General features: G+C 41.7%; 19 protein-coding genes, 2 long non-coding RNA genes and 1 pseudogene across 40 annotated transcripts in view; 10 read left to right on the top strand and 12 right to left on the bottom strand.

Annotated features, from left to right (window-relative positions):
• The window catches only part of LOC125298155 (histone H3-like), a 781,614-nt gene extending 770,448 nt beyond the window's left edge, over positions 1-11,166 (bottom strand). The window contains exon 1 of the mRNA XM_048248865.1: positions 10,838-11,166. Within this exon, the coding sequence (XP_048104822.1) occupies positions 10,838-11,166 (329 nt within the window). The remainder of the gene's footprint in view (positions 1-10,837) is intronic.
• Positions 6,691-7,243, top strand: LOC125298174 (histone H4). The gene has a single exon (XM_048248891.1). It carries the CDS (start codon positions 6,780-6,782, stop codon positions 7,089-7,091), a length of 312 nt encoding a protein of 103 aa, XP_048104848.1. The 5' UTR covers positions 6,691-6,779; the 3' UTR covers positions 7,092-7,243.
• Positions 8,221-8,595, top strand: LOC125298169 (histone H2B 1/2-like). Its single transcript, XM_048248880.1, has one exon. It carries the CDS (start codon positions 8,221-8,223, stop codon positions 8,593-8,595), a length of 375 nt encoding a protein of 124 aa, XP_048104837.1.
• LOC125298168 (histone H2B 1/2-like) lies at positions 9,571-9,945 on the top strand. Its single transcript, XM_048248879.1, has one exon. It carries the CDS (start codon positions 9,571-9,573, stop codon positions 9,943-9,945), a length of 375 nt encoding a protein of 124 aa, XP_048104836.1.
• A 13,847-nt stretch (positions 11,167-25,013) lies between the features above and the next one.
• LOC125298139 (carcinoembryonic antigen-related cell adhesion molecule 5-like) lies at positions 25,014-41,890 on the bottom strand. 2 transcript variants are annotated; one of them, XM_048248843.1, is made up of 5 exons: positions 41,748-41,890; positions 33,155-33,421; positions 32,462-32,797; positions 31,125-31,382; positions 25,014-26,766 (listed from the first exon to the last, which is right to left on the bottom strand). In XM_048248843.1, the coding sequence occupies exons 1-5, from the start codon at positions 41,824-41,826 to the stop codon at positions 26,582-26,584; spliced, it is 1,125 nt and encodes a 374-aa protein (XP_048104800.1). In that variant the 5' UTR covers positions 41,827-41,890; the 3' UTR covers positions 25,014-26,581. The 2 variants fall into 2 exon arrangements, with proteins under 2 accessions (XP_048104800.1, XP_048104799.1); XM_048248842.1 differs by lacking the exon at positions 41,748-41,890 and adding an exon at positions 37,196-40,821.
• A 13,275-nt stretch (positions 41,891-55,165) lies between these two features.
• Positions 55,166-61,907, bottom strand: LOC125298142 (carcinoembryonic antigen-related cell adhesion molecule 5-like). The gene is made up of 5 exons (XM_048248848.1): positions 61,790-61,907; positions 57,325-57,594; positions 56,675-57,022; positions 55,392-55,650; positions 55,166-55,281 (listed from the first exon to the last, which is right to left on the bottom strand). The coding sequence occupies exons 1-5, from the start codon at positions 61,863-61,865 to the stop codon at positions 55,194-55,196; spliced, it is 1,041 nt and encodes a 346-aa protein (XP_048104805.1). The 5' UTR covers positions 61,866-61,907; the 3' UTR covers positions 55,166-55,193.
• Positions 61,908-73,053: 11,146 nt separating this feature from the next.
• On the bottom strand, positions 73,054-78,799 carry LOC125298145. 2 transcript variants are annotated; one of them, XM_048248852.1, is made up of 5 exons: positions 78,706-78,799; positions 77,204-77,530; positions 76,141-76,476; positions 75,570-75,665; positions 73,054-73,317 (listed from the first exon to the last, which is right to left on the bottom strand). In XM_048248852.1, the coding sequence occupies exons 1-5, from the start codon at positions 78,776-78,778 to the stop codon at positions 73,205-73,207; spliced, it is 945 nt and encodes a 314-aa protein (XP_048104809.1). In that variant the 5' UTR covers positions 78,779-78,799; the 3' UTR covers positions 73,054-73,204. The 2 variants fall into 2 exon arrangements, with proteins under 2 accessions (XP_048104809.1, XP_048104810.1); XM_048248853.1 differs by having other exon boundaries at positions 75,570-75,647.
• A 16,165-nt stretch (positions 78,800-94,964) lies between these two features.
• On the bottom strand, positions 94,965-101,199 carry LOC125298153 (CXADR-like membrane protein). Of its 2 annotated transcripts, XM_048248862.1 has the most exons (7): positions 101,095-101,199; positions 98,956-99,225; positions 98,177-98,701; positions 96,882-97,136; positions 96,385-96,408; positions 96,187-96,210; positions 94,965-95,750 (listed from the first exon to the last, which is right to left on the bottom strand). In XM_048248862.1, exons 3-7 carry the CDS (start codon positions 98,196-98,198, stop codon positions 95,638-95,640), a joined length of 438 nt encoding a protein of 145 aa, XP_048104819.1. In that variant the 5' UTR covers positions 98,199-98,701; positions 98,956-99,225; positions 101,095-101,199; the 3' UTR covers positions 94,965-95,637. The 2 variants fall into 2 exon arrangements, with proteins under 2 accessions (XP_048104819.1, XP_048104818.1); XM_048248861.1 differs by lacking the exons at positions 94,965-95,750; positions 96,187-96,210; positions 96,385-96,408; positions 96,882-97,136 and having other exon boundaries at positions 97,878-98,701.
• Positions 101,200-105,518: 4,319 nt separating this feature from the next.
• Positions 105,519-113,618, bottom strand: LOC125298147. The gene is made up of 5 exons (XM_048248854.1): positions 113,491-113,618; positions 112,316-112,591; positions 110,626-110,955; positions 110,327-110,452; positions 105,519-106,666 (listed from the first exon to the last, which is right to left on the bottom strand). Exons 1-5 carry the CDS (start codon positions 113,561-113,563, stop codon positions 106,563-106,565), a joined length of 909 nt encoding a protein of 302 aa, XP_048104811.1. The 5' UTR covers positions 113,564-113,618; the 3' UTR covers positions 105,519-106,562.
• A 2,633-nt stretch (positions 113,619-116,251) lies between these two features.
• Positions 116,252-117,640, bottom strand: LOC125298195. Its single transcript, XR_007194182.1, has 3 exons — positions 117,343-117,640; positions 117,006-117,249; positions 116,252-116,626 (listed from the first exon to the last, which is right to left on the bottom strand). It is a non-coding gene; the product is annotated as an uncharacterized LOC125298195 (long non-coding RNA).
• A 2,929-nt stretch (positions 117,641-120,569) lies between these two features.
• LOC125298121 lies at positions 120,570-132,337 on the bottom strand (annotated as a pseudogene).
• Positions 127,370-128,154, top strand: LOC125298194. The gene is made up of 3 exons (XR_007194181.1): positions 127,370-127,552; positions 127,735-127,796; positions 127,929-128,154. It is a non-coding gene; the product is annotated as an uncharacterized LOC125298194 (long non-coding RNA).
• Positions 132,338-136,194: 3,857 nt separating the features above from the next.
• LOC125298144 (cytochrome P450 3A27-like) lies at positions 136,195-148,519 on the bottom strand. The gene is made up of 9 exons (XM_048248851.1): positions 148,471-148,519; positions 148,248-148,347; positions 147,817-147,930; positions 146,992-147,080; positions 145,363-145,511; positions 144,430-144,557; positions 144,193-144,277; positions 137,383-137,543; positions 136,195-136,425 (listed from the first exon to the last, which is right to left on the bottom strand). The coding sequence occupies exons 2-9, from the start codon at positions 148,284-148,286 to the stop codon at positions 136,195-136,197; spliced, it is 996 nt and encodes a 331-aa protein (XP_048104808.1). The 5' UTR covers positions 148,287-148,347; positions 148,471-148,519.
• A 5,663-nt stretch (positions 148,520-154,182) lies between these two features.
• LOC125298114 (oocyte zinc finger protein XlCOF6-like) lies at positions 154,183-161,009 on the top strand. Of its 2 annotated transcripts, none has more exons than XM_048248798.1 (6): positions 154,183-154,218; positions 155,017-155,371; positions 155,994-156,088; positions 156,424-156,519; positions 156,739-156,964; positions 158,348-161,009. In XM_048248798.1, the coding sequence occupies exons 2-6, from the start codon at positions 155,158-155,160 to the stop codon at positions 159,478-159,480; spliced, it is 1,764 nt and encodes a 587-aa protein (XP_048104755.1). In that variant the 5' UTR covers positions 154,183-154,218; positions 155,017-155,157; the 3' UTR covers positions 159,481-161,009. The 2 variants fall into 2 exon arrangements, with proteins under 2 accessions (XP_048104755.1, XP_048104756.1); XM_048248799.1 differs by having other exon boundaries at positions 154,184-154,218; positions 156,739-156,934.
• Positions 161,010-164,561: 3,552 nt separating this feature from the next.
• On the top strand, positions 164,562-192,152 carry LOC125298119 (zinc finger protein 501-like). 10 transcript variants are annotated; one of them, XM_048248808.1, is made up of 11 exons: positions 164,562-164,726; positions 169,492-169,668; positions 169,938-170,161; positions 170,476-170,603; positions 171,008-171,228; positions 172,782-172,825; positions 173,459-173,512; positions 173,639-173,698; positions 175,431-175,725; positions 175,871-176,145; positions 190,449-190,579. In XM_048248808.1, the coding sequence occupies exons 1-10, from the start codon at positions 164,724-164,726 to the stop codon at positions 176,099-176,101; spliced, it is 1,437 nt and encodes a 478-aa protein (XP_048104765.1). In that variant the 5' UTR covers positions 164,562-164,723; the 3' UTR covers positions 176,102-176,145; positions 190,449-190,579. The 10 variants fall into 10 exon arrangements, with proteins under 10 accessions (XP_048104765.1, XP_048104763.1, XP_048104766.1 ...); XM_048248806.1 differs by lacking the exon at positions 190,449-190,579 and adding an exon at positions 186,680-188,033; XM_048248809.1 differs by lacking the exon at positions 190,449-190,579 and adding an exon at positions 178,692-178,796 and having other exon boundaries at positions 173,651-173,698.
• Positions 192,153-194,294: 2,142 nt separating this feature from the next.
• On the bottom strand, positions 194,295-199,235 carry eri2 (ERI1 exoribonuclease family member 2). Of its 2 annotated transcripts, none has more exons than XM_048249139.1 (9): positions 198,857-199,235; positions 198,676-198,743; positions 198,463-198,543; positions 198,248-198,375; positions 197,833-197,986; positions 197,439-197,500; positions 196,915-196,996; positions 196,556-196,644; positions 194,295-196,405 (listed from the first exon to the last, which is right to left on the bottom strand). In XM_048249139.1, the coding sequence occupies exons 1-9, from the start codon at positions 198,877-198,879 to the stop codon at positions 194,846-194,848; spliced, it is 2,247 nt and encodes a 748-aa protein (XP_048105096.1). In that variant the 5' UTR covers positions 198,880-199,235; the 3' UTR covers positions 194,295-194,845. The 2 variants fall into 2 exon arrangements, with proteins under 2 accessions (XP_048105096.1, XP_048105095.1); XM_048249138.1 differs by having other exon boundaries at positions 194,296-196,405; positions 197,400-197,500; positions 198,857-199,234.
• On the top strand, positions 198,388-209,252 carry LOC125298421 (RNA exonuclease 5-like). Of its 4 annotated transcripts, none has more exons than XM_048249136.1 (20): positions 198,388-198,526; positions 199,289-199,434; positions 199,656-199,809; positions 199,926-200,041; positions 200,158-200,284; positions 200,675-200,846; positions 201,146-201,256; positions 201,397-201,485; positions 202,098-202,213; positions 202,981-203,119; positions 203,427-203,521; positions 203,882-203,984; positions 204,511-204,807; positions 205,124-205,243; positions 205,441-205,578; positions 206,393-206,485; positions 206,819-207,032; positions 207,428-207,654; positions 208,145-208,272; positions 208,722-209,252. In XM_048249136.1, the coding sequence occupies exons 3-20, from the start codon at positions 199,729-199,731 to the stop codon at positions 208,816-208,818; spliced, it is 2,463 nt and encodes an 820-aa protein (XP_048105093.1). In that variant the 5' UTR covers positions 198,388-198,526; positions 199,289-199,434; positions 199,656-199,728; the 3' UTR covers positions 208,819-209,252. The 4 variants fall into 4 exon arrangements, 3 of the variants coding, with proteins under 3 accessions (XP_048105093.1, XP_048105094.1, XP_048105092.1); XM_048249137.1 differs by having other exon boundaries at positions 199,656-199,848; positions 208,745-209,252; XM_048249135.1 differs by having other exon boundaries at positions 199,656-199,848.
• A 1,413-nt stretch (positions 209,253-210,665) lies between these two features.
• Positions 210,666-221,016, bottom strand: parn (poly(A)-specific ribonuclease (deadenylation nuclease)). Of its 3 annotated transcripts, none has more exons than XM_048249140.1 (26): positions 220,909-221,016; positions 220,608-220,685; positions 220,355-220,434; positions 220,140-220,207; positions 219,963-220,044; positions 219,365-219,425; positions 218,959-219,121; positions 218,506-218,568; positions 218,009-218,047; positions 217,847-217,889; positions 217,213-217,293; positions 216,957-217,013; positions 216,741-216,818; positions 216,455-216,498; positions 216,293-216,335; positions 215,257-215,332; positions 214,733-214,843; positions 214,569-214,638; positions 214,288-214,343; positions 214,031-214,117; positions 213,710-213,784; positions 213,015-213,192; positions 212,775-212,920; positions 212,324-212,405; positions 212,062-212,198; positions 210,666-211,631 (listed from the first exon to the last, which is right to left on the bottom strand). In XM_048249140.1, the coding sequence occupies exons 1-26, from the start codon at positions 220,925-220,927 to the stop codon at positions 211,588-211,590; spliced, it is 2,061 nt and encodes a 686-aa protein (XP_048105097.1). In that variant the 5' UTR covers positions 220,928-221,016; the 3' UTR covers positions 210,666-211,587. The 3 variants fall into 3 exon arrangements, with proteins under 3 accessions (XP_048105097.1, XP_048105098.1, XP_048105101.1); XM_048249141.1 differs by having other exon boundaries at positions 212,101-212,198; XM_048249144.1 differs by lacking the exons at positions 210,666-211,631; positions 212,062-212,198 and having other exon boundaries at positions 212,323-212,405; positions 212,711-212,920.
• A 105-nt stretch (positions 221,017-221,121) lies between these two features.
• On the top strand, positions 221,122-231,597 carry LOC125298425 (bifunctional apoptosis regulator-like). Its single transcript, XM_048249145.1, has 8 exons — positions 221,122-221,522; positions 222,683-223,107; positions 224,063-224,267; positions 225,509-225,678; positions 227,525-227,669; positions 228,485-228,661; positions 229,970-230,169; positions 231,292-231,597. The coding sequence occupies exons 2-8, from the start codon at positions 222,734-222,736 to the stop codon at positions 231,482-231,484; spliced, it is 1,464 nt and encodes a 487-aa protein (XP_048105102.1). The 5' UTR covers positions 221,122-221,522; positions 222,683-222,733; the 3' UTR covers positions 231,485-231,597.
• A 1,381-nt stretch (positions 231,598-232,978) lies between these two features.
• LOC125298426 (phospholipase A2-like) lies at positions 232,979-248,241 on the bottom strand. The gene is made up of 4 exons (XM_048249146.1): positions 248,090-248,241; positions 247,693-247,864; positions 246,352-246,458; positions 232,979-233,366 (listed from the first exon to the last, which is right to left on the bottom strand). The coding sequence occupies exons 1-4, from the start codon at positions 248,127-248,129 to the stop codon at positions 233,218-233,220; spliced, it is 468 nt and encodes a 155-aa protein (XP_048105103.1). The 5' UTR covers positions 248,130-248,241; the 3' UTR covers positions 232,979-233,217.
• A 797-nt stretch (positions 248,242-249,038) lies between these two features.
• On the top strand, positions 249,039-269,454 carry txndc11 (thioredoxin domain containing 11). The gene is given in 14 exon segments (XM_048249134.1): positions 249,039-249,506; positions 251,896-252,112; positions 255,729-255,826; positions 256,231-256,360; positions 260,673-260,766; positions 261,932-262,044; positions 262,484-262,684; positions 263,065-263,772; positions 263,775-263,859; positions 264,594-264,736; positions 265,258-265,370; positions 267,439-267,519; positions 267,881-267,913; positions 267,915-269,454. Coding segments are annotated over 14 exon segments (2,730 nt in total). The 5' UTR covers positions 249,039-249,381; the 3' UTR covers positions 268,504-269,454.
• Positions 269,455-271,646: 2,192 nt separating this feature from the next.
• Positions 271,647-274,468, top strand: LOC125298098 (lipopolysaccharide-induced tumor necrosis factor-alpha factor homolog). Its single transcript, XM_048248771.1, has 4 exons — positions 271,647-271,748; positions 272,278-272,312; positions 273,197-273,329; positions 273,639-274,468. The coding sequence occupies exons 2-4, from the start codon at positions 272,282-272,284 to the stop codon at positions 273,745-273,747; spliced, it is 273 nt and encodes a 90-aa protein (XP_048104728.1). The 5' UTR covers positions 271,647-271,748; positions 272,278-272,281; the 3' UTR covers positions 273,748-274,468.
• The last annotated feature ends 13,890 nt before the right edge of the window (positions 274,469-288,358 follow it).

The raw sequence follows: 288,358 nt of genomic DNA, 5'->3' as shown, positions 1-288,358 counted from the left end.
TTCATAGACCTATACTAAGGCAATGATTGGATGGTGTTCAGTAAAGTAAAGAGTGTTTACACATGTGAAGAGAAAGAGTGAAGCACTGGTGATTTAGTGTGGCATTTTGATGGGTTGTGTTTGAAGAACGAAATCAAGTTACTTCCTGTTAGATTTTTGTGTGTTTGTATGGTTTTGCAGATTTGGTGTCGGGTTTGGTGTTTGGAGGACATGTTTAGAAAATTGTGTGACAAGCAAAGATTTAGTGTGTAAGCAGTTGAAAAAAACTGTAAAGAAAGCACAAATGCCATATGTTAAACATAACTACTCAAAATTGATCACACTTGTTTTAAATGATGTGACACAACCAATATAAGCTATTTCAGACTGTAAACAGGTAGCTAAACAGTGCAGGTTCATATAAAACATTGTAGGTAGACTACAACATAATTCTCACTTACAGTACTGAGTATTCATTTTTTTCCTACCCTTTTCTCAAAACTGTAAACACACACTTCCATTATCAATACTTATGTTTACTGGATTTAGAGTAAATGTTGAATCCACTGAGTTATGAAATCTTTTTTTAAATGCAATATGCATTTACTGTATTGTAAACAATGAACATTTCTCCTGGAGCTATATGACCGGTACTGAACACTGTTTTCCATTTTTTTATGTAGCGTCTAATGACTGCTCAGTAGTGTTTTCATTTTGACTGCTTTGTGAGATGATCTGAAGACAGTTTGGCTTTCAGCACAGGTACAACTGTTTTGAGGCGATTGTTCAGTTTTGCGGTGGTTGTCAGAGGTTTTGTGAATATAGTTTGAGATTTGGTGTTTTAACAATTGTGAAAAACTGTAAGATTATCTGATGATTAGTGATGCTTGCAATGAGTAGTTATTGATGTATTATTTGAAACCTCAGTTTTTTTTTTTCTTTTTCATTTCTGGAGAGCACTTTTTAAACTTTTTTTTTTCAAGATCTGTAACCTAATTACCTGTCTATTAACCCAGGTTGATTGGTTTTACAACAATGTATTCCACTGTAAGGTTAGTCTACACAGGGGAAGGCTGCAATATACTGTGATATATCCAACATCAACTCCATCCTTAAAGGAACACAATTGCACTTTGTTTTATTTAAAAATAAATACTACTAAATAATTTTGATGCTACAATAACTTACAATAGGCTACAGAGAATAAAGTATCTGACATTGATGTGTGCCAGGAATTGTTGATATTGCATTATGTAACGTTGTTGATCGGGTTAGATCACGACCCATTTACTCATTTGTTTGGTAAAACTAAGGCCATGCATTTCTATGGAGGATTTTTTGAGTGCTATGTCTCCTCATTAGAAAGTCTCTGACACAGCACTCAAAAAATCCTCCACAGAAATGCATGGGGTAGAACACATTAATGTGTTATTTTTAGTCCCGCTCCCGCCCGCATCTGTATAGATAGCCTATTCAGTTTTTCTTTCTGTCTCACGAAAGGAGCACACACACCTGAGAAAGACTCCAGATGTCAGTTTCTTGGTTCTGAATGTAGGCTAATAACTGAAGTAGGCCTAGCCTGGTGCCCTCTTCCTCTGTCATGCTTTCGATTTTGAGTTTTGACAATGAGCAGCAGGAACAAATTGAACCCACGTAAATGACAATATAGCCTCCTGACTACCAAGAAAAAAAATATCTCCAAATTCTTTTTTTTCTTAACTTCCCCAATAGTTTGGAAGACAATGAGCATACTGAAAACTTTTTTTTTTTTTTTAAATGTTTTTATTTAAGAAATATAAAGTGTCCATTACAGTGGACTTCATAACACAGTACACATAAAACTGAATCAAAAATAAGTAAAAAAGAGAAACAAATGGAGGTAGTAACTACAAATGTCCACTGCGGAGGACAATTGTTTAACACTCTCCTATGATGGTAAAACATTGTTACATTACTTCAGAAAATTATTTTAAGTGTTTTTAAGAGATTCATAGAAAAAACAACAACATTTTAAATGTTAAATGCTCAACTAACTTGATTAAGCACTTACTTTTCTTCTTTCCATAAAATGTCCTTTTGGTGATGGCCGCCATTTTCTTTGAAGAGGAAGAGGAAGTTCCCAAAACCCCACCCCCATACATGTTATACCATTTAAAAGCCCTAAATGTCCTCTTTAGAGAACAAAAGGAATTAGCTCAATAGAATGTATGGTGTGGGAGTTATTCTGGTTTATAAAGGTCCTCTAGAGAGGACAAAATTGAACTGCTGGTAGTCAGGAGGATAGGCTATAGGCCTGCTATCCGTCAGTTATGCTTAAACCCCGTTTTTTAATGCTGCCTAACAGAACATCCAGCTGAACTGTAGTTATGAACACTACTTTAATCATTTCCATATTTAATTTTACGCACATATTTAATTTGTGGGAGTGCAGTGAATCATCGGTTTGTCCCGCACCTGCGAACGCACCTCTCTCATCCCGCCCGCTCCCGCAAAGAGCTTTCAAAAGTTGTCCCGCGCCGCACTCTTTTGCTTCGGGACCCACGGGTCCCGCGGGTCTACTGCGCGAGTGCAAACTTCTACATGGGGTTACTTTGTAACGCCAATATGGCCGTTGTCTACACATATCCCACCCCTTCCTAGGCAAAACGTCGACATGTGAATACATTGAGCCAATCATTTTATGTGATGTGAATACATTGAGCCAATCATATGGTGTGTTGTGAAGACATCGTGCCAATCATGTGTTGTGAAATCGCCGCTGGAGCATAATAAAGCGTTGCAATATGGCCGCCGAGAGGGACTTGCCTAAAAGGACTTTGGTAATATTGACACCAAGGGGCATAAAGGGTCCTGCAGATGATATGCTTTCTGAGGCAACTGAAAAACCGATCTATTTTTTTCGAACGTGTGCGGCGTTATCACGCCTTGTGTTGCTACTGCCATTGCCAGCCCTACACAGGCTAACAGGGGAACTACACCGGGCCCTGTAGTGAAAAGCTAATGGATTAATGGCGGTACATTTCCAGCCCTGTAGTAAAAAGCTACTGGATTAATGGCGGTACATTTCTCTTATTGGTGAGGCACACACAAATATCGGAGACTGTCAGTAGGCCTATAACAGTTCCGAACCTACATAAACTTCAAATTACTCCATGTTCGATTTTCACTCTCGGTGTCTGGCATTGCAGCTCGAATGTTATTCCTCATTCTGTCCCAAGTCGCCTGGATAAAGTCTGACAATATAAATGTTACACAACAGACGCCATTGAAGAGATTGCCTTCCTATGTAGACTTGGGTGGCTCTTAAAAGAGCCTTTGTTTACCGTTTTTTCTTTACAGATTTACTTAAGATTTCTCAGTCTTCTTGGGTAGCAGCACAGCCTGAATATTTGGCAGTACACCACCCTGTGCGATAGTGACTCCACCGAGAAGCTTGTTCAGCTCTTCGTCGTTGCGTACAGCCAGCTGCAAATGGCGGGGGATGATACGAGTCTTCTTGTTGTCACGAGCGGCATTACCAGCCAACTCTAGAATCTCAGCAGTTAGGTACTCGAGCACAGCGGCGAGATAGACCGGGGCACCAGCTCCAACACGCTGGGCATAGTTACCTTTGCGTAACAGCCTGTGCACACGGCCCACGGGAAACTGAAGTCCAGCTCTTGATGAGCGAGATTTAGCAAAGTCCTTTTAGGCAAGTCCCTCCACTCAGCGGCCATATAGCAACGATTTTTGGGCACTCATCGGGCACCCTATTCAGCAAAAATGCGCGTGCGCAAGGCTTCACGACACCAATCTTGCTCCTGCGGCGAGTTCACAACACATGATTGGGAAGATGTCTTCACAACACCACATATGATTGGCTCAATGTATTCACATGTCGACGTTTTGCCGAGGAAGGGGTGGGATATGTGTTGACAACGGCCATATTGCCCTTACAAACTAACCCCATGCATTTCTATGGAGGATTTTTTAAGTGCTGTGTCTCCTCATTAGAAAGTCTCTGGATTTAGCCTTAGCTCTAGCCTTGCCTCCTGTTTTGCCTCTTCCGCTCATTTTACTAGTGATTCCTGTCGTTGAAACGTTCTACACGGAGTAGGCTAATGAAGCCATTATATTATCTCCTTGCCGCAGTGTGTCTCAGTGGCTGGCTTTGATGCTGAGAGCCAATCAATAGCTTACACTCTGACAAAAGGTCTAGAAATGATTGGTTCCTCCTCCCTTTACCACTTTTCCAAACAATGAGGACTGTGGCAAGTTAGTAACTTCATTCTCCCATTTTAACGACAGAAATTGTTGTCTGAGATTTCCTAAACAATGATATGAAGACTATGGCCATCATAGTTAAACTGTTGTTGGCTGTAACAAGCCAGCCAACTGAATGTATTACATATCCTGTGCGTTAGAGTATTTGTTACAGGGAATGAATGAGGCCAGTAGATCGACCACACACACAAAATATGCTTGCTACAGTGTATTAAACAGCAGTCTTTGGCAGAATAGGCTATTATGTAGATGACGTAGACCGAGGGGGTATTCCATCAACCTCGCTAAAGGCCAAACCTGGCTTATTTCGATAAGTCTCGCTAATTTTAATGAGAATTCCGTTCCATTAATGAGGTTAATGTGAATCCCAGCTTGGTAACCATGGGAATTTATGCCACAGAACTAACCTGCTCCGTGGCAGGTTAACTTTCAAGCTAAATTAAGCTGTGTTGCAAAAAAAAACAATCAGTCGGAAAACGAGTCCAAAAAGATGGTTCCGTCAACCTGCTCTCGTCACCTGTAGCCTACAACTTAAAAAATAGAAGTAGGCCTATAGAAATGTTTTTTTCCGACAGTACACCAAGCATGGATTTACACATTCACTAGCTCCAAGGAATGTATGAAGATTATACGATTAAAAATGTTTTAACTTCACATACGTGTGGTTCTAGAAATCTTGCTACTCTGCGTCCCTTACGTTTGGTGGTGGTGTAACGTGCAGCGAGACGGCATAGGAAAGGAATTACATTCTTGCGTGTTCGCAGGTTCGCTTCCCATTCGAAGTATTAAGGCTCCATAGTTTATCACCTTGCTAATGGCATTTTTAGTTATAATCTTTGATGAAAGACATATGTCTACTGCTGATAAAGGGTCATGCACATTTTGGTAGGCTGTTCAGTGACAGCTTTGCCAGTGGGCTACAGCTATAGCCTATCTGATGCAAGCAAAAGGATAATTCTGCAGCCAGCTAATAATTAAAACTGCTTCATGTGTCGACGATTGTTCATGAATGTCAAATCAACTGTGTGCTACACAGATAAAATATTAGGCATAAATTGAATTGAAAGCCATTGCATTTCAGATAATTTTATTTCAAAACACTTTGGGACTTATGGGAGACAATAGGCTATTATGTTGATACTAATTTATTTTATGACCACCTACACCTAGACAATAATTTGGAGTGAACTCTTTTAATCTAAGAACGTAAGCTAGGCTATAGATAGTTTTGAATATCCATATGCATATCCATAAGTTGTTTTTGAGTTAATACTATTTATTCATTCACTCGTTTTGTTGAAGCATAGACTGTATAGACCTAGGCCTATGTGTTCAAGAGTGAAGCCAATCAAACTCGCAATTGATGTCAAAACCATTAGCATTGTTGTTTTAAATGTATGCTTTCATTATTCTCCCATTTCTGTAGGCAATCTATTTTTTTTCTCGATGTTCAATTTGATGACTTTTGATGAAAATCCTGTAAATCGAACAGAAATTGTCTATAGTATTGTCTTAATTTTACGACATATATCCTTTTTTCGTCAATCTACTGTTTTGGTCTACTGTTCTACCTCGTGCACGAGCAGAGATGAAGCTGACTTTAACCTTGCTTGAATAAACGAGGCCAAGATGCCGTTAACTTGAGTTAATGGAACGGCTTTAGCCCCAAGTGGAAGTCTACGCTAGTTCAAGCCAGGCTATTTCTGTTAAGCGCCGCCTTCATTAGCGAGGTTGATGGAATATCCCCCGAGTGTTGTGAGAATGGGATGAATGACCACAGACTAATTGATTTTACGTTCACTTTCAAATATTTGAAATGTGTTAGAAATGTCTGCATTTTAGAACAGAAGATGCAGGCTATTGTAAAGATTAAAAAGACACAAGACTTTTGAAGCAGGACTCCACTGTTCTTGAGAAATTAGACAAAAATGTAAAATTGATCATCAATGGTTCGGGGACCTGAGTAGCGAAGGGTCTCTGGGACCATATGGACCTTGAGGTTTTTGCTGCACAAACAACTTTAGGGGGAGATAGGCCTACTATATTCCTGCAAATAATGATAATGATTATAACAAGAAGTATTCCTGCAGCTTCGCTGGTAGGATTCCTAATAATTATATATTTCCCAATTTCCATTACATTGCGATGTTTGGAAGCTGATCCGAAACATTACTCCACAGGAATTCCCTTTTTAGTTGGCAACAAACACAACAATAAACTTCCCAATGTCTCTAAACAACTTGTTTGCAATCTCAGTTAAGACGTGCGCCTGTCATTTGGAACATGTCGAATTGACAGAAAAAAGTTATGAAAATGATTATTAATGACGGCCCTAAGTTGTTTTGTTGTAGGTTTGTTAAGGTAGAATGTGGGCGTTGTTTGGTGACGTCGCCTAAATGCCCGCGCAGTCTCCGTTCAGAAGATAGGAGGGACATTGGGGCAGTGCTAGTAGTTTTCACCAACGTCCTCTCTGTGGATACTTGTACGAGTTGCAAGTATCTTTCACATTCATACGTCTTATACAGAAAGTCTGAAAGATGTCCGGCAGAGGCAAAGGAGGCAAAGGTCTTGGAAAAGGAGGCGCAAAGCGCCATCGCAAAGTTCTTCGTGATAATATCCAGGGTATCACCAAGCCTGCAATTAGGCGTCTGGCTCGACGTGGTGGTGTGAAGCGTATCTCTGGTCTCATCTATGAGGAGACCCGTGGTGTGTTGAAGGTTTTCCTGGAGAACGTGATTCGTGATGCCGTTACCTACACCGAGCACGCCAAGAGAAAGACCGTGACTGCTATGGACGTCGTCTATGCTCTTAAACGCCAAGGGCGTACTCTTTACGGTTTTGGTGGTTAAGGATAAGATGGCTCCCTAGACTTACCGGTATACCCAAAGGCTCTTTTAAGAGCCACCCAATTTCTTATAAAAGGCTGTGTTTCTGTCTGTAGAGGGTGACTTATATTATAACGCGCAAAATAAACAGCTTCTGTGCTTGCCTGATGGCAATATCTTATGTTATATGATTGGGAGGACTGGCATTGCGGTCATATAAGACGCTTAACATGCATAGTCAACGTCCTATGGCAACAAAGAGTGAGCCATGTCTTCATATAATAGTTTGTAGCTTCATTTAACAACCAACAAGCCCCAGATCACAACCTCTCACATGGTGTGATGCCTTGATGCGCTACAGAATGGCCTCATAATTAGCCTAAAATTAGGCTTCACAAATTATCAAATAAATTATCTGCAGAAATAAAACAAAAAGGGGCATGTATACTAATTCTATGCTAAAAAGCCTTACAACCGATGAAAGGCCTATTTGTTATGTGGTGTCATTACAAGGAGTTTGAGTAGTTGGTGTCATAACTAGTTTTCACAATCTATCAAGCATAGGACTAGGCCTACATACCTTAGATGTGGCCCGACAGTCAGGATGTTTAGCAAGGCTCTGCCCAAGGGATGTTTCCTGTGTTTAACTCTAAATTTGTCATTTTTCCGTTTCACAATGCTGTAAAAGCCTTTGTTTTCTTTGTGTTGTACAAATGTCTGTCAACAGATTGCAAATACAAACATCAGGCATACAGGATGGGAAAGTTTTTACAGTAGACTTGAATTGTGCGAACGTTAATGATGATTGGAGAAATGCATCAAATTGACTCCAAAAACTGTAAAAATAAATTGTTATGTAGATGTCGAGAGATTCAGAATTATCTTCCTTCAAAGGAAAAGTACGGGAACAGAAACAAAAGAAGGAGGCGTAAACTGGTGATGTGGGTGGTGCTAACCTTCTCTCACTGACTGCCCCCTTCGATGCAAAGAGACCAATCGTGTCTGGGTATTTGGTTTCGGAGGGAAGTTATAGGACGTTGTGGGTGTGTGAAGTGACGCAGTCTGCTATTTACATAGAACGTAATGTGTATATATACACCAGGTAACTCCAGTAGTAGTACGCATTCAATTTTTACTAATTGAACAGACTAAAATGCCTGATCCAGCTAAACCTGCGCCGAAGAAGGGCTCTAAGAAAGCCGTGACAAAGTCCGCTGGCAAAGGAGGCAAGAAGCGTAAAAGGACCAGGAAGGAGAGCTATGCCATCTACATCTACAAAGTCATGAAGCAGGTCCACCCCGACACCGGTATTTCTTCCAAAGCGATGGGCATCATGAATTCCTTCGTGAATGATATTTTTGAACGCATCGCCGGAGAAGCCTCCCGCTTGGCTCACTACAACAAGCGTTCCACTATCTCTTCCAGGGAGATCCAGACCGCAGTGCGTCTGCTTCTTCCCGGTGAGCTGGCCAAGCATGCCGTGTCCGAGGGAACAAAGGCCGTCACCAAGTACACCAGTTCTAAGTAAAGCCTAATCTTAAACGAACTTCAATCCAACGGCTCTTTTAAGAGCCACCCATATTCTTTTGAAAGTAACGTCCTATGGCAGCAAAAAGAGGAGCCATGTCTTCATATAATAGTTTGTAGCTTCATTTAACAACCAACAAGCCCCAGATCACAACCTCTCACATGGTGTGATGCCTGATGCGCTACAGAATGGCCTCATAATTAGCCTAAAATTAGGCTTCACAAAATTATCAAATAAATTATCTGCAGAAATAAAAAAAAAGGGGCATGTATACTAATTTATGCTAAAAGCCTTACAACCATGAAAGGCCTATTTTGTTATGTAGGTCATTACAAGGAGTTTGAGAGTTGGTGTCATAACTAGTTTTCACAATCTATCAAGATAGGACTAGGCCTACATACCTTAGATGTGGGCCCGACAGTCAGGATGTTTTATAAGGCTCTGCCTAAGGATGTTTCCTGTGTTTAACTCTAAATTTGTCATTTTTCCGTTTCATTAATGCTGTAAAAGCCTTTGTTTTCTTTTGTGTTGTACAAATGTCTGTCAACAGATTGCAAATACAAACATCAGGCATACAGGATGGAAAGTTTTACAGTAGACTTGAATTGTGCGAACGTTAATGATGATTGGAGAAATGCATCAAATTGACTCCAAAACTGTAAAAAATAAATTGTTATGTAGATGTCGAGAGATTCAGAATTATCTTCCTTCAAAGGAAAAAGTACGGGAACAGAAACAAAAGAAGGAGGCGTAAACTGGTGATGTGGGTGGTGCTAACTTTTCTCTCACTGACTGCCCCTTCGATGCAAAGAGACCAATCGTGTCTGGGTATTTGGTTTCGGAGGGAAGTTATAGGACGTTGTGGGTGTGTGAAGTGACGCAGTCTGCTATTTACATAGAACGTAATGTGTATATATACACCAGGTAACTCCAGTAGTAGTACGCATTCAATTTTTACTAATTGAACAGACTAAAATGCCTGATCCAGCTAAACCTGCGCCGAAGAAGGGCTCTAAGAAAGCCGTGACAAAGTCCGCTGGCAAAGGAGGCAAGAAGCGTAAAAGGACCAGGAAGGAGAGCTATGCCATCTACATCTACAAAGTCATGAAGCAGGTCCACCCCGACACCGGTATTTCTTCCAAAGCGATGGGCATCATGAATTCCTTCGTGAATGATATTTTTGAACGCATCGCCGGAGAAGCCTCCCGCTTGGCTCACTACAACAAGCGTTCCACTATCTCTTCCAGGGAGATCCAGACTGCAGTGCGTCTGCTTCTTCCCGGTGAGCTGGCCAAGCATGCCGTGTCCGAGGGAACAAAGGCCGTCACCAAGTACACCAGTTCTAAGTAAAGCCTAATCTTAAACGAACTTCAATCCAACGGCTCTTTTAAGAGCCACCCATATTCTTTTTGAAAGTATTTCCAATATAAATAAGATGGTACTACATTCCTTTAACTACTGTAATTCTGTAAAGTAAAGATTGACTTGGGGGATACAAAGTTAAGTATTTGCGTAAAATGAACACTGGCCTTTTAGTTTGCCATTTGGTTAAATACATGACTGCATTATGCTCCAATTTTGGGTCATGCTGCGTAATGTATAACTGTTGGCTGGAACTGCACGTCAATGGACATGATGGGTAAATAACCTGTACGTATTCTGGTAGTAAAATCGATTTAGACACAGTACGGTATTGAGCTACATTGACCAGGCCAGCGAATGAGTACCCCTCAAAAAGGTAAAAACATTCGTTTTACGAGTGTATAGGAAGGGGGTGTTTGTCGATCACACAAGCTAGCAAAAAGCTATGAAACCAAGCGTCAGGGATGGTTGTGCTGGAGTCATTTGACATTGTATCTGTTTATAGTCGACTCTAGTCAATTCAAACCAGTGCAAAGGAGACGTGACTATAGTATCATTTGTGATCCGAGTGTATTGGCCTGTCTAAAACTTGTTAACATTCTCCTGAAGCTGCTAGTGTTACATTTAGCAATGAATAAAATACACTTTTTCATACAACACCAAACCATGCAGATCTGGTTAAGAATAGTAAGAGTAACCAAAAACTAATTTAACCCAGAAGTTTGGAAAGTAGCTTTTTTTCTGTTTTTGGGTGGCTCTTAAAAGAGCCGTTGCATTTTCGGAGCAACTTCGAAACATTTAAGCACGCTCCCCACGGATACGACGAGCCAGCTGGATGTCCTTGGGCATAATAGTAACTCTCTTAGCGTGAATGGCACACAAGTTAGTGTCCTCGAACAGACCGACGAGGTAAGCCTCGCTAGCCTCCTGAAGAGCCATGACAGCAGAGCTCTGGAAACGCAGATCGGTCTTGAAATCTTGAGCGATTTCTCTAACCAGACGCTGGAAGGGCAGCTTGCGGATCAGCAGCTCAGTGGATTTCTGGTAACGACGGATCTCTCTCAGGGCCACGGTGCCAGGCCTGTAACGATGAGGCTTTTTCACGCCACCAGTCGCAGGTGCACTTTTACGCGCAGCCTTGGTGGCGAGCTGCTTCCTCGGAGCCTTGCCTCCGGTGGATTTGCGAGCAGTTTGTTTCGTTCTGGCCATTGCTACGTATTCTTTGGGATTCTAAAGTACGAACATAACTCCTGAACGTGTGTATATAAGGCCTAGGGTCTCAGCCTGCCCCCTGTGTACGTCAGGTTGTTGGCCTCCACTGATTGGTCTACCTCGCTCCTTCAGAGTGGCGCCTGAAAATCAAAGTACAAAGCCCACCCCCTATTAGACCTCTGAAGTTCGCCTACAAACAAATCTACCATCTTTGCCCGTATAAAGAGATCCGGGGGGTAGGCTATTCCATCAACCTCGCTAATAAAGTCGGCGCTTAACAGAAATAGCCTGGCTTGAACTAGCGTAGACTTTCATTTGGGGCTGAAGCCGTTCCATTAACTCAAGTTAGCGGCATCTTGGCCTCGTTTATTATGACCGCCGCGCAGCGAAGCGGCGGTCATATAGGTTTAGTCAGATTTTTTTTTTTTTTTTTTTTTTTTTTTTTTTTTTTTTTTTTTTTTATTTTTCCCGGGACACTGAAAGACCGGGGTAGACAAAACTTGGTGGGCATGTAACCCCATATGGATAGCATGGAACCATCGTTTTCGTTTTGATCTGTAGCCCCCACGCTGGACTGCACCCCCCGAAAGGAGGGTAGGGCAGACACAGTTTTCTGTGAATATCTCGAGAACCGTAAGGTTTAGGAGGACCATTATTTTTTTGTATGTTGATCTCAAGGGGCCATGTCAACGCATTCCATAACCACTCATTTCATGTATAGCGCCACCTAGTTAAACACAAAAAAGTAAAAATGAGGTGGTGTAATTGAAGGTATCTGTGACCTAACATAGTCAAAACTGCACGAAATTGGAAGTGTAGGATCATTATGACACCCTCTGTATGCACGCCAAGTTTTGTGGAATTCCGTTCATGGGGGGCCACACAATAAATTAATTTATGTTACTATACACCAACTGGCCTGTAGGTGGCCGGAGACAGTTTTCTGTGAATATCTCGAGAACCGTAGGGCCTAGGAGGTCCACCTTTTTTTTTGTATGTTGGTCTTAAGGGGCATGTCAACCCATCCCATTACCACTTATTTCATGTATAGCGCCACCTAGTTAAAAATTAAAAAGCATAAAATTAGGTGTTTTCATCTCAATATCTCTGGCTGACAAGGTCAAAACTGCACAAAATTAAAAGTGTAGGATCATTATGACACCCTCTGAATGCATGCCAAGTTTTGTGTACTTTCGTTCATGGGGGGCCTTACAATAAAATAATTTATGTGTACATTTAGTGACGACACCAACAAGGATTCGGGACACTGAAAGACCGGGTACACAAAACTTGGTGAGCATGTACCCCCATATGGATAGCATGGAACCGTCATTTTTCGTTTTCATCTGCCTTTATGGGCTGGACTGGACCCCCGAAAGGAGGGGGTAGGCAGACACAGTTCTCTGTGAATCTTTTATGGTATGTTGGTCTCAAGGGCCCACATAAACCTGGCTCATAATCACTCATTTGTGATTTGCCCCCGATAAAAAAATGAAAATCAGTAGGATTAAAAAGAAAGCCAAAATAAATATTCATCATCATCATCATGGCTGCATTTTTCAGTATTGGCTAGAAGTAGTCGTTTGTCCACTAGATGGCGATCGTCGTTGCAGTGAGGCGTAATTTTGTTGGAAATTAAAAAGGGTTGGAAAAAAACAATGGACGCTTCCATACAAGGACTGTAATTTACCGCAGCGAACATCTAATAAGGATAGGGCGATGTTCACATGAAGTGTAATTCCCATTTCTTCTTGAAGCCTAAATAAATCTGAGGATGTTTATCGGACATGCTTGGTTTTTACTGCAGGTAACGCGTTAATCTTGTAATATCAATAAGGACCTAGGTAATGTTACCGTTAGCGTTGGTTGAGTGATGGAGGCATTTGATTTATTGCATTTGTAGAAAACTATAAATGCGGTTATACCAAGCAAATGTATAGCAGCACTGTTTGTATCTTTCGACTGTCATTTATTGCACGTGCTACAAAAATCATTCTGTGCAATGGAAGATTTACCAACGTTACACCGGTCTGATGCAGTTTTGCCTATACATGCTTGAGACTGAGGCGCCTGTTTATTTTGTTTTGTTTTATGCGTGCAGGGTGTGAGAGGGAATCGATGTGCTTTGATTACAGCTTGGTAGTTGTAGTCTGTGAAATTAAAAACGCGTGTGTGTGAAGTATCCAAACAATGACACCTTCATTTCATTATGGCTGTTTTAGCAAAACACCTTAAGCTACTGTGTAGTAGGTCCCATTTAGAAGTGGCTACTTCATTTGCGCTTTCATTGACTCATGGAGCTGCGTGAATGTTATTACAACTTTTAAGCCCGCGATATGACAGTTTAAGTCCGCTTGATACTGTAAGGCGAAGCCATTGGTTTCCAAAGGAGATTTTATTTGTGTCGCCAGCATAGCCTATTGACAATTTATGTTGTCAATAGGCCTACCTTATAATCCTACCTGTAGCTTAGGGAAGCTAACAACTTTCTATTAGGATCTAGTTTGTTAGTTACCGTTTTGTCATAACTCCCTGATGCATTTTGCATTTAGAATAGCCAGAGCGTGTATATCTCAATCGAAAATTAAACAATATCGGGTGCCTATGGACTAGGCTGGGTGAACCCAGCCTGATCTGCCCGCTATTTATTTTTTGATTTCTTAAAAGATTGAGCTTGGTCTGATGAAAGCCAGACTAGCCATGGACCTCAGTTAAACAATGCAAGGGAACATGAATCAGCCTATATTTGCACTAACAATAACGGACAAAAGCTCTTCAGCGTTGGCCCGTTAAAATGTGTATGAACAGTCTAGCGGCGCATTTCATCAAGGCCCATTTGGACATGTCAGTTATTTGCACCACTGGTTAGATGTAAAACAGCACTTCGTTTCAGACTAGGCTACTGTTACTTAATTTGTGCATTAACAATAACGTTTCAGACTACTGTTACTTAATTTGTGCATTGACAATAAAGTATTACATGAACTAAAGATGACTAAAATCTTATGTAGAAGAAGAAACATTCAAAAAAATCCATCCATCCAAAATGACCTTTGTTTTTGATAGCTGTTGAAAACGGCATGGAACTGACAGAGATGTTTTTGTTTATAAATACATAAAAAATAAATAAATAAATAGCATTATGCTGATACCTTTTGCTTTTTCCCAAATACAATGTAGCCTACAGGTGTAAGTGACCTTTCATCAATCCAGTTGCAATGGATGAACTGTGATGAACTGCCCTACTTGTGATTGTTTAGAGATTTTAAAGGTTTTATAACAATTCTACATCTTCTTTGGCTATTCTACAATCTATTCACCTTTTCAGCACCAGTAGGGTACTTTCTGTGCAGCCGCACACACACACTCAGGCATGCCAAACAAGCATACACAAAAGTTTCAAGAGTGGGGGATGGAGTAAAATATGGAGACAAATTGAAGTGTGATTTATTTTCGCGGAACGGATGTACAGGACTGAGCGGCGGTCATATTTTGTACCGCTATGCGGTACATCTAGTTCAATCGAGGTTTAGTTCAGCTTCATCTCTGCTCGTGCACGAGGTAGAAAAGACGATATATGTCGTAAAAGTAAGACAATACTAGATGATTTCTGTTCGATAGACAAGCGCCATCTATTATTATCTGAAATGCAATGGCTTTCAATTCAATGTATGCCTAGTTTTTGATCAGTGTAGCACACAGTTGATTTGACATTCATGAACAATCGTCGACACATGAAGCAGTTTTAATTATTAGCTGCCTAGGCTACAGAATAATTATCCTTTGGCCTGCATCATATATAATATAGCCCACTGGCAAAGCTGTCACTGAACAGCCTTCCAAATGTGCATGACCCTTTATCAGCAGTAGACATATGTCTTTCATCAAAGATTATAACTAAAAATGTTATTATCAAGGTGATAAACAATGTAACCATAATACTTCGAATGGGAAGCGAACCTGCGAACACGCAAGAATGTAATTCCTTTCCTATACCGTCTCGCTGCACGTTACACCACCACCGAACGTAAGTGACGCAGAGTAGCACGATTCCTAGAACCACACGCATGTGAAGTTAAAACATTTTTAATCGTATAATCTTCATACATTCTTTGGAGGTAGTGAATGTGTAAATCCATGCTTGGTGCAATGTCGGAAAAAAAACATTTCTATAGGCCTACTTCTATTTTTGAAGTTGTAGGCTACAGGTGACGAGAGCCCAGGTTGACATAACCATCTTTTTGGACTCGTTTTCCGACTGATTATTTTTTTTTGCAACACAGCTTAATTTAGCTTGAAAGTTAACCTGCTACGGAGCAGGTTAGTTCTGTGGCATACATTCCCATGGTTACCAAGCTGGGATTCACGTTAACCTCATTAATGGAACGGGATTCCCGGGATTCCCCTATAACATTCACTATTTACAAAACCTTTGCAATATAAATACGACATAAAAGAAATGCACTTTAACATTCCATCGGTTAAACTAACGCAAACAAACAATAACTTGTTAGCTGGTATGTAGAAACACAAATAATGCCCTATGGTACTGTAGCTTGTATTTGCTACATAGCTAAATAACTGCGTGTTTATGAACAGGAAAACCCAAACTACCATTGATATGTCTTATTTATATAATTGAAATAATGCGTCTAAAATACTGCATCATCACGTGGAACTACAGGGCTCTGCTAACATCCCATAGCCTTGCATGATTATGATATGATCTTTATTTTAGGGACATTTTTCTTTGTCTAGAACAAAACTTGTAACTGTAGATCTAGTTTCTGCAATATCCAGTTCAGACTTAAAGTATTTAATGTACATGTACATCCACATGAATAATTATTTTCCTTGCAGCCAATGACCACTCATTTCAAGATCTGTTTGTTATGTCCCAAAGCTAGTTTAGCCAAAGTCCTTTTAGGCAGAGACTTTGAGGAGATACAGCACTCAAAAATTCCTCCATAGAAATGCATGGGGCTAGTTTGTAACGCCAATATGGCCGTTGTCTACAAATATCCCACCCCTTCCTCGCCAAAACGTCGACATGTGTATACATTGAGCCAATCATGTGGTGTGATGTGACTACATTGAGCCAATTATATGCTGTGTTGTGCAGACATCGTGCCAATCATGTGTTGTGAACTCGCCGCTGGAGCATGGTTGGTGTCGTGAAGCCTTGCGCACGCGCATTTCTGCCGAAATGGATGCCCGATGAGTGCCCAAAACGTGTTGCAATATGGCCGCCGAGTGGAGGGACTAGCCTAAAAGGACTTTGTTCTCTGCATCAGATAAAGCTGCAATCTGATGACTGAGGAAGTTTGTTCTCCTTTCATCTGATGAGATGCTGTTCCCTTGTTCACCCAGCTGGGGGTGCTGAAGGTTGAACGCTGAAAGCTGAAAGCATGAAAACATTTCTTTCCCTTATAAATTAATTTCCTATTTTGAGATGTTTAATGCAGAAAGAACACATGATAGGTCATGTTTTACTACAAGATGTTTCATGGTCTTGGCGTTGTATATTTGTATGATTTTATAAAGTTCCATTTGGTGTGATTGTCTTGACATCTGTCAACATCTGTTGGCTCCCACACCAGATTTACCTCATGTGTGAATATGCTAATAAGAAATAATCATTCATTATGCTTTTTTCAACAATGACCCTAAAGGATGTCATTTATTAACGGCAAAGTTAATTTATTTTAGTGTAGAAAATATTTTTTGTTCTAAAACATTTGTTAGGCCTACTATATGTTTCCTGTTTACTAGCATCAACATGTAAAACTCTATTATTATATGTATTATGAATCATAGATAATTCTAGATATTGTTTTTGAGGATACAAATTCCAATACATATATGCAAACAAGTTGGTCCAAAAGCTTTCTGATTTATAGTGCTAACTTCAACTTATAGTGCTAATCAAATATCAATACAAAGGCCTGGTGAACATTTCAAACATATTAAATCTCTGTGTGAACTTAAAATGAATTTGAATATGTGCAATGACTTCAGAAATGTAGACTTTTAACTTCCGATTGTTAGTGCCTTTGGTTGTCTCTTTTTGTTGTACGAATTAGAGTGAGTAGCTGCATCAGCATCTTGACCTTTCTTTGGTTTCCTGTTTGGTTGTAGGCCATTGCCTGAAGTGTGAGGTTGCCACCCATTTAGAGTAACACGCCCTGCACACAACTCTTTAAATATACACAGCAGGTCTGCACTGAGAGGAGAGTTATGATGATTACCTGTTCTGTAATCAAGACAAGAGAGACTGCCCTTTAAGAACCCATTTTTTAAAATCTCAGATCATTAGAGTTTTGACAGTTTATATGCTAGGTCAGGAACTGTCAGTCTCAAGTAGTGCACATACGAGATAACTTCTCCATGACTGTGTTAACTTGGTTGACAGGTCATCTAGTAGTTAAAAAAATAAAATAATAAAATACAAATAAAATGAATATGTTGGAATTTGCCAAATTAGCCATTTGGTCTAAATTCTGACATTTGTTGCTATTAAATCTCATGAGCACTCCTGCAGGCTGGCACGCTTGTGTCACAGCTTGTAAGGGGTGTTAATGTAGGACCCAAATGCAGATGCAGAGATGGGAGCTGGATATAAGGTTTGGAAGTGTAATGGTAAGCAGCAGTACAAGGCAGTAGGCAAAAGAAACACAGATTTATTTATTAGCGCCACCTAGTTAAAAATGAAAAACCTGCCATGGTCAAAACTGCACGAAATTGGAAGTGTAGGATCATTATGACACCCTCTGAATTCACGCCAAGTTTTTTGGAATTCTGTTCATGGAGGGCCATACAATAAATTAATTTATGTTACTGTACACCAAGTGGCCTGTAAGTGGCCGGACACAGTTTTCTGTGAATATCTCGAGAACCGTAGGACCTAGGAGGACCCCTTTTTTTGTATGTTGGTCTTAAAGGGCCATGTATGAATGCATGCCAAGTTTTGTAGACTTTCGTTCATGGGGGCCATACAATAAATTAATTTATGTGTAGGCCTACATTTAGTGACTGTACACCAACAGAGTTTTAGGGCCTAGGATCACCAATGTTTTGCCTCCAGGGGCCATGTTAACCCATTCCATATGCACACATGTGCATAAACAGATACACACGCACACACATACATTCACAGTAATCTTACGTATGACACATACACACAGTAGACATATGTACGCATGCATGCACAGGGTGCGATTTGTGTAAAAACCAGAGGGGGGGATGATTTTGAATAAGTTTGTAACCCCAAAAAAAAAAAAAAAAAAAAAAAAATGAATGAACGATTCATAGCCTAGTAATGTCATGACTAATAATAGCCTATATTAATTTTGCCACCTTTGTAACATTTTAGTTTTAGTTTACCGTGGTGTATGACTTTAAACAACGAGTGTGCTTGGTATGATGATCAGCTCCTCTAATGCAGGATAGGACTACGTTTTGACAAGCATACAAATTCACCTTGTTCTTGCCCCATCTGAAATGACTCCTCTACTTTTGCTGCCTCCATCCTTTCTGTATTTGTTGTGTAAAAAAACATTGTATATGATGGCACTGAAGTCTTTAGTTAGTGAATTGGCTAACAGTGTTAGTTGGTAACCAAATACCCTACACATTGCGCTACACGCTGCGTAGGCTACGTGCATTCTCTCTCCAATAGTTCCATGTCTTGAACTCTGGCAATTCCATTGCTCCATGTTTGTATTGTCCGAGGAGTAGCGCCATGAATCTTGGCAGAAGAAGTTCAAGACAAAGAATCTCTAAGAATGTATTCTTAGTTCTCAAACTTTTTTAAGCAAACACCCAAACACCCATAATTGCAACGTTACCTGCAGTTTGTTTGAAATGCAAGGTGAACATATAATAATCAATTGGACCTGAAATGTCTTTCCTCGTTGCCATTATTAGAGATCAGCCTTTCTTGAAAGCGTATTGCTGCACAAACGTTTTGGCGCACAATCCATAGGCTACATTATATGAAATGCCTAGGCTAAATAACGTGAAGATATTTGTTTTCCAACCGTGAACAAGTCATTTTTTTATTTGTTTGATGTTTGCTAGGCTTAGCTTTCCAAGAAAAAAGAATCAGATGAACCAAAGGCAGGCCTTGTATTAGGCTAGGTGAACTTAGCTATTAAACGGGAGACTTTCTGTGGCCCATCTGTCAACAATTCTGGGTCTTACATTTAAGTAGTATGTTTGCCATTTCCGTGCTATTGGTCTATGCATGTCCATGTTTGCATTGCACTGCTAAAAAATATTTTTTGACTGTGTCCTGCAATTTTACGCACAGGGCGCACCTTGAATCAGTGTTTACCCAAATTCAACCCTTCCCATAACGTGCAAGGTATATTGTGCTTGCTAGTATGATTACAGTAGTTTCTTTTAACTTGTTGACCAGCCAGCCACAGTCATATGACCTATATTTCGAAGGGAAATTGACTGTGAACCACAACTGTGAAATCATGTGTAAGCCTATATAAAATGGAGAGTGACGTCACCAGTCGAAATAGCTGTACCCCCTGAAGCTCACAGTATAATTCGAACACTGATTCCAATCAGTGTTGCGCGGTCTGCCCGAAATTAAGCGGTTGCCCGCGGATGACGGTTATGAGTCATAAAGAAAATATTTTAATGATATTCGGGTCATTTGCGGGCGGGTCAGTTAAAATTAATTAAATATATATTTTCTACAAATAGGCCTAGGCCTACTTAAAATATCACAAGAAGGCTGGCATCAATACAGTAAAGCATCAATAGGCCTACAGTAAAGTCAACAGTAAAGAAGCTGAAGACGCGAGTTAAAAATAATAGACACCCCTTCAGGAAAAGCGATATAGGCTATGGGAAATTTTGGGAAAAGTTCTAAAAGAAGATGACAGTAAGTTATGGTCTATGTAGGCCTGCTTCTTGCGAAGCCATTTAAAAGTATGACAGCCAAAACGGGCAGCCTGCAGGAATAAATGTTATGGCACAGACTACACATCCTATGTATAAGTTCGCGCATGCATAAAAGTTACAGTTCGTTGTGTTTGTGACTTTAAACAGTGGATGTGCTTTTGTAAAGCTTTGTGCTTCATTCAGCATTATAAACCAGTTCTTACGCTAACGTTTTGACCAGCAATGTATCTCTCTAGCCTACCTTGCCTCACCATTTCTGTTTTCGAAAGAAAGATGTATGTCCATGGCCTTCAAATCTTATCCTAGTGTTCTAATCCTTGGTGGGGTTGCGTGATGCGTGCTTGCGCTCTTATTCTCATTCTCTCCTCCATGCATAAACATTATGTTCTGCATGCCTAAATAAATTAGTTTGTTTTACAAGAAATGGCCTACTGTCACACTGCATGCAGACTATAACCAAAAGCACACATTTTGTAAATAAGCGGGTCGGATCGCGGGTCGGGTATAATTTTGTCCTAATTAATATTCGCGGACGGGTTGAATAAAATATCGGGCGACCGCGGGCCGCTTGTGACCAAACCCGCGCAACACTGATTCCAATGACACCAAAAATATCATCGCTATATTTACTTCCACCTTCAACCCGTACTTCGCTCAGATTACTTCTCCACAGTCAACAAACTACTCCAGCCAACAAACTCTTTGGAAGTGTAATAAGACCAATGGAAAATGAAACGTGGCGATTTTCTAGGCTGATTTGACATGGAACTATACTCTCATTCAAATGAAAATAGTCCCTGTAGTCTAACTTCCAGCAACAAGGTTGAGCTGCAGCAGACAAATTAGTGACTGGATTATTATGCCTGAATGAGTTCCAATAGTTCCATGTCAAATCAGCCTAGAAAATCGCCGTCTTCGAAAGTCTTAAATAAAAAAAATAACGGAAATCTTAGTCACTTTTAAACATGATGCTAGCAGGCGAGATGCTAATGGTCTAATCAGATTCAATGATCTAGGCTGGAGCTAAAAGTGGTATCGCCAGACTCAGAAAATGGCTGGATGAATCAATTGTTTAACTCAAGGGGAGGTGGAAAATGAGTGCAATTCCCCAAATGGTGGAATATCCCTTCAACTACTGTAAATAGGCCCTAGGTTGTTCTTACTCTGGAGTTACACTTTAAAGAAGCATAAAAAAAACTTCACTTCACTTCACTTTAGCGATTGAACCATTGGCCCAAATATTTAGGGAAACGGACAAAATAAATGGTATCAAAATTGGAAGGAAAAAGTAAAGTTTATTTCCAGATGACCTTCTACTTTATTTAGTAGAAGACCCCCAGGTTCTCTTGGTCCTCTTGGTTTGACTTTTTGCAGACCAGTTATAAGAGGCATGCTAACACATGATTGTCCAGTAGGGGGCTGTAGAGCGACTTGGAGGGCATGGCTATAACAAAGTCCTTTTAGGCAAGTCCGTCCACTCGGCGGCCATATAGCAACGCTTTTTGGGCACTCATCGGGCATCCTATTCAACAGAAACACGTGTGCGCAAGGCTTCATGACACCAATCTTGCTCCAGCGGCGAGTTCACAAGACATGATTTGCACGATGTCTTCACAACACACCATATGATTGGCTCAATGTATTCACATCACACCACATGATTGGCTCAATGTATTCACATGTCAACATTTTGCTGAGGAAGGGGTGGGATATGTGTAGACAACGGTCATATTGGCGTTACAAACTAGCCCCATGCATTTCTATGGAGGATTTTTTGAGTGCTGTGTCTCCTCATTAGAAAGTCTCTGGCTAAACCAAGAGAAGGAAGAGTGATTTCCACTCTGTATTTTTAGTAGTTTCTCTTGAGTGAGATTTGAACTCCTGCAAGTCTGAATTATGTGAACTCCTTGAACTGACCCTTCTGGACAGTGAACTATGTGTCCTTGTTTCACAACATTATTTTGTTTATCGCTAAGACTAAGTCATAGTTGTATCAACACCAAAGCAGACAACCATTATCCCCCTTTTTTTTGAAGGGGGTGTGGGGCATTGTGAGTTTCTAGTAGCTCTATTCCTACACAAGGGTTTCTCTCTCACATACACACACACATATCAGTTTTGTTTCTAATTCTACATGAGAGCCATCACGTGAGTCCTCTACAGCACAAGGTCATCTCGGGTCACCCAGGACCAGCCCAGACTCCCCCTCAGGACTCTTTAACCACATCAAGATCTGTAAACCAAAAAAAGCTCTGAGCACACCGACCATTTTGTGATTATTTGTGTAAACACACTCACAAAGAGACTCACAGACACACACACACACACACACACACACAGGCACACACACACACATACACACACACACACACACACACACACACAGACACACACGTTCGTCTTAGTAACTGAGGAAGAAGACTGGTCCTTTTCCACCCGCTCCGTGGGCCCCACCCTGTGTCCTTCCTCCTGTTCTGTGCCCCTTATCTGGATCTCTGGCTCTGGCGCCACCAGCTCGCTCACTCCCTCAGATGAGGAATGTGGTGGGAGCTCACTGCCCGGCTCTCTGTCCATCCTCAACACGCACTGAAACACACACACACACACACACACTGTGCCGTGGGAGCTCACTGCTTGGATTTTATGTCCATCTGCAGGGGTGTTTGGATAAAGATGAGCAATCAATCAATCCTCCCATGATTATTCAAGACACACACACACACACACACCGTATATGCACACAAACACACCCATACACACACACACACTGTTGTATTTGGGAGGAGACCGTTAAGTGAGGCCCTCAATAGAAGGCCAGTAGGTCTGATATAACCACGTCATAAACATGGTAACACCAGATAGGGTTATGTTGAAGCAAGAGGCGCAAACGTTGTAAGGGGGAGGGGGAAAAGAGGTTTTTGTTGGACAATTTGTTAATATGCGCACATGTTTTTGATCCTTTTCTAGTGCAATTTGTTAGTGTTTGGGATTTGGAAAATAATAACTTTTTATTAGACCATGCAGCTGCCAGTTACTGCCCGGTTGCCAGCGAGCTAAGTACACTACTGGCTAAGGTAATATTTTAAACAGAGAAGTACCATTGGAATTTGCACCTAGTTGAATATATTACTGATGTTAGTTAAACTTAATTGAACTTGCAACAATAGTGTATATTAAGTTTAATATTAAGTCCCTTAACTGTTAGCCACTAGTTTGTACATAGCTATATTGCTATTGCCAACGGCTTGCAGGCCTATAGCTTTTTAAGCTAGCATGAGCTAGTTAGCTAGCTCAGTTCACAGACAGAATTAAATTATTCATTCCATGTCTGAAAGGGTATTTTCATTAGTGCCATTCATGATTATAGACAGTAATCAGTATAGACAGTTGGCAGCTTAATGTTGGCTCGTCAGCAGGAAATTCCCACTTATTCCGGTTCCGGCCCTGACCTATTCCGGTAAGTTAGGACTATACATCTGTCAGCATGCAATGTGTTTCCTTAGCTTGTCACCATTCTTTCCTCTTCATCACACACACACACACACACACACACACAAATACACACCTATTGCACTACAGTATATAACTGTTGCGGATGGAGCATGACCATATTGCACTAAGTAACTGTGTTGCCTAGGAGTGTATGGCCCAGAACCTATTGCATGTAACTGTGTTGCCAGCAGGAGAAAGACCTAGAACCTATTGCATGGAACTGTGTTGCGGCAAGAGCATGAGCCTTTGCGGCATGCCAAAAAGGCCTGGTTGAAATTGTCATGATGATGCACTTGAGTGAAAACCGAGGCCAGTTCAAGTCTGCAGCTGTGCAAATCACACCTCAGTGTTATCTCTGATGGCATGTGTACAGTTACGTTTTTTTTTTTGCTCTCTCTCTCTGTGTGTGTGTGTGCTAAAGGGTGCAGAAAACTTTCCTGCCCAACATTTCCATGTCATTCATGATGCACACTATTTTAAAATTCTATTAAAAACATTTTCATTTATCATGTTAAATCAAATTAACCTACTGCAGACTCAGTTTTCCCACAGTCTGATTTAAAACAGAATTTTAGTAAAACAAGCACCAAACAAAGAAGTCCCTGTAGTTATGCTGACTAACATACCAAAGAAGTGGATTGCACTGACTAAAAAAAACAATTCTGGCCCTGATAAAAATCTGTAAAAAAATATATATAAAAAATGTGCCAGGTTTGGAGATAAAAGCACAAAACTACATAGCGCATAACAGATAGTGATAAAGCCAGTGTAGTGTGTTACTGTCTACTGAACAAAAATATATAAACACAAAACATTTGGTTTCGATTACATTTTAGGCTATGAGGTGAAGAAAAAATGTGTACACATCTGGTAACAATCTTTATTTGTGAGCGCTTCCTCTTCACATTCAGTTCACAGAGTAACAAGCCCTCAGTTGCACGGCCTGTCCTGCAAGCACCACGCTTCCTCAAAACTGGCTATCAGTGGCATTGTTTTGTTTTAAAAATGCACATTTTAGAGTGGCCTTTTAGTGTGACCAGACCAACAGGACATCTGTGCGATAGCACACGTTTTAATCAGCTTCTTAAGATGACCAGACCAACAGGACATCTGTGTGATAGCACACGTTTTTAATCAGCTTCTTTAGATGTCACACATGTCCGGTGAATGGATCCTGTTGCTCACTAACACAGACTATAACAAATGTGTTAAAAAAATGGAGAAATAAACATTCTGTTTGAATAGAAGATCACTTTTTTATTTACTTCCATTTATGAAAAAATAGGATCAACAAATTGTCATTGTTTGCTCAGTATACAATATAACATTAATAAATACAAAACTACAGATCTCCATACTGTTTCTTTGAGGCACATAGGCCTGCACAAGGTGCTTACATTCAATTAAAGGCATAGAAAGTAGTTCTTGTTAAAAAAAAAAAGAAAAAAACACACACACACACACACAAACACACATTTAAAATGCTTCTGGACTTATGGTGTAAGTCATGATCTTTGCTCTTTACATAGTCAACATGCACAGAAGATACAAATGCAATTGTCAGCTTTGTCTTAGATAAAGATCATCATTGCAGGTAAAAGCAAAACAGTGACCACATCTTCAATCCAAAAAGGCAACAGTAGTATAAACATAGAATTTAACACGCTATAAGGCACAAAAGTATGACCAAATCGTACACACACACACACACACACATCATACTGTTTACACATAGCATGTGAATTAATACTTCCCACCACTCTTCCATTACAGTCTGTTGTGTTTCAGATGTATTTATGCTGAGCCTGACTTTACATTTGTGTGCTTGCCTGAGTGTTTGTGCTTGCCTGAGTGTTTGTGTGTGTGTGTGTGTGTGTGTGTGTGTGTGTGTGTGTGTTTATTTGAGTGTGTTTGTGTGCACATGCTCGTGTGTGTCTGTATTTTCTACTGAGCTCTCCATTTGACTCCCACACATTCTCAAACTTCCTTCTCCCGGGCCAAAAAATGTTAAGTATCTAGTGGCAGGAACCATCCATAGTTAACCCTTAAGGTCCACCCCGGCTTCACCAGTCACACATCTCTTAATTTAACACACCAGCAGCACGCATGGACATAACCTCATAGTTGACTAGATACTGTATCTGATTATCTGAACAGAACAAGCCGTCAAACAACCTGATGAGAAAATGTGAGAAACATTATAACTTCGGCACTGGTGTGGAATCTTACAGCAGAATATCTTCCCTTTTGACCTTTTGTAAGAAGATTGGGGTTTTTTACAGTTTAGTCTACTCAGAGAATGGAGAGCTAGCGGATCATGGGGAGATATTCGCTGAATGTCACAAAAATTGTTACATGTTAGAAATCACTTAGCATCACTTAGCTTTTAAGACATAGCTGTACAGCACAGGAATACATAAGAATGAAAAACATATTATTTTACACTGTATACAAACCAAACATGTTGTATTGAAGCAACTTACCCATGTATGTATTTATAAATATAACTCTGACTCCACAGTGAAATTCTGTTCTGCTTACATAACGTAACTTAATAACATTTGTTTAATTGATCTTTCATTTGTTTGTTTTCCACACAACTGATATGAATATAACATTCAGTGTGACTTTTCCATGAAAAGACGATAAATTGTCCAACGTGTTTTTTTCCCTGTGTCGTTGTTGGCATCCCATAGTTCCTAAAGCCTGTCACATGATCAGGAACTGGCACGGCCATTTTTTGGTGTCCATGACGCTCCGAATCCGATTTTCCATCTGTCATGGTGCACTGATGCAGAAGTCTTTATCAGTCTAGACATGCTTTGAGAAACTGTTTTTGGAAATTGATTGATTTCAATGCAATAGTATTCCAGGGGCAAACATCTCTCTCTCAGTTTGTTTTTTCTCTGCTGTTCTGTTAGTTTAATTTGCACATGAACCATCTCCGTCCTGGAAGCTTGTTCACCAACAATGAGGTCCGAAGGACCCGCCCTTTGATCCCCTACGCTGTATTTCCATTGGTGTGAGCCACCTGTTCATTCTGGCTGTTACCACCTTTGAACTTTGCCAGAATGTATGCACCAGTCTTGTTCTTCTTGTGGTAGGTGCAGTAGATGCCTATGAATACTGCTAGTAAGACCAATATAGCTATTGCCACCAGGATGGCAATCCAGGTCAGATAGTTTCCTGATGGAGAGAGGAGAAACATGTCAGGGTTGGCACAATGCGTTACTAGCGACCCACACAGTGTAATGTTCATTTAATAGACAAAATGAATTTCCCCTTGGGGATCACTAAAGTATCTATCTATCTATCTATCTATCTATCTAAAAACATCTGCTTTATATTATTATATTATATTATATTATATATTACATTACATTTGGCTGACACATTTTTAACCAAAGCGACTAATAACATGGTGAACAGTTTAAGTTTTAAAGCAATTCTCTCAACAATTTTAGGACAATTTACGGTAGAGTACAGTAAGAATAAGTGCATCAGTGACTGCTGTTTTTTACAGTTGAGTGTCAGTTCAAGACGGGTGGTAAGTGCTAGGATCAGCAAGACTTGTTGTAAGTGGTGCTATGAGAGATGTTCTCTAAAGAGCTGGGTATGAAAATGGAGAGGGATGTCCCTGCCCTTGTAGGAACTGGCAGTGTGTTCCATGAAAGAATTGTGAATAAGCTTTATAGTCTACTGTATTTCTCCCGTCCTTGTCCTATGCAAGCATCCTTTGTTTATCCTTGAATTCAATGAAACCTTGTCTAGAGGCCTTTTGCCTATCACCAGGTGTGAAATGTTAATGTTTGTAGAACAGCATGTGTCCAGGCCTCTGAGGAACCTCCCAGGAAAGGGGGTAGTTTTAATTAAAAGATAATAGAAGCTGACCAGACCTGATGAAGGCCTAATCCTCATCCTCCCTTTCTATTGCATATTCAAACTGGGTTCTACCTAGAGGTCACTCCTTCTTTTGTTTGTAACATAAAGTTAGTAGACTGTTTCTGTATAGTCAGAGAATACTGAGAATCTGGTGAAATCCATGATGGGGTGAAACAAACATGTACTTTTCTCCCTTGAGGGCCACTGGCCCCTCATTGAAAAGAATAAAGCCTGGATCCTGATCTTGCATCGTCCTGATTGAGTCTTAAGAGAAATATGGTAGTAAAAATATACTATCAGTTATGGAGGTTCCAACCGTGAGATTAAAATTTTGGATTTAAATTGGATTCAAATTTTGCTGAGAGATCTTCAACATCGTGTTTGACGGCCCACTCTTAAGGTAAGGTAATTGATCTTTTCTGGTGGTGAGATATTAGGGAGTTGTCCTAAATAGTCCTTGTCAGACTATCAGGCTCCAGCAGGGAGCTCTGTGGGCGTTAGTAACAAGCTTGTTTTGTTCCTGTAAATGGCCCGTAAGTATTATTGAAAATACTTTTGTCTCTATGAGACTGGCGTTAGAACAATAGTTCTGTAAATAGCCATATATGTTTCAGACAAAAACATATTCGGTCCTATGGACACAATCTGGAGTTTATCGGATTAAGCTTTTCAGGGTAGCCGGGGTCTTGGCCATTCCCCACTTTACGGCTACATTTGGGGGGACTGCTTGCCTAAGAATCTCTCACATGAAAATGAAATTGCATAAGAGTGTTGCTGGTCATAACAGATGTATGAAACCATCTTTAGATTACGTAACTAAGATCACAGTTTGAAATAGCCTATAAAGATGAACTGAAAGCGTAATATTAATAGTTGGGCGTCGAATGACGTTTTCCACCGTTTAAAGGCCGTGTTGCAGGGTTCATTTTCAAACGAATTTGCACAATTTGCTTGTTGGTAATAAACACTTAAAGGAAAATTCCGGTTTTTAGCACTTTAAGGCCCTTTTCTGGTTTGTTTTGGATGAACTAGAGTGGTGGACACCGAAATTTTGACGATTGGTCCTGTCTCGACTTTTCTGACTCGTTTTGAATCGCCTTTTCACTTCTCAGGGTGGCTGGCAATGGGCATACTGTAGGCTACTCAAACATGTCCTAAAACAACCCTTAACGTTCGTTTTCAAAACTGTGCAACTCACTGAGTGGTTAGTGGAGTTCGTTGACTATTAAAAGCAAATATATCGGCGCAATGTATGATTCATATTTGAACCTGAAGCATAGACGGTGGCACAGTAGTAATATCAACATGCAGTGAGTCTTCCAACAGAAATCAATGGGATTTTACAAAATGCCAAATAAAAGACGACAGAAACTGTATTTCGCTACGCTCAGCGGCGCCGGAACGAGTTTGAAAGTGGGGGTGCAAAAAAACAAAACAAAAAAAAGCTGGTTTCGGGCTGGGTTCCCCGAGACAATTTTGAAAATTCCAGAGGCCAACTATTCACGCACGTTTTCACGTGGGATATAACGATATAAGATAGTCTAATAATAATTTTTTAAAAAGTCTAACAAAAATTGTCATTATGTTAGGTGCTGTGTAGTGATTTCGGGTGGTTTCATTCAAGCTGATTGGACTGCTAGTAGCGTCTTTTTACGCACAGAATGATTTAGTCTAGGCTACAAATTCTAAATGGATAATCTGCTAAAATAAACTGCGCCTGATATTGACAGACACAGACACACCAGCATAACCTGAATTTCCATTCAAGGAATAAAGGAGGTAGTCTGTAGCCTACAATAATAATGATCACAATCTCCATTTTCTGTCCTGTGCACGCAGCCAAGCCTTGTCAATGACTGTGATGAAAAGATCTGCACGTAACCTACTTTCTACATTTTGAAGGTTAGCGTAAAAGGTCGCCCGGTAACCTGTCACTGTTTATCCCCGTAAGAAAACGACACTAGAATTAGTTACCCAACTGTGCCTGTTCAATTTGTGTTTGACTGTAATCATGTTATACATTAATTAGTGATTAAAAATGACCTTTCGGCGCTCCATATCTGTAACACGAACTGATCTGACCTCACTTGAGTTTACGTGTAAGCCTGTGTTTGCATGATTCTCTACAATGTTTTACTGCATTGCCATGAACATAGTAAAGGCAAAAAAGGTGTTTCTTTGTCGAACAAATTGGGATGCAATGTGAGCCTTGAATTGAATGCCATGCAGGAATTTGCTAGGATCTCAAAACCGGATTATGAACATTCTTTGCCATAGAGAAACACACAATAGCGTTGGATTATAAACATGCTTTGCCACAAAAACAGAGAAAAAGGTGAGGTAAGTCGAGCTATATGAAGTTATTATTTTGCTGTCACTTCGTCTGTTTTATAACCCAGAAGGATGTACTTGGTATCAAATGATAGCTCTGTGTCTCCTCTTTCATCCGACATCTATCCGATGACAGGTCAGCGATTCAAACGAGAGTAATGGGTGTGCAGTTGGTTTTTGTACATGACGTTATTATTTTGCAGTCAGTTCGTCTGTTTTCATAAGCCAGAAGGATCGACATACTTGGTACCAATGGGTAGCCCTGTGTCTCCTCTTTCATCTGATATGCTTGCCATATCTATGCGATCACGGGTTTGCAAGTAATTCAAACGAGAGTAATGGGTGCGCAGGTGAACGCAGAGACTGTAAATATGATGCAATTTGATTTAATTTCATGATTTTTTTAAATCTTCATACTTTAACGTACAGACAAGTGCGTGATCTCGTTGGAAAGCCCCACTTCTGCTCTGTCACGCAATTAAGGCTTCTCGCTGCTAGGAACAGTTGCGGAGCAATGTAACAGAGTAGAAAGGGTGTGTTTTTGACGACTTTGCATCAATCGGCTTCAAATGGTTAAAATCTCATTATCCCTGAAGTGCCTTCACATTACCCCCATTTGGGAACCACTGGCGATGCGGTCGGTGTTGTGGTCAACAGCTGCCCTTTTTTTTTTACCCGAAAAGTGGGGGTGTGCGTTGCACCCCCTGCACCGGGTGCTTCGGCGGCGGCAGCTCGCCTACTTGTTTTGGAACATCAACGAACACCACTAACCACTCGGTGAGTTGCACAGTTTTGAAAACATAATAATATATATCTCAAAGCCTATAGCAATCTAACTCTCGCCAGATGAATTTCGTTCCGCTTAGCTCCGCCTAGCTTCACTCACATCCATCTGGGACCTCTTCCGTTGAGAGTGATTTCTGCACCAGATTTTATGGTTTAGCCAATCAGGACGCAGGGCAGGAGTTTCATAGATGTGACATAGCGTAGAATAGCGTAGAGTTCGATGTGAGTGGTTGAAGTAGCAAATCAATAGATGACGGACAAGTGGCTTATCCAATCATATGCAAGCATTTTTTGATTAGGCCCAGCCTTCTGAAGCAACACTTCAATGGATTGATCCTAGATGGATGAGTGGAGCTAGGCGGAACGAAATTCATCTGGCGAGAGTCAGGTTAATAGCAATCATGGAGACCTACAGAACCACCATGTTAACAGAGCCATTTCAAGATGAACACATTTTTTCAGAGTGTTATTATTGTAAATATCTAACAGTGTCATTTACATTTTTTTACATGGATACAACCTAGGAGGTGTACGACTCAACTTACTCCAAACAGCCACAGTCATCTTTACAGAGACTTTCCCCTGAGTGTTGCTGACGATGCACTCATAGACACCAGCACTGTCCATCTCTACAGACTCGATGAGGAGAGTGCTGCTGCTGCTGCTGATGTTCTCCAGGGTCTTGTTGTCGCGTCTCCACTCATATGTGGGGCTGGGGTTGGCATCAGCAGTGCAGTTCAACTCCAGACGGTCCCCCTCTGTTAAGCTCACATCCTCGCTGGGGCTCACTATTGTGGGTTCGTCTGTGAGGGAGGAAACACGTAGAGGGGGTTGTTTTGTCCAAGGGGGTTGTTTGGTACTTCCTGCGGAAACTCAGGCGAGCAAGTGCTCCACCAGCTATCATGACCACATTCTACCGAGGCACCATTGAGAGCATCCTCTCCAGCTGTTTCGCTGTGTGGGGCGGAAGCTGCACTGAATACAACAGGAAAGCCCTGCAGCGCATAGTGAACACAGCTGGAAGGATCATTGGTGCTTCACTCCCCTCCCTGAAGGACATTTACACCACCCACCTCACCGCCAAGGCGACCAAAATTGTGAGTGATGCAAGTCACCCCGCTCACAATCTGTTTGATCTACTGCCCTCTGGGAAGAGGTACAGAAGCCTGCGCCCCAAGACTACCAGACTCACCAACAGCTTCATACACCAAGCTGTAAGGATGCTGAACTCTCCCTCCTCTCCCCCCTCCACCCTCAGCTACATAACATCCTGGACATTGGACCCACAATGGCCGCCTGCACTACTCCACTTGCACACTTGAACACTTGCACACTTGTACACTTTACAACTTGGTGTTGTTGTCCTGAAAACACAACACTTCTGCTGCTCTTACATAACTTGCACCACTATGCCACTTTCTTTATTACTTAGGTCAAACAGAACTACCCAAGCCTTTTATTGGCCTGACTTTGCACTAGTATTTTATTGACTGTCTATGCACAATTTCAACCAAATTTTGCTGCTCTTATTTTTTCATTATTATATGTGCCCTCTTATTTACTTATTTACTTACTTTTTTGTTTACTTGAATGTTAAGTTTGTCTGTGGACTTAAATTGGTAAAATATGTCTTGTCTTCACCGTGGGATAGTGAGAAACGTAATTTCGATCTCTTTGTATGTCTGGAACATGTGAAGAAATTGACAATAAAGCTGACTTTGACTTTGACTTTGACTTTGTTTTGAGAATGATTTTGCTTCTGACAAAATGATACCAAAAGATTTTTTTTTTTTTTTTATAAAATATATATATATATATATATATATATATATATATATATATATATATATTATGTATATATGTGTGTATTAAAAAGACCTACACAATACTTCCAGTAGGATACTATTCGATCTGTTATTAGGAATGGGCTCAGGTGTGTTCAGGTCCAGTTGGGCAGCACAGCTGTAGGAGGCTCTGTTGTCCTCTCTGGAAGCTGTGATACTCAGATTAGCCCTCACAGTGACGTTCTGATCTCTGTCGCCCACAATATTGAACTGAGTGAAGTCTGACTGTTCCAGCTTGCTGTCCCCTCTGAACCAGATGACGGTGAGGTTGTTAACTGGAGCCACACTCTGAACCTCACACTCCAGCCAGTATGTGTGTTCCTCCACCAGTGGACCAGCATTATGTATAACAAGGTCTACATTCTCTGGAATTTCTGCAGAGAAACACACACAAACATACACACACACACACACACACACACACACACACACACACACACACACACACAGAGAGAGTATCCAGTGTTACAAATGAACAAACAAAGGTGAGACGACAACAGTGAAGTATACAACAAAACATCAAGTGGAGTAAATATAACACATGTTACCGTGTGTTGAACTTACACACTCGTACATCTATGTTTTGGGAAAATATGTTCATATTGATGATGTAACATGCTGTAACAGCACGGTCATTGTACATATGTGCAGGATGAGGTGGAGTCATTACGCTGTTCACATGGGGCGCTGTTCAAGTAGACAGGGTTGAGGATAAAAACAGATTCACTCACTGTATATGGTGACTGGTAGATGAGTCGTACATTGCTCATCAGTGCTGACGAAGCATGTTATGCCACCCTTCAGTGACCAGTCAGTAATGCTGGACACATTCCAGACCAGCTGCTGTGCGTTTTCTTTGTTTGTACCTCCCATTGTTGCCTCCCAGCCTATAAGATCTGCATTGTACTCAGTGCGGCAGGTTGCTGTGGCTGGACTTCCGAATTTCACCACCAGAGCAGGAGGGTCAATCACTGGGTTCTTCCCAGTACAGTAATTACCTGCTCCCCCCAAAAATAAAAAAATAGAAAGAAAACAAAAAGCAGTGAGAAGGTAGATAGGAAGCAAAATCTGACAGAACCAAACTGTGCATTGTATTCCATAAACATTTGCTGTGTTATTATAGTAAGGTGAAGAATAAATATGTTTCTAAAGTGTTCCAGTCTTTGTTTATGATTATGGCTAAATTGAGTTACAAGCCGTTGTAATAGTGTGTTCACGTGGCTGGGAAGTCGGAAGTCCCCACTTTGGAACTCCATACTTCTGAACTGAGAGTGTTCACTTGACAACAAACGGGCGACTTTGCTAATGATCATAGGCTAGCCAGAAGGCTAACACAATGTAGTTACTCAAAGGTACTCTGGGAAGTATCAATATCACCTGTTATGAGTATAACATAAACAAACAATGTAGTGACTTATTTGGGCAAGGAACAAGTACATTTTTTTTATCTTTCACTTTGTTGAGTGACATCAAAACATTCTTCTTTGGGCTCTTGCAAAACTCCCCCACAGCCCCCCACCCCCCTCCCTGTTCTGTGTGTGTTGGGAGGGGAGTTAATAAGAGATATTTAATACTTTGTTCCTGTGTCAATCCACTTTATTACATATAACTCTACTTATGGACTTTAATGTTTGGATTTTTTAAAATGGGTGGATCACCTGAGTTAATACTAATGTCTGGTGAAAAGTTCATGCAAATAGTCTCACTGGAAGTATACTTACTGAAAAATATTGATGCATTCAATACTTTCCCCTGCTGTATGCACACATGCTCAATGTACTACAATTTGTTTCATGAGAGCAGAGCTCCAGAGGTCCATATTGACTACTCCTGTGACCGATGTGACCACTGATGCAGCCTCATGTGACAGCTTCCTGTTCACACAGGGAATTCATGCATTTTTTATACCAGAGGGCACAACAATTACAGCACACTTGCGAGGCCATGCATGTCATTTCCCTGAGCTCTGATCTCTGGCCTTTCATCGGCGCTTCGCACAGCGAAGTCGTCATTGCCAGCTTTGCGTCACAAAGGAAGAGGACACATATGAGCGTCTCACTCGACCACACCAGCCCCCTACGCGTGGGAGCAGAGCTCAACATTGAGAACCTACATTCTGCGTGGGAGTAGAGCTCAAAATTGAGAACCTACGTTCTGCGTGGGAGCTGAGGTCGCATTCCTTTCTTGCTTGTTTATTCCAGAGACTGCTGGATTCTTTTTTTGGCTCCTGCTCAAATAGGAGAAGTGAGAGATAGTTACACGTTATGATCTGACTGTGGGCTTACACCGCGCCCACATACTGTAACGGAGTGCAGTTGAGTATGCGCTCTGATGACCATACCAACTCTGGCTCTTGGGCATTGCCATACCAACAAGCCCTGGCTCTTGGGCGTTGCAGTCAGGCTGCAGGTTTGGTTCCCCAGGCTGGTTGGAGTTACTGCTACACATACAATGGCAATTTGTTTCATGTGACCATTTTGACGAAACACTCATGGTTTTGGACTCATTAACTCACTGTATGTAGTTACACAAGAGACACGTAGGCTCTCGTTGATTGTGTGGCACGTAGATTGTGTGGCACCTTTTCCCCGCAAAATGATGCTCTGAGGCCTGTGCAGAGCAACACATTCCCTACACACGTGTCAGAGTTACGAAAGCGTTTCACCACTAAAAACACCTCACCCTATAAGGACTCTTTCCCAAAGGGGTGGTCAGACAGGGTTGCGTACGGCCAACAAACAAACGTACAAACATAAATCGTCTCTTGGTTACAGTGAGCTCCACCAAAACCTTCAGCCACCAACATCCAGCCCCATCTCCCCAGCCTCCCCTCTCCCCTCCCCTTCCTTATATCTCTCCCATTCCTGTCATGGGTGGGCCAAATAAACATGTCTCACTTCCTGTGTTACATTCACATTAATAACCTTACTAATGTGACTCACAGAGACATATACTTTGTGGGTGACGGTCCATTTGTCAACAGCCCGTTGTCCCAACAATGACACACTGTGGTAACCATGACGACACCACCTCAAAACATTTCCTGGTATTGTGCCCCGGTGATGATTCTAATGGGCTTGTTCCTATCGATATCAAATATTCCTGCCCTCCAGAAGAGCTCCTTCACAAACTACAAACATGTTGGACAACAGTGAGGATCTCCGAATCCAGTCCAGTCCAGTCGTATGTAGTTGTTGTATTTTAACAAGAGGGGCACACAGATAGCCCATATGCAGATGACAGCACGAAATACACTGACGACCACACTAAAGTCTGACGGACACACAGAAGGTCACAACCAGGGTAGGAATTTCACGGCGGCCACGTCGTAGCCCCTTGCATTGGCCGTGACGCCCCTTTGAAAATCAGAGGTTTACAGGCCACGGTGGCCTTGGTGCCCCCTTCTTTCAATATTCTGCTTTGCGTCCTACTAATAGCGATATATATTTAGCCTATGGCCTGTCAAAACAATCTTAGCATTCACAGCGTAAATTACGCAGTGGAGAAAGTTAGCGTAAGAAAGAAAGTGCGTCCAAATTCACCCATTCTTCTCAGTTGAACTACTTGCGAAGTAGCCTACTCATCACACAGACATCACAACTATCACACGAAAGAGCTTTTTCTCAGCTTTTAAACGATGTCAGCCGCTAATTGCTGTGATGAACGGTTCGCGAGAAAAGTAAATAATATCATTCAATTTAATCATAAATTCTACTGAAGGTTTTGCGTCCATCTCCCTACCCATTCATCTCGGCGGAATACTTCACGAACCCCTCGTTTAACACATGACAAACCATATATCAGAATAAACAGCAGACCTTACCGAACACAAAGGTGTAATGCAGTCCCCTGTACAGTTAGCCGTTCCAGAGTAATCCCGTTTTGAATTTGCAGTACATTTCAACATACATGGATGTCTCCAAATTTGGGCTTTTAGTTTTACACTGTGTTTAAATTGTTCCACATTATTTCATAACGGGCCAAATACAAAATAAATATTACAAATGTCGCCTAGATATCGGTAAGTCAGAGGACAGCTGACTAAGAGTTTGTGAAAGTAGCCTTAATGATCACAAAATGCTAAGCATGCATCTAGGCTATTTGAGTTTCTTAAAGCTGAGCTGTGCTTAAATTGTTCAATACATGATTTCATAACAGGCCAAATATCAAATAAATGTTAAATATAGCCTAGATATCTGTAAATATTAGATGATCAGATGATTTACAGTTATATGTAATGTGTCATGATTCATGTTTTTGTAATGTTTCATACAGTGATGCAGGTCTACTGCAGTGAATAGGCTAAATACAACTTTGATCATTTTTATAGCCTACTACTGTATAGTTAACGTTGGCCTTAGTGCCCTGATATGTGGCCTTTGTGCCCTCCACCAAATATGCCCAACTGAAGGCCAAGTGGCCTTGCCCCCAGAATGTTGAAATTCCAAGCCTGGTCACAACACATGCCAGCTTTGGGTCACTGCAGTGGTACTGGACACAATGTGCCACTGCAACAAGGCAAACCTCTGCCCAAGTGTCTTTATCATAATATAATACCACATGCAGGGAAGAGAGAGAAACAGAGCGAGACATAGAAAAAGAGAGGGAGAGTAGAAGAGAGAGAAAGAAAGAGTCAAAGAGAGACAGAGTAAGAGAGAGAGAAAGAGAGTTAAAGAGAAAGAAAGGACGGAGAGTATGGAGGGAAAGAGAAATCAGCACAAGAAAAAAAAACATCCAGTAAGTTAATGCCACTGCTAAAATAAGTATATTACCTGCCACTGTCATCACCAGAAGAGCTAACAGCTGTGCAGCCCAGAGGAGTCCTCCAGAGAGAGTAACGTATCCCATCATCCCGATTTAGTCCAGAGAGAGAGACCACAAAGTGAGACAAAGTGAGAGTGTGAGCGACTGCCTGAACTGACTTGCGCTGTGAGTGAGTAAAAGTGAGGGAGATTACTGGTCCTGTCAGCATATAACTGCATAGCATATTTCAAAACTGAAAGTCCAGTGGCGAAAACCCCCTCTATAATAAAACGCCCCATAATGGGAGCCTCTGGCTGCTACGTGCAGAAACCGTTATGAGCACACTTTCTCTCTCTCTCTCTCACTCTGCCTATCTCTCTCTCTTACACACTCCCCCCCTCTGTCTCTCTCTCTCTCTCGTTCTCTATCTCTCTGTCCAGATTTTTCCTTCGCTCAGCCACACTGGCTCACCCCCTCTTCCTGTACACACACACACACACACACACACACATACGCATGTGCACGCACACACAAACAGAGAGGGGGGGCAGAATCTGGCAGAATCTCATTTACTATTACTTAGAGGTGGTCTGGGAGTTTCATGTAAGAGGGGGCTTTACAGGAAAAGTCATTACGGGGCAGAGCAACCAGGACTTTGAAAGTGGAAGGAACAGCAACATAAAATGAGTCCACGTGTGGAGGTGTGTGAGTTTGTACGCTCATGTAGATCAACAGCAGCAGGCTGTAGTTAGGGGACAGTCCCACAAAACCAACACATATCCACAACGTGTACCCACAATTGTATTTGTATTCCATTTTCATTGACCTATCGGTGACCTTTGGCTGAAATGATATAAGGATGTGAAAGAAAACATTGTGTAGACACATTAATAAATCTAGAAGCCAGAAGAGGCCTACTGGTGAAAATCCTTATTTCAACCCTCCTGGTGTGTAATGTTTATTTCAACTCTACTGGTGAGAATCCTTATTTCAACCCTCCTGGTAAAAATCCTTATTTCAACCCTCCTGGTGAGAATCCTTATTTCAACCCTACTGGTGTGTATGTTTATTTTAACCATACTGGTTTGTAATGTTTATGAATAAATAGGGCTTCACCTAAAACTATAAAGGGCTTAATTATAAGTGTGTGTGTGTGTGTGTGTCTGTGTGTGTGTCTGTGTGTGATGTGTGTGCATGTATGTATATGGCAATATACCAAGACATACAAAGCACATTGAGTGTCTACGTCAAAGAGGTTTTATGGATATCAGATCTGCTCACAGTGTGAGAGCCAAGAGTGGTAAAACCCAAGATTCCGCATGTGGTTCTACACCGACTGTTATCTGTTCCAAGAACCATGAATACCATTGAAGATACACCCACACCCACACATACACACACACGCACACACACACACACACACACCAGGGGTGTAATGCTAAAATAAGAAGTGGGTGCACAATGAATTACTAAAAATATCCTGGTGTGATATATTCACTTCTGACTAGCACTTGACGTTTGAATCACTGTGTTGCAACTGTGTGATCTCACTCTGTCCCTCTGCCCTATTGGTCTTTGCCCTGTCACTCTCTCACATGTTGAACTATGAATTATGTCATCACGGTAAGGTGGACTGAGCCATGCTGTATGAGATTTTTTAAAAAGTCATTCAGAACATGTTTGATGATGATGGAGGTTATTGACCTATTCCTATAACAATACCAGTGGTATTAAATGGTCCCTAGAGTGTACATATTGTGAATGTGGATAATACAGTGTGCTGTTTGAATGTTAAAAGTTGCAATTGGTGAATAAACTCGTTTGAAAGGTGGATAAACTTGAACATCTAAAATGTCAAAGGTGTTTACTTGGGTTAAGCCCCCGCTACACCCCTGATTATAACCACGACAAATGTAATGGTAGCTTTAGCGAAGTTCTACAGGAAAGACACAGTAGTCACACATTCTGTTCATAACTTGTTAACCAATCACATCTCAGGAGAAGCACTCCTAGCAAGTGTACTCGCCACGTCATCCATTCTTAATTTCCTAGCCAATCACAGTGGATGCACTCACATTGCTGATGCCTCCCATTCATTCAATCAGTCTACTACGAACCAATAGGAAACAAATGTGCTTCTTAAAAACTTCTGTGTCTAACTCCTTTCCTTGCTAGAGATGAAGGTAGATCCCGCGGCACTCTGCTGATAAAAAAAGTCCTTTATTTAGCGGACAAAGGACTTTTTTTATCAGCAGAGTGCATCTGGATCTACCTTCATCTGTTTCAACTCTATCTGGCCATTTCCCTTGAAGAGCACCTGAAACATTTCCATCCACTAGTGACCCACTGCAGTGCTCTCCCATCTTTTTCTCTCCTTTCCTTGCTACTTTCAGTGAGCTGACTTCGACGTCACACATGAACTGGAAGTGAGTAGTTATCTGAAAAACCCCAGGATTTCCCACTTCTACTACTCTCGTATTATATGTACTCCTCTTGGCAATCCCCTTTGCCACACCGGCTTGACATACTGTAGCTACGCACTGACACACACACTGACACACATACAAACACAAGCAGTAATCAGTGCCGTGACATTCTGAAGCACACTCCCCGTTCTCCACTTCCCAGAAACTGGCCCATGACGGGAAGCACTCGTGCTTCCCTTTCCTCCTGCTGAGACGCTTGTCACTGCAGAACCTTCAGCTTCGGCCCATGCAACCCCCTTTTTTTTGGCTGATAGGCTGTCCAAGCTGTATGCTTGGTACTGTGTGAAAACAACAGTTCAGTGTGCTGAGACATTAGTCCAATGCAACAAAATTTAAGTACATTTTTGGTTCGCAAATGTTCCTGTGTAAGAGTGAAAAGCAGTCTGCATTACACTACTCCTATTCATGTGATTTATTGGGAAAATATTGTGACCATGCCACTTGCTTCCCTTCACATAGATAGATCATGATATTTCAAATTCAAATGAAGTCTTTTTGTGCAGATCGAAGCTTAAAAAAAATGTCATGAACAAATGTCATTAACCCCATTTGTGCTTCCCAACTGGCTCATTCCTAGTGCCCCGCAGGATTGTCTGAAAGCCCCCTAAAGGGCAGTACCACCCCTGTTGAGAAACCTTAAAGTATCCATTCAATTATGGAAAAAAATGTGAATCAAAAACGCATGGCCTTTAAATGGTGTAAACGGAACTTTACAACTTCTTCCTCATTTCCAGAATTGGGATCTATCTGGTCCCGCCCCTTTCCACACACTGTTCACCTGCTACTACTGGCTGGTTGCTGATTTTTTTTTATCATACCGGCCTTATCTGTCCATTGCAAGAGGCTGCTTAAAAAAAAAAGGTGATGTGAGGGACTTTAGGTCATAGGGCCCTGTAGCACATGGTGCTAAACTGCCCCCTTCCTCTGAAACACTCACATAGAGACAAGTGACTTAATTCTCACTGAGACAGTAGTAATGGTGTCTACTTTTTTGTTAAGAAAGAACAAATTAATTATCAGATGTCCTGTCGTAAGCAAAAAAAAAAATTCTAATTTTTTAAGTTTAAACAAATATAAGAGCTACCTATTCTTTTGAAGCAGACTTAAAGTACAACATATAGATAATCTGAATTTCAATCACTCCCCTAAGCCATAAACCCTGAACCTTCACATCCTTAGTGACTTCAGTGAGTGAGTGAGTAAGTTTTCAAGGGTGTAAGGGTTTTAAACACTAACGCTAACATGAATGGGACAGCACCGGCAACCAATCATTAAATTGACAACACACGCATGGGACTCATGAGTTGTATCCTATCCTATTGCGTGCAGAGAGAATTTGAAAGACAACCGTTTTTCGCGCCCCTCGGATTGAGCACTGCGAATGGTGAATTCCCAGACCCTACATCTTGATGTGCGCCTGGTTTATCAGGCTACTGTGTGGCACCTTTTCCCCCCAAACTGATGCTCTGAGGCCTGTGCAGAGCAACACATTCCCTACACACGAGGGAACGAAAGCGTTTCACGAAAGTTACGAAAGCGTTTCACCGCTAAAAACACCTCACCCTCTAAGGACTCGTTCCCAAAGGGGTGGTCAGACAGGGTTTGTGACTCACAGAGACACATACTTTGTGGGTGATGGTCCATTTGTCAACAGCCTGTTGTCCCAACAATGACACACTGTGGTAGCTATGGCGCCACCTAGCCCAGAATATGCAGATGACAGCACGAAAGACACTGATGGACACACAAGTCACGGACAGGTCACAGCACATGCCAGCTTTGGGTCACTGTAGTGGTAGTGGACACAATGTGCCACTGCAGGCAAACCTCTGCCCAAGGGACTAAATATCATAATATAATACTTCATGCAGTGGAGAGAGAGAGAGACAGAGAGAGACATAGAAAGACAGAGAGAGTGGAAGAGAAGAGAGAAAGAGAAAGAATGAGTCAGATGCATAGTAAAAGAGAAAGAGAAAGAATGAGTCAGATGCATAGTAAAAGAGAAAGAGAAAGAAAGGATGAAAAGTATGGAGGGAAAGAGAATTTGGCACAAGAAAAGTTTAAGTTAATGCCACTGCTAAAATAATTATATTACCTGCCACTGTCATCACCAGAAGAGCTAACAGCTGTCCAGTCCCGAGGAGTCCTCCAGAGAGAGTAACGTATCCCATCATCCCGATTTAGTCCACAGAGAGAGAGAGAGACCACAAAAAGAGAGCACAGAGTGTGAGCGACTGAACTGACTGTTGCGCTGTGAGTGTCAGTGGTGGAAACCCCCTCTATAATAACACGCCCCATCACGGGAGCCTATGACTACTACATGCAACCGTTATCAGCGCACTTTCTCTCTCTCACTCTGCCTCTCTCTCTCTCTCTCTCTCTCTCTCTTTCGGACACACACACATACCCCCCTCTCTCTCTTACACACACAGACACCCCCATCTCTCTCACTCTGTCCAGATTTTTCCTTTGCTCAGCCACACTGGCTCACCCCCTATTCCTGTTCTCTCTTCCTCTCTTCCCTTCCTCTCTTCTCTTCCTCTCTCTGCATATCTCTCTCCTTGCCAATCTCTTAACCAAGCATGTCTGGCAGCACACACACACACACATATGCATGCGCACGCACGCACTGTAAAAAAGAAATCATTGCTAATATTGAAAAAAACAAGGCAACACATTGCATTCAGATTTGTATGTTTTCCCAACGATTAGCAATGTGATTACCCCAATTACAATAACCTTGTTGTCTTTACTAATATTATTTAGTTCTGATGAGGGCAGCGCTTTAGTCATGTAATTACCCCAACTACAATAATGTTGTTGTCCTTACTAATATTATTTAGTTCTGTTGATGGTAAATTTCTCGTTCTACCAATTAATATATGTTTGCTCAGTCAATAGCCTCGTTCACAGCACTCGTTCACTTATTTTCCCTTGGCCTGCATCATTTTTAAATTCACAAACTAAAATAAATCCATAACATACAATGTCGTACATTTCAAGTATTTTATTTCACTGTGACCAAGGGTGTATTTTACTGATTAAAAACAAAAAAAGAGTGCCACTATGCCTCTTCAAAATAATATGAATGAAAAATAGACACAGAAAGGCCAGAGAGTGAGTGTTTGTGTGTACGTGCAAGAGAGGGTGTGTGTGTGTGTGTGTGTGTGTAAGAGAATTTTACTAATTAAAAACAAAAAATAAGTGGCACTATGCAGTTAAACATTTTCAAAATAATATTAATATGAATGAAAAATAAACACAGAAAGGCTATAAATGTTACAATATATGCTACAATTAAGGTAAATGTCACAGTAGACAATGTCACAGTCTTATGGCACTCAGAACATGGCCCTAACAGCCCTAATTCACAGTGACTGAACATAAAAACGTGTTGGGGAGTAAATGTTACCATTGTAACCAACATAAATGCATGTCAAATGACATACCGTATCACTCCAAAATGAAACCACAGAAATTATACCAACTTGAGAGGTTTATAATCCAGAACTGTCTGTCTTCTGGGGCTCAGAAACATGGGCCTATACAGCTCAAATGTGAAATGTGTAAATATGCAACCAACACAACCACCATAAATGAAAAACTATTAGTACACTTTGACATCAAATACGTCTCACAAAAACCTGAAACTCACACAGAAAACTGTTTGGGAAATGCGAAAAGTTCAAACATTTTGGTTAGAAGAGCCCATCCACATTAGCGTTAGAGCATAAGGATATATGAAGTAGTGTGTTTTGAGGCTGTGTGCATGTGATTGTGTGTTCTAATGTAATACTTGTAAATGTTTGTCTGTGGTGATCTTATGCATGTATTATGATGGTTAGTGAGCAACTGTAACCACACCTCTTGGGATGTGTGGAAGTTTGTTGAACATTTGGTTAGAAGAGTCCATCAGCATTAGAGTTGACAAGGAGCAACACAGAATAGAAGGCCAAGGCAGGAGAGATCTGGGATATTGTATGGTAAGCAATACTTACAAAAAATAAACTTGAAAGATATCCTAAAGATATCCTTAAGAATGCCATAAGTGTCTCTTGCATATGTGCAAAAAAATAAAACATTGAAATCAACCACACATGAAGGTGCAAATTATCCTGTTAACATGAGCTACACAATAAGAACAGTACATTTATATTACTGCCCTTAGCCTCATTTTCCACTATTTGAAAGTGCAAGTTTGTTCTTAAGTGATCGGACACGCTTTGTGCATTTAGGTCCCATTTCCATAAAGACGCTCTGTTGAGTATCAAAAGTGTACTTGAGATCTTCTGGGTAGGAAATGTTGAGGGCGTATATAAGGCCAAAAAGGTATGCCACTGCAGTGGGAGTATCCGCGATGTCCTGTAGAACTATAACCTGACCCTAGCCAGATGAATGTCGTTCCGCTTAGTTCCGCCTAGCTTCACTCACATCCATCTGGGACCTCTTCCATTGAGAGTGATTTCTGCAACCGATTTTATGGTACAGCCAATCAGGACGCAGGGCAGGAGTTTCATAGATGTGACATAACGTAGAAGCGACTGTGAGACTGTTATTAGCATCACGGGTTGGCTTCGATGTGAGTGGTTGAAGTAGCACGTCAATAGATGACGGACAAGTGGCTTATTCAATCATATTTTTTGATTAGGCCCAGCCTTCTGAAGCAACACTTCAATGGATTGGTTCCAGATGGATGAGTGGAGCTTGGCGGAGCGAAATTCATCTGGCTAGGGTCAGGTTAGTAGAACTACAGATTCCTCCAGAATCAATTAAATGTTTTGCACCTTTGGAGAGGAGGTTTCCACAGCACAGTCCTCAAGGACATAAAGCACCCCCACAGCCACTCCCTTTACAGCCACATCATCTGGATCAGTTTCCTATAACAGAGATGACAAAAGCATTCAAAGGTGATTTTCAAGTACACACAACAAACATCATCTTCATTTTGTAATTCTAATGGGGCAGCCGTGGCCTACTGGCTAGGGGTTTTGGCTTGTAACCGAAGGGTTGCAGGTTCGATCCCCGACCCAGTAGGAAAAATGTGGGCGGGGGAAGTGGTTGAGCACTACTCTCCCATGCCCACATCCATGGCTGAAGTGCCCTTGTGCAAGGCGTCTAACCTCACTGTTACCCGAGCGCCGCTGTAGCAAGGCAGGCTCCTGGGTTAGTGTGTGCTCTGTGTGTTCACTAATTCATGGATGAGATAAATGCTGAGACCAAATTCCTTGTATACACAAGTATACTTGACCAATAAACCTGATTTACATTTTTAAATTACATTTGTAGCTGAGGCAATCTTCTTCCATCCCATCTTTCTATGTTAATTTTTTCTCCATATATTTCTGGAATGATGAGTGGTTATTCTGTTATGATAATTGATACTTACAAGACATTGCTTGAAAAGTTTTCCAGGTTCCTCACGGAGAAAAATGGGAAGTCCTCTGAGTGCAGCATCCTGGCGGTGCCGGATAATATTAGAGGTCTATCAAAAAACACAAAAGAAAGGGGAAAAATGTGTTTATATCAGACAAAGAAACATTCAAACATTCACCTCAGTGACAGAGGTATTTTCTCTACCATAACTCACACCTCATCATCAAGCTTAATCAGGATGTGTTCTAGGTCCTGTCCAAAGGATGCTTTCCGGGAACGGTAGAGCCGAAGGAGTTTCGGAGTGTATTTCTCCACTGCAGCTCGAAATGTTCCCAGTAAGTTCTTGTTGGTGATGCGAAAAAACTCCTCACCAATCTGTTACCATGTACAGAAGAAAAGTGAGTAAAGCAATAGTGTTGCTCCGAATATTACCATGTAAATGAAAGTCTACAGCTGTTTAAATAACAACCTGTCAATTTTGTAAAAACACACCTGTTCTTTAAAGAACAAAGCAGGCCATCGATTTTGTATCACCATCACCATGGGTTGGTCCTCAACCACCTCCCTTCTCCTGAGGGAGAATGTCAGGTCCATCTTCACTCTGATAAGTGTGTCATCTACTCAGGCTTTCTTTGATGCTTCCATCAAGAGCATTCTTTGTTCCTCAAGTGAAGCATCATCATGTTCATTTGGATGGATAGGACAATGGTTAATTTCACCACGTTTAGCCCTTTTCAGAGTGTATGTAGTCATGTCACCGTCTCCCTTGGATTTGCTGTTGATAGAGACTTCACTGCAACCAGCCACTCGGAGCTTACTGAACCTGTTCCTAATGCTGGTCAACCATCCCTCATAACCACTGCCATCATTCTCTTTGAGGCATGGGTACTTGGATATCAAAGCGGCAGCAATGGATTCGACTTCATGAGGCCTAGGATAAGCCGTAATGTCAAAAGTCACTTGAGTAATTTTGTCCAGAATGTCCGTCTTTATGTCTCTTGTGACATCAATCCCTATTTTGGTCTTTTCATAAACTTCATTTTCTTTTCTTAATTTTAGTTCCACATCATGAGACAGAGGGGGGATAGTAAATGGAGAAGGCCAAACTGAAGTGCTGCGCAAATTCCTTGAAGTGGGTGGTGAGGGGTTAGTTGAGGTGTGCACTGGAGAATTTAAGCTTGCCGTATCCAGCGATGATATGGATCCAAGGGACTGACTATCACTATCGTCAAGCTGGGATGCAATTTTCCACTTAATGTGCAAAACTGCACGATCATGGGGTAGTTCGGATATGTGTGACAAAGTGCAAAGTGCATTCGTGAAATCAGGGTCCTCAAATTGTAATGTAAAGTCTCCCTGTAGCTGTAGCTTTTCTTTTAGCACATCTATAGACCCTTTTCAACAATAAAAACAAAAACAATGCTTGAACGTTCTATTTGGGCCCCAATCTACTTCCTCTGCATTAAGATAACATATGGAATGTTAAAAAGGAAGTCTTGTGGGGCCAACTATGATGCTGATAATGGAACTCTCCTGAAATAGACCCTTTCAACAATAAAAACAAAAACAATGTTTGAACGTTCTATTTGGGCCCCAATCTACTTCCTCTGCATTAAGATAACATATGGAATGTTAAAAACCCTTTCAACAATAAAAACAAAAACAATGTTTGAACGTTCTATTTGGGCCCCAATCTACTTCCTCTGCAAGTCTTGTGGGGCCAACTATGATGCTGATAATGGAACTCTCTTGAAATAGACCCTTTCAACAATAAAAACAAAAACAATGCTTGAACGTTCTATTTGGGCCCCAATCTACTTCCACTGCATTAAGATAACATATGGAATGTTAAAACCATAGACTGTATATATAGAACCTGATGATGCTAATTGTTCTCAGCATTGCCAGCATTGTGTAGGGCCTATAATATGATTGTCACTTGGAGGAGACTTGTAGATAACTAACGTTAGCATAGTTAGCTAACCGCTGCTAACGTGCTAGCATCGTGTCAGAAAAACATATGGGGCTGTGCACAGTAGTGTAACATTTATTCACCATAAATTAATAAAGTTGAGTGGTTCTGCAATGTAGGCTATGTTTCCGTTTATTTGCAGTACCATGTCCCTTACATAACATGGCCCAGTGTCCTTGTAACATGCATGCAGCAAAGCTAGATATGAATGTGATTTCAGCCCGACTTTCAACATTTCTTTCAAGAAGACACGTAAACCACAAAGACCGTAAAGAGGGATCTGGAATGTTGGTTACCTAGCAAACCAAGGCGCTGTCTATTGAAAAGGGAACTGTTTTTGATGCGTAAGAACGATGTCGAAATTAACATTTTTAAACAATATTGGGGTGTTTTCAGATTATTTAGTTTGTGGTAGAATTTTTGTATAAAAGCAATATAGCACTCGTGATCGTGGGGTTGGTCATGGATATTCCCACGGCTGTTGTTGCCTGCGCCACTTTCGGCCTCTGGCCTCGTGGCTTCTGTTTAACAACACCGTGGGAATATCCATGACCAACCCCACTCTCACTCGTGCTATATTGCTTAAAGATACCATGCTACAAGCTTTTTGGATAGGAATGACACCTTGTCAGCATCAACTAAAATGCTCAAAATCTTAAAAAACTCTGGCTGACCATAATATTGCCCAGCTGTGATAATCATGCCTTGACCATATTCTGTTCTAAAGAATTGCACTTTACGAGTGACAGAGACCGTTTCAACACCTGGGAATTTTCTTAACACAGCAGACCTCTGTGCAATGTCCAAAGATCCCACTTGAACAGCTGGGAATTTGACTTTGACTTTGACCTTGACTTTGACATTGACTTTGTCAATGTAAAGGTCTGACTTAAAGACACTTTGCCCATCCAAATGGTATGCCATCAACTGCTGATGCTTCGTAGCTAAAGACATCAGCACATTCTTCATATTATGCACATTACGTGCAACTCTTTTGAAGAGGCTATGCTTTGATTCAAACCGCATGGTCCAGAGGTCCACCAATGGACCATAACAGCGTATGAGGTGTGTGTAGTGCTCAATGAAATGATGTTTGGGCTTCAAGACAAAATTAGGAAATGTGGTTGTAAGTAGTAAGTGATGTTCTGATAACTTGAATGCAAGATACTGTAGCTTAATGCAAGATACTGTAGCTTAATGCAAGCTTAATGTTTCCTCTGTGAATTTGTCAGACACAACCATTTGAACGATCTCCTTTAGGTCCATTAATATTTCCCATGATGGTTCATTCTCTGGAACACACTAACCAACCATAAGGGGAAGTAATCGCAACAACGCCCAATTTTCATGCCCACTGCCCCCAATAGTACCCTTTGAGAGGTCTGCTTTAGTAATGATCTTTGGTTTGTTGACTTGGTCAGTGTTCTTGTATGGGAATGAACTGATGCTGTGATTAAGCCTGTCAAGTGTGAAAAATCTTTTAGAAATCAAGTCTTTGAGGCACAATGACAATTCCATTGGAATGACCCCTTCAAAAAAATCATGTAAAATATCTGGGGGAAATCCTGTCACAGGGTGGAAGGAAGCCAAGTGCTTACTTAACACACACTCTCGTTTTACCCCATTTACACTCGTAAGAGTTTGGTTTTGCTTTAGGTCATCCACAAACCTATTGTGCTGCTCAATGGTTCTCAAAGGGAATTCTCTTGGAATCCTGCTAAACCATGCGCTCCAAGATTATCTGCGCAGACACAGAACAGCTTTGCTCCAACAGACCTCTGTAAAGTCTCCACAAACACCCCATTTTGCTCAACATGCTTTAGATCCTTTATCAGTGGCTCTAAAAATCTCTCATACCCAAATTTCTTGACATCAACACTTTTCCCTAAAACTCCCAGCTGAATGGATGTCAGACTTGCCCTGAACTTTAATGGTAAATTTAGGATGACCCAATACACAGCAACTATTTTGTGGATCTTTCTGGATGTACCTAAAGGGTTGCACACTTCGAACTCATCGATGTACAGAGCCAAGCTGATTTCTACATCTTCACCAAGGCAAGCACTATTCTGCCTGAAGTACTGGCCATCCTGGAAAGAACTGTAAACACCTGGTGAGCTTTCTTGTCTTAAAACTAATGCACTTGAAAAATCAGAGCGTCTGAAAAGATTTTCAAGCACTGATGCCAATGGTACATAGACAAAGCGAGTTCCTATTGCCCTGTCTATACAGATATTCTACAGGCTCAATCAGAGGAAAATTTAGTTTGAAATATAAGTTTCTTCGGTGGTCAGTAGATAGACAGCCTTTCACAGATGTTGTAGTTGCTAATGGAGTGGATGTAAATAAAGAATCAACTATTTCCCCAACCAGAGTGTTTTCGGCTGAAATATTGTGTTTTTCAAGAACCTCTGCTGCGGAGTGAAAGGCATGGAATTTTGTGTATGTCAATATATCCCGAATTTCATCAACTATTCGTTGAACTGCACTTCGTGAGACATGTAAAACAGTCTGCATACAAAGGAAAAGACTTGCAATCTTGTGTTCTACTGTTTCATACTCACAATGACCTACTCTGTCTTCCCTCAACACATCATCCTGAGATGACCTTGAGGCCACACTTTCATCACCCACACTTACATCAGCAATGTCATCTCCAGAAATCACAAGAGGCTGAATCACAGTTCTAAAATCTTTCAATGTGTAATGTTTGTGTTTCCTACATTTATGGGAGTTGAACGTTGAATATGTATTTGTCTTAAACTCACAACCTAGGGCAAGGAACACTCTCCTGAATTGTAAGGTGATTTCCAAGATGTTTCAAAAAATCTTTTTCAGAACATATTTCTTGGAAATCACAACATTCACATTTGAACGTGTAATTAGATTGATGGTGAACAGATGTACCTTTCCTATGATTTCTTGAAAGATGTGACCTTGTGTTGATGTGATGTGGGTTTTGAAGACACACACACAGTTGGGGTAAACACACGGCCAATGGTTTGGTCTTCTGTGGTTAAGCTGGTGATGTCTGATGAGACCGTCTTGGTCTGCAGAATAATTGCAAAACTTGCAATGCATGTGGTGTCAATCTCTCTCACCTGAAACATATAATTATGACATTCAAAGAGTTAATATTACATAAGGACCCACACAATGCAAAAAATGCCATATTGTTCATTCAAGGAAATAACTAAACTGGCAGTTTACTTTAGGTAAATAAAGTGTGTTAGCATGTTTTACAAGTAAATAATGTGATTTTAGTTCCATAAAAGAACAAATATCATAACCAAAATGCAAGGCCATTAATCACATTTTTTAAGGTGTAAATCAGATTAAGAGTAAAATCAGTAATATAATATTACAATGACAAGTTGGCTGAAAAAATATCTTCACTAGCCATAACATTGGTTACTCCGAACAAAATAGGTGAATGCTGGGCTAACTGTTACCAAAGATCCTTGATTTCATGCTAGTTAGCTAGTCTAGTGCTATGGCTGTGTCTCAAATCGCGTACTTCTGCACTTACAATACCTAATTTGAGTGCATGAGGGTGTTCACACTGAAAATTCCAACGACACGAAGGGCACTGCAAGTTCCCGGATGGTGCACTTATAACGGTCAAAAAGCTGAGTGTGCAACGCTGGACACTTTTTTCGCCCTTAACGGACGCCATCTTGGCCAAATAGCGGAAGGAGAGGGAGCGTTTTCAAACTCGTGGTAATCGCGGTTGAGAAATCTGAAGCAGCAGCAGTGGAAAACAGACTTTACAGAGGTACATGCAAGTTATAACATAAACGGTTCATGTTTTTACACAGTATGACCATGTCACTGTCGAATTGAGGACGCCAATAAAGTTATATTTAAATGTTGCGATCGTCATTTCCGTGAAGTGCACGGAGTTAGTGTTTGATATGAGACAACACTATTCTGTTAAAATTTGCGCACTCCGCCAGTAAGCACACAGTGCACATAGGGTACTACACAAAAGTGTACTCACGTAAGTACACCAATTGAGACAGATAAAACCGGAAAAAATAAATGGGTGGGATGTTAGCCTGTGCTAGTAATAAAAGTGTAACCAACGTGCAATGACAGTGCAATTCAAACTAACGTTAGCACATCTTCTGACGAAATATTTTCGATGAAATGCATGTTTTGAAAATCATACAGTTCTTCTAAACCACTCCATAACTAGGGGTGGGCGATATATATCGTCTGCGATAATATCGTGATTGTTGTTTTAACGATGTGCAAATTTACATTATCGAGTATTTAAATTACTTATGGGGAAAAAACACTCAAAATCACGCATTGAAACCCCATACATTCACTAAATACAGGAGGTGTATGCGAGAGAAGCCCCTGGTTGCAGCACATAGATATATATACTGTCAGTATGGTTGCAGCAGAGCAAATGTCACATGATCGCTAGTGGGTACACCTTGTCACACCCAGGCCTAATGTTTATTTTGTGTAGCGCATGTCACGACCAAGATGTAGGCTACTTGGGATTTTGTGCAGAGCTCTGTTCACGTAGCATTGAGAGTCACATTTTTCCTACATGGTATTATATGGAGAGAAAACATTAGCCTTTGAGTATTTTAATAGTCAAAGTTAAAAGAACTCTTCTCATGTAACCCTTTTGTAAATTGACTGAAGTTCGCTATAAATATCTACGTGTATCGATTATGCTAACCGTTTGCATCTCTATGGGATTTCTCATATACATTAGCCATAAGCTAATGCATTAGTTTCTATTATGTAACTTGGAATGCTAGCCTACATGATTTCTGTTAAACAAAACATCGAAGGAAATAACTGAGATGTACTCTGTTGGTCTGCTTAGTTTTACCTTTGACTGAAATGACATAAGGATGAAAGAAAACAAGAAAACAATCCAGAAGCCAGAAGAGGCCTACTGGTGAGAATCCTTATTTCAACCCTCCTGGAGAGAATCCTTATTTCAACCCTACTGGTGTGTAATGTTTATTTTAACCCTACTGGTGTGTATGTTTATAGGGCTTCACTTAAAAACTATAAAGGGTGATTGTGTTGTACATGTATGTATACATTACATTTAGCAGACACTTTTTGTCCAAAGTGACTTACATATGTCAACTATATTACAAGGGATTACATTGTCCCTGGAGCAACCTGCGGTTAAGTGCCTTGCTCAGGGGTACAATGGTGGATGCCGGAAATTGGAACCCACAACTTTCAGGGTACTGGATGCTAGCCCAGCTCCTGAACGACTATACCACCGCCGCATATGACAATATTCCAAAACATACAAAGCACAGAGTGTTCCAAGAACCATGAAGATTCATGAAGACACACCCACACGCACACACACACACTTCCTCTTTCTTGTTCTCATTTGTGTTAAAATGAGTAAAGTTGACTTCCTCAATCTTGCTTCACTTTCTGTCTAAAACTATCCTGGTGTGATATATTCACTTCTGACTAGCACTTGACGTTTGAATCACTGTGTTGCAACTGTCTGATCTCACTCTGTCCCTCTGCCCTATTGGTCTCTGCCCTGTCACTCTCACATGTTTGAGGATGGTGTTATTGTCCAGGGGTGCAGTGGTGAAATAAGAGGTGGATAAACTATGAATTATGTGATCACGGTAAGGTGGACTGCGCCATGCGGTATGATAATCTTTTAAAAAGTCATTCAGTGCTTTTAACCAGATCTTGCCATGATGAATTAAAGGCTTTTGTTGAGTGAAAAGAGTGTTCGTAAGTGTACATATTGTGAATGCAGATAATACAGTGTTCTGTTTAAATGTTAGTTGCAATTGGTGATTAAACTCGTTTGAGAGGTGAATTGCCTCTAATAAGAGGTGGATAAACTTGAACTTCTGAAATGTCAGAGGTGGATAAAGTGTCTTTACTTGAGTTAAGCCTCCACTACAGCCCTGATTATTACCACAACAAATGAACTACAACTGTTCAAAGCATTGGTGGAAGAGACGGGACACAAGACAAAACAGAACATTCAACATAGTTTCTCTTTCTCTCTCTCAATTTAAGGTTGCTTTATTAGCATGACTGTAGGTACGGTGTTACCAAAGCACAAAACAAAACAGCACAACAATGGTTACACTAACAATTAGAGCATTGGCAACATTGAGACTGACTCTCTCTCTCCCCCTTCATAACTTAATTTCTGTCTCTCTCTTTCTCACACACATACACACACAAACAAACGCATACACACACACACACTGGAAGTGAGTGGTTATCTGAAAAACCCCAGGATTTCCCACTTCTACTACTCTTGTATTTTATGTACTCCTCTTGTCCTTCCCCTTTGCAATGCCGGCTTGACATAGCCACACACACACACTGTCACATATGCACAGACACACACTGACACACAGACACACGCACTGACACACACACACACACACTAGCCGGCTTCAGACCGTCAGCCAAAGCCGAGCTAGCCAGACCGTGCCGGGACTAACCCTAACTGGCAACCCTCCGGTTACAAGTCTGAAGCGCTAACCAGTAGGCCAGGGCTGCCCCCTAAGAGGCTTGTAGCCTCTGTTAACTGTTAAAACTGTACAACTGTACTGTGTGATTTGAAAAGAATGAATCTCCGTTTAGTGGTGTTTTGTGGCCGTCAGGTTTTCCTGTGGTGCCTTGGTAGCTGGAATTGGCCCCGCATTGCAATTTTTCTTAAGATTTTCACAGGTTTTGCCAGGTTAAGCCTCAGTTATGAATTAAAATGTGTTTAATGCAATACATATAAACTGTAGAGATGCAACCTGGTCATTAAAATTATTACAAATGGGATTTTTTTTCCAGTTTTTTTTTTTTTTTTTTTTTTTTTTTTCTCCCCTTTGGTGGCCCTCAGTTCAATGTTGGGTTCCCTCACGAATCAAAACTTTGAGAACCCCTGCTCTATATATACAGTACAGTATATACACTATATCAAACTCCTCACACAGGTTGTACGATTTCAACAGATCAGTGTGATTTAGGTGTAGTCCAATCACCGCATTTATATACATTTACTATGCACAGAATGCAACCCCAAGCGCTTCACACACAGACATCAGGACATAAACAAATTAACAAATAATCATAAAAAAACAAGATGCTGGAGAGCGGCACTCGACAGCCCCTAACCTAGGACAGACATCAAGACTCTCTCTCTCTCTCTGTAGCCTATAGTTCCCGCCTTGACGAGTGACTTGACAGATTACAGATGGAATTGCCATTTGAATTTTGCAACACAAAGAGCGCAAAGTGCAATGCAATCACGAGGGGCGCTATTTCTTTTCCATTTGAATAAAATGCCTCAAAACGATGGCAAAACGTTTTGCCCAAAATAATGCAAATTGTTTTCAGGCTGGCATTGTCAGTTTTGCCAAATATGTTTTCAAAATGCAATCCTACATTGCACTTTGAATATTAAATTACAAAACAAATTGACAGTTAAATGATGAAACTGAATATTGAAAATTGAAATGCAAAATGAATTGCCATTTGAATTTTGAGACCATGAAATTTGAAGTACCATGGCAAAATGGAATGCAATTCAATCCATGTTTATTCTATTTTTTAACCAAAATTATTCAAATTGATTTTAGGATTGCATTGTCACTTTGCAGATTAAAATACAATTTGTTGGAAAGTATTGCAAATTGCAATATTAAATTACATAATGAATTGCATAATGTAATGTATTTTTAAATTGCATATTGCAGATTGCATTTTCATTTGAATTAAGCTACACATATGCTTCTATACTGATTCGACCCAAAGCGGCAACCATCAAAAGCAGAGTTATGATAAAATGTCCAGATAAAATGTCCAGATTGTCCGTTTTCATGAGTTTTCGGTCGTCATCTATTTCAGTTATATTCATCATAATTTAAAAAAAAAGCTAAAAACGCAATATAAGTGACAGTAATTTAATTGCACATTTCTCCAGTAACTGTAATGGGTTACAGTTACATTTATTTTGTAATTAAATTACTCAATTCCGTTACATGTAACTCGTTACTCCCCAAAACTGCCCATATAATTTCAAATGCATTGATCATTCAAGGAAAGACATAGCCTATACATTGATTTGCACCCAATAGGTCTACAGTAAAATGTTATGAGAATATTTATGAACACACACACACACACACATACACAAGTGCTCCATTATGCTCATGCCTATTTCTTTATTTAGAAGTATTTCTTATAGATTACTACACCCAAAATAACTAGGACCATCACCACCAATACCACACCGATTATGATTCCCACTGGGTTGGTGAGAGAGAGAGAGAGAGAGAGAGAGAGACCAATGGAATGATTACGTGGGTTGAAATAAAACACTGCAGGTATGAAACGAATGACAACGAAGGAGGTTTCTACAACTCACCTTTCTTCTCGACTTTCACGTCCATCTTTGCGGACACTTGTCCTTGACTGTTCTTGATGATGCACTCATAAACGCCCTCGTTGTCCACAGTGACAGAGTCGATCAGGAGCGTATTGTTGTTGTTACCTGCTAACACCAAACCGTTGTGCTTCCACTGGAAGGAGGGGCTGGGGTTGGCATCAGCCGTGCAGCTCAACTCCAGTTTGTCGCCGACGCCAACGGTCGTGTTCCCAGTGCTGTTCAACACTCGGGGTTTATCTGCCAGAGGACGGGGGACACAGAATAAGAATGACCAAATTAGCATGAGGATATTGTGGGGAGAACAAATCGATTATCAGATGACCTGCTGTAAACTTCTGTGCAACAACAACAACAAAAAAATATTCTTTAGATTTTGACTTATTTTAAGCCAAATAATCTTACAAGAAAGCTTAAAGTAAGTAGCTTTATACTAAACACAATGCGATTATAAGATAATAAGATTATAACACTTGGTAAGATATCATTTTTTGCACTGTAAAGGGGGAGCTACAAAGTGTAATTTATATTAAAAAAAACTATATTCGTTCGGCTAGTTGGGGCAGCCGTGGGGCAGCTGTGGCCTACTGGTTAGCGCTTCAGACTTGGAACCGAAGGGTTGCCAGTTCGAACCCCGACCAGTAGGCACGGCTGACGTGCCCTTGAGCAAGACACTGCTCCCCGAGTGCCACTGTTGTTGCAGGCAGCTCACTGCGCTGGGATTAGTGTGTGCTTCACCTCACTGTGTGCTGAGTGTGTTTCACTAATTCATGGATTAGGATAAATGCATAGACCAAATTTCCCTCACGGGATCAAAAGAGTATATATACTTTACTTATAGTTACTTCTTGACTAGCATTCATCTACTGGCTATTCCCAAAGGCTCTTTTTAAACATGTGCTCTTTTCAGTACAGTGCTAACACATGCTCGTTAATACTTCCTGCAGGTTTCTGGACCAGTCAGATATCAAAGCTTTTACAGCAAAGATAGTCACATTTCCTTTCACAGCTATCAGCTACATGTGGATACTACTAGTGCTGCTAACAGTAGTGGATTTATTCTTATTCTTAGTGGTATTAAACAATTAGATATCAGAAAACCTCTATGGCCATAATACCATATGTGAGAAACATTAGCTTAGTATTTGACTTCAGTTTAGAAGGACTTACATCAGACATTTCTGATCAAAGACATGCCAAATTGCAGAAGCATTTTCAGTACAACCAGTGTAAATATTTTAAATCATAACATTAATCGACGTACACAATACTTCCAGTAGGATACTATTCGATCTGGTGTCAGGAATGGTCGCAGCTGTGTCCAGATCCAGATGGGCAGCACAGCTGTAGGAGGCTCTGTGGTCCTCTGTGGAAGCAGTGATACTCAGATTAGTTCTCACAGTGACATTCTGAGACTGATCACCGTTAATAGTGAACTGAGAGTAGCCTGATCGTTTCAGCTCAGTGACCCCTCTGAACCAGATGACAGTGAGGTTGTCAGTGAGCTTGATAAGTGGAGCCACACTCTGAACCTCACACTCCAGCAAGTACTCGTGTCCCTCCTCCAGTGGACCAGCATTAAGTATAACAAAGTCTACATTCTCTGGCATTTCTGTAGAGAAACACAGAGAGAGAGAGAGAGAGAGAGAGAGAGTATTTGTTAACCTTAAAAAATGATGGACAGTATTTCGTATTTGACAGCATATAAGTTTCCATGAGTTTGTCTATTCTGAGGCAGTAAAACGATGCAACAGTCAGTGTCCATAAAATGATAAAGAAAATGTGTACAATATCAATACCATCAACAGAATAAAAGATAACACAGATTCTTTAATTTGATTCTACTTTGAATATGTGCTATTCAAGCATCATCCTGGACTTACAGTATTAACAGGAAACAACAGATTCACTTACTATAAATGGTGACTGGTAGAAGAGTCAGACATTGCCCATATTCAGAGTTGGCGTAACATGTTATGCCAGACTGCAGTGACCAGTCAGTGACGCTGGCCACACTCCACACCAGCTGCTGTGTGTTCTCTTTGCTTGTATCTCCCACTGTTGCTTCCCAGCCTATGAGATCTGCATTGTACTCAGTGTGGCAGGTTGCTGTGGCTGGACCTCCATATTTCACCACCAGAGCAGGAGGGTCGATGACTGGCTCCTTCCCTCTGCAGTTCTGACCTGCTCCCCAGAACACCCAGGAAAACAGCAAGCAGTTAGTGTGGTGCAGCTCAGTCTGACAGAACCACATGGTTAGAGAAGTTCAGGGACAATCTCTGAAGGTTCCTTTTGTTCTACCCTCACATACCATCTCACAGTCATGTGAATATCAAACTTGATCAGACTTTGATATGGATGTCTCAACACAAGCTCTGCCATGCAAGGCAAGGCAAGTGTATTTATATTGCACATTTCATACACAGAGGCAATTAAATGTGACATAATGAATGGTGCATAATATAAAATGAAAACAGAAAAAGACAAATAAAAATAGTTTTCAAAAGTACATAATTAACTCATTGAATGCCAAGCTGTTTTCGGAAGCTTTGTCCTAGAGTGCCAGCAATCTAGACCATTGTTGATGATTTTTGTACAGCCACAGCATATTCTGTGTTATAGCTATGAACACATACAATGGCTTGTTTAACTTTAAGACTTTAAGCTCTCAGTGGGTGCAAACCGTGTATTTCTACACGCCTCTGTTCCTGAGAAATCCCAAGCTAAACAGTGGCTAGTTTTCATCAAAATCACAGTTTTTTTCTAGAAATGGAGATATATCGTCTTTCATGAAATCTGAAGTGTTACCTGTAAACTTTCCGGGAAGTGATCAGCGAGACCTGGCGAGACCTAGTGATAGACCCACGAAAAGTGGCCTGGTTTTGACCTGACGTGCATGTGTAACCTGCAAGATTCAGCCCTGCACACGCCCGGACTCGAACCCGCGAAACAGCAGCACCTCGGTTCGGGAGGCGAGCGCGCTAACAATTGAGCCAATAGCCCAGGCTACTGGCTCGCATGCCAGCAGCACTCATGCCATGCCAAGCATGCCAGCATGTATTGAGGCGTCGGGGAGTGAGGTTTACCAACGTTCCACAAGCACAGCTAAGCTAGCTGGCATCTGTTACACATGCGTCACTGATTCGACCCAAAGCGGCAACCGAGTTATGATAAAATGTAATATTACGTTTTTGGCACTGAACGCATGGGAAGGAAAAACGTAACATTATGTTTTTGGCACTCAATGGACATAAAGCACAGCGTGCATCTGATTAATTGCACTTGATCAGTTAGCAGAAAGCATCTGAGAACAGTTTGGAGTGATTTGATTTGAGCCTGGCAACAGTTGGAGCATTTTGTCTTTCGGAAGCTGGTTCTGAAGCTGAACCGCATAACAACTCAGATCTGCTGTTTCTCTCACTTCTCCTCTTCGATCGCTTTTGGACAGTGTCCCTGTTTTTAGCCAGTTTTCCATGTTTGCGTAGCCTTCTACCTAGCCTATATTTCCACAAAACTAACGCGCCAGATATTCTGTGCTGCCCGCAGGAAATCACGTGTATTGTGGGTAGCTTATTTTTTAATGAAAACATAGCCTACTATAGAGTTTACAAATGATTTCCTTTAATTTCACGTTTCCATATTATTATAATTATTTATTATTTATGAATGAATTAGATTATTAATCGATTAAACATTTCCGACAACACCTTTCCGACATTGCCCTTCTCGCGTACCACCGGTGGTATGCGTACCACAGTTTGACAGCACAGCAGTTGTGACAGCACAGCAGGTTTCAGCAACAAATATTTCTCCTGTGATCTGACAGGTGAGGCCTAGAACCAGAGGGGCGCAAGTGACATTTCACCTTTGCAGGAGGGCCAAAGCAACACCAATTGGTTCAGTGTGTTCAGTCCATTGTTTTTCCACTAATACGTAAAAAATAAATAAAGATCTGATGAAGAGCTTTCATTTGATGTACATAGTGTATCTGAATTCCACCAAAGTGCTTTGTAGTTGTTTGATGTTTTTTTTACAAAGGCCTGTAAAAGCCCATTGCCCACTGCCCATTGCAGTAATCAACACCGTTAGGGTTGCCAACTTTACACTTCAGTACACCGGCTTACACTCTAGTTAGTAGACAGGGGAGCGGGGGTGGTATTGATATGGGCTATGTGTGTGTGTGTGTGTGTGTGTATTGCAAGATGTATTTAAAACAATGAGCGCTTGTTTTACTAAATAGTGCATAATTTTACAAAATTGTGGTCCAGTTTACAAAAATGTGTGTCGCTGTGTGTCGTCTGCATAGCAGTGGTATGAGAAGCCATGCGAACGGATAATCTGTCTCAAGGAGGTGGTGTAGATAGCAAAGAGAAGGGGGCCCAGCACTGAACCCTGCGGGACCCCTGTGATGAGATGGTGAGGTGCAGATAGCTGACCAAGCCATGATAACGTTAAACGGCGCCCTGTGAGGTAGGATTCAAAAGGAGAGAGCAGAACCGAGATTCCCATGTTAGCGCAGTATAGAGAGAAGGATGCGGTAATTATCCGCGTGTCAAAGGCAGCCGATAAGTCAAGCAGAATGAGTACTGATGACCGAGCGGTTGCCCTGGCTTCTTTTAAGGCTTCTGTTACAGACAGCAGAGCCGTTTCGGTAGAGTGGCCGCTTTTGAACCCAGACTGATTTGGATCCAGAAGGTTGTTCTGTGAAAGGAAGTCAGAGACCTGTTTGGAGACTGCTCGTTCAATGCCTTTGGATAGGAAAGGCAGGAGTGAGACAGGGCGGTAGTTCTCGACTTGAGCAGGGTTGAGAGAAGCTTTCTTAAGTAACGGTGTTACCCGGGCCATTTTGAACGCTGTTGGAAATGTGCCGGAGGTTAGCGAGGCATTGATCACATGTGTGATAGCTGGAGCGATGGTCGGGCTGATGGACTGAAGTAGGCTCGTAGGTATAGGGTCCAGCGAGCATGTGGTAGGACGGCTGCATGTCAGGAGTCTAGATACTTCACTCTCGGAGAGAGGCGTGAATGCCGAAAAAAGATGTTCCAGCAGTCCCTAGAGGTTGTAGGAGTGCGGTATCTGAGTCAGATGCGTTGAGTGGGCATGTAGAGAATTGACTGCTGATTGCCGCCACTTTGTTTGTAAAAAATGAGGCGAGGGTGTCTGCAGTAAGGCTGTATGGAGGAGGAGGCAGCTGAGGGTTGAGTAGCGATTTGAAGGTTGAGAAAAGTTTTCGAGTGTCTGTAGCACTGTTGATTTTGTCATTGTAGAAAGCCGTCTTAGCAGCAGTGATGCTGGCTGAGAAGGAGGCCAGGAGTGTCTGGTACACACACACACCTACAACACTACAACTGTGACTACAACACCTTTTGGGCACATGAAACCTTTCTTTAGAAGAATTAGACCACTTAGAATAAGGTAAACCACGCAGAACGGCATTGTATGTTTTAATTTCAATTTCTGTTCTCTCAAAGTCAAAGTCAAAGTCAAAGTCAGCTTTATTGTCAATTTCTTCACATGTTCCAGACATACAAAGAGATCGAAATTTCGTTTCTCACTATCCCACGGTGAAGACAAGACATATTTGACCAATTTTAAGTCCACAGACAAACATAACATTCAAGTAAACAAAAAAAGTAAGTAAATAAGTAAATAAGAGGGCACATATAATAATAATGAAAAAATAAGAGCAGCAAAATTTTGTTGACATTGTGCATAGACAGTCAATAAACCACTAGTGCAAAACGTAAGATACACTGTTTGACCTAAGTAATAAAGAAAGTGGCATAGTGGTGCAAGTTATGTAAGAGCAGCAGAAGTGTTGTGTTTTCAGGACAACAACACCAAGTTGTAAAGTGTACAAGTGTGCAAAATGTTCTCTCGGAACAGAGCTGTTGGCCATTCTCTGAAAAACATGTTGGCATTGTTAAGAGGTATTGATAATGCTGGAGGCGTACAATTACGATGGATTGAAAAATTGATTCTCAATTCTCGATCCCCACCCCTAACATCTAATGTCTTAACACCTTTTACACATGTTCTGTTACACAGTGTGACTTTCAAGAAGGGAAATTCCCATGTTCGCTTAATGCTGCAACGACTCAAACGGAAGTGTTGAAACAGAACTTGTAGATGTGTTAATTACTTGTTCATAGGCCCATTCATTTTAGAAAATTACTTTTGACTGTTTCATGGAAGATGTAGGTCTGTTTTTTTAAAAAGTTAATCAATTTAGCCTTTTGGAATTAGGCCTACCACCATAACAGTCCAGTGAGAACCACAGCATGTGCACACGTACACCAGCACGCTTGCGTGGTCTGAGTCAGATAGAGCCATAATCGTCTGTAATACATTGTATTCATGTAAAATGGAGTGTTCTTACCTGATACATGGATATCAAAAAGACACAGAAGGGAGATCCAGAGCAGTATCCCCCGGAGGGGGAAGATCCATTCCATGCGTGTGTGCGGGCGTTGAGAGCTGGCTGGGTTGCTTGTGCTTGTAAGTCTGGTAAAAAAAAAAAAAAAAAAAAAAACAGGAAATTGTCACAAGAAGATTAGCCCGGCCCTCTTCCTGTGTGTGTGTGTGTGTGTGTGCACGTGCGCATGTGGGAGGGGGGTGTGTGCGTTATCTGTATTTTTGAAGCTGTACTCTGTGATGCTGTAGGTTTGGTTTTGGCTATAATTTTATTTATTGCCTTGGCCAAGAGCTTTGTTTTTCCTTTTCCATTTGCCTGCTTCTACACTCCGTCCATTTCTCAGGCCTCCTTGTCAGGTTGTTATAGTTTGTTCCTTTTTTAAGGCTGTTCTTGTCACCGTTTTTGGAGCACACACCAATGAGGTGGTGTAATTGAAGGTATCTGTGACCTAACATAGTCAAAACTGCACAAAATTGGAAGTGTAGGATCATTATGACACCCTCTGTATGCACGCCAAGTTTTGTGGAATTCCGTTCATGGGGGGCCACACAATAAATTAATTTATGTTACTATACACCAACTGGCCTGTAGGTGGCCGGAGACAGTTTTCTGTGAATATCTCGAGAACCGTAGGGGCCTAGGAGGTCCACCTTTTTTTTTTGTATGTTGGTCTTAAGGGGGCATGTCAACCCATCCCATTACCACTTATTTCATGTATATAGCAACCTAGTTAAAAATTAAAAAGCAAAAATTAGGTGTTTTTCATCTCAATATCTCTGGCTGACAAGGTCAAAACTGCACGAAATTAAAAGTGTAGGATCATTATGACACCCTCTGAATGCATGCCAAGTTTTGTGTACTTTCGTTCATGGGGGCCTTACAATAAAATAATTTATGTGTACATTTAGTGGCGTTACACCAACAAGGATTCCCAGGACACTGAAAGACCGGGTACACAAAACTTGGTGGGCATGTACCCCCACATGGATAGCATGGAACCGTCATTTTTCGTTTTCATCTGCAGCCCCCGCTGGACTGGACCCCAAAGGGAGGGTAGGGCAGACACAGTTCTCTGTGAATCTTTTATGGTATGTTGGTCTCAAGGGCCCACATCAACCTGGCTCATAATCACTCATTTGTGATTTGCCCCCGGTAAAAAATGAAAATCAGTAGGATTAAAAGAAGCCAAAATAAATATTCATCATCATCATCATGGCTGCATTTTCAGTATTGGTGAGAAGTAGTCGTTTGTCCACTAGATGGCGATCGTTGCAGTGAGGCGTAATTTTGTTGGAAGTTAAAAGTGGGTTGGAAAAACAATGGACGCTTCATACAAGGACTGTAATTTACCGCAGTGAACATCTAATAAGGATAGGACGATGTTCACATGAAGTGTAATTCCCATTTCTTCTTGAAGCGAAATAAATCTGAGGATGTTTATCGGACATGCTTGGTTTTTACTGCAGATGCGTTAATCTTGTAATATCAATAAGGACCTAGGTAATGTTACCGTTAGCGTTGGTTGAGTACGGAGCCCGGGAGAGCTCACTTTAAGTGATACTTTTTTTTCTGGTCGTGATAATTTGTGAGCACGTTTTCCTTTAATTGAGCCCTCGAATTAATAAAACATGAGCACGTTTTCCTTTAATTGAGCCCTCGAATGAATAAAACTTGAGCACGTTTTCTTTTAATTGAGTCCTCGAAATTAATAAAACGTGAGCACGTTTTCATTTAATTGAGCCCTCGAATTAATAAAACGTGACCACGTTTTCTTTAAATTGAGCCCTCGAATTAATAAAAACGTGATCCCCTTAGGCCTAGATTGAGCTCGTGAGGCCTATTTCGATTGCTCACATTTAGTCATTTCCGACATGCTCTCACCGCTGGCTGCCTGTCCCAACTTCGTGTTACTCAAGCTGTTGAGATTGGGCTATTGTCTGTAACATTACTGTTCAATATTGGTAAGTGATGATTACCGTGGTTAATTAAAGCCTTTTTAGTTTTCACCATTAGGTAATGACTATAGCGGACTTCTACTCTTTGTAGCAGGGTCACCTCCGGTGTCAACCGCCAGCTATGGAGCCGACTGCTGATAGCCTGAGGGACTTCTTGAAGGATAGAGGTGTCAGCGAAGGGTTTATTCAGAAACTCGAAAACGAAAAGGTAGGCTATGTGATGTGGGGTGCAAGAATGTTTAACTTCATTAACGTTATTTGTATTCGAGTAACAGGTGGTCTGACTGACTGGGTTAGAAATAGGCCAACCCTGCTAATGTGTTTTGTTGATGTCATGTCGTTTGCGGTGTTAACGTAGATCAATGCAACATGTTTATGCCATTACAGTAGCCTATGATAGCCTATTTTAGTGCATGAACCTCATCCAAAGCCATGCAGAGAGGGTTAAAACGGGTAATCTTTGGAGTAGCCTAGGTCTGACTGTTAGGTCTTGGCCTAGCATAGCCTACAGGGGGGAGGTAATAATCTCATCGCCACCTACTGGTAGCGGAGTGGATGGGATTTTTTTTTTATTTAGAAAAACTATATCTCGGTATATCTTAATTTATGTTTGCCACTGGAGTCACCTCTATTGCTTCTAGTGGTTATACCTTATCAGTTTAATTGTTTTCGCGTTTTTGTCTTAACATGGTGAACTACAGTTGCATGTGACGTCACATGTTTGAAACATATCTGGCTTAACATATTTTTGTAATAACGGAGCATGATGTAAACCGCGTGGTGATTACCTTTATGTCTTGATAACTGGTGTTGTGCTCAATGCTAACCAGGCTAATAAACAAATCATGCTATCGTGAGTAACGCCACGCGACTTTTTTGTGGTCGGTTATGAAACAAAAGGAGCAATTTCGATTTTTAAAATAAGGCAAAATAGGGCCTGACATTTTCAGTTAGAATATTATTACTGTATACACATTGAAAACTATTTTTGGTGGATAACTTCGCTGATTTGGCTTCACAATATTGTTTTTTAAAAAAAGTGGTCATTATGGGACGTAACATGAGCTGCTCTTCGATAGGAACGCGAACCACTTGGGGGCGCTGGTTTTCACTTTCCCTCCCTATTCATGGCTTGTCAAAATAAAACGTGGGCTACATGGGAACATAGATGTTGAGCTGCTGAACTGAGCACTAAAACGAGTTGGATAGGATGGATACTTGGATAGGCCCTCTCCTCTTTAGCCCAGATGAGTCCATGATTTCCAAAAAGAATGGAAAATTTTGATTGTTCTAACCATAGAACCTTTTTCCACATTACCTCAGTCCATTTTAAGCAAGCTCAGGCCTAGATAAGACTGGTATTTCTGGATAAGGTCGAAATACAAATTTGGCTGTTGCATTGCACTAGCATTTCTAAATTGAGTATCAAACTGTGCTCATTGACAATGGTTATCTGAAGTTTTCCTGAGCCCATACAATGATTTTCTTTACAGAAACATGTCAGGTTTTAATGCAGTGCCATCTGAGGTCCAAAAGACCACATCCATCAAATATTGGTTTCCAGCTCTATCCCTTGTTTGCATAGATTTCTCTGGATTCTCTGAATAATAAAATGGTATTATGTACTGTAGATGATTAACTCCCTACATACTTCATAATGTCATGTTAAGAAGCATTAAACTGACAGTTTCATTATTTGTCCACACAGGTTTAGGTGATGAATACCCTTACATCTTTACTTCTAAGAGACTCTGCCTCTCTGGGATGCTCTTTTTCATACCCAATCATGTTGCCAGTTGCCCTAATTAGTTGTGAAATATTCCTCCTTATGTTTTCTTTATCATTACACAACTTTTTTAGCATTTGATTACCCCCATCCCAACTTTTTTGGAAATGTGTTGCTGGTATCAAATTCGAAATGAACATATTTTCCATGAAATAGTCAAATTTGTCATTTTCAACATGTCTGTGCCCTTTTTGCAGCTAAATATGACCTTATGAGATTTGAATATTACATTTTGTTTTTATTCGCATTTCGCAACGTCCCAATTTTTTCCTGATTTGGAGTTCTAGGCTATAGCCTGAAAACAGGACTGGTTGTTTTGTCCGGTCAGCTGTGCTGATAACCAAAATGTTGAACTAGCTTCTGAAGCTGTGATTTATTAGTTAATATTCAATGCTAACATTCTTCTTCCATGTTCTGTTCTTTCTCACAGATTGATCCATCTGTGATACCACTAATGAGTGATGGTGACTTGGCAGAGTACATTCCTAAATCAGGGGACCGAATAGCTGTGGTGGCCTTTTGTAGGCGATCCAGCACAGCCAGTAATTCAAGAAGAGACCATATACTGACTCGACTGCGCCGAAGACTATCAGCTACACCAGGTGCGAAGCCTTCAAAAAATCCAACTTGGATTGGGAATAAGAGTGCAGAAAAAAGAGAGAGGCGGATTGAATTAGGATGGATGGATTTTGATTCTAAACAACAGCAGTACAAGCAGGTGAAGGCAATTAAAGGTGGAGGAACCAGACATTTGACCATTGATAAAAACCTAACAGTGGAGGAAGTAAGGGTCATGGCAGAAAATGTTTTTTTTCCAGACGGGGCATCAAAGAACAAAAAACTCTCATGTTACCATTCTGAAATTCAGTCGTCACAGATTGAAGTGGAGATATCAAGCACTATTGAGCAACTGTACAACCTCAGTCGTGTTCGAATACTACGACTGTATCTCTGCACCAAGTTAAGGGATGTAGAGATAGAGGAAGACATCCATCCCAAAACCCCCCCAGAGCTCAACTTCAGTTGCAGATGTTGCAGAAAGTTCTTTTGAGGTCAGGCAGTACTTACCAGAACCAGATAATGACTATGTTGTCAACATCGAGATTCCCATAGACAATAACATGGACGACACAGAGGTGTGGACTGACCAGTACACATTGGCAGGAAATGAAGCTTCCCCTGTTACAGTGTCTCTTGTTCTAGATAATATGACACCTGCTGATTCATCTCCATTTGCACAGCCCGTCAGTGATCCTGAACCGCCTCTAAGCCAACCATTAGTTACAGGGGTGGAACCCACAGTTGCAGGAATAGGCCTACAGCACACTATCTCTTCAACAGCCAGTGAATCCTTGCCATGTAATTCTGTGTATTCCTCAGTTGTTGACCTGACCACTACTGAATCTCCTCCCCAAGACTCTTGGATGTTGCAGCCTCCTGTTGCAGACTCTTTCCCTGAGTCAGACAGTGACCATGCGCCCAGTGTCACGCTAATCATACGTAGAGGACACTGTCTCGCTGATCTTATCAAGGCATTTAAAGATCCTCATGTTTTAGAGTCAGAGATCTACATTAAGATGCGATTGCCTAATGGTCAGCTTGAAGAGGGAGAAGGAATAGGATTGTTCCGTGATTGCATCACAGAATTCTGGACAGAGTTCTATGAGATACACAATGGGCCGTGATGCCAAAGTGCCTTTTATCAGGCACGATTTTCAAATTGAAGAATGGAAGGCTGTTGCTAGAGTGCTTGTTTTGGGATGGAAACGTGCTGGGTACTTCCCAGTGCAGCTAGCAGCCCCATTCTTGGAGGAGGTGCTGTATGGGTCTGCAGTTAGCAGCTGCAAGGATGGATTTCTACAGTATGTGTCAGATCAGGAGAGACAGATTCTTCTCAGGGCCTTGGATGACATTGATTCAGTCGAAATGGAGACTCTGCTTGATCTCCTTGATGTCCATGAGTGTCACCAGGTGCCAAATAAAGATAATCTAGTCCCATTACTCTCACAAATGGGTCATAAGTCTATAATCCAAGCACCAATGTACATCATTGAATGCTGGCGCCCCGTAGTTGACACCTTAGCCCACACTGTCCCGATCGATGTGCTGCATCAACTGTTAGAGCAAAAAAAACCAACTTCGAAGGCCGTGAAGGAGCTTCTCCAGTTCCCAGATGTGATGACCGCAATACAGCATGCAGTTGCTCGCCATCTGAAACGTTACATTGTGGAAGCTGACCATCAAACTTTACAAAACTTCCTGAGGTTTTGCACTGGCTCAAATTTGGTTGGGCATTCCATTAAGGTTGAGTTCACTGAAACATCTGATTTTCAGCGCAGGCCTCAGGCTCACACATGTGGGTGCATTCTTAAATTGCCTGTTGGTTACTACAATTACCCAGACCTCAGAAATGATTTTAATAGTGTGCTGACTAGTTCTGTCTGGGTAATGGATATAGTGTAGATTCTCATCAGCTACATAATGTCAGTTTGCAGTTCTCAATAGTTTGGTTAGCTTTATGAAAAACTGCCATGCCTCAAAAAAAGGTGACAAGTTGGTAAGCTGTTCTGATACTAAACAACTCAGGTTATTTAGTTGTGAAATAATAATGTTAACTGTGTATATGTGCAAAACATTTTATTATTATTTTGAATGACACATTTTGTAAACATTCCTGGATAAAACAGGTGTCAACTTTCTTTTTTAAATTCTTGCACAAGTGTTTAAAACAACCAGTTGTGAATAACACATTTTACAGGTTTTAGTGTAGCAAAGAAACAACAAATCTTATTTTGTTTTATTATGCATAAAATATTTTTTTTTTTCTGAACCATGTGCAATGTTTTACATATGGGCAGATGTTTTTTAGATTAAGAGCAAACATTTTTAACAGGGTTCTTTATATATAGTATGCCCTGTATTCCTTGTTATGCTGAGGAACTGTTACTTGTTCAACTGAAAAGCAGTGCCATTTAAACAATAAATAATGTAGTGTTTTTGCAGAAGTCATCTTATGTGTACTGTACTTTTTATTACTGTATTTAAGCTGGGGGATACATCATGTGTTCAAAATAAATAGATTCAGATCCTAGGCTAATTTCCTTCAGATTTGCTGTAAACACAGGTGAAGGGGATGTTTGTTAGTCTCTCTCTACAGACACCTACTCAATTAGTAGTGGATGAACAAAGTCCCTCAAAGTAATGTACAATTCCTGTGCCTGTGGACAGTTTGAAGAAAACTCCAATCCCCTCTCCGACATCACATTCGCGCAAAAATCAAATATTTCAGGATCGCATGGAACAGAACTTGAGAATGTGCAGTGTTCCTTACATACAGCTAAATCGTCCGCATTAACAGGCACGAGAAGATCATCAGCTCCCCACAAATGTGATGCCACATACATCAGATCAGGTACGCCAGACGGCACACTCGCGTTTGTAGAGGGCGGATGCGATGTCGTTCAGATGTTCATGATGCTGTTTAACTCGTCCTGAAAAAGGAAATACACATAGGTCAGTGATATTTAGAATCCCAAGAAAACCCCGAATGTTTGGATGAAAGAAATGTATTGTATTTAAGATGCGCAGTAAAAAAAAAACACTTCGGACGGTGAAAACTTTCCTTTACAAACAATGAAGACGCTCTCTATCTCTAGGCTATTCCCTCCCTCTCTTTATTTATATTAGAGGTTATCTAATATATTACTGTGCATGCATTAGCCTACTTACCTTAATGGGTCCCATGAAACACAGCTGGATTAACGCCTTGTCCAGATAGTCCCCTGTGAAAAAAGACCTTCATCCTTCAGCTCGCTAAACATCTGGATCCAGTGTTCCATTCCTTGTCTTCTCATCACTCCCCACCAACTTTCTATTCTTTGGTTAGCAGTGCTTACTCCTGTTAAAAACTTGATTGTCCTGCTCTATTGTCTTCATCATTCCGTCTCAAGTACACCTGCATGTCTCTCAAGACCACATTCTCGGTTCCCATGTCAGTGCGCAAAAGTCTTGGATAGCCCCCACCCTTTCTATCGCCTCTGTATAGTAGCCCCCAACCACCCTTGGATCACTATTTGTGAAGGCGCCCTGAGCCAAATAATCTTTCTGCTATATCCATCAATGCAACCATTTATGCAAATGCCATAAGGCTTGAGCTTGTCATAAGAATCGATGTGCCATATGAAATTAGGCCCGGGGGAAAAGTATTGCCTGCGTCTCAGTCGTCGTCTCTGCGGCGGCACTGGGTGCTTTCAGGGTCAACTGCGCTGAGAATGATGCGCACATCTTCTTTTTTCTCACGCGCAAACCATGTTCTATACATTTACAGTACATCCAGCGGTACCCATGTAACCTCCCAGAGCCTTGGAGTTCGTTCAAAATGAACTCTATAATATGACCCTAAATCGTCATACTCACACGGCGGAGACGGTTCGCCCTCAGCATCCTTTTTAATGTGCTTAAACTCATAACCATCCCATGCTGGGTGGCTAGAGTTCTCAATATTTCCTTATACGCCATGCCCAAACCATGGTATATCCTGACCAGATCCATCTCAAAGGCTACGAAATGGAAATGTAAGCTATTCGACCAGTTTCCACTATCTCCTGGATTGTTGACTAATAGCCTTTTTCTGCACACAATTTATTCGAGCACACGTTTTAATTATTCGTGGGTGCGTTTTAGTAGATCGAGATCTCGAATATACTATAACGTGCTCATGTTTACATGTGTCAAGACAATATTGAGTGCACGTTTTACAAATTGTGGCCACGTTTAAGTAGATCGTGCACACAATGTTCTATAACCATGTTCACTAAATTGTTCTCTCGTTTTAATAAATTGTGCCCTCGTTTTTAGTAAATCTTTGCTCGTTTTTAGTAAATAGCGCCCTCGTTTTATAAATTATGCGCTAGTTTGAATAAATTGTGCCCTCGTTTTACTATGCTTATAATGAGAGCTCAATTTAGTAAAATGAGCGCACACTATAGTAAAACGAGTGCACAGTATAGTAAATTGTGCGCACAATAAAGTAAAACGAGAGCACAATGTATTAAAACGAGCGCACATTCTCTCAACATGCAAAACATTTTGCAATGACACCTCTAGGGCTCCGTAGTTGAGTGATGGAGGCATTTGATTTATTGCATTTGTAGAAAACTATAAATGCGGTTATACCAAGCAAATGTATAGCAGCACTGTTTGTATCTTTCGACTGTCATTTATTGCACGTGCTACAAAATCATTCTGTGCAATGGAAGATTTACCAACGTTATACCGGTCTGATACAGTTTTGCCTATACATGCGTGAGACTGAGACGCCTGTTTATTTTGTTTTAAGTGCGTGCAGGGTGTGAGAGGGGAATCGATGTGCTTTGATTATAGCTTGGTAGTTGTAGTCTGTGAAATTAAAAAGCACGTGTGTGTGAAGTATCCAAACAATGACACCTTCATTTCATTATGGCTGCTTTAGCAAAACACCTTAAGCTACTGTGTAGTGGGTCCCATTTAGAAGTGGCTACTTCATTCGCGCTTTCCTTGACTCATGGAGCTGCGTGAATGTTATTACAACTTTTCATGCGATATGACAGTTTAAGTCCGCTTGATACTGTAAGGCGTAAGCCATTGGTTTCCAAAGGAGATTTTATTTGTGTAAGCCAGCATAGCCTATTGACAATTTATGTTGTAAATAGGCCTACCTTATAATCCTACCTGTAGCTTAGGGAAGCTAACAGCTTTCTATTAGGATCTAGTTTGTTAGTGACCGTTTTGTCATAACTCCCTGATGCATTTTTGCATTTAGAATAGCCAGAGCGTGTATATCTCAATCGGAAAATTAAACAATATCGGGTGCCTATGGACTAGGCTGGGTTCACCCAGCCTGATCTGCCCGCTATTTATTTTTGATTTCTTAAAAGATTGAGCTTGGTCTGATGAAAGCCAGACTAGCCATGGACCTCAGTTAAACAATGCAAGGGAACATGAATCAGCCTATATTTGCACTAACAATAACGGACAAAAGCTCTTCAACTTTGGCCCGTTAAAATGTGTATGAACAGTCTAGCGGCGCGATTTCATCAAGGCCCATTTGGACATGTCAGTTATTTGCACCACTGGTTAGATGTAAAACAGCATTTCGTTTCAGACTAGGCTACTGTTACTTAATTTGTGCATTAACAATAACGTTTCAGACTACTGTTACTTAATTTGTGCATTGACAATAAAAGTATTACATGAACTAAAGATGACTAAAATCTTATGTAGAAGAAGAAACATTCACAAAAATCCATCCATCCAAAATGACCTTTGTTTTTGATAGCTGTTGAAAACGGCATGGAACTGACAGAGATGTTTTTTGTTTAAAAATACATAAAAAATAAATAAATAAATAAATAACATTATGCTGATACCTTTTGCTTTTCCCAAATACAATGTAGCCTACAGGTGTAAGTGACCTTTCATCAGTCCAGTTGCAATGGATGAACTGTGATGAACTGCCCTACTTGTGATTGTTTAGAGATTTTAAAGGTTTTATAACAATTCTACATCTTCTTTGGCTATTCTACAATCTATTCACCTTTTCAGCACCAGTAGGGTATTTTCTGTGCAGCCGCACACACACACTCAGGCATGCCAAACAAGCATACACAAAAGTTTCAAGAGTGGGGGATGGAGTAAAATATGGAGACAAATTGAAGTGTGATTTATTTTCGCGGAACGGATGTACAGGACTGAGCGGCGGTCATATTTTGTACCGCTATGCGGTACATCTAGTTTTATTTACATTGATAAAGGTAAAAAAGACATTGGCATATCTCTGTTGGGATCCTTTCCATATTGCCAAACATTTGTAATAACATTTTGAGTAGTCAGTGGTGAAATTCAGCAGGTTTACACTACCACGACAAGACGTGTAAGTGAATTCATGAAGACGCAACAAGCTTTAGCTAAGATCTGTTCCTGTTTCATACTGTCGCCATCTTGTTTTCTGCTCCTACGTTAGTTATTTTCTGCTTAATGTTATTCGACGTGGGTGTTATTGACATGATTGGCATCTGTTCTTTATTGAAAAATGCATAAATTGGTATCTACATTATAAGTCAAATTGATTTTGGGAAAACAAAGTCTTTTAAAAAATGAGTTCTCAACAAATCTGAGAACACAAAGTCTCCTACATGAGTTCTCATGAGAGAACACAAAGTCTCCTGCATGAGTCTCATGTGAGAACACAAAGTCTCCTGCATGAGTTCTCATTATAGTGCAGCATGTGAGAACACAAAGTCTCCTGCATGAGTTCTCATTATAGTGCAGCATGTGAGAACATTGAGCTGACCCCCAGTGTTTGCTCGTAATGTTTTTCCAGTGGCGTTAAATTTGCAAATTGTTTTTGCTTAGTTATAAAAAATAATTACAAAACTATAAAACAAATAATAATAATAATAATAATAAAATAAAATAATAATAATAATAATAATAATAATGGTTTAGTTATTAAATTAGCTTTAGTGAGACTTTGTACTTTGCCCATCATTCAAAGCCTAGTCTACAGGCTGTCCTCCACCTGGTGATTTCATTCCTCATGGATAGTCTACAGGCTGTCCTCCACCTGGTGATTTCATTCCTCATGGATGTGCTCTCTCGTCAGTGAGGCTTATCTCTATTACTGAGTCTCGTCCCGATCAGAATCGCTGCTGCCAGGATCACAACCAGCACTGAAACAACCACCACACCTATGATGATTCCCGTCGGATTGCCTTGGAAGGAGCGGTATAGAGAAAGGGAGAGAGAGAGGGAGGGAGGGAGAGAGAGGATACAGCATGAGTGTAAAAACATGTCATGTGACTGTAGTCAACAGCATTTATACTTGCTGTTCAGCATGAAATGAAGTAATGGCATATTACACACATTTTAGAGATGAACCTTTATTCAGTGCATCAAGCAGCAAAAACCCACACGCTTTGAGAGGCTCAACTCATCATAACACAACTAATAATAATAATAATAATAATAATAATAATAATAATAATAAAGCTTTATTTGTATAGCACCTTTCATACACAGTGCAGCTCAAAGTGCTTTACATTTGAAGCATGTAACACAATAATAGTCAGTCAGTCATTATCAATCACTTTTCTTTGCTGTTTATGTTATACTCAGCAACATATCAAAAATATAGAAAATGACGCCATAAGACTGGCAGCCTTAAACCCTCTTACCCCCCACAAGCACGCCATATGGCAACTGTGGCAAGGAAAAACTCCCATATTCCAGGAAGAAACCTTGAGCAGAACCTGACTTAATAGGGGAGCCCATCTGCTTCTGGCTGGCTAAGCCTCCAATAGTAGCAGATGTAGAATAATCTGAAAATGTAGTCTACAGGATAAGATGAGTTAACTAAAAGCTTTCCTGTACAGGTATGTTTTCAGATCTTTTTTAAAATATTTACTGAACTTCGCCTGCTTGATGTACAGAGGCAGGGTGTTCCATAGTTTGGGGGCATAATGGATAAACGCAGCTTCTCCACTTTGTTTGTGGAGCACTTTGGGTACGATTAAAAGATTAGAATTGGATGATCTAAGTTTCCTTTGTGGTTGATAAGATATTAAAAGCTCAGAGATATATGAAGGTGCTATGCCATTCAGAGCTTTGTAAGTAATTAACATAACCTTAAAATCAATTCTATAGGAAATAGGGAGCCAGTGCAGTTCAGCCAACACAGGGTGATGTGTTCTCTCTTCTTAGTCTTAGTTAAAAAAGTCTAGCCGCAGAGTTCTGTATGAGTGCCAGTTTCTTTAGATGTTTTTTGGGAAGACCAGTGAAAAGTGCATTGCAGTAGTCTAACCTGCTAGTGATAAAGGCGTGAATTAGTTTTTCTGCATCTTGTTGAGTTAAAAAGGGCCGCACTTTGGCAACTAGATATCTAGCAGGTTAAATATCACAGTCATTTATGATAAGGAGTCCAAAAAGCTAGCTAATGAGATCGCAAGATTTGTGACTATAATTTTAAATACAGGATCTCGCCAGTACTTTTGTTATGATTTTAAATCTATATTTTACTTCTGACAGATCTCCCAACAAAAGAAGGTTAAGCCAATGACAGGAGTGGGAGTGCGGTTGGTAAAGGCTTTAATTCGGCCGTAAGTATGTATAAAAAAAATGTGTTTGGATCTAACTGTTGTATAATCTCACTTAATTGACATTAACAATAGACAACATTGGCAAAAGACAATACAATTTTATAATTGTATTTCATGTGATAAAGGATTTTAAAAATAGTTTGACAGTACTGTTTTAAGGTTAACATGGCCAGATTTGGAAAATGGTTAACAGTTGAAAACATTCATTAGAAATTTTGAAAAGTAATCAAAAGTAATTAAATGTGATTAGTTAAATTAATTTGGTAAAATAATTGACATAGTTACACTACTGTTACGTTTTAAATAGGTTTGTAATTGTAATCCATTACATTAAAGTAACCAGGGGCGATTCTATCTGGCCTTTGGGGGGGCTCAGCCTCCAGGAAGCAGCTGACATCTGCTCTTGACAAGGAATTATGAGGCTACCGAATTTAATCCAGTTTTTTAATTTCTTAGAAAAGGCTATGATTTTTCGTAAAAGCAACAAGAATCTTTGATCCAACCAAAATCTTTACAAGTTCCACTGACATACAATTCCCCCACTATTTAACTGGATGATTGGCCTATTAACGGATAAAAGACCATCTTGAACTTTAGGCTATTTTGGACTATTTCTAAAAGCCTATGCCGTCAAAAAATGGGATTTAATATGAATTGAGACATGAACCACCTTCCACCATGCCATGGACAGTATTGTATCATATTTACACAGTACTGAAACACATTGGTTTTCAATGTAAACTACACATGGTAAATATGGAAAATGGATGGTAAAAAAATGTAAGACATCCATGAAATGACTAAATATAATGTACTTTCTTTTTATAGGTAGGCTATTAGGTGGTTAACAATAAATGCCCTTTTCTCACCTGGTTCTTCCAGGTCTTGCCCCCGCTGTGTGTCCTCTCTCTCTCCGTCCTGCTCTTGCCCACTCTCCATCCCGTGCTCTGGGGACAATGTAATCCCTTGTAATATAGTTGGCATATGTAGTTTAGTCACCTTGGACAACAGTGTCGACAACAGCTAAATGTAATGTTCACCTGTTTGTCTAGCACTATATGATTGCCACAATGCTTCACCAACCTGACTAGAGACTAGGCAGCTTATTTTGTGCCACATTAACCTACTGATAGACTTTCTAACTTGGCATAAGATATAGCTTCACAATGACATTTCATATCTTGCCGCTGGGCAACAAGTTAACAGGATATTCATGCAGGGAGGTTGTGCAAGACAAGAGACAGGATATTCATGCAGGGAGGTTGTGCTTGATTACTATTTTACTGGCCCATTTGAGCCTGTTACCATTTTCTCCATCTCCAAACAAAACAGGTTTGCGGGGGGAAAAAAAATATATACGATCTGAGGGCTTAAAAAAAAAAAAAACAGGGCTAGCCTCGTCACTGAAAGTAACCTTCCCAACACTTCCCAAAGGGCTACCTGATATCAGCTGTATCGTTTTCGATCTGGCATCAGGAATGGGCTCAGCTGTGTTCAGGTCCAGATGGGCAGCACAGCTGTAGGAGGCTTTGTTGTCTTCTGTGGAAGCTATGATACTCAGATTAGTTCTCACAGTGACGTTCTGAGACCGATCACCCTTAACAGTGAACTGAGAGTAGCCTGAGCGTTTCAGCTCAGTGTCCCCTCTGAACCAGATGACAGTAAGGTTGTTAACTGGAGCCACACTCTGAACCTCACACTCCAGCAAGTACTCGTGTCCCTCCAGCAGAGGGTCGGTGTGGTTTACTAGGCGAAAGGTCACATTTTCAGGAATTTCTGAAAGACACACACACACACAGGACAGGAGTGTAAAGGAAGTAACATTGTACACTGCACTTTTTGTTGTAGGCCTATTATAATGATACATTTAATGTGTCAAGACACTCAAAGACGCTTTACAGTTTTCACATAGATACATAACGCACAAGGTACATGGCTAGGCCTAGGTTACATAAACAGACAATAAACACACAGGCACATGGACAAAGCAGAGGACAAAACTAGAGAGGTGGGGAATGAGAAGAGCTGGGGAAGTCAATAACCAGGAAAAAGTAAGTTTGAAGAGGTGAGTTTTGAGGACCTGTTTAAAGTATGACAGGGTGTTTAATAGTTTAATGTGGTCAGGGAGGGCATGCGACAAATAAATCTCTATTGATTAGTTGTAGTATGAAGGACTCAATAGCAGTTATGGTACTAGCCTATCAGTGCATGGTCAGGGCTGGGCCTTGTTAGCTAATACCATTATTGTGTGTGCCTGTATTTGCAGGTAGGGGTATGAAAGGGGTTCTCTGTATCTCTCTTTCTCTCTCCCCCTCTCTCTTTCTATCCCCTCTCTCTCTCTTTCTCTCTCTCCCCCCTCTCTCTCTCTCTCGCTCACTCAGCTCTATATTAATTTAATTTTGCTAAATTTTCAAAAAATTATCTTTTTGACCTTTGCTGTCCTGTAGCAGTGCAAAATAGACGAGCCCACAGTATGCACAAACGGCACAATAAATTCACTCACTGTAAATGAGAATGGGTAGTTGGGTCTGGCATTCTGAGTCTTCGCCATAGTTCCAGGCCATAGTGTACTCGTCCATAGTTTCATTATCGTGGTTGGTGTAGTAGTACACTGAACACAGTACATCTCTCCCCAGTGTCCATTCGGTGACGCTGGACACACTCCAGACCAGCTGCTGTGCGTTCTCTTTGCTTGTGGCTCCCACGGGTGCGTCCCAGCGTATCATTGTGGCGTTGTGCTGAGTGCGGCAGATTGCGGAGGCTGGATCGCCATACTTTACCACCAAACTGGGGGGATCGATCACTGGTTCTATCCCCCAACACTCCTGACCTGCTCCAACACACACACACACACACAATGCACACACACACACACCCAAACACACACACACATACACAAACAAACAAACAAACAAACAAACACACACACACACACACAAACAAACACACACATTTCACACACACACACATAAAAAAAGAGAAAAGCAGTGAGCAGGTAGTGGTGAATGTCTAAGTCTGACAGAAGCAAATAATTGAGGAACCCTTTCAGCTTCTTCTCTGGAGGAGCTATAAACTGACTCTACCAACCTGACAGTGGACCGTCATGTGCAGCTCTGAACTCAGTGTTAAAACAGAGACTTTCTAATGAAGAGACACAGCACTCAAAAAGTCCTCCATAGAAATGCATGGGGCTAGTTTGTAAAGCTAATATGGCCGTTGTCTACACATATCCCACCCCTTCCTCGGCAAAACGTCGACATGTGAATACATTGAGCTAATCATGTAGTGTGATGTGAAGACATCGTGCCAATCATGTGTTGTGAACTCGCCGCTGGAGCAAGATTGGTGTCGTGAAGCCTTGCGCATGCACATTTCTGCCGAGTGGAGGGACTTGCCTAAAAGGACTTTGGTTAAAATCAACGACCCCACTGTCATTAAAACTTGATCTTAAAGTGCTTGCACCACGGGGGGCTCTGTGGCGCAACTGGTTACACAAACAGGAACAAACTGCAACAGTTGGGTCAGAGTTAGTGTTGCTCTTGCCTCGATCTTACACATGTTAATTACTCTCCCACCTGGACACCACACAGCATTTCTGTTTTAGTTACAAGCACTAATAACACCAGACTCTCACGAACAGGGGTGCTCTGAACACATAACTTAAATTAAACTATTTAAATAATTTCAATTAAAACACACTGGTCCCAGTGTATTTCAATTTATATATGCAAGATAATGATAATCTGAAACTGGCTCAGAATGCAGACGCTGGAATTTGGTTTCACTTTGGCTAATATTGTGTGATAGGGACACACTTCTGCTGTTGTCTAACTGGTCTTGTTGAGTATGTCACGGAGCCCTAGTCCATCAGCCAACGTGGCTAAGGGAGTTATAATGCTAATCATAAACTACTAACAATGACAATGCAAAAACTCAAAAGGTTAGTAAAAGACAACTGTGAAGTGTCCCTCTTACATTTATACAAGTAAAATAAAGATGCCATACCTGAAACATAATAGCCCCCAGAACATGAGAGGGAGATCCAGAGAAGTTGCTGAAGGAGAGAGAAAATCTCCATGTTTGTTTTCAGATCGGTGAGTGCTGTGAATATCTGGGAAAGCTGACAAACAGGAAATTTGTTGGCTAAATGAAGGTTGGTCCACGCCCCTTCCTTATATTGATACATCCCTGAATCACACACACACACACACACACACATGCACACACACTTTTTCTTTGTCTTTGAAGAGCTTAGAGTCATGTGCTAAATCTGTTTTTACTTAACGCAACACTAAAGCACTTTTCCTCTGTCTGTTTATCTAGCACCAGCTTTGCCAATAATGATGTCCACAGACACGGTAGAGTATGTTGCATGATTTAATGAAAGTATGATGTATTGCGACATCAGAAGCAAGTCAAATTTGTAGTCTCATAGTATAGTATAAGTATATATACTCTTTTGATCCCGTGAGGGAAATTTGGTCTCTACATTTATCCCAATCCGTGAATTAGTGAAACACACTCAGCACACAGTGAACACACACTAATCCTGGTGCAATGAGCTGCCTGCAACAACAGCGGCACTCGGGGAGCAGTGAGGGGTTAGGTGCCTTGCTCAAGGGCACTTCAGCCGTGCCTACTGGTTGGGGTTCGAACCGGCAACCCTCCGGTCACTAGTCCGAAGCGCTAACCAGTAGGCCACGGCTGCCCCAGTAAAATGTCTCATATGTGCTACAGATCAGCTACCCGATCTGGCAAACTTGCATAGTGCGGTTATAGCCGATAGAGGGCCGCGAAGCAAATGCAGAAGTGCCGTTCACCCTGTTATGAGATGATGAATGAAACAATTTTGGAAACATTATATTAAGGTATAAAAAACTCTTTGGTGTTGCTTTAAAAATATCCTAGATATTTCTCCTTTTGAGACATGAGAGTACTCCAATCAGACTATATATATCTGATATAGTCTGATTGGAGTACTCTCATGTCTCAAAAGGAGTGAACCAGAGGATGGGGGGCAGACAGCAGAATTATGATTTCCGCTGTGATTTCCAGATAATATGTTTCCTTGATAGGGATCTAGAGAGATAATATAATATATATATATATATATATATCTATATATATATATAAATATATTTCAGTCATAATGTGTCCTCACGTTTACAGTCATGATTATGGTTGGATAGAAAAATTGTTTCTCTATAATGTGTTCCTCCACATATGAGATGACTTCAGTTCCTGTTCTGTCCCTGAGTATATCTGTGTGTGACTGTGTTTAGAGATAAGGGGGAATATGATGGTTTGCAGTGTTTCCCTGTTCTGTCGCTGAGTATATCTGTGTGTGACTATGTATTTAGAGATACAGGGGAATATGATAGTTTGCAGTGTTTCCCTGTTCTGCATGGGCGTGTGCACTTCGTCAGTAGCAATCTGCCCAGGGTTGCAGTGTTGGCACTAATCAGAGGTCTGATACAGTGTGCTCCACATAAGATGGGATGACCGTCATGGAGACTAGCACTTAAACAATCCTCGACTGTCATAGGCAAACACGTCAGTACAGTATGTGTAGCCTAAAGCAGCTGAACAGAGTTCACGTCAGTCATTGTCATTAAAAGAATATGGGTATATCATGTAATGTAATAGAATAGATAATTGATTATATACGATTATGATCCCTTTTCAGGATATCATGGCCTGAAGGAACAGACTGAACCCAATAAGCAGAAACAGACAAGTTAGAATGAAAACTGGAAAAGGTTTATTCACGTGTCTTCTTCCACACAAGGCAGTGACACGATAAAATAGATGCCAGAGTCCAATAGAAATGGAAAATCCAGCGAATTGTAATCCAAAATGTATCTTTTTTGTAATCCGTATAAAGAGTACAAAGCCTAGAAACAATTAACAACATACTCAGCACAAGAAAACTTGACCTGACTTGACTTGACTTGCACCAACTGATCCTATTGCCTCTTTTGTTTCAACCAAGTTGATTGTTGATTGCACTATTACACAAATTCAAAGTCAAATTATTTTAAGGCCCCATAAAGGCTTGGGCCTGCTCACAGAGAGAGAGAGAGAGAGAGAGAGAGAGAGAGAGAGATTCACTAAATTAAACATCCTCTAACAAACAAATTTCTGTTCACTCCCTATACATATTTTAATAGTAATAGTAATAGGTTGCAATAAATAAAACAAACATGAACACATAGATTTATCAAGGCACATTAACACAGATATAGTGTCATCATACAGTATGGTCAGTCATCATTGTGGGTCTTGGGTCTGATATGGGACCTTTGAAAGACTCTTCTTCTGCTTTAGCTGAGTTCATGTCTCATGGAGGGGCTCTTTTATGGAATCAAATCAGACTCAAGAGTGTTGTATGTAAGGGATAATGTATAGAACGCCGGTCATTACTGGGAAAACTAGATGTACCGCATAGCGGTACAAAATATGCCCCAGCCAGTCCTGTACATCCGTTCAGCTAAAAAATAAATCACACTTCAATTTGTCTCCATATTTTACTCCATCCCCACTCTTGAAACTTTTGTGTATGCTTGTTTGGCATGCCTGAGTGTGTGTAAAAGGGCTGCCCAGAAAGTACCCTACTGGTGCTGAAAAGGTGAATAGATTGTAGAATAGCCAAAGAAGATGTAGAATTGTTATAAAACCTTTAAAATCTCTAAACAATCACAAGTAGGGCAGTTCATCACAGTTCATCCATTGCAACTGGATTGATGAAAGGTCACTTACACCTGTAGGCTACATTGTATTTGGGAAAAGCAAAAGGTATCAGCATAATGTTATTTATTTATTTATTTATTTATTTATTTTTTATGTATTTTTAAACAAAAACATCTCTGTCAGTTCCATGCCATTTTCAACAGCTATCAAAAACAAAGGTCATTTTTGGATGGATGGATTTTTTGTGAATGTTTCTTCTTCTACATAAGATTTTAGTAATCTTTAGTTCATGTAATACTTTATTGTCAATGCACAAATTAAGTAACAGTAGTCTGAAACGTTATTGTTAATGCACAAATTAAGTAACAGTAGCCTAGTCTGAAACGAAAATGCTGTTTTACATCTAACCAGTGGTGCAAATAACTGACATGTCCAAATGGGCCTTGATGAAATGCGTCGCTAGACTGTTCATACACATTTTAACGGGCCAAAGTTGAAGAGCTTTTGTCCGGTATTGTTAGTGCAAATATAGGCTGATTCATGTTCCCTTGCATTGTTTAACTGAGGTCCATGGCTAGTCTGGCTTTCATCAGACCAAGCTCAATCTTTTAAGAAATCAAAAAATAAATAGCGGGCAGATCAGGCTGGGTTCACCCAGCCTAGTCCATAGGCACCTGATATTGTTTAATTTTCCGATTGAGATATACACGCTCTGGCTATTCTAAATGCAAAATGCATCAGGGAGTTATGACAAAACGGTAACTAACAAACTAGATCCTAATAGAAAGCTGTTAGCTTCCCTAAACTACAGGTAGGATTATAAGGTAGGCCTATTTACAACATAAATTGTCAATAGGCTATGCTGGCTTAATAATAAATAAAATCTCCTTTGAAACCAATGGCTTACGCCTTTACAGTATCAAGCGGACTTAAACTGTCATATCGCGGGAAAAAGTTGTAATAACATTCACGCAGCTCCATGAGTCAAGGAAAGCCGAATGAAGTAGCCACTTCTAAATGGGACCCACTACACAGTAACTTAAGGTGTTTTGCTAAAGCAGCCATAATGAAATGAAGGTGTCATTGTTTGGATACTTCACACACACGCGTGCTTTTTAATTTCACAGACTACAACTACCAAGCTGCAATCAAAGCACATCGATTCCCCTCTCACACCCTGCACGCACTTAAAACAAAATAAACAGGCGCCTCAGTCTCACGCATGTATAGGCAAAACTGTATCAGACCGTGTAACGTTGGTAAATCTTCCATTGCACAGAATGATTTTGTAGCACGCGGCAATAAATGACAGTCGAAAGATACAAACAGTGCTGCTATACATTTGTTGGTATAACCGCATTTATAGTTTTCTACAAATGCAATAAATCAAATGCCTCCATCACTCAACCAACGCTAACGGTAACATTACCTAGGTCCTTATTGATATTACAAGATTAACGTATTCTGCAGTAAAAACCAAGCATGTCCGATAAACATCCTCAGATTTATTTCGCTTCAAGAAGAAATGGGAATTACACTTCATGTGAACATCGCCCTATCCTTATTAGATGTTCGCTGCGTAAATTACAGTCCTTGTATGAAGCGCCCATTGTTTTTCCAACCCACTTTTAACTTCCAACAAAATTACGCCTCACTGCAACGATGCGCCATCTAGTGGACAAACGACTACTTTCGCCAATACTGAAAATGCAGCCATGATGATGATGATGAATATTTATTTTGGCTTTCTTTTAATCCTACTGATTTTCATTTTTTACCGGGGCAAATCACAAATGAGTGATTATGAGCCAGGTTGATGTGGGCCCTTGAGACCAACATACCATAAAAGATTCACAGAGAACTGTGTCTGCCCTACCCTCCTTTCGGGGGTCCAGTCCAGCGGGGGCTGCAGATGAAAACTAAAAAATGACGGTTCCATGCTATCCATGGGGTACATGCCCACCAAGTTTTGTGTACCCCGTCTTTCAGTGTCCCGAATCCTTGTTGGTGCACGCCACTAAATGTACACATAAATTATTTTATTGTAAGGCCCCCCATGAACGAAAGTACACAAAACTTGGCATGCATTCAGAGGGTGTCATAATGATCCTACACTTTTTAATTTCGTGCAGTTTTGACCTTGTCAGCCAGAGATATTGAGATGAAAACACCTAATTTTTTTGCTTTTTAATTTTTAACTAGGTGGCGCTTATACATGAAATAAGTGGTAATGGGATGGGTTGACATGCCCCTTAAGACCAACATACAAAAAAAGGTGGACCTCCTAGGCCCTACGGTTCTCGAGATATTCACAGAAAACTGTCTCCGGCCACCTACAGGCCAGTTGGTGTATAGTAACATAAATTAATTTATTGTGTGGCCCCCATGAACGGAATTCCACAAAACTTGGCGTGCATACAGAGGGTGTCATAATGATCCTACACTTCCAATTTCGTGCAGTTTTGACTATGTTAGGTCACAGATACCTTCAATTACACCACCTCATTTTTACTTTTTGTGTTTAACTAGGTGGCGCTTATACATGAAATGAGTGGTTATGGAATGGGTTGACATGGCCCCTTGAGATCAACATACAAAAAAAAAAAAAATGGTCCTCCTAAACCCTACGGTTTTCGAGATATTCACAGAAAACTGTGTCTGCCCTACCCTCCTTTCGGGGTCCAATTCAGCTGGGGCTACAGATCAAAACGAAAAACGATGGTTCCATGCTATCCATGTGGGGTTACATGTCCACCAAGTTTTCGCGGTATTCCCCGGGTCTTTCAGTGTCCGGGGAATCATTGACGGAAATTTGGGCATGCTAAAAAAGAAAAAAGAAAAAAAAAAAAAAAAAAAAATCTGACTAAACCTATATTTTTTTTTCACATATCCAAATTTCGTTTTCGTGGAATTCGCTCATGGGGCCACACAATAAATTAATTTATGTTACTATACACCAACTGGCCTGTAGGTGGCCGGAGACAGTTTTCTGTGAATATCTCGAGAACCGTAGGGCCTAGGAGGTCCACCTTTTTTGTATGTTCTTAAGGGGTCTTAAGGGGGCAAGTCAACTTATCCCATTACCACTTATTTTATGTATAGCGCCACCTAGTTAAAAATTAAAAAGCAAAAAATTAGGTGTTTTCATCACAATATCTCTGGCCGACATGGTCAAAACTGCACAAAATTTAAAGTGTAGGATCATTATGACACCCTCCGAATGCATGCCAAGTTTTGTGAACTTTCGTTAATGGGGGGCCTTACAATAGAATAATTTATGTGTAGATTTAGTGACCGTACACCAACAAGGATTTCCGGGACACTGAAAGACCGGGGTACAAGAAACTTAGTGAGCATGGACTGGACCCCCGGAAAGGAGGGTAGGGCAGACACAGTTTTCTGTGAATATCTTGAGAACCGTAGGGCCTAGGATGACCAATTTTTTCTGTATGTTTGCCTCCAGGGGTCATGTTAACCCATTCCATATGCACACATGTGCATAAACACACACACACACACACACACACCCACACACATAAACATAAACATGTACAGGCACACATGCACACAATTCAAGAATTTCTCAGAATTATGAACAGGCAAGATGGGGGTGGGGTTGTATAAAATGAATTTTACATGTGAAATCTATGAACTAATCATGTTTTGGTACTTGTTGTCTAGCAGATTCCAGTGAGAATTGAGTGTGGATAATGCAATTTAGTGAGAAAGTTAGAATCATATAGCCTTTCAGCGTGATTTATTTTTGTGGAAAAAATGTGCTGGACTGGGCGGCAGTCATATTTTGTACCGCTCTGCGGTACATCTAGTTTTCACAGTAATGACCGCCGTTCTATACATTATCCCGCTTATTATACGGCTACTTGCCAAAACGAAATAATAAACTCCCCACGATATCACTTTAGCCTACATAACCTAGCCTATTTGTTACCGTTTATCATGGAATTTGCTGAGAAACAAATAGTTCGCAACAACACACGCTGCTGAACTTGAATCAAACATTCTTTAGAACACAGCTGATCAACCGTCTGCTTTCACGTTTGAATGAAGTTCCAGTCCTTGTGAGTGATATGAAAGACATATCAGAAGCACAAAACCTGTTGCCATTGACAGCGGTAATTATATGTTTGCAGCGGTAATTACATGAATTTATTTACCGCTAGAACTTTGGGAAATCCCATTCAAGTCAATGGAGCGCTCTACTAGCATTGTGAAGAGCCGTATCATAAGTGTGTATAATTTGATGAATAGATTTGTCAGTTCATATTTGTAATATTGACAATTGCTTGTACAAATCATTTTTCACAGTTACAAATATTTTTTATAGTTTGAAGTGACACATGACACAACGTTTGAGTCTGATTTGATTCCATACTCTCTTATCACTTTTTTGAAGCATTTCCACCAGATCATGACCACCCTCTCTCATCAGTGCTGCTCCTATCTCACATAGAGAAGCACACACACACACACACACACACACACACACACACACTTCCACCAGATCATGACCACCCTCTCTCATCAGTGCTGCTCCTATCACACATAGGGAAGCACACACACACACACACACACACACACACACACACACACACACACACACACACACACACACACACACACACACACACACACTTCCACCAGATCATGACCATCCTCTCTCATCAGTGCTGCTCCTATCTTCTGCTGAACATCCAGATCAGAATCCCTAGAGCCAGGATCAGGACCAGCACTGCAACAACAACTATGCCGATTATGGCTCCCACCTGGATGCCAGCTAGAGAGAGAGAAAGAAAGAAATAAAGGCAATGAGGGGAAGATAGAGGATAAAAGCGCCCATAAGTGTTTGGTGCTTAAAGGGCAAATGTCAGGTTAGCTAAATGTTTCATTAATGTTAGTTAATGTGTAGATAAATCAGTGAAGATATACATAAATACATACAGTACAAGTATAACTCTAAATGCACTACGACAACATTTACAGCCATTTCTGTCAAGATTGCATTTCAAAACACAGCTGAATGATGACATAAAAAGGGAAGAAAGCACAGCCCACCACACGGCCGGCGATGCGACAGTCAAACGCGACAGAGGAATTATGTTAATCAATTTACTACACACACTACTGGCGATGCGATCATCCATCAATTCAGTAGTGATACACTGACCAGACAGCTGTTTTCTATTACTGTATGACATATCAAAATCACCCTGAAAAATAGAGAGGGGCCGATTGGAGCAATGCGATGGCCTTCATTCCACTTGCCGAATGCGTTGCCCCATTCTCTTCAATAGATTCTAGTCAATTTTGCCGGTCGCCTGCCATAAATCGCCATCGCTTCGCCGGCCATGTGTGTAGACCTTACTATGCAAAAGAGCAATTGTCATGTTACATTTGTAATTAAGATAAATACAAAAATAGTTTTTTGGATGTTCTCTGCCTCAAAACTCAAAAATATATTTTGTTATACTTATATATTATATTATATTATTATAGTACATAGTATTATATGTTATATAATACTATGTACTATATAATTTTATGATGCCATCGCTCATTTGTGGTATGAAATGCTGGCTGTAAATGTTGTCATAGAAATGGTTTTAAATGCTGTCGTAGTGCATTTAGAGTAATCATTTTATAACAAAATATGTATGTCTTCACTGATTTATGTACACATTAACTAACATTAATTAAAAATGTTGTTAATCTGACATTTGCCCTTTAAGTAAGACAGGCTGGTAAGGAAGGCTGGCTCTGTAGTGGGAGCTGAAATGGAGTGCATCACTTCAATATCAGATAAAAGGACCCTAAACAAACTGATCAACATCTTGGATGATGAATGAATGTCATCCACTCCACAGCACTATTCAAAACCAAAAAAGAGCTTGATCAGCTGGAGACTTCGGCCACTGCCATGCACAACTGAAAGGCTGAGGAAGTCATTTGTCCCCAGGGCCATTGAACTGTTCAATGCTTCACTAAAGGGAAAAGGAGAGATAGACTTCTCTGCATAGTCTGTCTGCCTCTCCACCCTCTCCACCCTCTCCATGTCCATGTTTTTTGAGTACTGACTGCCCACTACTGCTTACTACTGTTTTACTACTGTTCTACTATTGTACACAGCCTAATGTTTTCTACTGTTTTACTGCTACACTTTTTTTTTTCATGCTATATTAGCACACATGATCAATGGCTGCGGTCAGGCTTCTGATACAATACTGAATAAATGAATGGCTATAACCCTATTACCTCAACCTGTTCTTGCACTGAAATAGTTTTTTTATTTTACCTTGTCTACATTACACGTTACTCCCCTATTTGTCTATATTATTTATGCTGGTCTCTAGACCTTACTCTTGCACTGTTGCACTGTTGCACTACTTTTTGCACCTTCACCATGACACTCACTCTCTTGAGCACCTTGCCAGGCACACATAACTAAGGACTATGGCTGGACTACTGTTTGCACCTTCACCATGACACTCACTCCCTTTAGCACATCACCAGTCCTGGCCCTGTCACTGTTAAGCGCCTTATGCTTGATCACCCTCAAGCACATTGGTCTTTGTTAATTTAACTTATATAGTGTATTTAGTTTTTAGTTTTGTTAGTTTTCTTATCTGTCTTATCTTCTACTGTCTTATTGTACAGTGGAGTTTAGTTATATGTTTATACTTACACTTACTGTATGTTTACCACTTCTGCTGTAAGTGCATGTTGTGTGTTATGTCTGTATGCTACCGAGACCCTTGAATTTCCCCTTGAGGATCAATAAAGTATCTATCTATCTATCTAAGTCTTTAACACCTCTACTACAGTATGGCTGATGGGTCTGTTTACCTTGGGTCTCATCTTCGCTTATTTATTTATCATCATGATTCCTGAAAGCTGTTTCTATAACCTGTAAACAATTGCTTCAACAGCACTTTCATCTACTATCTGCACAGACACAGGGTTAGATGTGAACCTACATTTCATTATATTGGTCCCCTCCCAAATAGGAATGAGTTTGAGATGTGTTCAGAACCAGTTTGCCAGTACAGGTGTAAAAAGCAGTTAAGCTCTTAGTTTATAATGGTGGTGCAAACAATGTTTTCGAAAACTGGATGCACGGTCATGATCCTAAAAAATAGTCACTGAGAGGGCTAAGGTGTATGCTGTGCCAGCTACAAATTCACATCGTGTCTGTCTCCACAGTGGCATATTATAGGCACTCAGATAGAGATTTTTTTCGGTCACACAACAGATTCTCTTGTGTTCACTGTATTAATTAAGCTACAGGAAGTAAGCTATACCGGATGTTTTCAAGGGATATGCTTCCGTTTGCTGCTGCCATGTTCTACTGATGCAATGCTTAGTGACTGAGTAAAGTACCGTTTGTTATGCTCTGCTTACGCTGTCATTCCTTAGGTAAAACATTACAGATTTACTCACTGTAAATGGTGATGGGTAGATTAGTCACACATTGCCCATATTCGGAGTTGGCATAGCACATTATTCCACCCTCCACGTCAGTAATGCTGGACACATTCCACACCAGCTGCGTTGCGTTCTCTTTGCTTGTAGCTCCCACCGGTGCCTCCCAGCCCATTATGGTAGTATTGTACTCAGTGCGGCAGGTTGCTGTGGCTGGACTTCCGTACTTCACCACCAGAGCAGGAGGGTCAATCACTGGGTTCTTCCCAGTGCAGTTATTACCTGGTCAGAAAAAAAGAGAAAATCAATAAGAAGAGAGGAAAACAGTGAGCAGGTAGTGGTGCATTTAGGTCTTATAGAACCAGACCGTTCATGACCCATCTCTTATACTGTAAAACCAGACCGTTTATGAACCATCTCTTATAGAACCAGACCGTTTATGAACCATCTCTTATAGAACCAGACCATTCATGAACCATCTCTTATTGAACCAGACCGTTCATGAACCATCTCTTATAGAACCAGACCGTTTATGAACCATCTCTTATAGAACCAGACTTTCATGAACCATCTCTTATAGAACCAGACCGTTCATGAACCATCTCAGCAGAAGGTTCATTCTAGTATGAGCTCTACTCTCACATTCCGAAACACTGAAGAGACTTGCAAGAAAATGTTCCTTCGGGAATTTATTATTTTGTTTTTTTTATTTTTTCAAGTAAAACAAATCTGTCTTACCTGATACATGAAAGTCGACAGGCCACAGAAGGGAGATCCAGAGAAGTCCCTGAAGGAGAGGGAAAGACTCCATGTGCTCACTGCAGGTTTGCTTGAGCGTCTGGTAAAACTGACAGAGGGGAAATTTGTAAATGAAACTTGGCCCACACCCCTTCCTGAGATTATTATAATACATCTCATCACACACACTCACACAAACACACACACACAATACACACACACACAGACGTGCCCACTTATCTCGCTAAACTCACTGCTCATTTAGACATCAAGATTACATCTCCATAGGAATTTTGCTCTCTCTCTCTCACTCACTCACTCACTCACACACACACACACACAGGGTCATGTTAACCCAATGGGCTATAGCGGCTGCAGCCCGGGACCTCGGCCACTAGGGGGCCTCATGTTGCAGAGTGAAGTGAAGCGTAACAGAATTAGAAAATGTGTTGACCACAGACAAAGTAAAATGTCCAGCCATAATAAAATTGAAAGTGAGGCTCAAATAAGAAAAAGGGGGGGGGGGGGTAGTAGATTGGGAACCAAATAGAACGTTCAAGCATTGTTTTTGTTTTTATTGTTGAAAGGGTCTATAGGCCTATCTGTTTTATCTTTTCTCCTCTTTCCTTTCTCTGTCTTCCGCCAGTGACTAATCAACTGTGCTGAAGCTGACGAGCTGAGATCCAAATGAAATATGGAATGTGGAACGTGAGAGTGCTGAGTAAGTGACTGAGGCTGGCTACTCGATCCACACTGATGGAACCTGTGAGTGCTGAGAAAGTGACTGGCTGGCTACTCGGCTGAGAAATGCTTAGCGTCTGAGTACTTCCTTCTCAGGTATTGACTTGGGACTATATTAGGGTGAAGCACTGCTATTTGGACACAGAGATTGTCTGAGCTGTGGCGAGCGAGACAAGGTACTCATGTGTTGCGTGACATCTCTGCACCCAAGTAGCAGTACATCGTCTGTGCTTCGCCCCAATATAATCCCAAGTCAAAATCTGCCTATAGAAAATCGCCTCATCTTAACATTTGTACTCGGTGTGAATAAGCAGGTCAAATTCTACACCAGCTTCGGGTCCAAGGCAAGGAAACAACAGGAAACAACAGTGAAACGATAATAATAATAATAATAATAATAAATAAAAATAACAGTAACATGAACATTACAATGGAACAGATTTGCTCACTGTAAATGGTTATGGTCAGATCGGTCAGCAATTGCCCACATTCCTCACAGTTGTCAGTGCTGCCCACACTCCACACCAGCTGCTGTGTGTTCTCTTTGATTGTAGCTCCCACTGTTGCTTCCCAGCCTAGCTCTGCTTTGTGCTGAACTCGTCAGGTTTGCGGAGGCTGGGTCTCCGTACTTCAACACCAGATTGGGGGATCGATCACTGGGTTCATCTCATTTCAGAGAAAGAGAGAGAGAGAGAGAGAGAGAGAGACATTGTTACGTATGTTCTATTCTTCAAGCCACATCAAAGTAAATGCTTAACTTCACCAGCAAGGAAGTAAGGTCTGGGAAAGAGAAATACATCTGTCTTACTTGCTACACAAAAGTCAACAGGACACAGAAGGGAGACCCAGAGAAGTCCACGAAGGAAAGTGATCACTTCTAAAACGTCTGAACAAACTGACTAGTCCTGTCCCCTTCCTGGAGTTACAGCGACACATCTTAAATGTTGAATAATACACACACACACACACACACACACACTTAGACACACACACACACACAGGCTCACACACCCCCTTTATGTTCTTTTACAAAACCAAGTTTCACACCCCAGATATAAAATCTGCATTAAGGGTGAACAAATTGAAACTGTCACTGAATCTTGGTGTTGTATTAGACTCAAATCCCAACTTTAAAACACATTAAGAAAATGACAAAAACTATTAAATACAACACAGAAAATATTAGACAGATTAGATCCTCTCTTTCCACAGAGGCTGCAAAGATATTTCACCATGCCCTCATTTTCTTGCACATCTCATACTGTATTACCTGTTGGGGGCAGGCCAGTCCAACAACAATCAGGCCCTTAGAATCTTTGTACAAACAGGCTCTGAAAGTATTTGACAAAAAGCCATTATATACAAGGTAACACCACTGTGGGTTACTACACAAACACAATCTACTTACTTTTGAACATTTTAGAGTGTTTTCAAATCTGTGTACAATTTACAAAATTTTAAACGGTTTGGCCCCTACCTGTTTGCGCAGTTTGTCTCTTACCATGCCGCTGGCTCGGGTAAGGTCCACTAGCTTCCATGCACAACTGCACTGTACCCTTTCACTCTTCAGCCTTTGGGCAGGCAGCTCTCTCTTAAACCCAATGCTTGTGTTGCAATTTGTTCAACCCTTTCTCCTAAAATGACTGGACTACAATGGAATAATGGACAATGTAAAGATGTGGTTTGTTTGATAGCTTTAAAGGTGCCATGTGTAATATCCGCCAAAAAAATCAATTCATACTCCACATTCCATAAAAGATGGAGACAGTATACCTCCAGAAAGTGAGTTGGTCTACCCTAGAGTAACAACCGAGAAACGTGTATTGCAGTTTGGCTGGCGGTTATGTTGCCCGTGATACCGCCTCCCATCGCGAAGCTGGTATTATGACACCTGTCGGGCTGTGGCTAGTAATTTAGCATGCTAATTCTGGTTGATATCTCTGCAGCACTATACCTTGTCATTTTTTTAATGACATCATCATCCTTATTTCTTCTCATTCTTTTGATGTGTGTAGCTTATTTTTTGGATATTTTTACCTCAATTCTTACACATGGCACCTTTAAAGGGATATTCCACCATTTGGGGAATTACACTCATTTTCCACTCCCCTTGAGTTAAACAATTGATTTTTACTTTTCTCCACATCATCCCGCCGTTCTCTGAGTCTGGAGATACCACTTTTAGCTCCAGCCTAGCATAGATCATTGAACTGGATTAGACCATTGATTCTCTAGGCTGATTTGACATGGAACTACAAAAATTGCCTGATGATGGTCATCTGACCGAAACGTTGCAATAAAAACCAGTACAATTGCAAATGAAGACAGTGTGCGTGAGCTTCGTACTACAAGGTGGGGCAGTTGATTTAACTGATGTGTGTCAACATGTCCTTTTCACTTTCACACCTGAGTCAGTGAGGCCCCTCTTTTTCTCTCTCTCTCTCTCTCTCTCTCTCTCTCTCTCTCTCTCTCTCTCTCTCTCTCTCTCACTCACACACACACACACACACAAGTTCAATACATCCACTCTTTTTGTCCTGGCAGTTATCAGCAATTAGTATTCATTTTGGATGTCCTTTCTGTGTCCCACAGTGGAGCTGATTCTATTCAGTTCAGTCAGTCAGGCCGGAAGATGACCCGGTCATGCTATGAATAGATCCGGTCTCCTGGTGGACAAGTCCTCTGGTCTCTCCCAACTTCACATGGACCTCTTGTCTCAGCGGAGGTTCGGCACCCCCAGGAAGAGCTGTGGAAGATGAATTACTGGAGCTTGAGGCCTACAGTACATGCTGAAGGGTCAGGCCTAATGTATGCATGTCGGCGCCCATGTTAGCAGGTTAGAGCGTGCACACTGCCTGCGTGACACGCACGTCCCAGGCGCGGCTTGAGCCACACTGAAAACGCGTGCCGGGCTAGAAAAAGAAGGCGCCTATTTTTCACGCGAGATGCAAGCGTCTTGGGAGTGTTTTCAGCCAAAAGAGACAGTGAGTGAAGAGATGTTTTAATAGCCAGACTTGCTGCAGTAGTGCCGCATCGAGGACATTTCTGGTATGAATGCTCACATGAAACGAGAAGCAGCAGTGCTGCATCGAGGACATTTCTGGTATGAAGGCTCACATGAAACGAGACGCAGCAGTGCCGCGTCGAGGACATTTCTGGTATGAATGCTCACATGAAACGAGACGCAGCAGTGCCGCGTCGAGGACATTTCTGGTATGAATGCTCACATGAAACGAGACGCAGCAGTGCCGCGTCGAGGACATTTCTGGTATGAATGCTCACATGAAACGAGACGCAGCAGTGCCGCTGGGCCGAGGACATTTCTGGTATGAATGCTCACATGAAGCGAGGAGCAGTGCGGCGTCGAGGACATTTCTGGTATGAATGCTCACATGAAACGAGACGCAGCAGTGCCGCGTCGAGGATATTTCTGGTATGAATGCTCATATGAAACGAGACGCAGCAGTCACGGAACAGACACGCACATGCCATGGTGGCGATCTGAATCGGCCATTAATATGTCAGGCTTCATTCTGTTTAGTGTTTATCAGGGCAGATCACAGCTCAGGAGGCTTTTCTGGCTTCCAGTAGTAAGGGAATCTGTTTATCAGGGAGATACTGGGTAGAGAGTTTTGTTCTAGTTACACAATGAATATACAATAACATTCTCAGCTGAATTCTGCAGATATATAGCATATTGCTCAATTCATGTTATGGCACAGTGCACTTCAAGCTGGCATTTACAGGGTTTTTTTTGTTTACACACAATTTTGAAGACCGGGTTCTTTTTTTCAAAATATAATCACAATTATCCAAATACCACACTCAATTTGCATAATTCCTTGATTGTTTGCAAAATGATACACTTCAGTCAAAACATATACACATATTTGTGAAAATGCTATTAGTTTTCATTTAACCAACACAGTCCTCAATGATCAGACACTATTACAGCCAGTTTCACACTGCTGTGATAAATAAAAAACACATTTGTAAAAAAACTAATTTTAGGAAATAGCATGTGCTAGATTTTTGGCCAGACTTTATGTAAGACAAACCCACAACATTCTTCATGATTAGTTTGAGATATAGGGAGAATGTACACTAATAGCAAGCACTGCACAACACTGATGCTGCAGACTGAATATTTTTAAGTATTTATTTCAATACTTGAAATACAGTATTTCTTACCATAATCAGTACAGTACAGTAATCATTACAGTAATCAACCAACAATGAAATCAAAGAAACAAATACAGTAAAATTTGTAGACAAATAAAAATGACTGCATGAAGTACATAGACTTTGACTCTGAAGAAAAACTACTGTAAAAGCTGCTGCCTTTTATAGTACACCTGAGTGCTGTGTTTACAAATTAGCACATGTGTGCTTCCACACCTGGTGGATGTGATTAATGTATCCAATTCGTTCATTAGTGTGGTCATTGGCCATCCGGGGCTTTGCAATGACAAGGAAGTAACTTCACAATCCTTATCTGTGTCTAATGGCCACCTTACACCAAACAACTTTGACAAAATGTGGGAAAGATTCTTGAAAGATTGTAGTCTTTCAACTAATGCCCCCCATTCAAGCTTTTCTCAAAAAAGACTTTTAATCTTTCAAGAATCTTTCCCAAATCTTGTCAAAGTTGTTTGGTGTAAGGAGGCCATAAGGTGTGAAAATGTGTGTAGAGTTTTACAAATCACTGTGTGTAATGTTTTGCAAAAAGGGTGAGGCAGACATTGTGTGTTATGCTATGCAAATCTGTGGAGGTGTTTTGCTCCTTGGAGTAGAATTTTGCAAATTGTAACATGACTACATTGGAGCTAAACTAGATGTAGCACAGAGCAGTACGAAATATGACCGCCGCCTAGTCTAGCACATTTTAAACTGCTACAACAAAATTCCCTGATATTCTATGACTTTGACCCAAAAATGATCATTTTCAATGCCTGATTTCCATGCCTGGAATATACTTAGAAATTCCATGACATCCCAGAAATTCCATGACCCGTGGGAACCCTGTGTAATGTATATAATGGCATACCAAGATATGTACATACATATCCAAGAAAACACATACAATGCTCATATGATTCAACTGTGTCAATTATTTCGGTCCAATTAAGCATTATCTCTTATCCATGTTGTATCCCATTTCCTTGCATTCAGGGAGCAGTGGTTATATGAATAAGATTATTAAACATTTAAAAAAATATGCAAATTCTCACAAGGTATGCAGTATCATGGCCAGACATGATTTTGGGACCTTGAGTGTGATCGGAGGCTCTTCTCCTGCTTCTGCTGATTTCATTTCACATGGAGGGGCTCTCATTGGTGGGGCTCATTTCTTTTGCAGTGCTTCCTCCTGATCAGAACCACTAAAACCAGGAACACGACCAGCGCTACGACCACCACACCTATCATGATTGCCCTCGGTGTGTCTAGGACAGGGGAACCGGGAGGAGGGGAAAAAAACAGATGTTAAATTCAGCACAAGTAATCTAAACAAGCCTCGTTCTATTATATTAGACGGTTTTCTCTACCTGACATTGGAAATAGTTATCATATAGATTTTAAGAGATGTATAAATGAAGGGTTCAGATGCAAAAGCCTCTAAATGCCACCTATGTCAAAAATGAGATAAAGATGGTGAGGGGATGCTCTTCACACATAGTATACGCTAATCAAATAATTTAACTTCTAAACCCACTAAATACCACTATCTTCCTGGTCTGAAATATTGATTTATAGGCAAAAACCTATAGGAGCCTGAATTTAAATGCTCATTTAAAAGAAAAGTGGTCAGACGGATTTAGAGGGTTTTGCATCTGAACTCTTCAAATATTTAGTCAACTGGGAATTTCCCCTGTACATCACCTATTATGATTGTCCTTGGGTTGTCTAGAAGAGAGGGAAGAGGGGGAAGAAAAAGTGATGCATTGTATTAGATATAATACAAGAGAATGTGTTCACCTCCTGGCATTAGACTAACTGACTGTTTATTAAATAGTTATCATATAGATTTTAAGAGACGTATAAACATTTAGTCAACAGGGAATTTCCCCTGTACATCACCTATTATGATTCCCCTCGGGTTGTCTAGAAGAAAGGGAAGAGGAGGGAGAGGAAAAAGAGATGTTTCAGAATAAGTAAACTAAACAATACAAGCCGAGGCACACTGGGTCACCGTGAGGCAGAGTGAGGTGTGCCGTGGAATTTTGAGGAACCCAATGTGTTTTTCACAGGCTCATGAAATAGGCTGGCAGGGTATTTAGAAATGCATGAATGACAACGCTTCTTAATTGGAATCTGATTTAGATAGTCAGAGATTCACAACTTTTCGGTCTTTATGGCTGGCTATGATTCTCAGTTTGTTCATTAGGTGAAGCTGAGATCCATCTATGACAAGCTCACCACAATAGTTTACTACCTATGATTGTTAGGATATATTGAAATTGCTCGATTTAGCTGCTTTGTCACATTTTCTGCTCCAGTTACAATGAAATAATGTAATTGGAATGTTTTAGCTTTTATAAATGGAAACAGCAATTATTATGTCAGATTCAACTCACTCCTGACATCCACTCTTATCTTTACAGAGACTTTCCCCTGAGTGTTGCTGACAATGCACTCATAGACACCAGCACTGTCCATCTCTACAGACTCGATGAGGAGAGTGCTGCTGCTGCTGTTGTTCTCCAGAGTCTTGTTGTCGCGTCTCCACTCATATGTGGGGCTGGGGTTGGCATCAGCAGTGCAGTTCAACTCCAGACGGTCCCCCTCTGTTAAGCTCACATTTTGGTTGAGGCTCACTAATCTGGGTTTGTCTGGTGGGCAAGAGGAATGAAAGACTGTTTCAGCTATTTCAAATGCAAATGATCTTGAGAATGATGACACTGCATAGTAGTAGTAGTAGCAACCATAAATTTAAGCAATAAAGCCCCGAGAAGCCTCAGCTAAGGGGCTCTTTAGGCACAATGTGCTAGTGGATTGCCTAACACCCCCTTAGCTCTTCTAAACAGGGATGTAGTGGAGGCTAAACGCAAGTAAACACAGTTTATCCATCTCTGAAATTTCAGAAATAGAGTTTATCCACCTCACAAATTGCAACTTTTAACATTCAAAAATCACACTGTTTTATCCACATTCACAATATGTACACTCAACACTCTAGGAACCATTTATACCACTGGTATAATTGTAAACACTGAATAATAACTTTCACCATCATCAAACATGTTCTAAATGCTTTTGAAAAATAAATCTGGATGGCGCAGTCCAGCTTACCGTGATCACAGAATTCATAGATTACCCACCTCTTATTTTACCACTACACCCCTGCTTCTAAAGTCAGTGTAACCTACAGGCTTGAGTGACTTATTACTTTTCTAAAACGGTTACTACATATTTGGCAAGATTTCATAAAATAAAGGCACAGCAACAAGAAATGTAATATCTATGTATTCATGGATAATCATTCTTCCGTCAAGAAATATATTTCCTCTATCAGAATGGTTGCCAAGCAACGTCGAGACGCAGCTAATCCCAACTTTTGTATCAAGTAGCACAGTAATATAGAACGAAATGTAGTCAAGGTGTATGTTTGTGCTGGATTTTACAACAGCATCGAACGTGATTCAGCCAGTCATAATTAAGGGCCGGAACTATCCATTTTAGAAAATATTGCTGATAAAAGTTGCTGCAATAATAACACTAGAGATTATAATACAATAGATTTTTTTCTTTCATTTTTTTGCTCATGCTTATTTTTGTTTTGCTCAAAAACGGTAAAAGTGTCTCCTTTCATTTGAACATATGCAACATGGCTCGTGTCTATATTCAACTAATTCAAGCAGATGTGCCTTACCTCTTACATTGAAATGCAACATGTATTTCAGGGGAAAATAGAAACATGTTGGAGTTAACCCTTGTGGAAGGGTTACTAAAAGGTCCACTTACTGTTGACATCCATATTTTCATTGTCCCCAATAGTGGACTTACACCTGTGTTACACCTGTCCCCAATCTCTCCTATCTCTTGTGTTCACAAATAATACAAGACCTACAGAATACTTCCAGCTAGACGATATTAGAGGTGGTGTCTGTTGTGTTCTCAAGATCCAGTTGGGCAGCACAGCTGTAGGAGGCTCTGTTGTCCTCTCTGGAAGCTATGATACTCAGATTAGCCCTCACAGTGACGTTCTGATCTCCGTCGCCCTCAATATTGAACTGAGTGAAGTCTGACTGTTCCAGCTTGCTGTCCCCTCTGAACCAGATGACGGTGAGGTTGTTAACTGGAGCCACACTCTTAACCTCACACTCCAGCCAGTATGTGTGTTCCTCCACCAGTGGACCAGCATTATGTATAACAAGGTCTACATTCTCTGGAATTTCTGTAGAGAAACACACACACACACAGTATGGACAGTGGTTTCCTCACAGTACTTTGAGTTCCAATGAAATGTTACAAGTTGGTCTATTCTGAGGCAGTAAAACAATGAAACAGTCAGTGTCAGTGAAATCATCAAAAATGTGTGTACAATATCAATTCCATACATAAAACAACACAGATTCTTTAAAAAAGTTTTTTTTTGTTTTTACTTATATGTGCTATTCGAGCATCATCCTGGACAACAAATTCACTTACTATAAATGGTGATGGGTAGATGAGTCGTACAGGGTTCATATTCATAGATGGCTAACCATAATATGCCATCCTTCAGTGACCAGTCAGTCACACTGTCCACACTCCAGACCAGCTGCTGTGTGTTCTCTTTGCTTGAAGCTCCCATTGTTGCCTCCCAGCTCATCCTGGTAGTATTGTACTCAGTGCGGCAGGTTGCTGTGGCTGGACTTCCGTACTTCACCACAAGAGCAGGAGGATCGATGACTGGCTCCCTCCCTCTGCAGTTCTGACCTGCTCCCCAGAACACCCAGGAAAACAGCAAGCAGTTAGTGTGGTACAGCTCAGTCTGACAGAACCACATAGTTCTAGAAGTTCAGTAAACATTTCTGCAGGTTCCTTTTGTTCTACCCTCACACCATCTCACTGTCATGTGAACGTCAAACTTGATCAGACTTTGATATGGATGTCTCAGTGCAAGTTTTGCAATGCAAGGCAAGGCAAGTGTATTTATATTGCATATTTCATACACAGAGAGGCAATTAAATGTGCTTTACTGTACATAAAAAACAGAATGAATGGCACATAATATTAAACAAAAGCAGAAAAAGACAAATAAAAATAGTTTTAAAGATAGTTTTTAAAAGTTCATAATTAAAAGACATAAAACACATTAAGTGCTTTTGATTAGTAAGCAGAAAGCATCTGAGAACAGTTTGGTGTGATGTCAAGTGATGTGTGTGTGGGTATGACTACATATGATGTAGTAGGGAAAGTTCAAAGGCACAGAAGAATTGCATCTTGTACAGCTCATAGCTACAGTGGATATGGGCAGAAGATTGTATTTTAAGGCAACTTTGATGCCAATTAATTCAACTTAAAATACTTAGCCCACTGTCTATTCGCAATAATGTTAGACCCCTATTATGAAAACCGTTCCTAAAACAGATACTACCACAAAACTAGACCTTATAACTTTTTTAAAGTTATGAATAACACCACAAATGTTAAATGTATGTCTGTATTTTCTTTATATGTCAATCACAGATCTACGGAGCCCGGGAAGGGTCACATAACGTTGGTAAATATTTTTAGACCGCACTATTGCGTTCCCTCGCAATAGTTTTGCAGTCCTTCGCAATAGTTTTGCGTTCCCACGCAATAGTTTTGCGTTCCCTCGCAATACTTTTTGTGTTCCTCAGGATCATTTTTTTTCGTTGCTGCAGACCTACATGAAGTTACCGTCTTCAACCTGGGTTTTCACATACACAAAGCACTGCTAGTTATTTTTCCATACTGACCGTTAAATATTGTTACTTTAAGTATAAGTATAGTATGAGTATATATACTCTTTTGATCCTGTGAGGGAAATTTGGTCTCTGCATTTATCCCAATCCGTGAATTAGCGAAACACACACAGCACACAGTTATGGTTTGTGTGAGAGTACTAAGTGGGCAGACCTAATTTATAACTGAAGAATACCTAATAATTAGTAAAGCAGTCCTGTGATGTGCATGTTTTCACAAACTTGTGTGAACAATGTTAGCACTTTAAACATTAACTGCTTTGAAGTGCATGTATAACAATAATAACTGTGATAATAATGATAATCATAATGATAATTAAAGCAACAATGGGGAAATTCTGTCCCCTCAATGCTAATGTAAACCCTGGTTGGATAAGGATTCAAAATTGGATATGAAGATGAAATCTGATGCATAGATGAAATCTGATGCATTTCAGTGTTAAAACTGATAAAAAAAATAATTAATGTTGTGGTTCTATATGGGCTGTGACAATAATTTTGAAAAATAATAGCTTGCAGCAACATATGGAAAAAAGAACTATGAACTAGTTCATTTTTTGTAACTGTGAACTTAGTTCAAAATTTTGAATTATGAACTATGAACTGAGTTCATTTTAAAATTTGTGAACTGAACTTTGAACTAGTTCATGTAGAAAGTGAACTTTCCCAACACTGGTTGTGTTGACCGTGCGGCTCAGCCCTGCACTTGCCCAGATTTGAACGTTCACCTTCTATTCTGTAGTTGATTCTGTACAATCTGAAATTACCTCTTCTTCTGTGCTTCTACTAGACAGTCTAATTTCAAATTTCAATTCTCAGATGTGTCTCTTGTGTTTAAGGGATATAAATATCTTACCAGATACATAGAAGTCGGCAGAACACAGAAGGGAGATCCAGAGAAGTTGCTGAAGGAGAGGGAAAGACTCCATGTTTGTGTTCAGAGGTTTCGAGACATACTGTATGCTTGAGAGTCAGATCAAACTGACCGTACCCCTTCTTGTGGTTATATAATCATATCACACACACAGACAGACACATACACACTCTCTCTCACACACACACCCACATGCACAAACACACCACACACACACACACACACACACACACACACACACACTTTATCTCTCACTCACAGGGATTAGCTAGTGAGCCACCACAACCAACCATCACCAATCGATGTTTTGGTAACCCTTCTTTGTACAGTGCTTTAAAGGGGAACTATGCAGGTTTTTTAGCTTAATTTACCTTAACGTATCAGCTTCGGAGTCATTGGAATGGTTATATGACTTTTTTCGGGTTGAATGGTGGCCATCTCGCTTCCCCCTAGTGCCTGTGAGCGGAAAAAACACCCTGGCAACTTTGGGCCAACGGCCAACGGCCTCAGTGTCAGGAAGTATAACGAGTGTAACAAATTTATTTACTTCATTTAAAACACATACAAGCCAGGCACCGGCTAGAACATGGTAGCGATGGAGTTTCTCAGACATTTGTCATGACAGAGCCAGCGAAAAGAAGCAAAAAGCGAGAAAACGGCGAAGAAATTGCCAAAACTGCATAGTTTCTCTTAAAGTATTTACTTAGTACATTTACCATGGCAAATTCTAGTATATTATTGGGTAATTACCACAGGTAACATGAAGGTAAATACAGAAAAACTACACATTAAATACCATGAAACACCTCAGCTCTATTACTAATAAATGGTAGAACATTATTGGGTAATTAATTACTACAGGTAATATATGGATAAATAAAGAAAAAATACAGTACAAATACCAATCCAGTATTTATTACCTATCAACTTATCTAAAAACATGTAGTTGATGGGTTTAGGCTGGTTATTACTCAAGATAGAGCCCTTCAAATTACAGTGAAAAACTATACTCAATTGCCTGTAGACCAGGTTTTTGTTCGTCAATCGCACAATTGTTCTCTGCTGCCTCGAGATATGTGAACGATTCACCTGAACATACCTCATTTGGAGACCAGCCTTCCCATGAGCAGGCGCGCTTGCAGGTCCGTACGCACTGTGCGTACCATCAGGCTACTCAACAAGAGAACATTTCCTGTGTGTGTGTGTGTTTTGGCCCACCATACCTTCCCAACTATGGACAGTATCCCATTAGCTGCATGCCATCAGGCTACAATTTACAATTTTATATTGAAGTTAGTGAACACGTTATCAAAATTAACGCGCACACATTTTGTTTGAGCAGGAGAGAGAGAATGCGCACGCAGGCACGCAACTAGGCTACTTGTTTTCTTTTACTCGGCTATCTATATTATCAGCACACAATGTTGAACTAATTCACTAACTCAATACTCATCATGGACATCACAAGTTTAAACAACGAAAACAGAAAGAATGGATGCAGCAAACCTAGGAGTTATTCCAGATGGGCAAGAACAAGGTGGGCAATTGCTTGTCAGAACGTTAGACTGCATTAGACAGCTGTTTAAAGCCAGACGTCACGGTAAGATAGAACAAAACCAAAAGGTAACTTTAGCCTGTATATGGCTGTATCAAGTTGTCCAAATGAATAGGTCATTGAAGACGTTGTTGTTGTATTATTGCATGTGAATGTTGCTATGCTATGTAAACCGGGAAACGGACAAATATTGTCCACGCGTGAATTTTTTTTTGCGGGGGGGGATGGGTGTGCGTACCATAGCATTAATTCCTGCAGGCGCCCCTGCCCATGAGTGGACAGATTTGCACAAGTGCATAAATTTTGCTTTATAAATAACGTGGGTGCTGATCAGGAAAATGACAACGGTATCCGTCGGAAGGTAGCAAAGACGCACGCTATCTCATTGGCGCCAGATGTCAGACAGACCTTTATCTCTCACTTCCATAAGTACACACACACACACACATATACACACATGCATCCTGCTATTTTATCACACTTACTCAAACACACAAACACACATACACACGCACACCCTCATACACTCACACATACACATACACACACGCACACACACAGACACAGACACACACACACACACACACAGACACACACACACACACACAGAGAGACACAAACATCACACACACACACACACACACACACACACACAGAGAGACACAAACATCACACACACACACACACACACACACAGAGACACAAACATCACACACACACACACACACACACACACACACAGAGAGAGACACAAACATCACACACACACACACACACACAAGAGAAATGGATCATTACTCATCATCATCTCTCTCACACATAACAACACATACAGAGGAGGAACTTGAATGTTTGATAGTGACAAGGTGGGGCAGTTGATGGTAATGTTTTCTCTCTCTCTCTCTCTCTCTCTCTCTCTCTCACACACACACACACACACACACACACACACACACACACACACACACACACTAATTCAGTACGTCCAGTCTTTTTGTCCTGCAGTTGTGGCATTTAACGTGACTACAGTCTTGTCCACAGGGTCCACAGGTTTTTAACCCTTTAACTGCCTGCTCAACCATTTGGTAGAGCACACTTTAAGACACCATATCTTACCTTAAAATCCAACTGTTTTGAGTGTAAACATATGGAGCCATATCTGAGTACTACATGTTAAGAACAAAATATTTGCTCAGTACCTCTGTAATGTCGAAGGCCACACCTTCTCATCATATGCGATTTAAGAAATTAATTGACGCGATGTTGTGTTTGCATACACTGACATTTATGCATATGCTCCACCACCAGTAGGTGGCACTGTGAGTGGTGTAATCAAGGCAATGTGCGTAGTTGTAAGAGTAGAATGAGTGTGTACAACGTGAGTTCGAGAACTGCTGCTACCAGCGTAATTGATGCTGAAGTTAAAGGAACCGTATGTAAGAAATGTATTTCAATTAATCATAAAATGGCCTTGATATGTCACTAGACATTAAGAAATCATGTTCATTTCAAATACTTATATCACTGACAACAGTAGTCTGGCCAGGATATTGTCATTTAAAAAGTGAAGTTGCAGCCCTCAACTGATGTTGATGTTGTCATGTTGTGTTTTGGCCTGATGCGCCACCCTCCACTTATCTACTAATAACAAAGTCAGTAGTGTTTCGGCATCCAGGTTGCCAGGTCTGCCAGTCAGGGGGGAGGGGATACACCGCTCTACAGTTATTTGAAAGTGATTGCAGTACCAGTTTTGGCCACAATCTTACATACGGTTCCTTTAAGTAAAGTCTTTAAAGAAATATCCGTCTCCGTTTGATCTAAGAACACAACACGCGATTTCGGCCATATTTTGTGGAGTCACATCTACCAAGTTTTCAAAAGTAAGAGTTTTTTTTTCTTCATTATTATGTTAAAATGAAGTGAAATAACACATGTATTAACTTACATTAAAAATATACATATTTTCATGGTCAAATAATTTTTGAAAACATGCTCAACCAAATGGTTGATAAGGCAATTTATGGTAAATGTCAGGTCCGTATAGATAATACTAGAAAAACATGACAAAGTTTATGAATTAATCATATTAGCTATATACTGTTTTCAAATGTATACTACTACTGTAAACACAGCATATGTTTAAAAACCATGCATAAGCATGAAATATATCAGGGCTACAAGATAATACAACACAATAATCTCATGCCAAACTGACTTTTACCATAAACTGGCACCTCAACCGTTTGGTAGAGGTTCATAGGAATTGAATTGGAGGGTCCTTTGAAATAAAAATCACAGATTTTTCATACTACAGCCTAATAGAGCAAGATAAAACAAAAAAAACATATAACATATATTTTATTTTATTTAAAATGTATTTTATTATCACTTTTATCATGGTGTACCATGGTGGCATGCAGATCAGATGGGGTGGCAAAATTCTTTACCTGTTCCTTAATAAGATTCAATTCAACTTTATTAACATTGTGCAGAGTAAGAACAAAAGCAGCAAAATGCCATTTGTGTCTAACCAGAAGTGCAAAAAAGCAGAAAACACTGTACAATGTGATATACAAAGTATAGACAGGTGGTGCATAATATGTAAGGGACAATGTATAGAACGCCGGTCATTACTGGGAAAATAAGTCCCGACAGGGCGGCGTCGGGGTCTTGTTCCGCCCTGAAGGGACTTATTTTCACAGTAATGACCGGCGTTCTATACATTATCCCGCTTATTATACGGCTACTTGCCAAAACAAAATAATAAACTCCCCACGATATGACTTTAGCCTACATAACCTAGCCTATTTGTTACCATTCATCGTGGCATTTGCTGAGAAACAAATAGTTCGCAACAACACACGTTGCTGAACTTGAATCAAACATTCTTTAGAACACAGCTGATCAACCGTCTGCTTTCACATTTCAATGAAGTTCAATTAGAGATATGTATAACTATATACTCTTTTGATCCCGATATACGATTGGTAGCCTAAGCAGATTAACAATTTATTTAAGCACTAAGCCTTGAAAGGTAAATGTAATCAATATCACTTCAGTTGAATGTAAGTAAACTCACATACCGTAGTCTACTGTAACAATGTAACAAACAAAGGAAGCTCAACCAAAAACACAGAGATAAACTTAACAAATTACAGTAACAAGTTAAGAATAGCAGTATACCAATTGATCACATACTGTACATATAGACTACAGTGTATTTCTTAGTCCACAACTATGCACAGATACATTAGCTTGTAATGTAATCATGATCAGACTGTTGCCCACATTACAAGTATTAATTTAAGACCAATCATGAATGTATTATTCACAACATACATGTACAGTGATTTCAGAGGTAACCATCAGAGTACAGTTGCTCTGGTGGATTTGAGTTTTGCTGTATGCTAATTAGTTTAGCTTGGCCTCCTGTGTAGTGGAGGAAACTCCTTTGATCAAAACACAAGCAGATTATAATTTCTCCTTTGACACAAATCTTAGAATTCAGAATATTTTCCTGTGGTCCAAGGCAGGCCCAGGAATGAGTTAAGCTCTCAACAGGGTGGCGAGAGCAGAGGCCAAATGGCCACTGTATGCATGAGCGCGGGAGTTGGGAATCATTGCCATGGCCAGCTAAGACAATACAGATTGAACACAGGTACACACACAGATGTAAATTGACTGCAAAAGGCATTCTTTTGAAATGCAAAAGTGTTGGCCAAAAAGATGGGGCTTACACAACTGTACTGTTTTCGGTTGTGATGAACCGCGAATTACTGAAACCACGGATAACAATATATACTGATTCAGAGGATGTGGGGGTTCCTCTGTAGTAGTCAGACACAATTGTGGGTCTTGGGTTTTTGGGTTGGGTTCCTTTGTGGGTTATCTCTCATCATGACTTTTTGAAGCACTTCCACCGGACTAGAACCACTACAGCCAGGATCAGAACCAGTACTACAACAACCACCACTCCTAATATGATTCCCCTCGAGTTACCTGCAAGAGAGAGAGTGAGAGATTATTTTATAAGGACAACCTGTCCTGAGATCTTTGTTGCTCCATAATTTTAATAAAACTAGATGTACTGCAGAGCGGTACAAAATATGACCGCCGCCCAGTCCAGCACATTTTTTCCACAAAAATAAATCACGCTGAAAGGCATATATGATTCCAACTGTCTCACTAAATTACATTATGCACACTCAATTCTCACTGGTATCTGCTAGACAACAAGTACCAAAACATGATTAGTTCATAGATTTCACATGTAAAATTAATTTTATACAACCCCACCCCCATCTTGCCTGTTCATAATTCTGAGAAATTCTTGAATTGTGTGCATGTGTGCGTGTACATGTTTATGTTTATGTGTGTGTGTGTGTGTGTGTGTGTGTGTGTGTGTGCGTGCTTGTGTGTGTGCCTGCGTATGTGCCTGTGTGTGTGCATGTGCATGGATGCGTACATATGTCTACTGTGTGAGTATGTGTCATAAGTATGATTACTGTGAATATATGTGTGTGCGTGTGTATCTGCTTTTTAATTTTTAACTAGGCGGCGCTATACATGAAATAATTGGTAATGAGATGGGTTGACATGGCCCCGTAAGACCAACATACAAAAAAAAGGTGGTCCCCTACAGTTCTCGAGATATTCACAGAAAACTCTCCAGCCACCTACAGACCAGTTGGTGTATAGTAACATAAATCAATGTATTGTGTGGCCCCCCATGAACGGAATTCCACGAAACTTGGCGTGCATTCAGAGGGTGTCATAATGATCCTACACTTCCAATTTTGTGCAGTTTTGACTATGTTAGGTCACAGATACCTGCGATTACAACACCTCATTTTTACTTTTTTGTGTTTAACTAGGTGGCGCTATACATGAAATGAGTGGTTATGGAATGGGTTGACATGGCCCCTTGAGATCAACAAACAAAAAAAAGGTGGTCCTCCTAAACCCTACGGTTCTTGAGATATTCACAGAAAACTGTGTCTGCCCTACCCTCCTTTCGGGGGGTTCAGTCCAGCGGGGGGGCTACAGATCAAAACGAAAAACAATGGTTCCATGCTATCCATGTGGGGCTACATGCCCACCAAGTTTCGTGTATCCCGGTCTTTCAGTGTCCAGGGAATCCTTGACGGAAATTTGGCCATCGCGAAAAGAAAAAAAAAAATCTGACTAAACCTATATGACCGCCCGCTTAGCTGGGCGGTCATAATGATATTTAAGCAATATGGCGCGAGTGAGAGTGGGGTTGGTCATGGATATTCCCATCGGTGTTGTTCGGCCGTAGCTAATGCGAGGCGGAGGCCGAAAGTGGGCGAGGCAACAACAGCCGTGGGAATATCCATGACCAATCCCACGATCACGAGTGCTATATTGCTTTTATACAACAATTCTACCACAAACTAAATAATCTGAAAACACCCCAATATTGTTTAAAAATGTTAATTTCGACATTGTTCTTACGCATCAAAAAACAGTTCCCTTTTCAATAGACAGCGTCTTGGTTGCTAGGTAACCAATATTCCAGATCCCTCTTTACGGGTCTTTGTGGTTTACGTGTCTTCTTGAAAGAAATGTTGAAAGTCGGGCTGAAATCACATTCATATCTAGCTTTGCTGCATGCATGTTACAAGGACACTGGGCCATGTTATGTAAGGGACATGGTACTGCAAAAAAACGGAAACATAGGCTACATTGCAGAACCACTCAACTTTATTAATTTATGGTGAATAAATGTTACACTACTGTGCACAGCCCCATATGTTTTTCTGACACGATGCTAGCACGTTAGCAGCGGTTAGCTAACTATGCTAACGTTAGTTTTCTATAAGTCTCCTCCAAGTGACAATCATATTATAGGCCCTACACAATGCTGGCAATGCTGAGAACAATTAGCATCCTCGTTTATCTTACTTACATTGAGTTGACTGTGTAGCTTAATCTGTGGTGAAGCACTGTTTCGTTATGGTTTGCTAAGGAACCCATTGCTTAAAATAGTGGAGAGCTGGGATGAGAACATTGTGTCAAATCTTCGCATTGTATCGCGGAGTGATTTATTATTAGCTGTGCAAAGTCTGAGTTGAAATGTCCAGGGATATTCTCATATATATCTCTATAACTCATGGAACGTCTCTCGGCCAATCAGAAACAAATAAATAGTTCCATAGAACCCAATTGTTGTATAACAACATTTATAATTTAACATTGGAAAATAGGGTGTGATGTATTTAAAGGAAAATTCCGGTATTTAGCACTTTGAGTCCCTTTTCTGGTTTGTTTTTTGTCGCTACGCTACTTGTTTTGGAACATCAACGAACACCACTAACCACTCGGTGAGTTGCACAGTTTTGAAAACGAACTTTAAGGGTTGTTTTAGGACATGTTTGAGCATGCCTGTTGGCAGCCACTCTGAGTAGTCAAAGGCGATTCAAAACGAGTCAGAAAAGTCGAGACAGGACCAATCGTCAAAATGTCGGTGTCCACCACTCTAGTTCATCCAAAACAAACCAGAAAAGGGACTCAAAGTGCTAAATACCAGAATTTTCCTTTAACCCAAAAATAGAGGAATTATAATCATTGTGTAGAGAGGCATGAGTATTAAAGACGTGTGTCATGTGACAGTGGTCACCACCTGTTATTACCAAAGTTGTTCAACAGAAAGTAGTCATCACATACTAGACAAACATTTATTCAACTGGCTATCAAGTCAGGTACACTTTTAATCTGTGAGCATGTGAATTTGCTCTGCAGATCCATCTCGCCATCCTCTAATTCACAGTGATTGTGTTTACATTGGCCTGAATATCACACTTGTTCCACAAAGTACAAATTTGTTTGGCATACATAATTTCTCCCATATGATTCTAGGCTGACGAGCCAGACCCACATTAAAATGTAGGGTCTGGGCACTCACCGTTCGCAGTGCTCAGTCCGAGGGGCGGGATAATTAGTTGTCTTTCAAATTCCCTCTGCACGTAATAGGACAGCGGCAGCGCTATAAGTCCCATGCGTTTCCCACCAGCGGAGCTAGTTGGCTAGTTCAAACGTTTGCCAACTTAATAAAAGCTTAACTCGTGTCACACTGATCGCCAACAGCAACATCCATCTTATTTGTTTTCAAGTAGCAGGGAATTCAAGCCAAACCGTTGCAACTCTGCCATCAATCATTATGTTAAGCCCACCTAACGACTCTATACACGATTTCATTGGCCTGATTGAGTTTCGATTTCTGGAGCTCACAAGCCAACGGAGAGTTGCTAGATTTCTAGGCTAATATGAATCCATTTGAAAAAAACTTTTGATGCTTAAGTCCCTGGTCTTTGTCAGGTAATGTTTGTGTGAAAGCTGTGACTAATATAGCTGGGTTTTGTCCTCTGCCCAGTTTTTGTGATCACTGACGTATTTTTGTATTTTCTCTTATTTCATTAGCATTTAGTTGTTGTTGTAGTAGTTGCTTGTTGCTTGACCTTTTACAAGCCATAACAAAATACAGGTATCTTTCTAAAGTTGAGTGATATTTAGCAGACATATTTATCAAAAGTGACACTGACTTGAAACAGTGAATCGAATCAAACCTGAATCGACCGACTGCTACTGCCCCTCCATTACTATTCCTCATTCTGATGCCAAGCTTTTGGCCACACCCACCTACAGACGGTAACTCTCCGCTTGGTTCCATCACACCGGGATTGGCATCACTTGTGTAGTTCACCTTCAGAGTGTCACCCTCTGTTAGGCGCACATCGCCACCGGATACCTCTCTTGCGTATTTGTCTGTGGGAGGGGAAATAAAGAGAGATAATCAATAAGAGGAGTAAAAGACTGTCAGCAGTTTTCAAATGCATACGATTTTGAGACTGCCATTTGTTTACTTTTTGTTGTTTTGTTGTTATATTTATATATATTTCTATGTATTCACTGTATATATTTTTTAATTTAAAACCCACATAAGTCTTCCAGTAGGACACTATTCGATCTGGTGTCAGGAATGGGCTCAGCTGTGTTCAGGTCCAGTTGGGCAGCACAGCTGTAGGAGGCTTTGTTGTCCTCTCTGGAAGCTATGATACTCAGATTAGCCCTCACAGTGACGTCGTCTGACCGATAGAGCTGGGGGAACTCCGAGCGTCCCAGCTCAGTGTGTCCTCTGAACCAGATGACAGTGAGGTTCTCGACTGGAGCTACGCCCTTAACATCACACTCCAGCGAGAACTCCAGCCGGTTCTCCGTTCCCTTGAGCACTGGATCAGAGTGGCTTAGCGTCACACGCTCAGGAATTTCTGTAGAAACACATACACCAAAAACTTGAAAATATTTTTTACTTCCAAGTGTATGTTTTCAGATCTCTCTGAAGTTGTCAGCATCACCAGCAATGCTGAGAAGAATGAGATCAATTTTGTCTGGAATCTCACATTTAATCTTCACACAATCTAATCTGTTCCATAGTGACGAATCTCAAAATTCAGCTTGTTAAGATTTTCAGAATTAGCGCCCCCCAAAAATTGTTAATGGCTTTTCCTCAAATTTACCCTTAGAACTTTTTCCAGATTTTTTTTTACATAATTGGCACTCTTTTGGGTGAGACAATCTATAAAGAAATGCACTTCCTTGCTTTAAACACTGGGGGGCTAACTAGGTCTGAATGCCATGGTGCAACAGTTAGCGAAAGCAGAACTTGAGTAGGCCCAGGAGTCGAATCTGCTCCAAAATGTTATGGGTTCTTCCTTGGGCCATGCTACACACCTTTCCACCGACTTCCATCAGTAATCAGGCCTGTAGTTTTTGCATGATCCTGCACCCAGGCAGAGACAACCCTGGTGGATGTAATAACCTTCAATAAAAGCCTTTATGCCTTTAGACATTTATCTGACTTTGTGAAATGATCGTGTGTAGAAAGGACCACAGTGACATTATGTAATGTAGGATACATGTCATTGTTCCTGGCTAATGGGCCCCTGAGTTTACCTAGTGGAGACTTACACATAGCCTATATGACAATTTGTTTGTTACCAATCGCTTATCGGCTCAAAAGTTTAAATTATCTTAACTTTGTTACACAACGTTTCCGCGTTGCCAGTGGCTATTTTGCCTGTAATGGCTAAATCACATACACATTACAGGGTCTCTTGTCACTGCATACGTGAACTGGGGCTTACGCTCCTGTGATCAACACCTACAGTATTTCAACCATATAGCTGGTAAAGGCCTCTGAAATAGTGTCACACTTATAGAAGTTCACTAACCAAACATACAACATAGCAAAAACAAGAACTTAGATTATCAACTCAAGGGGCCAAAAAAGTTTCTAACTGCGTCACTGTACAGTATGTGTATGTCACTGTACAAACATATTCAAGTAAAACAACACTCTTCACAGTATGGTTATTTGACAAGGATTTTGGAGATAAATACAAATATAATTTGCATACTACTTGTTGAAAGATGCTGTTTAAAGTATGTTATACTGTATAGTCACATTTTAACATCAAGAATCCATTTTAAGTTTCTGTGACTTCTTACAAGTGTTTTTTTTAAGCTTTACAAACTCTACACCACATGACACAGTTGTATGAATACAATAGCACTGACGGTATTATTTGAATGCTGTTTTGGACCAAATGACACAACAGATTCACTCACTGTAAATGGTGATAGATAGTATGGCCAGGCATTCCGCATATCCAACATAAATGCCGTAGCACGTTATGCCTTTTGCTAGAGACCAGTTGGTCAGGCTGGACACCTCCCAGACCGCCTGATGTGAGCCCGCAGCACGTGTAGCTTCCACTGGTGCTTCCCAGCCAGTTATAAATGCGTTGTGCTGCGTGCGGCAGATTGCGGAGGCTGGGTCTCCGTACTTCACCACCAGACTGGGGGGATCGATCACCGGCTCCATCTCCACAGTGCAGTCCCGAACTGCACTCCCCAACAGAGACACAGAGAAATGGCAAGCAGTGAGCAGGTTGTGGTGCAGCAAAGAAGAACCAAACAGTTCATGAATCATCTATGCAGGTTCCAGAAGAACCAAACAGTTCATAAACCGTCTCTGCAGGTTCCTTTCGACTAATGCCTGACCAGCGGAGGACAACCGCGGCTTCAGAAGTCCTAAAAGTCAGGTATTCCTTCTGCCTGTGCATTAAACACAGGTGATATCATTAGCTGGTCGACCTACCTGGCTGAAGAGTTGTTCTCACTAGGATCAATTGGTTTTCTAGATGGTTCAAATAAAGAGACAGCAGGACTTTTGCTTTCTGAACCCTGGATGTTCACCTGACTCCACCAAGGGTGTGTGTGTGTGTGTGTTTGGGGGTAGTTTTGTCTGTTTATTTAGATGAAGAGCATAAGAGCAGAAAAACTCATACGAGCATCTTCAATATGGCTCATGTGGGTAGAAGATTGGGTGTAAATTAGGCATACAGATAAAAAAACCCTCATACCTAGGCTACAGTAGCCCACTATCTACTGACAGTAATGTCCAATATGAAAACACAAATGGGTTGGAAGAAAACATAGCCGTCATTTTATTTTCTGTACTTGATTCAGTCCAATCTGGAATTACCTCTTCTTATTTCAAGAAAATTCTTCAGTTCTTCACAACTCTTTAACAAAATTCGGTCTACATAAAATCTACATAAGAGTGACATGACACTGTCATGACACATGAACCCTAACCCTAAATTGTCATGACAAAAACCGAAGGACACTTATTGACAGAAGCTTTATACCATTTCATGACTCAATCCAAGATACCTTCAAGTAAAGCGTTACCCAAAATTTTCTTTTACGTTTATTTTTGGGAAATGAAGATATCATACCTGATACATAAAAGTCGGCAAAACACAGAATGGTGATCCAAAGATGTTGCTGAAGAAGAGTGAAAAATTCCATGTTTGTGTTCAGAGGTTAGAGACATATGCTTGAGAGTCAGATCAAACTGACCAGACTGTGCCTGACCCTTTCCTGTGGTTATATCATCATATCACACACACGTACTGTACACAGACATACAGAAACCACACACACACACACACACAGAGAGAGACAGAGACACATGTACACACACACACACACACACACACACACACACACACACACACACACACTTTATCTCTCACTCACAGAGATGTGCTCAGGAACCACCACCACCCATTGTTGATTATTTTTAGTTACAGTTTTATTTGTTTCCTCATTTTCATGTAACAACTACACAAATGTTTCAAAGAAATGTGTAATTGAAACTCTGAGCTCAATGTAATGTATTTATTTCAGTGGCAGGGGCAGTGCACAAAAAGAAAAAAACAGCATTATATGTATTGTGCCAGGTTGTAGCAAATATTGCTAATATCTGTCACAAAAAATCTTTACAAACCTTATTGTTGTCCTCGTATCCCACCCTATATCTAAACCTAAAACTAGATTACCCCACCCCTAGCTCTGCACAGATATGTGCAGATATTATACGTCCCACTCAACTCTCTCCTTCCCCTCACCCTCCCATACACACATGCACACAGTCATTTAGCACAGCAGTTCATAGGAGGGAGCAAGTCTGCTTTGTTAATAGCCAATGATTTGTTAAGCGTGAGAATGAGTGCACGTTAGTGCATGAAATTAGCTCTGTAGGGAGAATATTCTAGATCTATTCTAAGTCTATTTGTAGCCACAAAGGAGAATGACGTTCTCCCGAATGCAGTTTTGCATCTGTGTCTGTGGATGGGTGTGTCTGTTAAAATGTTGCCCCTCATAAAAACAAATCTGTTGCAGACAAACTGCTGACCTACAGCAGGGATTGCACTGGTGCAACGATAAGGCTAAAGATGCTATGCTTCCCCTGTGCTGATCATGTGAAGTGAACCTTGTTTTAATCTGCCCTTGCAGAGGTCTTTATTTGCCTGATGGCCTCAAGTAATTTGATTCAAGCTCAAGTTCTCTTCTCTTTGCTGTATGTATAAAATCCTTCAATTGTTTACATCCAAGTGCTGAGTATATACTGTATAAGTACATGAGAAGTATATTTTTGGGGTGTTTTGCCTTTATTCAGAGCACACTGACAGGAAGTGAGTGGGAGAGAGAGATGGGGTGGGATCAGGAAATGACCTGGGTCCCGGATGTGGTATGGGCGCTGTAGCCATGATTATTCCATTTTTGTTTTGACACACTGTTCTTCAAGGTGACAATTGAGAGCTAAATGAATGCAGTCTTGCCCACACATTATGTTCTTGCATTCAGTCGCTTTTTTTGTTTTGCATTATCAAATTTAATATGTAGTCCAACAGAGAATATATTTTCAATTGTTTTTATTGTAACATACAATATCATTTTTGTGTATAATGTACATAGATTTGTATATACATTTTTGCCGATGTAATCAGGGTTCCCACTCGTTCCATGACTTTTCCTGACAAAAAAATGAGTTTCCATGTGACCAGGCTCTTCTCCTGCTTCTGCTGATTTCATTTCACATGGAGGGGCTCTCTCATTGGTGGGGCTCATTTCTTTTGCAGTGCCTCCTCCTGATCAGAACCACTAAAACCAGGAACACGACCAGCATACAGTGTACATTTTAGGACATCCTCAGCTGTCAGACTCAGGTGTCAGGCATCAGGTCTCAGGAAAACCGCTGTCAAGTTTACGGAATTACACAGTCATGTCTCAGACATCAGATGAAAAGGAGTCAGGTCTCAGGAAAAGCAGAGTCAGACTAAAAGGTCTCAGATAAAAAGTAATCAGATTCAGGTTTCAGACATCAGATAAAAAGGCGCTAGGCGTTGTGGACTTCAGCAGCCAATGAGAATTGGACTTCAGCCCCTGAATTTTCTGATTGGTTGATGAATTGTGGAACCAACGTAACGTTGTCGACAGTTTTGAGCGAGCACACAGACAAAGTTGAGCGAGCGCGACAGAGATCTACTGAGCTAGCTGAGGAACAGTTTATGTGAGCACGTACAGTGAAACTGAAAGAAAGGGGGCTGATGTTGCACATACATATTGATATTAGCAAACAGGCAATGACATTTGTGGAGCACAACAGAATATAGTATAATATATCAAAATATAATTTGTGTGCTCGCTCAAAATATTTTTCTGCGCTCAAATTGTGCTATTGCTCGATCATAAAAGTTGAACAAATGTAACTCTATAATATATCCCAAATAAGTTTGCTTGTTGTACCAGTTAACAGAAATAGCGGTTTTCCTGAAACCTGAGTCTGAGAACTTTTCATCTGAGAACTTTTTGTCTGACTCCCCTTTTTTTGACAGTGCTTTTCCTGAGACCTGACTCCTTTTCATCTGATGTCTGAGACATGAACCTGACAGATGAGGATGTCCTAAAATGTACACCGTACAGGTGATTCATTCAGAGAATGAAGCAGTTTCTGCTTCATATATAATTTTTCCATACCAAAGCAACCTTCAGAGCAGCGGTTCAAATGGAATTGTTGTTTGAAGCACGTATCGAAGCTTCTGTGTCAGACTGCCATCACTAGCTTCCAGTAAGCTGCAAAATATTCATATTTACAGAACCCTGGAGGGGTCATTGCAAGAGATTTTTATATAGTTTGCTCATTATTAAATTTGTAACCACAATTTACAAAATTGTGTGCATGTTTTTGTCACGGTACGGCAGGATAGGACCCAAGGGCAAGAATCTTCCAGGCAAAAGTTTAGAAAAACCCACTTTATTGTAACAAACTACTAGTACTACAAACTTACATTTATGAACTTACTTACGGACATGACTCAGACAGGGTAAACAGAGAGACAAACCGACAAAGGACAGAGGAGGGTAAAAATACACAGACTGATTAACAGAAAGACAGAAGACTGGACAATAACAGGGAACAGGTCAGTAGGGGTATTATGGGGTCATTGATACTGCAGTATGCTGTGGCTGGATCACCATACTTCACCACAAACACCTCTCATATTTACTGAAATATAATGTTCTTACCTGACCATCAAGAGGTGAGAGGACACACAGGATCCACATCCATGTGTGGGTGGGTTCATTGAATGATCCAGGTGGATTGTCCCCAATAGAGTGTCAGCCTTTTGGCAAATTCCATAGAAGAGGGGTGTAGGTGGGTTCATTGAATGCAATTAAAATATGAACATCAATAAAGTTTAAGCATAAGGGCACTTTTCTAAAGTGCACTGTAGTACTTTTTTTCCCAAAAGGCATGCAATTTGCTATCAACACTGCATGTTGATTAAATACCGTATATCTTTTTCCAGATAACCACAACACAGTAGCATTGTAAATTACATTAAATTATGTGCATGCTATATAAGTAGTAGACTCCATGTCAGGACACTAGGAATATACTCACTGTAAATGGTGATGGGTAGATGGGTCTGTTCTTTACCATTATTTGTTTCTGAAAAGCATGTTATGCCATTATTCAGTGACTAGTCAGTCACACTGTCCACCCTCCAGCTTCATAGTTTTCTCTTCCTTAGCTCCCACTGTTGCATTCCAGCGTATGACAGCACCAGGGTCAGTACTACTGCAGGATGCTGTGGCTCCATCACCATACTTCACCACAAGACGTTGGGGATCGATCCACGGAGACGCTTTTTTCAAAATGAAGAGGATTTAATTCGATCCAAGGGCTGAGAAAAAGAGAACAAATGTCTCTCATATTTACTGAAATTAAGTGTTCTTACTTGGCCACCAGGAGGCGACAGGACACAGAAGGGTAATCCAGAGGAGTCCCCAGAGGAACGTGGCAAATCCCATGTGCGGGTTCAGAGTGGTGAGAGCCAATTTACTCGGATGTCTGGTTAGAAAAAGAAAAGACGTATGAAGGAAGTCTGGTCCCCTTCCTGAGGTTGCCAAATTAAGTCACATCTATTTAGCTATTCAAAACCAGTTGTAGATGCTTCTCAGGTTAGCGTTAATCACCATTTCTATACCTAATACATAGTTCCATTCTTGTGAAGGTTCACTTTGCAGTTCCAGGGAGAGGGTTCTAGCACAGTCTAGATGATCTGGAGAATAACCTCAGGTTTTTTGGCTCATAATATTATAATCTTGTGTATCAATTATAATACATTAGAGCAACAGATCATAATGCATTACAAGCATTGATATATAATCTCAGCGCTTTCTTGTAAACGATTATCAAAATTATTATAATGACTTACGATCACTTCATATTATCAGAATAGGCATAAATCATTACAGTGATGACCTTCAGAGAAAGTATTACCAACATTTCTTGTATTTGTTGAGATGTCGGAGCAACACAAACGTGAAACCTCATGCAAATAAGAAAGAGTTTCTATATTAATAGAAGCAGAGACGGTTGATAAGGATCTTTGATAGAAGTAAAGCTTTCCTACCATATACGTAGAAGTTGTCACAGAACACAGAGAGGAGATTCAGAAAAGTCCCTGAAAGAGGTGATGAATTTTAAGTCAGAGTGTTCGGAGGTGGAGCCTTACACAAACTGGATTTCCTGAAAGTCCGATATTTTTTTTTTTTTTTTTTTTTTTTTTTTACAACCAAGACATCACAACAGGCAAACAGCCACAAACAGTAAAAACAAGAGATAAGAACGAAACGATATGAAAGAAAGGCTGTCCCTCACCCCCTCCTGGAGGTCATCTCTCGCGGAGGTTCTCACACCCACGTTATCTCTCACATAAATAGAACTACTCCCGTACTATTCACCAGACCTCAGATTCCCATGCAGCCAAGCATGCACGCACGCACACACACACACACACACACACACTCTCTCTCACACTCACATACACACACACACACACACACACACTCTCTCTCTCTCTCTCACACACACACACACACACACACACACACACACACACACACACACACACACACACACACACACACATACATACACACACACAGACACTAACACACACACACACACACAGACACTCACACACGACACACACACAGACACTCACACGCACACACACACAGACACTCACTTCTGCTCTTCTTTTCTCTTCTCTTTTCTTCTCTTCTCTTCTTTTCTCTTCTCTCTCTACCCCTCTCTCTCTCTCTCTCTCTCACACACACACACACACAGAAAGAGACAGAGACGCAAAATCTCACACACACAATCCTCTTTCCTAACCCAATTGAGAGCAATAAATGATAATCCACATCAGTGAGTTACTGTAACAAAATGCTCCGACACAGCACACAATAGCTTTAGCTTAGGCACAGACAAGCCACTTTGCTCAGTGACAAGGTGCAGTACTCCACATCCACATCAGGTGCAGTACTCCACATGCCACACACCACAGACTACAGACAGGTTCAGTAGGTGCGTGCTCCACACCACAGACTACAGACAGATGTAAGGAAGGTGCAGTACTCCACACCACAGACTACAGACAGATGTAAGGAAGGTGCAGTACTCCACACCACAGACTACAGACATGTAAGGAAGGTGCAGTACTCCACACCACAGACTACAGACAGCTGTAAGGAAGGTGCAGTACTCCACATCACAGACTACAGACAGATGTAAGGAAGGTTCAGTACTCCACATCACAGTCAGATGTAAGGAAGGTTCAGTACTCCACACCACAGACTACAGACAGATGTAAGGAAGGTTCAGTACTCCACACCACAGACTACAGACAGATGTAAGGTAGGTGCAGTACTCCACACCACAGACTACAGACAGATGTAAGGTAGGTTCAGTACTCCACACCACAGACTACAGACTACAGACAGATGTAAGGTAGGTGCAGTACTCTGCATCACAGACTACAGACTACAGACATGTAAGGAAGGTGCAGTACTCCACACCACAGACTACAGACAGATGTAAGGAAGGTGCAGTACTCCACACCACAGACTACAGACATATGTAAGGAAGGTGCAGTACTCCACACCACAGACTACAGACATGTAAGGAAGGTTCAGTACTCTGCATCAAAGACTACAGACTACAGACATGTAAGGAAGGTTCAGTACTCTGCATCAAAGACCACAGACTACAGACAGATGTAAAGAAGGTGCAGTACTCCACATCACAGACTACAGACATATGACTACAGACAATGTAAGGGAAGGTGCAGTCACACCACAGACTCTGCATACTCACACCACACAGACCACAGACCACAGACAGACAGATGTAAGGAAGGCTCTCACGGCACAGTCACACCAGCCATACAGTCAAGTCAAGTCAAGTTTATTTATATAGCACATTTCATACACATAAGTCATTCAATGTGCTTTACATAAACAAAACCAAACAATAATAACAAATAAAAGCATAGAAAGGCAATATAATCAAAGAATAGTTAAAAGGTAAAGATCATAATAAAAAGAAAACATAAAACACAAGGTAAAATCATTTAAAAATAAAGAATAATTAGTAAGCAAAAACAAAGGCAAAAGTAGTAAAAAAGTAATAAAAGACAAGGTAGAATAATTATCAAGGCAGATTCAGAATGTGTAACTCGGCACAGTTTACAGTACAGTACAGTACAGTAACTCCAACAGACAGATATGAGCAGCACATGCTTATCTCTGTCATTGTCCTGTTGTTGATGTTCTGCATGCCTTCTAGGTTATTATCTCATTTGGTTTACAGCAAGTCCTTACACACACACACACACACACACACACACACACACACACACACACACACAACACACACACACACACACACACACACACACACACACACACACACTTGAGTAAACAGATGGGCACACAAACAGGAAAACACACACACTCACTCTCTCTCACACACACACACACACACACACACACACACACACGTCTTGCGAAAAATCCCTTGGCAAGATGTGTACACACACACACAACACACACACACAGCAAGACACTTTAAGCATCTTTTATCACTCACTCAATCACTCTCTCTCTCACACACACACACACACACACACACACACAAAACACACACACACACACACAGGAGATTTCATTTTTGAACAGTGTCTAATGTAACAAAACCATGTGTAGTGTTTCGTAATAAGTGTGTTGCAGAGTTGAAAACAACGTGCAAAGCAGAAAATGTGTTTAAGCTTTGGTTTTGTTTTGGTTTAAACATTGTTTACGGTATGCTACAAGAAGTTTAAGTGAAGCTTTGGTCAAAGCATTCGTTTTTAGTGTGTAAGCAATGTGCAAAAGCTGTAAAAAAAAATAGAAAATTTCTGCAGCAAAATCACAGACAGTTTAAAAGGGACAATGTATAGCAAACTGCAAACTGCTACCAGAATGCTATCAAGGTCACTATCTCACTTACACCAACGTTTCCACGTTTGTGTTATGTTAAATTGCTAAATTATGTTTTAACACATTGTTTTACTGACAAAAACAAATGAAAGTAACTGAGTATCTGAGTTTTAAGGAGTATCCACAAACAGGTGTGCTGTCCTATTCCGCTGATGTATCGTGAGACGATGTGCGCGGGATGAGCTTGAGTTTAATGGGCTCCTTGGGCGCCAAGAGACCCTGGTTGTCCAGTTCCACAGGAACCTGCGTCTCCTCGCAGGTGGCGACGGTGAATCTCTGCAGCACCTCCACGACGACCAGCTTCATGCTGACCAGGGCGAAGCGCATCCCGATGCAGTTCCTGGGGCCGAGTCCGAACGGCATGTAGGTGTACGGGTCAATGCTCTCCTTGTTCTCCTTACTGAACCTGACAAACGGAGACAAGATGACAAAATGATTTCTCGTGTGACTTCAGAGGTTTGGGATACAATCACAAAACCAGAGGGGCAATCTGTTGACCTGAACACGAAAGGAAGCCAAAGCAGGACTTTCCCTCCCAACCGCAAGTGGATAATCCAATCATGTAGATAATCTAGAATTTTTCTTTTTAAATATTCTATAGGGGGAAATTGTATAATTATAATTATTATAAAATCTAATGTTCCTAATGTTTGATTTTGTAGGTATTTTCCAAAATGTCACGTGAATAAGCTAATCGGTCCACAGGTTATTCAATATTACTATCATATTTTTTCTTATTAATCTATACATAATAATCCAACACTCCACAAAAAACTGGTTTTGGAGTGTTTTGTAAATGTATAAAAAATAAGACTGAAATATTATATTTACATAAATATTCAGACCCTTTGTTATGACGCTTGCAATTGAGCTCTGGTGCATCCTACTTCTATCAATGATCCTTCTATCTATAAGATGCTTCTCTGACAACTTGATTGGAGTCCACCTGTGCCTAAATGAATTCACTGGACATTAATAGGAGAGGCACACATCTCTTTATATACTGTAAGGTCTCACAGTTGATGGTGTATGTCAGAGTGAAAACCAAGCCACAAGGTCGAGAGAATTATCTGTAAACCTGCGAGACAGGGTTGGGTGAAGACACGGATCTGGGGAAGGATACAAGAACATTTCTGCAGCATTGAAAGTGCCTAAGAGCATGGTAGCCTACATCATTCTCTGAGTAATCTGGGACGAAGGGGCCTTGGTCAGACAGGAAATCAAGGACCCAATGGTTACTATGAATGAGATCCAGAGTTCCTTTGAGAAGATGAGAGAAGCATAAAGAAGGACAACCATCAGAGCAGCACTCCACCAATCAAGCCTTTATGGTATAGAGTGGCCAGATGGAAGCCATTTTTTTCTGTGAATTTTCCCAAAAAGCATCTGAACGACTCACAGACCATGAGAAGTAAAATCATCTGGTCTGATGAAACGAAGACTGAACTATTGTCATGAGCCCTCTCACTCCACCGGGTTACCACCTTAATTGGTTTCCATTATCTTCCACTCTGCTCACCACTCTCTCTACTCAGCCTAACTAGCTCCACCTGTCCCTGCTCTGCTCTGCTCTAATTACTCTGCCAGCTGTGCTGCATTACCCACTAACCTCTCCCAGTATTTAAAGCCCTGTCTTTCAGCTCTCCTTTGTCAGATCGCCTGCAAAGCTCACACCCTGAACCTGTTTGCTTTTGCGCTTCTGGCGACTCGTGTTTTGTGACCCCGGACCTGCCTGAATCTTGGATACTCTTCTGCCCCAGAAAACCAGACCTGCTTTCTGCCGAATCGACTCCTGACTACTCTTGATCCCGGACTTCGGACCACCCACCACCGGCGTCATAGGACGATCGCTGCCACTGGGGGGACACAGACACAGCACATTGGATGGAACCCTGTATCCCTGTTATTCCCAGTAACCCCTGGAGCCTTCACTCACTCCCTATTTCCCTTTTCCCTTAAGTTTAATAAACTTTCTGGTGTGACGCAATTGTGGTCCTCTGGTCGTCTGTCTGAACCGATGACAACTATTTGTCCACAATTCCCAATGGCGTGGAAGAAACCAGGCACTGAGCTGCCCTGATGGTTGTCCTTCTTTACGCTTCTCTCATCTCGGCCCCAAAGAAATATTATTTCATTTTACGAGTGAGCTGTTGCGTCCCCTTGCGACATGGTCTGTCCCCCCAGTTTGAGAACCACTGGCCTACACCATGTATTTCCATGGTTACCGCTGTGCTACATGAGTAGAGCGAGGGGAAAGTCACACGAGCAAATTGTGCAGTGCACCTGGGATATTATGTGCTGGTGGTAATAGCATTATTTACATGCCGTAATCAAATAAAAATTGTGCATGTCCTATCTTTCTGGTTACTCTGGTCACACACACACACACACACACACACACACACTGACAATAGGTAATGCCTCTGGGTAGTGGTGCTTCCTACCTTTCCGGTTTGAAGCTCTCGGGGTCGCTCCAGACGTCTGGGTCTCTGTGGAGCACGTAGACGGGCACCATGACGACCGTCCCCTTGGGGATGGCGATGCCGTTGATGTCGACGGTCCTCTTGCTGACCCTCTCCACGCGTGGCACCACAGGGAAGATGCGCAAGGTCTCGTTCAGAACACTGTCCAGATACTCCATCTGCATCACGCCCTCATAGGACACTGGAGCCTGACAAACAACAGACCAGACCAGCTCAAGTGTTAGCTCCTATTTATAAACAACAGACCAGACCAGCTCAAGTGTTAGCTCCTATTTATAAACAACAGACCAGACCAGCTCAACTGTTAGCTCCTATGCTTAGGTACAGTCACATAGCTATTTTATTATCTTTTACAAAGGCACTACAAGTAGAAGTACACAAAACATTACTTATTAACTTAAAGGTACACTATACAATATTGTTACCTTAATGTAACCTCTATGAAGCCAATTTGATGGCAAACGAACTTGTAATATGGAAATCGTTCACCTAGCATAGCCATAGAGCATAGCCGTAGCGAATCACTAACGAGAGAACCAGTCTTGCAAAAATGCCCGAAACTACTTAGTATTTAATCACATACATAATCAAAGCTTCACAATACAAACAAACAAACAAACACTGTATTCTCTAACATGTGCAGTACAAGAAGTTCTTACACGTGTAAATACTGTACACACAATAGACTCTCCACTATGCCTATGCTGCTCAGATCTCCTGCAGTTGAATTCATATCCAAATCACAACTCTCATCCAGGACTGGATATCACACTACCTTAAGACCTGCATGAATTATTATTCAAGACCTGTTTAGCTAATTTTACACTCTGCATAGATCATGTGATATAGGCAACACTCTTCCTGTTACCCACATGCCTGATGAAGATCCAGGGTGATCAAATGTGCTATGTTTTTAAAGTAATACAGTTTATATTCTTGGAGCAATAGCAGTGTGCAGACCACCCTTCTTCCACTGTCTGTAGATGCCAAGTGCATTTCGTTGTTAAGTTTCTGTACTTTAACAACAACAATACAGTTTAATCTAATCTACAGATGGAGTTGGATGTTTTAGATGTCAATCACAGGTCAGTCACAAACAAAAACAATGCTTCAGTGCTGTCACTCATCTCCTCTCAGCCATTTGCAAAAAAGAAGACAGTGCAGATCTAGACTCTAATGTCAGCTTCCCAGTGATCAGGAAAAATATCAGGAGAGACCTGTCAATCAGGACAAAGGTCAAAGGTCAGGACAAAGGTTGATTGACAGGTATCAGGTGTTGCACTGAAAGCAAAAGTTTAGAAAACAGGCTACGTGGTCAGTCACCTTGTTTGGGAAGACCTGTTTGCCATTTTGACGCAGATGTGGCACTCTGCTTAGATGCCGAATGCATTGCATAGTGACAATATCTGTACTTTCACAGTGACAATACAGTTTATCTACAGGTGTGGTAAGTCACCTTGTCTGGGAAGACCTGGTCAACCTCCTGCTGCAGTTTCTCCAGGGCCTCGGGGTTGGTGGCCAGGTTGTAGAAGAGGAAGGACAGGGTGCTGCTGGTGGTCTCATAGCCGGCGAAGATGAAGATCAACGACTGAGACAGAATCTCGTGGATCACTCAGCCCTGTGAGGAGGAGGAGACAGAGACATTAAAAACAAGAGAATAACAAGAGAATAATAATCTTTATTGTCCAAAAGACACAAATGGACAAAATAAATACACAATAAATACTGTAATAAATATCAAACAATATAGACAGCAGGAATACATATGTGGTTCCCATATGAGTGGCTTATTTTGAGTTCAATGTTAAAGACCCATCAGTCAGTGGACTGCACTGACAAGCACAGAAACCCCTGCCCTTTCTGCATTAGATACCACTGGTCCTCATCACTGAGAAAATTGTGAATGATAATTATAATAAAAAAAATGCGGTAGCTCATTACCAAACATATATACCTTATACTCATACTTAGATAATATCTTTTGTACTGAATATACAGATTTATGATTTATCTTTTCTTTAGAAATATAGCTCCTTGTGTCATCTGTTGGTGTTACACATACAAATATCCTTTACAAGTAGTGGTGTTTCTATAAAAAAATGTTGGTTGTATTTGTTAATATTTAACTTACCCTGGATGTCATTCATATAAAAAAGCAGAACTATCTGAAGCTTTGTGAGGGGATTAAGGAGGTGGTACCGTAGTGGCTAAGGAACTGGGCAAACATGCAGCAGCAGCCTGACAGAAATGTGGGTTCAATTCCAAGCTGCCATCATTGTGCCCTTTGTGCAAGGTACTTAGCCCCAAGTTACTCAGGGGACAATGTAATTGACATGTAAGTTGCTAAGTTGAGATGAAAGTGTGTGGTAAATGTAAATGGATGGATGACCCCATGACCTTTATTTGGCGTTTCCTCTCGCTGATTGCCCTCAGTCTCCGACCCCTGGGAATCCATCATCAGCTGGAGGAAGTCCACTCGACTCTGCAGAAGTGACCACACACAGAAATGACACAACAATCATGGAGACCACCACTACCCATACCTGTTGAATGCCACTACTAAACCACCACCCATACCTGTTGAATGCCACCACCCATACCTGTTGAATGCCACTACTAAACCACCACCCATACCTGTTGAATGCCACCACCCATACCTGTTGAATGCCACCACCCATACCTGTTGAATGCCACTACTAAACCACCACCCATACCTGTTGAATGCCACTACTAAACCACCACCCATACCTTTTGAGAGCTGGTCTCCCTCTCGGCTTTGATCTTCCTCAGCGAGGTGTAGAAGAAGTCCATGACACCAGCAGGCCTCAAAGAGAAGTTCATCTTCTCGAGGAGGGGAATGGTAAAAGGGAAGAACACTGCACAGAGATGGTGTAAGAATTAGATCAGATGGTGTTAAGAATTAGATCAGATGGTGTAAGAATTAGATCAGATGGTGTAAGAATTAGATGGTGTAAGGGAGCTGGTTGGAGCAAGCGAGACCTGTTCAAAAACACACTCACATGAAAATATATTGTGAGGCATTACACTATACTGTATAGACAGAAAACTACTAGCATGTTTACTGTGTACTGAAGAAAAGTCTTATGAGAGATACTGTAATATAAACACAAATATATGTGCAGTATGAAACAATGCACATAATTGTTTGTAAATGGACCTTGGGTACTTGAAAGATGCACTTTTTAAAAACACTTTACTTGAAGGGTGAGTTCATAACACATTCATAACAGCTGTCATAAACTGCACATAAAGCATTCATGACTGTTTCATGAGACATGACTCAACATTCATACCAAACCATCAAATCACAAAGGCATTAAATAAATCTAATGAACTGTTAATACATATAGATGATTGTAAGTACACCTACAGAGAATATGTATCTCAGTAAACCATTGCTCAGATCATACTGTACTGTGTGGGGAAATATCTTACTTATTAAGAGAAGAAAGGGGTTGAAAATGTTGAACTTGAACAATTCCTTGATGTTGGTGACAAAGGGGTCATTGGGGTTGTTAAGTGAATCGATGTCCACACTAAAAGCTGTACTGGTCACCACGTCCATGCTGTATGCTCCAACAAACCTGAGATGGACACAGAGAGAGAGAGAGAGAGAGAGAAAGAGAGGACAGATAGAGAGAGAGTGTGTGTGAGAGAGAGGAGAGGAGAGTGTGTGTGTGTGTGTGTGTGTGTGAGAGAGAGAGAGGAGTGAGTGTGTGTGAGAGAGAGGAGAGAGTGTGTGAGAGAGAGAGAGCGAAAGAGAGAGAGAGAGTGTGTGTGTGTGAGAGAGAAAGAGAGGAGAGTGTGTGAGAGAGAGAGAGGAGAGAGAGTGTGTGTGAATAGAGAAGGATGTGGTGAGCTTAATACCCTTATCAAAGTGTGGCTGAATATTCTGTATAATATTTCTGTATACTACTGTGATCAGGTCAGGATCACGACTAATTGCAATCACCTGGGCGTGCGGGCTGGGGGTCATGGGTACGTAACTTCCTTCCCGACAAACACAAAAGAAGCTCTCCCAAATTGTTTGGTACGCAAGTTGCTTGTCGCTGGTCGGTACAAACCGCGCACTTCATGCTGGGTTTTGGTTGCGAACAACTCTCTCGCTGTGGTCTGGGTAAGTGGAATGTTTCATGTACTCCTTACACTTTTAATGTGAGTTGTTGCCACTGCCGTAGACCACGAACGTTTGTCTGACATGTAGGTAATAGCATAAAGTGAGAGTTTGTGTTTAGCCACGTAGTTTGAACACGGGGCAGGTGGTTGTAGTGTCGTAACGTTTGGCTCATCTTGCTATAGACTGTCATCTCCTTCCTACTCCTGTTTCCCTGTGACTACCAATGCGAATGCTGAACGTGGAGGTAGGCCTCTTACAATAGCAACATTGCAATAGCTATGGTCAAACACTCAACTAATGTGAGCAGACTAAGATAGCTATACGGGCCAAACAACAGCATGCAGCGTCTGTAATTTTCGCTCCCTTGTTTTTATAGCTGACACACTTCCCTCCTCTGCTCCTGTTCCCCTGGGCTAGCTCGCATTGTGGAAAAGGCCGAGGTAGGCATTGGTTATTGTTCTAACAGTGTAACGGTCCTATTTTAAATATGTATCTGGTACAATGTTTTCTTTTTTTTCCATGTCGCTTGACTTATGAACAATTAAACTTCATAAAAACTGTTGTGTATTGTTATGAAATGCGTGGACCAGGGTGTTAAACGTTTCTCTCTGTTGTAGATCACAGCTGGCTGTCTATCACAGTTTGACCACTGTTTTCCCCCATTAGAGTTTCTTTTGGTATTAGTCAGTGTTAAACTAACAGCACGTCGAAGTTGGATGTATGGTATGCTTGTTTGTGTTGGTTTATTTTCTTTGTGTTGTATGCTTGTCTGAGTGTGATACACTGGTGCATTTACACTGTTTGCCAGGGTCTACTCGACAAGGCATATCGTAACACCCCCAATTATCACCACTTTTGTTCAGAAATTCTAAAACAACGATGTTTTTTAACACTTCAAAATAACATTTGCTAAATTAACATGACATTTTTCAGTAGCCATAGGTGTGTAGATTTGAACAAAATCTGTTTTGTTTGTTAACGGAGCATTTACTGCCTGAAATATCCGATTTTGTTTACCACGCCGAGTTATAGTGCTGGCCTGATGGGTCGCCTATTTACACCCCATGCGGCACATGAACGGTTAGACCGAGAATTCTCGTCGTGAAATTAAAATTCCACTGGAGCTCCAAGCGGTTGTGTACACGCAGCCTTACAACACTGTCTACAGCTCTTTGAGTCACGGTAAAATGTCATTTTTTGGTACATAGCTAATTTAGATACACCTATGGTGTGGGTGGTTGCGTTTCTTTAGGAGTCTGCTGTCTTGGTTTGTATAGAAATTGATATTAAGTGACACAAACACGCAAGACGGTGGAAATACGGGACCGACGGTAATAGGGGGAGTTCCGATAGTGCTGTTGCCATCCCTGAGCTCATATTAGCAGCCAGTTAGCGATTTCAGACTGTTACTCCGAGGCTATTGAGACTTATCCCTCCCCCCGGCAGTATTAGTTTTTAATGGGTTCTTGTAACCCCTGACTTAGCTTATCCACACGGGAGACTGTTACTCCTGGGGCATAGGGGTCTATCTATGCCCCAGGTGGTATTAGTTTATATTGAGTTCTTTGTGACTCCCAACCTAGTTTCTCCACACAGTAGACTGTTACTCTTGGGCCATAGGGGTCTATGTCCCAGGTAGTATTAGTTCATTATAGCTTCTGCTATTCATTGTAGCTGTATCGGTAGCACTCCACTGGCGCTGAATAGCGTGTTTGTCTTGTTTTTGTTTTGTCTTGTATTGTTTCCTTTATTGAATGCCCCCTCCTTCCCCCTGTTTGCTAGTATGGCCTGCTAGGTCTATCAGGTAACACAGTTAAGGTACTCTAGGACTGCCGCCTTCCCCTAGTTTGCGGTGAGGGCACATTCTAGTGGTTGAGCGTGTACTGAACACCTATACTCGTGTGGGTTGTATTTAGAAAGCTTGAGTGTTACACTTGTGTTTGTGTGTGTGTATGGCCATAGATCACTTTCGGGGCTGGGCAGCCATCCGAGGGTTACTGTACCTGTGTTAATTCAGGCCGTGTAGCAGCCACCAATCCACTGGGCATTTAATTTATGGTTATGTGTATTACATTTTGTTTTCTTTGATTATTTTGTGTTGTGTATTGTGATTTTGTTTTTATCGGATTTACCTACTGTACACCCCTGCCATCCGTTTTAAACAAAGAAAAGAAATAATAAATATAACATTGTTTATACTACTGCCTCTGTCCTCATCCATTTAGTTGGATACACCTGAGGGCCCTGTCACACTACTCTTGGTTCTTTTAGCCATTCACTAAAGAGAAGGAAAAAAAAGAATGTTTTTGTAACATTTTAAATGATCCACCATGCCCCCTGTCTCGCGTACTCAGTCCTCTCTAAATGAAGCCCCAGTTGTATTTCTCCTCTGTGTCCACTCTACTCACTCTTTGAGATCCACTGGTTTGCCCTGGACAGCCTCTCGCCTCAGGTTCCTGACCAGCGTCTTTGAGTGCGTCTTCATGATGCCAAACATCTGAGTCCAAAATGGGCAGAGTGTGACCATCAATGTTGTTGTTGTGTTAGCACACATGCATAACATAGAACATCCTATTTTTTGGATGCTTCTTCAAGGTCAAAACACTAAACATATCTGATGACTGACTGACTTACTGGTCTGTAGACTAGTGCAGGACAGTCTTAACTGGTCTGGCCTTGGGTCCCTCGATTTCCCGTGGTCATTATTCATGACCCAATTTTTAGCATTTAAGCCAACTGTTATACAGTGAGCCACACAAGCACAAGAATGCCATATGCCACAGGACCGAAGAATATATTTACAAAGTCTCCTAGTGCTTTTGTTTTTTAATGACACCTTTATGAAAAGCAATTTCTGAACTCAATTCCTAGAACTTCCAGGGTCAGCAACTTTAGTAACATAATTGCTACCATTTGCATTTGTGGCCCTACAGAACCTCCAAAACAAAACAAAACAAAATGAAAAGACACAAAAAAACAGTAGTCGTCCAGAATCAAGCGCTCGCTCTCTCACCTCTTTCAGGCGTCCGCTGGTGAAAGACGGAGACAGAACACTCCGGATACGGCGCCAGTCATCGTCCTCGACAACAGACACGGCGTCGTTAAGCGGTCCGTTTATGCGTAGATTCTGAAGTGAAAGATGTCTTGTTTTTATTAATGTTGTTGTTGTACAACAATGTGTGCAAATACCCTGTGTGAGACTGCACACAAGTCATGTGATATGTGTAAGACCCTCTGTGACAGCAAAAGAGATAGCAAGCATTCAACAGTTAAATATATTAGAATGATTTTGTTATCTGCCAAGATAAAAACAAACATTACTTTGTTTATTTTTTCCAACAATTCTAACTGTACGCACAGTTAAATCACAATTTTAAGTTTTAAATTCCAAAAACTCTTTCATTTCACAGTACAGTGGTGCTGATTGATGAGGCGGATGTGTTGTAGACCTACCCTTCTGTTGGTGAAGAGCGAATAGCATTCTTTCACCATGACTGTTTTGATGATGGTCTTATCCAACACAGACAGAATAGGCTGTCTCCCATCAAAGATACTAGGATAGGAGAATACAGACACTTTATAATAAAGCAGTCATGAAGACTTCTGTTGGGTATTTTATTTGATTGCCTCCGTCTGATAATTCCAAAGTTGGAGTTTGTGTATAGGCCATTTACCCCCATAGTTTTCCATACTTCTTGAAACACTCGGTGTCAAACTGAGTGAACCCCTACAGCATAACAGAAATAGCGGGTTAGGATTTGGACAGTTAGATTCAACCAGTCAGCATCATTCTTGGCCGCCACCATCTTTGAAAATGGCGTCCAACATGTTCTTACTTCCGGACACATTTTCACCAAGAAGCCAATGTGGTGCCATGTTATTCTACACAAAAGTATGTTGTCTTTGAGGATTGGCAGTTTTCAAACTGGGAGGATCAGCCAATCCACATGGACAACATCATCTGTGCTTTGGTCAAAGTAGCTTGCCTAGCACGGGCCATGGGCTTCTAAAGTTTGCCTTTGCCATCATAGCTGCCATCTTTGCCATTGTAGACTTCCTGGCTGATGTCAGAATAGGCTACATTAGGCATTAAAGACGGTATCTTTGGGGCTTTACAGATGCCAGCTTTGGGGCATTTTTGTAAGCTATCTTCAGAGGTCCATAGAAAATAATGGGGACGATACTTGGTCTCTCTTTCATATTCCATAAATACCTCCATGAAATACACCATCAAAATGCACATAACAACAATAAAACAATACTGTTGTGTAGAAAACAGACAGACAGACAGACAGACAGACAGACAGACAGGCAAAGACTAACCTTTCTATATTCCAGAAGGGTCCCAAGAAAAGGTAACGATGTAGGGCCGGGGATTCCTAGGTTTTTAAATAACCTGTAAGGCCAGACCCCATACCTAGTGAAGGGAATGCAAATATTGTTTTTATACATATTAATTATGTGACATGATGTGTTGTAAGCACATTTAGGAAGCACTCCCAAATCGTCCATTCTCTTTATCTTCTGAGCTGCAGTCAGTCAAACCCACCAGCCAGGAGTGGGGTGTAATAAATTCAGTTTCAGTTTTAAATTAATTAGAAATAGTTATAGATCTGCTATAAATTTAAAAATAGGTTTTTCACAGAACACACAATATCAGAATAATACCACTACCGTCAAACACATATTGTAGCAAAGTTTCAAATGATCTTACGCTGTCAGCAGGCCCAAAAATAGAAAGAGGAGAGTCCATGTTTCAGTGGGAAAAAAAGACAAGTATCCCATCCCTGCAGAGTGCTGCTTTCTCTCTTCTCTCTCAGGATGTCGCCTGTCAGACCAACTCGGTTCATGTGTAGACCTTCCCCTCTGCTGCTAATATAGGCCCCACAGAGGCTGATGTGAGACGTCAGCCAGGAATATGAGCTAAGCTAATACGAGAAACGAGAAAGTCCCTGCAACGCATTACGTGGTTTCGGGACTTTCATAGCAACGCACACGCGTGGTTTCGATATGGAATGCCAACTACAAATATCTCACATGTTTCAACGTTTCATTTTGAGAAGTTATATTGATTGAAATAGACCATTAGACCACGATAACAATGGAATAGCCAACTAGTCAAACTTTGAAATAGACCATTAGACCACATGTTATAACAATGTTTCATTAAGGCTTGAGAAGTTATATTGATTGAAATAGACCATTAGACCACATGTTATAACAATGTTTCATTAAGGCTTGAGAAGTTATATTGATTGAAATAGACCATTAGACCACATGTTATAACAATTTTTGATTGAAATAGACCACAATGTTTCATTGCCAATGTTTCATTAAGGCTTGAGGTTTGATTGAAATAGACCATTAGACCACATGAACAACTACTGAGTTATATTGAAAAAGACCAGGTCATGTTATAACAATGTTTCATTAAGGCTTGAGAAGTTATATTGAAAATAGACCATTATTAACAATGAGGGAGAAAATGGAAATAGACCATTCATGTTATAACAATGTTTCATTAAATGTTTATTGATTTAAGGCTTGAGAGTTATATTAGTAGACCATTAGACCACATAGGTTAATGTTTCATTAAGGCAGTTGAATGATTTCAACATGGGCTTTTTTTCCATGTTTGGTTGCCTCACAGGTTTGAAATCCTTAGAACAACTACTGAGTCACAACAAACAGGTCAGGGTAAGAAGTCATTATTAAATAAAAAAACTGTGCAGTTGAATGATTTCAACATCGTCCATGCTCGCTCTATGATCTATGTGGTAAGAAATAAAAAAAACTGTGCTACCTAGATCAAGTTGATGTAGCCAACAGCTAGAGCTGCCAGGCAGCTACAGTGCTACACTCTCCATGGGGGCATGATTATGTTTATTATTAATAATAATAATAATACATTTTATTTAAAGCGCCTTTCATGTCACCCAAGGTCCCTTCACAAATAAACAAAAACAAAAAGGTTGTTGAAATTATAGTCATCTCAAAAATAAATTAAAAATGAAAGTAAAAGTAAAAAAGTCAGTCAGTCAGTCAGTCCATAAGCCATCTTGAAGACATATTTTTTAAGTCTGTTTTTAAAGTCAGTAATGGAGTCACAGTGTCTGATGTAGTCTGGCAGTGAATTCCACAGCTTGGGGGTGATGTAGCGGAAAGCCCTCTCTCCCTGGGTGCTGAGGTTCACATTAGGGACATGCAGTAGGCCTGCTGAGGAGGATCTCAGTGAGCGGGCAGGAGTGTTGACTTCTAGGAGGTCAGTGAGGTAGGTGGGGGCATAATTGTGTAGGGCCTTGTATGCCAGGAGTAGGACTTTGAAATGTATTCTGTAGGCAACTGGAAGCCAGTGCAGTTGCATCAGTAATGGTGTTACATGACTAGTGGATTTAGATAGATAGATAGATAGATAGATAGATAGATACTTTATTGATCCTCAAGGGGAAATTCAAAGATTTGGATTTGGGATTTGGAGCCTATAATAATAAGTTTAGGCAGAGACTATGCGTTTTCTTAGTCACTTACAACATCATAACTCGCACTACGTTTTAATCAGATATGTTTGCTGTGTTCGCACTGTATCTTCCACTGCTCACACTGTATCTCCCACTGCTCACACTGTACAATCCACTGCTCACACTGTACGTTCTACTGTTCTACCGCTCACACTGTACGTTCTACTGCTCACACTGTACATTCTACCGATCACACTGTACAATTAAAAGTGTCCATGTAAATCCATCTATTTATACTGTCCGTCTTCTGATCTGGCGTGGTAAGCCTGGTCAAACTACACAACGCATCGGACAGAAATTTGGCCTGATTCAAACATCTGTTGGATTAGATTGATTCGGGGCTAAAATCATGCCATAATCGCATTGTAATTCACATAATCACATAGTATATCACATGCCCATCTATCGGGCAAGTCAACAGACTCAGGCGATCATTGGCATCCCAGAAGCATGTCCAGCTACCAGGCCAAACACACTAGTGCTCTGAACCAAGCCTTCCATGTGTAAACTAGTAAACAGCTGTTTACACAAGATAAAGTACTGTACATCCTTAATACCAAGGGGACAATAATGACAAACTCGTGATAAAAATTATAAAAAAATTTTTTTTATTTTCTTCATATTATAAAATTCTGACAAAAAAAACTAAACATTAACATTTAAATGTAATTTGCTCAAAATAGTTCACCCTTTCACCCTCTTTCTCTCACACACACACACATACTTACACACAAACTCTCTTTTCTCTCTCTCTATCTCTCTCTCTCTCTCAAACACACACACACTCTCTCACACACAAACACTCACACACACACACACACACACACACACTAAATGTCCATTTTCATCCCCTCGACCAGAAGCCCCATTTGATTACTTCAGATGATGCAGAGGTAAGATTTTTTTTTTTTACTCTATTAACTAATTTGTATTTTATCAGCAAAATCTAATCTAATACACAGACAGTTTAAAATGGATAATGTACAGCAAGACGTTTGGGTAAAAGAAGTTAACATACATTTGAAATGGTAATGCACCTCACTGCAAACTGCACCTCACTGCTACCAGAATGCTATTAAGTTCACTATCTCACTTACACCAAAGTTTCCACGTTTGTGTTATGTTAAATTGCTAAATTATGTTTTAACACATTGTTTTACTGACCAAAACAAATTAAAGTAGCTGAGTTTTAAGGAGTGTCCACAAACAGCAGGTGTGCTGTCCTATTCCGTTGATGTACCGTGAGACAATGTGCGCGGGATGAGCTTGAGTTTAATGGGTTCCTTAGGCGCCAAGAGACCCTGGTTGTCCAGTTCCACAGGAACCTGCGTCTCCTCGCAGGTGGCGACGGTGAATCTCTGCAGCACCTCCACGACGACCAGCTTCATGCTGACCAGGGCGAAGCGCATCCCGATGCAGTTCCTGGGGCCGAGTCCGAACGGCATGTAGGTGTACGGGTCAATGCTCTCCTTGTTCTCCTTACTGAACCTGACAAACGGAGACAAGATGACAAAATGATTTCTCGTGTGACTTCAGAGGTTTGGGATACAATCACAAAACCAGAGGGGCAATCTGTTGACCTGAACACGAAAGGAAGCCAAAGCAGGACTTTCCCTCCTAACCGCAAGTGGATAATCCAATCATGTAATCTAAAATTTTTCTTTTAAAATATTCTATAGGGTGAAATTGTATAATTATAAAATCTAATGTTCTTAATATTTGATTTTGTACTGTAGGTAACTAGCTTCTATAACAATTTCAAATTCAAATTCAAATTTCATGTCATGTGAATAATCTACTTGGTGGTAATATATACCACTATATATTACTATATAAATGTGTCACATGACATCACTGTAACTTTCCCCTACCATGTTTTTACCAGCTGGTCACAGCCTACACCATGTATTTCCATGGTTACCGCTGTGCTACATGAGTAGAGCGAAGGGAAAGTCACACGAGCAAATTATGCAGTGCACCTGGGATATTATGTGCTGGTGGTAATAGCATTATTTACATGCCGTAATCAAATAAAAATTGTGCATGTCCTATCTTTCTGGTTACTCTGGTCACACACACGCACACACACAGACAATAGGTAATGCCTCTGGGTAGTGGTGCTTCCTACCTTTCCGGTTTGAAGCTCTCGGGGTCGCTCCAGACGTCTGGGTCTCTGTGGAGCACGTAGACGGGCACCATGACTATTGTCCCCTTGGGGATGGTGATGCTGTTGATGTCGACGGTCCTCTTGCTGACCCTCTCCACGCGTGGCACCACAGGGAAGATGCGCAGGGTCTCATTCAGAACACTGTCCAGATACTCCATCTGCATCACGCCCTCATAGGACACTGGAGCCTGACAAACAATCAATCGCGGGTCAATCATTTCCCTTGGACATTTTTGTGTTTATTTGTTTTGTCGTCTGTCTTGTATGTCTTGGTGTCACAGGTACACTAGCAACTACGCTGCTCCGTCCGGCATCATTTTAGTTTTGGTATTTTTTAAATGTATTTGTCATGTCTTGATGTCATGGGCACGCTGGCGACTACGCCGCTCCATCCGGCATCTTTTGTCTTTTTGTTATGGGGCAATTCCATGGAAAATTACGGTTTTTGTAACATCCATAACGCCAACAAAATGTGATGGTATGGTATGATGTGAATGATTACATGAAATTTGAGCATTTGCTATTTTTGGCTGAAGAATGTACATGAGAAAAAAGGCACAAAAAATGAATTATCATTCACATCATACAAATGCCAAGGCATTTCACTGGCGTTATGGATGTGACAAAAAGTCAATTTTTCGTGGAATTGCCCTATGTGTCTTGTTTGTGGAGCGCTTTGGGTTTCATTCTGTGCATGTTAAATGGGCTTTAAAAATAAAACTGACTTGACTTGACAAACAACAGACCAGACCAGCTTAAGTGTTAGCCCATATATGCAGGTTGTATCAGCAATTTCAGGCCCAAAAAAGGCCCAAACATAAATTATCACATTCATCTCATCTTTCCTAATGATCCGCTAGCTGCCTGTCCCATAAGCAGGCCGTCAAAAAAACGCGTCTCTAGGCACCAGAGTTCATTTTCACCAAAAGCTAATTTTCACCAAAAAACGGGACAATTCGTGTCCCGGAAAATATTATTAACTCAAAGAAGAGAACAATCCTGGGAAATCCAGTACATGTGGCAACCCTAGTCTGGCACCTGTAGATAAACTTCCTTGGATGTGCCAACTGCATTGCATTGTTACGTATCTATAATTTCACAGTGCCAATACAGTTTTAACCTTATCTACAGGTGTGGTAAGTCACCTTGTCTGGGAAGACCTGGTCAACCTCCTGCAGCAGTTTCTCCAGGGCCTCGGGGTTGGTGGCCAGGTTGTAGAAGAGGAAGGACAAGGTGCTGCTGGTGGTCTCATAGCCGGCGAAGATGAAGATCATCGACTGCGACAGAATCTCGTGGTCACTTAGCCCTGTGAGGAGGAGGAGACAGAGACATTAATAACAAGAGAATAAAACAGATGTGGAAATGTGTTTGTCACAGGTAAGTTAAAAGACACAAATGGACAAAATAAACACACAACAAATACTGTAATAAATATCAAACAATATCAAATTAATATGTTTTACTACAGCTGATTACACAAGAGGGTGGCAACAACTCAAGATAGGAATCATGGCGGGATGTACCATCTCTCCACTTGCTTTTACAATGGCAATGGAGGTCATCATTAGGGCCTCAAAATGGGTAGTGGGTGGGGAGAAGTTGAAGGGAGGGCCACGCCTCCCCCCGATTAGGGCTTTCATGGACGACATGACAACCTTGACGTCAACCGTTCCATGCACCAACAGGTTGCTGGATAAGTTAAATAGCAATCTGCAATGGGCCAGAATGAAGGTGAAGCCAAGTAAGTCTAGGAGTCTCTTAATTGTTAAAGGGAAGGTAATGAATAAGAAGTTTGCCCTAAATAAAGAGGTGATTCCCACAGTTCTGGAGAAACCAGTGAAGAGTCTGGGAAGGTGGTATGATGCAGGCCTAGGGGTGGGCATAAGTAAACCCTTGTGGAGTAAGGCTTCTGCAGGAGAAAAGAGGAAAATGGTAGTGGAGGAAATGCATAGACAGGAGGAGACTGTAAGATGTACTAAGGCAGTGTCGCAGGCAAAACAAGGGCTGTGGGTGAACTGGGAAGGGGTGGAAAAAAGACGGATTAAATGGAAAGATCTATGGGGCATGGAAGCTGGTAGGATCAGATTTATGTTAGGTGCTACATATGATGTGCTCCTATCTCCCAAGAATTTAAGTCAATGGTTTGGTGAGGATGATAAATGCATACTTTGCTCGTGTGTGGGCAGTCTCCACCATATCTTATCAGGGTGCAAGGTAAGTCTTACCCAGGGGCGGTATACGTGGCGTCATAACCAGGTATTGAAATGTGTGGCAGCGGCGATAGAGGATAAAAGGAGAGAAGTCAATTCATTAGCAGCTAGTAAAGGGGTTAGGCAAATTAACTTTGTACGTCAGGGGGATAAACCTCCTTCCGCGAAGGTCAGGTGTAAAACCGGCCAGTTGGAAAATGGAGCGGGCTGGGAAATGAAGGTTGATCTTGGCCAGCAGATGGCGGTACCTCCACATATAGTGAGTACTAAACTACGACCCGACTTAATTCTATGGTCGGATTCAGAGAAGATAGTTTACTTCATTGAACTCACTGTTCCTTGGGAAGACAGAGTGGAAGAGGCCAATGAGCTGAAGAGAGCGAAATACACTGAAATAAAAGAGGAGGCAGCCAAGCAAGGTTGGAGTGCATGATTAAGGCCTATTGAAATCGGCGCACGAGGGTTTGTGGCCAGATCTGCTATTGGCTTGCTATCTGAATTGGGCATTTGTGGGCAGGTGGTCTAAGTCTAAGGCAGGTGGTTAGTAACATGTCCTTGGCAGCACAACGAGCAAGCGAATGGTTGTGGGTAAGGAGAAGTTACCCTTCCTGGGGCGCAAGCTAAGGTAAGCTAACTGGTTCATTAGGGCTCGAGCACCGAAGGGCGCAAGAGGAGGGGTCCGAGAGGTGCGAAGCCCTATTGTTTTTGGAAAGATTATTATTATTATTATTATTATTTGTTGTAGGTGCTCGGGCCCGCCATTGCCGCTTGCGGCTATATTTAGGGCCCGAGCACCGAAGGGCACAAGGCCCTATTGTTTTTGTAAGGATTATTAGGGCCTGAGCACCGAGAGGTGCGAAGCCCTATTGTTTTTGAAATGATTATTATATCCCGAGCACCGAAGGGCGCAAGGCCCTATTGTTTTTGTAAGGATTCTTATTATTGTTATTCTACTTTTTTGCATTCCTTTTTTGAGGTGGTTAACATGGGCGAAAACTCTTGAAAGGTGTCATGCAACGCAGATAGGTACAAGAGCTTGAACCCGGGCGTGGCCCAGGGACTCGCTAGCGCCCCCTTAGGTGACTGATCCCGTGGTTGGCATATATTTTGAGGTGGTTAACATGGTCGAAAAGTCTTGAAAATTTGACACACACATCTAGCCTAGAAATCTAGACGCACCCTAGCGCCGGCAAATTAATTTGCTCAGCCTGTACGTCTAGTATCAAACCATAGGGATTTCTATTGGCTGACGCCGTGGACTTCATCCAATCACAGCGCTCTATTTTGTTAGAGAGTCTTAAGGCGGGCTTAACAGGATAACGACAGTCCTGTGACGGTGAACAACAAGGAAGGTGGCTATGGCTAACTAAGAGCGGTTGTTTGAATCGGCGTTGGCGCCAACTTTGGAGGAGTTGGACTTGTGCTTTTTCTTTGAAAGTTGAGCAACACAATGCACTTAAGTAATTCCTTTCGAAGAAGGATGTATTTGCCGTTTTGCCGACGGATAACGGATATGGTCGTAAGGCTGGCCCTATTGCATGCCTAGGCAGTTTGAAAGACAATTCTCTGCCCGCCCCTTGGATTAAGCGAGGTAAATGGTTCGATTCCAGACTATACATTTCAATGATATAGGATGGCCCGCCAGGCTAACACACATCAGGTGTCACACAAAGCAGTTAGGTACAAGAGCTTGGCCCCGGGCGTGGCCCAGGGACTCAGTAGCGCCCCCTTAGGTGATTGAGGCAGTGGTTGGCACATACTTTCAGTTAGACGCATCAAATTTGGTAGGTGTGTGTAACTCCCCAAGATTAACAACTTTCGTATGTACAATGCATTAGCCACGCCCAACAGGAAGTGAGGTATTTGGGATTTTGTGCGGACTAAAATGTGATGAAATGTGATGCCAAAAGAGGTTCTTCCCATCGGTGAAAACGCATTAAATTTGGTACACGCGTCAAGAAGTACCATGAATACACAGGTGAAAAGTTTTTGGCACTGGGCTTGGCCAGGAACTCCATAGCCCCTTTATGTCACTGTGACTTGTGGTTGGCATATAGTTTTAGATACACACACCAAATTTGGTGGGTGTGTGTAACTCCCAAAACAATCAACTTTTTTGTATTAACATGCCATTAGCCACGCCCACAGGAAGTGAGGTAATTGGGATTTTGTGCATTGTGGACATGATCAATTTTAACGTACTCCTCCTAGACGGTTGATCCGATTCATGTGAAAGTTGGCATACATGATGCCAATATGCTTCTGATTCTTGATATGTTGTAATTTGATGAAAAGGCAAAACTATGAATTTTACTACCCTTCCACATAAACAATAAATGTGTCTTAATTCACCATGCATGGCTTGAAATGGCCTGCCTGACAGCGCCACCACCTGGCCAAGCAGGAAATGTGCCAGAAATGGACAATGCCTTAAGTCAGGGGTGGGCAAACTTTTTGGCTCAAGGGCCACATTGGGTTTCGAAAATTGGCCGGCGGGCCGCACAACAACCCCCCCACGCCGCACCTATAAAAAAATACATTTTTTATAGCCTAGTATGAAAAGTATTTGTTTTAAAATATTAATTGCTTAAAAATACTGCTAATTGTATGCTGTTTAACAAATGTATAAATTGTGCACTGTCGCTTTAAGACAGTCGCTTTAATTCACGTTTATTTCTCAATGATCTTCTGCCTGCTCCGCTATGGCTAGTGCTGTACCAATGCGGCTGGGCCCTCTCACAGTTTTTAAATGGTCAGTAGTGGGAACTACTGTTGCCTTCATGATTTCCTTTTAAAACTTTCTTATAAGGAGATATCAATTATCAACAATCACAAGCCAGCTGGAACCTGCAGCTCTCTCTCCCTCTCGTAAGTGCAGACGTGTTCCCAATTAAATGGATTGCATAATGTTCACGTTAGATCTGCTGCAAAGGAGATAACTAAGAGTTAACTTAGTTTAACATGATGTTATCTCTATTTAACATGATGTTTTGACATTGACATTGTAAACGTTATCTAAGGAGAGTGAAAAGCAGTTTGCAGTAGAGCTAACCAACGTCGTCTCTATCGCAGGAAAAAAATAGCGAGCAGCCTGATAACTAAATGAAATGCTCGGCGGGCCGGATGAAAGTGCTTGGCGGGCCGGATCCGGCCCGCGGGCCACAGTTTGCCCACCCCTGCCTTAAGTGATTGATCTGAAACTTTATAAAATATCGGATATCATTATTGTGATGATATTTACATCCGTAATTCACAGGCCTAGCATAGCGCCACCATCTGGCCAAGCAGAAAATGTGCCAGAGATGCTCTATGCTTTGAATAAATGGTCTGAAACTTCTCATGTTAATAGATATTATGATTTATGATGATATCCAGACACCCAATGGGCCTGCCTGGCATAGTGCCACCACCTGGTCAAGCAGGAAATGTGCCAGAAATGGACAATGCCTTAAGTGATTGATCTGAAAGTTTACAAAAATTTGGATATCATTATTGTGATGATATTCACATGTGTAATTTCCATGCCTAACATAGCGCCACTTTCTGGCCAACCAAAAAGTGTATCAAATGTTCTTTGCTTAAAATGAATGGTCTGAAATTTCTCACGTTAATATATATTATGATTATGATGACACCCAATGGGCCTGCCTTGCATTGCGCCCCCACCTGGCCAAGCAAGTACATGTGGCAGAAAATAAAATACAAAAACAAATAGCACACGCATCAAATATGTTTTCTTTGTTGGATTCTGAAACGTCACGGGTTGCGGCCCGCAGGTGCTCAGGCCCGCCATTGCCGCTTGCGGCTATATTTTGTTTTGTGTTTGTGATGGACTGTGCCTAGGTTGGTGGTGGTTGGCTAGGGTTTTTTATGGTTATGGTTCAGTCCGTATCAACGGAACGGACCAACCTAACCAACCTACTATAGACCATGCCTAGGTTGGTTAAGGGTATTTGGATGTTTATTGTGGTAATATGGTGGCAACATGGGGCGTAAGCTAACTGGCTAATTTGTTTTGTGCTTGTGATGGGGCCTAAGCTAACTGGCTAAGCTAACTGGCTAATTTGTTATGGGTTGTGCCTAGGTTGATGGTGGTTGGCTAGGGTTTTTATGGTTATGGTTCAGTCCACATCAACGGGACGGACCAACCTAGCCAACCTAGACCATGCCTAGGCTGGTTAAGAGTATTTTGGGTATTGGATATTTCAATGTGGTAATATGGTGGCTGGCATGGAGGGAGGTCTCCAGGGCGCTGGTTTCATTGTTAAGCCTTCATGAGGTTTCGTGGGCCTAACTTAACGAAACATCGGTGAATGAGGGTGCCCACTTGATAACCCCAATGACATGCCGCATACTATATACTGCTGTTGGATGGGCCATTTGTCTTGTGTTTGTGATCATTTGTTGGCAGATTTGTGGGTAGCGTGCTTTTTAAAGTTAATTTGAGTAGGGGCTTCTGAATGTGTTTTTTACCTTGGATTTTGGCACAAGGAATTTTAACATCTAATACTGTGAATTAATGTAATAGACAGCAGGAATAAATATGTGTTTCTTATATGAGTGGCTTATTTTGAGTTCAGCAATGTTACTGCACTTGGTATGATGACTTTTTATGTTCTTGGTTGCACACATAGTACAAGACCAATCAGTCAGTGGACTGCACTGACAAGCACAGAAACCCCAGCCCTGTCTGCATTAGATACCATTGGTCCTCATCACTTAGAAAATTGTGAATGATAATAATAAAAAAAATGCTGTAGCTCCTTAACAAACATATGATGTTCATAGAATGCACACTTACAGTATAGCTCGCTCATACATACATACATACATACATACATACATACATACATACATACATACATAATTGATCCCCAAGGGGAAATTCAAGCTTATAGGGTATCCTATAGTAAATACGCATATACCTTATACTCATACTTAGAAAATATCTTTCGTACTGAATATACAGATTGATAATTTATCTTTTCTGTAGAAATATAGCACCTTGTGTCATCTGGTGGTGTTACACACACTATTATTATTCTTTACAAAAATCACTACAAGTAGTAGTGTTTCTATAACAAAATGTTGGTTGTAATTGTTCATATTTAAAGGGTGTATCAGCGATTTCAGGCCCAAAAAAGGCCCAAACATAAATTATCACATTAATCTAATCTTTCCTAACTATCCGCTAGCTGTCTTGCCCATAAGCAGGCCGTCAAAAAAACGCGCCTCGGTAGGCAGCCTAGGCTCGGAGATCTGCACACAAAAACAATTGCCACCAACAAGTGTTGCCAACCACTCAAAGGCAAAATAAATTGTTCCGACCAATAACCGACGAGATGCGCGTTCAGGAGAGTTTCAATTGCACGGGAGGGAGGGGGAGGGAGTAGCAAGCTAGCTCTCTGTTTTGTTTGAACGTCAACAGAAGTGACGTTACCCCGCCATCACTGATACAACCTTTAACTTACCCTGGATGTCATTCATATAAAAAAGCAGTACTATTTGAAGCTTTGCGAGGGGATTATGTAGTTGGTAGCGTAGTGGCTAAGGAGCTGGGCTAGCATGAAGTAGACTGACAGAAATGTGGGCTCAATTCCCAGCTGGCATCATTGTGCCGTTGAGCAAGGTACTTAACCCCAAGTTACTCCAGGGACAATGTAATCCCTTGTAATATAATTGACATATGTAAGTTGCTTAGGATGAAAGTGTGTGGTAAATGTAAATGGATGGATGACCCCTGACCTTTATTTGGCATTTCCTCTCGCTGTTTGCCCTCAGTCTCCGACCCCTGGGAATCCATCATCAGCTGGAGGAAGTCCACTCGACTCTGCAGAAGTGACCACACACAGAAATGAGGCCACCACCACTCATACCTGTTTAAAGCCACTAACCACTAAACCACCACCCATACCTGTTGAGTGCCACCACTAAACCACCACCCATACCTGTTGAATGCCACTACTAAACCACCACCCATACCTTTTGAGAGCTGGTCTCCCTCTCGGCTTTGATCTTCCTCAGCGAGGTGTAGAAGAAGTCCATGACAGCGGCGGGCATTAAAGAGAAGTTCATCTTCTCCAGGAGGGGAATGGTAAAAGGGAAGAACACTGCACATGGAGATGGTGTAGAAGAATTAGATCAGATGGTGTAAGAATTAGATGGTATAAGGGAGCTGGTTGGAGCAAGCAAGGCCTGTTCAAAAACACACTCATTTGAAATATATTAGGCATGACACAGGCAGACAGAAAACTACTAGCATGTTTACACGTGTGTACTGAAGAAAAGAGTTTTCTTTTCTTTTTTTCTCTCACCCCTTATGAGACATACTGTACTATGAGCAGACACTTACAGTATGTGCACTCTGAAGCAATGCACATAATTGTTTGTAAATGGACCTTGGGTATCTTGAAAGTTGCTGTAAAAAACTATAGACCCTTTCATCAATAAAAACAAAAACAATGCTTGAACGTTCTATTTGGGCCCCAATCTACTTCCTCTGCATTAAGATAACATATGGAATGTTAAAAAGGAAGCCTTGTGGGGCCAACTATGATGCTGATAATGGAACTCTCTTGAAAGGGTCCATATAATATCACAAATGATGACTCTGATGATCTGTTTCTGTAGATTCTGTAGATATGGATCCTTTTAATAGAGTTCCATTATCAGCATCATAGTTGGCCCCACAAGACTTCCTTTTTAACATTCCATATGTTATCTTAATGCAGAGGAAGTAGATTGGGGCGTAGAACGTTCAAGCATTGTTTTTGTTTACCTTGTTGAAAGGGTCTATACAGTACATCTAATGAACGGTTAATACATTTAGATCACTAAGTACACCCACAGAGAATATGTACCATTGCTCATATGTACCAATGCTTATACTGTACTGTATGAGAGAATATATCTTACTTATTAAGAGAAGAAAGGGGTTGAAAATGTTGAACTTGAGCATTTTCTTGATGTTGGTGACAAAGGGGTCATTGGGGTTGTTAAGTGAGTCGATGTCCACACTGAAAGCAGTGCTGGCCACCACATCCATGCTGTATGCTCCAACAAACCTGAGATGGACACAGAGAGACAGAGAGAGAGAGAGAGAGAGAGAGAGAGAGAAAGAGAGAGGAGAGAGAGAGTGTGTGTGAGAGACAGAGATAGAAAAAGAGAGAGAGGAGAGTGTGTGTGTGTGTGTGTGAGAGAGAGAGAGAGAGAGGAGAGAGTGTGTGTGAGTGAGGGAGAGAGAGAGAGTGTGTGAATAGAGTGGTATGTGGTAAGCTTAAATACCCTAATAAAAGTGTGGCTGAATATTCGGTATATACTGTATTACATTATTCCTTCCTCTTTCTGACCATATCTTTGGAAGACCATCTATGTTTAATATTCTGAAGACATCCACTACTCGTGGTTATTTTGTCCATTCACTTCCTGGAAACGGTTCATTTGTTACTATGTGATCTTATACTGGGTGAATAATTCTGATAAAAATGTAATCTTGCTAAAGAGAAGGAAAAAAAGAACGTTTTTGTAACATTTTAAATGATCCACCATGCCCACTGTCTCGCGTACTCAGTCCTCTCTAAATGAAGCCCCAGTTGTATTTCTCCTCTTTATACAACAATTGGGTTCTATGGAACTATTTATTTGTTTCTGATTGGCCGAGAGACGTTCCAGGAGTTGGAATATCCCTGGACATTTCAACTCAGACTCAGCACAGCTAATAAGAAATCACTCCGTGATACAATGCGAAGATTTGACACCCAGCTCTCTCCACTATTTCAAGCAAGGGGTTACTCCTTAGCAAACCATAACGAAACAGTGCTTCACCACATCTGTGGATTAAGCCACACAGTCAACTCAATGTATGTAAGATAAACGAGGATGCTAATTGTTCTCAGCATTGCCAGCATTGTGTATAATATGATTGTCACTTGGAGGAGACTTGTAGATAACTAACGTTAGCATAATTAGCTAACCGCTGCTAACGTGCTAGCATCGTCACGTCAGGCTGTGCACAGTAGTGTAACATTTATTCACTATACATTAATAAAGTTGAGTGGTTCTGCAATGTAGACTATGTTTCCGTTTTTTTTGCAGTACCATGTCCCTTTCATGACATGGCCCAGTGTCCTTGTAACATGCATGCAGCAAACCTAGATATGAATGTGATTTCAACATTTCTTTCAAGAAGAAATGTAAACCACAAAGACCCGTAACGAGAGGGGTCTGGAATGTTGGTTACCTAGAAACCAAGACGCTGTCTATTGAAAAGGGAACTATTTTTTGATGCGTAAGAACGATGACTACATTAACATTTTTAAACAATAATGGGGTCTTTTCAGATTATTTAGTTTGTGGTAGAATTGTTGTATAAAAGCAATATAGCACTCGTGATCGTGGGATTGGTCATGGATATTCCCACGGCTGTTGTTGCCTGCGCCACTCGGCCTCTGGCCTCGTGGCTACGGCCGAACAACACCGTGGGAATATCCATGACCAACCCCACTCTCACTCATGCTATATTGCTTAAGTGTCCACTCCACCCACTCTTTGAGATCCACTGGTTTGCCCTGGACAGCCTCCCGCCTCAGGTTCCTGACCAGCGTCTTTGAGTGCGTCTTCATGATGCCAAACATCTGAGAACAAAATGGGCAGAGTGTGACCATCAATGTTGTTGTTGTGTTAGCACACATGCATAACATAGAACATCCTATTTTTTGGTTTCGGTTTTCCGTGGTCATTAAAGGTGTCATGTGTAAGAATTGAGGTAAAAATATCCAAAAGATGAGCTACACGCATCAAAAGAATGAGAAGAAATAAGGGCGATGATGTCATTAAAAAAATGGCAAGGTATAGTGTTGCAGAGATATCAACCAGAATTAGCATGCTAAATTACTAGCCACAGCCCGACAGGTGTCATAATACCAGTTTCGGCCATGGGAGGCAGTATGCGGACAACATCACCGCTAACCAAACTGCAATACACGAGTCTCGGTTGTTACTCTAGGGTAAACCAGCTCACTTTCTGGAGGTATACTGCCCCCATTTTTTATGAAATGTGGAATATGAATTGATTTTTGGTGGACATTACACATGGCACCTTTAAGTCATGATCCATATATTTTAGCGTTGCCACATATATGCCACAGGACAGAAGAATATATTTACAAAGTCTCCTGGTGCTTTTGTTTTTTTCATGGCACCTTTACATTTCTGAACTCAATTTCTAGAACTTCCAGGGTCAGCAACTTTAGTAACATAGTTGCTACCATTTGCATTTGTGGCCCTACAGAACCTCCAAAACAAAACAAAACAAAATGAAAAGACACAAAAAAACAGTAGTCGTCCAGAATCAAGCGCTCGCTCTCTCACCTCTTTCAGGCGTCCGCTGGTGAAAGACGGAGACAGAACACTCCGGATCCGGCGCCAGTCGTCGTCCTCAACAACAGTCACGGCGTCGTTCAGCGGTCCGTTTATGCGTAGATTCTGATGTGAAAGATGTCTTGTTTTTATCAATGTTGTTGTTGTACAACAATGTGTGCAAATAGACTGCACACAAGTCATGTGATATGTGTAAGACCCTCTGTGACAGCAAAAGAGATAGCAAGCATTCAACAGTTAAATATATTAGAATGATTTTGTTATTTGCCAAGATAAAACAAACATTCCTTTGTTTATTTTTTCCAACAATTGTAACTGTACGCACAGTTAAATCACAATTTTAAGTTTTAAATTCCAAAAACTCTTTCATTTCACAGTACAGTGTGGTGCTGATTGATGAGGCGGATGTGTAGTAGACCTACCCTTCTGTTGGTGAAGAGCCGATAGCATTCTTTCACCATGACTGTTTTGATGATGGTCTTATCCAACACAGACAGAATAGGCTGTCTCCCATCAAAGGTACTAGGACAGGGAAATACAGACACTTTACAATAACGCAGAGTCATGAAGACTTCTGTTGGGTATTTTATTTGATAGTCTCCGTCTGATAATTCCAAAGTTGGAGTTTGTGTATAGGCCATTTACCCCCATAGTTTTCCATACTTCTTGAAACACTCGGTGTCAAACTGAGTGAACCCCTACAGCATAACAGAAATAGGGAGTTAGCATTTGGAGAGTTAGCTTCAGCCAGTTAGCATCATTCTTGGCCGCCACCATCTTTGAAAATGGCGTCCAACATGTTCTTACTTCCCGACACATTTTCACCAAGAAGCCAATGTGGCGCCATGTTATAGTACACAAAAGCATGTTGTCTTTGAGGATTCGCAGTTTTCAAACTGAGAGGATCTGCCAATCCACATGGACAACATCATCTGTGCTTTGGTCAACGTAGCTTGCACGGGCCATGGGCTTCTGGGATCTGTGCAGGCCAAGACCAACTTTTGATTTTTTGATATTTTGGTCAGCTATTACATTAGAATTGCATTCATTCTGGTGTCCCAGGACCTGATGAACACGCTGCTAAAAAGGCGAGGACAGGGGAACAATGAAGGAGTGATGTTTGGTGAAATTCAAAATACTATTTTTTGATTGGATGCCGGGTGGCTATTTATCTTCAGAGGTCCATAAATGAATGGGGGTCATACTTCCTCTCTCAAGTTCCATAAATACCTCTATTAAATATACCATCAAAATGCACATAACAACAATAAAACTATAGGTAGGGAAAAACAGACAGACAGACATTCCGAGACTAACCTTTCTATTTTCCCAAGAAAAAACCTGTAAGGCCAGACCCCATACCTAGTGAAGGGAATGCAAATATTGTTTTTATACACATTAATTATGTGACATGATGTGTTGTAAGCACATTTAGGAAGCACCCCAAATTCTCTTCCATTCTCTTTATCTTCTGAGCTGCAGTCAGTCAAACCCACCTGCCAGGAGTGGGGTGTATTAAATTCCGTTTTAAACTATTTTGAAATAGTTATAGATCTGCTATAAATTTAAAAATAAGTTTTTCACAGAACACACAATATCAGAATAATATCACTACCATCAAACACATAGCAAAGTTTCAAATGATCTTACGCTATCAGCAGGCCCAAAAATAGAAAGAGGAGAGTCCATGTTTCAGTGGGGAAAAAAAACAAGTATCCCATCCCTGCAGAGTGCTGCTTTCTCTCTTCTCTCTCAGGATGTCGCCTGTCAGACCAACAAGGTTCATGTGTAGACCTTCCCCTCTGCTGCTAATATAGGCCCCACAGAGGCTGATGTGAGACGTCAGCCAGGAATGTGACCTAAGCTAATATGAGAAAGTCCCTGTGATTACGCAATGACCTTTGAAGCAGTATTGCAGCAGTATTGCAGCATATCTCACTTCTATGGTGTATACGTCTTCTCCCAGCAGTATTGCAGCATATCTCACTTCTATGTTGTATACGTCTTCTCCCAGCAGTATTGCAGCATATCTCACTTCTATGTTGTATACGTCTTCTCCCAGCAGTATTGCAGCAGTATTGCAGCATATCTCACTTCTGTGTTGTATACCTCTTCTCCCTCCCATCGAAGTGGTGTAGCCAACTAGTCAAACTTTCAATAGACCATTAGACTACACGTTATTATAACAATGTAATAATGTAATGTAATGTAATATATAATAAAATATATTGATGTTACATTGACTGAAATAGGTTGAAATGGGCTATTTTTTTTGCCATAACATGCTTGCTTGCCTCACAGGTGTGAAATCCTTAGAACAACTAGCTGAGTCACAAGCTACACACCATATAGGGCCTACTCCTGCAGTGCCAGATCATGTGCTCACTTTCATGAACAAACACACCCACAATCAACAAGGCATGACAGGTTAAAACAGGTCCCTGATAACAGGTCAGGGTAATTCCGCTAGTGAAGTCATTATTAGAGGCAAATGATCCTTCATGTGACCACAAGTAGGTTACAGTTGAATGACTTTAACATCGCCCATGCACGCTCTAACTAGAAGCCTTATCCATAGGTTACTTTATGGGGGCAGCTTTACACAGAAAGTTGAAATAGCTACACAGAAAGTTGAAATAGCTGATGTAACATAATGAAACTAGTCCTGACTAGCATTGCCTAGTTCCCCTCCACAGGTATCTTAAAGGATTCAAAGAGAGAAAAAGAGACTGGTGTACCAAAATAATCTCAATTTATTATTGCAAATGGTTTGGTTAAAATATTGACGGTTGGCAACCAATACAGCCGAGGGCACACAAATGACCAACAGCACGGCCTCACTACCACACAGAACACAATGTATCGGACACCTCAATCTCAGTTAGCACTGCAACCACAATAGGCAAACTCTGTATAAGCATGCAAGCTCAACACTGGGTAATACATGTGAAACCACACCACATCTATGTTGGAGGCTAACTGCGGACAAGTGTTGTGCGATGTTATAATACTGCTTTGGTCAAAACCATTCAAAATAACAACCATCCCTTAAAGGTGTAGGTTTTTGAACATTCTAAGTTCCGCAACAATTGAAGGTTCTAAAATTCTATGTTGAATTCAATGAACCCAGATATTCTTTAGAATGTTAATTTCCCAACATTCCCGTCACACCGGTGTCCTAACAACGCACTTCATCCGGTCACACCTAATTTCAGAATAGGCTAGGCCTATGCCAACTTGATGCATTTGGTAAGCCTGGTAGCCTACTATAAGGTTTCATTAGTGCATGGAAGAACCAAAAACAAAAATATATAGCCCAATGTTAACTAGATTTAGAATCTCCCAATATTTTAAATAGCACTGGCTCAAATACACATGGACATTTTATTCCTTTTAATGTGAAATGTTGATAAATTGATACCTATAAGGACTATTTTGCCTTTATTTCATCTAGGCTGGACTACTGCAATTCTCTCTAGTATGGTCCAAAATGTGGCTGCCAGATGACTGACCAGAACTATAGGAAGAGCGAGCATATCAGGCTGTCAGTGAACAACAGACGGCACACCCAGACGGTTTCACCATCTTCGCTGGAGATTTTAACCATGCAGACCTTAAAACTGTTTTTCCAAAGCTACACCAGCATGTTGATTTTCCAACAAGAGGAGACAACATCTTGGACCTGGTCTACACTACACACAAAGGAGCATACAAAGCCACCCCCCTCCCCCACATTGGACTTTCTGACCATATCACTGTTATGCTAATGCCCGCATACAGACAAAGAGTGAAAGCAAACAATCCGGTTCACAAGCAGGTAAAAGTGTGGCCTGAGGGAGCCTCTGATGCTCTTCAAGACTGCTTTGACACAACAGACTGGGAAATGTTTAAGCAGGCAGCCACTTACAACAATCAGACAGACATAGAGGAGTATACAGACACTGTATCCTCTTACATCACAAAGTGCATTGATGATGTGACCCACACAAAATACATCATCACTCGGGCTAACTGGAAGCCATGGCTGACAGGGGATGTCCTCAGGCTGCTGAGGGCCAGAGACAAAGCCTACAGAGCTGGGGATGAAGCTGGCATGAGAACAGCGAGAGCCAACCTGTCCCGTGGCATCAAGGAAGCAAAAAGGAATACACTTCGCCAAGATAACCACCCACTTCAAAGACAGCAGGAGCGCACAAAGCCTATGGCAGGGCATTCAGGCCATCACGGACTACAAGCCCAGCCACAGAGCTGTGAGAGCAACATCCCTCTGCTCAACAATCTGAACCGTTTCTTTGCTCGCTTTGAAGCACAAAACAGCACTTGCCCACAGAAGACCCTCCCCCCTCCCACACGAGAGCAGCCCCTGTGCCTCTCTGCCGACAGCGTGAAGAGGACACTTGCTGCTATCAACACCCGATAAGGCAGCAGGCCCAGACAACATCCCAGGTCGGTGGCTGAAGGACTGCGCTGAGGAGCTTAAGGATGTCTTCACAGACATCTTTAACACTTCCCTGAAGCAAGCCATCGCCCCATCATGTTTCAAAGCTGCCACCATCATACCTGTGCCGAAGAAAACTGCTCCATCCTGCTTCAATGACTACGCCCGTTGCACTGACACCCATCATCATGAAGTGCTTTTGAGCGGCTTGTCATGTCACACATCAAATCCATTCTCCCCACCCTGGACCCCTTCCAGTTTGCATACCGAGCCAAACAGTCCACAGAGGGATGCAATCTGCTCTGCCCTCCACCCAGCCCTCACCCACCTGGAAAAAGAGACTCATATGTGAGATTGCTGTTTATAGACTTCAGTTCTGCATTCAACACCATAATACTACAACAACTCATCTGCAAACTTGACAAACTGGGACTCAGTACCTACCTCTGCAACTGGCTACTGGACTTCCTCTGTCAGAGGCCTCAAGTAGTAACGTGTTGGCAACAATATCTCAAGCAGCATCACACTGAGCACGGGGCCCCAAGGCTGCGTGCTCAGTCCGCTCTCTTCACCCTGCTGGACGATGACTGCACTGCAACCTACAGCAACAACCACATAGTGAAATTTGCTGACGACACAACTCTGGTGGGCCAAAGGGCGACGAGACTCAATACAGGTTGGAGGTCGACCTTCTGACCACGTGGTGCAGGGACAACAACCTCCTGCTGAACGTCAGCAAGACCAAGGAGATTGGAGAGTGGCAACACCTGCCACTGACCATCGACGGTGCTGTGGTGGAGAGAGTGAGCAGCACCAAATTCCTGGGGTGCACATCAGTGAAGACCACCAACACTGCATCACTGGCTAAGAAAAGCGCAGCCGCCTGTACTTCCCAAGGAAACTCAGGCGAGCAAGTGCTCCACCAGCCATCATGACCACATTCTACCAAGGCACCATTGAGAGCATCCTCTCCAGCTGTAAGCCCTGCAGCGCATAGTGAACACAGCTGGAAGGATTATTGGTGCTTCACTCCCCTCCCTGAAGGACATTTACACCTCCCACCTCAAGTAGAAGGCCACAATTGTGAGTGATGCAAGTCACCCCGCTCACAATTTGTTTGATCTACTGCCCTCTGGGAAGAGGTACAGAAGCCTGCGCCCCGCACCACCAGACTCACCAACAGCTTCATACACCAGGCTGTTGGGATCCTGAACTCTCTCCCCTCTCCCCCTCCACCCTCAGCTACATAACATCCTGGACTTTTAGACCCACAATGGCTGCCTTGCACTACTCCACTTGTACACTTGCAACTTGTTGTTGTTGTCCTGTTGTCCTGAACACTTCTGAACACACTTCTGCTGCTCTTACATAACTTGCACCACTATGCCACTTGCATACTTAGGTCAAACAAAACTACCTCAACCATTTATTGGCCTGACTTTTGCACTATTATAATGACTGTCTACTGTATGCACAATTGCACAATTTCTACCAAATTTTGCTGCTCTTATTTCTTCATTGTATGTGCCTTCTTATTTTTCCTTTTTATATTGTTTACTTGAATGTTATGTTTGTCTGTGGACCTAATTGGTAAAATATGTCTTGTCTCCACCGTGGGATAGTAGGAAACGCAATTTCGATCTCTTTGTATGTCTTGACATGTGAAGAAATTGCCAATAAAGCAGACTTTGACTTTGATATCACTCAACTACACTGGTTACCTGTGTGATTTAGAATAGATTTCAAAATCTTACTATTTGTTTTTTAAAGCTCTGAATGGTTTAGCACAACAATATATTTGTGATCTCATTAGGCCTTATTCTACCCTTAGGTCACTCAGGTCTTCCTCCCAACAACTCATTTTTGTTCACCCTTCCCGCCTAAAAACCAATGGTGACCAAGCTTTCTCTGTTGTCGCTCCCCAGGTCTGGAATAGTATTCCTGCCCATATTACAGTAAGTACAGCTCTACCTTAGATCATTTTGAAACTTATTTAAAACGCCATATTTTCTCCCTAGCTTTAGTTCTCTTTAATCACTTTAATGGGGCAGCCGTTGCGTACTGGTTAGCGCTTCGGACTTGTACCCGGAAGGTTACCGGTTCGAACCCCGACCAGTCGGCATGGCTGAAGTGCCCTTGAGCAAGGCACCTAACCCCCGAGTGCCGCTGTTGTTGCTGCGCCGGGATTAGTGTGTGCTTCACCTCATTGTGTGTTCACTGTGTGCCGAGTGTGTTTCACTAATTCACGGATTGGGATAAATGCAGAGACCAAATTTCCCACAGGATCAAAAGAGTAGATATACTTATACTTAATCTCCTACATGGTTATATTCCATTCTAAGTTGGTTGTATTCCATTCTATTCATGGTTATAAGTCCATTCTATTTTATTTAAATATTCTTTGCTTCTTATTTTATTTCATTAACAGTATAATCACACCTGTGTGTGTGTGTGTGTGTGTGTTTGTGTGTGCAAATATGTTCTTACCTTTTTTGTGTCTATATCATTAAGGTTATAATGGCTTCTGTTTAATCCCATCATCAATGGGGTGAGGTTGGAATAAAAAATGTTTTCAAGATGCAAGGTCTGCTCATAACCTCTGCAGTTCATCCCATGTTCAGACTGATCTATCCCCCAGTGAACAGTGCTTCCCAATGGTGATGTGAAAGATGAATAATCCTGTCTAAAATGATAGTAAAGCTTTTGTTTGTGGTAGGCTGTAGACATTTTTTTTTACCAAAATCTCCGTTTAGGCCTGGAACTTCGCTCAGTTCGATGTGATCGTGCACTCCCTTCCAGCAGGTGGCGAAAACACACTATAAACCACAGAGGAAGGACTCGTCACAGGGGAAGTAGAGATTTATTTACCATTTACCTGTCTGATTTCTTCAAGAATGGTCACTACTTGTATCGTGCCTTGTTGTCGTAAGCGATCTGACAAATGTCCCCAGTTACGTTATTTCAGAATACCAGCGGTGAGGTTAAACGAGGGAGACGTGACTAGAGAACTTAGCAACAGAAGAAGGGCTACATGGATAGCAAGGATAAACAGAGCAAACTTCTATCCCACGGCAGCTCACAGAGTGTGCTCTCTGCACTTTGTTAAAGGTAAGAACATCATGAATCTTCACCGACATCCCCACCACTAATTTGTGTGTATTTACGCATAGGTAGAATAAAAGTGGTTCCAGTGAGTTGCTGTTCTCTTGACAGATGTTCTGACGCACAGAAGCAGCAGCAGAAGCTACCAAGTCAGTCAGTTCGGATAATAATAACGACACGATCATAGACGTGTTTTATTTCCAGTCCTCTCAATCTTTAAATTGACATATTTTGCTTAACTGCGTCTTTAATTAGTGGAGGGCAGGGCTATTGATTGTAGCCTATGCACTTTTGAATAACCAGAACATTCAGAACAATGTAATTTTATTGTTAGAGCAGTCTCTAAAACTTGATAGTCTCTAAAACTGATTTAAAAAAAAAAAAAAAAAAAAGTCTCTAAAATTTACTTACCATAATTGTGACAGTGGTCCTTTGCCTACCTGTAGCCTTAATCATGGTTAGTAGTCTTAGTAGGTTAGTAATCCCGTGATGTGAACTCTGTTTTGTGCATTAAATAGACTAAAAAATAAAACCACTGTCCTATGTGCTGATGGGTTTGTTATTGCACTGTTTTAGGGGGGGTGGGGGGGTTGTCCCTCAAAGTGACAGTTATTCCCTGTATTGTCAGGTGAACCATCTCAGCTCTATGATCAGGTGAATCCAGACTGGGCCCCCTCACTGAAGTTGGGAGTGACATTGAAAGCCATCAGTCACACTGACAAGGTAGGCTATGCTGCTATGATGAGTAGCCTATTTAGCATGTTATTTGCCTTATTCACAAGGCAGCCATTTTAAACCAAATCGAGCTATGGGGTACGTAAAACATTTAATTATTGTGTTCTATGCGTTAATGTTTTAATGATAGTCAGTGTACTCCATAGCCTCCTATAGGATTACACATGGCCAACGTGTGAATAAGACAAATTTAATGTAAGCGTGAAAGACTGATTTCCATCTAGAATACTTATAATGAAATAACAAACCCCAATGGACAATAAGGAATTTCTAGAAGATATAAAGTGACTGATACTATCTAGTAATAACACGGCTGTTTACAGGAAGAGGAAGTGGAATCTGAGTCTGCATTGAGTAGCCAAGGTGACGGTGAACTCCCAAGCAGACATAAGGACATCAAACCAGTAGAGGCCAATCTGGTAGGTAAACAGTAAATATTTGCATCCAACTACACTTTAATACACACACACTCCACTATTGTGGATATAAATATCACACAACCCTTGTGTATCTTTAGCTTGATTAGAAAAGCCAGCTCAGATACAATATATCTAGTAATATTTATATGTAAGAAATAACTACACTTCGGATAAATGGAAATAGAGATTTTTCCCATTTTATATGATAATGTTTTGCAGAAAAGTGTGGATCCACCCTCCCAGCCCCTTGACTGTGCTTCAGAGTCCAGTTCTGTTGATTCTTTTTGTCCGGGCGGCGATGGCACAGAAGAGCCTACAGAGCACGTCCCACAGACGGTGGCATTGCATGTGAGGCTGGTGGACTGCCGTGCCCGACTGGGACCCAATGGCGTTTGCGTCGTAAAAGAAGAGGGAGGTGAGTTAGGCCGTAACTGCAATTTTGAGGGTGAGCGATGGGGAAATCCACGACTTTCTGTTGATTTTAAAGCTTTAAGATCTCAACACTAAGGGCTTCTACATACTCAACGCACCCGACCGGTAGCGCGACACCGTGACGTCAAAATGACGTAGATCTTGATTTTAGCCAGGTAAGCGAGGTGGCGACCTTCACTTTTTTTTTCAGACGAAGTGACACAGCGGAAAGAGGAAGATGGACTAGTTCGAGGCCAAGCGAGAGTTGCAGTGTTTTGTTACAGTCGTGAATTTTTAATAGTTAACAAAGTTACAAAGTTACCAGCGACAGTTGCAACACATGGAATTAAGAGGAAAGAATAGAAACAATTTATTTTCAAACAAAGGATATCTATTAAAGCCTGAACAAAATCAAATCTCTTTCCACTTCAGGAAATTACACAAACTCAGCCAGCTGCTAGCTAGCCAGCTAACTAAACTGTTTAAATTATTAAAATTTCCCTCGGGATGACTAAAGTATCTATCTATATATCCATCTATCTATCTATCTATCTACCTGTGCGCACACATTGGAAACTAGATGATAATGATGGTGGTAGTTGTGAATAGTAGCAACCAAAGTCTGAAGTACCATCACAGAGGCTAGATAATAGCAGAGCCCGTTTACATTCTCTGCTACTAGTGTTTCTTAATGCAACTTCTTCTGCTGTGTAACGTAGTTAGCGTTAATCTTTTCACAACAGCGACACCTCTGTTCAGGAGAATATTGCAACTAGTGTCGTGACCATGACGCGCAAGTATAAATGGTTACGGCGCTTCTGTGATGTCACATTGTCGCGCTACCGGTCGGGTGCGTCGAGTATGTGGAACATTTAAGACGGGCAGCTTGTAAGAGTTTTATGCACAAAACAGATGACTGTGCTCAAGTCCACCTCTTTCCAAGTCTATTGGAATCCACCTACCATGTTTCTGCTCTGTGTAATCATTTATGTCATTAACATGTGATAAATTGAACACAGATAATGTAGCTCATGAAAATCAAAGTTACACTGACTTAAGTGTCATTTTTTTGCTTAGTGTGGGCTTTTTTAACACTGTTTACTGTTCATTTTGACTATGGAATGTGCATTGTTGCTTTGGACAAAAAATATTGAGCGATGCAATTAACCCTGAGTTGCTCCGGGGACAATCTAACAATACCCATGTAATATAATAAGTCGTTTTAGAAAAGGTATCTGTTAAATGAATAAACGTAAGTGTCAAAGCGGTATAACCATAACCACAACAATAAGTCACACATGCAGTGTAGTAATGATACACTGAGGATTTTAAATGTATAAGGCCCCCAGGAGTTTGATTGACAACCCTTCTCAGAATGACTCACTTGACAAGGATATGTACAATTTGGCATTTCCAGGTGATGGCTCCCAGATCGGTCTCCATGGCGATGACCCCTCTGCACCTCAAGAGGGAGCGAAAAACAGACGGCTGAGGAGTTATGAGTGCAGCACGTGTAGGAAGCTGTTTCTCCGCCTCCACAAGGCAACACGCACCGCCGAGAAGGCTTACAGATGCTCGCAGTGCGTTAAACGATTCACTCTGCCGCCGAACTTCAGGAAGCATGAGGGCGTGAGCAGCAGGGTAGGACCACACAGGTGTTCCCAGTGTGACGTGTCCTTTACCCAGCTGTCCAACCTGAAGAGGCACGAGCTTCAGCACACCGGCGAGCTAAGTCATGTCTGCACTGCATGTGGGAAAGCGTTCGCCCGACAAGACTTGCTCAGAAAACACCAGAGACGTCATACCAGGGAGAGACCGTACACTTGCACACAGTGCCCCAAGTCATTTTCATGGGCGTCATCGCTCAGGCATCATTTGACAACCCATGCAGATCAGACGTCGCAGAACCTGCGAGGCAACTCCTGTTCAGCCAAGAACCACCAAGGCACTCCTGCTGGAGCAAAGCCCCATCAATGCTCACAGTGCGATAAAACTTTTTGTAGAAAGGCTGACCTTCGGGTGCATCTGAAAAGACACACAGGAGAGAGGCGGTACTTGTGTCAGTACTGCGGCAAGACGTATAGCGATCCGCAGTCCCTCACTGTCCACCAGCGCGCGCACACCGGAGAAAGACCCTTCAGGTGCTCGTGGTGTGGAAAGCGCTTCGCACGCTCTTCGGCACTGCGGAGCCACGAGACGCAGCACACAGGCAAGCGGCCTCACGTCTGCGATGTGTGCGGGAGGGCCTTCGCCCGACGAGACCTGCTCCGGAAACACCAGCGAACGCACACCGGGGAGAAACCTTACCACTGCTCCATCTGTGGGAAGCACTTTGGCTACCTGGCAAGTTTGAAGAAGCACCAGAAGGACATGCACACTGTGATGGCGGGGGACCACCGGTGCTCAAGGTGTGGAAAGAGGTTTGCGACAGCGCAGGACCTGAGGACGCATGGGTGTATAACAACAAAAAAACAACAAAATTCTGTTGAGGACATCTTCAGCGGAGCATTACAAGACTTTGCTAAAGAGTTGGTGCTGCCTCTTATATGACTACATGGATTTAGTGACTTGGCGATGTTGAGGTATGCATAGAAACAACAGTTTATGTTCATAGAAACAACAAGGTCACAATGACCGCATGTATTCATACTTCTGTATTCATGCCATCATTACATTTAGCACTTGCAATGAAATGTAACGACTGAAAGTGCTAGCGGTTGGCTTGGTGGCTAGCTGAAAAAAAAATGACTTTAGACTAACATCTACTATAGTCTATTTGCTAACCAAGTTTGTGTGGCATATTAACAGCCATCTTGGTCTTACTTTTTTTGTAACTCCCGCCTCCCTGGAAAACATAACAAAAACACACACGTTGAACAGATTGGTCCCCATCTGTTTCTCATTTGCATAAAGTTAAGGATTCGCCAACTCTGTTTTACCTACTTCGGCAAATTTGGAAACCTTCCAAAACAATTAAAAAGTCTCTTTGGAGTTCTGTCCTACACAGTACCTAGTTTTAATTTATTGTTTTTATAAACACAAAAGTCACATATGCATACTGTTCTTATGTGTAACTGTTACTGCAGTTTGTCTGGTAGTACAATGCTAAGAACATCAAGGCCATGGGTTCAATAGACAGAGAACATGGAGTACTGATGAAAACAATGTATATATATATTCTGCAAGTCATTTTGGATATGTGAAGTTGTGCAAGTCAAGTTAATACATGGTTTCTTGATGTTTAATAACCCCAAAGTTGTCTTCAAGGCAGCGCTGCCTGGAAGGCACTATGGTTAGGCATGGGTTAAGGTTGGGGTTAGGTGCCTTTAAGTCAGCTGCCTGGAAGACAACGTTGGGGGGCATAAAACACCATCAAGCTAATACATGTAAATATTGGTATGTTTGGCACTTTAGTAAAAATAAATGTAATGATTTTGATAAGGAAGATGTATGTCAGGGTTGTGCAGGCGGACCCAAGTGCAAGACTCCAACAGGCAGAATTACGGACAAAACACAATTTACTTTAACATGAACTTAACATTTAAAGATTTACTTACATACATACATACGGGACTTTGACTAGACCAAAACAGAGAGACGATCCGACAAGGAACAGAGAAACAGGAGGGTAGAAATACACATACCAACTAACAGAAAGACAGAGGACTGGACGAAACCAACGAGACAATAACAGGGAACAGGTGAGGAGGCAGAAATGGAGGGAAAACAAACAAGACAGAATACAAAATATTCTGCAAGTCATTTTGGATATGTGAAGTTGTGCAAGTCAAGTTAATACATGGTTTCTTGATGTTTAATAACCCCAACGTTGTCTTCAAGGCAGCGCTGCCTGGAAGGCATTAGGGTTAAGGTTGGTTAAGGTTAGGATTAGGTGCCTTTAAAATCAGCGGTGGCAGCGCTGCCTGGAAGACAGCGCTGGTTGGGGGCATACAACACCATCGAGCTAATACATGTAAATATTGATATGTTTATACAGGCACTTTTGTAAAAATAAATGTAATGATTTTGATAAGGAAGATGTATTTTAATAAAATTGACCCACCCCAGGTTTTCTGAAAGAAATTGTGCCTACAGTAATGTTGTTTATCAGTTGTGAATGCAAATATATGTACAGCGGAGAAAACGTCAACCTTTTTTTCCGTAAGTATTCTTCCAGTGAGGCTATTCGCATGAAATTTTCACCGGACATTAGTATTAACTTAGGTAATCCACACATATATAAAAATCCAAACATTAATGTCTAAAAGTAGTGTTATGAGTAAAAAAAGTGGAATGGCACAGGGAAAAAGTATTGAACACGCTAAGAAAAAGCAGTACACAAACGCAAAGAATGGCAAGGAACAAACTGGAATCTAAAAGTAGTTAGAGAAATTATCCCTCCTATCTGTACAAATTGATATAAGCTGGGTTAGTACATACTGGTGGGCTATAAAAAGGTTTTTGTTAGCAAGGTGTCACACAAGAAACATTTCATGATGGGTAAAAGCAAAGAGCCCTCCCAAGATCTTTGCAACCTTATTGTTGCAAAACATATTAATGGAACTGGTTACAGATGCACTTCAAAACTTCAGAATCATCCAGCAAGCAGTATTGGAGCCATTATTTGCAAGTGGAAGGAACATCACTACATCATCAACTGGCCATGCACAGGATCTCCTTGCAAGATTTCTGACCAGGAAGTCAGAAGGATAGTCAGAAGAGTAGCCCAAGAGCTAAGGACCACTCTGAGAAAGCTCCAGAAAGATTTGGAGGCAGCAGGTACAATTGTTACAGAGAAAATCATAGGTAATGCACTCCACCGCCATGGCTTCTATGCACGCTCATCCCGCATGACTCTATTGCTGAAGAAAAACACGTCAAAGCTCGTTGAAAGTTTGCTACACAACATGCATTTGAACATCATGAGAGAATGTATTCTGGTTAAAAATTTAACTTTTCGGATGTCATACTACACACCATATTTGGAGGAGAAATTGCACTGTGCATCACCCTAAAAATACCCTACCAACAGTGAGGTTTGGAGGTGGCATCATGGTGTGGGCTGTTTTTCATCTCATGGTACTAGCAGACTTCATACAGTTGAAGGAATGATGAATGGAGTCATTTTGTTCTGGGAGAATCTTTACATCCACCAGGATGATGAGGATGAGACATTGCTAGACTTTCCAGCAGGACAATGATCCAAAGCATTCAGAAAAGGAAACTCAACTGGTTTCAAAGAAAGAAAGTCAAGGCCCTGACTTCAATTCAATTGAACAGTTTTGGAAGTTAGCTAAAGATCAGGATTCACAACAGGGACTCCTGAAATCTTCAATATTAAAGGACTATCTGTTTAAAAGAATGGGCCAAACTTACACCAGAATACTGTGACTGATTAGTTTCATCATACAGGAAATGCCTTGAAGCTGTCATTACGAATAAAGGCTTTTCCACAAAGTATTTAAGAAATTTCAGCAGGCGTGTTCAATACTTTTTTCCTGTGTCATTCCACTTTATTGCACATAACTCTACCTATGGACTTTAATGTTTGGATTTTTTATATGGGTGGATTATCTGAGTTAATACTAATGTCTGGTGAAAATTTCATGCAAATAGCCTCATTGGAAGTATACTTACTGAACAAAATGTTGACGTGTTCAATACTTATTTTCCCCGCTGTATACCTAACAAACAGACAACTATAACCTACAGACTATAACAACAGATAACTAACCGTTTCCTAAAGGTTCTCTGAAGGTCACACAAAATAAACCTTTAGAAGTCTTTCTTCCACTGTAAGCCGAAATAGCCTATCTCCCAAACCTAACATTAGACTAGATTTTTCAGTGATACAAAACCTTTTCCATATTGTATACAGAGGATATAAGACGTTGACTGAAACTATCTATCAAAGACGTTATAAAAACTGTTCTCTGCTCAAGTTTTGAACATAGTTCAAAGAACATTTACTGGATGTTCCCAGAACCAAAGATTTTACTATAGCCTACGTTCCAGCGCTGTCAAGAAAACATTTAATGATCGTGAAGGAACGCCAGCAGCAAACTTTCTTGCACCCTTCCGCAAAAACGTTCCCTGAACCAAAAATTGTTTGCCATGTAGCTATCTTATCTGTCTCTCCAGTCTGCTAACATTGATGGGCTCCAATTACAAAAGCCATCAGGGAGAGTTTGATAAAATATCGATATAGTGTCGCACAAGACGCACCAGATGGTTCACACTGGAGAGCGTTAAAAGGTTTTCAGTAAGGCTTTTGTAGTTAACCAACTTGTGTGAACACTAGAGAGGTCATAGACAAGAAAGAGGTTAGCAAGCAGGCAACTTCCAACATGTGTGTTTCATTGAATTAGGCCTATACAAAGAAAATGTATTTAGCATTCCAATGTATTTTGCATTTACTGTAATTCACCTGTGAGTGAACACTGAGACAGTGAGCAGAGAGAGAGAAGAGAGAGAGAAAGAGAACACACAGAACACACAGTCAGCCTTATCTGCGACGCAGTAGGAGCAGGTGGGGGTTCCTTGCTCAAGAGTTCCTCAGCCGTGGATGGTGGGGGAGGCGAAAACACTGTTTATTCACTCCCACATCTTGGGAGATTGAACTAATTGAGCAATCCTTCAGTTACAAGCCCCCTTTGCCTACCTCTGCCACACCGGCCCCATAAAAGTACAATGTCTTTGGAATATACATAATCATGCGCTAAATTCTTGAAATTACTGTTTAGTGCATACATGTTACTATATACTGATATAGCCTGGTCTAGTGAATGACAGAAACAAATAGTAGACACCATGTGGATTGATATTTTTGTGCTACACAGTAAAGTTACATTGATAGGGACAGTTGTGGCTTGTGAAAGCTTTGGCATGTCCATACAATTGATTGTGTGTGTTGTTTTTTACATTGTCAATTGCTAATGTCATGTGGTCAAAATGCATTATTCAGGTTCTTTGAATTTGTGGTGCAGTTTGCACAAATAGTTTCAAGAAATGCATTACTGTTGTGTAAATGGATGATGATTTGAGAAATGCAAGTGACTGATCTGTAAGAGCATTGAAACACACTTGTCTCCAGGTATTTAGATATATGTTGTGCACCTATGAAAAATAATTCTTTTGAACTAGAACATTTTAAAAAAAAACAATCAGAATTATAATAAGCCTATTTAAAAATTAATTTGTGAAAAACTGGAGTGAGCATTTAATTTTGAGTTAACCACTGTGAAATACAAACCCTCATCAATTCCTAGCCTTCACGTCTCTAATTTTGCCTCATTTCACTGAAGAGCCTAGAATGTATAAATAGTTATTTATGTATAAATGAATGTGTTTGTTTGTTTGTTTAGCAGCCAGCCTGGAATTAGGCCTTCACACTCACCTGATAATTAGTTTTATTTAAAGCAGAAAGTAGTTTTCTAATTAAATTTGTGTAAGAGAGTTTCATATTGACTTGGCTATAGCATCCTCAAAAATGTATTTTTGTTAGTAGCAGCTGAGGTCCAGTGATCCACACTGAATATGAAGTTGGAAATGTTCTTTTTCCCCCGTCTCTTTAACTCCGAACCACATGAGGGCAGTAGAGGTTTGGAACTGCGGTTGTTTCACAGTTTTTTCTTCAATGTTTTGGATTCGCGGCTGGTGTTTTCTCTGGTTCTTTTCAAGTTATTAGTTAATAAGATATTATTGCAAGTGACGAAGCGGATTCGAATCGCATGAGAAAAGTAGGCTATGTTTTAAAGGCATAAGATAAACAGGTCGTTCACATACATTTGACCATGGTGAGTAACGCTACTGTAAGTTCTGTTGTGAGGCTAGCATTATCTGATTCATAGACTTCAGATTTGTACTGTTTTCAAAGGTGTCATGACTGCATATTGTGTGGAAGCAATTGTGAGCGTTTGAATTAGCCTTACAGCAAAAAAAGAAGCACGCTATGAGCTCGGTTAAATATAAAAATGTAGGCTAGAACAGCGAATCTGTATTGTCACAGGTACAACGGAATGTTATGCATTCCGTATTAGGTGCAAACAATCGGATTTTTGGTTCCTTACTATGTGATCTCATGGCAATGCAGCGTTTGTTTAACCCGACTCTCACCAGATGAATTTCGTTCCGCCTAGCTCCACTCATCCATCTGGTGGGGTGTGACTTTCGAAACCGACGTCTCGAATCAGTGTCGAAACGTGGTTCAAAACCGCCATGTCATGTGACCACAGCTTCGAAACATCGTTCAAAATCCCAAGGTCATGTGACCAAAGTTAAATCAACCTCGGTGCATTTCACTGGTGTCGGCAGGCGTGCCCGCGCGTTCAATTAACAGTGTAGACTAATCTTAAGCAATAACCATGATGGTGTAGTGGTTAGTGAGGGTGTTTTTTGCACGGTAGCCCAGTGGGGTATACTACGAAGCACGTTAGATCTAGGCTATGTAGACATATCGAGGCTTGACAAAGCCTTGACTCAGGGGTATACGTTAAGTGATACTACGATTGCCGTTATGTGATATATTTGTCAAACTAGGCTTTCAGCTCAGATCTGTGCGCGTTCTCGGTGTTGGGATGACTTTGGCCAATCGTGAGACGCACAAGACCGCCTCTATTTAAAAACAATTACTTCCGCATTCATGAGCGATAGCTTAATCTACACTGCGGTCATTTTTTGTGTCTAACCTATAACATCAAATAAATCAATTGTCATCAGTTGTTGTATGGTATGCACGTCCATAGTTGGATATTTGCACGCACAGCACTATTAAAGCGCATTCGAGACCCAAAATGTTAGTAGAGGCGGAGCTCCACCTGTAAGATATATGACAGAATCCTACACGTGAGAACTTCGTTTTTAAGACAATTGATTGGTCAGTGTGCGGTAGATTACACGATTTGAGCTATAACTTAGCACATAACGTCCTCCCGACCAGGGGGGTATTCCATCAACCTCGCTAATAGAGCTGGTAAGTCCCGCCCTTTCCGCTGGACCTCTAGATTGAAAAATCGTAAATGCAAATAATGTTTTCTGGTCCCGTTTGATTTGTGCCATGAATGTGAACATATGTTGTCTGTGAATTTTTAATATAAATTTTCGTGTAAAGAATGCTACAATTGAGCAGGTAGAAGTTTGATGCGGTTAAACTTTGTGTGAGAGCACTTTGTGGACTACAACTTTCCGCTAGACGACAGATCACTAGTTTCCCATAACAACCATCAGTTGGTCGAGATGTAAAGGGTTATTAAGATCGACTTTGAACACAGTGAACCATACAACTTTACAATCACACTGTATCGTACTGTTAATGTGTTGAGTGAAGCTAGACATGTTTCGAATATTTTTGTTACCATGTGTGTTTATTCCTGCCGTTACAAAACTAGCATCTCAGTTAATGTTAGCGATTAGAGCTAGCTCACGTCACAGGCTTACATGTAGTCTTTCTCGTTATGTCTTTTCCACAACTGATAGTCAAGAATCATATAATATACTGTCAAACTCGTAACATGAGAAATTATATCAAAAATTCACAGACGACATATGTTCACATTCATGGCACAAATCAAACGGGACCAGAAAATAATTATTTTCTCACATTCACTTGCATTGACGATTTTTCAATCTAGAGGTCCAGCGGAAAGGGCGGGACTTACCAGCTCTATTAAGGCGGCGCTTAACAGAAATAGCCTGGCTTGAACTAGCGTAGACTTTCACTTGGGGCTGAAGCCGTTCCATTAACTCAAGTTAGCGGCATCTTGGCCTCGTTTATTCAAGCGAGGTTTAGTTCAGCTAGTTCATCTCTGCTCGTGCACGAGGTAGAAAAATAGTCCAAAACAGTAGATTGACGAAAAGACGATATATGTCGTAAAATTAAGACAATACTAGATGATTTCTGTTCGACAGGCAAGCCATCTACAGGATTTTCATCGAAAAGTCATCAAATTTAACATCGAGAAAAAAATTGATTGCCTACAGAAATTGGAGAATAATCAAAGCATACATTTAAAACAACAATGCTAATGGTTTGAAATCAATTGCGAGTTTGATTGGCTTCACTCTTGAACACATAGACTATAGCCTACAGTCTATGCTTGAACAAAACAAGTGAATGAATAAATAGTATAAACTCAAAAAAACTTTGCCATATATTCAAAACTATCTATAGCCCTACGTTCTTATATTAAAAGAGTTCACTCCCAAATTATTGTCTAGGTGTAGGTGGTCACAAAATAAATTCATTATCAACATAATAGCCTATTGTCTCCCATAAGTCCCAAAGTGTTTGAAATAAAATTATCTGAAATGCAATGGCTTTCAATTCAATTTATGCCTAGTTTTTTGATCTGTGTGGCACACAGTTGATTTGACATTCATGAACAATCGCCACACATGAAGCAGTTTTAATTATTCGCTGCCTAGGCTACAGAATAATTATCCTTTGGCTTGCATCAGATATGTCACTGAACAGCCTACCAAATGTGCATGACCCTTTATCAGCAGTAGACATATGTCTTTCATCAAAGATTATAACTAAAAATGCCATCATCAAGGTGATAAACAATGTAGCCTTAATACTTCGTGATGGGAAGTGAACCCGCTAACACGCAAGAATGTAATTCCTTTCCTATACCGTCTCGCTGCACGCGCTACACCACCCACCGAATGTAAGTGACACAGAGTAGCACGATTCCTAGAACCACATGTGAAGTTAAAACATGTTTAAATGTATAATCTTCATACATTCTTTGGAGGTAGTGAATGTGTAAATCCATGCTTGGTGCACTGTCGGAAAAAAAAACATTTCTATAGGCCTACTTCTATTTTTGAAGTTGTAGGCTACAGGTGACGAGAGCACAGGTTGACGGAACCATCTTTTTGGACTCGTTTTCCGACTGATTGGTTTTTTTTGCAACACAGCTTAATTTAGCTTGAAAGTTAACCTGCTACGGAGCAGGTTAGTTCTGTGGCATAAATTCCCATGGTTACCAAGCTGGGATTCACGTTAACCTCATTAATGGAACGGACTTTTCACTAAAATTAGCGAGACTTATCGAAATAAGACAGGTTTGGCCTTTAGCGAGGTTGATGGAATACCCCCCTGGTTTGGTTGACAGCATAAGATACCATGGTGATATAGCCAAACAATCTTTGATATAGCGACACTAAAACAGATTCACTTTCGTGTCACAGCATAGCCTGGCTTTGAGCGCAACATACCTCGCTAACCCACTAATCGAGATTCGTAGTACACCCCACTGGCTGCTTAAATGTGGTTCGATCCCCGTTTGATTTGTAAGGTAGCCTATTGTTTCAGATCATATCTGTATGTTTTCTTACTTCATCATTAACCACACAGTTAATGATGAAGTCAACTAAACTCTCAGAATGGTCAAAAATCGAGAGTTTTTATAAGAAGAAAGTGATTTAGAGAACACTAGTGGCAGCAATAAGATTCTCTTTATTGTGACTTCATGTGGTTTCCCATCCAGTAATTGACCAAGGGCATGACTGCTTAGCTTTTGACAAAGACTGAACACAGGTAACACAGTGAGCCACGAACTTTAAAGACTACATCTCCAATACGAAGAATTTGACAGATTTGTTTCACCCTAAACAGCTCTGAGGTGTCGGAATTGTTTCGAAGCCTCGGAAAAGTTCGGCACGATTGCTTCGAACGTTTCAGTGTTTCATAAAGCCTCTCTTTGCCCATCCCTACCATCTGGGATCAATCTATTGAAGTGTTGCTTCAGAAGGCTGGGCCTAATCAAAAAATCTTGCATGTGATTGGATAAGCCACTTGTCCGTCATCTATTGACGTGCTACTTCAACCACTCACATCGAAGCCAACCCCCATGGGACCGCCCCCATGGCTACTTTGTTTTTCCGACAGCAAGTGTTCAAGTGCTTTGCCATCGGAATGTGTGACAAACACGGATGCCACAACAAAGGTGAAAACATACACTCACTAATCCTAAACAAACAACTGTATTTGCTTAAAATATAGTGTAAGATGCTTGTGAAAGAAAGATATGCAGCTTTCAAGTGACAAAAACGGCAAATTCCCAAGTTCACATGAAAACTGTTGGACATGAAAGGCCACATGGACTACAAACGAACTAAAATGTGACGAGCCCCTAACTGGGCAACTCTGTTAGCAAAATCTAGCCCCAGTTTCCGACCTCTGACTCACACATTAAGTGACGTGAATGACGCGGAATGATGATGTTTTCACTCGGAGAAAGATTTTTCCGAAGCCCATGAACGCTAGGTAAGTCACATCTATGAAACTCCCGCCCTGCGTCCTGATTGGCTCTACCATAAAATCTGGTGCAGAAATCACTCTCAACGGAAGAGAGCGGAACGAAATTCATCTGGCGAGAGTCAGGTTAGCGTTTGTTTGCCCCTCCAAAAGCATGGCGTATGTGGTTACCTCTAACTTATGGTGTTTAGCACTGGTTTTGTTGGACTATCAGCTTAAACTCACTAACTCATTAAAAAAAGTCAGCCCTTCACGCAGCCTCTCAGTGATTGTAAACCATTGTGATGTTACTATGTGAGGATGACAAGGTGACGCCTGACATGGAGGCTCTGGAGTTGAGGTTGCAGGAGGGTGAAGTGGACTCCCAGCAGGTACTGGAGCATCAAGTGAAGGCCAACCGGCTCCTGAGACAACAACTTGACGACCTTCAAAAGAGACTGGATGAGAAAGAGAACCAATTAATTGAAGCAAACGAGGTAGTCTACATGCTGTAGTCCATGACATACCTTTTCACTATCAAACACTTGGGTTACTATTTACTATTCTATTGTTGTTCAAGTACACTGTGTGAAGTTTGCATATAAACTTGTTCATTTCGTAGAAGTTTTTGCCCTAAGTATCTTGCAGTAGATGCATCTTCTCTATCAGGTTGTGACACATGAGTCAACATCTTAGTTTTGCCTCAGGAACTCCGTATACAGTAGGATATCATGCTGATACGTCTGACTTCCTGTTTTTCCAAAAGATCATCAGGGCCCTGAGGGATGAGGTGCAGACACTACATAGACAGCTGATGCAACAGACATCACATCAACAGCTGGAGCAGCAGACATTGCATCAACAGCTGGAGCAGCAGACACCGCATCAACAGCTGGAGCAACAGACACCGCATCAACAGCTGGAGCAGCAGACACCGCATCAACAGCTGGAGCAACAGACACCGCATCAACACCTGGAGCAGCAGAGACGGTACATTCTGAATTCTGTTTTCTCATCATCCACAGTTGGATCCATGCACTTAAATACACATATGTCAGGGTGTGTTCAAATTCGTAAACATAGCAAGTGAATGTTTGTAATCAGTTTGAGGAGAAAGTTCTCTGCAAACATACACACATGGATAAGGGGTTACCAATTGAAGGTTCACACGACATTGTTCAAAGATCGTTTGACATATTTGCCATGACGGTATGCCACTGTTTGCTGAATTTGAACGCACCTCAGAGATTGTACCCACTATGTGCTGTTCCCGATCATCTACATTTTCTGCCATTTTTTTACAGGCTGAAGCTCACCCGTCAAAGCACAGTCGCCCTCTCACCACCAAAGAGGAGAGCACCACACAAATTTGTGACCTTCAGAGTTTGTCTCCTCTCTGATCCTCATATGCATATATTGTCCCGACAAAAGGGTATGTTTTACTGGTTACACTTTACTTGACAGTATCCACATAAGAGTGACATGACATTGTCATGAACGTGTCATAAACAAGTCATAAACGTTTATGACAACGCTTCTGTTATTAAGTGTCATTCATGTTTTGTCATAACAAGTTAGGGTTAGGATTAGGATTAGGATTAGATTTAGGGTAAGAGTTAGGATTAGGGTTAAGGTTAGAGTTTAGGATTAGGGTTAGGGTTCATGTGTTATGACAGTGTCATGTGTTCATGACAGTGTCATGTCACTCTTAGGTTGATACTGTCAAGTAAAGTGTTACTGTTTTACTTTACATTTAATTATGGAGCTATACAATGTAAGACATTGTTGCACAAATCAGTTGATTGTCAGGATTTTCATTTGCCATTTGTGTTGTAGGGAATGCCTCCAGAAAAATCAAGGTGCCGACGTCTTTGTCTGCCAAGGAGTTCCACAGTTTCCTCAGAGGTGCGTTTCCTAGATTGGGCAACACTGATTTCCAGTTTGTGAAGGTAGATGGCCACAGAAGAATTAAAACACTTCAAGTTTCTCCAGTGACCCCATCTGTGTTGAAAACCAGCGGAGAGCTTGGACGCTCAGCCCTGTATATTCTCCCAAAGGTACATCACATCGGACATACTTTGGTGCTGTTGAGATGGACATGAGGGGTTACTATTAGGGGTGTAAAGATTAACCGATATGTATCGGTATCCGTTTTTAACGTGTAAGATACGGCTACATCGATACATGAAGCCCCGTATCGGAAAAAAACTGAAATGAACCGGTCGTTATATCGATGTACTTGTTATGAATCGGTTAACAACCTTTTCTGCTCGCTCAGACTGTCAATTACGTTCCAAGCAGCGCGTTCATCCCACTTCTGGTTTTAAAACTATACGTGGTACGGAATTGTGGGTACTGCAGTTCATTTTTGGTTACATTCACTGCCCAAAGTTGTCAAATGACCTCATTACCCATACATCTACTGCAACTTAAGCATGTAGCAACTTAAGCATGTGACAACTCGGTCGGCTTTTTTGTTTTTCGAAATCCAGTGCGAAATTAAACACTTATAGCATTCCTAAACAGCAACGATAGTCTGTAGCCTTCAACAAAGCCTTACCTTTGATGAAGGGATTTCCTTAATGTTAAATAATAATTTGGCCCTTGCTGCTAAAATGATGCACAAATTATTAGCCAATGATTTTGTTCATATTCACTCAGACTTGTGGCATTATAGGTTTCTGCATTAGGTCTACTGTTGGAACAAAATAAGCCCAGAGAGTTCATTGATTTGTAGGCCTATTTTATTCTTGTAGGGTAGGCTATATGAGAAAAGGCCAAGAGTTTCTTAAGCACTTTTATTTCGGTATTGTCTTACCTCAGCAAGGCTACAGCTCCATGAAAACAATCAGATATAACTCTATAAAATCTGTAGTCTATAAAAAATTATTTTTATGTTGTATTTGGCTGCTGTGTTTGACTGAAATGTAGACTATTATTTTTTCATTTCAATACAGTATATGAAACAAATCTCAGTTTAGATAATCATATTCACACCTTTTTTTTGCCTAATTGACAACCATGACCATGATAATTGATAATATAAAATTAATGTGCACCATGAGCAAATGATACAAAATCTTTTAGAATGCTTTCCATTCTTGAACTGCATCGAATTGCATCGAATCGCATTGCATCGAATCGTACTGAATCGTTTTTTATAAACATGTATCTTTTCTTGTATCGAATCGTGCCCATGTATCTAGATGCAAATCGTATCGTCTTTTACATGAGAGATTCACACCCCTAGTTACTATTGCAAGCCGGGCAGGGGCACTATAGGGGCAGCCGTGGCCCACTGGTTAGCACTCTGGACTTGTAACCGGAGGGTTGCCGGTTCGAGCCCCGACCAGTGGGCCGCGGCTGAAGTGCCCTTGAACAAGGCACCTAACTGCTCACTCACTGCTCCCCGAGTGCCACAGTTAAAGCAGGCAGCTCACTGCGCCGGGATTAGTGTGTGCTTCACCTCACTGTGTGCTGTTTGTGTTTCACTAATTCACCGATTGGGTTAAATGCAGAGACCAAATTTCCCTCACGGGATCAAAAAAGTATATATACTTACTTATACTTATACTTACAATAATTACTTATATTTACTTATGTTTTAAAGGAAATACTGGGAAAGGATGTTTGGAACCCCAAAAAAGGAGTCATGTAAGATTTATTTTTGTACCATCTGGCAAATAGTCTAGCTCAGTGGTTTTCAAAGTGGGGGGGGGCGCGAGGGGGTGCCAGGGGGGCCTCCGCAAGTTGGAAGGAAAAATAAAAGGAACAAATAAATACATTTCAAAATGTAAAATATACCTTTTACTATGAGGGTTGTTATACAATGCCATTATAATATTGTGTCGCATATCTGGACATTATATTTTCCATGATAATGACTGAATAATAGTAGAGCGATAGCTCTCATAAAGCAGAAAGCCCCAAATACAATTTTTACACACTGTATGGTCTATCGCGAAGTGCTTGTGGCTAAAATAATTATTAGGATTAGCTTAATGTATTTTTACATTTGCCGTAGTATTGTCGATGGGTTTAATAACACATCAAGGGGGTCCTTAGCCAGAACCTAGTGGTATTTGGGGGGCCTTGTCGTGGAAAAGTTTGGGAACCCCTGGTCTAGCTAATAAAACTATCAAAATGTTTATTTTTATATAATGTTATATACAAAGCTTAGACCAACATGTTGTAGGCACTCTTGTAAATACCTGTTTATATGCTAGTTTAAAACTGTTTCTAGGCCTAATGGCATGTTGATTCATGATTGTTTATGGTATGTTGAAGAATGCACAGGAGACCCATACACCCCCTAGTGTCCAGGTTACTGTGCAGACAGATGTAAGTAAGGTTCTCAGAACTCTTATCATTATCTGAAGAATGTTCTTGTCTATGACAAGTCTTACCCAACATGAAAGTCATTTCTTTTCAGGCTTTTTGGTTCACATTGGCTATGTATCATTTAAGGCTGCTTTACAGGTTGGAAATGGTGACTCCCATGAAACCATGGATACAGCAGATGCTGATGTAAGCTTTTTTCTCTTTAGAAGTTGCATAGTAGACTTCCCATATATAATATTAGTCTCTGTCAGTTACAGATATAATTCAATAATACAGATATAATGTTCAACTCCACATCCTCAATGTTGACCATGCACTTCACACATGATGAGACATTCTGTTTCAATTCAACTAATGTCCCATGATGCACCTGACCTCTGTCAAGAATAATCATGTCTGGCTGACTGTATTTTGGAAAGTGTTGGTCTGAAATAATAATCCAAATATACACCATGTCTTTCATGAGTAATCTAATTACACCTGGCAATTTGTTCAGAGATGTTTGAGACCAAAGGATTCCAGAAGAATTAGTTGAGATGACGTGGAATGGCCCAAAGTCCATGGAGACACTCAGCAGTTTCCCCTAGAAATTTCTCCAACAGTGGTGCTGTTATGTGCCGGAAGTTGTAACCAAGCTGTGCAAAGGGGGTCGATTTTTATCATTTTTTTTGTCATTTTTATCTATGGATGGAAATATTTCTGCTGTAGCCTAAACTATTTTGCACTTCAGAATTCTAACCATACATACACTGGTTGAAAAGTTATGATGATAACATGGATGGTCTTTGGAATTAAAATAGCCCCACATCAACGCATAGCCTTCACTATATCTAGAAATTGGCGTGGTTTTATTTCAGTTAGTATAGGGTACTTTCTATAAGCTCGTCTCTCAATGCAACTCAAACCAGCTGTTAGGCTAACTGAAATAAAACCATGCTAATCCAAAGGCCAAGGGAACTTTATCAGGATGAATAGTATCCTGGATCCATGAAATAAAAAAAAATCTACCTGCCTCTATGGGAATTTAACATAGGGGGGTGTACGTATGAAGAACATTAATTTATTTACGATACATTATTCATTCACAAAGAAAATTGGTGTCCTTAAAGGTTGGATTTGTCCTCTTTTTTTTTAATTAAGGCAATTTCCAAAAGATGATTTTTAATTCCTCTTTTTTATTCCACTTTAGCATGGGGGTGTAAACTTATGCATGCAACTGTTAATGTGTGTGTGTGTGTATATATATATATATATATTACACATACATGATACAAATATTATAAAATGTCATGTAAATTCAATGATACTTTTCTCGTGAACCACAGCAACTAATATCAATGGAAAGCTTAGATTACACTCATTCACGTGATGTGTGTGTGTGTGTGTGTGATATCGGTGTGACGAGTACTTAGCCAGACATTTAGGTTAGTTGAACCTGGACTTGAGGTTATTACGGGGGCACACTAAACTGAATTGTTTAGCTATCCAATGGATGGGTGTTGCTAGGGTGTGGCCGTAATGTTAGCCTAGCTTTCTGCTTCGGCTGCTTCAGAACGCATGGGCTGCAGGCTTGTCTTTGGGCTTGTGAAGCATAACCTTTATGTCCTAAATAGAGATGAGAGGCTACTGTAGGTGAAGATTTGATGCACTTAAACTTAAGTCATGATGATTTTCAGAAAACAATTTCAAGATGACATTGTCTGTTGTGCTTTTACAGTGTGCAAGTAAATGTCGTGACATTACTGATAATGTGAATATTTTGCAGTGGCGCTCAAAATTCAGTGGAATACATTGTAGGGGAAACACTGCTCAGATATGTCTAAAAAGTGTTCTGTATCAAATGTATTGTTCTTTCTGCTTTTATGTAACACTTGAGTCACTGAGTTTTGATTCAGTTTTTTGTGTCCCATGCATGCAGACCAGTTCTAATGCCTCAGATTGCCATAGCGATCCCGATCCTGATGAGCCAGAGTCTGGTAGCTCAGGACACAGAAAGGTCACCACAAAGGTCACACAAGGACCAGGATGTTCCATCACAGAGCCCTCAGCTGAGACCTCCATTAGAAACCAGTAAGGACCAGGATGTTGCATCACAGACCGCACAGCTGAGACCTCTATTAGAAACCAACAACGACCAGGATGTTACATCACAGACCCCACAGACACCTCAGCTAAGACCTCCATTAGAAACCAACTGTGCCCTCAAGACTTCGGTATGCCTTGGTTCATTTCAAACCATCTTTGCGTCTAAATAGATTCAAATAGGACTCACTAATATTGCTGACACACCCTATACATTTGCTACAATGAGGAAAGTCTTATGCCAGTAAAATACACCTTTATTTGTTTGTTTTACAGGTGTATTCAAGCCCAGCAAACCTCCTCCTCATTTGCACCTCAGAGGACGATCCAGAAGACCGCCCAGTGTCTGATGTTGCAGAGGGACCATCCCAGCAGGTGCCCTTGCATGTGGTGTCAGTGAATCTTGAAGACTGCCGTGGAATGCTGGGGCCCGATGGAGTTTATAAGATACAAACAGAAAACGGGGACCACGGTGATGAAGGCAGCTCTGACTACGATCAACGATGATGATGATGATTATGATGATGGAGACGGTGACTATGACCCCACAAGTAAGTACAGACGGAGGAGGAAAATGCTGAAAATACTATACTATTTTAAATTCTGTTCAATTTAATCATATAACAATTGTAGACTAAACATATTGTAGACTAAACCGGTCAGTATTAGCCTTAGCCTGGCGGGCCATCCTATATCATTGAAATGTATAGTCTGGCATCGAACCATTCACCTCGCTTTAATCCAAGGGGCGGGCAGAGAATTGTCTTTCAAACTGCCTAGGCATGCAATAGGCCAGCGCTACGACCATATCCGTATCTGGTCGGCAAAACGGCAAATACATCCTTCTTTAAAAGGAATGAATTAAGTGCATTGTGTTGCTCAACTTTCAAAGAAAAGCACAAGTCCAACTTCTCCAAAGTTGACGCCAACGCCGATTCAAACAACCGCTCTTCGTTCGCCATAGCCACCTTCCTTGTTGTTCACCGTCGCAGGACTGTCGTTATTCTGTTAAGCCCGCCTTAAGACTCTCTAACAAAATAGAGCGCTGTGATTGAATAACATCCACAGTGTTAGCCAATAGAAATCCCTATGGTTTGATACTAGATGTACAGGCTGAGCAAATTAATTTGCCGCCGCTAGGGTGCGTCTAGATTTCTAGGCTATATTAGCAATTAGAAACTCTACGTTGGCTTGCAAGCTAGAAAAAGTAAACTTCGATAGGTCCAATCACATCGTGGATAGAGCCGTTAGGTGGGCTTAACATAATGATTGATGGCAGAGTTGCATCGGTTTGGCTTGAATTCCCTGCTACTTGAAAACAAAGAAGATGGATGTTGCTGTTGGCGAACAGTGTGACACGAGTTAAGCTTTTATTAAGTTGGCAAAAGTTTGAACTAGCCAACTAGCTCCGCTGGTGGGAAAACGTATGGGACTTATGAGTTGTAGCACTGTCCTATTGCGTGCAGAGGGAATTTGAAACCAATTATTCCAGCCGGTCGGACTGAGCACTGCCTACAGTGAGTGCCCTACATTTTAATGTGGGTCTGGCTCGTCAGGCTAGGTCACCATACCACAGACATGGGGGACTTGAGTCATTTTTTAAGACTTGAGACTTGCTTGATCAACATGTATAAAAGACTCGACTTGACTTTGACTTGCTATTCATGACTTGAGACTTGACTTAGACTTGAGACAAATGACTTGAAATGACTTGACTTTTTTTTGTTTTCATTGATATTAAGGAGTTAAAGCAGAATTTCGGTGTGATATTGACCTAAAGTGGGTTGAAACATGATACCGAGTGTGAACGTATGTCTCATAGCTCAGCTCGGCTTGTCCCCTGCACTCAGAAATCTGGCGCTAGTTAGCCAATGCTACCAACAGTGTTTCGTTGTGGTGCCTCAGGCATCGGCCTAGCCATGCAAATAAATCACTGTTTTACACCATTTACGAGGCTCAAAGTAGCTCCATACTTCATTGGTAGACTTCCGAGGGCCTTGACATTTAAAACGAGACATGGATAACTTTGAAAAAAACAATAGTAGATTATTTACAAGACGATTTATACAGACAGTACCTTAATTTTACCGTTCAACGCCATCTTGAATTTAGTCACGATAAGTCGAGCGACGAGTACGAACGAACAGGTATGATAAGGGGTCAGATTCCAAAAATAATTCATGAATCCATGCATTTCCACTGAATTATTTTTGGAATCTGATCCCTTATCATACCTGTTCATTGGTGCACATCCGCAGAAGTGCACTTGGGCCATTAGATTAGATAGTTGTTCAGGATACTGCATTAAACACAAATCTACAACAAATCTGTTGAAATCTAATGACGAGAATGTAAACCCAACAGTTGGCCAATATTGAGATCTGCAAAGTTTGTTGTTGATAGTTTCATAATTCGTATGATACATCAATAACCAAATTATTTTGATAGGTCTAATTGAGAGCAGTATAAAAGAAGGTAGTGTTATGGTTTATGTGTCATGCTCAGTGATTTTGCGTGATATTTTATCCAAAGTAACATTCATGATTAATTGACTGTTATTATGATTTTGCTTTAAGGTCATATTTAATTGGGAAAAGTCATAAAGGCGCTCTAAGCAATGCTGGGTAACGTAACTTCTGTTGACTTTTAAACAAAACAGAAAGCTAGCTCGCTACTTCTTCCCCCTCCCTCCTGTGCAATTGAAACTCTCCTAAACGTGCATCTTGTCGGTGATTTGCTGGAACAGTTTATGTTTTTATGGGCAAGGTTTGCCCAAGTTGTTTTGAGGCCGTTTTTGGAGCCTGGGTTGTCCACAGAGATAGCGTTTTTTTACAGTGTATTCAGAACACAGGCAGCTAGCGGATGGTGAGGTGATGTTTGCTGTAAGTGACAACAAATGTTTTAGCCTAAAAACCGTATGACATCGCTTAGAGCACCTTTAACAAATTACAACAATAACAGTGATGTGTTTATCAGATGGTGTCAAGTCAGAAGAGATTACTTTTCATGAGTGGGTTGTGTTGCAAGTGTGAAGCACCAACAATTTGTGCTGAATTCCATTCTGTTTCGGGAAATGGCTGAGATTTCTTTTTTCCAGCTGAAGACTTGGACTCCTGTTCTGATGATGGAGACACCGCAAGTGCACCTGAGGAGCAAAGAAGAGATGGACTGACCGAACAGACTGAGTTGGACCAGAAGCTGCATTCCTGCAGTGAGTGTAGTAGGACCTTTCCCAAACTGAACTCCCTGAGAGCTCACCAAAGAAGACATAATAAAAAGACGTCCCCTCCTCAAAGTCCCTGTGAGTCTAGAGCACGAGGTCCAAGGAAGACTTGTAAATCCAAAGGCAAGACAGGCGAGAGAAAAACTGACCGTGTCAAGTCTCATGAGTTCAGGGATTGTGGAAAGGTATTTTCGTTCCCAAGTCAGCTTTCTATTCACCAGAGAGTGCATACCAGAAAAAAGCCGTCCGCTACTGCCGTGTTGGAAAGCAAGGAGTCATCCAAAGAGCCTACTAAGAAAAAAAAGAAAAGAGAAAGAGTGTAAAGAGTGTGGCAAAATGCTTTCAAGCACATCAAATCACAATCTTCATCAAAGAATGCACACAGGAGAAAGGCCTTATAAATGCAAAGAGTGTAACAAGGCTTTTGTACATTTAGGCAGCTTGCATGACCACCAAAGAACACATACACAGGATAGACCATATCAGTGCTCAATTTGCCCAAAGACATATAAAAGAAAATCATTCTTAAAAATACACATACGTTCTCATACGGGGGAAAGACCATATTCTTGCACCCAGTGCACAAAGAGTTTTCCTAGTTCAGCTACCCTAAGAAGTCATCAGCTCAGTCATACAGAAGAGAGGCCTTATCTGTGTTTGCTTTGTGGGAGTAGATTCAAAAGTACAAATGCCCTTAATAGCCACGAGGCAACACATACAGCAGTCAAATCTCATCCCTGTACACATTGTGACAAGACTTTCACAACTAATGGCAATCTGAAAAAGCACGTAAGAACTCACGCAGGTGAAAGACCATATAAATGCTCAGAGTGTAAGAATAGTTTTATTCAAGTATCACATCTCATAAACCATAAACTGCGACACACAGGTGAAAAGCCTCACCTTTGCTCTGTTTGCGGGAAGGCTTTTGCTCGCCAAGATGCTCTGAAGACACACCAGAGGGTTCACACTGGAGAGAAACCTTACCAGTGCACCAACTGTGGGGAGAAGTTTAGCTACATACAGAGCCTGCAGTTACACCAGAAGAGGGAGCACACCATCCGGTAGTCTCACAAGTGTTCACAATGTGAGGACAGTTTTGAAATAGGACAGGAACTCAAAATCACATGAATGTTTTCAAAGAGTAATTGGACATACTCTGGACATTGGTATAAATAACATATTACAAGACGCCGTTGGAGGAAATTTTACATACTCTGGACATTGGTGTACAGGGTTCGTACGGGTGCTTGAAATCCTTGAAAATGCTTGAATTTTATTGTTGCGTTTTCAAGGTTTGAAAAGTGCTTGCATTTTGGATAAAGTGCTTGAAAATGTTTGAAATTGTAACTGTATTTCTTTTGATATAAATAGTTATCTGACGGAATAGCTTATTAGTCAAAGTCAAAGTCTGCTTTATTGTCAATTTCTTCACATGTCAAGACATACAAAGAGATCGAAATTACGTTTCCCACTATCCCACGGTGGAGACAAGACACATTTTACCAATTAAGTCCACAGACAAACAACATTCAAGTAAACAATATAAAAAGTAAATAAGAAGGCACTATACAATGAAGAAATTAGAGCAGCAAAATTTGGGTTGAAATTGTGCAATTGTGCATACAGTAGACAGTCAATATAATAGTGCAAAAGTCAGGCCAATAAATGGCTGAGGTAGTTCTGTTTGACCTAAGTATGCAAGTGGCATAGTGGTGCAAGTTATGTAAGAGCAGCAGAAGTGTGTTCAGAAGTGTTTTCAGGACAACAGGACAACAACAACAAGTTGCAAAGTGTGGAGTAGTGCAAGGCAGCTATTGTGGGTCCAAAGTCCAGGATGTTATGTAGCTGAGGGGGGAGAGAGTTCAGCATCCTAACAGCCTGGTGTATGAAGCTGTTGGTGAGTCTGGTGGTGCGGGAGCCCAGGCTTCTGTACCTCTTTCCAGAGGGCAGTAGATCAAACAAATTGTGAGTGGGGTGACTTGCATCACTCACAATTGTGGTCGCCTTGCGGGTGAGGTGGGTGGAAGTATTAGATGCAGAAAGTCGGAGAGTTTAAAATGAAAACTTCTCCGCCATGGTCCTCGCTGGTGCCTCTGCATGTGTGACTGATCTGCCTGTCCGTTTTCATGCGTGACAACGCCCCCTTGCACACAGTCGGAGATGACTGCACCAGCGGTAGATAAAACTATGGTTCTAGACTGCATCAACGTGTTTTAATGAGCGTTGGTTAGAAAACAGCTATTTCGGACTGCTGAACAGATATCATGTAGGGTCATACAGATTCATTGCTAGATACAGTAGGTCCGCCATTAAAGCTAACATGTTATTTAATAGGCTACTTAGCTCAGTCATTGGACAACAAGGAGAAAGTTAGGTTGAAGAGGGAGACGAATAGAGTCTTTCTTCAAATTTTGTTTAATTTATTAACTAAAAATAGCCGACGAGACAATTATTCTTGCATCAACAAACCGTCACGCGACACGTAGGCTAGTTGTAGATACATTTGACCAGAGCCATGTCAAAACGAAAGTAGAGATGACTCCGCTATCACGGAGTAGGCCTATGTCCTAACTAACGAACAAACGTAGTGTTTCACTCAGCTCACATAAACTTCAATACCCACAATCCATTCTTAATAACAGATGGAGCAGGGACCAGTATAAACATCCTCAAAACCAATTGGAGAAAAGGCTCTTGAGATATACAGGTGTATCTAAAAAAGTAGAATATTGTGAAAAACTGTGTTGGTTTATGTTCTAAACAAAATATGTTATAAACTGAACAAATGTTTCTACATCATATGGCAAAATGATCATGATAGACTTATATAGGCTTTCATAGACCTATATAGGCTACTTTGCTCTTCTATAAATGTACCATATGCCTAATAGGCTGTATTTCTAAGTGTGATTTATGGTATAATGTATGAAACATATACATAATATGTGCATATCGTGCCGTTTGGCAAGAAGTTGAATTTATCCAATTATATGACAACTCAGTCACCTTCAGACACCAACATCACATCTCCACATTGCTAGCCTACTGGTTGGTAGCTCAGGATAACAGATCATGAGACAATGATACTGACTCAGCCAATTAGCTAGCAAGCAAAGTCTACTTCCTGCTATTAAGAATCACAATATGTTTGTTAAAACCATCTCTTAATGTGATAGAAAAAGTAAAAAAAGTTAGTGTATTTGTATAATATGTAATTTCCACCGCTGTAATGTCTTGTAAAAGCTTGAAAATTGACCTTGAAAGTGCTTGAATTTGATCTTGGAATAGGTGTACGAACCCTGGGTGTAGCTGACCTACACTACTCACAAAAAGCCAGGGATATCTGGCTTTTGGTTCAAATGTAATGTTTCATAATCATAACAGAAAGTACTGAAACATTGAAGTGTTGGACATGTGCATTCAAAAGTTTAGAGAAGGTCACATTACGTTCACCTATATTCTGTAGGCTGTTTTGTTTTTTTTATTATTATTATTATTATTATTATTACTATTATTATTATTATTATTATTATTATTATTATTATTATTAAAAATTGAGTATGTTATACTTGAATTGTTTTATTTTCTTCATGTTGAAAGAAAAATCATGACTGTCAGTTTCAGAGATTACAGATGCTATTCATTTCAACCTCCTAGCTAGCACACCTGGCCCTGCATGGTTGCAGATCCACACAACACATTTTAGATCTACATAGGAGAGATGATAAATTCCTTGTGTTATTGGTAGAAATTTCCCAGAGTGGCCAATCAACTACCAAGTCTATTTAACATTACTGTTCAGAACAGGGAGGCGACCCCGCGTAGCCCAAGTTGTGGGGGTGAACAGCTGGACACCTCTTCACCCGAATCTTGTGCTTACAGTAGCATGTGCGCACGGACCTGGCTGCCCACAGCAACATTTGCATTTTGCCATGGTAACAACACCTCCCTGTTCTGAACAACTAGCCTACATAACGGGACATGGGATACAGCAGCAATGCACAACTGGCTGGTGGCAGATGCATACCCGGGATCCCTCAAGCTACCGGATTCAGCTCAAGTTTAATTCCCCCATCAATGTCAAATATGACTGATTAAGCTCTATACACAACACCACGGTTTAACTGGATCAAACCTCACAAAACAGGCATGGCAAAAACAGTCCAACTCTCAGATCACATATCAGACTCAATTCCGAAAGGCAAAACGTAATCCAGAAATGGTCGAAGATCACAAAAAACGAGCACAATTGAGATACAGACTTGACACAGAATTGACTACGATTTACCGTATTTTCCGGACTATAATTTCACTTGCATTTCGGCATTTCATTTGCATTTCAATTGAGGTAGCAAACAGGAGGTAGAATTTCTGTTCAAATGTTGCACATCCCTGCAACGAACATTGCAACAAGGTTAAGTTAGTGTAGCAATCAAGCACTAATTCCACAGAGTCAATTGTAAGGTCTAGTCAGGTGTTAAGTTCTAGATTGGCATGTCTAGTTGTTGGTAGTGCTAGAAGAGAGGTACTCTCTGAAGTACGGAGCCCGGGAGGTGTCATTGCAAGATATTTTGTGAATCGAGAGAATGTGCGCTCATTTTACTAAATCATGTGCATGTTTCGCTAAATTGTTGAAGCTTTTACAGCACAGAACTATTGTGACAAAAACAAATATCATGACTCAGAGGGAAACACCATGAGTGAGAAAACTTCCAATTTGAGCAATATGTAACTGATACTACAGCTCATGCAGCCTTTGTATCTGATACTTGTCAACGGATGCCTTTGCAACTTTTTTGCTACATTCACCATGCCTGTTAGAGAAGTAGATTAAATGTTAAAATACAGTGGGGAGAATAAGAATTTGAACCCATGCTAAAGTTGACTAAAAAGAGGAGTATAAAATCATCTGTTAGAAATTGATCTTAATGCCTTAAAGAAGCACTATGCAACAATTTTAGCAAAAATGACCTTAATTATGCAGGTTGAGTCATTCGGGTTGGTTCTACAACACTTTCTGGGTCGTTTGGTGGGTGCTTCGTCTCCCCCTATCGCTTCTCCGCAGAAAAAACAAATATGCAACTTTCTGTTTCCGTTCTGAGGAAATCCGGATGTGACTCAGCGGAAGTATCCAATCACGCCTCGAAAATGTAGTCAGATTGTAGTTTCTAAGAAGACTGCAAAACGGACACCGACTTGGCTTTGTTGCTGTTGAAATTGTAAGTAGCCTACCCTTGGGTGCACTACTAATGTGCTTTGATAGTCTCTTGAACAATGTCTTTGCTCGACCGTTTTATTGTGAGCCCTGTATGTGTTTAGCTTGGTTTTTCATGGCTAGCTCGCTAGCTAGTGGGGGTTTAGTGTAGCAGTCACTTGCTACCGAAGCTGCAGGGGGAGCTGTGTCATGAAAAATGCGAGGCCAAATCCAGCGAAAACCCAGAAACAGTGAAGGAATAACCAGACCTGCATAGGGCTTCTTTAATTTAAAAAAATAGTAAAAATCCAACCTTTAATAAGGACACCAATGTTCTTAGTGAATGAAGAATGTATGGTAAATAAATAAATGTTCTTCCTTAAATTACAAGGGCATTATAGTCTGGCTAACGTCAGACCTCATCTCATTGAGATGTGGTCTGGGAATTAGGCATTCATTTTCTCGTATTTCAAATGTGGTTTACGAATGCCCAGAGCCGTTTATTGGGCGCTACGAATGTCTATCAAATGCATCTGTACGTAGCTCATAACGACTTCGGTGTGCCGTCATCGTCTTGCTGCCCTCCGTTCTGTGATTGGTCCCCTTACCGAGGCAAAAATTTGCTCCACGGTATCCAGGCTGCCTAGCAGCGTGAATAAAATCACGCGCGTAAGGCAGCATGGGAAAACCCAGGCTAAGGGCATTAAGTATTTGACCCCTATGTTAAATTCCCATAGAGGCAAGCAGAGTTTTTTTTTAAAGGCCATTTATTTCATGGATCCCGGATACTATGCATCCTGATAAAGTTTCCTTGGCCTTTGGAATTAAAAATAGCCCCACATCATCACATACCCTTCACCATACCTAGAGATTGGCATGGTGTGTTTTTCATTTAGCCTATTAGCTGGTTTGCTCAATGAGCATCAAACCAGCTAATATCTGTCTGCCTCTATGGGAATTTAACATAGGGGTCAAATACTTATTGCCCCTGTAATTTAAGGAAGAACATTTATTTATTTACCATACATTCTTCATTCACTAAGAAAATTGGTGTCCTTAAAGGTTGGATTTTTTCTCATTTTAATTAAGGCATTAAGATCAATTTCTAACAGATGATTTTATATTCCTCTTTATTATTATTATTCCTTTTGTATATTCATTTTCAAATGTGAGTAGGCCTACAAGACCACTGCACGGGATTATGGGAATGTGTGCAGTCAAATTGTCTATTCGACAGAATCCACAGGAGGGGCCTGCGGTCCCAAAACAGATATAAAGCCCAGATCAAATTAACAAGATCAAGGAATGTGGTGCGTGTTGTGACTGTTAACATGCATTTTCAGTGTCATCCATTACATTACATTACATTACATTTGGCTGACACATTTTTAACCAAAGCGACTAACAACATGTTAAACAATTTTAAAGCAATTCTCTCAACAATTCTAGGACAATTTAAAAAAAGGTAGAGTACAATAAGAATAAGTGCATCAGTGAGTGCTGTTTTTAAACAGACAAGTGTCAGTTCTAGTCAGGTGGTAAGTACTAGGATCAGCAAGACTAGTTGCAAGTAGTGCTACAAGAGGAGATGTTCTCTGAAGACGTCATTCGTCTGAGGAGAGCAACGGTCTGGAGTTAGGGTATGCCTGTATGAGGGCATTCAAGTAGGTGGGAGCAGAACTGGAGACTACTTTGTAGGCAAGCATTAGAGACTTGAATTTGATGCGGACAGCCATTAGGTAGACAGTGTAGCTGGATGAGCAGCGGGGTAATGTGCCCTTTTGGGTTGATTGTAGACCAGGCACGCCGCCGCGTTCTGGATCATCTGAAAGGGTTTCACGTAAGGGTTCATGAAAGGGTTTTTCAAGTAAGTTCTGATTTTCCGTAGGTTGTAAAGTGCGAAATGGCATGACCGGGCAAACGAGGCAACATGATCTAAGAAGGTTAGTTGGTTGTCGGTAACGACTCCTAAATTTCTTGCAGCCCTGGTAGGTGCAACAGACAGGGAGTCAATTTTGATGTTGAGGTCATGGTGTGTGGTAGGTTTAGCTGGGAGGACCAGCAGCAATTCCGTTTTTGAGAGGTTTAGCTGGAGGTGATGTGCCTTCGTCCACGTAGATATGTCTGAGAGGCAATCCGAGATCAGTGCTGAGATCAAGGGGTCAAGGGGGATCAAGGGGTCCTGGAAAGGACAGATAGAGCTGTGTGTTGTCTACATAGCAGTGGGATGAGAAGCCATGTGAACGGATAATCTGTCCCAAAGAGGTGGTGTTGATAGCAAAGAGAAGGGGACCCAGCACTGAGCCCTGGGGGACCTCTGTGGTGAGATGGTGAGGAGCAGATAGCTGTCCAAACCATGATATGTTAAACAAGCGTCCTGTGAGATAGGATTCAAACCAGGAGAGAGCAGAGCCGGAGATTCCCATGTTAGAGTATAGAGAGAAGGATGCAGTGATTCAAGCCGAAGTCAAGCAGAATGAGTACCGATGATCGAGCGGTCATCCAATGCTAATTGGAGGTCAAACAATAATAATGATGTCCTATTGGATGGTGTTATTGTTATAGGAGATTGCTTCTGATGAGTAGATTATGTATAAAGAGTGATATTCTATGCTAAATTCCATCCCAGTTTTGGGAAATAGCTGAAAGTTGTTTTTTTTTACAGCTGAAGGCTTGGACTCCTGTTCTGATGATGGAGACACCGCATGTGCACCCGAGGAGCAAAGAAGAGATGGACAGACAGAACAGACAGAGTTGGAACAGAAGCTGCATTCCTGCAGTGAGTGTAGTAGGACCTTTTTCAAACTGAACTCCCTGAGAGCTCACCAAAGAAGATATCATAAAAAGACGTCGCCTTCTCACAGTCCCTGTGAGTCTAGAGCACGAGGACCAAGGAAGACTCGTAAATCCAAAGGCAAGACAGGCGAGAGAAAAACTGACCGTGTCAAGTCTCATGAGTGCAGGGATTGTGGAAAGGCATTTTCGTTCCCAAGCCAGCTCTCTGTTCACCAGAGAGTGCATACCAGAAAAAATCCGTCCGCTACTGCCGTGTTGGAAAGCACAGAGTCATCCAACAGGCCATCGCCTAGCAAGAAAAGTCTCAAGAGTGCCCAGAAGAGTGTAAAGAGTGTGGCAAAATGCTTTCAAACACAGGGAATCTCAATCTTCACCAAAGAATCCACACAGGAGAAAGACCTTATGCATGCACAGAGTGTAACAAAGCTTTTGCACAGTTAGGTAACTTGCGTGAACACCAAAGAAGGCATACGCAGGATAGACCATATCAGTGCTCCATTTGCCCAAAGACATATAGAACAAAATCATTCTTAAAAATACACATACGTTCACATACGGGGGAAAGACCATATTCTTGCACCCAGTGCACAAAGAGTTTTCCTAGTCCAGCTGCCCTAAGAAGTCATCAGCTCAGTCATACAGAAGAGAGGCCTTATCTGTGTTTGTTGTGTGGGAGTAGATTCAAAAGTACAAACGCCCTTAATAGCCACGAGGCAACACATACAGCAGTCAAATCTCATCCCTGTACACATTGCAACAAGACTTTCACAACTAATGCCATTCTGAAAACACACTTAAGAACTCACGCAGGTGAGAAACCATATAAATGCTCTGAGTGTAAGAACAGTTTTACTCGTTTATCAAATCTTATAAAGCATAAACTGCGACACACAGGTGAAAAGCCTCACCTTTGCTCCGTTTGCGGGAAGGCTTTTGCTCGCCAAGATGCTCTGAAGACACACCAGAGGGTTCACACTGGAGAGAAACCTTACCAGTGCACCAACTGTGGGGAGAGGTTTAGCTACATACAGAGCCTGCAGTTACACCAGAAGAGGGAGCACACCATCGGGTAGTCTCACAAGTGTTCACAATGTGGGGACAGTTTTGAAATAGGACAGGAATTCAAATCACATGAACGTGTTCAAAGAGTAAGTGGACATACTCTGGCCTTTGGTGTAAATTACATTACAAGAGTCCGTTGGCCAGGAGTGGACCAATTGTGCAAATGAGGCCTGAAATTTTTAGTGGTATACCCACAGTGTTGCTATTTATGTGTTAAATTTATGTAGTGGGTATTCTGTAGCCTGTTTGTTTTATTATTATCATTACTCTGGCCTTTGGTGTAAATTACATTACAAGAGGCCGTTGGAGGAAATTTTACATACTCTGGCCATTGGTGTAAATTACATTACAAGAGGCCGTTGGAGGAAATTTTACATACTCTGGACATTGGTGTAAATTACATTACAAGAGGCCGTTGGAGGAAATTTTACATACTCTGGACATTGGTGTAAATAACATATTACAAGAGGCCGTTGGCCAGGAGTGGACCAATTGTGCAAATGACGAGCGGATTTTATCCGTCTGAAATTTTGTAGTGGTATCCCTAGCCCACAGTGTTGCTATTATGTGTTAAATTTATGTAGTGGGTATTCTGTAGCCTGTTTGTTTTATTATTATCATTAAAGATTTGAGTATGTTCAACAGAAAATGTTTTCTTTCCTCTTCATGTTGGAAAAAAAAATCATGACTGTCAGTTTTAGAGATTACAGATGCTAGCATCTGGTTGCAGATCCACACAACACATTTCAGATGTACATAGGAGAGATGATAAAATCCTTGTGTTATTGGTAGGGATTTCCCAAAGTGGCGAATCAACTACCAAGCTTATTTAAAGATTGTATCAGTGATTTCAGGCCCAAAAAAGCCCCAAACATAAATGATCACATTCATCTAATCTTTCCTAACGATCCGCTAGCTGTCTGCCCCATTAGCAGCCCATCAAAAACACGTGTCTCTTTAGGCACCCTAGGCTCCGAGATCTGTACACAAAAAAAATGCTACCAACAAGGATTGGCAACCCACTCAAAATCAAAAAGCAAGTGTTTCAACCAATAACCGACGAGATGCACATTTAGGAGAGTTTTAATTGCACGGGAGGGAGTAGTGAACTAGCTCTCTGTTTTGTTCGAACATCAACAGAAGTGACGTATCCCCACTATCCCTGATACAAAAACAGCCTAGAAAATCGCCACGTTTCATTTTCCGTTTGTCTTATTACACTTTCCAACTTGAGAGGAGACAAGTTTTAAATAGGAAAATTACCGGAAATCGTAGTCACTTTTAAACGTGATGCTAGCAGGCAAGATTCTAATGGTCTAATCTGATTCAATAATCTCTGCTAGTCTGGCTAACGTCACACCTCATCTGATTGAGATGGGGTCTGGGAACTAGACATTCATTTTCTCGTATTTGAAACGTGGTTTACGAATGCCCAGAGTCGTTTATTGGGCGCTATGAATGTCTATCAAATGCGTCTGTATGTAGCTCATAACGGCTTCGGTGTGTCATCATCGTCTTGCTGCCCTCCCTCCGTTCTGTGATTGGTTCCTTCGTTGAGGTGAAAACGAAGTCCATAGAATCCAGGCTGCCTAGCAGCGTGAATAAAATTGCGCGCGTAAGGCAGCATGGGAAAACCCAGGCTAGATCTATGCTAGGCTGGAGCTTAAAGTGGTATCGCCAGACTCAGAGAACAGCTGGATGAACTGGAGAAAGGTAAATCAATTGTTAAACTGAATGGGAGGTGAAAAATGAGTGTAAATCCCCAAATGGTGGATTATCCTTTTAATAACCCCGTTTAGAAATCATTTGGATGGTTAAATGATAGACAAAATCGCTCTGAAAGTAATCCTTATCGCCATCGTTCTTCATGTTGTTATCATGGAAGTATCAAAGTCAAAGTCAAAGCTTTATTGTCAATTTCTTCACATGTCAAGACATACAAAGAGATCGAAATTACGTTTCCCACTATCCCACGGTGGAGACAAGACATATTTTAACCAATTAGGTCCACAGACAAACATAATATTCAAGTAAACAATATAAAAAGTAAATAAGAAGGCACATACAATGAAGAAATAAGAGCAGCAAAATTTGGTTGAAATTGTGCAATTGTGCATACAGTAGACAGTCAATATAATAGTGCAAAAGTCAGGCCAATAAATGGCTGAGGTAGTTCTGTTTGACCTAAGTATGCGGGGCATAGTGGTGCAAGTTATGTAAGAGCAGCAGAAGTGTGTTCAGAAGTGTTTTCAGGACAACAGGACAACAACAACAAGTTGCAAAGTGTGCAAGTGTACAAGTGGAGTAGTGCAAGTGGAGTAGTGGAGTAGTGCAAGGCAGCCACAAAGTATGCATTGTGAGACGTCGTCATTCATAATTGCAGGAGCTATACTTAAAACTGTTGCCATTATCATAGTTAGCGGTTCTGGTGTGAACGGCCCTCAAAGGGAAACTATATGTAGAATGATGATCAATCAGATGCTGGAGTCAAAAGGGATGAATGTTCATATGTAGGTTGTGTTCGCTGATTGCTATTGTATTTTGGCAAATCAATGAAAATGTGTTATCTTTTCCAGCTGAAGACTTGGACTCCTGTTCTGATGATGGAAACACCGCATGTGCACCTGAGGAGCACAGAAGAGATGGACAGACAGAACAGACGGCGTTGGACCAGAAGCTGCATTCCTGCAGTGAGTGTAGTAGGACCTTTCTCAAACTGAACTCCCTCAGTGCTCACCAAAGAAGACATCATAAAAAGACGTCTCCTCCTCAAAGTCCCTGTGAGTCTAAAGCACAAGGACAAAGGATGCGTCTTGAGTGCAAAGGCCAGACAGGCAAGAGAAAAACTGACCGTGTCAAGTCTCATGAGTGCAGGGATTGTGGAAAGGCATTTTCGTTCCCAAGCCAGCTTTCTGTTCACCAGAGAGTGCATACCAGAAAAAATCCGCCCACTACTGCCGTGTTGGAAAGCACAGAGTCATCGTCATCGCCTCGCAAGAAAAGTCTCAAGCGTTCCCAGAAATCTTTTGAGTGTAAAGAGTGTGGCAAAATGCTTTCAAGTGCATCGAGTCTCTATGTTCACCAAAGAATCCACACAGGAGAAAGGCCTTATACATGCACAGAGTGTAACAAAGGTTTTGCACAGTTAGGCAACTTGCATGAACACCAAAGAAGACACACACAGGATAGACCATATCATTGCTCCCTTTGCTCAAAGAGGTTTATAACATCAACTAAATTAAAAGAACACATACGGATTCACACTGGGGAAAGACCATACTCCTGCACCCAGTGCACCAAGAGCTTCCAGAGTTCGACTGCACTTAAGGTGCACCAGCGAAGTCACACAGATGACAAGCCTTTTCTGTGTTTGCAGTGCGGTAAAAGGTTCAAAACTAGAGCCATGGTCGCCAATCACAACAAAACGCATACAGGTGAAAAACCTCACCTCTGTCAGTATTGTGGCAAGACTTTCTTATCCTCCTCAAAACTGGTCATACACCAGAGACGTCACACAGGAGAGAAACCACATAAATGTTCAGAGTGTGATAGCAGTTTTACTAACATATCATGTCTCAAAAAACATAAACGGCGACACACAGGTGAAAAACCTCACCTTTGCTCCGTTTGTGGGAAGGCCTTCGCTCGTGTAGATGCTCTTAAGACGCACCAGAGAGTTCACACTGGAGAGAAACCTTACCAGTGCAAAATATGTGAGGAGAAGTTCAGCTACATACAAAGTCTGCAGTTACACCAGAAGAGGGAGCATGCTGTCAGGAAATCAGCACAGGAACAGCACAGCACAGGAACTCAAATCACATGAATGTCTAACTTATAATTCATGAGTACATGACTATTTGAAACTTCAACTTGGATGTCTTTTGAGAGGGAAGTGGACAAGGCTGTAAATAGCCTCCTTTAGTGAACACTAAGAGAGGCTGTAGACCAGCAGTATTTCTAGGGGACATGGGGGGCTGACCACACAAGCGACCCACTGATCACTTGGTGTAAATGATGTAATATAAGGGGCTGTTGGCCAGTAGTGGTGCAAATCAAGGGGGTGGGTGGGGGTTGACTTGTTGTGCCATCATCGATGCTAGGTTCTTATACTGGGCTGGAAATTTCTAGCCACACCCCTGGCTCACAGTGTTGCTTCATGTTTACATAGTGGCCAGTCTGCAGCCATTTTTTTTTTTTTTTTAAGTAAAGATTTGTGGATGATGTTCAACAGAAGTTGGTTTATATTATTATGTATAAATTAAATTATTTGATTTGTTGAATCACAGTGTCAGAGATCAGATAACAAATGCTAGCATCCATTTTGTTAGCACGTCTGTTGCTGCAGGGTTCCAGGCCCAGGCTGGAATAGAACTGAGCCAAGCAGTATCCTACACGCTACATCTTTTTTAATGTGTTTTTTTCCCTGGTGGATGGGTGTGATTACTTCTTACATTTCTATGATGGTAGAGGTTGGAATAGGACCAAGGTAAGTATTACCATTCATAAGAGTGGGTCTGGAGTGTGAAAATGATCATGGTGAAAATGAAACGATGGGGAGGTGGTAGCACTGTGGCTAAGAAGCATGCAGTAGCCTGAATCTTTGTGAATTCATTTCCTGGCTTCGAACAATGTGCCCTTGAGCAAGGTACTTCACCATTGTTGCTCTTGGTAGAGCGCCCCCTTGTTATATAATTGACATATGAAAGTCGCTTTGGATAAAATGAATAAATGATTAAAAATGAAGAATTAAGAACAAAGTTGATGACGTACATATAACCTTAATTACGAAGTACCTTTTGTTTACTTCCCAGTAGATTATAGGCTAGCAGCCTTAGTTTTATGAAAAACAATTGGGCTATGGGGCTATAATATATAAACTATATTCGAAAAAAGGTATTTGGAAGTCAATTATAATGAAATATAAGCCAGTTCAGTTTTCAGTTTCAGTATTAGTCTGCCTTTGAAAAGAAGGTAGGCCTACAATTATTAGGCCTACATTAATTCCAGTTTATTATACAGAGGTACATACTGAAATTGAACTGAATTTTAGTTTATATATATATATATATTTTTATAAGATACATTTTAATATTCGACTATAAAAACGAATTAAAACCTTTTAACCTTCTAACACTGTTCCGGTCAAAAATGACCAATTTACAACACTTTTTTTTGTTTACGGTCAAAAATAACCGCCATGGGAAATGAATGGGAAAGATTATAATTTTCATCCAGGAGATTAAAGACATTTCCTTACACACACTCCTACAATTTACCACCAATGTTCCCACACACATGCATGCATGCACACACACAAACAGACAAACTTTTCGAGAAACAAAGACTTTCATCTCAGAAATTATTTCTGACTTTGTTTCTCAAAAAAAACATTTTTTGACTTTTATGTGGCCTCTTTATGTGGCCCTTATATGCCCTAATATATATATATTTTTTTTTTTATGCAGCCCTTGCCACTTAATCTACTAAACCCCTCTTCTACTGCACTTTTTACCCCCATTAATGCACAAATAGGCTGACACCAGACATAATTTCACTGCATTTCTTACTTCCAGTAACTATATGCATGTGACAATAAACTTCCTTGTATCCTTGTATCCTTGTATATGCTCACGTAGAAAACGCTTCCGCATAGGATGCTCTCATATTTCCTTGCATATCGGCCCTTTCACCTCTCTCCTCGTTCTCAGCTCCTATGGTTGCAATTACATAAATGAGATATGACTTTTCTTCTCAGAAATTTTAATCTAATAAATGTCTGACTTTGTTTCTCAAAAAAATTTGACTTTTATCTCGAAAATGTTTACTTTTTTTCTCAGAAATTCTGACCTTAATCTCGGAAAATATTTCTGACTTTGTTTCTCGAAACATTTTACTTTTATCTCGGAATTTTCAAAAATATTTTCTCATGTGGCCCTAATATGCTTCCATATGTATCACTTTGCCTTAAAGTCAAAAAGGATTTTGTCCAAAATAATGATTCTTTTGTTCTGGGAAGACTGATTCTCTTTATAGTTTTCTTATCTTAGTTTGAATTGACCAGTGGCTTCACTACAAAGTGAGGTTACTGGCTTACCAACGTAACTTCAAGAGTAACTTAGAAATGTATAAGGTTCCGAATTGATTTAGATATTACGAAAGATGGAAATGTTTTACTCTAGGTACGTTGGCATGCCAATTTTTGCAGCATCTTCAAATTGCTCTAAACGGTTTTGTTTGTTAACTAGCCTGGAAGTTGGCCCGAAGTTCATCCCTCCCCACACAATTTGAGGGCAGTCTGGTCTCTATGCTCAAATAAGATGTAGAGAAGCTAGATTAGAGTTCCTTAATCAAAGTCTCATCTATTCAATAGTGTCTATTGCAACTCATCTGAATGAAACTAAACTATTGATATTGAATGCTATTTAAAGTGTATTGTATTTATTCAGGTTGGCATCAAAACATTATTTTCAATCTTGAAATCAAAATACAATCCAGGTGCCATTCATAGAGATAAATCATGACAGAATAGGTATCAACATGACGCACAAAGAGTATTATGTTTTTATTATTTCAGTTAGCATCACAGAAAATAAAAAAATACATTACCAAAAGGTGTCAATAATCAAATCATGACATTTCTTAAAACGCTCTAAAATGTTGCCTTGTAAAGCTCATTCATAATTAAAATAATTTACAATTTGCAAGTTGAGAAATGATCATACACATTCAATCATACACATTCAATAATAATTTTAAATTACACGAATACACACAGAATTATAATGTATTATAGATTTCATTTAATTTTTCCTGGTGGGTTGCCCTCACACATTGGCCAAGTTAGATAAAAACGGATCGTATCTTTGGATCGTGCGTGTACTATTTCACGACTGGGTACGGGCTACCCATCTGCCCTCACACGCAGGGAGGCTAGCCATCATCAGCTGGTGACAGTAAACCGATTCAAAAGCAGTCAATCAGCGGAGCAGCTTCGGCAAAGCTGGCGCAGGCCTAGTCGGGCAGGAGGCGTGTCTTTGTTTGGACAGACCAGGGCTAGAGAGGCCAGCAGTGCAGTCTCCCACTTGAAAAACTCGCAGCCCTTCTTGGGCGCGGATGCGCCAGGCCCCGAGCGGCGCACGGGGCAGCAGTAGAAGCCGCGTCCGTGGTTCGGCCCGCCGTTGCCCACGCTGAGCCGCTTCGCCCGCCTGCCACAGCCGCACAGCGGCGACGTCACCGTAGTCATCGCCGCCTTCCTGGGCGCCCCAGCCCTCGATGAGGCCGGGAGAGACGACTGGTTCACGCTGGAAGAAAGAACTGAGGGCAGGACGGAGAACGAGCCGCCAGTGGATGCCTGTATTCTGGTGGAGGTAGAGGGCTGTGATTCAACATCCTGGAATATGGTGAAAGGGGTGCTGGGAGTTGTAGTTTTAGAAGAGTTCCTCTGCACTGTGTGGCCACAGTGGGGGGTGTTCCTTTGATATAGTGGACTTGGCAATGCAGAGCCACTGGAAGGAGCTGTAGTTTTACGAGCGATGAATTTTGGGGTAGAACTGCAGGGAGTTGCACTATTAAGTGAGTGGTTTGAGACCAAGCTGCCAAGAGTTGTATAATGCGGGTTGCTGTTTGTAGCAGAAACGCTGGGAGTTGTAGGCTTATGAATGGAGCTGTGTGCAACAGAGCCCCTGGGAGTTGTAGTTTTATGAACAAATGGGCGTAGCACTGATCTGTAATTGTCCCCAGTCGGAGCAGAGACAGGTTGAGGCATTTTGAAACAGGCATCAGCGCTTGTGGTCACCTGTGGTCGATTTTTCACTACGGGTAGAGATGTCCTGTTAGCAGAGGTCTCTTTCAGTCCCCCACCTGAGGCCATAAGAGAGTCTAATGAAGCACGAGGGAGGTGGAGAGGTGAAGAAGCCAACGACGACAAAGTCTTACCAGGCCCCTTCCTACAAACACCGCTATTGGTTGCGACCTCTGGGTCACACCCATCACCAAGGTTCTGCCCCTCCTCCTCCAGCACCACGTCATCGTAGGAAGGACCCGGCTCCTCCGTTTCGGGCAGCACCACTCCATCAGTCCAGTCCACCTCCGAGGCCTCGAGGTCAAAGTTCAGCTGTTTGGCCAGCACGTCCGTGTGTGAGCTCACGGTGGTCGACACCAGAACCAGTCCTGTGCCCTGAGACGAAAGACTAGATCTTGATAGAGCGCCGTGCTGTCTCATCATTGGCCCAGTCATGCCACCAACGGACAGGCACGAGGATAGGCTACCAAGAACCGTTTGTGGAGTTACCAGGCTCTGGCACTGGTAGGTCCCAGGGTTCTGGTTGACATTCAGACGATGGGTTGTGTCTAGCGTGACATCTGATGATGGTGGCTTGGTAGAGCATTCCAGTGTTGTACTTTCAGAGCGATGCTGTTGCTGCTGCTTGCAGACTCCCTCTTGCATGTTAGTCTGCCTGCTGTGCTCATGGTGGTTGCTGGAATCATTGTTGACGGGCTTGTTGGGGAACAGTGGCTTGGCTCTCAACGGTGTCTGTGGTGTGCAATAAAAGGCAGAAACAAATTGGATGAGGAAGGGATAAAAAAAAAAGGAGAACTGCAGAACATTAAATGTAAAAAGGATGTTTGTTCACCTTCGAAGGTCTATGGGGGAGGAGGGTAGACCTGCGAGAAACCCACTCACCCGATCCAGAGACTTAGTGATCTTCATGAAACAGCCATCGGTCATCATTCTCCAGGCCAGCCGAGCCGTGTTGCGAGCATCATCCAAACCTTCAAAACACACATACACACACACACACAATGAAATACTTGTTTAAATTGAAGTTATATGAACTGGATCAGTTAAGTAATCTGAGTGAACGCAGACAAATTTGCCAACACATTTAAATTCGCTCTGCAGATCCATCTGGCAGTTCCTCATTTCACAGCGATTCGTAAGATCACCAAAAAACCCAGGAACCAATCACAACCACATATCTAGCAATGCATGGGCTTTATATGATCTGCTAACCTGCTAATAACTGACATTTGTGTGCATACCTGAATGCTCTCGTCCGGAGAACTCTATACCCAGATCTTGCAGCGCTCCATTTAGTCCCTTTGGTTTTCTGTTGTAAAACAACTGCAAAGGGCGGACAACTTTAATTAAGCAAACCTCTCAAAATTGCTACACATGTCAGAGCTATACTGGCTAGTGGCTACAAATGACATGGCAACATTTCTTTTTGGGAGATTTTCCAAAAGTTCTCAAGTGCCCTTCAACTTTATGTTTTTAACACCCTAATCTGACAAAAACACACTAGATGAAGTGGTACCAAAGTCCTTTATAGTTAAGTCCCCCTACTCGACGGCCATCTATTCCCCTAAGCAAGTGAATGGGAAGGCATACAGGAAGGGATGGGATGTGTGTAGACTACTGCCATAACGGCGTTACAAACTAAACCCATGCATTTCTATGGAGGATTCTTTGAGTGCTGTGTCTCCTCATTAGAAAGTCTCTGGTGGTACTTGGGGAGTAGCAATACCTTGTAGGTGGCCCGCAGGTCGATCCAGCTGTTGAGTACCTCTGGTTTGCAGATCTGCTTCCGTTTGCACTCATACAGAAGACACACTCCCAGGTCCCAGTCTAGACAGGAGGAACATCATCATCAAACACACTGCCTCAAATACACATTCCAGAGTTCTGATTACAGTGATGGTGGTGAGGGCCCAGTGTCATGGAGGTCAAAGATTCTAGAGCGGAGCTCTGTTCCAGAGTCTTTGATGGAGATGCAGTCGTTTGGCAGAGGTGGTAATAGAAAGCGAACCAAAAGAAGATACAACACACATGCAAAATTGAAGGACACAAACACTGAAGGCAACATAGTTTCATAGGAAGACTTAAGGAGAAGCTGCTCCTTAAATTCCAGTTATCAAAAAGAACAGGGAGGAGTTCATAAAAAGGTAGAAGATTTTTACCTGACCAAGTGACGAAGGCACAGGGACAACCAGGAACGAGGGGGGCTTTGCCGTCCCTCACAAACACCACCCCTCGGTCCTGCTGCAGCGAGTGGAGCCAGCGGGTGAAGCGCGACAGACAGATGGACAGGGGAACGCCCGCCTCGACCTGTGTCTGTGGAGCACATACAAATGTAAACTTAAAATGCCAACCAGTACATGGTGAAACAGAAAACTCATTATTTTCATCGTTGATAATTTTATATTGTTATTATTGCCATGTTTAATTTAGGCATTTTAACTTTACATTTAAAAAACAAAACTAAAGTTAAAAATAATAGTTTCAAATAGAGTTTATATACCGAGTTTATATAAGTCGCTTTGGACAAATAGCCAAATACCATAAACATACACAAAGAAGAGAGCCGTGAAGTACCTGAGTGATTCCTGTGAGCTCCGTGCAGAACTCGGAGAGGAAGGGGTGCTCCTGTGGCTGCAGATACGTGTGGAATTCTGACTCGACCGCTCCGGTGGACGTATTTAATAAAACTGCTGGGAATTCGACTGTTGGCACGGACAACACAACATTTAAAAAAAAAAGTGCGTACTACTTTTATCAAAAAAATACTGCATAACGTCTTGAAGACCTACTTATTTCTTGTCCGTAGTTGTTCTTCTCTCTCCAGCAGGTGGACTCGAAGTCGATTATTATAAGGTAGGAAAAATATTGTTCTGTAATGACACGTTGAATTGGTTCATTGTTTGCATGCCAGAGGATTAGAACAATAACGTTAATCATGCTCCGTCAACGACGTTATAAATTAACGTGGCTAGCCATGTGGCTAACAATGTCAGCCAACCTACTTTTGCCTGGCCGTTTTGTTTGACCAGATTCTTTATTCTGACTTCGTTTTCGTATTATCCCAAGTTCCCTGAAAGAAAGGATAATAGATTAGTCTAAACTGGTTATACATTTAACCAAATATACGTTTTGAAATGATAAACACTGTCTGTCTTTAACGTTAGCAAAACAAAGTGGACTCACTTAGCAAGTTTCTTTGTCGACATCCCTCAGGTCGATAAATGTTAACGTTACCTGCTTGAAGCGAGTTTAACCTTTTGTTTAAACTGAGCTTTAAATTATGTCCACCATGTTATAATTGTATCTTTACCCGTAATTGTCTTCTTAAACGGAAAGGTCTGAACTGCAGTGAAACATTAACGCTCAGTTGGTTCGCGGTAACTTTTCAAACACACAACAGCGTAATCCTTATAGAACTATCCGTTATTCTGCGTGGGATTACATATGTCTGAAGGTAAACTAATCAATACAGATCTACTCGATGCAGCGCAGTTTGTGGTCCTGTAGTAAAACGTAAAAAAAACACGTAGACAGTGGTTTTCACAGTCAATTGAATGGATGCAATATAATAATGTAGTATTGTCATATTGAAAACCATATTTTGTTTTGTTGCAGCAATCCGCAATCCCCACTCTGGCATCATTACTCTGACGTCTTTCATTTCTGCCTGCAAGGCTTACCAATCGATAGAGAGTGCGACAATACAGTAGGGTCACATCACATGTGTAGGCTACCTCGATGCCGGTGGTGATCCATAGGAGGTATTTCATTCTTGAACTGATCTCAGACAACATACATTTTCTTTCATACTGTGGTGGTTACATGAAGACGAGCACATCGATCTCATTCAACTATTGGAAAAAGTGACATTAATACAAAAACATTATCATTACTAATCTAAACTCGCAGCTAACTTCACTTAGAGACCAGTAGTAACTTACGGATGAATTGTAATGTTTTGGTTCTTTTGACGCCAATTCAGGTATCAGCGAAGAAGTTTCATGATGAAACGATGACAAGATCCTAGCTACTCCCTTGTTCAATCTCCAGGAGACATGGCTAAAGCGTCTGACAGCAAAAGAAAGAGAGATCTTTCTCTAGCCTCTGAAGACTCGGGTCATAGTAAGAGATCAAAGGTAGAATACTCGCCACCTATCCAGCCTCTGGAATCCAAGGTACAATTGGTTAAAAATGGTAATTTGAGATTATCTGAATGAAACGAATAATGCTTAACGTGGTTTGCTGTCAACAGAGCCCACCACATGTTACTCGCTGTTTTGAACATCTACATGAAGCCATTTCTCTCCCAGAGTTGTCTGGACTGCTTCAGTATGCGGTCCTGGGGGAAAATATAATCACCAAACCAAGGTTAGGCTTCTTGAATCCCAACTACCTTCTCGGGTTATTTAAACATTCTGTAGTCTAAGTTAAGTGATGTCCTCAATTGCTGCATATCATATCTCCTTCGTTCTCTTCTCTCACAGTTGGTGTCGCCTTCATCACCAGCGTAAGCTCTCTGGAGTGACTGTCACTGTACTGGAGGATGTAACGCAAGTCCACTTCTACCGATACTACCCACAGTTCAAAAACCTCCGGAGGAGGTACAAGACTGTAAGATGGCTTGTTATTGTTATGTTTTGGCTTTGCACCATCCTTACTATATATTCCACTGAAATGTACCACCAAGTAGAATGTAAGAACCTTGCATACCACATTAAAATTGTGTTTTTCACGAAATGAGCAGGATTACACATTTACTCTGTTGTGTACGTAGTAAACCAGTTCAGTTTCACACACACACACACACACACACACACACACACACACACACACACACACACACACACTCACTCAGTAAGAGTTGGTATTTCTTCTGATATTAACTGGTTTTGAGATTACAGCATTACAGGATAGATCAAGACTGATTCATGCTCTGCTGCTGAGTGATCTTCTGTCTTTGGTGTTATGATTGTCTAATTATGTTCTTGTATGTTTCCATAGAGATGCACTCTGCTTCCTTGTGTCGGTGATGTCTCTTCATTTATCCTCAACTCCGAGTTGTCACATTCCGGAACGGTGATGTCTGACCTTCCAAGAGCATCGTTGCCTAGCAGCAGCACCACCATTCTATTGCCACCTTCACTCTCCAGTGCTTCAGCAAGTCACAAAGGTGGTATGTGAAGTTTCTTGGTTGAGCACTAGGGATGGGGAATGTGATGAGGAATGATTGGGAATGTGGCCAGGCCACATTCAAGGCCTGTGTGCTGAAACCTGTTGGTCAATAGTTTATTCTCCTGAGGTGTGAGATGTCTGATAGATTTAGAATCTAAATGGTGAGGTTGCACCAGAATGACCTCAGTGTAAAAGAAAAGTGAGGCTGTGTGGCTTTGGATGAAAGTGTCTGCTAAATACTAGTCGACTTAAACAGTCAACTGTCATTCTCCATCGGTTTTGGATAATGTATTTTCACAGGAGATCTGCAATTGCATCCCGTGATCAGGAAGTTTGGTTCAGAAACACGTGGCCTCTCTGCATACATCCTTACAGGAGAGGAAATGTCAAAGTACAAGTTTCCTCTTAAAGGTAAGTGGATAAAGGAAAGAAAAAATATATTTAATTTCATGCAAGTCCTAAATGTTATTTGAAAAGTATATATATATTGCAAGCATAGTAGGTACCAGCGTTTATATATGTCTACAACACTTACCCATGATGCTTTGCAGGTGCCCCAGACTGTAAATCATTTATCTGCACAGAGAAAAATGGCCAGGTGACCGACAGCAGCCCACTCTATGGGCTAGACTGTGAGATGGTAGGTAGAGTCTCCTTACCCACTTTACCTTAGAGAATCAGGAGAACTTGATTTGTTGTTAGAAATGTGTCACTGTAATAATAATAGTAATAACACCAAGGGTGCAGCCATGGCCTACTGGTTAGCGCTTCGGACTTGTAACCGGAGGGTTGCCGGTTTGAACCCCGACCAGTAGACATGGCTGAAGTGCCCTTGAGCAAGGCACCTAACCCCTCACTGCTCCCCGAGTGCCGCTGTTGTTGCAGGCAGCTCACTGCGCCGGGATTAGTGTGTGCTTCACCTCACTGTGTGTTCACTTTGTGCTGAGTGTGTTTCACTAATTCCGGATTGGGATAAAAGCAGAGACCAAATTTCCCTCACGGGATCAAAAGAGTATATATACTTAATAGTAATAATAATAATGGCACTACTGAGTACACTTAGCTCTCAATACCAAGTGTGGAAGTCTTTGCAAACGTTGTGTCATTTCTAGTAGCTTCTCCCTTCAGTATGCCCAGATTATAAGTCAGAGATCTCACACTGTCTCCATAATAGTGCTTTGTGTAAAATGTTGAAACTCATGTGCTGTTTTTCTATTTTCTTTCTTTCTTTCTTTCTTTTTTGACGTTGCAGTGTTTGACGAAGCTTGGCCACGAGGTGACGCGGGTGTCCTTGGTGGACAGCTCGGGGCAGTGCATGCTGGACGAGCTGGTCAAGCCACACAATCCGATTTACAACTACCTCACCAGGTGCGCCCGACCCGACCAGCTACCGTACGATAAAGCATGGGTAAAGGTCTCAGACGTTAAAGAGCCAGAAGGAACTACAGCATGGTGCACATTTAATCACATTTATCACCAGGGGAGAAGTAATATTCTTTTCTGATTGGCTGATGGGGTGGCTATTAAGTAAGGGATAACAGCCGCCGAGGTGTCCTGTTATACGGAATTAAATGGAGGAGAGGCAAGGCAAAAAGTTTTGCCTCCGCCCAAAATCCAATAATTCGATATAACAGAACACCCTCGAGGTCAGATATCCCGCTTATCCGGGTTGCCACTATAGGCAATAGCCATGCCTTTATAGCACGCAAAGGAAACCATGGGTTCCGTTTAAAAAGAAGCCGACTGTGCAACAACATAGAGTTAGATAAGACAGATATACATATCCTTCTCTTCTCTGTGCAAAAACCCAGAGTTAGATAAGACAGATTTACATATTCTTCTCTTCTCTGTAAGAGAGATATACATATACTTCTCTTCTCTGTAAGAGAGATATACATATCCTTCTCTTCTCTGTGCAATAACTCCGTCTTACATCCAGCTAGCCTAGCCTAGAATAATTTTCTGTAATTGAGTTAGAAAAAGTGGCGTGTTCCTTTAACTGAAAAGTTGAAAAGAAGAGTTGGTGTTGGGAAGGCTAACCTGATACTCTGTGTACTATGTGCTCTTGATACAAGAACGTAAACGGCATGTTGCCCATGCATTTGTAAGAGCCCCCTGTTCCCTTTCTGATTCAGGTTCTCAGGCATCACCAAAGACATGCTGGCGCAGGTAACAACGCGACTCGCCGACGTCCAATCAAAACTCATACAGCTGTTGCCCCAGGACGCCATTCTGGTCGGCCATTCCCTCGACTGTGACCTCAGAGCCCTTGAGGTGGGTTTTTATTCAACGCTGTAACGGCAGCATGGCATCCTCATGTGCTGAATCATATCAAAATCTTTTTTCCCCTTAATCTTTTGTATGTTTTTCATAATTTCATAATTTTTCATAAATAAGTGGGAGACTCATTTATGACATGTTTACTGTTGCTCAGTTGGTTGGACAAGGTTCTTATAACGCACAAGGGACTGGTTTGATTCTCAGGGATGAGACGTAATCAAAAAAAATATACTTTCCTTGTCAGTCAGTTGAAAATGAAAGTTACTTTCTTGTAATGGTTGTGATGGTATCTCTCTTTCAGATGATTCACAATAACGTGATTGACACCTCTCTTCTGTACCGGAGGGAGTATGGTGCCAGATTTAAGCTGAATGTTTTGGCTGGGGTGATTTTGAAGTGAGTTTCCTTCAGCGTTGAACCAGAATGGGACAAAATTGAGAGAATCTGTTGATCTAATGTGATATAATTCTGATAATAATACTGGGAAAAGAAGCATTTTCAGGCCATTGGTGATTTATAAAAGTGCATACATGCACATACACTTTGAGGAAAGATTTACAGTGTTTGAGACCTGTATCACATGACATTTGATTTGATTGTGTTTGTATGTATGTATGTATGTTTGTATGTAAGTATACACATGCACATCAACCAGTGGTGACTGGTGGTTTTAAAAGTAGCGGATGAATGTGTGTGGTGGAGGTGTATCCACTCCTTGCTTGTTTACGGTCTCTCCCATGGTGTCTGGGCTCTCAGGAGGGAGATCCAGAGTGAGGAGCGGAGAGGTCACGACCCCACAGAGGACGCCCTCGCTGCTCTGGAGCTGGCACAATACTTTGTCAGCAAAGGACCCCGACAGGTAAAACTACAACACCTTAAGAAACTACATTACCCAAGATATGAGCCATATTATTTCATCAGCAATCGACCCCGACAGGAAAAACCACAACACCCTAGAGAGAAACTATGCAGTTTTTGTCAATTTCTTCGCTGTTTTCTCGCTTTTTGCTCGCAGGTTTCTCTGCAGAGCTCCCCCTATCAGAGTATATGATTTACGAAACTCCTCAATCAGTCAGTCTGTTGTTTTCCTCTTCCCTGTTCCTCGGTTTACTCACTTTCTGCTTCTTTTTCGCTGGCTCTGTCATGACGAATGTCTGAAACTCCATCGCTACCTTGTTTTAGCCGGTGCCTGGCGTGTATGTGTGTAAATGCAGTAAAGCAATTTGTTACACTCGTTACTTCCTGACACTTCCTTGGGCACGCGGCCCAAAGTTCCAAGGGTGTTTTATCCGCTCACAGGTGCTAGGGGGGAAGCGAGACGGCCACCATTCAACCCTTCTCTCTTTCCCTCCCTCTCTGTCCCTCCCTCTTTCTTTTCCACACAGGTTGTTGAATTACACCTACAGCAGCTGTGGGGCTCGCCTGCCAGTCTTCCAGAGTCCCCTGTAAACGGCTTCTGTCACAAGAGCCCCCCACTGGCCTCCCTGAACACTGTGGCCTCCCCGCTGGCCTCCCTAAACACCGCAACAACGTCATCCGGCCTTCCCACCTCCCGCCTGACGTTCGGTCGCGCCCTCTTCAAAACTGGCCAACCAGCACTGCAGCTGGGCAGACTGGCAGGGACTCCCAGCCAGACGTCCAATGAGCTTTGGCGCAGGCAATGCTGCAGCTCAGACAAGAAGGTGAGAGCCACATGGTCAGTCTTCAAGATGATGAATGTATAGTTGATGTATGTTTAGCGTAAACATCTGTATTGATCCTTGTTACATGCATCTCTGTGTTTTATGGTCTTGTTACATCTCTGTAGTGTAGATCATCATGACGTGTGATGATCTTTATGATCTTTGCTTTGCCATGTGTCTGTTTTGTATGGTCTCTACATCTAGGTCACTGTGATATGAATCTCATTGTCGTGTGCATGTGTGTGTGTGTGTGTGTGTGTGTGTGTGTGTGCGTGTGTGCGTGTGTGTGTGTGTGTGTGCACATGTGCGTCTGCAGGTGCTGGAGGCCCTGAGGAGGCAGGTGCAGTCTCACTCCCTCAGCCTGCTGCAGCTCAGCTCCTACTCCCAGCTGCTCACACGCACACAACCCAGCTACACACAACGCAACCTGCACAAGGTCAGTCAAGAGTGTGTGTGTGTGTGTGTGTGTGTGTGTGTGTGTGTGTGTGTGTGTGTGTGTGTGTGTGTGTTTGCTGTTAAAGCCTAGTGCACCCCGTTCTCCGTCAGACCCACTAAATGGGTGGAGGTAAATTGGTGGTGGTGGTGATGATGATGATGATGATGGTGGTGGTGGTGTTTGTGTTGTTGCTGCAGCTGGTGAGTAGACTGAGGGAGATCTGTGTGGTGTACGTGGGACCGCTGTCTCCTGACTGCACAGAGAGGGACGTGAAGAGGCTCTGCAGCAGCTATGGGGTCCTGAGATCAGTCACGCTGCTGAGCTCCACACACCGGGTACACACACACACACACACACACACACACACACACACACACACACACACACACACACACACACTCTCTCACTCATTTACTCTCTCACTCCACAAATCAGTAAAATGACCACACCCAACATAGCCTAGAAATCTAGACGCACCCTAGCGGCGGCAAATGAATTTGCTCAGCCTGTACGTCTAGTATCAAACCATAGGGATTTCTATTGGCTGACGCCGTGGACCTCATCCAATCACAGCGCTCTATTTTGTTAGAGAGTCTTAAGGCGGGCTTAACAGGATAACGACAGTCCTGCGACTGTGAACAACAAGGAAGGTGGCTATGGTGAACAAAGAGCGGTTGTTTGAATCGGCGTTGGCATCAACTTTGGAGGAGTTGGACTTGTGCTTTTCTTTGAAAGTTGAGCAACACAATGCACTTAAGTCATTCCTTTCGAAGAAGGATGTATTTGCCGTTTGCAGACCCGGATAACGGATATGGTCGTGAAAGCTGGCCTATTGCATGCCTAGGCAGTTTGAAAGACAATTCTCTGCCCGCCCCTTGGATTAAGCGAGGTGAATGGCTCGATTCCAGACTATACATTTCAATGATATAGGATGGCCCCGCCAGGCTACACCCAACACACATGCACACAGAAATAAATACAGGAGGTAAACCATTAAAATAAACACTTACACTTCTACTTACTTTTCATGTGTTTGTTTAGTATTCACTCATACAGATGTGCTCTCTTTCTTTTTTTTCTCTCTCTCTCTCTACGTCTCTTTCTCTTTCTCTTCTCTCTCTCTCTCTCTCTCCCTCTCTCTCTCTACAGGTCTATGCTGTAGTCGAGTATGCGCTGTTAGAGGGAGCGGCTCTGGCAGTGGAGAGACTCAATGGCTGTGCCCTACATGGATGTCCCGTGAAGGTCAGATACACAGAGTTGCAAGCTTTTAATACCGTAGTATAACGTACACTGCACTGTTCTCAGAGTTGTCTCAACAGAACTGTGGACAGCTCCTTTAAAGGTGTACCGTCACACCAGTGAGCAGTCTCAACAGAACTGTGGACAGCTCCTTCAAAGGTGTACTGTCACACCGGTGTGACAGGAATGTTGGACAATGAACGTTCTAAAGAGTATCTGGGTTCATTGAATTCAATATGGAATTTTAGAACCTTGAATTGTTGTGGAACAGAACCTTATGTTACAATGTTCAAAAACCCCACACCTTTAAATCATTTTGACCCTACATGGCCTCAGGTGCAGAGGCCAGTGGGAGAGGTCACTCTGGACTTGGAGGAGTACCTGTGTGACCTACGCGAGGACCCCCTTAACGAGCGGCTGATCTACGCTGCCAACATCGCCGCAGACAACCCTGCTGACCTCCAGATGACCTTTGACCAGTTTGGCCCCGTGGAGGGAGTGAGCGTCCGATCGCAGCGGCCCAGGAAGAAGAGGAAGCACGCGTTTTTCAGTGAGTGTGAAATGGCAAAAGGTCAGCTGCAGTGACCTGGAATGTGTGATTCTATGCGTTCATCCATTCCTTAATTCATACATGCATACGGACGTTCATATGCATGCAATTATATGCATATACGCATATACACATGTTGTTTTTTTGTTTGTGTTTAAATGTTGTGAGGAGTTTGCTCTTTTTATAGAACACGTTTACTTTGTGGAAATTGATGAAAACTTACAACAACAAGCTCATGCTGCACCTTTAGATAAATTGACCGATTTTACATATATTTACTATTTAAAATAGTTGTTACTCTTGAGCTAATAAGGACTATTAAACCTGTTTGTTTTGTGTTTGTGTTTGTGTGTGCGTGCGTGCGTGCATGTGTGTGTGTGCATGTGTACTTGCAGAATACCACAGTACGGAGTCTTTGGAGGCTGCGTTGGACCCCTCGGCAGAGCTCACTCTGGGACAGGTAAAGGTGTGCCGGGCACTCACCCCTCCACACCTGTGCTCCTGGACACCAGACGCACCCGAAACTTCACTGAGCAACGGAGAGAACGGAGAGACTGAGGGGAGGACAGATGGAATGGTGGGAGGAGGAGGAGGAGGAGAAGAGGAAGATGTAATAGATGAGGTAGGCAAGTGTTGTGTGTGTTCTATTTGCGTGTTCTACTTTTTCTTTGTTTTTTTAATGAAAGGCCTTTCTGTGTAAGTCTACCAGGCTTGTGTCTTTGCTAATAGGGTTTCAGACACTGGCTTGATGATTTCCATAAACATGTTTGTCTGTGTGTGTGAGAGGGAGAGAGAGAGAGAGTGTGTGTGTGTGTTTGTGTGTGTGTGTGTGTGAGAGAGAGAGTGTGTGTGTGTGTGTGTGTGTGTGTCTTTGCTAATAGGGTTTCAGACACTGGCTTAATGATTTCCATAAACATGTTGTCAGCCCCTGCCTGCTGTGTGCAGGGCGCTATGCCAGAATTCATTCATTTCAGACATTTTAAACACACACACATTCAGACATATTTAAGATTTGCAAATAGCTGGTGATGTATAATGGCTTGGCATTAAACATCTCTGATAGCTTTAAGCACAGAAATGACCCCTGCGTTCTGTCCTGTGTGTGTGTGTAGGAGTTGGAAACGGAATTGGACCGTGAGACGGCCGGCGTGATGAGGAAGTTGGACTCGAAGGTTGGGAAGATATTCGAGGCCTTACCCGAGAATACGCTCAGCATCGTCATCTTACCTGGAAAGGAGAGGTAGTGCATCACGCATATAGGAACATATATTTGAACATATACTGTATATATTTAAATCTTTTATTCACACAACATTGGATATTGATTTATTTTTTTTGATTACATCTTTAACACACACACGTACACAGAATTTTGAATATCTGACTTTTAGATCCACAGACACACTATATACTGGTATAGGGGTTGTGTGTGTGTATGTGAGGACAGAATATTAAGGCCATGTTCCATTCAGACTCCAGCCTTGTTTTCAGATCTGCTCAAAGAGGTTTGCTTAGTACACCTACAGACTGTTTAAACCATGTGTATAAATGTATACACCAAAGTCAAATCTTTGTGTTAATCTCAGATCAAGGTGAAGAAATGACAACACATTAGTGCCTATTCTGGAGAATTACAATGTTTTGATCTTAAACCTTTTTTTTTTATTGTGATCATTGTTTTTTATCCAGTTTGCATGGCACATTCCATCCAGGTCTGTGCTTCATGGAGGTCAAACAGAAGTCAACTGCCTTTAACCCTATGGAGAGCCTGAAGAACATAGAGTGAACATGCACAACACTGGAGGGGAAAAGACATTGGCACTGGCACTGGCCCTGAACAAGCCGAAAACACCTATATGAATAAATTTGTATTGTTGTTCAAACAGACAGTGACAATAGACAATAGAGTGTGAAAGCTCTGTTGTTGTTGTTCATATAGACGGAGTGTGGATGTTCTCAGGGACTGTGATGGAACTCAGGTATGGGTTGCACTGTTGACGTGTTGAAAATAGATAATTATATGAAACAGCTTTGCCCATTTCTGATAACTTCAGGCAGACATTTCCTGTGTTCCAAGCTGGACAGCATGTGGAAAAACAAATACTGTCTCTCCTCCATATGAGCTACAGTATATGATTACTATGTAATCGTGTGTTTGTATGGGACAATTTGTTGCCCTCATTGAGTATCAGTTGAACTTTGAGGTATGCCTTGTATTTTTCTTTTTTTTTTTTATGTATGTTTTAATGTTTTTAAAGATAATTTTCTGACCACAGTCAGTGTCCTGAATGTTCGATGGCGTTTTATGCCCCCAACGTCGTCTTCCAGGCAGCGCTGCCACAGCTGACTTAAAGGCACCTAATCCTAACCAACCTTAACCCATGCCTAACCCTAGTGCCTTCCAGGCAGCGCTGCCTTGAAGACAACGTTGGGGGCATAAAGTACCCAGAAACGTCCTGAGTCTTTTCCCACCCAACGATTTGAATAGAACAACCAGTGAGCGTCTTTGGAAACACCTTCAACAGCAATGTTTTGACTTATAAAGCTAGTTGTCAGATAGCTAATTTGTCAAATATGTTCTGCTTTACAGTGGACATTCTAGGGACAAATGAACAAATTCATTTTATAGATACAAAAGCAAGTTGCCTTTATAAACAGAAGCCAAGGAGGAATGTATTCAACGTGCCAGAGTTAACCAAACAAACTGCAAAAAGTCATCAGCATGTACCCATTTCTTGGCTATAGCAATACACCAGCACATCATGGATCCTTGGTTACTAAATTAAGTTTTAAATTAGATGAACTTGGTCCCAGAAGATACATTTTGTCTTGGGCATACAGTGCTACATACAGCTGCTTACCATACAAAAAACACACCCAAGTTGGTGCTCTAAATAGGCGATGGTTATATTTGGCTGTCATGATTAAAGATGCTGAAATACATGCAAGAGTGGTAAATGTTGCTACTTCAAAACCCTTTCTGCAAAGCTCCACTCAAGCTTTAAACAGCTGATTAATATGTCACCTTTAAAATTTTAGAACCAGCACTCCAATGTTCTAAGCTACAGGCTTGAGTTCCAAAACGTAGGCTTGTGCGTTCCACCCACTACACACTTACAGAAAAAAGAAAAAGAAAATAGAGTCGTCCATTATTGAAGACATCCAGACATTTGGCTTACTAAGAAACATTCTTTAATATTTACCCCCCTAAGAAGGGGATGTTTGACATTTGCTGATCATACAAAAAGGAAAAAATAAACATCACAAACATGTATACATATTCATGTTGACTTTTTTTAAACATTCCTTTGACATTTTTTCTTTTTTTGCAAGTGCTTCGCAGGGAGTGGCATTAGGACAGGAAAGTCCAAAAAAAAAAAAAAAAAAAAAAAAAACACACTAAAGAAATACCATTTACATACAAAAATATCCATGTCGATCTTTCCCATCATTAGCTGGTCAATAAATACTGACTATTCTTAAATGACATTAATGACTTCTACTTTTTAAAAATGAAGTTGGCCTGTTGGTAGTTGACATACTTTCTCATTCTTAAAAAAAAGGATCATGACAAAATATTGAACAGCATTTAAAATTTCACAGAACCCTGACGATACAATAACTAGGTTTAGGATCAATTAAGTTCCACCGTTGAAACATGCATTCGCGCGCGCACACACACACGCGCGCGCACACACACACACACACACACACACACACACACACACACTCCCAAAAAGACAAGATAAAGAGTACATCCACAGTTAAAACTGAAACCAAAAAGCTGTGTGACAATTGAAGTGCCTTTCTTTTTTTTTTTTAAACTTGGTCTTGCACGTCTCACACAAATTGTGATTGTTATACACCAAATGAACACGCATCTGATAAACAATGCAACGCAACTCACTGGCTTAAGTCCTGAATCACGAAACAAAAATTTCTTTAAAAAATTTGAAAGACAGGATTGGATGATGTTGCACCTCCCTTGTCTTTCCACTAGAGGTCTCTACCCAGACCACAAAAGTATATCCAATTTCCTTTGGTACGAAGGACGCACAAGCATGTGAGGGCAAGGACACAAGGATATACTTAGTGTGCTGCAGAGATCCTCATAGGCTTCCATCACATATTCTCAAAAGCAGTCACTTCAAAGGTTCTGGGGTTCTTTTGAACATTTCAAAGGTTACCCAGTGATGAACAAAAACACAACCTTTAAGCACCTTTTTAAACAATGCTGATCACATAGGTATGTACTGTTAGAAATGGAGAATGGTAAAAATTGAGATTATGTGAGGGGGGAAAAAAAAAAAAAAAAAATTGACGCATATCTTCAAGCTCATTCGCTTTGAGAGCATGAGGCTACTGGAATAAACGGTGGCAGGACAGGTGCGAGGAACAAACATGAATTTGTGATTAACAATCCAGCGACAAACAACAAAATTCTCTCCCATGTAGTTGCTGTGCCAAAAGAGGTTTTATGGCTTGTTACATTTAGGTATATTTATTTCTCTATGCTTGTTGAATTAAGTGAGGATGCAAGAAGAAACTCTTCCTGCTACCAGACGTGTGGAACATCGAAAAGACCAGATGATGTGGATTCTGAGAGAGAGAGAGAGAGAGAGAGAGAGAGAGAGAGAGAGGAGAGAAATCATTATGAGAGATAATGGATGACTTCAATCCTGACTGCAGGTAGCAGAATCACAATAGTTAGTACTTTGAGTCACAACAGTGGAGGGGGACATCCTTTACCAACCCCACTCTTACTCATCATATTGTTTAAATACAAACTTTGAAGTGAACATAAGCCAACTGCGTTTTAATTCTTATAGCCACCACCACTAAAGGGAGCATTTACGTTGTTGCAAGGGTTGCTCAGATTAACCGTTTTGAACAATCATTCCCTTCGGCAGTCAGTGAGGGGAGGCATGATCCCGAGAGAGAAAACACAAGAGAGAGCAAGAGACAGAGAGAGACAGTTGGAGCGAGAGAGCGCGAGAGAGAGAGAGAGAGAGAGAGAGAGAGAGCTCACCCTCAGATTTCCTCTTCTTGTGTTTACCACTCTTCTTACCCTGATTGGCTGACGGCTGCGGCCACTCATCTGTGTCGGCCACCTCAGGTCCCACCTCTTCCTGTATTGGGCTCATGCTGGGTCTGTGAACAGCCGGCCTGTTGAATAAGCAGCCAATCAATCACACACACACACACACACAGATCTCATGACTGGGTCTCGAAATTAAAATATGCATAGGTGGTTGTCTGTGTTAGGAAATGAAGCCGTAATACAGACGTACTGTTTAAACCAGCTGTCTGTAGTCTTGGACTCCACAACATCAGCATAAGTTTGTCCACTCCCACCATCAAAAGTTCCTCCCCCTGCCAAGGAATAAATACACTTACATGAATACAGTACTTTAACATTAATAATAATAATAATAATAATAATAATAATAACAACTAGCAGAAAAGCTATAAACACAGCCCGGCATTGCACCCACATAGTGAAAAATTCCTTTAGTTTTGCCTTTATATTAGGAATGCATATTTTCAATCTAAGGCCTCTCCACCTTCTCTATATCTTAAGTCATGACTACTTATTGTGACCTCAGGTGCTGTACAGATACAGACACCATCTACAGTACACAGCAGAGCAGCCTGTGATTCTTTAGACACAGTCCTACCTAAACACAGACTTTGGTGCAGCAGACTACAGGCTTTAACACAGAGGGAAAGTTTCCCCCGTACCGTCCATCTTGATCTTCTTGAAGCCCTTGTCCACGTTGCTGTAGTGGGTCCAGCCGCTGGCTCCACTGCTGCCGCTGCTGGCCTCGGCCCCCTCAGAGTTCAGCTCCTCCTGGATGGGGCTGATGCTGCGCTTCCCCGTTGCAGATCTACACACATAATAATGTGCATAAAAATATAAATAAATAAAAAAGGCAGAACACAACCGACACACACACACACACACACACACACAGGGCACACCTGTTATGGGTGTAGCTGTAGGCCGCAGTTGTCATGGCAGCCGCGGTACAGTACGGTGTGTCGCTCCAGCCGTCGTCCATGCGCCGGCGTCCTGGGTGCTTGTCACGCTGCTTGGCCCGTATGTACTCCGCGTACGTCTGAATACGGTAACTCTCCGCAAACTCACTAGTGTTCATGGCTGCAGAGCAAACAAAGCCAGGCTGTCTGTTAAAGCAACACTAACAAACAGTTTACAACAATGTGCTGAATTTGACAAAAAAAAAAAAAAAAAGTATTGGAATTGAGTCATGGACTACATGTACACTTTTAAGCCTTCATTGGTCTATGCTTCCTTGGAAAGTGAATCAAGCCAATAAGTCGTTTTGACCACTTGAAATCCTATACATTTTTAGAACGTGAATGGAAAGAAGGCTCAATAGTTTGTACAGTATATAGGAGGTGAAATGGTCTATTTGAGAGAGCCGTGAGTGCGCATTTATCCAGGATAGGTTTCACCTGGCTTGATGAATCCGTGTCTGCTCATCCTGGCTTGGTCTTTGTGCAACCAATTAAGCCTGTACGCTCTTGTTTTGGATTCATTGAGCACAGCTCAGTAACTTATCCCGGATGTCTTAATTCTGCTTTTGTGCAAAGGGCCCCTGACCATATAAACAAAAACAAAAAAAACAAACGAGCAGAAGCGACAAGTTACCCACCAATCTGCACTTGGTCTGTCTGACTCAAAGAGACGAATGCCGACGTGTCATCGATCCATGACACCACAATATTTCCTGTCAATATAAACATTGACAGTCAGACAAACAGTAAACAAATTGCATATCCTGCACGGCATGATCGAAAAAAAAAAGGTGCAAGCAACCAACACCTATTTACCACTGAAGCCACTACAACTGGATTACACATTCCAAAACAAGATTAAGAAATTAAGATTAAATTAAGACAAACAAAAAGGATACATTTTATATGTGAATAATAAAATTGAATATATGGTATAGCCACAGTGTTGGGATAGTTACCGAAGGCACTGAAGAGCTGGTACAAGTCGCTGGTTTTCCACTCTTTGGGGAAAGTAACGTAGAGAACGTGATCCCGCTTGGGTTGCACTGGGAAAGGAGGGCAGACGTAAGGGACATAAAGGTATGACTACTACACAGACCACTTCAGCTAACAACCAAAGACTTGACTACTACAGAGGAGATCACGACTTGCACTCTGAGGACAAAATAAATGCACAAGACGAGAACAAAACACAGAATAAGATTAAAACACTCACAGTCTGGTCCACTAAGGTTGAGGTAGGGGATGTCTATGATTCGCATGAGGAAAAGCCTAAGAACACAACCACTAAAATAAATTCCAACCTCATCATCCGGGCAGTACAGAGTTAGAGTTACTCATTAAGCAACTTAGAAAATGAGGAATAACATTTAAGCTACATTGTCAATGACACCTTAGGAAACAAATACTAATATAATACAATTAATACTACAACATGAACACATACATATTGGGATACAAGTAAAGAGAATAGCAAAAGCGAGTGGAGGAGCTTACTTGTTGAAAAATGGTTCGATGAGTTTGGATTTGGCTGAAATGTGAGATTTGGGTGAAGGGAGGAAAGAGCCTGAAACAAGACCAAGAAAGCAAGCGGTAAAACATCCACAATCACTTGACTCCGTATGCGACAGACACAGACAGAGACAGACACAGACACCTACCCAGGTAGTTAGCCATGGATATGAAACAGAGGCCTGTGATATAGGCGTCGTAACCGGCTTCATGTAGCTGCTCTGTCGCCGTGTCATAGCTTTGGAACCCTTCAGAACATTCTAGAATAAAATGCATATTGGAACATTTGAAACAGAGTTTAAAGATCACAGCCTACCATAGATTTAAATTGATCAGACTACACTGTAGAACGGGGAGTAAGTTGTTGAACTGGAAAACTCCCCGTTAACAAATATTGTTGCCGTTTTAAAATCGGCAGACCCAATTTATCTGGGGCCTGCCTAACCCATAGCCACACATGGCAACAAGGACTCAGAAGGTCTTACATCTGAATGCATTCATTCATTTAGCAAGTACATGCCCTTATCATCTAGGAAAATAGGAGGGCCACAGTAAGTGTGAAAATGCTTTAGAGATGAAGGAAGGGAATCTCAAAAGATTCTTGAACCACAATTGCAAACAGTCTGTACCAAGACCAGAGTCCCAGCAGCAAATGCTGAGGTGACTGACGTACCAACTTTCGGAGGCTTGAATGGACTCTCCTTGAGCCGTTTCTCCAGCTCTGCCAACGAGGTGTTCATGATCAGCTCCTGTGAACGAGAAGCAAAACAAATAAGCAACTCACCACCGATTAATTGAATTAAATTACTCCTCTTTCTACTACCCAACCACCTCCCAAAACTGAAGGACACAGGGCAGTGTGCATAAAGTTCTTCATCTTTATTTTTATTTATTATACGGCTCTTCACAATGCAAGTAGAACGCTCCATTGACTCGAATAGGATTTCCCAAAGTTCTACTGGTCATTATTTTCATCTAAGGACCTCTAAATATTGACCGCTGTCAATGGCAACAGATTTTCATTCAAAAGTGAAGGCAGACGGTTGATCAGCTGTGTTCTAAAGAACATTCAAGTTCAGCGTGTGTTGCGAACTATTTGTTTCTAAGCAAAAGCCACAACGAAACTAACAAACTGGCACGTCGGGGTCCGGTTCGCCCTGTCGGGACTTATTTTCCCAATAATGACCGGCGTTCTATGGACCCTTTCAAGAGAGTTCCATTATCAGCATCATAGTTGGCCCCACAAGACTTCCTTTTTAACATTCCATATGTTATCTTAATGTAGAGGAAGTAGATTGGGAACCAAATAGAACGTTCAAGCATTGTTTTTGTTTACCTTGTTGAAAGGGTCTATACATTATCCCTTACTTATTTGGCTGACACTTTTGTCCAAAGCGACTAACAGACAATTAATCAATAACAGGGCCAGACTACCTGAAGCAACTCAGGGCTAAGTGCTTTGCTGAAGAGCACAACGGCAGCTGGGAATCAAACTCCCAATTTTCCAGGCCACCACCTACCACAATTCACACTGTACCAAGGCGTATTTATTTATTTATTAAACAAAAGTACTTTATCACCAGCTATAAGGCCCCACCCATCAGTGTCTTACAGATCAATTAACTATCTGTCTCCTATCCAACTACCATTCACACTTCACTACTAAAGCAGACACTAGATCACGGTGGAAAGGGATAGGAGGGATCTACCTTGAATGGCTGAGTGGATGCCATAAGCTTTGTGTCCAAAAGCCTGTAAGAATAACACATGTAGAAGTATAGAATATGCAGTGCCGGTTACAGAAACAATAACAATCATCTTTATTTATATATTTTTAGATAATAAAACAAGTTACATCTACAATGACATACCTTGGGAAGACACACATAGTCACTTCTTTGAAATCATTAAGGTCCTAGGAAAGAATAATTCACATAAATAATATGCCACACAACAAAGCACATAAGGACTGAGTAGTTTTAAACAGACAGTGCTGGACAGCAAAAAGCAGTACAGACAAAGTTACAAAGGTCAAATACATTTTTGAATCTATAAGACTAACAAAATTACTTGAAATATACATCATATATTCTCTGTAGCCCTGCCTTGTAACAAAAACAAAAACAAAAACAAAAAGCAACATATCCTTCCACTTACTTCAGGTAGAGGACAGTAAAATTGATGGATTGTGTGCATGACATCCAGAAGCATGTTGTGGCCAACCACCAACTTTCCCTGGGTTCAGGAGAGGGGAAAAGAAAAAACACGACTCATGTTAATAAGAAAATTCTCCTCAATAACACTGATGAATCTGTGGCAGATTTCAGACTTGAGGAAGGACATTTTTCTCCCGAATTTCTTCCACTGACTTACAGATTTGGAGATAGCGTGTACGACCCTGGAGAAGCCAACAGCATCATTCAATTCCTCCTGTGAATAAACAACATGTTCAATGCAAAGTTTGGGCATCCAAATGTTGTTCAAACAGAACAATTCTGTCAAGCTTTTATTTGAGTGAGTGAGCTGCAGCAAACAGACATGCTAGATTTCATTTCATAATTAAGTAAAAAAATAAAAGAAAGAATTGAGAATTAAAGAATTCAGAAACTCGGACGTGTGCCTCCCTCACCTGCTCCTTCTCCTGCTTTTGCTGCTCTCGCCGTCTCCGCTCCTCGTCGTCCACCTTGCTGATCTGAATAAAACGCTCTTTCTAGGAGGGGGAAAAAATGGCACATGAAAAGAAAAACTGAAAAAGTAAATAATTTAAAAGACTTAACACCTGAAAGAAAAGATTACAATGGACCAATACAGTAGCTGGCTTGATTGGGACTATAGATGTAAATGAGCCTAAGGGTACCTTCAGGCTAGGCGTCTTTCTGACAAGAGAAGATGCGCAGATAGCTTTTTCAGTTTGAAAAAAAAAAAAAAAAAAAAACAAATCTGCCATCGTTTTTGTTCCAAAAAGCAGCCGGGAGCATCTTAACCACAGGTTGCAGTTATCCACTTGTGATTGGTCAGCTTTCAAAAAAAGTGACGTAGGGCGTTTTTCCACAAGAAGTTGAACATTTCTCAACTTTAAAAACAGCTCTGAGCTGCAGAAAAAAAAAAAAGACAGCCACGATTGCGTTTTAAAAGAAGCAGAGGGCACCTAAGACACCTAATCTGAATGTACCTTAAGGTTAACATTCATGTTAAATTGTGCATGGTCCCCAACAAATCAAATAAAAATAATAATAATAATAATAATAATAAATCCATCCTACCTTTTCAGTTTCCACTGTTTCTACATGGAGGCCTTTGGGGTACCTGACAGACAAGACAAAAGTAGCGTGATTACGGTGAGATAATTAGCACAATTGAATTAACTTTCAATTTACATACACACGCCCTTTCTGTTAGAAAACAGTATATTTCTGAATACGTACTTCCAATTCAGGGTCTGGTAGATCAGTTTTCTCTGGAAGCTGAGCAACATGAGAAAAAAAAATAATTATATTAAACAAAAAAAAAAAAAAAAAAAAGAAGTCAGAATCATGCATCCAAAAAGGATCACAGAACCTGCCATCTCACACACACCCACACTAAATCAAATATTTGAGTCAGTACCATCAACCAATGAAATGTAACAAACAGAATTTCATTGAGTATCTTGTTGAAAATGTCTGTCCAGTTTCCAGGCCGTTAAATGAGCATGGTCGGTCTTACTGATCAAACAAAAAATACAAAATAAAAAAAGGGAATGTCCACACACCAGAGTTTAGCTCCCAAATATTCCATTAAAACCTGCAACGTTTTGACCAGTCTGGCAAATTAATGCACCTGGCCTAAAGAAAGGAGGGATGTGCACTCTACCACTCTACCAAACTTCGGTCTTCCTGATAAACCACCATTTCTGTGTGTAAACTCTTTCAATGATTCTTACCCAGTACATGGATCCAAGTCAACCGTCTTCTCAGAGTTGTTCATAAGGGCCTCTACTTTCGCTCTACGTAAACACATAAAAACCAAAGAAACACAAAAAATAAATACAACCGAACACATCCCCATGGAAACCTCTAGATGCTGAACAAGTGGAAAAAGTAAGCCCATCCAACCCAAGCTGGGACTAGGTGCCGCACAAAATGTGTAGTCTAGAGATGTTGCCAATAAGTAGGGCAACTATTTTGTGAAGAATAGTACAAAAAATTATATATAAAATCATGTTTATCTAAAAAAAAAAAAAAAAAAAAAAAAAAAACTGTCCGAATACAAATCCCTTTCAGAGTGTTGACAGTTTGTATACTTTCTGCCACTTTGTTGACAACAGCTCTGACTACAGCTTTCTGAGGCTCAAGCTTCCAACACCGAGACTCCCCGCAGCACCAATCGTACTTACATAACCCGGTTGATGAAGTCCTTGTGCTCATCTGGAACGTTGGCCGGTCCCTTGGAAGTGGGCGAGATGAAAGAGTTGTTGCCGGACCCGTTCGACTGATTTCTCCTCTCCTCGTACTGTTCACGCAGCTGAACCTCCTCTTCCTGATTCAAGTAGGGGATCCCTGTGGGGACCACACAATTCAAGGTGACGGGTCATTGAATGATGGCTGTCGGTCTCCACTAACCAGTGAAATAGTGGTACACTAATTGCAACTAGGTTGTCAGCTTCAACTAATGTGCATGGCTTGATGTTCATAGCAGCCTGTGTGTGTGTGTGTGTGTCATTAGCTTGTAAAGCAATTTGGGGACTCCTGAATAGAAAAGCACTATATACACAGGCAGTCCAACACACATACACAACTCACCATTACGAAAAACTTTGTTGAAATCAAATCCCTGACTAGCCAGAAAGTCTATGCTGGAACTCTGGAACAAAAAAAAAAAAAAAAAAAAAAAAAAAAAAGTGTAAACAAGCAAAATAAGCACCATCAACATATGATGAAGAACTGTTCCATACAGAGACACTAGTGTTTCCCACAGAACTGAATTACATTTGTGGTGGTAGGTGATGGGGTGTGGTGTGTTGGCACAGCGTGGTTATGATGCTAACAGATTTAATCACGATTTAGCCAGTCGTCTTCTATGCCAACAACAATCCTTACAGGATTTTTAATGTTTTCTTTAAATGTGCATGCAGGTTTGTTGAGGGACATAGACACAAGGAGAGGCTGTGCAAAGGTGCACATAGCTCTACAATGGAAGGATTTCATCCAATTTAAGTAGTACAACATTGACCACCACACAATGATTTTCTATGTTGATATTGTGGTGGGCCACCACAAATAAGTCAACGTATGGGAAACACTGCAATATGCTGTTCCAACAGAGACAATATGCAGAATCAAATGTGGTCCTGTGTGCAACCATGTATGCCATTTTTGTAAAAATCAATGACCATCTTACCTGGCAAATAAACTTTTTATCTGGTGAATTCCTACTAAATGGCTTTGGAAATATATAAAAATTAAAAGACTTTGTAAGATACCTGCAAAAAAAGAGAAAGAAAATATATGAAAGGAAGGATGAGGACCATGGCTATCAAAATGTGCATTTTATTCCATGGGCGTCATAACCACTCACTTTGATTCCGAATGATCATATCTGAAAGTGCAAACACCGAACTGGAAGAGGAGAAAGTCCATGGAATGCTGAAGATCAGAAAAAAAAAAAAGTGACGATGTTTTTATTAATCGAACACAAATGAGTGAGCATTTTTGCAGGTTTTGGAGACGCCGGTTGAGCAAGTTCAAAAGAATCAGGTGAAAACACGAGTTTTTATTTTTCCGTAAAATTACCTTTTTTAGCTTTTCGTAACGCTCCTCTGGCGTGTCCAAACCGTTAGTAAGTGCACTGACCGATGGTCCATCACTTATTCCTGCAAAACGTAAATGGATGTTTGGAGATATTAATGCTTTTTCAAAAACGTAGTCCATTCATGGTCTGGTTTGAACACAGGACGGATGCACATAGAATACAGCAGGCACATTTAAAAATCATGACTACACCAACACACTCATGATTCTCAGAACACCTGGGAGTTCACCTTACCTGAAAATTCCCCGTCTATGGCAAGAAAGTCGGCTTCGTCGATTGCACTGTATACAGTGCGTAAGCTGTCTTTAAAATCTGCAGGAACACAAACATTAACAGTGAATGCAATCTCGACGACTTTGACAAACTCAGCATCGCGCTAGCGCGTGTTGCCAGGCTAGGCTGAATCGCACCGACAACGCTCCACAGAACATTTGAGTAATGATTGCTAAAGCAAGTAGCACACGCAGTTACGTGACAGCTGAGGCTTGTGTCGCACTGCTTTACTCCTGTGCTTCTGCAAAAGGGAGCCACTTACTTTTCCTTGTCACCTCCATCCCTGCAGAATCACAAACAATTGTCAATAGCTGAGGTATCCCTAGTGCTCTTTAACCTTTTCTTTACCGACCACTTCCGGAAGCCAGAATCTTATCAAGACTCAAGGCTACCGCCTACTGTTTCGGAGTTCAACTATTCTGAATAGGCAAGTGAGTTCATCAGGGTTGAAGTCACAGTGTTGCATTTCTTTTTTGTGTGTGTTGTATGAAAAGCTAACAGTGTGACGGACAGGTCTACATAATGCTGCAAACTGCAATATAATTATGTGTGCTTGCACTCACAGTTTCTGCTGCATTTACACATGGGTGTATGTGTACAGTGTACAAACTACACAAGTAAAAAAACACAGGAGGGAACATTTCATGGACGGACATGAGGTCAATCCAATCAACAGGCAGTGGACAGAAGACAGACAAGCGTTTGGATCAATAGGAAGCAGTCGAGTGTTGGATAGACCCTCCCGTGGGATATTGACTTTGAAGGGGGAGTTGCCAGCGGTACAGACACGAAGGAGTCCACGAAGTACTAGATGTCATGTCACCAGCGGTAATGTGAGATACCCGCTTTCTTTCTGCCTGCCATCGTTTTTCAAAGGTAAGCAGCCATTACTATTATATATGCGCATATGTTACCGAAATAAATTACATTATTGTTTCAGAGAAGAAACAAGATGCCGGAAGCCAGCTAGCTAGCAGGGGTTAGCCTCGCACCTACCCGAAAACAGCTAACGTTAATTGGAAAGAGATCGGGATAGAATCATACAGTCCTGAGAAGGGTCATTCAGGAAAAAGATAAGTTTACACGTAGTTATTGTATGAGTTATCATCAGCGTGCGAATTTGATGGCGTGATCCGCGCTATTCGCTCCGACTTCTCACATTGTCCTGAAAAAGACCGCAACTTCTACTTTCTGTTTCAAAGCAAGGGGAAAGTTGTTATTATCGTAGTTCCTCCGCCTACTGAAGGTGGCATGATCGAGAAGAGGCAATAAAACTACACTTGGCGTGCGATGGCATTGCGGAACAGGGTATACAGTTTTAAGTTGTATATCAGACTGAGAGGGCAGCTTGACATGAGCTTTTTCACCCCCTCCCTCAGTCTGCCAACATCCCGCTGTCCGATGCCTGTCACAAAGTTCAGAGTACAGCCAGATAAGTCACGTCATGTATGGTAAATGTAAAGCGTGGTGTGATGAGATGGGGTGATGTTTGTAGTTCCCATATAGACGTGCAGGACGTCCAGTCCTATTCCTGCTCTCTCTCTCTCTCTCTCTCTCTGTGTGTTAGTGTGTTTGTGTGTTTAGTACATAGGCTAACACTGCGGCCTTGACTGAAGCAGTCACCTCTCACTGCAACCTTCTTATCGCTGCCTCTTCCCCTCCGTTCATAATGTCCCAAGGCTGGCTACCCTCATCCATAGAAAGCAGTGGGTCTGGCCTCCCCACTGCTCTGTCATATCTGCAACCGCACATTGCCTCCGATACACACCTCTGTCATGTCTACACACACACACACACACACACACATGCACACGCCCGCACACACAGACACACACACACACACATGCACACGCCCGCACACACAGACACACACATGCATACGCACGCACACAAACATACATGCACACACACACACACACACAGACATGCACACACACACACACACACACACACACACACACACACACACACACACACACTCACACACACTACAGATACACAGCTCATATGTGTGTTTGCTCTCTTGGTCTCGTTAGTTTGTTGATGCCTGAAGAAGGCTGTTCCGGGCCTCGCACACAGTTCGCCTAATGAAGGGGGCCAACGCCGATGCCGACTCGGACACTGGGCTGTTCGCCGACTCTGAGGAAGAGGACGACTTCGCCCCTTCCTCCTCCCCCTCCGCCACGTCACTGAAACCGTTCACGCCCTCGGCTGCGGCAGCAGACGCCAGCAGCAGCGGCGACGGCGGCGGCGATGCTGGCGGTGGCGGCGGCGGCATCACGGAGCGGGAGTTCTCGTGCCACTGCTGCTACGACGTGCTGGTGGACCCCACCACGCTGAACTGCGGCCACAGCTTCTGCCGGCACTGCCTGTCACAGTGGTGGGAGTCCTCGCGCAAGACGGAGTGCCCCGAGTGCCGGGAGAGGTGGGAGGGTTTCCCCCGCGTCAACATCCTGCTCAGGTGAGTCAGCATTCAGAGGGTGAGTCAGCATTCCGCGAGGGTCAGTCAGCATTCCGCGAGGGTGAGGTCCCCAAGCTGACCAGGGGACGCAGGGAGGGTGCCACAATTGTTGGCAGATACCATACCATCTTACCATCCCCTTTAGATTAATGATGACAGATACCATACCATCTTACCATCCCCTTTAGATTAATGATGACCGATACTATACCATCTTAGCATCCCCTTTAGATTAGGGCAGCCGTGGCCCACTGGTTAGCACTCTGGACTTGTAATCGGAGGGTTGCCGGTTCGAGCCCCGACCAGTGGGCCACAGCTGAAGTGCCCTTGAGCAAGGCACCTAACCCCTCACTGCCCCCCTCGAAGCCGCTGTGGTTGCAGGCAGCTCACTCGCGCCGGGATTAGTGTGTGCTTCACCTCACTGTGTGCTGTGTTTCACTAATTCACGGATTGGGTTAAATGCAGAGACCAAATTTCCCTCACGGGATCAAAAGAGTATATATACTTATATACTACTTACTTATAGATTAATGATGACAGATACCATACCATCTTAGCATCCCCTTTACATTAATTATGATTACCATCTTTAGCATTAGTTGCTGTGAAGAAGAAACTATCTTAGCACACACACTAATGATGGGCATACTATACACACACACACACATGATGCTTATTAGTTGGTGAAGAAGAAACTAGGTGTCACACACACACACACACACACATCAATGAATTAAGAAGAATTAATTAAATCAAAGTGCATAAAATGTTTACATCCCCTCCTGGTAATCATTTTTGAAAAATAGCATCCCTTTAATGTACTAATGATTATTGTGCATATTAGTTGTTGTGTACATGTGAAGATATTAGAGTAAGTCTTGAGCTTTCACCAGAACCATGGCGTCCACCACTGTGTGCGCGACTGTGTTGACCTTTGACCCTGTCTCGTCCACAGGGATGCGGTGGAGAAGCTGTTCCCCGACGCTGTGTCTCAGCGGCGCGAGCAGATCCACGGCAACCCCCGCGTCTCGCACTCGGTGCTGGCCTTCCAGCGCCATGGCGACGAGCAGGCCAATCGGGGCACGGCGGTGGCCGGGGGGCAGAGGCGAGCGGCGGGAGGGTTCTTCTCGGGGGTGCTGACGGCACTCACCGCCGTGGCTGTGAGTTCACACACACACACACATATACACACACACACACACACAGCTTCAGTCTTCTATCATTTACATCAGAACATTCCGTATCTGATACAAATGCAAAGCAGTGCATTGGGTGTATGAGAGAGAGAGAGAGAGAGAAAGAGAGAGAGAGAGAAAGAAAGAAAGAAAGAGAGAATCTGCATTCCTTGGAAGGTAGGAGGTGGGCAGGTGTAGAACTTGGAGAGAACTGGTGGAGAATGCAGTTATTGACACGTGCATACTTGTGTTTGCATACATAGATGGACTAATTTGTGCCTGCTTGCGTATTCAAACATGCCCTGCCTGCACTTTTTGCACTCCATGCATACACAAGCAGAGTGTGTGTGTGTACACGCGTGTAGAAAATGATGGTGAACTGTATATTGTTTGATGTGTGTATGAAATGACACTGTATATGTGTATTGTGTGGTGTGTGTATGCAATGATACTGTAGTCGTATGTGTGTGTATTTGTGTATGACTGTGTGTGTGTGTGTGTGTGTGTGTGTGTGTGTGTGTGTGTGTAATGATACGTGCGTGTGTGTGTGTGTAATGACACGTGCGCGCGCGTGTGTGTGTAATGATACGTGCGTGCGTGTTTGTTTACGTGTGGGTGTGTTTACGTGTGTAATGACACTGTGCGTGTGTGTGCAGGTGATGTTGCTGGTGTACCACTGGAGCAGTAGGGAGGGTGTGCAGGAGCTGCTGTGTGTGTGTGTGTGTGTGTGTGTGTGTGTGTGTTTACGTGTGTTTACGTGTGTGTAATGCCACTGTGTGTGTGTGTTTTTGTGTGTAATGATACGTGTGGTGTGTGTGTGTACTGATACGCATGTGTGTGTGTGTGTGTGTGTGTGTGTGTGTGTGTGTGTGTGTGTGTAATGATATGTGCGTGCGCACACGCGCGTGTGTGTGTGTGTAATGATGCGTGCGTGTGTGTTTACGTGTGTGTGTGTTTACGTGTGTGTGTGTTTACGTGTGTAATGCCACTGTGCGTGTGTGTGCAGGTGATGTTGCTGGTGTACCACTGGAGCAGTAGGGAGGGTGTGCAGGAGCTGCTGTGTGTGTGTGTGTGTGTGTGTGTTACGTGTGTGTAATGCCGCTGTGTGTGTGTGTGTTTACGTGTGTGTAATGCCACTGTGTGTGTGTGTTTACGTGTGTGTAATGCCACTGTGTGTGTGTGTTTACGTGTGTGTGTGTGTAATGCCACTGTGCGTGTGTGTGCAGGTGATGTTGCTGGTGTACCACTGGAGCAGTAGGGAGGGTGTGCAGGAGCTGCTGGTCAGTAAGCCCGTGTCCAGCTGGAGCCCAGAGGACGTAGCCCTGTGGCTGGAACACCTGGGGCCCTGGGCCTCCCTCTACCAGGAGAGCTTCAACTCGGAGCAGGTCAACGGCAGGTGAGGGGGCAAGGCACACACACACACCAACATACACACACACACATACACCACCACACACACACCATCACACACACATACATACACACACACACACACACAAACATACACACACACATACACCACCACACACACACCATCACACACACATACATACACACACACACACACACACACACCAACATACACACACACACCACCACACACTTACACCACCACCACACACACACACACACACACACACATACAAACACACACACACACACATTGCACACCATGACACACAACCCTTGGTGTGTTTGGTTTAGGTACCAGGCCCAAAGTAAGCTTGTGACTACAAACAAGACCTCCATACATGCACACTGGCGCACACACACATGTATGCCTGTACACATAGCTATTTAGCTTAGCCTTAGCTTAGCATTAAGCCTAAATTCTCCACCAGTTCTCTCCAAGTTCTCCACCTGCCCACCTCCTACCTTCCAAGGAATGCAGACTCTCTTTATTTCTCTCTCTCTCTCTCTCTCTCTCTCTCTCTCTCTCTCTCTCTCTCTCTCACATACACCCAATGCACTGCTTTGCATTTGTATCAGATACAGAATGTTCTGATGTAAATGATAGAAGACTGAAGCTGTGTGTGTGTGTGTGTGTGTGTGTGTGTGTGTGTGTGTGAGGGGACATATTTGCAACAGGTTTCTATTTTTGATTTTTGAATATGTATACTGTGTGTGTCTGTAAGACAGATAATGTGAATATGTATACTGTGTGTGTGTGTGTGTGTGTGTTAGACAGAGATAATGTGATAATGTGAATATGTATAGTGTGTGTGTGTGTCTGTAAGACAGAGATAATGTGATAGAGTGTGTGTGTGTGTAAAAAATCCCATTCGATTTTTGAGACATAAGTGTTCATTGAATCGATTGTAAAATCGATTTTCTATGTCTAAAGACGTTTCCATTTTCAACGCCAAATATAGGCCAATCCACGGACAACTAACAGGCATTAGGGCTTAACGAAGGGGCGTGAAGACTAATAAGCCAGCAATATTTCTGATGATTTATTGGCGTGAAGTTTCGTACACAATGACAAACAGGAGTGCAACATTCTCGAAAAACAATAAGCCAACAAGAGTGGACTGTCATAACATCAGTGAAAAACATTACTGCAGGCTTCAACGTGGCTGTGTTTACGATTAAAAATGTCAAACAAATTTCGCCTACGAAGGAACTCACGACTGCACGGTTTGCATACCGCTTTGTCCTTCTCCATAGTTTGATCTACCTAAAACCCGAAGTGCTTCCATCGAACTCAAGTTATTAGGGCTTATCACTCGTCTCTCTCATGTCACACAGGTTGATCGCGTTGTCCTCCATTTTTTTAGCAAAAGCAGCACAGCAGCCGATTGAAACAGCTGTTTCCAGTGTGTGAAACATTTTAGCTTTTTAGCTTTCGCAATGCCTACTGCACTTTTGGAATTCTTTATTTTCTGCTTGTTTGTGGGTTTTGTTACATCTATCTTTTTTATTTGTTTAAATTGTTTAAAATGAAGTGTACATATTTGGTTAAAATCGATTCCCTATTTTAGTTTTCGAAACTTGTGTTGGTTGGTCCAATCGATTGTGCAATCGATTTTCGAACGTAAAGTGACAGCCCTAGTATGCGCTCCAATGGCCGTGTCCTTGTCCCCATCTGTGGAGAAGAAGATTATGGATCAAGATGAAGCCTGGTGTTGCAGCGTCTGGTTTGTGTGTGTGTGTGTGTAAGCTGCATATTCACCCCTGCATCCTTCCTCTCCTGTGTGTGTGTGTGTGTGTGTGTGTGTGTGTGTGTGTGTGTGTGTGTGCAGGCTGCTGACTCTGCTGGAGGAAGATGAGCTGTCTCGGCCGCCCTACAGCGTGCTCAACCAGGCTCATCGCCGCGCCATCCTAGAGGAACTGCAGAGGGTCCGCGCCCTGGGCGTCAAGCCACCGCAGAACCTCTGGGAGTACAAGGTGTGTGTGTGTGTGTGTGTGTGCGTGTGTGTGCGCTTGGCGCTGTGTAAGCATCTCTCTTCCTATTTTGTCTGTGTGTGTGTGTGTGTATGTGTGTGCGTGTGTTTTTGGAGGTTTGTGTCATCTCTCTCTATGCATGTTATTTCTATGTGTGTGTTGGTGTGTGTATGTGTACTTGGCGTTGTGTACTTGGCGTTTATCTCTCTCTCTCTCTGTATGTGCTTCTTTCTTGTGTCCTTCTCCCTGAATGTCTGCATAGCTGTCTGTGTAGACCATGTTGATGTAGACTGGGAAGGAATGTTACCGGTAACTTGACAAGGAAGTGAACTGGCCACAGGGCTATGGTACATTTCCTTATGTGCCCATGGCGCACTGTCACACTTCCTACTCCCTGAGACAGGTGATCTGTTTTCACATCACCTGTCTGTCTGTCTGTTACATGTATCTAAATATCTCTCTGTGTCTGCCTGTCTCTGATTGATTGTATATGTTCTGTGTGTATACATGTTTCAGGGTGTGTCTATGTATTATATGTGTGTAGGAGAGAGAGAGAAAAGGGGGGAGGGAAGGAGAGAAAGGGAGTGAGGGAGGGAGAGAGAGAGAGAGAGAGAGTAAGGGAGGGAGAGAGAGAGAGGGAAAGCAATATACAGTAGGGATTGTTTGCTATGTATTGTGGTTTTGTTATGTATTGTGGTTTTAAGTTTTAGCAGATCCGTTTATCTGTCTGACTTACTGTGTTTCTTTGCATTCATCAATTTGCCAATTTGCTTGTCTGTGTGTGTGTGTGTGTGTGTGTGTGTGTGTGTGTTCCCCAGGCGGTTAGCGGCGGTAAGTCTCTGTTCCTGCTGTATGCTCTGAAGGGCTCCCCGCGCCTCACACTGCTCTACCTCTACCTGTTTGACTACGAGGACACCTTCCGGCCCTTCATCCACACCTGCTGCCCCGTGCAGCGCGTCCACAGGCCCCTGGACGGACGGCCCGCCAAAACACCGGTCAGAAGCTCGCTCTCTCTCTCTTTCTTTCTCTCTCTCTCTCTCTTTTCTCTATCTATCTATCTATCTATCTATCTATCTCAAACACACTTTATTGTCATCTCTCCCTCTCTCTCCTTCTCACACACACTCTCTCTCTCTCTCTATCTATCTATCTATCTATCTATCTCTCTCTCTCTCTTTTTTCTCTCTATCTATCTATCTATCTATCTATCTATCTATCTCAAACACACTTTATTGTCATCTCTCCCTCTCTCTCCTTCTCACACACACTCTCTTCTCTCTCTCTCTCTCTCTCTCTATCTATCTATCTCGCTCTCTCTCTCTATCTCAAACACACTTTCTTGTCATCTCTCCCTCTTTCTCTTTCTTCTCACACACACACTCTCTCAAACCTCTTTCTTTCTCTATCTCTCACACACACACACACACACACACACTCTCTCTCTCTCTCTCTCCCTTCCTCAATTCAATTCAACATTGCTTTATTAGCATGACTGTAGGTATATAGTGTTGCCAAAGCACAAAACAAAACGGCGAATCAATTTGTACAGTAACAACGAGAACATTGAGATTGCTGTCTTTCATTTTTTCTCTTTCACTCTGTTTCTTTCTGCCGTGTGTTTCTGTCTCTTTTTCTCCCGGTCCACCAAAACATCGGTGAGAGCCGCACTTTTGCTTTCTCTCTCTGTCCCCCTCTCTCACTTCCTGTCTGCTCTCTCTCACTTCATGTGTGATCTATTTGTTTCTTTTCTTCTTTTTGTCGGTGTCTCGGCCCACCAAGACATCAGTAGTGGCCAGGCCAGAAGATGGTGCCTCTTTCTTTCTTTCTTTCTTTTCTTTCTTTCTTTCTTTCTTTCTTTCCCTCTGACTCTTCTCTCTCTTGCCAACACACGCTAGTTTTTTTATTTTGTATTTCTCTCTCTCTGGTTCTCTTTCTGTTTCTCTGCGCTCTCCATTTGCTGTCCTATATATCAAGTCCGTCTGCATCTCTCAGTTGTTTGTTTTTACAAAGGTGTCAGACATACAAATAATAATAAACAATTGCTCTGCCTGTGTGTATATTTTTCTTTCTTTCTTTCTTTCTGTCTGTCTGTCTGTCTGTCTGTCTTTCTGTCTGTCTGTCTGTTTGTCTGTCTTTCTCTCTCTTTATTGACATGACAAGTTTTTTTTTTTTTTGACAAACATTCAAACACAAGGCTTACGAACAGAACACAATGTTAAGGCAAACACATACACACACATATCTGAGATTAACAGATTAACTGTTTAAGAGATTAACTGGTATACCACCCCCCATCCCTGCAGGAGGAGGACCCTAACTGGAAGCAGTGGTCAGAGTTCCTGGTGAAGTTCGCGCTGCTGCCGTACCAGCTGATCGCCGAGTTTGCCTGGGACTGGCTGGGCGTGCACTATTGGACGTCTCGCTTCGTCATCGTCAACGCCATGCTGCTGTCCGTGCTCGAGGGCTGCGCCTTCTGGAGGCTCTGGAGCCGCGCACAGATCAGGTGACCTGACCGGACGCTTCTCATTAGCTCTTTTAGCGACTCAAATGAGTTCTCATTGGTTTTCTTTGGTTCCTATGTTTTGCTCATTTGAACGCACCTCTGGTCATGTATGAGGTGGTCTCACATAGATTAGTCATCATATTATCTGATCTGGTTAGCCAAGTAAAGCAGGATAAGTAAAAAAAGTGTTTACCCCGTGTAGATTGCAAGATAAGTAAACAAAAGTGTTTACCCCGTGTAGATTGCAAGATAAGTAAACAAAAGTGTTTACCCCGTGTAGATTGCATGGTGTATCTGAATAGTACCTCGCAGAGCGGTGGTTCTCAAGTGGTGTGCGAAGGGAAATTCAGTGTGACTGGAGCCGTGGCGTGGAATTTCGAGAAACCCATCTTGTGTTTGTGCAGGCTCATGAAATAAGCTAGCGGGGATTTTCTTTTAATTAATTAATCAATGATACATCTTGTTAATTTAACACAGTTTTAGGTAGAGGATTTGCAACTTTTTTTTCATCTTTTTAGCTGTCAGTTTATTCAATGAAGCTAAGATCCATTTTGTGACTCCTTCTAGGCAAGCTTGTCACACTGTTTTACTTTCTGTGTTGTGTACCTGTAGCACAGTTAGGATATTACCAACTTTCTCATGCTAGTTCTAGCAACATAACAATCTTGTCCTAGTCTAGCTACCAATCAGAGGGAGTGGACACAGCTTTTGGCTGAAGTAGAGAGATGTTCCAGGGCCTTACAGTCTTTTTTTCTCATATCACTGTGTTTATTTTTGTCCCTCAGTTGTTTACTTGTTTCGAACTGTCGTGTCCTTTTTTGTACTAGCTATTTCAATTGACAGATGCAGTGGTAATTCCTAGCTTGGTCTCTTCTGCACTGTAGTTATTCTCTTACAGTTAATGTCTTACTGTACTGTAGCTTAAATGTTATTCCCCATCGCTGTAAGTAGCTTTGGAAAGAAGCATCTGCCAAATGAATAAATGTAAATGTAATAAGATGTTTAGGACGCTCCCTAAGAAGATGTGGAGCAACTTCTCTCTCTCCCCCTCCCTCTCCCTACGTCTCTCAGCTTTCACTCTCTGTATTCACTTCTCTTGTCTGTGTTCCCGTGTCCTTTTAGGACGCTCCCCAAGAAGATGTGGAACCACTTCTGGAAGATGCTGTCCCAGGGCCTGGCGTTCATCCTGCTGTGGCCCATGATCCCCCAGTTTGTGTGCAACTGCCTGTTCTACTGGGCGCTCTACTTCAACCCCATCATCAACATCGACCTGGTGGTGCAGCAGCTCCGCCACCCCGACACACAAGTGCCCTGAGGGAGAGATGGAGACGGAGATGAAGAGACACACACGCACGCACACGAACACACACACACATACACATACACTCAAACATACACACGCGCACACACACATACACATTCACTCAAACATGCACACACACGCACGCATGCACATTCATCAGGCCAAACATACACACGTTCATCCGGACACAAACACATTCACTCCAAACATACACGACGTTCATCACTTAACACACACACACGCGCATGCGCGAACACACACGTTCATCACACACATTCACGCACGTTCATCAGGCCACGCACACACACACACACACACACATCACACATTCCTTCCACTCAAACATACGCGCACGTTCATCACACACACACACGGAAACATACACATTCACTCGGGCAATGCGTACAAACATACACGTTCATCAGACATACACACTCTCTCTCTCAACTTACAAAACACAACATACAAGCACATAATATCTCATGTCCCTCAATGGACATGTAAAGGCTCCCTCTCACCTGTAGCTCACGCCACATTCATGCTCACCACATGCATGTGTACGCACGCACACACACACACTGGTAATGCATACACACAGTACACTTCACATACTTTTGTGTGCGCACAGCACACACACCTTAGAAGAATGATTGCTTTTTGAAGTACAAATGATGTGTTGTGCATAGAAGCATCAGACATATGCTTTTCTGGCATGTATTTTGTATCATAGGACGGTTCTGGTTGAACTTAAATCAATGATGTGCAAGCAATGCTTAAAGCATTGATGGAAAAAAAGATATAAACGTTTTATCATTTGAAATTGCATATATATAATATATATATTAATTTCAGGTTTTGGAAAAAAAAAAAAAAAAAAAAAAAAAAAAACCTCATGCTATTGCGTGCCAGTCTTAGTTAAGACCCTGAAAGTGTAATACCAGATGCCTAAACCGTATTGCCAGATGTTTTCATAGACATTACTCTGAAGTACAATAGTTCTTTATGCTTTATGCACCAATAATACACAGTATAACGAACTACAATACAAAAAAACAATATTAATGATTGGCTGGTTTTCATCAATATTACAGTCTATGGAAACTGAACACTAATGCTTTCTGTAAATGAAGTGTAAATATTAAGAGCTATATCAAGGGCTATTGTCTAACATGATTTCTCTGAAGACTTATCTGTGTGTATGTGTGTGAGAGAGAAAGAAAGAGAGAGAGAGAGAGATTGTGATTGAGTGAATAATTAAATTGGGGGTTGAATTTCTTTAGTTGCCAATTTCTTTGTCTTTTTTTATGTTCACCCATTTTCCCTGTTTTGGTTGTAATTTCAATGATTTTTGAAAAAAAAAAACAAACAAACAAATCTTCATTTTTTCATGTGATTCATATATTATGCACTTTTAAATGTGTTCACTATGGGAACCAGAGTGTAGTCATGAACCGTTCATTTCTTTCTATGTATGCACGCGTCTCACTGAAATGAACGTGGGCAGAATACGAATAAAATGTTTCTTTTTAATATAACTTTCTCATTGTGTCACATTTCTTCTAATTTTATGACATGCATCTGGAAACCATACAAAGTGCTTACTTCGTTAAATGCATATGGTTATATTTCCATGACTTTGCTATATAACTCCTAAAACAGAAATTACATGTAAAAAAAAGCGTAAAGATATAAGAAAGTCCATTCTCCCAAAATCATATCTTCAGCATTGCAAATATTCATGCGTGTCAATAATAAGCACACGTAGGCTGGTCATCCCCGCACATGAAGTCGGGCCACATCGCGTACTTGGGAATGTATGGCGCCCTCTGCAGGCACTGGGCTGCTTCACGGTCACAGCGACACAACATTTGCGCGCACTTATCCTCCATCGACTCTACAAGCACAGTCGAGGAGAAAGAGAGAGAGAGAGAGAGAGAGAGAGAGAGGGAGGGAAAAAATTAACAGTTGACACTAAGCTATGAGCAACTATGTGGCTCAACAGGTGAAACAAGCTTCCTGCCCAAAATAATTGCCGTCACAACATGTGAGGGCTCTGCTAAGCATTGCAAAAGGAATGAATGTAGGCTAGCCTAAGCCAGGGGTTCCCAAACTTTTCCACGAGAAGGCCCCCCAAATACCCCTAGGTTCTGGCCAAGGACCCCCCTGATGTGTTGTTAAACCCATCGACAATACTACAGCAAAATTGTAAAAATACATTAAGCTAATCCTAATGATTATTTTAGCCACAAAGTGTGTAAAAGTTGCATTTGGGGCTTTCTGCTATATGAGAGCTATCACTCTACTATTATTCCCAGTCATTATCATGGGAAATATAATGTTCAGACATGCAACAAATTATTATAATGGCATTGTATAACAACCCTCATAGTAATAGGTATATTTAACAATTTTCAAATGTATTTGTTGCTTTTATTTTTCCTTCCAACTTGCTGAGGCCCCCCTGGCACCCCCTCGCGGGCCCCCACTTTGAAAACCACTGGCCTAAGCTATGTAGTCTCATGTCTCACCTTTTCATCTTATGCTCCAATGCTTAAAAATTTTTGAAGGACTGTCTTCATAACAACATGGTGGTCTTCTAACAAAGACCAACTTAGCAGTTAGGACCAGGCATAGCAAAGACCAGTTGGTGCAAACCCTGGGGATTACTGCTGGGTCACTGGGTGTTGGAGACAGGCAGCTGCACTCCCCCAGCCTGTTTGTTTGAGAGCTTCATTTTGTCAAGTTTATTACGTGACAGTCTCTAATCAATTTCAATCTCAAATTGACCCCACCTGACCCCATCAACTCTGAAAAATGGTAATGTTAAAATATTTTGTTTTGCATTTTGGTTCCACGATGCATTTTCCTGTCTCAGTCCGCGTGATTAGATGCTATTTTAATTCATATGTCGGTCTATTTATTCCCCACTAGTGGGGCCCGCCTCACACTTTGAGAACCACACTGGATAAGGAAACACATTTCGCCTCAGGGCAGGCACAGCGCTATGGGTGGGCCCTGGACGGGCCTAGGCCCACCAACTTTAACAGGCCCACCCAAAACTTTTCTTAAAAAAAAACAAACGTTTTTTATTTATTTATTTTTATATACATTTTAATTTTGTCAATAATTATTAAAAAGCGGCAAATAATCTCATAATCTGTGCTAAAATAGTCTAAATGTTTTTTTTTTTCAAAACTATTTTTAAAAGCTGGTGATGTTTCTGTGCAAGTTCAGCAGTGCCAGATCACGTGAGGTTCTGGATCGGATCTAGCTTGTCGGTATGCTAGGCTAGCTCCAAGTGATCCGAAAGTGTGACAATCATTTCCAGTAAAGGACAGTGCTGCAACAGTCGTTGTTTAGGTACCTTAAACGTGCACAAACGGTCTCGTTGTATCGCTGCAACCAGGAGATGAAGGAGAGCTGAGATCCATAACACCTAGCACATCTCTTTAGCTTAATAATGGTTTCTGAAATGCTTTTTTTGCAATGCAGCAAACGTTGTTGATATTGTGATCATTGATCCGATTTGCATTAAAGGGCCTAATGGGTGTGATTGATCTTTATGAGCTCTCTTGGTAACCTGACCCTAGTCAGATGAATGTCGTTCCGCTTAGCTCCGCCTAGCTTCACTCACATCCATCTGGGACCTCTTCCATTGAAGTGATTTCGCCAGCAACTTTATGGTTTAGCCGAAATCAGGACACAGGGCAGGGGAAGTTTCATAGATGTGACATAGCGTAGAAGCGACTGTGAGTCTCTGTTATTAGCGTCACGGGTTGGCTTCGATGTGAGTGGTTGAAGTAGCACGTCAATAGATGACGGACAAGTGGCTTATTCAATCATATGCAAGCATTTTTTGATTAGGCCCAGCCTTCTGAAGCAACACTTCAATGGATCGGTTTGCCGGTTACTCTCTTGGAGCATGTTTTACATGAAAGATGACGTTGTCAATGAACAAGTTCTGTGCCCGAGGGGTAGTCGCCAGCTGATTTTGCCAGGGCTTCAGCCCCGAATGTATTTTGTACAGTTGACTAACAAATTTGAAACTTTGAGATGAGATGGACGTATTTAACAAACAAGCGGACACGGGTGAACTCACTCTTCATGAACGTTACCTTCCGCCCAACGGTACCGATCCCTTTGCACGACACTTCATTTTGTCGTGTCGCATAGATCATCGCGCTGCCTCCCCACGTTCAGTCGTATGTGGGCGTTTTGTTTAAATGTCAGTTACCAGCAGCTCATACTCGGTTCGTTTAACGTATCCTCTTAAATTACAAATGGACCACAATTTTTGAGCATGTACTTAACAGTATACAACACATTAATAGCCTAAACAAACTATACAAGCCATTTTGGAAATCTTGTTTTATTTAAACTACTCAATGCAATCTCAAATCCTCACCAGAAACACCAACAGTCAATATATTCATCAAATCCTAGTTTTCGTTTGTTTTATGGATCACTAGGTGGTCGTGAACGGCAATGACTCATCCACTTGCACGACACTTCATTTGTCGCGGTCACATTCCACTCTAGTCCTATGGGTAACGCCGTTTAATTTTAATGCCCCCCGCGAAAGCATTCGAAGGCAGCTTTGCATTTGAAAAATATGTCGCTACGGCCAAAAGCTGGGCTAAGCCCATCTTTATGCAAATGAACTGCTGAACGCAGGCTTACTCTCCAATGAAAGGACGAGGTTGTAGGTCCTTTGTCTCTACCACAACGTGCCTGTGAAACTACTTTCCTCGCTTTACAAGAAAAAATAATGTTTTAATGATCTCTTCCATCATCATTCTAGTAGTCCATTCACTAGTTCCCGCCTCGCCAGCATGATTGCTATACTGAGTGTATGCTTTTGCCGCCGTTTGGCATGGTAGCCGGTCGCGGGTCATGGAATGCCTGAAGCCGGAGATCGCGATAGAGCGATGGTCAGCTTTGCACCCCAATGTAAGGAGATGTGGATGCGCAACTGGGCTATCAGTGAAATGAGGAGGAGGAGGAGGATAATTTTGTGAGCCGGGCGCGGTGACGATGGATAAGGAGGCCGGGCTTAAATACCCTGGCTATGAAGACAGGTGAGTTAATTGCTGTCAATCATCCCTAAGGGCTCCTCCCTACTTTGTTTAGAAAACATCATTTCACTAGTTCGGCCTGGCCAGCATGATTGCTATACTGGAGTGTATAAGCTGCCGCGGTTTGGGATGGTAGCTGGTCGCGGGTCATGGAATGAAGCGAGATCGCGATAGAGCCATGGCCGCTTGCACCCCAAAAGAGCAGAAAGGAAGGCCACTACCGAAATTACATTTGCGCTTGCTTAGCAAGTCATAGATCCAGATGGAGTGGATGTACAGTAGACTGATAGGCATCTGTGGACCAATGGCTCAGTATTTGATTGTTGCTCTGATAGGACAAGCATGCAGCTGTAGTAGCGATCTATCCTGAATGCACAGAGTAGCGTCACGGAACCGGATTTGACAAGGATATATATTAGTCTGAACCTGTGACGAAGTGATGGGTACCCTTCATCTGAGATGAAGAGAGCCAGTGTTTACGCTGAGCCGACCGACATATGAGATGTAGTGTGATGGGTATGAAGCTGAGGATCTGAGGCAGAGTTGGATATGAATAGGAGTGTCCTTTTCGAATTGATCGGTTTAGTCTGATTGGTAGTAAACGTATTGTCTCCCTGGTTTAATTTAAGATCTCGCCATTGGGAATGAATGCCGTATGGGTCGTGGAGCTCGGGCGTATTTGCTGCATGGTTCTGGGGCTCAGCCATCTTTCATGGTTCTGGGGCTCAGCGGAAGCCATCGCTGTGCATGGGTCCTGAGCTCAGCGTAGCTGTTGCCGTACGGTTTCGGGCTTGCGAAGCCGACATTGTATGGGTCCAGGAGCTCGGGCGTAGTTGTTGCTGCATGGTTCTTGGGCTTGGTGGAGCCGACGCTGCATGGGTCCTGATCTCGCTTAGTTGTTGCTGCATGGCTCTTGGGGCTGAGCAAACTCAGTCGCTGCATTGGTCTTGGGGCTCAGCAAAGCAGTCGCTGTAACGGGTTTTGGGGCTCAGTGTAGCTGCTGCTGCATGGGTCCTGAGCCTCGACGAGGTTGCTGCGCGGTTCTTGGGGCTCTTCAGCTTAAGCAGTCGCTGTACGGGTCTTGGGGCTCAAGAGTAATTGTTGCCGCATGGTTCTTGAGTACCGGGCGAAGCAGTCGCTATGCTGGGTCCTGGAGCACAGTGTAGCTTTTTTGCTGCATGGGTCTTGAAGGCTCAGCGGAGCCTGCTGTAGCAGGGGTTACATGAGCTCAGCAGAGCAGCCGCCTTGCTACCGGGGCCGCCTGGAAGAAGTGGAGTCGGATCTGGAAGTACGGCGGAGATGCCGCGGGAAGGAAGCCGGTGGTTAAGAACCTGCCGCTGGCGTGGCTGTGGCTGAAGAAGCGGAGTGATACGCTCTGGAGCGTATGGTGCAGGAAAGCTTTGTCAAGAGCAGCCTGCTTCCTGGTCAGCAGAAAGAATGAATAGAGGGAGTGGGAAGGAGAAAAGATTATTTATAGGACTTAAATAGGAGTTAAGACAGAGGAGGATGGAATTTCTATCCCACTCCACGGAACAAGATGTCGCGGAAATGGAGTGCTGTGCAATGATTGGAGCAATGCAATAGCATATGTTTTTTTTTTTTTTTTAAATGTTGATGTCAAGATTTTAGCTAATATCCAAAGTTGTGCCACTTCTGATTGATGAGCACGCCAGCACCCAGCTCCATTACGCCTGCCTACCGAGGCTTTGCAACTCAACTAGACTGCATTTCCGACGGGAACTGCGAAGTGTGCTTGCCCTGTTCCGGCCACCAACGGAGCAGACAGTGACATACGCTTATGCTGAACCTGGCTTGATCCAAGCATTCTAACAGTGCCTTTCAGTGTTGGAGCAGTGGCAATAGCTCAAAAAAGCTCTATTCAACTATTGCCTTGGCGGGTGAATGGGTTCGGCTTTTACCTGTGGCCTGCCTTCTAATTTAGCTTCTATGACTAAAATCAAATCAATAAAATAAAACAACAGCAGTGATTGGCTGCAAAAATAAATAATGTCACCGCCTTTGCACCTCTCAAACTGGGCTATCAGGTAACCTAGAGAAAAATTTGAAATTATGAAATATGACTCAAGGCATTAAAATGCTGCTTGTTTGTCAGGATATTTTTTCACTGATTTATTTTAGAAATATGAGCTATGAGGGAAATTATATATTCCATCCCCTAATTCTGTTTTACTGGTTTATTTGACAAATAATCTATATGGATTTGCTCTATAAAGACCTTTTATGTCTGTTTGGGATTGTTTTGAGAGCCTATTGATGTATCTCAGAATAAAGGAATGTCCACAACATTAGTGATGTTTTTTGTGTGTGTGAATGTATTTTACTTAACTCTTTAAATTGAGCTGATACTCATGAACGCGATGTCTCTAATAGCCACAATAGGGGAGTAATTTTAGCAACACCGTATTTTGTGTGGCCCATAACGACCCAGTGGATCATGAAAACGTACAAAATTCACATTCCTTGCTTGTTGTTGGTACATTAATCCCATTCAGATTGCCACTTATCTGAGATGTAAGAGTTCAGTATAGGTTTAAGGTCTGGGGCAGGGATTTGACATTCTGTGACTTCTTCTATTGAGGGCTTGCTTAGCAGCACTGTCCGCTTCATTTCCCCTCAGACCAACATGGCCTGGGACCCAGCAAAAACTACACTTAAGTTCTGGTTCTTTAGACGTTCTAGTTGATCAAGCTCAGCTTTGGTTGTACTTTTGCTTGACATTAAAGCCTACTGGAAAGATTTTTCAATTTAATTGAATGCAATTTACTTTTACTTACTAAATAAAAATAATTTATCCCCTCACCCGTAGTTTTCTATTTATTTACAAATATACATAGGCCTACTGTAATTACATTTCTACATAGTTATTCTACTGATCTTTATACTATTCATCCTGCACATAAACGTATTCTTACTACTCTTTATAATGCTGTTTCTGTACTACAATGACACTGTTTCCACACTGCACATAGCTGTATGTTATGTACATATCTGTTATAAATTTGTCATATTGAATATCCATATTTATTCTGTTTTATTATATTCTGTTAATACACTGCATATATCTATATTATTATTTCTACTATTATAATGTTACTGCTACATCTACATACATTATTCTATTTTATTGTATGAGATAACCGCTAATACACTGCACATATTTTATATTTAATTCATATTACTCTAAACCACCTTCTGTAAATCAACTGTATACTACTGTCTACATTGCACTATATTTCTTGACCTGTCTCTGTATATTTCATCACCTTTCTATACTTTGCATCACATTGTATGTATACTGTAGCTACATGAATCACAGCTAAGATCCTTGGTTGCTATGAAGGCCAGTCGCTCTAAATGGATGGTTACTATGGCCAAAGGCCAGTTATTCAAGCGTTGTCAAGCGGACATATCCTAACTTTATCCTATTTTAAACATCTCTATTTTACTTTAGCCTACTTCCATACAGTGATTCCTATTAAGAAGTGGCTACTTCATTCAAGGCCACCGTGATTCACGAAAGCAACATTATTAAATTAATCTGTCACCATATGCCTACGCCTAACGCTTTGCAGAGGAGAATCTTTTAATTTGATTCACAATGAAACGCTACATTTAATGTACATGTAAACAATGAGTAGGCTAGTTTTGGTTGTTGTTGGTGGTGTTACTGCATCCCTTAGTTATGCCTACAATGCAAAATTGTTCCCTTGTGATTGTTAGACGATTTCAAAACATCGCGACATGAAATGCCACTCACAAAACATTGTTTGTGAATCGGGTCTTATTAGAGTCCTCGCTTTGCTGTCACAGACTCAGGCGCTTACTTTTAGGGCTAAAATGCTTCCTGAATTACTCTTAGTAAAAAAAAAATAGGAGTCCTTAAAGTTACGAAAGGACGGTTACGAAAGTACAAGCATCTCATATCAAATGACCATGGCATTACGCTTAAGCAACATAAATCTCATAACGCTACAGCAACATCTCCTCCCTATGACCTAGCTAGCTAGCTTCTAGCCACACAAGAAATGAATGATGTTAAAATCTCTGCTTAGCATTCTAATAACAGAAGGGGCACATTTATGTGGACCACTACAACACTCCACTCATTATGTCTGTAACATTAACTGTATAAAACACTTACTTTCATAAAGGAAGCACACCATCCAGCACATAGCCTATACATGGAAACCGATATTTTAGGTACTTGGCCAATTTAACTCAAACGTGTCTCTGAAGCTCTGTTCTAGAATCTTGCTCTGAAGTCTGTCCCCTGCTAAGCAACATCAAATAAACGAAATGACAGTCTTCCAGTATTAAATGTCTGTAAGCCCGAATGGATGTGTGTGGTTTGCAATTAGAATAAACAATAAATAACATTTCCAATAATTTCCCATGATAAATTACATAATATTTGCACCTTCCTTACTTGTGAATCTCATAATCAGATTTCAAGTAGGCTACACTAGTGAAATGTAATACAACGCTGCCACCTAGCTAGCCCAGATGTAGGCTATTTAACATTAACGCGACATTGCTTGTTTATTCTTTCACAACTCCATGCTTTTAGGAAAACAATCTTTTATCATAGTTCCTCTTCAATGAGCCGATTACCAGCTCGCTTTTTGTAACAGAGATAGCGGTTTATTGTCCCTAGGTTTACAGAAACACCTATTCATATTAATACGTGAGCCTATGGAGTGCTGTCCACCACTGTTCATTACATGGCCCAGAATGCCTTGCATGTCTTTACAACAAAACAACACAGTAAAACCTAAAATGCCCGTAAACATATGCATTTGCATACTTGTAACATTTTAATAATACTCTCCCATCATGATATGTAACAATAATGAAAAATTGAATTTGAATACCGTCAATGTGAAAACAACTCTATTATGTAAGATATATATAGCTACTGTTCTCCCTGGTATTTCAGTTTGAAGTCCATACTATCCCATGGCAGAGCAAGGATTTCATGATTGGGCAAGATTGGTTGGAGACATTGTGTCTGCTTTGAGACAATGTGCATACATGGAAGGCATTGTGATAGAAGGTGAATGGTGTGAGTTACCAAAGACTCGTGGGTGGTTAGCCAAATGATGGAAACTTTTGGAATATTTCTTTTTTTTTTTTTTGCACCCTCACACTGGAGTCCCCAGTTCATATACAAAATTTGGTATCGATATGTGACAGTGTTCCTGAGATATGGACGACTTCCTGTTTCGGAGCTTCGCCGCCGATTTCGTTTGGCTGTGACGGGCAAACGCTTTCGAAAATCAAAAATCCTTCCGCTAACATTTGTGAGGCTTGGTCCAAGGATAATGTACGTCAAGTTTCGTGGCGTTCGGACCAAATTTGTGACCTGTGAAAATTTAGTTTCGCTTTCTGTTCAATCCAATGCTTTGCAAGCACACTTAATAATTTTGCAAGCGCCGCGGCGTGTGACATATGGATAAGGAGGCCGGCTTAAATACCCTGGCTGCGGAAGACAGGTGAGTTAATTGCTGTCAATCATCCCTAAGGGCTCCTCCCGAACTTTGTTTACAAAACATCATTACAACAAACGAAACTAGGATTTGGATGAATATATTGACTGTTGGTGTTTCTGGTGAGGATTTGAGATTGCATTGAGTAGTTTAAATAAGATTTCCAAATGGCTTGCATAGTTTGTTTAGGCTATTAATGTGTTGTATACTGTTAAGTACATGCCTAAAATTGTGGTCCATTTGTGGAAAAGCACTTAAGATACGTTAAAACGAACTGAGTATGAGTTGGTAACTGACATTTTAAACAAAACGCCCACATACGACTGAACGTGGGGAGGCAGCGCGACATCTATGCGACACAACAAAATGAAGTGTCTTGCAAGTGGATACCCATAATTTGGACGCTACGTGCGCGCGCGAGGTTGGGCATGTCATTGTTTGCATTTGATGTTTGGTATAGGCCTACGTTACAAGGAAATCATGAAGTCATCAGTAACAAGGTGGTGGTGGAGTTATCCTGTGCTCGTCATTTAGACTAGCCTACAAGTTCAGGTTTGTTATCAGCCTACAGTCTGGAGCTGGCCAAACAGTGGTGGCCTACTTTGCCTAGTGTAATAACATGGGTTACTACATAGGCTAGGTCAGTCTTTTTTAAAAATAATCATGGGGCAACGTTTTGGGCGAACTCGATGTAATTCACAAATGAAACAGGCCTGAGCATCTCACACAGCACAGCCGAACTCACTGCTCACTCAGAAGAGTAAAAAGGGGCATTGCATGCCATTACAACAGAGTATCCATCTCCTTCTAGAATTAGTTGTCTTCAATTAGTGAGTCTTCAATGTTCCCTTCTCCCTAAGCTAAGCATAACAAACCATGTAATGCATATTGCTATTTAAAAGCCACTCTGCTAGTTGGCTAGTTCGTTTCTAAAAGCAAACAGAAAATGTCAAGATAGCTAAATGCCATTACATCCTCTAATTGTCAAAATATTATTGTCCATAATATTCAATAAATGTGGTGCAAATGAGGCTTGAGTCAGTGGATTTATTTATGAAAAGTTAGCAGCAAGTCAGGCAAAATGGGAATTATGAAAACCGTTTAGACTCTATGGGCTAAGCAACGAATGTTTTCAACTGCCCTGCATTTTGATTGAAACTGTCGGGCAGTGTGATTGATCTGTAATGTTGAAAACCTAAAACAAATTAAATATTCGACCTCATGTTAAACAAGCAGAACTAAACTATGTTTGGGGGAAATATTAGATTCCCACTTTTACAGCCTATAGGCCTTAGGTCTATTCGAGAGATGCGCTAAAGCACAGCCAGCAGGTGTGGTGCGTAATGGAGATTCCAAAGCGCTCTTATTTGGTCAGAACCAAGGACAGTGATCGAGGATAGGTACGTCCGTCCTTTTTACAATGCAACAAACTATTTAAAGATCATCAAGCTATTCAAATCTCTATTATGTAAGCACAAATAATATAACAGTATATTAGTCAGTCATTTTTATTAGGTTAAACAGTGATTTGATAAAGTCTGGCCCATCCAAAACTGGAATCCTGGCGCCGTGCCTGCCTCAGGGATCCACAATGATATCAGGGCCTCTACGGAAGTAAATTGATGGATATCTGTCGTAGCAACTTTAATCCCTGAAAATGATATAGGATATTTTGTCAGGACCCTGTCAGATCTGCACGAACCCCGCCCCTTTTCTGTAAATATTTCCATCTTCCAGCAGGGGGCTGTAGCCGTGCGGGTGTGCACAGGTGTGCTGTGGTTGGTCCTGATGAGCCATTAAAAGGGCCCGCTCTCAGGATGCAGACGGACTCCCTCTCCGCTCGGCCGTCGTTATAGTGCTACTGCTTATGTTATGTCTTGTTATGTTGGCGAACACTTGTACTCATACCCCTTGACACTATGCACTACACTTTACTTTTTAGCTTTCACATACTGACTTTTCTATAATTATTTAATAAATATACTTTATTGTTACTCTTGCGTGGACCTCCCTTATGTTTCATACTGTATGCCTGATCCAGCATGTGTGACAATATATTTATTTATTTTTTTATTTTTTTGGTAGGGGCAGCTCAGTCAGAGAGGGCAGACGGGCAATATTGCTTATTAAGCTATTTTTCCATTGCCAGCAAATTAAACTTTACTTTTGTGGCGTTGTATTGGAACTATGATAAACGTATACCATAGAGGTTCAAATAGCACTGGGTTTTGTCAGTTCTTGTGCATACTGGCGGTGATCTGTGTGCGTGTGTTTGATAGCACTACATCAGGTAATTGCTTGTAGGCTACAAATGTATGCTGCATGACTACGGTATTGGGTTTTTGGCCACGCCCCCTCTTCACATTTCAGTTGGCCCCTAACTGGGCTGGGTCTGGTGCCGGTTCTGCCCATGTGACTATGTCTTGTGTGCCCTGGACTGGGAAAGGTTTGACTGTCATAGTGCAATAATGTTTATGTCTGTACTACTGGAGATTTTAAACTGTGAGAGGGATATTTGGCATAGATAGACTTTCCTCCCTATAAATGGTTCAGCTCATGATGTTGATAATTGGCTGGCCTATATAACGGGTGGCTCACTTCATATCAGACTACAGGAGACCACCGTCCGAAGAGCAGGGAATCAAGGACGTTAAGAGTTTTGAAGTTTAATGTTTTTTTGAAGTATAAAAATGAACCCTGTTTGTGAGACAAGGAGATATAGTTTGGTCTAAACTCATGCAGGGTCTAGTTCAGGCCTGATGGTGCCTAATTGTATTGAGATATTTTGCCCAGTTTGATTAACTGTTGCCTAGTGTGCAGACTACAGACAGGATTCCTGGGTTTTATATATAATTTGTGCTTCCTGGATCGGCCAGTTTGGACAATAGGCTAAATCATATATTTCTGTATTGAACAGACAATTTTGTTCCCTCACCACCACTGCCACCTCACCCAGTGGTCACACCTCCTGGGGGGCGGAGTGTACCCCTCTCGCTCTGGCACACCTTTATTCAACCAGGAAGTTACATTTATAATCTAATCCCTAGGGATTAAGGCCTGGCCAAGATAGCATGCTGATAGTCTTTACACACAATAAAATAAAATAAATAATAAATATCTTGTACAGAAAATAAACAATCATAACCTGTCCTAGTAGCACACAATAGAAGATGATCAATACACTCCACACAGCTGAATGTACCAAAAGCACACAACAGAAGATGATCAATACACTCCACACATCTGAATGTACCAAAAGCTATAGCTCTCAAATTTCGCCCTTTCAGCCTAGCAGTTAACAATGGGCTATATAGGCCACATACACTTTAGCATACCTGTGCTTGACTAACACACTATGTGAACTGCACTTGTACACCTAAAACACTTAATCACTGAATTCATGCATTTATTCAGACCTTTTGTCTTATAAAATCAAGCACCATAGTGATGCCAAATTTTTTGAAGAAAATCTGAGGCATCCATGAGGGTTATGTTAAAAAGCCTTTAATCTCACATGACTATTCAAAATATGCCTACCAACGCGTATCGGCATTACTGTCTTCATCAGAGCGTGCAAAGTAGTTGCCTTTGGGCTGTTCCTTCCATGAGCACAGTCTTATACCCTAGTAACAGTTCTTGCAAATTGTTTATGGCACCATAGTCATGCAGTCTGCCTTCACAGACATTTGTGAAGGAATGGGTTCTGAAGAGCTCAGTGAGTTCAAGCATGGTGCCGTCATAGGGTGCACAAAGCAAGGTTGACCCATAAAGACATACTGTATTTGGGCGAGTTTGGTGTGGAGGATCTTGACAGACCTGCACAGAGACCTGACCTCAACCCCATTTGACCATCTTTGGGAAGAACTAAAGGAGATTGTACACCAATTCCTCTCGATCAGTGCCTGACCTCTCAATGCTGTTCTGAATGAATGGACAACAAACCTCACAGAAAAAGCCATCGCCGTGGAAGCCAGCCTACACCTAGATTTACTGTAGAATGGGATGTTACAAAGGTTTGTGTAGGTTTATTGGCCAGGTGTCCCAATACTTTTGTTCATACAGTGTATGTATGTACCTGCATAAGAACAGCCTACATTATGCACAAATATTCCCAAGTTACATGTACCACAATGTCAATATTTGTTTTGTTTAGGCCTTCAAATCAACATGTGCAATTAGCAATATTTGTCACCAGTTACGGTTAAGCCTACTTTGGCATAAATGCTTTACTTTCTACAGTTAGCCCACCACAGCTCTACAGTTTGAGAGTGAGTTTCAGATTCATGGACGGACTTACCACAGTCGGGGTGGTGGTCCAGGCAGGTCCAAGAGTACTTTTCTGTCTTGCTCTGACATCCTATATCCTCCGCCTTGCCATAGCAGCAGTCATGCTTGTGGCAACACCTGGATGTGTGTGTGTGTGTGTGTGTGTGTGAGAGAGAGAGAGTGTGTGTGTGAGAAAGAGAGAGAATGAGAACATGCATCTCAGTTTAGCTTTGATGATAAACTGTAATCATATTGTGAAGGTTTTCATCAGTCCGATGAAAATATGGGTTCGGTGCTGTGGCAGGCCATGAATTATTGGGGGGAATCCACTAGGTCATAATTAACAAAGAATTGGTAAAGCAATCATTATAAACCTTTGTAACCCTTGTGTTGTCAAAAATAACTGACCACTATCTTTGTGAGAATAGAAAACCTCCTAAGTGATTTATTTTCAACTTGAAATTTGGTGACTTTTCCTAGTGCCCGAACATTAGACAAAGCCCAAGATTCCAAGATTGCTTTTGTTCATATTTCCATAAAAGCTGTACAACATTCAAATTCAAAAAATTCAAATTTGCTAACAGGTTTCCCAGGGTTCACCCAAATTAGTACAACAAAGACTGTCTTCGGGACATTTTTGACCTAGTTATAAAATGATTTAGCTATACACACCACAAAACCACATACACTTACACACAAACATCTAGACCCCCACATACTTTCACACAAAAATACATCCCTCTCTCTCTCTCTCTCCCTCTCTTACTTTTACAGAGGAATGGTGAAGTGTTGTTCACAGAGTTCACAGAACAATATTACAGAGAAAAAGGGGGGAACACAGATGTTAACTTCATGATGATTAGCAGGTTGTTTCTCCACACAAAATAGTTTGGTGTTTGAAAAATCCATTGAGCTGATTCATTTAGAGACAACCAGAGGTCAACAGACATGGGAACAAGAAAGAGGGAAAGAAAGATAACTTCGCCTTAATATTCCAATGATTTCTGATAAGCGTCCCATTGTCCCCACCGGGACAATAAAACCGGTTGGATTAAAAGGGCAGCAAAAAGAAAACAGCCAGGCAACTAAGGGCCTCCTCAACCATTGCCACAAACGTTGCTATGTCGTAATAGCCTATATGCCGAGTCGGGGCAGTCTAGCAAAGGCGCTCGAAATTCCCTGTGGCAGGCTAATCATTTTGTCTTCGTTTTGTACAACAACACATCTCTCTCGCTCGATCTCTGGTTCTCTGCGTGCGTGCGTGCGTGCGTAAATGTGCCATAGGCGCACATTTTGGTTTTGCTTCTGTTGTAAGCCCCTGCTGTATGTTTTGGAAAAACTGGTAACAGATTATATATTGTCTGCTCCTCACCAGTCCGCTTTGTCTCGGGGCCATCCCTGACCCCCAAGTCCGCAGTAGCATCCGTACATCACGTAACTCATCGCCGCTCTCCCCGTACTGCACTTGATAATGCCAGCGAGTTCTAGCAAGCCTCGCTTCGTCCGTCGCGTCCGCGCCAAACCCGGGGAGACCGACAGCAGGGCTACGAAAACAAGAGAGAAAAATATAAACTATAGAGACATGGAACATTTATTTTTAACAGATAACTGTAAGCATATTTGAAGATATGGTAGGGACCAGGTAGGTACCCTAATTCCCGAATAAGTTTGGTGACAAATTCAGGTACGGATACTAGGCCTACTTGTGAACATTAAATCATACCATTTCCGCGGACTAGACAAGACAAAGTAAAAATAGTGCTACTCACCCACTGAAATTATCAGTGCGTAAACGTAAAGTGCGTGCATCGTCGCTCACACCTGTTCAAGGTAGCCTACACCTGCAGTCTGTGGAAATAAGCACCCTGCACTCTCTTATAGGGGTGTGGTCTGATTTGTTGGTCTCTTTTTCTCCGTCAGCGACATGGACAGCCTCTCAAATTCTCGGAAAGACACAGCTGAAACTGCATTCACAAGTGAGTGACTAGCCTACAGCCATGGAGCAACGCACACTCCTAACAAAGAAGCACTCAGACAAATGTATGTAAAAATAGTGAGTTGGTGTTTCGACAACTGCATGTTTACATTTAACATCTGCACTCATGCACAGAACAAACTCCAACACCTTGCCTATAACTCAGCATGAATGAGTGGATTCAAGTTGAGGACGTTGTCATGATTGTCACGTTGTCATGATTAAAACTTTTACAAGTTCTCAATGAGGTGACATATAAAACATAAGCCTATTACACTGGTTGAAAATGTCCACGTAGCAAGTATGTGGAACAGACATATAGTCATTGCACTAGACCACAATACTGCTGTTCAAGGTTTTTTTCTGTAAAAAGGTCTAAGAGTAGGATAGCCCACTGAAAAGTCTAAGAAGTTTGTTTAGCTTAGCGTTGATTCCTGAGCAACAGTAACAGGCTAAAGATAACAAACACATATCTTAGGCCATTCTCATACCCTTCATAGGCCATTATCATATTAGTGCATACACTTAGCCTTTTGTAGACATTCTCTACAAATAGTCCATCATTTCAATCAGGGAAAGCGCGCCTCCTAGCGACTAGTTGAATGAATTCTGTGAGGCGCACATTCTCTCTCAGGGTTGATCAACAAAGTAAGAACTTACTCGTGAGTGTATCGAGCCTCCTATGAAACTATGGGTTTTTTTCGTCAGCTGTGCAAAAGCTGGATTGTAGCCATTTCATTTAAATAATGACAGTGTTACTGTGCTACTCTGAGAGCAGAAAAAGATATACGATGATATGACGATAACCATGTGCCACTATCTACGTTTTGACATTTTTGAGACATTTGTCCGGTTCCTTAGGCTACACGGGGTTACGCTCCCTGCCTAAGCGGAAGTGTTAAGACTACGTGGGGAAGAAGGGTTGGTCCGATATGTGTTTGAAAAATCGTATTATTGCCGGCGGGTCAATGTTTTAGAAACCGACCATTCATGAGTGCTCGGATCCGTTCCCCACCCCTTTAGGCAAATGTCGGCACACCGTGCGCACCGGGGAGAATAAATGGGAGGGACGGCGCGAGATCTGTAATGCTGCGCCGGTCGCGGGTGTATCTCCGGCAGGTGGTGAATCTGATGGCCCGGAGACCCGATCTGTTGTGTGGAGCCATCCTGCTAAGCGTCCTCCTCATACTAGCGGTCAAATTTACCTGCAGGTGAGTTGATGCGCTTTCGCTATGTCCACTCTGACCCGAAGCGCTCCGGAATTAGGGTATTTTTTGTCATAAAACTGGCTTTAGAGTGACGTGACACGGTCCTTTAGCCCCTCTCTCTCTCCAGACCCAACGTCACGTGTCAGGCTAATCTATGTGCAGCGGAGCAGCTTGCAATCAAGACATTGTTTATGAGTGGGTTATTAGCAGTTCGCCCCTAAGTCGTTGAGAGTGTTCATTTGATAGGAATTTATCCATGCCTCCCCCTTTACGACATCTAACTAGCTATCTTTGCTAGCTGATGTTTGCCTGCTGTCAGTCGACATATCCGTGATAACTGACGTGTCATATTGGTAAACAATGCTGAACAGGCGCACATATTAGTCGAAGACCAGCCATGGAATGTTGTGCTGCAAAGTTAGGCTACGGACATTGGTCAACCATACGGTTTATGGATTTAAGTTTACCGGATATTTGAATCTAGGCTAGTTGTTCCAAAAGCTGTTCACAGCAAGTTAAAAAGTCATTAAAAGTTGACTACACTCTGCCCTGATAGAGAATCGGCCCTGAAGGCTAGGGAGGAGGACGAGTTATTTTCAGCTTCTTAGACATTTCTATCCAATCTCTTCTCTATAACCTCATGATTTCGACCCTGAAGAAGGATTTGCGGTTCTTCACGGTACATTTGTAAGGAACTTTAGGCTTCTGCAGACCAATGCATTAACCAACAATGGGGGTGCATCTCTTCATTCTGAAAGATGAATCGTCAAGTTCAACCGTGAGGAAGTTTCCCCGGAGATTCTGAGTTGAACCAAAGTCTGGTTGAACTCGCTTCAGCAAAAAATGCAGATATGCACATTTAGGATTTATTTATTGGTGCACACAATGCGAGACACGCTGAAACACTGGCAAACACGCAGTCGAAGGAGCTGGACTTCTACTGTATTTAGGGCATGCCCCCCTTTTCTGCAAATTTCAGTTTGCAGTCAGCAGCATATACCTCCCTGAGTCTTTTTTTCTATACTCTGTCTTGCTCTTCCTTCCCTTCCCTCCTCATCTCCCCCCTTCATCTCTTTGTGTTGCTCTCTCCTTCCTTCATACCCAACCTCCATACACTCTTTCTTTTCTCTTTGTCTGTCCATCGCTATACACCCCCCTCATCCACCCCTGTCTCTCTATCCTCTGTCTCCCACATCCCCACTGCCTTCTGTATCCCTCTTTGATAGTGGTACTCCATGCCTCTCTGGGCCTTTTCATTCTGTGTTATTTTCCCTCCCTCTCTCTCTTTCTCCCTCACCACCCCATCCCTTCTTTCTACACAGTCTCTTCCTTTCTCTTCACCCCTCTCTTTCTTCTTCCCACCCTCTCTTTCTCTGTCCCTCTCTTTCTATCTCTCCACACCCCCCTCTGTGTCTCTCTCTCTCTTTCTCTTTCTCTCTGGTCACTTTGGATTTGTAATAAAATTCACTGTAAGTCGCTTTGGATAAAGGCATCAGCTACATGAGTGAATTTAATGAATAAATATGAAATGTAGCCTGTGAAGAAGTCTTTGCCCTCAGTCATACCCTCCCTAACATTAACATTATGCTATTGAACCTCAGACCTTGAATTTCCCCTTGGGGATCAGTAAAGTATCTACTGTATCTATCTATCTATCTATCTATCTATCTATCTTATCTATCTAGGTTTGTTCCTCCCTCCACAACATTATTACTTAACACTTGCATTATTTATTGCTGCAAGAGAAGAGAAGCCAAAACCCATGATGTAACAATACATCCTTTAACAATTTCCACTGACAGTAAATGGATCTTGGGGGGACACTGTGCCACAAGCCACTGGCCACCACGTGGGCACTTTGAATCCGACCCACGGTCATTTCATGATCCCACTCCATTTCCTTCTCTCTCCTACTCACTTCCTGTCACTCCTCACTGTCAAAAACCTAAACAGGTCGTCAAATGTAAAGTCTCAATTGTAATTGCGAGTGGCCCTGGAAAAGGCTAATTGATTTTGCAACTTCGAGCAGGAGCAGGGGCGTAAATAGCAGTGAAATTAAACCTAAATTGGTGCAATAAACTCTTTACCAAATCGTTTCATAAGTCGTCTCTTAAATGAAGGATTTAAATACAGATGTTTACTCAATTCCAAAGAGATATACGCCCATGCCGGATTAGCGATTGTATTTGCATGCCCGTGTTTTAGGGACATTGGAAATGGGCTTCAATGGCCTCTTGGCCAGACGGACCTGCAGAACAAATCCCAAATTTGCCAAAGGTTCGTATGGGTATTCCCAGGCTACCTCCTCACCGGCCAAAAGCTCAAAAGATAATACACTTTAAGAAAAGAAAAAAATACATAAAACAATAATGTTCCTCTTGTCCCCTTCCAGCCGGGCGAAGAATGTGGTGGCCCAGGCTCCGGCGCCGGTGCGGTTCTTCGCGGCGGACGCCCCGGTGGTGGACCTGTACCTGGGCCAGCTGGAGCAGGTGGAGCGACTGAGGGCGCTGGCCGAGGTCTCGCTGGTCTTCTTCTACGCGCCCTGGTGCGCGCACTCTGTGGCCGCCCACGACCAGCTGCAGCACGTGGCCCAACGCCTCGGCCACGAGGTGAGCCGACAGAGCGTGTGTGAGTGAGCGCCAGTCGTGGCAGCGTATGTGTGGCAAAGATGTGTGTGTCTTGGCGCAAGGCGTGCCTCTGTCTCTGTCTCAACGTCTGCATCTGTGTGCCTGTGTGTGTGTGTGTGTGTGTTTGGGGGGGGTGTTGACCCTCAGGGGATATATAAGCACATTTGTGTGCTTATTCAGGTGCTTTATTTTAGTACTGTGTGTGTTTGTGCAGTGCTGTGTGTGTGTGTGTGTGTGTGTGTGTGTGTGCAGTGTGTGTGTGTGTGTGTGTGTGTGTGCAGTGCTGTGTGTGTTTGTGCAGTGCTGTGTGTGTGTGTGTGTGTGCAGTGCTGTGTGTGTTTGTGCAGTGGTGTGTATATTTGTGCAGTGGTGTGCATGAGTATGTTGTGTGTAGCGGGGTGATGCAATATGTGTGCTAATGTGCATGGTGATTGCTAAGATAAGTAAGAGTAGGTTGTGTGTAGTTGTGTGTGTGTGTGTGTGTCTGTCTCTCTCTCTCTCTCTCTCTCTCTCTCTCTCTCTCTCTCTCTCTCTGTGTGTGTGTGTAAATGATTGATGGTGCGATGTGTGTTTATTGTGCTTATTGGTACCTGCAGGCTGTTCCTTCTCTGTGCCCTTTAATGGCTGTCTGGGTGGTTATCCTTTGTTGCCTGCCTCTTTTGAGGTCTGTTTGTCTAGTGAAACATTAGACAGCTCTACATTTGTATAGGCCCATTTGTCTCTGTGTGCTGTTTGTGTGTGAAGGTGTTGAATGTAGTGGAGTATTTGCTTACGCCTTTGGGTACAGTCTCTTCGTACATTAGCTTGACACAAAGGGATGTCAGCGATGGATAAGTTGTATTCGTTCAGCTGGAAGTTTAGAAGAACAGCCTATACAAGGTGTGTGTTTGTCTGTGTCTGTGTGTGTGTGTCTCCATGTCTGTGATTGAGTTTGAGTGTGCAGTCTTTGCACTCAAATATTTATTGGATTTAGCACATCTGTGTGTGTGGTAGGTGCTTGTTAGGGCTGGGATAAACGATTATTTTTAAACGATTAATCTAGCGATTATTTTTTCAATGCATCAATTAATCTAACGATTCATTTTGTCAGTCCGATTCTATTTTGATTCGATTCGATTATCGATTATCTCCCCATTAATTCCCTAATAGCAACTTATACATGTTTATTTACATATCTGAATGAAAAAACATGAATTCTTTAACATTGCAATATATGTTAATTGCTTTTAAGATTACAAAATAAAAGACTATACAAGTGCAAAGTAATGCATTCTTAGTCAGAGGTAGCATTCAATAAAGTTCAGAAGTGTATGTCTAATTGAGTGCCTGTCATTTTAAGACGTTCGTGTGGGAATCCTTGCAATTAACATTAACACAGTTAAAAGGCTGCTGATGTGTGGATGCAATTCATAAGTAGTTAGTTCAAATAACGGTTCGTACTTCTCCTTTGGACAAACACTTTTAAGTCTTGGAAAACACTTTTCCATTTACATCGGGATTTTGCAAACATTCAGAGTCAATAAAATGAGCCCTGCATGAATAACGAATACAAGCAGCTGCAAGTAAGCATGCTAAACTTGACATCCAAACAGTATTCTAACATTAGCTTTGAGATACTGCTTGATTGCATACTGTAACTTAACTTAGTTTAGTCTCCTCAATGTACTATGTTGTGATAAGACCTTAGCAGAGTTTACTTTAACTTTAATGCAGCAGTTTTGAACAAATTTGCGCAGCATGGTCACGATGCTAAGTGGATTTAATAGCAATTTAGCTCACTGTGTTCTATGCAGTGCTTCTATGTGGCAACAACAATCCTTCAACAATCGTGAATATTTTGTTAAATGCACATGCGAGGAAAGGCTGTGTGAGTAAAAAGTGCAGCTCAATGAAATTATTTTATCTTATCTTTAATTTAAATAGTAGGCCTACAACATAGAACATCAACGTGTTGTGGCCGGTTTTGATTTCGTGGTGCCCAGCCACAGATTAGCCAACTGTATGGAAAACACTGAAGGTGTAAGATTAAAAATATTTAGCAGCACACGTTATGCTTGACTATGGAAGCCCGTTTGCGCCACATACAAAAAAAATCTGATCTATGATATCTCATTATTGTGAGATACTATCTCGTTATTCTGACATAGTATCTCGTTATTGTGAGATAGTATCTCATTATTCTGACATAGTATCTCAATGCGATACTATCTCACAATAACGAGATACTATCTCACAATAATGAGATACTATGTCAGAATAATGAGATACTATCTCACAAAAACGAGATACTATGTCAGAATAATGAGATACTATCTCACAATAACAAGATACTATGTCAGAATAATGAGATACTATCTCACAATAACAAGATACTATGTCAGAATAATGAGATACTATCTCACAATAACAAGATACTATGTCAGAATAATGAGATACTATCTCACAATAATGAGATAGTATCTCGTTATTGTGAATTCTTATTCACAATAACGAGAATTCACAATAACGAGATAGTATCTGAGATACTATGTCAGAATATAAAGTTATTTACTTAGAACCACTGTATTGAGAGTGTTGTCAGAACCGTGATGTTTACCAACACGTAATGTTCAGAAACTAATGTAATTTGGTGATGTTTATCAGCATTTTTCGTTTCCTTAATCAGTAGTTCAGGCGCCTCGAACAAACTCCAGAGCTAATGTTAGCCTGCTCCTGCTGCATGGGGTAGGCTAGTGTAGGTTTGCTAACGCGCATAATGTGTAGACTTGACGGAAACTGTATATACATTTCATATAGTCACAATGGGGTAATGATGTTAAAAACCCCTGTACTGTTCCTGCAATGTCACACAATCATTCAAATGTAGGCTAGGTTGACGTTGTGTTGCCTTCAGCCTATGAGGTGATGTTAGCAGTATCATGGCATGGACAATAAAGGTCAGAAATCGGTGGACAACACTCAATACAGTGGTTCTGAGTAAATAACTTACATTAAGAATGGCAAAATGTGCACCCCATCTGCTCATCAACTGTGGCATGCGTGCGTGGGCAGCGAAACTGAAATTAATATGCTGCCTAATCCTGGTCTATGAACGAGATAGTATCTCGTTATTCTGACATAGTATCTCATTATTATGAGATAGTATCTCGTTATTGTGAGATAGTATCTCGTTATTCTGACATAGTATCTAGTTATTGTGAGATATCTCACAATAACGAGATATCATAGATCAGATTTTTTTTGTATGTGGCGCAAACGGGCTTCCATACTTGACGAATCGACGCTCATATTTTGCGTCAACGTATTTTTTGCGTCGATGTCATCGATTACGTCGACGCGTTGTCTTAGCCCTAGTGCTTGTATGTATATGGTTTTGCACCTGCTCCTCCATTGTTGAGTGAGTGCAAAAACTCCTTATTATGGTCAAGTGAAACCTTTCATTTTCCCACTAGCCTCCCCAGCGCTGTGGGATTGATGAGTAAACCAGGTGCACTGGTCACCACTCATCATTGTGACAGTTTGTGTTGTTGTTTGAGTGGTTGTTGTTGTTTGTTGTTTGTGTTGTTGTTGACGGCAACGGGGCCTCTTGGCTGTGCAGGTGCTGTTTGTGGCAGTGAACTGCTGGTGGAACCAGGGGAAGTGCCGGCGACAGAAGAACTTCTACCAGTACCCCGTCATCCACATCTACTACAGAAGGTACCGGAAACAATGTTGCCGCCAATGGACTGACTGTATGACTGACTGACTGACTGACTCCTCACTGTTTGTAGATGACTCCTGATGTAGATATGAATATATGAATGATTCTGAGTTTGTGTTTGGTATGGTGAGGTTAACAGCACCCTGGAGACTGAGCATTGTCTGTTCTGGTTAAAGTATAAGTCGAAGTATAGGATTAATGTTGAATTGAAACAACTCAAAGCTTTATTGGCATGGCCATTCAAATAAAAACAGTTTTGCAAATATCAAAACATGTCAAATAACGTCCCTCCCTCTCCCTCTCCCTCTCCCTCTCCCTCTCCCTCTCTCTCTCTCTCTCTCTCTCTCTCTCTCTCTCTCTCTCTCTCTCTCTCTCTCTCTCTCTCTTCTCTCTCTCTCAGGTTTGGGCCCATTGAGTATAAGGGTCCCTTCACTGCGCTCTATGTGGAGCGCTTTATCCAGAAGGTTGTCACCCCTCTCACGTATCTCCCGTCCAGGGACATCCTCGAGGACTTCCTCTCCTACCATGAGGTAATGCTACTGCCCCCCTGGTTCATCATTCCTCTCCTACCATGAGGTAACGCTACTGCCCCCCTACCGTGAGGTAACGCTACTGCCCCCCTACCATGAGGTAACGCTACTGCCCCCCTGGTTCATCATTCATCACAATCACCAGCCCTAGTGGTGGCAGCTTCTGTGGATGGCATACTGTTATTGGTGAAAAAAATGTAGGCGATTCAGATGCAGTTTCTTTTTTTGTTTTACATTATTAGTTTGACATCCTGTTGGTAAAGTTGGTCTTGAACATAACCATAGTTTGATTGATTAGGTCTTTCCTCTGGGTTAACTGGCCTCTTTATCGCCTGGTTTAGTCTCAATTCAATTCTAATTCTATTGATATAGTCTGTGAAAGAATGGCAGTTTGTATGCTTGGTGCTGTTGAAAGAGGTTTTTTCTTCAGGTCAGTCGGCAGAGACATACTTTTTTTAGGTCAATGAGCATCATACGTAGTGATGTGCATCATACAGTTGTATGATGTTCCAGGCTTTTTGAAGCTCAGGACCAATCATACCTTTTTGCATTTGTCTGTCTCTTGCTTTCTCTCTCTCTCTCTCTCTTTCTCTCTCTTTCTCTGTGTGTGTGTGTGCATGCTTGCACGCTTGTGTGTAAAATAAGGCATTTTGTGACGTTCCGTAGTCTTTCCTGAGCTGACACTGTGGCTCGTACATGTTTGGACAGGTGACCTTTTCATTAGAATTTTTCTGATTTCAAAACAAGCGTCGGCACTGAGAAATGACACCCCCTCACGTCTCGTGTTGAGATGCTGTGAAAAGTGTCACAACACATGAGGCTGCCCTATATCAGGGCGCTTTTAGGGACGCAGTGAAAATAGAATCCCCAGCTCCACTTAGCTTCATCACTTCATGCATGGAACCGTGATATTACGTACTGTGATGTAGATCAGTGGTTCTTAAACTTGTCTGGCGACCCCACAAAAAAGTATGGTGAGGTCTGGCGACCCCACTTTCCCCAAACCCATTCAAAGTCCTTACTCAAATACCCCCTCAAACGTTAACAACTAAATCAAGCAAAAACTAGAAAGCAAAGTCATTTGTTTTATTTACTCGATATGAACAAGAACCGAGAAAACCAAACAATCACGATTAAACAAGTGTAGGGCTGCCATATCAGATCAGAGCTTATAATGCGTGGCGGCGTGCTACAGCAACGCGCACACACACATACACATGCAGCATTAGGCCTACAACGTTACATTAATTGTATTTATGGCGATAACAATATTTTTTTATTTCCCTTTTCTGGTTTACTATCTTTAACAATTTCAATGGGAAGGGTGGGCATGCTTCCGTGAACATAGCAAGTTAATTCTAGGAGAAAGCTGCATACGGCGACACAGAGATTTTCGTTCACAGTGATGAGCCGACATCTGTATTTTGAGATGTCGTTTCATTTTTACAGGTTTTAAGCTCTCATTCGCCAGAACATCGCCGCAAATCACACATTGTGGGTGGTCGAGGTTATCTTTAACTCGGCAAGTGAATGCATATTTCAGAAATTCTTTCTGATAAAGCCGACGCGCCGTTTGTTCTTTTTTATTCTCACTGGCCTGTAGACTTGTCCCATCTGAGGATCACGGAGGAGTAGACGCACTGGTAGATGGCACTTCCGAGCTTTTGTTAAATTTTTTAAGCAGCCACCTGTCCATTTTGGCTAGTAGGCTACCTATGTCTTTTGTTTTGTTTTACCTAAAATAGCGGGAACAAGTTGAGTTTGCATAGTGGGAGCAGATAGTTACATTGTTTCTATCAGCGGACCAGTAGCCCATAGGCTGAACCAGATCTCGTTGAAAAACGAAAACATTTCTCTCTTCTCTTAACTGCGTGTAAATAAGAAAAAGGCAGAAAATGCCAATATTATTTTCCTTTGTTTCACCTAATAATAATTTCAGACTGAATACAGAAAATAATTGGCGACCCCACGGAAGTTTTTGGCGACCCCATTTGGGGTCGCGATCCCTAGTTTAAGAATCACTGATGTAGATGGCTAGAAACACCATGAAACGGAGTGCTTCTTTTTGAGTTTAACAAAGTACCAATGTTTTGTTTTGTTTTGCTTTGGTTTTCAAACACTACATTTGCCTGATCCATTTTGCTCAGTTTGTCTACATCATGTTTAGTTCCTAAAACACCTTTAAAATATATATATATTTTTTTCAATTACATTTGTTTTCATAGTTTTTATCCTTTATGTTTTGTAGATATATACTCTCAAAAATGCCTTAACCTGGAAACCTCTTAAAGATGACAGATTAGAGCTGCAACTAACTAATCATTTTCATAGTCGATTAATCTTAATCGATTAATCTTATCAAAATAGTTGATGATTAATTTAATAGTCAACAACTAATCGATTAATCATTGCAGCTCTAGTTTACATAGGAAGGGTTTGCAACGTTGGTCTGTCAAAAGCATGCTCAGGTGCTATTTTACAAGCCCCTTTACAATCCTATAAGTAGGCCGTCTCTCTTTTTGCACTTTTTTTTCTAAAATCTCAGACCTTATAGAAAATCAGTGAGCATACTTTACAAACTGGTAGTGATTCGGTCATACTGAGAACATGGTTATCCTCCAACCTACAAAGTTTTTGCTGGCTATGAATAATATTTTGCTAAATATTAATGCCCAAACATGTCTTTCCAGGCTAAAACTGAGATGATATGATATACATAGGATTTGAAAAGAAATATTTAGCAGGCCTCGATTTTGGGACCCAATTAATGCTACAGACAAGAAGTCTGACACGGTTCATCAGCAGCCTTATGTGGTTTGACGCGGAATTGCTCAACTGTGCTAACCTTGAATGTTTGTGTGGATGTGCTTGAGTGCTTGAGCTGGGTGAAGTGGGTGGGTGTGCTGAAAACAATGGCATGACATGTCACCAAACTAGTTTGGCAGGTGTCCTGCCCCTTGGTTTGACCTGCCGGTGGAGTGACTACACCGTTGCCTTATCCCTCTAGATCAGTACTGTTGTGGCTCACAGGGGCGCTCCTGGTGAATTCCTGGGTTGATGTCTAAAAAAACACTTTTGCCGGCTCTGATTCAGCCCTGCACAGGATATTTTTAGACATGTCTTTGCACTGTAATATAATTTAGGCCTAGTTGTGTACTATGCCCATTTCTTCTTCTTTTTCTAAATAAGAACACTAACAATAGCAAAATACTAACAATTTAATATACATATCTGTAATACAATGTGAAAATAGTATTATTATGTTTTTCCAGTTGCTACTTTTCTAATTTGTGGACTATTTCATTAAGAATTTGAATTTGTGGATAACCACTACCCAAGTCCGTTGTGGCGTTGGTTCTACATGTAGCCAAACTGTCTCAGTTATTTGCCTAAATCCTCTTGCTTTCCTCTTCGCTGTCTGCCTCAGTGTAACACAGCAGTGCAATCCCTGCTGTTCAAACCTTTGCATGCTGCCCCATGCTGGCGAAACATAAGAGTAATTTGTGTGGCAGACACAGTGTGGGAACAAAAAGCTGTCTCCATAATCATTCTTCTATCTTTAGAGGGCGAAATATGCCCGTGTTGACAGTAGCAACAATGGGGCCTTTTAAAATGCCCAAGGGCGTTAGTTAAGTCTCTCATGACACCTGGCTTATAACAGCCTGGGGCTGCTGGGGATACATAGCCTTACAGGAAATTAAAATGAAATTACCTACTTTGAGGCATAGACAATTTTTAGTAGGATTTTTTAAGGTTGGTTGTAGGAAGGAAGAAAGAAAGAAAAGAGTTATTAGCTATATAGTTATTAGAAAGTGTTATTACAAGTCTCATCACAAATTGATCAAATGAGAATTTCTAATGAAAATAAGTTATTGCTCAAAATGTGCACTTGAACTCTCTAGCTTGCATCTGAGCAATGAATTCAGTGATATCTGTGATTGTTGTGACCTGTTTACTACATATGAAGAGTTTGGTTCCAAAATGCTATATATCCGTTTTAAAAAACATTAATAAGTCATGCTATTTAATTGTGTATTTCAGGTAATATCAGTCAAATTTCAATTGTGTTGTTTTGATTGAGTAAAGATAAATCAAATAACAATACCATTATACAGTTCTACTGAAATTACTTGGAAAACTAAATGTATTATTAATTATTAATGAAAATTCATTAAAATGGTGATTATACAAACTCTTCATATGATCCTCTTTTATATGCTTGCACCTTGTTATGTAATGTACTCAAGCAGGAGTTATGTCACTGTTTTATTACTTTGTTCTCTAAAATATGTGTGTGTGTGTGTGTGTCCAGACAGGGGTGGTGGGGTTCTTCGAGTTCAACTCCTCCCCCCAGCCTCCAGGCTACATCACCTTCCTCTCCTCAGCCCTGCAAGCCCTCAAGAGAGGTGAGACCCCACTCATCAACCGTACAACTAGATCATAACCATAACCATGCATTAACAAGCCACTCATCAACCGTACAACTATATCATAACCATAACCATGCATTAACAAGCCACTCCTCAATCGTCCAACTATATCATAACCATAACCATGCATTAACAAGCCACTCATCAACCGTACAACTATATCATAACCATAACCATGCATTAACAAGCCACTCATCAACGTACAACTATATCAACCATAACCATGCATTAACAAGCCACTCATCAATACTATATCATCCTATATCATAACCATGCATTAACAAGCAACCTCATCAACCTATATCAACCATGCATTAACAACTCATAACCATGCATTAACAACCATAACCATCATTAACAAGCCACTCCTCAACTACAACTATATCATAACCATGCATTAACAACCCACTCATCACGTTACAACTATATCATCAACCTCATGTATTAACAAGCCACATGCATTAACAAGCCATCAACAACTATATCATAACCATAACCATTAACAAGCCACTCCTCAACCGTAAAACTATATCATAACCATGCATTAACAACCCACTCATCAACCGTACAACTATATCATAACCATAACCATGCATTAACAAGCCACTCCTCAACCGTACAACTATACCATAACCATGCATTAACAACCCACTCATCAACCGTACAACTATATCATAACCATAACCATGCATTAACAAGCCACTCATCAACCGTACAACTATATCATAACCATGCATTAACAAGCCACTCCTCAACCGTACAACTATATCATAACCATGCATTAACAAGCCACTCCTCAACCGTAAAACTATATCATAACCATGCATTAACAACCCACTCATCAACCGTACAACTATATCATAACCATGCATTAACTGCAGAATAACCAAACCATAACTATACATTAGCCATATATCAACTATTGATTACCCATATTGTAACCATACATTAGTTATACCATAACCATAAATTAACCATAACCTAAGCATACATTAACTATAAAATAAATATACTATACTATTATGATAACAACCAAACTATAACCATACATCAACCGCAGCATGATGCTGTTGCCCAGTAATGTTAAAGTGTTGGCAAATTCGATCTCGGGTCTCATCACGCTGTTCTCTCACTGGTCCAGATTTTCAGGGGGTGGTGCGTTTTGGCGTGGTGACCAATCGCAGGGTAGCAGAGGCCATCTCAGTCCAGGAGGATGAGACGGTCTACCTCCACAGACACTTCAACTCCTCCCTGGTGAGTTTCTCAATGCCACACTCAGTACTAATGTGCAAACACCAGTCAAGTAGTTCACAAGGTTACAGAGAGGATGACCGCACAAGCTGATAGTACAGTATTACTGCTGTCACTATGGTAACTGCAGTTACCATTACTCCTCTGTTCCTACGGTTACAATGAATACCACTGTTTTTATGATTGTCACCAATAGACTTGTTAAACCACTGTTCTACAATACCTATTGTGTTTATATTTATGTTTGCGTAGTAAACACCTTCACCCAAAGCAACTTAACAACATAGAATACCAATAACCAATAGAAGCACAATAGCTTGGATGATCTCCTCTGCCTCCTTCTCCTCTTTCATCTTTCTCTTCCTCCCTCCATTTCCTTCTCTCCTCCTCCTCTCCCCCCACCTCCCTCCTCCATCTTTTCCTCCCCCACATTTCCCTGCAGATCTTCCCACGTTGGGAGCGTAACTTCACAGCGGAGAACATCTGCAGCTGGGTGTTCCAGCACCGGGAGAGCCTGTTGCCCTGGGTGCCCCAGACCGGCGCCAAGAGCCGCATCCTGGAGCAGGAGCTCCGCAAGGGCCCCGCGCTCCTCCTCTTCCTGCCACATGACCCGCTGGCAGCCAATCACCCGCTGCAGGAGCAGGTGAGGAGCCCGCCCACCTGCCGGCTACGGTGGTTTTGATTGGAGCTCGTCTGGATTGGGGATCGGTGGTTGTTTTAAAATGTTATACTTGTAGGGAGACATGCCCTGGGTGGGAAACGTCCATCCACTCCCTGCATAGTGTACAATAGAGAATAGCCACTATATATAGTAGTTATTCACTATGGTAGGGCTGCCACTAATAATTGTTTTCATAGTCAATTAATCTGGTGTGTGTGTGTGTGTGTGTGTGTGTGTGTGTGTACAATAGAGAATAGCCACTATATATAGTAGTTATTCACTATGGTAGGGCTGCCACTAATGATTGTTTTCATAGCCGATGACTAATCTGATTGTTTGTGTGTTTTATTTTCTTCTTCCAGATTGCGGAGATTGCCGTGCGCTATCACTCGTGTCCAGAGGATCTGATCTCACAGTACACTAAGGGCGGCGTCGGGGTCTCCCGCGTCCCGGTAGGTCCGCTCTGCTGCAACACCCTGGTGCTGCCCGGCTGGAGCTCAGTGTCCGGTTCTGCCCAGAACGTCTGCGAGCTCTGCCTGAACCGCTCCGTCGGACCTGCTGCGGTGGCCTCGGCGAACCCGGCATCCCCAGACGGGGGCAGAAACGGGATCGTTGACCGCGGCGGTGACCGTGGCGCTCGTGGTTCCCACCGCTGCTCTGTGCTCGAGCTGGAGGCGGCGCTGGAGTCCTACCTGCGGCACCTGTCCGTCTCGGGCGGGCGCCTCACCCCCCACGCTCACACCCACACGCCGCCCGCTCTGCTCGCCCCCACCTGCAGCAACGTCCGCAACACCTACAACCCCTTCAGCCACTACAGTGCCTGCTGTGGCCCCCTGCTGGCCAAGACGGGAAACCGCACCCGTGCCTCTTCAGACGAGTCGCAGGAGTCGCGGGTCTCCCCGAGCGAGCCCGCCAACGCCTCCGCGACAGCGGCCGCGGACGACTGCCCGTTGGGCGACGGGATTGCGGGGCTCCGCTGTCGGACGAACAAGACGCTGCGGTTCTACCTGCTTGACTCGCACCTGCACTGGGAGCTCGCCACCCGGCTCGGAGCGCCAGGGGGAACAACAGCGATCGCACTTTCGCTGCGATCGTGGACCTCCAAGACGAGACTCACTATGTTCTGGATCACAGAGGACGCCTAATGGACACACTAGGTACAACAGCACACAGTAGGATGAGAAGTTGTGGGTTCAATTCCCGGCTTCCACCGTTGTGCCCTTGAGCGAGGCACTTAACCCAGAGTTGGTCAGGGGACAATGGTACACAAGAGCCATTAGTCTTAAAATAGTGTGTGGGAGCAGAGAAGTAAAAAAAAAAAAACACATGAAAAAGAGTACGGCATTTTCTGATTAGTCTGTTACAAAAAAAGTGTAAATATTACAATATTAAATTGGTCTGTTAAGAAAAAAAACATAAATATTAAAACTAAGAAACATTGAGTGTTTTTCAGCAATGTTGCTGGCTAATGTTTTTGAGTATTATTGTTCTGGAACGTTCCCATTGATACTGGGCAACAATTATTTTAATCATCAGTAAGCAAATTGTCATGATCATTCAATTGGAGCACACGGAACCGGTTATGTAGTTGCTCACCCACATTATTCAAAAACTTGGCGTATGTGTCATCATCACAATGCCCATTCTTCAAAAAATTGCTCCATGTATCATCACAACGGAATCGAAACTGAAATCATGCAATGCCATTCCATTCATCCATCTATACAGCCTTTTGTTGTCAGGGCAATTACAGTCATAGATAGCAGGCTTTATCATTCAGTTGGTTGGTTTATCATTCAGATGCTTTAGTTGGTTTCATGGAATGATTTAGTTCCTAGTGTTCTTTAAGGGAGGGAGAATGACCTCATATGACCTTGTCTTCCTACTGTAGAACCCTTCATCGAGAACTTCAGCACACCTCATAGCCATTTAAAGAGGCATCTAGTCGGCGACAAAAGACCTCAACCCCCACAATCCTTCATTCAGGAAGTGACAACAGACACCTTCCTGGACATTGTTATGGACCCCAAAAGGGTAAGGACTGATTCAATTAATTTCAGTTAGTTGTCAAAGCTGGATTACATGCAATAATGTAAAGCCATTTTTGATTATTTAGGTGAATGATTTTGTAATTGTATGACAGTTTATCAGTGTTATTTCAGATGTAAATATTGGCTTAGTGTACAAACAAACACTGCCTGATGATATATGTGTTGACGGACGACCCCCTATAAAAACTAATACACCCAAGGAGTTCCTTGTAATATGCTGCTTTATTTTAGAAGACACATTTTACACGAGTGTCTTTGTCAAAGTTATGTACAAACCGCACCAGAGTGTAAACTTACTCAACCTCCCCCCCACCCCTCTCTCCCCCTGCATCTCTCTCATCCCTTCCTTCCTTCCCTCTATCTTTCTCCTCTCCTCCCCCATCTCTCTTCTCTTCCCTCTCTTCCCCTCCCTCCTCCTCTCCTCCCTCCCTCCCTCCTTCCCTCTCTTCTCCTCCCTCCATCTCTCTCTGTCCTCTCCTCCCTCCATTCCTCTCTCTCCTCCAGGACGTGCTGCTCCTGTACTACACTAACTGGTGCGGCTTCTGCTCCGTGTTGAACCATGTCCTCCTCCAGCTGGCCCGCCTCCTCCAGAGCAACCGCAGGTTCATCGTGGCCAGGTGAGTCTCATGGGAGATGGGAGACATTTAGTCAATATGTTATGGATACACTGGGTCTAAAGTATGTATATCAAGCACTGTTATTGGTGAAAGGTTGCCATAGTATGCATTATTGTTCAAAACTGACTCAATAAAGATTTATTTTTTTGACGCAAAATGTGCCCTAAATTATAGAATGACCCTATTATTATTGTTGTTGTTATTATTACTATTATTATAAGGCTTATTAATTTAGGCTTTTCAACTATTGTTTTTCGACTTTTATTGAAAGGAGAAATCCAGCGAACTTTCACATAGATCTCTGAAGAAAAAAAACAAAATTGGTTTTACCTAGCTCCAGCAGCTAACGCAGCCAGGCAGCTACAGCACTACACTCTGGGGGCATGTACATGGAAGCTCACAGACGTTTAACTTGAGCTAGGTAAAACCAATTGTTTTATTTTTGTTTGTTTTTTTTTCATACTGTCAATACTCGGTGACCTCGAGAAGCGGAGATCTATGTGAAAACTCGCCGGATTTTTCTTTTAACTAATAATGTAGTGTTTATATATTGCATGTCACTGTGGACATAAATGCCTGCCAAACATAACATAGCATGAAACATGGGAAACACAGTTGAGGTTCAAAAGGACAGAGACGATAGAGGGTAGTGAGGTGCTTGTAAATTGTTCCTGTTTAGTGAGGAAGAAGCTGTGGATAGATAGATAGATAGATAGATAGATAGATAGATAAATTGATTGATTGATTGATTGATTGATTGATTGATTGATTGATTGATTGATTCTTCCCGAGGGAAATTTTAGGCATCCAGTAGCTTATACAACCATAACACAACAAACAAAACACAAACACACACATACACATACATAAAAATCATAAAAAATGTAAAAAATTAAAGAGCATGTGTAGTAGATCAGGTGCGCATCACCGAGCAGGCCCTCTCCTCTGGGCTCATTTAAGTCAAAGTCAAAGTCAAAGTCAGCTTTATTGTCAAAAAACATACAAAAGAGCATGTTTCTCACTAGATCCGGAAGACAAGACATATTTCACCAATTTTAAGTCCACAGACAAACATAACATCAAAGTAAACAAAAAGTAAGTAAATAAGTAAATAAGAGGGCACATATAATAATGAAAAAATAAGAGCAGCAAAATTTTGTTGAAATTGTAGACAGTCAATAAAAAACTAGTGCAAAGTCAGGCCAATAAGAGGCTTGGGTAGTTCTGTTTGACCTGAGTAATGAAGAAAGTGGCATAGTGGTGCAAGTTATGTAAGAAGAGAGACAAATCAGTAGCAGTGATTTCTGCAATCATTTTGGGATTTTCTTTTTATTACATGTCTCTGATGAAGAGCCAAATGGTCAGACGGTGGAATGAGTGTGTGGGTGGCAGTCAGAGAACAGTCTAATGCTTCAGATACAAAGATACAAGGATACAAGGATACAAGGAAGTTTATTGTCACATGCATATAGTTACTGGAAGTAAGAAATGCAGTGAAATTATGTCTGGTGTCAGCCTATTTGTGCATTTATGGGGGTAAAAAGTGCAGTAGAAGAGGGTTTAGTAGATTAGTGGCAAGGGCTGCATAAGAAAGGTGGGGGAGGATTGGGATAGGGGGCACCAACAAGGAGCACCCAAGAGCAACAGTGGCAAGGAAAAACTCCTTTACCAAGAAAGAAACCTTGGGCAGATCCACAGCTCAAAGGGCTAACCCAACTGCCAGGGGTCTTGGTGTGTGTGTTGGGGGGGATGACAAGGGAGATGGGATAGTGTGCTGTGTATGTGGGGAGAGGGCAGTGTGCAATATGTGTGTTGGAGAAGCTTCCTCATGAGACAATGTGCTGTGTATGTAGGGGGAGAGGGGGGCAGTGTACTGCAAGTGTATGTATGATGTATGTGAGTGATGACAGTGAAGATGTGTGTGTGGGCGGGAGGGGAGTGGAGCAGTGACTGTGAGATTCTGCACTGCCCACCTAGAGTGGCCACTTTGCTATTGTGCGACTCTGTAATAATATGCATTGTGACAAGTGAGTCAGCGTTGTTTGTTTCATGTGCTTGCGGTTGCCAGGGTGAACGTTGCCAGTAATGATCTGCCCTGGGAATTCATGGTGGACCACTTCCCTTCCATTCTGCTCTTCCCTAGACACAGGTACAGGTGTGTGTGTGTGTGTGTGTGTGTGTGGGGTTGTGTGCATGAACAGATGTACTGTATGTTCTAAGGTAAAACAGAAAGCAGCCTCTCACATGAAACCATAGTAAAACTCCTTCATGATGACAGATTTAATGGAGAGGCAATGTTCAGAAATGATTATTTCTCTCTTTCTCTCTCCCTCTCCCTCTGCCTCTCTCTCACTCTCCCTCTCTCTCTCACTCTCCCTTCCTCTCTCTCCCCACACACACACACCGTGAATGTTCTCTCTCCTCAGTATTACTTTGAAGGGGTTCTGAAGTTATATAGACATCTTATATGTCTTCCTTACTTGCTCATATCTCCATTTCTCTCCCACCAGGAAGCAGTTGAGTGTGAAGTTCGCCCGACGTGCGCTTCACGCTCCCCAACCTGCTCCGTTTCGTCCTGACGCACACCACCGATGAACCCCACCCTGTGGAACCCTCCTCTTCCTCTTCCTCCTCCTCATCTTCCTCTTCTTCCTCCTCTTCATCCTCGGCAGCCCGCTCCCTCCTGGAGGCGCAGGTGCGGGCCCTCCGCGGCGAGGTGCGGGTTCTCCACCGGGCGCACGGGCGTCTCTCGCGGCAGCTGGCGGGCGTGTGGCGGGAGCGCCGCGCACTGGTGTTCCAGGCCCAGGCGCTGGCGGCCGAGAACGGCGAGCTGCGTCGGCGCGGCGACGAGCTGGAGGAGCGCCGGCGGGAGAAGAGCCGCGAGCTGGCCGACGCCGTGGGGCGCCTGCGCGAGCTGGCCGACGCCTCGCGAGGCCTGCTGGCCGAGAACACCGTGCTCAAGGTGCTCCTCGCTGCCCTGAGGGAGCGCGGAGGAGGAGGAGGAGGAGGGGGCGGAGAGGGAGGAGACGAAGAGGAGGGAGTAGGAGGAGGAGGAGGAGGAGGAGACGACCGGAGAGAGACCGATCAGGAAGGAGGAAGAGGAGGTGAGGCGGGCAACCGTGAGGTCTCATGATGAAGAGGATGATGATGATTATGATGAGAGGGAAGAGGGAGAAGATGCGTGGGCTCTGATGGAGTGAGTCAACACTGCTGTGGCCGCCGCTGCTGCTGTAGCTGTCGGCGCTAACCACTGGTCTAGACGAAAAGCAAAGACGAGCCAACGAAGAGCAAATGCAGGCGAAGAAAAGAGGAGATACTTTGCCACCCTGTGGAAGACCAGGGTACTACATCAGCTCAGCCATTGAGGCCCAGATTGAGTTGACGGGGGTCTGGGCACAAACCCAGAGACTGTATGAGGCAGCAACAAATCACATCCTTAAAGACCACTTTAAAAAAATGTTTTGCTTTGAAGTAGCTGTTGATCACGTGTAATCGGTGGGCTTCTGCTCCATGGCCTTAAACTCAGGAGTAGATGGAGCAGTCTGTCTGTCTGTCTGTCTGTCTGTCTGTCTGTCTGGGAATCAGTTATCACCTGGACACACACGGGCCCCTCAGATCCTGCGGTCCCAGGACATTGAGGCATCATCACCTGAACCTGTACATGGTTCTGAGGAGAGAGGGTTCTAAAAGTAGATGGACACGATGCGGTTCCTCCGACCCACCCCCCAATAGATAACAATAACAAAATTAGGACTCATCCAAAATAATTTTTTAGCTTCAAACATTGAGGCTATATTTCCATATGTATGAAGGGGATGTAATTGATTGTTTCTTAGTGATGGCAACACTTTTTTTTTTTTTTTTTTTTTCTTAATCTTTTTCGGTTTGCCAGATTATATTGTTGTTGCAGTGTTTGTCATAAAAAAATTTTTCTATTTTTACACGGATCCTCGAATCACAAAAATAAGAGAAGAGAGCATCTATTCTTATGTACGTATTCAGGTATGAAAAGCAAACTGCTGTATCTGTTTACATGAGTGTGTGATGTACAGATTTCTACTGATTAAAGTTAATTTAACTTAAACCATCGGTCTCTCTCTCTCTCTCTCTCTGCTTGATCTCATTGGAGACAGGAGGGTGCACATACTGTATGTAGTTTCACAGGGCTTATTTTCTTAACAAATCAAATATTAACAGGCTTCTCACTAAAAGTTACAGCTCACAATTCGGGTTCAATAGATTTTTGTATAACTCCTATCTGACCGCTCTGTGTGTGTGTGTGTGTGCCCATTTAAAAATTAACGAAAAAAACTCAGATGCTCATTTACAGTCCTGGTTCAGTAAATGAGAGAGAAAGACTCCTGCTCCTCCCAAGCTCTTCACTATTCCAAGCAATCCACAAACAAACCTGCATTAAGCACTGTGCCTTTCATGTGCATCAAAAGACATGGGGGTATTCCAAGTAGGTTTAGTGACAAACCTGGTTAAGTTAACTCAGAGTAAGTGGTAAACCTCCTACAACAAGAGGCCTATGGCATTGTTTTGTTAGGAGAATGAATCCATACAGCTCTGTCTGTAGGAGGTTTACCACTTACTCTGGTTTGTCACTAAACCATGTACTTGGAATACCCCCCTGGAGATGAGACAATTCCTTGTCTTGTTTCTAGCCTGTAACAGCATGACCAGTAGATGGTGCATATAACACAGTGAAAGGCCTTTGATGCAGGAAGTTGATTTACACACAACTGAATCTGATCAGTAGTCTGTGACAACCAAAGTCCCTCTCAGGAGTATCCACAGAGGAATGTCATGGTAGCAAGACTATATCTTTGGAAATCACATACATTTACTTTTTCTGACAGCATGCGGCAGACAGGTTAGGGCAATTGTGTCATGTTTTTTTCCCCAATGTCCAGTAGTGAACATCTGACACAATGCACTCAAAATTATCATGAAAGCAAGCTGTGAGACATTCATCTTCATCTCATTCATCTTAGGGCTACTAACCTCATCCTAAAGGCTTCCTGAACACAGCTGTAAATTCTGGTGTGTTATTGTAAAATTCCTACTTGCTACTGTAAAAGTGCATTACTGTATGTAAGTAGCTAAGTCAGACCCCATGATACTCCGGTGACACTCAGATTAACCCGACACTCTTGTGACTGCTGCTAGCCTTTTTTATGTCTGCTTGGCGGCTGCCAAGAAGACCATGTGTGAAGAGCAGTGCACTGCAGAGTAATGAAATTTAGTTCAGGGACATGTGCAAGTTATTTCCCCATTCGCTTCCTTTTTATCCCCCAAATTCTTCCTAATTTAGACACAGCTGGAGCCTGTTCTCCTGGGAGCCCACTGGTCTTGGGATATGTGGCTCATTTGGTTAGTGAAGTGACGACATGTCACTTTTAGCCAGCAGCCAGACCAATGGATACCTTGTCTTAGGTAGGTGCTACACATTGGTTGTGGTTAGTGAGGTCCCCCCTTCCCTGTGAAACGCTTTGAGTGACGAGAAAAGCGCTATATAAATGTAAGATGTTGTTTTTGTTGTTTAAGCAAAAGGTTGGTGTTTTTGAGGTTCTTTTATGCTGATGACGTGTGTTTCTTCAGTGGAAGATGAATCAAAGAGATTTTGTAGACCTTGAAGACTACAAAACAAAGTCCGGCACTGTTATAAAATATGATATTGTATTTTCACATGTTGAAATGTTGTTATACAAGATATCTGAGGACCACTTGATAGAACCCTTAAAACACACTAGAACTATAGTGTTTTATATGATAGCTGTGCCTTAACTAATTTAAAATTCACTAATTTAGCTATGCATTTGAAAATAAACAAATTAAGCTAGAAACTGTAACAACATGTAAATGAACAGATACACAAATAGTCATGTAGGCTATGGCTGAGGTTCAGGGCCCATTCGTTAGGCCTACTGCTGACACAACAACCGAAGCTGTGAAGTAAACAAGCTCTGTTCTTGTTTACCTGTGAGTCAAAAGAATAATTTAGGTATGCTGCTTACACATAACAAACAACCACCCCAAAATAACATCTTAGCCTGTTATAACCAGCAGAAATAAGCACAGCCCAACATCCCATTCAACTGTATAACAGGGCTGCACACAGACTCTCTCTGCTCTTCAGTGTCTGTTGAAGTGTGTGGATCTCGTGAGAGATGGCAGGGCGCTGCACATAGAGGACCCTTTCATTAAGGGTCAGAAGAGCAGAGCGGGACACGCTGGCAGAGATCCCGCCGCTCCACTTCCCGCCGCCGCGGCTGCTGACGACTGTCCAGTAGGGATGGGATGGACAGGGCTGGGAGGAACACAAGCCTGTTATTCTCACGCGCCTCCTGGACTCTCCGCCTGACCGCCAGCTCTGTAAGTAGTCACAGTTCGTTTTCTCTGCTGTTAGCTAAAGTGCATTTTCATCAAAGTAAAACATTGTGTATTTATAGATGAATACATATTGAATATGTGCAGTGTTTTACTCAATATGGAAATGTTATTATACTATTTTATGTTCAGAAATATGTTTGTGGTCATACGGTTTTATTAGTTCTCTCTCATTGGCAACCACTGACTGTTGAAACCTTCAATCTGTATTACATGTCCCCAAACAATCTGGTTGTGCACTTTTACTCCGGTGACCGGTGTACCTCTGACTTGAAACATAGTGGTATATTAAGAGTGGTTCTGGAGTAAATGTTCATTGCATTTTCAGACTTTTCATCATTCTTTCTGGTTGCTCGGGGAGCCAAGCATTCAGTAGCCTACACATTATATTATTAGGCCTATACTCTACTATTGTACAATTGCATATTATCAGTAGTAAACTGTATTCATTAATTTTAAACATTTGTGAACTTGTGTCTGATGAAATGTCTACATTAATACTCTGTCTTTGCAGAGCTATGGCCAACACAGCAGGCCAAGTCCCTGTTGGTACGTAAAGATACAAAAAACGTCTGTACATGTTTCTATGTTTCGATAAATGGAATATGGGGCAGCCATGGCCTACTGGTTAGCCAGGGTTGCCAGTTCAAGGGTTGCCAGTTCAAGCCCCGACCAGTAGGAACGGCCGAAGTGCCCTTGAGCAAGGCACCTAACCTCTCACTGCTCCCCGAGCGCCGCTGTTGTAGCAGGCATCTCACTGCTCTGGGATTAGTGTGTGCTTCACCTCACTGTGTGTTCACTGTGTTCTGAGTGTGTTTCACTAATTCAAGGATTGGGATAAATGCAGAGACCAAATTTCCCTCACGGGATCAAAAGATAGATATACTTATACTTACTTATACTTAACCTAAATGTTGCCCTGCGACCTTGTGTTTTGATCCAACAGCTGTTCAGAAGTCTTATCTTGATTAAGAATATCCATTTCAATTCACACAATACATTTGATGGAAACTCTCTCAGATGTTCATTTCTTCAAAGCGCTTATATGTGAATGAGCTGAATGGAAACCCAGCCATTGGCTATTAACTGCAATGATGACATATGACAGGCCGTGACGTGCCATTAAAGTGATGAAGGGTTTTTGTGTTCACTCATTTTACTTAAATCCATTAGGATGCTGCATAATTAGTTTCTATTGCAGTGTAACAACATACACAGTTAGATACGCGTTCATTTACATGTAGTCTAGATGCACATTTTCATTAGTATGTTCTCTGTGTATTGTATATTTTGGGGTGTTGGGAGTTTTTAGCATCGCTACCTGTTACCCCATCAGATTGAAACCATACCACTGAAACCACTGATGGAGACACTTTTTTTGTCTCTGAGTGGACTGTCCTTGTGTAAAACTTGACCATCCACCTGTTCCCCAGCCACCATTGGTCCATTCGGAGACAGCCCAGTGCAGGTGACATGTCCAAGCTGCCACCAGATGTGCGTCACCAAGGTGGAGTTCTCCTCTGGCCTGATCACTTACCTGTTCTGTGGTGGACTCTTCATGTGCGGGTGAGCACAAAGATGTCCGGTCAAAAAAGGCAGAAAAAAAAAAAAAAGTTCTTCAAAAGTGTTTTGTTAAAGACATAATGCAAATGTGCAAATACAAATCTGTAAAGTTTCTCAACAAATTATGGACTTGAGTCAGAAAACATACCAAACCTGCCTTCCTTTTTTTAACCCTAACCCTGAGGTACTGTACTGAACTGTGCTGTAATGACCTTTACCTCCTCTTGGAGATTAAATGTGCTTCTACCCCTCTACAAACTGAACTCTACAGCAGTGTGAGTGAGACCTCTCTCTCTCTCTCCTCTCTTCCAGGTTTGTCCTTGGTTGCTGTCTCATCCCTTTTTGTGTTGATCGCCTGAGAGATGCAAAACACACCTGTTCCAACTGCAAGGCTGTGCTTGGGGTCTACAAGCGTCTATAACCCAGTACATAGACACACACACACACACATACACACACAGACAGATTTTACCTGCAACTCTGTAAATTTAGATATACCGCATACCCAAATGAACGAATGTCCACCCAAATGAGTGACTTTACTTGAGGGTCTAAAACTTGACTTAAACCTGGACACCTACCCACAGTCATTCTCTCTCTCTCTATCTCTCTCTCCCTCACACACACACACTCCCTTGTTGTATGTGCTGTCCCTCTATGCGTGCCTGTGCTCTGGGCCTGACTCCATGAGGCCATGCTGGGTTCTTAAATTGGTTCTGATTTCATTTGGGAGAACAGAGCGGTTCTGCAGTCAGGACGATGACCACACCCCTGACCTGGTCCCACAGTGCAGCTGTATTTGTTTGCTGTTCCCTGTTGCTATGCCGTTAACTCTGTCCCTCTCTCACACACACTCACACATACAAACGCACACACACACACACACACCGATGTGATATATTATCCCTTAAACACACAACACAACAATAGGTCAGGTGAACTAATGGGAAAAACATGTTCTTCCATAATGGTCGCCGAGCAAAAAGTATAGTATGTACACCAGGTAGATCTCGACTCTTAAATGCTGACTGCTAAATGAAACCAAAAACATAATCTTGCCTCATGTCCACAATGACAAACAGCTGATTGGTAGTTGTTGTTTTGTTTGAATGGAAGTATTAAATCTGATTAGCACAAGTGTCCAGACTGGCTGTGATGTGTTTTTTTTTCCATTTGAGACAGCAGAGCAGGACAAGACCCACAGAAGGCTGGAACAGAAGGCATACAAACAATTCTGATCATCACTGTACTGTTACTGTGGCTGTTTCTAAAGTCTGTTGGTCTCTGTCAATTTAAATCTTTGCAAATTATGTCAGGCAACTTCCTCACCATGTAACCACGTGGACACCTGCAGTGAAGTAAATTTGAGCACTGCTCTCAATTGACAGTAGGCCAGTACGCCTTGTTGTACACTGGCAATAAAGAGTAATATTCTGCATCCTTTTTAACACTGTTGTTTATGTGAGCTTAAAAGTACAGACCTTGAACATAGTGAAAGATTGTTGGTATTCGAGCTCAACAGCCAATTAAACTAGATGTACCGCATAGTGGTACAAAATATGACCACCGCCCAGTCCAGCACTTGTTTTCCACAAAAATAAGTCACGCTGAAAGGCATATATAATTCTAACTGTCCCACTGAATTGCATTATGCACACTCAATTCTCACTGGTATCTGCTAGACAACAAGTACCAAAACATGATTAGTTCATAGATTTCACATGTAAAATACATTTTATACAACCCCACCCCCATCTTGCCTGTTCATAATTCTGAGAAATTTTTGAATTGTGTGCATGTGTGCGTGTACATGTTTATGTTTATGTGTGTGTGCGTGCATGTGCATGTGCTTGTGTGTTTGCCTGTTTATGTGCCTGTGTGTGTGCATGTGCATGCATGTGTATATATGTCTACTGTGTGAGTATGTGTCATACGTAGGATTACTGTGAATGTATGTGTGTGCGTGTGTATCTGTTTATGCACATGTGTGCATATGGAATGGGTTTACATGACCCCTGAGGCAAACATCCTAGGCCCTACGGTTCTGAAGATATTCACAGAAAACTGTGTCTGCCCTACCCTCCTTTCGGGGGGTCCAGTCCAGCAGGGGGGCTACAAATCAAAACGAAAAATGATGGTTCCATGCTATCCATGTGGGGTTACATGCCCACCAAGTTTCATGTACCCCGGTCTTTCAGTGTCCCGGGAATCCTTGACGGAAATTTGGACATGTGAACAAGAAAAAAAAAAAGAAAAAAATCTGACTAAACCGTGCGGCGGTCATAATAACATCCCTTTCATCGAGAGTGTTGAAGCAACCAATCAAATAACACCCCTCTCATCTGGGGTGTTGAAGCAACCAATCAAATAACTCCCCTCTTATCTGGGGTGTTGAAGCAACGCCTGAACACATGTAGCACATCTGTTTAGTAAATGTTTACATACACTGCATACCCGTGTTGACGTGTTGCAAACTCTCCGGAATCATTTTATGCAAGAACATAAACTGCATACTTGCAACTGCAAGAACATAAACTGCATACAGAGTCAGTCTTTACTGTTGAGGCCAGACATGATAATCATCCAAACATCTTGCACTCGCTTGAATTTCAGTGCACTGATTTAGTTCTGCCAAAGCTCCGCTTCTATCCACTCTGGTGCAGTGCTGTGTGAGAGAGGGAGTGGCTAACACGAGAAAAGCCAATGTGCATTTCAATAATATTTCTTATCCAAACAATGTCAAACTTGGCACTGCACTCACTCATGCCATTAGCAAGACACCTGTACTATACTACTACTACTTCCGGGCTAGCAAGACACCTGTACTATACTACTACTACTACCGGGCTATACTCAAATTGTTCAATCTCACTTTAACTTCTGGCTGTTTTCCTGACATCTGGAGCCAAGGGTACATTACACCCATCTACAAAAGTGGAGATAAATTGGACTCCAATAATTTTAGAGGCATCTGTGTGAACAGTAGTCTGGGGAAGGTGTTTAGCAGCATTATCAACGAAAGAATAGTAGCCTTCCTTAAGGAGCACTCCATGTCCTCAGCAAAAGTCAAATTGATTTCTTCCAAATTACCGCAGAGACTATGGGACCACATTTACACCCTACACACCCTAATAACTAAAACATGTAAACCAAACACAAAAAGGAAAAATATTTGCTTGTTTTGTTGATTTCAAAAAAGCATTTGATTCAATCTGGCATGAAGGACTATTTTATAAACTTTTACAAAGCGGTGTAGGGGGTAAATTTTACCAATTAGTTAAGGAAATGTACTCTGAAAACAGAAATGCTGTGAAAATTGGCGACAAAATTACAGAATACTCAAAAAAGAGGGGTGAGGCAGGGCTGTAGCCTCAGTCCAACACTGTTCAATATTTACATCAATGAGTTAGCGGTGCAGTTGGAACAGTCTACAGCTCCTGGCCTTACCCTAAAAGAAAAAGAAATGAAATTCCTCCTCTATGCAGACGACCTGGTGCTGATCTCCCACTGCACAGGGACTACAGCAGCACCTGGACCTGCTAGAGAAATACTGTCAGCACTGGGCCCTTACAGTAAATCTAAAAAAGACAAACATTATGATATTCCAAAAGAAGCCCAGATGTCAGGAACACAGATACCCTTTCAATCTAGGCAGCACCGCCCTAGATCACACAATGCAGTACACTTACCTCGGCTTGATCATAACTGCATCGGGGAGCTATAGCATGGCAGTGAATGCTCTAAAAGAAAAAGCTCGCAGAGCGCTATATGCAATAAAAAGAAACTTCTGGAACATAAACATACCAATTAAAGTTTGGTGCAAAATATTCGACTGTGTTATCCAGCCTATTGGCGCTTATATGGAAGTGAGGTATGGGGTCCACTCAGTGTGCACAGCTACACTAGATGGGACAAGCATCCTGTAGAATCCCTACATGCAGAATTCTGTCGATTAATTTTAAAAATCCAAAAGAAAACACCAACCAATGCATGTAGGGCTGAATTAGGCAGATTCCCATTGGCCATCAACATACAAAAGAGAGCACTTAAATTCTGGATGCATCTCCAAACAAGTCCCAGAGACACACTGCATTTCATCGCAGCAAAAACTCAGGATCTGAACCCCGACAAGAGTCCTCTGAGTAAGCTTGTGCTGAGACTAAGTAATCCCCCTCTAACAAATACTAATACACTCTGTCAGCCAAGCTCTGCTTTTAGACTAAATCTCAACCAGATTATCCAGAAATCTAAAGAAAAATATTTGGAACATTGGCATAATGAAACAAAAAAACAAAACAAACTAGAATGTTATCGGGCCATAAAATCTAAATATGAATTAGAAGAATATCTCTCTACTGTCAGAGATATAAAGCAGAGACAGATCTTGACCAAATACAGACTCAGTGACCACAGCCTAGCCATAGAAAAAGGCAGACTAAGAAAGTCATGGTTGCCGCCAGAGAGCAAAGAGTCTGTGGTCACTGTACCGACAGGTGAGGTTGAGACGGAGGTGCACTTTCTTCTTCAATGTAAGAAATATGAATTTATTAGAGATACCTACTTCCGATAAATTTACCAACCTAATCCCGGAGTTCCGAAACCTGGGAGAACAGGAAGTACTGCCTGTCTTACTTGGGCAGCAAGGACAGACAGCAGCTCTTGCTGCTAAATATGTCACTGAATGCCATAGAGCGAGGGACAGTGATTAGACACTATACACACTATACACATGAAATACCTACCAGCACAGACACACACACACACACACACACACACACACACACACGTTTATATGTATAAATGTCTTATCTATCGTATGTTCTGTATTGTATTGTTTGATGTCCTGCTTTGGCAATGCAAAGAAATATTTGTCATGCCAATAAAGCTACCTTGAATTGAATTGAATTGACACCTGTCAAGTTTGAAATCAGTCGGACGAATGGTTTGACAGATATGCAAATAACACACAGACAGACGTTTAGACAGATATTTCATGTAAACTTAACTTCAACAGTTTTATTGGAATTCAAATTGAGTAATCAATCAATTTTGTAAACTGAAAGAAAAATGCTGGACTAATTCTAGGCATTTCATTGATGTGCAACAGATGTACACGATAAAATCAAATAAATCCAGCTTTTTAGGTGTTTGGTCCCTATATCCTCTCAATTGGTTTAGAGTATTGTGGGTTTGTACCACTTGGGAGGTTCCTAATTTAAAATGAGATTAAGATTTAAAAGAATATACACTGAGAGCGTTAAACACACAGTCAGAGCAACACACCTACAGCGAATTGGCAAACTACTTAGCACAAGCTAGGTAATTAATTGTAGTAGGCTAGTATAAGTAGTAGTGGGAATTGTCTCATTTTAAGTGTTCATATTGATTTCCATTAAGGCCTAGGCTTCTTCCTCTGTCAGTGGTTTCCTTGATCTCTGTCAACATGTCTGTTATTGTTGGGGCAGAAATGGATCCACAGATATGATTGGTCCACATACTGTAGCTGCTAAAAGTAAGCACTTCATGAAGAACCTGTCACTAGATACGTTTTCCTCTCTCTCTCTCTCTCTCTCAATTTAATCCATTTCAAGTGAGCTTTATTAGCATGACAAATATTTTTGCATCACCAAAGCAGAACATTTAGACATACATTTACATACAGAATGCTTGGAATACAGTACATGGCAAATAGATACGCATCCAAGATTAACAAACAAACTTGTGTGTGTGTGTGTGTGTGTGTGTGTGCGCGCGCGCCTGTGTGCATGTATGGTGTTTGTCTGTGTAATTATATGGATAGGTGCCATATAAAAGTAATAATTATTTAACCACTGTCCCTTGCCTTATGGCATTCAGTGAGGCAGGCGCGCCTGCAGGTGTACGTCCGTACGCACTGTGCGTACCATCAGGCTACTCAACAGCAAGAGAAAATGTCCCTTGTGTGTGTGTATTCACACCAAATTCGCCTACCATACCTTCCCAACTATGCACAGTATCCCATTAGCTGCATGCCATCAGGCTATTTACCATTTTCTATTACGTAAAGTTAGTGAACACGTTATCAAAATGAATTTTGTTTGAGCAGGAGAGAGAATACGCACGCAGACACGCAATAGGCTACTTGTTGTTTTCTTTTACTCGGCTATCTATATATGGTTATCAGCACACAATGTTGAGCTAATTAACTAACTCAATACTCATCATGGATATTACAAGTTTAGACAACGAAAACAGAATGGTGATGGGCGTGCGTACCATAGCATTAATTCCTGCAGGCGCCCCTGCAGTGAGGTACAGTATTTGGCAGAAAGATTTGCTGTCTGTCCTTGCTGTCCAAGTAAGACTGCCATTATTACTTGTTCTTCTAGATTTCTTAACCCTGGGATTAGGCTTGTAAGCCTGTCAAAGTCAAAGTCAAAGTCTGCTTTATTGTCAATTTCTTCACATGTCAAGACATACAAAGAGATTGAAATTACGTTTCCCACTATCCCACGGTGGAGACAAGACATATTTTACCAATTAAGTCCACAGACAAACATAACATTCAAGTAAACAATATAAAAAGTAAACTAGATGTCGCGATAGCGGTACAAAATATGACCGCCGGGCCAGTCCTGTACATCCATTCAAAAAAAATAAATCACACTTTCACACACACAATCACAATTTGTCTCCATCTTTTACTCCATCCCCACTCTTGAAACTTTTGTGTATGCTTGTTTGGCATGCCTGAGTGAACATGTAAAAGGGCTGCACAGAAAGTAGCCTACTTGTGCTGAAAAGGTGAATAGATTGTAGAATAGCCAAAGAAGATGTAGCATTGTTATAAAACCTTTAAAATCTCTAAACAATCACAAGTAGGGCAGGTCATAACAGTTCATCCATTGCAACTGGATTGATGAAAGGTCACTTACACCTGTAGGCTACATTGTATTTGGGAAAAGCAAAAGGTATCAGCATAATGTTATTTATTTATTTATTTATTTATTTTTTATGTATTTATAAACAAAAACATCTCTGTCAGTTCCATGCGTTTTCAACAGCTATCATCAAAACAAAGGTCATTTTGGATGGATGGATTTTTGTGAATATTTCTTCTTCTACATAAGATTTTTAGTCATCTTTAGTTCATGTAATACTTTATTGTCAATGCACAAATTAAAAGTAACAGTAGTCTGAAACGTTATTGTTAATGCACAAATTAAGTAACAGTAGTCTGAAACGAAATGCTGTTTTACATCTAACCAGTGGTGCAAATAACTGACATGTCCAAATGGGCCTTGATGAAATGCGCCGCTAGACTGTTCATACATTTTAACCGCCAAAGTTGAAGAAATTTTGTCCGTTATTGTTCGTGCAAATATAGGCTGATTCATGTTCCCTTGCATTTGTGTAACTGAGGTCTATGGCTAGTCTGGCTTTCATCAGACCAAGCTCAATCTTTTAAGAAATCAAAAATAAATGGCGGGCAGATCAGGCTGGGTTCACCCAGCCTAGTCCATAGGCACCGATATTGTTTAATTTTCAGATTGAGATATACGCTTCTGGCTATTCTAAATGCAAAAATGCATTAGGGAGTTATGACAAAACTGTAACTAACAAACTAGATCCTAATAGAAAGATGTTAGCTTCCCTAAGCTACAGGTAGGATTATAAGGTAGGCCTATTTACAACATAAATTGTCAATAGGCTATGCTACACACAAATAAAATCTCCTTTGAAAACCAATGGCTTACTTAATTTACAGTATCAAAAAGCGGACTTAAACTGCCATATCGTGGTAGAAAAGTTGTAATAACATTCACGCAGTTCCATGAGTCAAGGAAATGAATGAAGTAGCCACTTCTAAATGGGACCCACTACACAGTAGCTTAAGGTGTGTTGCTAAAGCAGCCATAATGAAATGAAGGTGTCATTGTTTGGATGCTTCACACGTGTTTTTAATTTCACAGACTACAACTACCAAGCTGTAATCAAAGCACATCGATTCCCCTCTCACACCCTGCACGCGACTTAAAACAAAATAAAACAGGCGTCTCAGTCTCAATGCATGTATAGGCAAAACTGTATCAGACCGGGTGTAACGTTGGTAAATCTTCCATTGCACAGAATGATTTTGTAGCACGTGCAATAAATGACAGTCGAAAGATACAAACAGTGCTGCTATCAATTTGCTTTGGTATAACCAAGATTTATAGTTTTCTACAAATGCAATCAATCAAATGGGCCTCCATCACCAACCAACGCTAGCGGTAACATTACCTAGGTCCTTATTGATATTACAAGATTAACGCACCTGCAGTAAAAAAACCAAGCATGTCCGATAAACATCCTCACTTCATCCTCACTTACACTTCATGTGAACATCGTCCTGTCCTTCGCTGTTCGCCAAGTGTAAATTACAGTCCTTGTAGGAAGTGTCCATTATTTTTCAACCCACTTTTAACTTCCAACAAAATTACGTCTCACTGCAACGAGCGCCATCTAGTGGACAAACGACTACTTATCGCCAATACTGAAAATGCAGCCATGATGATGATGATGAATATTTTGGCTTTCTTTTGATCCTATTGAATTTGTAATTATGTATCGGCCGTTCTAATACCGATAGTGTGTGGGTGCCTGTGTGTGTGCATGTTTATATGTGCACCGCCATTTACAGGCCAATGAGTGTACAGTCACTAAATGTACACATAACCTAATTTTTTAGCCCCCATGGATGAAATTCTACTAAACTTGGCATACCCCCAGACCCCAGAGAATGCCAGGTCAATCATACATTGGTGCAGTTCTGAACATCTTAACTGAAGATAGGGGCGATTAAAGCAGAATAATATTGCATTTTCATTTTTGACCGGGGCAGGGGGGCAAATCACAAATGAGTGATTATGAGCCAGGTTGATGTGGGCCCTTGAGACCAACATACCATAAAAGATTCACAGAGAACTGTGTCTGCCTACCCTCCCTTCGGGGTCCAATCCAGTGGGGGCTTCAGATCAAAACGAAAAACGATGGTTCCATGCTATCCATGTGGGGTTACATGCCCACCAAGTTTTGTGTACCCGGTCTTTCAGTGTCCGGGAATCCTTGTTGGGTATGCGTCACTAAATGTACACATAAATTATTTTATTGTAAGGCCCCCCATGAACGAAAGTACACAAAACTTGGCATGCATTCAGAGGGTGTCATAATGATCCTACACTTTTAATTTCGTGCAGTTTTGACCTTGTCAGCCAGAGATATTGAGATGAAAACACCTAATTTTTTTTTTTTAATTTTTTAACTAGGTGGCGCTATACATGAAATAAGTGGTAATGGGATGGGTTGACATGCCCCTTAAGACCAACATACAAAAAAAAAGGTGGACCTCTAGGCCCTACGGTTCTCGAGATATTCACAGAAAAACTGTGCCCGGCCCCCTACAGGCCAGTTGGTGTAATATAACAGAAATTCATTTATTGTGTGGCCCCCCATGAACAAAATTCCACGAAACTTGGCGTGCATTCAGAAGGTGTCAAAATGATCCTACACTTCCAATTTCGTGCAGTTTTGACTATGTTAGGTCACAGATACCTACAATTACAACACCTCATTTTTACTTTTGTGTTTAACTAGGTGACGCTATACATGAAATTAGTGGTTATGGAATGGGTTGACATGGCCTTGAGATCAACATACAAAAAAAGGTGGTCCTCCTAAACCTTACGGTTCTCGAGATATTCACAGAAAACTGTGTCTGCCCTACCCTCCTTTCGGGGTGCAGTCCAGCGTGGGGGGCTACAGATCAAAACGAAAAACGATGGTTCCATGCTATCCATATGGGGTTACATGCCCACCAAGTTTTGTCTACCCCGTCTTTCAGTGTCCCGGGAATCATTGGACGGAAATTTGACATGAAAAAAAAAAAAAAAAAAAAAAATCTGACTAAACCTATATGACGCCCTAGCTTAAGGGCGGTCATAATAAGAAGGCACATACAATGAAGAAATAAGAGCAGCAAAATTTGGGATGAAATTGTGCAATTGTGCATACAGTAGACAGTCAATATAATAGTGCAAAAGTCAGGCCAATAAATGGCTGAGGTAGTTCTGTTTGACCTAAGTATGCAAGTGGCATAGTGGTGCAAGTTATGTAAGAGCAGCAGAAGTGTGTTCAGAAGTGTTTTCAGGACAACAGGACAACAACAACAAGTTGCAAAGTGTGCAAGTGTACAAAGGGAGAGTAGTGCAAGGCAGCCATTGTGGGTCCAAAGTCCAGGATGTTATGTAGCTGAGGGTGGCAGGGGGAGAGGGGGGAGAGAGTTCAGCATCCTAACAGCCTGGTGTATGAAGCTGTTGGTGAGTCTGGTGGTGCGGGAGCGCAGGCTTCTGTACCTCTTCCCAGATACAGTTTTCTGTGAATATCTCGAGAACCGTAGGGTTTAGGAGGACCACCTTTTTTTGTATGTTGATCTTAAGGGGCCATGTCAACCCATTCCATAACCACTCATTTCATGTATAGCGCCACCTAGTTAAACACAAAAAAGTAAAAATGAGGTGTTGTAATCGCAGGTGTCTGTGACCTAACATAGTCAAAACTGCACGAAATTGGAAGTGTAGGATCATTATGACACCCTCTGAATGCACGCCAAGTTTCTTGTAATTCCGTTCATGGGGGGCCACACAATAAATTAATTTATGTTACTATACACCAACTGGCCTGTAGGTGGCCGGAGACAGTTTTCTGTGAATATCTCGAGAACCGTAGGGCCTAGGTGGTCCACCTTTTTTTTGTATGTTGGTCTTAAGGGGGCATGTCAACCCATCCCATTACCACTTATTTCATGTATAGCGCCACTTAGTTAAAAATTAAAAAGCAAAGAATTAGGTGTTTTCATCACAATATCTCTGGCTGACATGGTCAAAACTGCACGAAATTGAAAGTGTAGGATCATTATGACACCCTTCGAATGCATGCCCAGTTTTGTGAACTTTCGTTCATGGGGGGCCTTACAATAAAATAATTTATGTGTACATTTAGTGACCGTACACCAACAAGGATTCCCGGGACACTGAAAGACCGGGGTACACGAAACTTGGTGGGCATGTAACCATCATGGATAGCATGGAACCATCGTTTTTCGTTTTGATCTGTAGCCCCCCCCCGCTGTATTGGACCCCCCAAAAGGAGGGTAGGGCAGACACAGTTTTCTGTAAATATCTTGAGAACCGTAGGGCGTCATGTTAACCCATTCCATGTGCACACATGTGCATAAACAGATAAACAGATACACACGCACACACATACATTCACAGTAATCATACGTATGACACATACTCACACAGTAGACATATGTACGCATGCATGCACATGCACAAACATACATACGCAGACAAACACACAAGCACGCACACACACACATCACACGCACACATGCACATAATTCAAGAATTTCTCAGAAATGAAATTATGAACAGGCAAGATGGGGGTGGGGTTGTATAAAATTAATTTTACATGTGAAATCTATGAACTAATCATGTTTTGGTACTTGTTGTCTAGCAGATACCAGTGAGAATTGAGTGTGGATAATGCAATTTAGTGATACAGTTAGAATCATATAGGCCTTTCAGCGTGATTTATTTTTGTGGAAAAAATGTGCTGGACTGGGCGGTGGTCATATTTTGTACCGCTCTGCGGTACATCTAGTTTTCTTATTGATTGATTGATTAGAATGGATTTCCCTCAAGAGGGGGATGATGCTGTTGGTGGAAATCAGACAGGGAGAGCAGCATGTGCTGTGTCCAGCCACATGTACATGAAGAATGAGAAGCCTGTCACTGATGGACATCAGAGGGTCAGCACAGGAAGAGTGCTGTCTTATGAGGTGAGTTGTTTCCAAAACCCAAGACATCAAAGGCCCTATCTTACACCTGGCACATTGGGGTGGCAGGCACATCACCTAGTTTGTGGCCAAAACAGTTATCCTCCCGCCAGGTGTGCACACTCTCTCGCCCTTAATGAAGAGAGAGAGAGAGAGAGAGAGAGAAAGAAAGAAAAAGAGAGTGTTTACAGACATGCTAACCTTACTGACTATTGTATATACACATGCTAGGCTTCGTTAATATTGTGAAGATGTGTTGGCTTAATCTATGATGTATTTTGTATCCCTGTGTATCCAGACCACAGACACACAGACCAGTGTTGCAGTGCCCAGCTGTGTGTCTCTGAAGAGTGACCGCTCCATGGGACCCCCTCTCAATTTCAGCAGTGGACCACAGTCTGATCCAAAGTGAGATTTCAGTTTTTGTATCCATTTTCAAGAGTAGACGCGTGCGTGCGTGTGTACAGGTGAGAGAGAGAGTTTGTATGTGTGTGTCATTGAGTTTGTTTGTATGTGTGTGTCATTGAGTTTGTTTGTATGTGTGTGTCATTGAGTTTGTTTGTATTTGTTTGAAGCAGAGGGTATGTACTGTAAATATGTCACTGAATGTCATAGAGCGAGGCACAGTGATTAGACACCATCACTATACTATACCTACCCTCGCCATTGTGATCACCACACAAGGAAAACACTATACTCAAGCACATGAGATACACACAAAAAAAAACATACGGACACACTCACACCAGTTTATATGTATACGTGTCTTATCTGTTGGATGTTCTGCTTTGGCAATGCAAAGAAATATGTAATTTGACACACACACACACACACCAAACACACACTCACACACACACACAGACACCAAAACACACACACACACACAGACACACACACAGGCACACACACACACAGACAGACAGAGACACACACACACACACACACCAAACACACACAGACACACCAAACACACACAGACACACCCCACACACACACACACACACACACACACAGACCACACACACACTTTCATACACACCAAACACAGACAGACACACACACACACTCACACACGCACAGACACACCACACACATACACACACCACACATACAGACACACACCACACACACACACAGACAGACACACACACACACACACACACACAGACAGACACACACACACAAACACCAACACACACACACACAAACACACACCAAACACACACACACATACACACACACACACACACACACACACACATACACACACCACACACACAGACAGACACACACACCACACACATGCACACACCACACAGACACACACACACAACACACACACACTCACACACACACACACACACCACACAGACACACCACACACACCACACACCACACACACAGACCACACACACACACACAGACAGACACACACACCACACACACACACACACAGACAGACATACACACACACACACACCACACACACACACACACACAAACACACACCAAACACATACACACACACACACAAACACACATACACACACCACACACACACAGACAGACACACACACCACACACATGCACACACACCACACACACACACCAAACACACACACACACATTCACACACACACACCAAACACACACAGACACACACACACAAACACACACACATGCACACACTTGTCTGCTGAATTTTTGTGTTTGTGTGGATCAACATTGTAACATACAATTATTAACATTTGCATGATATAGTGTGTGTGTGTTGTACACATGACCCCATGTTCTGTTGAGGATGTTCTCTTCTCTCCTCTCTTGTGTGCAGATGCCTGTGAGCTCACACTGGACCCAAACACAGCACACAGAACTCTCTCTCTCTGAGGGGAACAGAAAGGTGACATGGGGGAGTCAGCAGCAGCGGTGTCCTGTCCACCCAAAGAGATTTGACTCCTTCTATCAGGTTCTGTGTAGAGAGGGTCTGTCTGGACACCACCCAGAGAGATGTGACAGTCTGGGTCAGAGCCTAGTCAGCGCGGGTCAGTCTGGACGCTGCTACTGGGAGGCTGAGTGGAGTGGTGATTTGGTTTATATAGCAGTGACCTATAAAAGCATCCAGAGGAAAGAGGGGAGTGGGGAGAGCAGCAGTTTTGGATGTAATGCCAAGTCCTGGAGTCTGAAGTGGTATAGTGACAGTTACTCTGCCTGGCACAATAAGGACACTGCCATACCTGACCCCTCCTCCCACTCCAGCAGAGTAGGAGTGTACCTGGACTGGCCAGCAGGCACTCTGTCCTTCTACAGCATCTCCTCTAACACACTCACCCACCTGCACACGTTCCACTCCACATTCACTGAGCCCCTATCCTGGGTTTTGTGTATGGCGTAAGTCCTCAGTGTCCCTCTGCCACATCACATGACCACCTAATGCTGCAGAGGAGAGCCGCACTTGAATCTAGAATTTTGTACCTAGCTGTATGTTTTTTGAAGATTGAAAAGTTGAACATAGAGTGAGAGTGGATGGGTTTTCTCAGGGCTGGGAGTGTTAATCCACCGTTATTTAATTTAAATAACAATGCTGTTGAGACTTTTCCACTTTTTTGATAGATTAAATATGTGATTAGATAGAATATCACATATAACTTTTATATGTTTATATCAACAAAGGACAACAGCCTTTAATTTGTAAGAAAAAAATATGCAAATAAACATAACTGTAATACAAAACGTTTAGTGTGTGTGTGTGCTTGTGCCTGTAGCATCATGTTCAGTTGCATGGCACATGTGCATCTTCAGTGAGCAGAGGTCATTCCATTTCACCTTGACCTAAAAGAAACATCCGTTATTGTGTGAGAGAGTTAGTGCAGGGGGTGTCCACTGCCTTTTGAGAGACAAGTGTGAAAACCAATACAGGCAGCAGGTGTTGGATGAACTAAATCCAGATAACAGACTGACCATCCACAGTGCTTGGAACTTGAAACTTGAACTTGTGTACTATGTATATAACTAAAGCCTTACCTGTAGGATAAAGTAAAGAACAGGATGAGAATTAATCAGGATGGGGAAAAAAGCACTACTAGAGTGCTACTGCAGAAATACTTGCCCATGACACTGTAGTAAACAAGCATGTTTCTCTTCTACAAAAAAAATTAATTTCAAGAGGATTTAT

The sequence above is a fragment of the Alosa alosa genome, chromosome 7 (genome assembly GCF_017589495.1).
Source record: "Alosa alosa isolate M-15738 ecotype Scorff River chromosome 7, AALO_Geno_1.1, whole genome shotgun sequence".
NCBI lineage: Eukaryota > Metazoa > Chordata > Actinopteri > Clupeiformes > Clupeidae > Alosa > Alosa alosa.
This window is presented reverse-complemented; position numbering and strand designations above follow the sequence as displayed.

Bases quoted from the DNA above. Each gene is read 5' to 3' on its own strand.
- LOC125298174 (XM_048248891.1), top strand. From the start codon at position 6,780: ATGTCCGGCAGAGGCAAAGGAGGCAAAGGTCTTGGAAAAGGAGGCGCA.
- LOC125298169 (XM_048248880.1), top strand. From the start codon at position 8,221: ATGCCTGATCCAGCTAAACCTGCGCCGAAGAAGGGCTCTAAGAAAGCC.
- LOC125298168 (XM_048248879.1), top strand. From the start codon at position 9,571: ATGCCTGATCCAGCTAAACCTGCGCCGAAGAAGGGCTCTAAGAAAGCC.
- LOC125298139 (XM_048248843.1), bottom strand. From the start codon at position 41,826: ATGATGGGATACGTTACTCTCTCTGGAGGACTCCTCGGGACTGGACAG. The intron at 31,383-32,461 runs GTAGGTCTTTTT...CCTCCCTCACAG, and splicing joins TATCCTACTGGAAGTATTGT to ACGAACCCACAATAGTGAGC. The intron at 26,767-31,124 runs GTAAGTTGAGTC...TCTCTCCATCAG, and splicing joins GATGACTGTGGCTGTTTGGA to GAAACTATCTGACCTGGATT.
- LOC125298142 (XM_048248848.1), bottom strand. From the start codon at position 61,865: ATGGAATGGATCTTCCCCCTCCGGGGGATACTGCTCTGGATCTCCCTT. The intron at 57,595-61,789 runs GTAAGAACACTC...TCTGGGGAGCAG, and splicing joins TTTTGATATCCATGTATCAG to GTCAGAACTGCAGAGGGAAG. The intron at 55,651-56,674 runs GTACGTCGATTA...GTCCTCTGGCAG, and splicing joins TATCCTACTGGAAGTATTGT to ATAAACCCCGAGTGTTGAAC.
- LOC125298145 (XM_048248852.1), bottom strand. From the start codon at position 78,778: ATGGAGATTTTCTCTCTCCTTCAGCAACTTCTCTGGATCTCCCTCTCA. The intron at 77,531-78,705 runs GTATGGCATCTT...GTGTTGGAGCAG, and splicing joins TGGGGGCTATTATGTTTCAG to GTCAGGAGTGTTGGGGGATA. The intron at 76,477-77,203 runs GTGAGTGAATTT...TGTGTCTTTCAG, and splicing joins ACTACCCATTCTCATTTACA to AAATTCCTGAAAATGTGACC.
- LOC125298153 (XM_048248861.1), bottom strand. From the start codon at position 101,167: ATGGAGTCTTTCCCTCTCCTTCAGCAACTTCTCTGGATCTCCCTTCTG. The intron at 99,226-101,094 runs GTAAGATATTTA...TCTGGGGAGCAG, and splicing joins TGCCGACTTCTATGTATCTG to GTCAGAACTGCAGAGGGAGG. The intron at 98,702-98,955 runs GTAAGTGAATTT...GTTTCTCTACAG, and splicing joins TCTACCCATCACCATTTATA to AAATTCCAGAGAATGTAGAC.
- LOC125298147 (XM_048248854.1), bottom strand. From the start codon at position 113,563: ATGGAATTTTTCACTCTTCTTCAGCAACATCTTTGGATCACCATTCTG. The intron at 110,453-110,625 runs GTGGGTTTTAAA...CCCCTCCCACAG, and splicing joins TGTCCTACTGGAAGACTTAT to ACAAATACGCAAGAGAGGTA. The intron at 106,667-110,326 runs GTGGGTGTGGCC...TCTCTCTTGCAG, and splicing joins CGGAGAGTTACCGTCTGTAG to GTAACTCGAGGGGAATCATA.
- LOC125298144 (XM_048248851.1), bottom strand. From the start codon at position 148,286: ATGGTGAAAGAATGCTATCGGCTCTTCACCAACAGAAGG. The intron at 145,512-146,991 runs GTGGGTGGAGTG...TGTCCATCTCAG, and splicing joins AAACCAGTGGATCTCAAAGA to GTTTGTTGGAGCATACAGCA. The intron at 137,544-144,192 runs GTCAGGGGTCAT...TCCTCCTCACAG, and splicing joins AGAGGAAATGCCAAATAAAG to GGCTAAGTGACCACGAGATT.
- LOC125298114 (XM_048248798.1), top strand. From the start codon at position 155,158: ATGGTCACTACTTGTATCGTGCCTTGTTGTCGTAAGCGATCTGACAAA. The intron at 155,372-155,993 runs GTAAGAACATCA...CTGTATTGTCAG, and splicing joins CTCTCTGCACTTTGTTAAAG to GTGAACCATCTCAGCTCTAT. The intron at 156,089-156,423 runs GTAGGCTATGCT...GGCTGTTTACAG, and splicing joins CCATCAGTCACACTGACAAG to GAAGAGGAAGTGGAATCTGA.
- LOC125298119 (XM_048248803.1), top strand. From the start codon at position 176,028: ATGGAGTTTATAAGATACAAACAGAAAACGGGGACCACGGTGATGAAG. The intron at 176,146-178,691 runs GTAAGTACAGAC...TCTTTTTTCCAG, and splicing joins CGGTGACTATGACCCCACAA to CTGAAGACTTGGACTCCTGT. The intron at 186,794-190,448 runs GTGAGTGTAGTA...TATCTTTTCCAG, and splicing joins ACAGAAGCTGCATTCCTGCA to CTGAAGACTTGGACTCCTGT.
- eri2 (XM_048249138.1), bottom strand. From the start codon at position 198,879: ATGTCGACAAAGAAACTTGCTAA. The intron at 198,744-198,856 runs GTGAGTCCACTT...CCTTTCTTTCAG, and splicing joins TCGACAAAGAAACTTGCTAA to GGAACTTGGGATAATACGAA. The intron at 196,645-196,914 runs GTATGCACACAA...TGTGTTTTGAAG, and splicing joins CTCCGGACGAGAGCATTCAG to GTTTGGATGATGCTCGCAAC.
- LOC125298421 (XM_048249135.1), top strand. From the start codon at position 199,729: ATGGCTAAAGCGTCTGACAGCAAAAGAAAGAGAGATCTTTCTCTAGCC. The intron at 200,042-200,157 runs GTTAGGCTTCTT...CTTCTCTCACAG, and splicing joins AATATAATCACCAAACCAAG to TTGGTGTCGCCTTCATCACC. The intron at 204,808-205,123 runs GTGAGAGCCACA...GTGCGTCTGCAG, and splicing joins GCTGCAGCTCAGACAAGAAG to GTGCTGGAGGCCCTGAGGAG.
- parn (XM_048249140.1), bottom strand. The intron at 219,122-219,364 runs GTGAGTTGTGTA...TGGTCCCCACAG, and splicing joins CAACAAAGTTTTTCGTAATG to GGATCCCCTACTTGAATCAG. The intron at 218,048-218,505 runs GTAAGAATCATT...CATGTTGCTCAG, and splicing joins GACTTGGATCCATGTACTGG to CTTCCAGAGAAAACTGATCT.
- LOC125298425 (XM_048249145.1), top strand. From the start codon at position 222,734: ATGAAGGGGGCCAACGCCGATGCCGACTCGGACACTGGGCTGTTCGCC. The intron at 223,108-224,062 runs GTGAGTCAGCAT...TCTCGTCCACAG, and splicing joins CGCGTCAACATCCTGCTCAG to GGATGCGGTGGAGAAGCTGT. The intron at 228,662-229,969 runs GTCAGAAGCTCG...CCATCCCTGCAG, and splicing joins GACGGCCCGCCAAAACACCG to GAGGAGGACCCTAACTGGAA.
- LOC125298426 (XM_048249146.1), bottom strand. From the start codon at position 248,129: ATGCACGCACTTTACGTTTACGCACTGATAATTTCAGTGG. The intron at 246,459-247,692 runs GTGAGGAGCAGA...ACACACATCCAG, and splicing joins CCCCGAGACAAAGCGGACTG to GTGTTGCCACAAGCATGACT. The intron at 233,367-246,351 runs GTAAGTCCGTCC...CTGTGCTTGTAG, and splicing joins GGACCACCACCCCGACTGTG to AGTCGATGGAGGATAAGTGC.
- LOC125298098 (XM_048248771.1), top strand. From the start codon at position 272,282: ATGGCCAACACAGCAGGCCAAGTCCCTGTTG. The intron at 272,313-273,196 runs GTACGTAAAGAT...CCTGTTCCCCAG, and splicing joins AGCAGGCCAAGTCCCTGTTG to CCACCATTGGTCCATTCGGA. The intron at 273,330-273,638 runs GTGAGCACAAAG...CCTCTCTTCCAG, and splicing joins GGTGGACTCTTCATGTGCGG to GTTTGTCCTTGGTTGCTGTC.